At 41.6% G+C, this 288,358-nt stretch overlaps 2 protein-coding genes across 6 annotated transcripts; one reads left to right on the top strand and one right to left on the bottom strand.

Moving 5' to 3' along the window:
- Positions 1 to 63,542: 63,542 nt before the first annotated feature.
- PTGS2 (prostaglandin-endoperoxide synthase 2) lies at positions 63,543 to 71,824 on the bottom strand. The gene is made up of 10 exons (XM_064515550.1): positions 71,680 to 71,824; positions 70,795 to 70,911; positions 70,540 to 70,683; positions 69,942 to 70,085; positions 69,314 to 69,495; positions 68,447 to 68,530; positions 67,965 to 68,211; positions 66,754 to 67,040; positions 66,445 to 66,592; positions 63,543 to 66,300 (listed from the first exon to the last, which is right to left on the bottom strand). The coding sequence occupies exons 1-10, from the start codon at positions 71,729 to 71,731 to the stop codon at positions 65,894 to 65,896; spliced, it is 1,812 nt and encodes a 603-aa protein (XP_064371620.1). The 5' UTR covers positions 71,732 to 71,824; the 3' UTR covers positions 63,543 to 65,893.
- On the top strand, positions 69,649 to 189,492 carry PLA2G4A (phospholipase A2 group IVA). Of its 5 annotated transcripts, none has more exons than XM_064515547.1 (19): positions 69,649 to 69,667; positions 121,244 to 121,342; positions 121,504 to 121,646; positions 128,367 to 128,448; positions 141,858 to 142,006; positions 145,992 to 146,105; positions 149,386 to 149,423; positions 151,571 to 151,712; positions 159,729 to 159,865; positions 164,016 to 164,238; positions 165,665 to 165,779; positions 169,209 to 169,346; positions 169,669 to 169,761; positions 172,217 to 172,288; positions 174,427 to 174,669; positions 180,252 to 180,436; positions 184,769 to 184,964; positions 185,188 to 185,345; positions 186,832 to 189,492. In XM_064515547.1, the coding sequence occupies exons 3-19, from the start codon at positions 121,614 to 121,616 to the stop codon at positions 186,961 to 186,963; spliced, it is 2,250 nt and encodes a 749-aa protein (XP_064371617.1). In that variant the 5' UTR covers positions 69,649 to 69,667; positions 121,244 to 121,342; positions 121,504 to 121,613; the 3' UTR covers positions 186,964 to 189,492. The 5 variants fall into 5 exon arrangements, with proteins under 5 accessions (XP_064371617.1, XP_064371616.1, XP_064371615.1 ...); XM_064515546.1 differs by having other exon boundaries at positions 121,448 to 121,646; XM_064515545.1 differs by lacking the exon at positions 69,649 to 69,667 and adding an exon at positions 107,673 to 107,952.
- The last annotated feature ends 98,866 nt before the right edge of the window (positions 189,493 to 288,358 follow it).

Genomic DNA, 288,358 nt, shown 5'->3' with positions numbered 1-288,358 from the left:
TTGAGGCTCTTGTGCCTCAAACACAGCCATAATTGTAAGTTCTGAGTATGTATATTCTATTGCTACATCTTACCACGTGTGAATTTTGTGTTAAAAAGGGCTTTAAACTTGATCTTTATTTTATTATGCTAATTTTTTGTTAATTCTTTAGTGTCTTTCACACAAAATGATTGTTTTTTACTGTCAGCCTTAACCCCATTTTAACTCAAGTTTTCATCCAAAGGGAAAAGTTTTATATTTTATGACTTTCTCTCTTCATTTGTGCAGAGTTAAATTTTTGTTATGCATTTATTAATAGTAATTGCTTCTGGAAACTGATTGTTTTGTTAGTAATATTTTTGTATATTTTAAGGTTGGAAATATCATAATAAAAAGGAAAAGAAAAACAGAATCTTTATGGGAAAAGGCTGTGATTTTAGAGGTCTTCCGAGAAGAATAAAAGATAATAAACTGAAGAAGCAGTTGCATAATTGCCTCACATTGAAGAAGCAGATTAGGGAAAAAAAGAAACTGTTCAGATGTGTGAAAACATTAAATCTTTTAAGACAAAATATTTGCATGGACATCTTAGCTCTCCACTAATGAAACAATTCTCATGTAGCTTGTAATTCTGGAAGTGCTCAGGTGAGTTAAATGCAAACAGAAGAATGAAAAGATACACTGATAAAGCTTGAATGGTGATATTCCTTGTGCTAACTAAACTTCTAAAAATTATGTTTTTAATGTATAGCTTAACTACACGATTCCAAAGATTTTAATCACAGATTTATTTTCTATTGGTCCCTTGCCTGTAAAGAGAAGGGATTTGGAACAGAGAAATTTTGCATGCGAATCAAAATCTTAAGCTGTTTCTACTGCATAGGCAATACTTGCCCCAAAGGCATAATGTATTTCAGTTTCTATTTTTAGTTGCTTTCAGTTTTTTTCAGGAGATAGACATTGCTTTACAAAACCCATATTAATAGAAGCGTACCTTCATTTCTTAATTAATGTGTGGTTTGAACGAACATCAATTAGAACAATTTTATGAGTTTTTCCTTTTGAAACACAAGCCATTGAAATAGAGGAAGATTAAATCTTGGGCAGGTTATTTTCGGCGTCTTCCCCTGAAGAACTTTAAGTTCCACTAGAATGAACTTGTGGTTTTAAAAATACAAAACAGCATTTATTTTATAATGGTGAAAATAAGTCAATCCCTATTCTTAATAGAAGTCGTCTTATAAATACAGAAACAGATAGCTGCGGGTGGGGGGTTAATAGCGAGCTATGACTTTCCCCTCCTTTTCCTGCCCAAATCATGTCTGTAATTATAATGGCAAAAAGAGTCTTTAGTCTCTGCTAGCACGTTTCTGGCCTATGAGCTCCAGGGTCAATGCAGAGGATTGGCTGAATTGATAAAATGTTTCTTGCTGATTTTGGGTGCGAATCAATAGCCATATAAAACATTGGCAGAATGCTGCTTCCAGAAGGAAGCAAGATACAAGTGTCACGTATAGAAATAGCTTTCTAGAAAAAGATGAAGAATAGTTATTCGAAGCCTGGATCTAATGTGTATTTGAACTGTTCTTGCCCATCTGCAGGCAGGGCTTCCTTTTTTCTTTAAGTAGTTTAGTTTCTCTGATACGAGAGCTATGCAATCTCCAGGCTATGAGTTTATAAGATACACTATTTTATTATTAGAACGTAAAATCATATTGAACAATTAATGTGTTCGATGTGGGTACTGGATTTCACAGCCGAGGTGCAACTGGTAGACAGCCTGACTTTGGATCCTTTCTCTGTACTAATAAATAATAAATGCATCTTTCATCCATCAAATACAATCTCAGTGAAATAACTTATATTAAAACAGCCTTCAATAATTAGCATACAACTACGTCAGTGTGTATGCCTCTCTGGTTCTCCTGAAGCCAATGATCTTGCTGTTTTTCTAGGAAAATCGGGGAAATTATCTGGCGGTTGTTCTGTGAAGCTCAGTCGGGACACGTGGTTTTGTTCACGTCCGCTGCTCCAACCCTCTGACACTGGGTGAACCACTTAACCTCTTTGGGTCAAGTTTTTCCTTTTGCAAAAACATTATAGGGATAAAGATACTTGTCTCCTACATTTTCTAAAGCTTAATACAAGTGAGTTACGGTTACTGAACAGAATATCCTGCTGAAGTGCTTAGGTTATTGAACAGCTCAGTGTTTTGAAACACTGGATGTTGGAAATTCTACCTTGTTTTCTTGGCTCTTCTGTTTTGTTACTTCTGGACTTTGGGCAAATCTTGTGCTGGGCCCTGTGCTTCTGTTCCCTGTTTCCCACCTTTATAAAATAAAGATGTAACGGAAGACCTGACTTTTCCAATTGTCAGAGATGCTGGGAGACCTGTCTGGAAGGTTTCTTTTTTATAGCTTTATAAGTTTCTGTTTCATCTGTGAAAAAACAACAACCCCGAGCAAATAAATAAAATCTGAGGTTAATATGGTATTCCATTTAGTTTCTTATAAATATTTCACAGGAACCTGCTTCACAATGTCACGATGTGAAGAACCAGAAAGAAAGTCTGTATTCTGCCCTCATTTCCTCAGGTGGCCACTTCGGCTCAGCACGACACCGGCCTGCTCCTCTTCACGCACTGGTGAATGTCGTTGGTTCCCCTCGCCTACATCTGCAGTCCCTTTCGGCTTTTGCAGGCCCTCCGACTTTGGGAGGTCATTTCCATTTCTAGTGTGGTTCTGTCTGCGAAGAAGGTGGTGGAAAAGCCTTGTGGAAAAGGATACCAAAATAATTTTTGTAGTCAAAGTGAAAGGCAAATTACATTTCCTGAATTGAAATTTTGAATTGTTCTGGCAAATTACTGTTGTCATTTTCACCCTTTTACATTGAAAGTTTTATGTTTTTTAATATTAAACTTCAAAATTTTTCAATTAGCCTATGGGGCTGTGCTCACAGCTTGTAATCTGCGTGTTTGTAGCTATGGTAGTATAGGTACTAAAATACCAAGAAAGGTTATTTTCCTCTTGAAATGGTGCTAGAAAATTTGATATTAATTTAGTATTATTTTAGTCATTACATTGCCAGGCCTTCATTTGAATTTGTTAAGCTCTGTAGACTTCAGTAGGATTACTGTGTTGTAGAGAACATCTTGGAAGCTCTAGAGGATTTTTTCTATTACCACCCAATTGGCTGATGTGAAAAGAAAGGAATTCATAATTTTAAGGAAGGTTTTTGTATATTACAGAACTCCAGTTCTTTTGCCTTGGTGAGGGGTAAAATGCTGAGCACCTTGTTCTATGCCTTCTGCAGAGAAGTCCTTTCTTAGTGAGTTTTCTTCCCATCTGGATCCACAGACCCACACTGTCTAGTGCATGTCTCAGTATTGCAAAGTGCCCTGTGACCTTTTTTGAGGGAAACTATAAACACTAGTTTTGGTATAATAGATGGGTGGGCTACATTTCAAGGGTGGTGTGCTAGACTATATTTTCCCTTTCTAAAATTAGGGGCTAAGCATGATGCTAGAAACTCAGCAGAGACAGGGAGATGCTGCATCCCAAACAGGTAAAATGCTTCCAGTCTCTCTATTGCTAGCACCTTGCTTCGGGGTGAGACAACAACTCCCTGCTTCCTGCTTCTCACAGATCTCATAGCAAGAGGAAAAACTCACTGCTTCTGATTTTGAACCAGCTCTGCCATGTGGCATACAAAATGTATTTGCCTTCTATTTCTGGTGTTACACATACAAAATCCAGTGCGCATACATGGAATTAATGGCTTTAAAAAGAGACTTTCACTCATTACACTTGGTGCAGGAATGCTGTCTTTGTAAGTGGGAAGTGTGCAAGTAATATATCACACTTATTAAAAGTTGGCGCTATTCAATTTTCTGGGAAGAAAGAAGAAAAGGGTTTAAAGTGGTGACACATTTAAATGAACGTTGACGCTCCTGTATGTGGTCAAGCAACATGCATGTGCTAGGTGATGTGAACCAGCCATTCTGATGGCTGAGAGCTGCCTCGCAAGTCAGAGCTGCCTGTGTAAGTGGTCAGCTGCACATAGCACTTAGGTATCTGGAGAGAGTAAATGTTCAACAGGAAATAAGATCATTCGGTATCTGTCATTTTAGCTTTAGTTCTTAAGGTTTCTTTAAAAAAGTTAGGCAAGATGAGTTGCATAACAAGGAAGTTTACTTTCTGCTCACGCTAGCTTTCCCTCTGGACTTTCATGCTTTATGTAAGATATTGTTCATTTTGCCTCGACTCCAGTATGATTCAGGAGTGGCATTCTCTCTCTCTCTCTCTCTCTCTCTGTTTTTTTTTTTTTTTTTTTTTTTTTTTTTGAACAGTTAAAATGTTGAGAGATTTTAAGAAAAAGGGAAAAAGGCTTCCTGCTTTCCTAGGAAAGAAATACCAGATGCTACAACTTTAAGATTCAAATTATGTGTGATTTAACACACTCTCGTTCATATCCGGAGCGAAAATACTCTATTTTAAATTGTGCAGAAGCAGAGAAGTCAAGGAGCTTGCCTCTCTCTCCAATGTACAAAGCAGCATAAAGCATAAAGAAATAGGGAAGAAATGTGGACAGGAAGCCAAGTGTCTTTTCTGAGCAAGGAGGAAAATGGGAGAAATACATGTAACTTACTGTGTCTCCAAATGTATAGATAATATTCAAATATGCCTTCCTGTTTATTTGGAAACATGGATATATTGCTGTAGGGAGGAGTGAGCTTTAGTCTGAGACTCAGAGGTCATCTTTCTTCACTGTCTCTTCAGTGTTCACCTTGCCCAGGTGGACTTCCAACACCTACCTGGAGTCCAGTTGGTTGAGTTCTTCGTGTCGCTGGAGAGCCTGTCTACAAATCCCTGAAATCTGTTTGTACAGTGTTGCATAGGCATAGGAGGGGCGAGGGCATAATTAGGTCATGAGAAGAAGAAGTTCACTCTTTTGCTAGAAATTCTATAGTAATCATCTAGAAACTGTGATTACTGAGACTTCTTAGTCTGCTCCAGTGCTAATTTTCTGGAACTAATGGATGCCTGACAGTCTACACTGGAGGCAGACATCGAGAGTGGTTCAAAAGCTCGTGTGTTCCAAGTGAGGGCGAGAATGAGGATGAGAAGAAGAGGATTGTTGCTGAAGTATGAAAGAGAAAGGAGAAGAGGGGACAGATGAAGGTTCACAGACAGAACTACTAGTGACCGTGGAAAAATACACCACTTTCCTGAAGACTCTGGCAACTCTTCTGGTCTGGGACTGTACCACGGTCTCTATCCTGAAGTCTCCTACTTATGGGACTTCCATAGTGAGACACATCTTTCCCTAAAACATTTTCCAGATGATTTCTCTTCTGCAGCACATCTGATACCACTGCAGAAAAAAAGGGAGATGTTCTTTCTCCTGATATCTAGGAAACTGGGTTTTTGAGATCCTGAAGTCCCTCTGAAGTGATCTTTGGTACGCAAGCACTGTCCTGTCTAATCAGCTTGTGCTACTTGGCAGAGTGTGAATGATCATCCAGATAAGTCAAAAAAAAAAAAAATCTAGAAAACATTCTCAATTCTTTCTCAGCCCTTTCAAGTCTCCATTTTGGGCAGGGTCTTAATGCATTGCAGCTGCTGTTTGTACACTTGCCGTGGTCCTCCAGGATGCCTGTGTCCTGCAGGCAACCTGACCAGCAAAAACAAGCTGGGTAGGATGAGATAAACAGTCATGGAAGTTATTCAGTCTGAGCCACAATTGCTAGGGGAAATAGGCTGTTTGGAAAACACAGTCTCCATGATAAAATGTTATTGATGATTTTTTCATCACCCCCTTTGAGTTCTGAAATGCAGGCTATTCCCAGCCTTGGGCAAAGTTAGAGATGACAAAACATTTTCACAATCGTCCCCTTGGACTCCTGAGTCTGTGGTTTGAGGGAAATTCAGTTGCCTTCATGTAGGATTCTTGCAGTGCCCCATGCGGAGAAGTCCGTGTGCGTCCAGCACAGCTGCGGAGGGCCGAACACCACAGCGTGTCTGGCCACCACGCACATGGCCTTTTTTCTAAGAGAAGTGGCGTGGCCCCAAGGATACAGTGAAAAGTATGTAAATGGTAAGATAATGATGTGTTGCATATACAGCTTGTGTAGAAGTTCTTGCAGGCCATATCATGCAGGTAGGCACAACATTTGCCAGTAAAATTAAGAGTTTTTTCATTGAATTGCATTGAATTGTCCGATCACCTCTACCCTCTGGGGCCACCGGCTTATTAGGGTTGTATCACAGACTGTTGCAATCTATAAAATAACTACTGACATGGACTTATTTTTCTTCTTGCGTATCTTCTAGATGCATCTCCTTTACAAGTGATTCCATCTCCTTTACGAATGATTTTATATTATAGATTTCCCTATTTGGCAGGGTAACACATTAAAGAGGAAGAAGTTGGCTAGCTTACAAATTTAATTGTGAACTTCACCCAAAACATGACCCAAAAATAAAATATCTTTTCTGGTGTTTATGTGGCCTTACTTTTGTTCCTTAAGCTCAGTATTTAAATTTTCACAGACATCTCCTTGTTAGGACTGTGAAGGGGAAAGACATGAGAAATGCTAGGGCGTGATGATATTTGTCCAGCGCAAGGTGGGAAATGCTGAGACCTTTCAAGCAATGGGTATTTTCCTAGAAGATTTCCTGGTTGATTATTAGTCCAGGAAGAACTGTGTAAGCTCAGAGAAACACAAGAAACTGATTTAAACAGGACAATGAATAAAATTTCCTTAAAATCTGGAAGAAAGTGAAGTAACTGATATTTATATGCTTGTTTTCATGAACCTGTTTTGCTTCTCCCTCATCCCTGTCCAGAAAAGAGCCATTTATGAATGACGTGTTATGATAAATGTTTTTTTTTTTTTCCTGATAGTATTTCTGGCAAACATCAGAAATGCCAAAACCCAGCTCTGGCATCTATTTATATCCCCAGAAGTTTGGCGTTTTTCTTATGCTGAGCATACAAAGAGTTGAATCCACCTGACCTCCTGTGTCCTACCACAATGTTGTCTGAGACACTGTATAAAAAAAAAAAAAAGCCATGAAGAATGTAAACATAAATACAAGAAATATAATTACAAATATGAGTGGCCTTCCACATCTCTACAAACCATTTTGAGGTTTGTCCTTAGCTAAATTAGGTTGGCCATCCCGCCTTACTCCATGCTCTCAAACCATTCCCCTTATTCTCAGACAGACTCACACTCTCCAGTTGAAAAAAAAAATAAAAAAAAAAAATCCCACAATATTGTGCTCTCTGACTTCGTAGTCACAGCACGTAATTATAGATGCTGTTGTTGGAATGACTGCAGTAGGGAGAGAAGTTACACATGGCAGTCTGGATTTGATGAAATGCTGTGTACGTCAGCGGGACTCTCCAAACACTCCAAGAATGAAGAAAGGCGCTGTGCAATCTCATTCTGCAAAGAGTCTCCTTTGGAAAATTTCAGCCTTGTAAAAATGACTTTAACCTACGTTAAAAATCTGAAGACCCATAGTGGCATTCTTGTGAGACATGCTTGGAAAGTGGTGTAATGGCTTTCTAGTTTAATTATAGCCTCTGATGCTAATACTACCCTATTCCAGGCCTTCTGGCAGGGCTTCTATCAAAAGCAGGGATGTGGTCAGCTGAGGGAGAGGCCTCGAAGGGGAGACGGATGTTTGGGAAGAAATGAGAAGGTTTGAGATCGGGGTGGTCTGAACCTTTTTGCTTCCATGAATACTGCCATTCCCGTCCCATAACTGGTTCTTCCAGCAGGCCCAAACTATTGAAGAGAATTGAAAAAGAGAAAGCTGAAGTTGTCAGCAGCGACATTGTGTGCTATAGGACTGCAGCAGAGCAGTCATGGGTAACACTTGATTTATGGTGCTGAATGTGCACCTGCCAAGAGTGAAATATTAGCGTTGCTAGAAATCTCAGTTTGAAAGAAAAGAACTCATCATTGCAATAATCAATTTGTTAAAAGCTGTTTTGATTAATTTTTCTATTTTTTTCTCACGAAATTGCAATTCTTGGGAGCTTTTACATTTTTCCTCTGGGGAAAATATTTGCAAAAGAAAAAGAAAAATACTTGCAGAGTTCTAATTTAAAACTTGGAAAACATTGAGTTAAATTTTTAGACAATCTTCACATTTATATTTTTTATTTTCTGTATGACATGTCAGTGACAGCAGTCAAAAAAATGTTGCAATTTTTTGATCATGTGCCTTATCTGAAATAGTCTGTTTTTTCATCTACTGTGGTTTTAAAAACAAAGGCAGCCAGCAGTACAGATTTGGACATCTTTTCCATTTCAAAGAATTTTTGTTTGTATCTTAAGAGTTTGATGTGATACATCATATGCTACTTTTCTAGATACGTTATTAAGATAAAAACAGTGAGATATTAAAACACGAAACAACAAATAGCGTAGTTCTGTATTTGCAGAGTTTTTTTGTTGTTTTGTTACTCAGAAAGAAAAATCATTTCATTCTTAATTTTTTTTAATGGAAATTCTACATTTGAAGGAGCTTTATTTATTGCAGATCAAATCAGACGGGAGCTCCAAGCAGCCTGACTGCACCGCCTCGGGGGTCACACCAGTCTGCGAGCCCCACGGATTGTATGAGCTCTGAGAGAAGTCACGTGTGAAAGACCATATGTGATGTACGGAGCTTGTCTTTGGGACGGAGAACTGCTGGGTGAGAACTTGTGGGTTAGGGTCAGAGAGCCCAGGGAGGGTGACATTGCAGTGGGAGTGTATTATGGCTGATGACCACCCAGTCGGGGCAATCAAGTATGCAAAGGTTTCCTAAAACAACTTGAGGAAGTCTCTGGACCGGACCCTGGTACCTGTGGGGGCTTCAACCTCCGTGACCTCTGCTGGAGTCCAACACGGCAGGGCAAAAACGGTCAAGGGGATTTCTGCAGGGTGTCAGGGATAACTTCTTCATACAAGTGGTAGTGGATGGGCCAGCCAGGGTGACGCACAGCTGGAGCTGCTGTTCACTAACAAGGCAGTGCTGTTTGGGGATGCGGGAAGCGGTGGCAGCCTTGGCTGCGGTGACCATGAAATAGTGGATCCGGAGGGGGAAGAGGAAGGAGAGCAGCAGAGTGCAGACCCTGGGCTTCAGGCGAGCCAGGTTTGGGTTATTCCGGGACCTGGCACTTGGGATCCCACGGGAGGCTGGTCTGAAACGTGAGGGAGCTCAGGAAAGCTGGCAGCGCTTTGAGGACAGCTTCCTCCAAGGGCAAGAACCGTCCTTCCCAAAACTCAGGAAAATGAGTAGGCATGTCATGAGACCGGCCTGGCTAAAGTAGGAACACACAACGGGGCTCCCGCACGAAAAGGCAACGTGCAGGAGCTGGAAGCAGGGACGGGCCGCAAAGGAGGAGTTCAGACACGTTGCCCAGGCACGTAGGGAAAGTGTTAGGAAGGCCAAACCTCAGCTTGAGACTCGCAAGGGGCGCCAAGGACAACAGGAAGAGCTTCTACAGCTACGTGGAGAGTGCAAGGCTGAACAGGGCAACTGTGGTCCTGTTGCTGAATGGGGCAGGGGATTTAGGGACAGAGATACGGCAGAGGTGGTCAGTGCCGCCTTTTCCGTACTCTTCAGCAACAAGGTGTCCCAGGCCTCGGTGCTTAGTGAAAGGGTTCAGGGAGGAGAAGAGGTAGCAGCAGCGGGTGAGTGTTGAGTCAGGGGTTACTTGAAAGGCCTTAACCCAGAGAAGTTCACAGGAGCTGATGGGCTGCACCTGAAGGTGCTGAGAAAGCCCGCTGATGTCCTTGCAAGGCCACTGCCTGTCATCTTTGAAAGGTTGTGGAGCCTGGAGGAGGTTCATGATGAAGAGAAAAGCAAATGTTGTACCTATTTCAAAACAGGCCAAAAGGATGGTCCAGGGAACTACAGGCCAGTCTTCCTCACTTCAGTTCCTGGAAAACTGTGGAGCAAGTTCTCCTGGAGCGTATTTCTGGGAAGGAGACAAAGGTGACAAGGAACAGTCAGCTTGGACTGACTGAGGGTAAGTCATGCCTGACCGGCCTGAGTGCTGGATTTGTGTATGGTTAGAACATGCATCCATTCCCCTCTCCCACCCCTTAGGACGGGAAAGGAGAAATCTCAGAAACAAGAAGGATAATAATCTATCCAGGGTGATAGTGATAGTCTCACTGCACTAGTAGCTGGACCAAGCTCTGCATTTCGCTTTCCCCTTCTCACTGAACACATGACAGAAGGAATCAGCTGTCAGTCCAGACCAAACACTAGTGTTGGTGTAAGGGTCCATATACCTGTATGTGAATATATTTATATATTTATATATGTATGTGCATATCTGTGTGAATAATCAGAATGACTTCTGGATGCTTTAGTAGTCTGCAATTATACACAAAATTACTGACAAATGACTTCATCTTTTTACTGAACAAATCTGCATAAATGATTAACGAGGAAGGTATATGCTATACAGAAAGTTAACGTAGTGGTTTGAATTATTTAAATAGTAAACTTCTTTCAGGAGTCATACCACTTATTCTTTAACCAGACGTTTACTGGCTACCGTGTCATAAATTTTTATTTTTATATTGTATACATTATAGCTAAGTGTATTTGGACAGAATTCTGCTTCTTAGTGCCAGTACTCTGTCTAAAAGGGTCATCAGTTCTCTTTGAGGTGAGTGTAACTTGCCAGCAATTTAGACGACCAAATTCAACAGGATTATTACGAATCCTGAAGGCCACCTTCCTGTAAGTATTAGGCATGGAAATAAAGAAACCAGGACTGCAATAAAAAATAAAAAAGTTAAAGCTACATCATTATGCAGGAGAAAAAAATAAAAATAATAGTAAAATTAATTAGCACTAGTTAGCACCAACATTTCATATGCATGCATCTACAAGTGTGTAATGAAATGAACAAAATAATGAAGACAGTTTTCCAGATTTTTTTGTTAAACTTCTTTTTTTCCTTTAAATATATCAATTATTGGGTAATTAGTCTGTGAGGGATTTTTTAATCAGGAGCCTTTCTGTTCTTACTAGCTCTGGTAGCCTGGTAAATACAATGTTGCCTTTGCTTAACAGGCCACGGGCTTTGTGTTAAGCTAAAAACAGAGGTAGAATTGTCCGGCTCATCTGGACTTGCCTTGGCGTACCTGGAGCTTTGAGCTTGTTTTGCTATAAAAACAATTTTCCAATGGCCAAGTGACTACTCTCAGATTTGTTTCAGCTTCTGCTTAGCTTTGTACAATTGTGTAGTGTTGTATGTAGTTCTTAACCAACAGATAGTAAAAACAAACGGTCGTTCTGTGCAGAATGAACCGTCCATGACCCTGGGACAAAAGCTCAGTGTGGAGAACAGGCGTAGGATGATAGCCGAAGACTTCAAAGCGCATGCACAGGATGCTAGCAGAGGCACCAGGGTTATGAACACAAATTGCAGATGGTCAGTTGCTGGTTGTTAAAAAAATGCAACCTCAAGAGCTGGGCAAAACTAGTTTTAGGGAAAACAAAGAGACCAAAAGCCAAGTATCCAACATAACACATATAAGAAATTAAGATATAATGAGGAATTGCAGACCAGTGAATAAAGAGCAACAGGTAGCGCATCAGCAAACATGTAGAAATGAGGAGGAAGAAGCCACCACCATCATGCTCCTCCTAGCAAAGAGGAAGGAGTACCCCTGCTATCAGCATCATACTCCTCACCACGAAGACTCAGGGCTCTGACGGCTTGTCTTAACGCCCCCCCCCCACTGAAGCCATCAGCATCAGGACCTGGGAGGGCAGTGAGAGGGGGGAGCATAACCTAGAGGAAAGGGTGGATATGAGGATGTCTGTGTTTATCAGTTTAACTGATAATTTGAACTCTAAGTGTTAGTATCATTGTAATGGGACTAATAATAATTCTTTGATTAGACTGTTAAGATTTTAATTAGACTAACAAAAATCCTTGGCTTTGTATATAAGGTGTGCTCCTTTGCGTCACAAACTGCTCAGGTTGTAGTGCCACACATTGATGAAGAATTTGGGCAACTGAGTTTGTAAGTTGGATGAAACAGTTGGTAAAACTTTCTTATAATCCATTTCACCCCAATGTTGGTCTCAGTATCTCTGCTAAAGATGAGGACTAAAAGACGGTTGCTGTAGCTTTATCCTTTACCTAAGATAAATTAAACACAACCATTTGGCCTCGGTAGAGTTTTTACAGTTCTCAGATCAAGAGTGTGTCTCAGTGCAAACCTCTGTTTTGAAAATGATATTCTAACATTAACAGAAAGATAAGGTAAAATCAGGTAGAGCTATCTTTGAAAAACAGAATTAAGTTTAAAAAAAAAGTTTCTGTTATGTAACTAGCTAGAAGGCTGAAAGTATAATTTATTCCCAGTGTCTAGTATCACGTGGAATGGATTTAATCAAAACAATATCCTGCATCTTCCCTCTGGGAAAAGAGATTAACAAAGCCAAATAAAGCAGGAACTGATCAGCTGGAGTTCAGACGGAGAATTTGAAGGAAATAAAAGAGAATTATCTTCAAAAACAGCTCTGATATTAGAGTGTGTGCTGGGTTCTATTTCATTTAATGTGTCTGCAATAAGGAAAGACAAACAGTATCAAAAAAATAGTTTTGTATGGATCACTGATTTGGGGGGGTTTAGCTCCCCCAAATTCTTCCCAATGATGTAACTCCATAACGGCCTACAGAAAGTTACTGCTTCAGAAAAGGAGTGCAATAGCTATTTCCATCCAGCTTCTTTATGGTGGTACCGGTGTACTACCACTATGGGAGTCTCGGGGTGTTTACAAGGAAGTTCAGTGCCAATTCATTTTACACATAGGAAGCTGAGGAATAAAGGAGTGTTTTTTTTCAGGATCACTTTGCAGGGCAGTATTAAGGCCAGGAAGGCAATCCTGGGGGATTTTCTCCTTCCTGTTAGTACAGTGCTTTACCCAGTAAATTGTGCGGTCCTTATTTATGAAAAAAGTAAATAAGGCTATCTCTTTCCAAAACTCATTTGGGAGTGAGAAGCTTTGTCAAGGCGTGATTCTGGAGTCAAGGCAGAGGAGTTCTCATACATTATTAGTATAACTAATGGACTTGAGCCTGCCTAGGAGCTAAAGCATAAAGCTGAAGAAGTTGAACTCAGCATCATAGCTGAACCCAATATCAATCAAAAGGAGGCTTACGGAGGTTTTCATAGTACCCCACAACTGTGATCCATCCCTGAACTCCACCGTAATGTCTTCAGAAAGCAATAGTGGTCTGGAAATCTTTCTGAGAAAGGCTTTTTTCATAAGTACTTCTCAGAATTTAGGAAGGGAAGCTTTTTAATTGTTCCAGAAATCCATCTTTTTACAATAATTGCTGGGTTAAACTCAAGCAGGCTGGAAGAGTTCCTCTTTTGCTCCCCTTTTGCTGGGTACTTTCTGTCTGCATGTTGGTAAGCAGCTGCTTGTGGAGTGCAGCTGACCAGGCGGCACATCCCTCCTAGTGAAACGATTTGGGGATTTTTTCAATAATACTCAGTTCCCGTAAATGCATCTTTTTATAGCCTCCTCAGGAAGTTTCTCAAAAACGAGATAAAATTTGCAGTTATGCTCTAAGGAGACTGCGACTATGTGTATTCCCTGCTGGGCAGGTATGCTTCAGGGTGCGTGCAGTGGTCCTGCTCCCCAGATGTGTTTGGCTGCTTTGAGGGATTTTTGGGATCATACACCAGACTTCTCCCTGAAGAGCCTGGAAGGAACTTCCATATGAAATTCTTCTTAATTTGGCAGAAATTTTGAAATAAGCCCCCGCTCCAAGCTTACAGTCTTGGAGTCCAGTATGAAACACTTCAGTTTCAGTTAAGTAAAATGATTTTTTTTGTGAGTTTTTAAAAAATTTTTGAACTACTGAATTGTTTTTAAAATAATGCTTAAAGTCAGTTTGAAACAAAGTTGTTTGTTGATAATATGCAATTGCCAGCAACTAGAAGGTGCATTTGATTCCCTTGGCACACAAAAGCTAGGAGACTGATGTTCATATCCCTACTCCAAATTGAATAGGAACTTGCCAACAGCCCAGCGGAGCATCTCCACTGGGAAGAGACCGGGAGTCTAATCCTGTGGGTGCTTTGCCTCTCTGGGGGCACAGCTCTCTGCACACAGGCAGACAGAGCCGTACATGCGCATACACATGTGCAGGCTCGTTCATGAAGAATGTCAAAACCTCGTATTATTTTCATGAAACAAAATCCCCATTCTTCAGCCAGTTTTACTTCTAATCTAGCAGCTATTTCACTTGGGGCTATTCAGATTCTATACCCTGTCTCTGAGCTTGCTTTATTTTGCATGCCTTTCAGCATGCAGTGTTGTGTTAGATTTATGACTGACATCAACTAATTTATATGTAGATTTAATTGTAGGTAATATTTTCTAGTTCCTTTCTGAAGTCTACCTAGTCCAAATGTTGGATCATACTGTCCTCTAAAGATTTTTTTCCTATCTCTTTGCCCCCAGGACTTCTGCACACAAGTTACCCATATGTCTGTAGTCTTCTATTTATTTTGCTGACTGATTTCCAGGCTCACCATGATGTTTGTTTTGCATTTAGGTGAACCTCATGCTGAAGTAAAGAATAAGTAAGCGTTTAGTCAATCGCTAAAGAACCATTTGATATTCCACCTTGTCCCCACTGGTTTCCCTTTATGAAGGCATGGTTTCAATCCATTTTGAAGTAATTCAAGTGTTCATAAAAACAGAAAAGAAAAAATCTTCAGGAATTTAAAGATGAGTATTCTGCCCATCCCTGCCTTGCAGCTTTAATCATTAATTTGTTTCCCTCGCTATTTAATCAAGCTAAAAAAACCCAGAGTTTCCAGGGTTTCATTGCATTTGGTTTTAAAAAGTAGAGGGAAAAATACCTGCTAACACAATGAAAGGACAAGTGAAACATTTATTTCTTTGCTTTATATGCTCAAAAGAACAAAGGAAATTTGATTTTTGCGGTCTCGTCATTTTTTGTTTGAAACTGTTCTTTAAAGAAGCCAGACGTAACTGTTCAGTGTATTCAACTCCAACATTGTCAGACAGTTACTAGGTTGAGCAGGCAGGAGACAGGACATTTGATATAAGGGTGTTTGGAAGTGTCATTTTGTGCCCATTTGAGCTTTATTGGTGCAAGTTTCAAACCTCGCCCTCCGTCGCACTGCCGTACGTGTGCACAGAATTCCGCTGAATCACAGGTTTCCAGAAAATCCCTGTCACGTCTGTCACTGTTTAGCTTGTGTGAGGCTACCTTTATGCATGCAGAATTAAACAAATGATTCAGAGTCTACCTCATATATACAATTCTGGAAAAAAAGCATACTCATTAAACTATTTTTAGGTGTTCAAAGGCAAGAGCTATGAATTTTTCCAAGCCTATTGCTCTGTACGGTGCTTAGAGGGATAGAGGGAGCCCAGGTAGTCCTTCTTCCTCAGTAGGCAATAGAGGTCCATGGCTGTTCAATAATAAAAGCAGAATATTTCATAAGCACAGGAATTCCGTATGTCTTAGCATCCTAAAATACCGTCCCAAAAAGCACATCAGCATTTAACACTGAAGGATGGCCTCTGATGAAGGTAACCCTGGTGCAGTTAAGGGCCCCTGAGTACATCTGCAGACAGCCAAGGGAGGACTGATAGCAGATGTAGGATGCAGCCACCTTTATTTTGCTAAAGATAATTTCATTTTTCATTTCATTTTTCACTTCATTTCTTCTTTCAAAGGAGGCTTTGAGCATGCCTTTAGAACAGCAGGTGAACCGTAACAGAGGTACTGGGGCATATAAAGAGCTCTAACTAGAAGGACTGGGTTTCACACGCAACAGTCAGATTATGTCTGATTGCGCCTAGACCATTCTCTTTGCTAGAGTCCATTATACATATAAATATATATATATAGCTAATTGGACTGGATTCTCCTTCGTTACAAATTCAGTCTTCCAAGACCTGATTGCTCTGTAGGGTGGGTAGAATAAGATTGAATAGAAATTAATTGTCAGCAACACAAGCCAGAGCCCAGGTTCAGACGGGAGACAGACCTCTTGGATCGGTATGGTGCCTTCCTTGTGTGGTTGTGTCTTACAGTGAAGCTGCACCTGTGGGCCAGCAATTTTTAGCAAGCTACTTGATGCTTCAAAGAGATTTTCTGGCTGTAGGCCAGAGGTGCCATGTTGGCAGAGCTCTAGCCATGTTGAAACTGCTCTCTCTCTCCCAAGAAACACATTTTTACAACCGTATCTTCTGAAGCTTTCACTAGGTGCTGTGCAGCCTCATTGCGTGTGTGCTCTCGGTGAGCAGGGCCCACGGGAGCCCCTGGGGTGGCTGCCCTGAGGTGGGCAGGGTGCCGCGAAAGCCTCACCTCAGCTGCCTGCTGCGGGTCGGTGATTTCAGAGAGCGAAGGGAAAGGACGGCAGGAAGACTAAGCACAGAAGACAGGGATGGGTCTCCTGAGAGCTGGGCAGAGGCTTTGCCCTTATGCCAAGGGGACAAGGAAGAGCTTGCTCCCTTTGCCAAGGGGGACTCTTCCCCCCCACTAAGGACCAGGCTGTGACTTCTAAGCCTTGTCGAGCTTCCTTCTCCCCATCTCGAGCGGTGGTTGCTACTTCTGCCTGCTGGATTCTCCCCAGGAAACCCCTGTTGTGAGGTTGTGTGGGTGCACAGCTATAGCTCAGGAAAAGGGGGAGTGCTGCTTGGGTTTGGAAGGGTAGCAGTTAGACCTACAAACCTATACCCAGGAAAGGCAAAAAATGTACAAAAGGCTGGGGAAGACGTAGAGTAAGGACGAGTGCCACAGCAGAGTGAGTCACTGGAGCAGCCACACTGCTAGATGGTGCAGAAGAATGGGAAAATGACCATGCTCTCTGGGAGAGAAAGATGACACACATCAAAGTTTTGGAAAGTATTCCTTCATTGTCTTGGCCTCATAATAGATCTTGATGTCTCTTCCAGTGCAGTTAGGCACATTCTTCTAGTCCCATTCATTTCATTCCAGATATTCACTGTGGCTGTAGTTCTCAGCCATTGGAGAGCGGAAAGCATCTCAGATATGAGTGCCATCCTTGGTATCCCTACCACTTCCAGAGGGCTGTTAAAGTAGCCTTAGAGGGAAAACTCCACACTCTCCTCAGAGGTGCCCAGTATAAAGACAAAAGGCGGTGGGCAGAGGTTGCAACAGAAAATCTGGGCATAAGGAAAAAGGTTTTCCTAGACAAAATAGATCAGGTCTGGAACAGGCTCCCAGGGAGGCTGTGGTATCTCCATCCATGGAAATGGTGGAGCCTGGGAAGGCTCTGGGCAATCGGATCTTACTTTGACATTTATGCTCAGAATTCCCCTGCTGAAGGCCACCAAAGTCTGTGTGACCACGGAGCGGCAGTTCTTAAAAGTAATGTATCTATAGCTGCCGTGGGCTGCACGCTGGAAGGGACTGTGGCTTTCATTAAGGGTCTCCCACGGTTCAGCAACCCAGAAAAACCACTGGCTTCGAGGATTTCACCAGTGTCACTTCTGTACACTATGCCCATAAATGTTTGTGGAAAGTGGCCTGAATCACCGCTAAGCAGCCCAAACGGGTTTGCCGCTGAGGGGCAGAAGTCAGGCCCTGTGAGACCACACTCCTGACAGCTTTGGGCTCCCCAGATGCCGTGTGAGAACAGCAAAGGGGTGGCATCAGCCTGCGACGGGTCCTGCCTGACCCGCCAGCTTTGCACCCGCTTCCGTGAGCAGGTACCGCGGGCTGAGATGCCGTGTGAAGGCTTTGACGTGTGGGGTCTTACACGGGCAACGGTGTTATGGGCGCTGATGTATAACCCATCTGAGCTGGAGAAAAGAGCGGTGTGGTGCTTTCCAGAGGGTTCACAGCTGAGGAAGCAAAAGTCTGTGGGATAGCTTCCCTTCACACCGCATATCCCTCCAAAGGAAACCTCCAGCCAGCGTCCTGGCAACGTGAGGAACCTCAGCACGAACCACTTGGAGCAGCTGCCGTACTCCTACAGCGCTGAGCACATTGCCAGTGTGGGTGCCCAAATATCTGCAACCTTGCAAATAGCTTATTTTGTCTGAGTAGGGCACCGGCCTTCCCAGGTGTTGCCCTAAAGGGCTTCTGACAATGTTTAATTGTAAAACTGTGGCCACTATTTCTATTCAACAGGGCAAATTAAATGCTTAAAGGTAGGATGTGCTTATGTGTTTTATAGAATATAAACCTTAAGTGTGCATTTTCATGCGCAGCATGAAATAGCAGCTTTAGAAATAACAACCACTGCATTCATGTGATTTACTGTGGTTCTTGGTAAAGCTGCAGATCTCTGCTTATCAGAATGAGTTTTTTAAGTATCAGTTCAAGCAGAATGATCTGTATGGATCCTGCCAGCTTGAGACACCAGTAGTTGAAGAATAAAGAATAAAACATGTTCTTATAGTGCTTTGAAGGCAGTTTAATTTTTATAGCATATAAACCTGGTAGCTTGAAGTTTTTATGAGCCCATTAGAAATACAGGGTGAATTCAGAGTAGCTCAGACTTTGAGAACCTGTCAGCCAGTGGCTTGTCAGGCACAATTGCCTGCGAGAATAAAGCACAATAAAAACATAATGCAACAAAGCCTATTATTAAGTTTTCTGTTCCTGTTGCTCTTTTTTAAAAATATTTGTTTATATGGAAACCATTTGTTTCCTGAAAGCTTCATTTCAACTTAAGTGAAGCTATTGATCCGTCACTATTTTTTTGTAATTTAATTATTGACATTTATATATTTTAATGCAAAAGCCAGATAAAGTTAAAATTGTGTTTGCAGGTGCTACAAACATTTTGAGGAAAAGAAAGATTTTATAGGGGGCCATAATAACTAACACAGCTAGAATAGTTAAGCTAATAAAACCCAAACACTGAGAAGGATGAAAATATCTGTAGCAGCTAAACTTAACAGCTAATAAATATGCTCAGAGCTAACATGTTGTCAGGGCCCTGAGTGCACTAATTGGTCTTACTTGCCCTGACCAGCCTCACCTGGGGCCTCCTCACACGCAGCCCAGTGGCCAGGGCTCTATTTAAGCCCAGTCCCAGGGGCATGGTCCTTGTGTGGCCAATGTTGTAGGTGTGCCTGCCCCTACTACTGTTTCTGAATTTTTGCTTGGCTTTCTCAGCTTGACCTAGGCATGTCTTTTTCTGGTGATTGCTAGATCGCTAATAGGACCTGTTGCCATCGCCACCATGCTCTGCTTTCTGTGGGACTGCACCTGGTTGGTGAGGTCCTTGTCAAGCCTGTGCTGTGCTCACTGTTGGCTCCTGGCTTGCCTGCCCTTAGGGAGGAGGAGAAAGTATGTTGTCTGAAATTAGTTGAGATTTGTAAGCACACGCTTTCTTGGGGTAACAAAATGGAGAAAAAAAGTTGGAATAAGAAGTCCTGTTTTGGAGATGCAAGCTCTTTGCTCTGATGGCACTGCCTGGCTTCTTCCCTGGAGCAGCTGGTAGCTGGTTTTCTGGAGTTCTCTGCCGGTGTGACGTCTCTTCTGTCTCTTCTTGCTCTGTGGGATGCTGGCTAACAGGTAGGGCCCTTTGCAATGTTTTTGGGGTGCTTGAAATATTTTGGTTGAGTGATCCCAAGAAGATGTGGCTCAATTAGAGGAATCGGAGAGGACACTGGCAAGAATGATCAAAGCCTGGAAAACACTGATCGTGAGAAAAATGGAAAGAGCCTGACTTTGCACATTTTTCAATGGAGATGTAGGATTCTGAATCCTGTAACAATAGTCCTGCTTTTAAGTTATATTTTATAGACTCTGCAGAGTTAGTTTTAACTTGTGTTTTATGGAGGACAGGCTTCTGGAGTCCAGAGACGAGAAGGAAATCCTCTAATCTGCAAGAGATTCTTGCAGGGATTAGGGGAATGAGATGTTTCTTCCTGGCCACAGGCAGTAGAACAAGAAGTAATAGGTTTAATTTCCAATAGGAAATTTTCATATTTTTTCTGTATTGTGCTTGCCTCTCCTCAGAATTATATTTTTTAGCAACCGCTGGACTACATGGTATTACTTCACTGTGACTTTGGCTGCAATCCAGTAGAAACTGTGCCTTCTGTATGCTCTTTGCCTTTTGTTATTCAACTTCTACGGTGATTTTTTAAAATACTTGAATCAAAACATGGTATTTTTTGCTTCTGGCTTCCTCCAGAGGGAGGACACACATTTCTTCATGGCAAGTATTCTTAGTTAATATGTATTTGAAGCCTGTAAGAGGATGTAGTGTGGAGTTATTGCCAGTGGGTGGATCATAATCAACGGCAGGCCTTAAGCAGTCCTGCTACAGCAACAACGTGACTTGTACTTGAGACTGATGCGGCATCCAAACAGTAGTTTGGGGAATACATCCAGAAGAGTCTGCAGATAACTTGCTGTTCGCAACTTCTTCTGAAGTTTCACATAGGACATAGTGAGATCCAGAGCTTGCTGTTCGATGCCTAGGTTTCTTGGATGTCTAGAGAGATTTTTCCTTCTCCACTTGGTCAGGTAAATTCTGCTGCGCCCACTTGCTTGGGACCTCAGAAGGAGGTTTTTAGTGGTACATGGCTTTTGTTTACAGCAAAGTGAACCGCCTCTTTTGTTGTGTTCTCTTGTAGTGTTTAGACGTGAAGAAGCTACCTTTTGTGCCCTTTAGGTCTTATAATGGTTCTTTGCAAGAACAAAAGATGCAGTGGACTTCAGAGTCCCAGTTTTGGTTTAGAGTCTGTGCAGGTGGGCATGCAAATATTTGGATGTTTAGGAAGGTACTCAGATCTATAAAGCTCCCATATCAGCAGAAACTCTTTCTTTAAGGCACATTTACATAGGAGAAGCTCATCATCCCTTTGCCCCTCTTTCCTTGTTTTCTTGCTGCTGTTACCCTGGTCTAAATTTTGTTATTTAAGCTGCAAGACTCCCTAGAGCCTCCTGGGAAGCTCTGGTACGGCATGTGAATTTAGGCAGGGTGTATGTTTATGTGTTTGGCTCTCACGATGGAGAGAGCACTGTGGAAAAACACTTCATAGTACACACAAACATGTGCTTTGGAGACAACTTCAGGTTTCCTTAATTCATTGCTCGTATTCATAATGCAAGAGCACCCACACCCAGTGAGAGGGTATGATGTGGTTGCGGTAACTCGAAGCAGGCAGGCATAACATACGTGCTGGGTTGTCTGTGCAGAAGCCTTGTGACTACCATGAAATTAGTCTCACAGGGAAGCAAACTGGATCTGACGAGTTCCAACCTACAACTAGCTGATGTGTATTTGTTTGCTTTGGACAAGGGGGATGATAAAATAGGGGTTCCCCCCTTGACTCCTTCAGCTGTGGATGCCTAGGTCATTGAGTCACTTGCAGCCCAGATGATGGGGAAACTGTATAGGAGAAAAATCCTTTTAAACTGGTAGTGTTCAATCTTCAGCAGAAACACTGACCTGTAAAACTTATGCAGGAATGTAATTTTCTCTGTCAGCCAAGTTATTCTCAGCCTTTCCTTTTTAGGGGGGAAAAATAAAACGAAAAGGGAAAAAGAACAGATAAATGGAATGTCCCTTGGAGCTTGAGGACATGCGAAGATGAGGGGAAAGGAAAAATACTTTGAAAAGGAACAGATGGAAGGATTGATAGGAATATGTTTAGGTTTCTACAAGGCTGTGCTCTGAGCAAACACAAATACAAATCTGGGAAAACCTGAGTATCTATACACATCAGCAGTGCACCTTCCTCTTATTGTTTGTTCTTTTCTGTCAAAGTTAACCCCAGATAAGTTTAGCTTAGCTCATTTCCATCAAAACAGTTCCAGAACCAAGTTTTTCTGGCACCAGGGGTTTTCTTTGACCATTTATATTATACTTAATTCTCCCCCCGCCCCGGCAGTGGAGGCAGAGAGGAAAGTGATGAAAAAATGGAAAACAAATTATCTGATAGCTATATTGATGTTCCCAACATGGATTTTAATGATTCAGTCACTAGGAATTTGTCTTGTGCAATCAGTCCATTTCCTTAATTGCTTTAAGAAAATTAGAAAAAACTTGGTGTCTGTTAATTGAAACAGTTTCCCATTTATCAGATGGATTCCTCTATGTGCTCAGATCAGAAGTTAGAATTATTGTCACCAGCCAGAACTTGACTTGCACGTACCCACTGTCTTAGTCAACGGACCTTTCAAATGTTGGTATATTATAAATTATCAAAATGGATTTGCTCTTTGATATTGGGTATTTGCCCCAGCCACACCCCTGACATGGGTGTGAACAAGTGTGCAGCCCAGAAAACTTCCTATTTGGTTCTTAGTGTTGTCTCGGATTCAAAACAGAGCTTTGGATCTCAGTATGCTTGATACTGTGATCTGGACTCGGTTTTTGACTCTGTGTGTGTGTGAAACTTCTTTCTAGAGGCACAAGTGTCCATATATGCCAAAATACTGCTGATAATCTAAGGGTCCTGGGGAGAAGGAGTAGGCTTCAGCTATTTCAGAAAGTCAGATCAGATTCCAGTTTATGCATATTGCACAGAATGTGGCATTTAGGTATATGTCCCTGCTACTGGGAATCCATTTTTAATGGGAGAATTTCCTCCTTATCAAAGTCCAGGAAGCCTCTGTTTAACAGCAGCCATTCTTAATTTAATTCCTCATAACTGTCATCATGTAATTCGGCAGAAACTCCTGAAGGAATAGAAAGAAAGAAATGGCCCACCACTTTTTCTCACCGAAGACTTTTATCAGGGAGTTCTTTCATGTGAGTCCTCATATTCAATGAATAAAGTTTTGGCACTTTCTTGGGAGTAGTAAAATGAGTTTAAGTGCAGTTGATTTAATATAATGAAGTAAAGTTGTCTGAGATCTTGGATCTCCTCAGAACAACTTGCTGCAGAAGGAAGGAGCAACTGGCTAGATTGGAAGACCTACTTGGAAGTCTCCTTGTATTCTGAAGTCTTTATGAGATCAGGTCAAAACTCAGGCTTCCTGTCTATGGAAAACTTAGGCCCTCTAAAAATGCATTAGGCAGTCAAATGCAGATGAGAAAACGGAGCTTCCTCCACAAACTCATTTCACTCCTCTTCCATTTCGAAGAGGATAAGGTATCTGCTGGATCATGGAGCCTCAAGCTTTGGGACTCCCTGTGCTGGTTTTGCTTTGAAAACAGTTCACTGAAACTAACCATTTCCATGAGATAGTTGGGTTCAAAAAAAAGTGTGTTCTCCAAGAAAAGGCATTATCAGAAGATTTATTGGCCCTAGGCTGGTTTTCCTTCCTTTGAGATAGTAAGGAGAATGTTGTGCCCTTTATGACTGACTGGGCCAGGAATCTGGGTGAAAACTAGCCTTAGTCTTGAAGATGACCCATTTTTCTAGCAATTTTTTAATGAGAAGGAAAGTGATGGTAGCTCATGGGTAATCCAGCTGATGGTTATTAGTGTTAACTTTTTGCGTGTGTACTGATTGCAGAATCAAACAAATGATATGCTTCCCAAAGACAAGCTAGGGTTATTAAGACAGTCAGTGTTCTTGGAAATGGAGTTCAGTTTGTGTCAATATGTATGTTGGTGTAGAAAAGGGGAATTCAGTGATTGACTCAAGTCTCCAGGAAAACCACTTCTACGGAGGTAAATGTGGCATGAATGGAATGAAGATGTGATACATTAGATTTTTTAACACATTACTCAGTGATGATGAAATGCAGGCATTGGATTATGAGCAAATCAGTATTGGTGTAAGGCAGGGCAGGACATCACAGGTTTTTGGTGAGATAATGGTTAGAATTAGTTTTGTCTAAACTTAGCTATCTGAAAGAAAGTCTTGTCTAAACTGGATTCATACCACACATCTTGAACGTCTGTGTTTGGATGGGATGACTAATCCTCTGAAAAGATTCATTTCTTATCTATTCACCATACTTGGAGCCTGGATGACCAAGCTGGGGGGAGGAGGGGAAGGAGGTAAATAAAGCAAAGAACTTGCTTAACTTTAACACTGGTATTAGGTGAGCTGAATCCCACCCAACTTGTTTACTAACAAAGTATTTCTTCTGCATGTTTGGGATATCTTCTGGTGCAAGCTGAGCGCTGCTGCCAAAGAGCGTCTCTGAATTCTTTGCAAAAGGACCCTCTCAAAACTCTGGTTACACTTAAAGTGCACTGCACTCTAGTTACGATAGCCTCACTTAAGTTATAAGAAAACTTGTCTTGCTGAAGCACAAACAGCTGTTTTATCCCAGGACTTGGGCTGCACATCCTTCCCATCCTGGAAATCCATCTCGCTGTCGAAGAGGTTCCTTCTGGCAGGAAGGGGGGGGAAAAAAGATTTTAAAATCTTGAGACTGGTGAAAAGCCTACTTCTATTTTTGTTTTTTCTTTTCTTCCTACCTTCTCTCTGGGAAGAAGGTGTTTGGGAAAGCAGGTGAAGCTTTGTCTTGAAACCATGTGACTAACGGGGGAAGAGATTAGAAAATGTGCATACTGAATATCGGTCACCCAGGGAGACACTGGCCAGGCATAGTGGAAATGTGGAACAAACTTCTCTCGTAATTTTAGATGTGGGCTGAAATACTGGAGGCAGGCATGGTAAAGTGTAATTTCTCACTGTCTGAACTCTTCCTCTTTTGCGGCTTGAAGACTGTTTTTGTGGTGGGGTTAAATTAACTGTCGCCATTCCCTACCATTTAAATTGTTTTTTAATTAACTTTCTCTTGCAGAAAAACACACTGTTCGAGGCACAGAGGAAATCAAGTGTTGCTATGTATACAATAACTTCTAGTGCTGAGGAAACATCAGATGCTGCCAACTCTTTTTAAAAAAGCTTTGCTTGTACCTCATACATTAATTGGGGTGTAACATAGGCATCAGAATATAATTATGCAGTAAATATAGCTTAATTAAATCCGAGTAGAGTTAAAATATATAGTCCTTGACCACCACCTCCTGCCCTGCCTCAAGCCCTTTGTCAAAAGCCCAAACTCTGCCCTCAATACCTGCCTATAGGGATGGCTGGTAGACCTGATGCTGAAACTCGAGGCGCGTGTGAGGCTTGGCAGCTCATTGCGTGAGACGTGCGTAATTATTTCCTGCTGGACCAGCCGCAGCTTTTTCACCTCCTGCCCTGTGTAGCCCTTTGCCCAGCAGCAAGCTGAAGAGTTAGGATGCTGCTGTGGAGTTTCTCAGGAAAGTCCCTGGCGGCAGCCTTGTGCAATGGGCTTTGTCCGCTGGTGTGGCGCAGCATTCCCAGCACGTGACTTAGCGCGTCGAGAGTGCTCCTCGGTGTTATCAGATACAGGCACCTCGCACTGACTCAGGCCGTAGGTGGAGTCTGCAGCCCTTGGCTGGGAAAAGTTGACGGATCTCTCCAGGAAAAAGAAAACAAACCTCAGTGCTCTGTTATTTTCCATGCGGGGAGATCCGTCTTAAAACCCACAGTTTAATAATTAGGCACTGTCTCATGTGAAGCTCCGTGGCTTTATGTAACATGTCCCCCAGGTATTTGAGGAATAAATTTGTCTAGTTAGCCTTCTTAGGTAAATCCTAACTTGAAGGTGCTTACAGCATATAGTATTTATGTAGTGACTGTATGTTTATTAGACTTGGACTGGCTCAAGCTCTATATGAGCTGCAGTGCAGAGCCTTCAAGCTGCTCTGTGTAAGTAGTCCCCTGACGCTTCTGCGTCTGTCCAAGCAAGTGTTTGCTTCTAAAGCTACGGTCTAAACCATGTCCAGGCAGGTTTTTGAAGCAGGGTGGGTTATATTTCAGTGTCACAGTAGCTACACAATATGTAGCTAAAAATCTATTTCTGGATCTACCAAAATCAGTTTGATTTGAAATGAGATGTTCTGGTCCACTTGCATGTTATATAATTATTTGCAAACACTTTAAAGGAAACCCAAACCCACAAATAAAGCGAACTCCCTAAAACTGAAGGTAGAAGTTATGGGGGGAAGCCTAGCTCTGTGACTATGAAACAGAAACTTGAAGTATATCAGTTTGATATATAAAATGCAATTTCAGCTCTTGAATTTCCTCCTTGTGTGTATATTGTTAATACTAATGCTTGATTTGATGCACATTCAAAAGTAGCTTTCTTCTCGATACGGCATGTTTCGAGAATTTCCTCTTTCTCCGTGAACTCTCGTATACAGAGGTTAATGGTGTCGGGATTCTCTAGGATGGCAAGACCACGGGCTCTTATAGGAGAAGCTGCTGATTCATTTATTTGAAGTTATCAGACTAGCTGGACTTTATCAAGGTGACAGTGTGCTAGTAGGTGACTAAAATTCTCTTCCGAGTATGCAAAGCAATGGAAAACATCAAATGTTCCCAGTGTACCTTCCCCTTTCCTGCATCATTATATTCTCTATTTTAAACTGCCAAGTCACTTTAATGAAACAGAAGCTATCGGAAACATGGTAGAAGCAGATTTCAATGAAATCTGCATCCTGTTCCCCTCCCACCCACCCCCCTTTTTTTTTTGTCATAGATGGATCCTAAAGCCATTAAATGTGATGGAAACTCATTAAATGATTAGATCTCTTGTTCACCTCTTTCTGGTGATATTCAACAGTGCTATTCCTAGATCACCTGAAAGTGTTTTAAAAAAAAAAAGTATACTGTGTAATCCTCTTCCCTGTTGTATTTTTAGTAGCATGCTGAAGTTAAATGAGGGCCCCTTAAATTCGTACCTAATTTTATAATTGTTTCCAGAGTGCTCTGTAGAATCCCATAGAAAGGAGGCCAAGATCTCATCTGTGCGGACACCACTGACCAGACTGAGCTTCAGCTTAACCTGGTCATGATGCAGTGTTTGGCTCTGATGGATTGAAGTCATACTAAGTGTAACGTGTAAGATGTAAAATCATCTATCGCTACAAAAAAAAAAAAACCCAAACATTTTCTGGCCTAGGTTAAGTCAGGTTATTGCTCATGTTTTTGTTCGTATTGCATAGCAAGTGTATACAGATGAGGTGCTTAAGCTCTGTTCTGAATTGGATAAGGAAAGGTAGTGGGTAGTAAACGAGACTCCAGTTCATGCTGGTTTGTTCCTTGCACGTGAGGAGTCTGAGCTAATAGCATTTTTAGCATCTGAAGGCTTGTTTCATTGCAGTTATCAAAAGAAATCGAGAACACTAAAACAGACTTCTTTCGTTATTGTGAGGGCAGGCATATCTTAATCCTGTGAAAGTTAAGTGCCTCTGAGTCAGATGTAGTCAGGCATGGATATGATGGGAGTGTTGCAAGCAACTGGCTAATGAGCTGTCTTAGGGGTGGGGGGGAGGGGGAGAAGTTCAACTTTGGTTTTTGTTTCTTTGGGTTTCCCTTAGATTTCTTCATTTTTGTTATTGGATGTTTTGCTTGGTGTCAGCCCTGAGTTTCTTGTCTTGCAAAGTCAGTATCTTCTGAAGGGAGATGGAGGAAAAACCACATCCTGACCAGTTTTATCTTGTTTGTTAGTCAGAAATACAAGCTGGGCTGCTTACAAGCTGCTTTTTTGGACTCCTCACAAAACTATTCGATGTTGCCTTCCAATTGCAGGTCATCCAACTTCCTCCTCTCTAATTTCAGTTCTCATCCCGTGCAAGGGAGTTGTGGAAATAATCCCATTCCATAGGGATATGAGGGTATCTTCAGACATATGCACAGATTTTTGGAGGACTCTAAATTTCTGAATGGAGAGTTCTGTTGGAGAAAAGGCATCCATGATATTCCAACTCAAGAAGTCCCTAATGGAGAAGGGAGGTAGAACTGATGATAAGCTTTTGACACCTAAAATCACTTGGGGAAAGATGCCGGTTCTGCAGGACTCGTCTGAGAAGCTGCTGGGGTACAGTATGAACCTGCCTGGTTACCTGCTCTTGAGCTGAGCCATCTGGGAACTCCAGTGACCTGAGCCTGTGGTTTTGGGAAAGCTATCATGGAGATGGTTGGGAGGCTGTGAACCTTCTGGCTTTCCAGTTTGACCAGTTAGGGTGTGCAGACTTTGGAAGAGGGTTAGTATAGGTGGTTGAAAATGACAGGGCTTTCTCGTTCCCATTCTGGTGAAGCATGGTGAAGAAGAGTGAAGCACCATTTCCCCAAGATGACAGTTTGAAACCCCCAAAAAGTGCGGTGCAGGAAGCTTCACCTAGTTTGGACAGTGAAGGCAAGTGACAAGTCAGTGTTTGGTTGATGACTGGTGTTTTTTCTCCCAGTGAGTCTCTTCCACACTGTGCCTATCAAAGCTACCCTGATGTTTTGAGACTTTGTCAGGTTAATGCACTCTGCCTAAATCTCTAGCCTGTAGCCAAATAAGATTGCCCAGACACAGGGTGATCTGACCTGTCTGCCCATTCAAAGACTTTCATGTAAGTTATTGTTGGTGTTTTGAGTCACTGTTTAAATCTAGGACCAGTTGAGCAATTGAGGACCAAGGAAATGCAGTCTGTATAGCCTGACAATCCTGTTCAGATTACGAGGGAGATGATGGATGGGTGTCTTAAAGTGCTGCAGCTTTTCTCAGCACACAGTGCACAAAAAGGGTATGAATCAAATCACGTAACTGGACAGGTCTTCAGGCTTTCATTAGTTTGGTTACTTGGCTATGCCAATTGTTAGGGAAATGGGTCATGCTACCTGATATTTGTCGTATTACCAGCTGGCAGAGTTGGGAACTGTCAATATCTGCAAGAAAGGCAGGCAAGTGGAAATGGAGGTTTCAGGAGAAATTGCTGAGTTGGTGTGTGAGCACTGCACTTGAGTATTTTTTCTTCAAAACCACTCAGCTCCCTGAAGGAGAGAGGTTTCAAATGCTCAGTCTTGTTCTGAAAGATTACTGACCATGAGAACCTACATAAGCAGTTTTATCTACAGATATTAATATTGCTATGTATTTTTGGTCTTCAGAGTTGCCACCTACATTCATTTAAAGATGAATGACCTCCAAGTTTGAGATTTTAGGTTGAAGGGCTGAATATAAAAGCTCTTATGAAAGAAATAATTAAATTATCATCTAGGCCTGTGGGGATAATAGTCTTAGCTCCACATATGCTTGCAGCAAGGCATAGCTCCTTTTGCAGTTGGCACGTGTAAGTGCAGTGATGGTTCTGCAGGAAGCTTTTACTTTACTCACTTTTGCTCTCTTGGGGAAAAAATAGGTTTGACCTGTCAGAGCATCTGCCTGAGGAGCTGAGGCACTTTCAGATGTACAACGTTTGATACCAGTGGCAATCTGGCTTGTCTCCATCTAGGTCACTAGAAGGTGACTTACCTTCTGTCTTGCTCCCCATCCTGGAGGAAGAGGATAATAGGAATGCCAGTTTTTACTTATTTTTCCTCAGGTCTGGTCCAGGAGGGGTGAAATTCTGTGCAACACCTGTCACGGTGGTCGGCCAGGCAGGGAGCTCTTCCAGTGCTTTTTGATCTCAAGCAGTTGCAAAGTTCTTCTGTAGTGCCCTGTGAATGTGAAGCCTCCTGTTTTGAGTTGGTTGGTTACGAATTTTTACTCTGCAGCAGTCAGAGCGAAGTGCTTGAAGGTAAACTGATAAGGAAACCAAAAGCACTTTCTTAACTTTAATAACTTCCTTCCCCAGCTGTTGAAGCTGTCATCAGCAGTGGGGAACTGTTGGTTGGAATCCACGTTTGGCTGTAAACTTTTGAGTCAAACACTTTCCTAATGTGCTTAATGTGTTGTTACTTGTTGATCTGTGTGTATGCATGTGTACTTGTGTGGTCTAAGCTTAGATTCAAGCCAAAATTCCTATTAGAAATGTCAGCAAGCAAGCCTCTTCTCTACAATAACAACGTTTGTTGATTCAACGTATCTTTGACTCCTTTAAATAGAGAGGTAATTTTGAAGAGTTCTCAATTGATTTTTTTCTTCCCCCCCCCCCCCACCCATCTGAATGAATTTTTGACCCACCTCTCACTCTACCATAAAGACAACAGCTCAGATAAAAGGTAATCTTTGATCTTTTCTTGTAATAGTAATATTAATAATTATCTTTAAGCATTTTATTTTCACTAACTGATGTCAGTGAAGATGAAGCTTCAGGCAGGAGAGGGCAGTGGGGCGGACCCAGATGTACAGGAACTGCGAGGCCTCCCGTGTGTCTGCAGTAGGACAGGTGGACGTGGCAGGCGGATGTGCATCTCTGCTCTCTAAACCCCTTCCCCATTTGAAAGGAGACAGGAAAGAAAACATCTGCTCAAAACTGAAAGTTAGACTGATAGTAGGCAGAACTTGTATTTCAGTACTTGCTCTTAGCTTACTACTTACAAGACAAGGAGTAATTTGCATGAGCGATGGGAATTCCCGACAATTAGCCCCTGATTGCTAATAGTGGTTTTCCCCTTCTTCTTGGCAACATGTCGATTAAGGTATATCCATTTCCCCCCTCCTTATTTACAGTAAACTTCCAGGAGTTTTAGGTTAAGCTCGAGGTAAAGCATAGAATTATAACCACAATATCTTATATAAAGCTTTGCGATGATTGTGATTGTTTTCTTTTATGAAAATGTTTGTGGTGAAACTTTGTCCTCAAAGACCCATTCCCCACAGTCTCTGTACAAAGAGCCGTGCGGATGTAATCTGGACTCCCCTTTCCCTCCCACTGGAAATGGGAAATCTGCACATCACTTTTGATGACTTTTCCACTGAGTCAGTACAAAAGGCTTCATGTTGATTGACTGGGGAAAAAAAAGGCCATTAAAGCTTCTTCAGTGTTTTAGAGAAAATATTCCAAGTATAGAAAGTTTCCGCAAGGGGCCTCAGGACAACTACTTCCAGTAACTGCCACTGATCTTTATTGCAACTTCCTGGGTGAAATATTTGGTAGTATTAGACATATCACAATTTGAGAAGAACTGAATGCCTACGGAGCCCTGTCCACACCGTCAGTCTAGCAGCAATGTCCGACAGCTGCCACTTGCTTTACTCATGGATATCTGCTATTCATAGACGTAGAGCAGGTTCATGGATGAAGGAAAGTAGCTATTTCCTATGCTGACTATGAATAAGGAAGGCTTTCAAAACTCCGATTGCCCCAGCAAATGTCCCTGTGAATGCATAGGCTTGCAGGCAGTGTTTTGCATAGCACAGTAATAGTGCATTGACAGCGCACAGATGATTCATGCATCTTGCATCAGCCCTTCAATTTTTTAGAGTTAAAGAAATTAAAGGTTCCCTTTTTTCCTACCAGGAGACCGTTTACACATTATCAGTATATCCAAGAACTCCTTATTTCCCTGAAGCTGTAAAAGGTCACCTTTAATTCCTGTTTGATGAAAGTAGAGTGAATGAATAGATTGTTCTCCTTCTAGAAAACTACTAAAATATACGTTAGCCAGTTGATTTCAGCTGGCTTTCACCCACCTATTGACCAGTATCCAGCAGTCCCAGATGGTGAAAACAAAGTCAGTATGTTTGCTGATATTGTCCATGACCAGGTTGAATATAGAGAGGAAACTTACTCTATGTACAGGCAAAGTATAGATAACATATGGAGAGAGTCTGAGGTGTTTAAAGCCCTACTACTTATTCAGAAATTTGCATTTAGAGTACTGGCTTGGCTGTTTTGTGTTTACAATGGACTATATTTAAAAAACAGATCTGAACTTTGTACTAAGAGACAACGCTGACTTTAGTAATAAAATGAGCCTATTGTGATCCTTATGCTGTGTAATGTATTAGGAAAACAAGCAATACTGCCTTGGTCATATTTTAATTTGACTGCTGTCGAGTGCTAGAGAACACAGGTACAGTATTTGCAATGGCTTAAATAATTAGCAATGTGCTCTGCTCCGGTTAGGAACAGAGAAAACTAGGTTTGTTACAGTTGAACTGTTATGCAGCAGAACTTGCTGTGCAAATTTGACATTTAATGATATGAATTATTATCTCAATATTCAAATACAGATATCATGGAAAGATTGCCTTTAATATCTGGCACTTTATCTGTAAGAACAAATTTCTCCCTTAACTTTACTGAGTAACATGAAGGACTTATTGAAAGACTTGAGTTTTTATGAAGCGCTTCTATACATCTTATCAAAAAATGAACAGCAAAATATGTGCAATTGCAGGACTGAGAACAGTGTGTTCATCAGCAAGAAAATATTTTGAATATTTTATTAAAACAATCTGGGAGGAAGGGCAGAGTGAGGGTTATGATGCAAACTGGAATAATTAAGCAGTTCATTCCCTTGAGTAACTGTGGCTTGATAACAGCCCCACGTGGGCTTGATGCGGCCCCACTGGTGGGGGCCTCTGTGCAGCTGGAATCAAGCGTCATTAAGTTCTGCTGGCCTGGTGCCCCTGTTCTAATCCCGCAGCCCAGGTCTGGTCTTGCACTCTAGACCTGGGAAATTCTTCATAGCGAAGAAAAAGGATGCAAGAATTCCTGGCGGGAGGGATCCAAGGGATGCTGCAAAGGCTGAAGCATGCCCACTTTTGGGTATGGTCTGAGCACCTCCCTTTCCAGATGTGGTTCCACCAGATGGTAGAAGTGAGAAAGCAAACACGTACTTCAGCTCAAGTTCCTATCAGAAAGGCTGGCTGTAATCTCCATCGAAGCTTGCTTGTTTATGCAATTTTCCTCTTTGCCGAGCACTACGGCACCCCTGACTGGAACACTGGGTTCCAGTCCAAAATTTTTAGCGGTCCACTTTAGCCTAGCATGTGAGATGCACAAGGGAACTAAATATAGATATGTAAGTGGCACTGCAACAAACTCTTCCCTCTGTTCTTGTGTTCAAGCCTTGCTTGTATTTCCTCGGAGCAAAGATGAGGGCAGACTGACTGAGTTGGCCTTCCCTACACGTGGAAGGGAAAACAGCTGAGCTACAGCTGCGAGCGCTACCGCTTTCAGACTGCCTGCCGGAGCCAAGCTGCTGCTGGAGGAAATGAGCATGTCATCTGAGACATGTCTGTCTTTCTTTTTTCTTTTTTTTCCCCTCCCCTCCTTCCTTTGGCATATGTCTCTGGGTGTTTTTACGTATGTACTAGCCACCAGTGTTGGCTGCTCAGCTGAATCTTGCTCGCTCGCACTCTTCATGCTTGCACGTTGGCCGCAGAAGCCAGGCGCTGCAATTCCTCCCTTCTCTTCTGGCTGTTGCCATGCTGGTTTTAGGGACCTATGTACGTGTGCCAATGTGGTGTGGCATGCAGCAAAACTTGATTTCTCAAGTATCAAGCCAAAATATTTGGCTCTTCTGTTTGCGCAGTTTTGTCTGTTACAAAGTCAACATCTAGCACTAAATCGTGAGAGCTAGACTAGAGCATCCTTGAAGTTATAATAGAGCTATAACAGAACAGGAAACCTCTAACTGGTAAAAAGCAGCAGATCAGAAAATTAAGACAAATGGAGCAACCCTCAGCCAATGCAAATGTGTCCATTGTAATACTGCAATACCAAATATTTTGTGGTGCCTGTGCATAACTTTCAGCGGTGCAAGTGTGCGCCAGATCCTGTTGTCACTCAGCACTTGTCATTCTGTACAAGTCATGTCATGCCGGTATCATTTACTTTCTACTCGATTACAACATGAAGCATCTTTCTTGTGAAATAGTGAGCATCGTGGGGAGGAAGAATTTAACACTCGTGGTGTTATTTTTGCAGAGAAACCTACTGATTCTAACCACGTTGAACACCGAGTTTCTGAACATGGCTTTAGAGATGACTGCTCGCCTCTGCCAGACCTGGGATGAGCTAGGAGCTTGTGCAGGTGTCACAGCAGGGCTGCTCGGTGCTGGGTGTTGTGCCAGCGAAGTACGTGGGTACTTTACAATGATCAGTGTAGGCCAAGGTTCCTGGCGCTTCACTTAGCAGCGGCTCCTTCCGCACTGGGACACCAACAGGGGAGTTCTTAGGCTTGCGATTTCAGATTTCTTTTTCTCCATGCAGACTTCCCCTGAGCATGTTGTGGTACAAAGCTGGTTATAACAGTGGGAAAGGGTGCTATTTGGATCAGAGCCATTGCCTGCTGCAGAGCAGCATTTGACCTTTTTACATCTGTGGTTTTGCTGATTGCAATGAAAATGGATATGCAGTTAATACAATACTAACAGCTGCATAACCAGTGGTAGTGCACTTAGTGTGACAGCGTAGGTTAATGGACTTAAACGATGACTGTATTGTGATGGAAAAAAGGAGTAAATCCCGAGCTAGTAGTATTTCATTTGTGAAACAAATCATGCTTTGTAGATCTTTGGTAAGTCACTGGTTGTGTAAGTAAGTGTGAAGAAACTGCTCATGTGGTTAGCTTGATCATAATAGATTTCATACATTACAGCTCCTGTAATGAAATACTTTGGCATAAGTGCACCAGGTCTCAAACTGGGTCGAAGATCAATGACGCTATGCTTAGTACTTTTTGCATACATCAGTAAGTATTTCTGCAATATAGGATCACTCAGACTGGCAGGGACCTCAGATCAGCTCTGGGGTCAGACCGGTGGCTTTATCTGACTGGGTCTCCAAAACCTCCAAGGATGGAGAAGACCCAGCCTGGCTGGGCTCCCTGAGCAGGTGTAGCACATGGTGCTTCCTCCCACCCAGAATAAATAGTGGTGTTTAGTCACTCCTACTCAGATTGCCGTTGTATTATCAATTTCTAAATAAGTCTTTCACCAATAAATCACTGTGGTTGGGATTGTAATGTGTTTTGGCCCCAAGTTCATTGTTCTTTTTCTGCTAATCCCTAAGGGGAGATTCTTGGGAAACAAGAGATCTGTTATATACTAAAACATTCTGTAATTTTTGCATGGTAGTATGAAGAAAACATTCCAGATAAAGCCACGGCCCTGTCTTGATAAATGCAGATAGGCATAGTTGGTATGACGGGAGGTGAGAAGTATGCCAGGTGTCTGTTTTGTACATGTGGGCTTTCCTCTCTGTATCAGGAGGAGTAAATAGGACCTACAGGATGAATGCTTTTTTCTTAGGACACAATACTTTTTCTCTGAGCTTCCTTCCAAGATTAAGTTCTATGATCTGTGAAAAAAGAAGCTGTGGTAGGTATGAGCAATTTGACTGTGTGGCTACAGCAATGTCAAATGCACTTCTGAGCGTTACAGTCAGCGTAACTAACGCAAAACCGTGAGACAGTGATGTGCAATATCGCGTATTTGTGTTTGTTCTTCAATTACATTGTGAATCAGAATTGCAGTATCTGGCCTCCTGCTCTTGTACTGTTTAACCATATGTGATCTTCTCAGTAATGAGGAATAGCCCATCCCCTTTGTTTTATTCAAGTAAGCAGATTATTTCTAGGAACTTAAAGGCAGATGACCAGTTCATGGGTCCTTTAATGATGGATTGATGACAGCTACTCATTTCCGTAGTGCTCTTTGGAAAATATTTGAACCTCTTAGTACCAGGGCATGTCAGCCAAACTCTTGAAAACGATGCTATATACAGTGTATTTTTAAAAAAGCAAAAAAGAAAAGCTATCTTTCTGTCCAGCTGAACAGTTGCTTAGCGGTGACTTTCCTCTTGTTTAGATGGGATTATAGCTCTCACTTTTCTCTTTCTACAGCACACAGCAACATGGAGAACCCAGGACCTTGGCAGCCACTGTAGTACCTGCTAGAGCTATTAACAGTCACTTCTGTCTTGCTTTCTTATTTCTGGTTGATTTTTTTCCAAGAGGACACAGAGCCAGCCAAAATATTCCTAGTCGCATCATTTATTCAATAGGAGAGAGACTGTACAGTGGAGAGGACTTCTGAAAACCTTTCCGCAGTGTCGAAAGGCGCTTCCAGGCGCCCGAATGAGGTGGGCAAGGAGAGCATATCCTGACCTACCCCCACCATGTCCTTGGTCCCCCAAAATGCCCATGTTACTTGCTCCTAAAGCAACCCTGCAAGGGGAAAATGCCCTTGCTTGAAATATTATCAGCACGAGAACCCTTCAAACCCTAAAAACCCCATTAGTTTCTGAATCATGAGCAGAACTTTGTTTTCTGGACAGGGAGATTTGAACAGAACTGTTTGCGTTTCTAAAACTTTTAATATCTATGCACTAGGAAAAAAGTAATTGATGTCCAGGCTAGCAAGACATATAGATTTGAAATGACTGAACTGAGTACATTTGAATTTGTACATATATCTTATAACTGTAACAAGTGTTTCCTGTATTCCTTATGTAGCTTCATTGCTGAAAGGGATGTAAAAATACAAACTGAATTGTGAGGAATTATTGAGATTTTCCACAAGACCATGCACACTTTCAAAAATAATTTCTGAATATGTTACTTGGTAATATCTTATTCCAGAAAGGAATTTGTAGGCTTTCGTGCTACAGTTGCATCCTTCTGTGCACATGGAAAAGTAATTCCTTAATTTCCCTTTACAGAATAAAGAAATAATGTTCTGTGTTCCCCCAGCATCTGTTTTCCTTCACAGGCTCTCTTCTCCCCTTTTTAAATGTCCTTTTAAAACCTTTCAGATATACTTCAGCTATCTAAAATGAAAACATAGCATTGAATCTCTGGCTTCAGATTCAAAATAGAGTTTTGACTCTACTGTCTAGCATTTCTAGGTTTTTTCTTGGACATGCCAGTCACAATTCTTGCCTTGCCGTTCTCTAGTCACAGAAAAGAAGCAATGCTTCCGTTTTTTGACCCAGCCTTTCTCATCCGCCTATGTGGCAAGCTGTCCCAGGCAAGGATTTCTAGTCTCTAGCCAAGCAAGCCCTTCCTGCTCGGAGCAGATGCATATTGCACACGAACAGTTCCTGGAGTGACGGTAAGCTCTTCCTCAGCACCTCTAGATTCAGGTGAAAACTTTCCCCGTTTACATTTGAGAACAGGAAAGTTGTGGTGCTCAACTGGACTTAGATGGCTTTTTTCATCTTTTTATTATTTAAAGAAAAAAGGCCTGGGCACAGTGTCACTGGAAAGCACTGCTTCTCTGTACAGATCCAAATGAAGGAGGCTACAGATTAGAGACCATAACTTGAGTTTTTCTGCATTGGACTGCATTATTGCTATTCCCTCAGCTAAAGTCTTCAAGGAAAGCACCTTGAAGGAAATCTGGTTATTTTATGATTCCTGAAGACCATGGAGATGATAAAAATAAAATTTTTTACTTGAGCCAATTTTACTGTAGTACTTCAGGAATAGTTCATGGAATAAAAACTAATCCATCTGTTTTCCATCTCATATGTAGAATTATGTATTGAAAAATGCTGACTTTTATTATGCACAGTACAAATAAAATTAAGGCAATTTATGCTAGCTACTGTAACAGGAAGTGTTACAGAATGAAAAAACTCATTGCAACATGTTGCTCAAGGAGATGAAATTCATGTCAAATTCATTCTTGTCACTGCAACCATTTGTTTATGTTGCTGAAATTCCTTAAACAAATTGTGAAAGTTGGTGAGGTTTCTGGTTCTTCATTTGGATCCATTTTTTTTAAATTAACTGATTCACTTGAACTACATAGTTTTAAAAAGTACACAGCCAAGAAGATTGTTTTCTTTAGTTTTTTTTTGGATTGGCATAACCATAAAAGGACTGCCTAGCAATTTTGACACTTCAAGCAGTCTGCAAGATGTTGCCATTGGAAATACGTTTATCAGAGTAGCTGATGGGAATAATGGTGGTTTTAAAGTTTAAAAAATGGAAAAAGTTTCAGGTCAATCCAAAGTGCATTTTTCATTTGTGCGAGTATAAGTGAGTTTGAAACAGTAAGAAGTTAAATATTTCATATTTCAAGTTCAATCTTGGGTCTTTATAAAATAAATATAAGTAACTTTCAAAATGACATGCTTCGAAATGAAAACCAAAATGTGAGGTGTACTGAATGTAGAACAAATGCTTGATATCTTGAATTTTTTCACTGAGGCCATTTGACACAAATTCTGGGGTTAGACTGCAACAATTTAATGAATTTGATCCAAATAAAAATTTTAGTAGACACTTTTGCAACTTAAAAATCAGTTGGTTTTAATAATTCACCTCTAAATTACAATCTGAGATTAATTTGGAGTCACAAGCAAGTAAGTTAACCTATGGATGGGTTCTTGGCTGGTGCAAATCAGGTGACCTGTCTGTTCTGTAACAAGAGAACTGAGAGTCAGGGATTCCTTGTTTTAATCTCTTTCTCCTTCATGCTGCCACTTTAGGACAGTTATTCCCCAAAGGGACCTTGGCAGGTTCAGTCGTCAGGGCCAAACCTCTTTCCTGTCCCAGGGGCAGCCCCGGTGCAGCCGTGTGGGTCAGACCGCTGTGGCGAGAGTGGTGAGCTGTGATTGTAGGTACCTGTGATCTTTGGGTTTGCTTTTCTGCTGTAAACTTTCGTTTAAATAAGACATCTTAGGAGCTGGTACCGTTTATTCTTCACGCAAAATAACTGTTTTCTTTCCCAAACTGGAACTTGGCTATTCAGAAATAGCACACTTGTAGAAGTGCAAAAGTGAACAAATCGCTCTGAAGCTGATATTAACCAAGCTGCTGTCGTCAGTGACATGTTTTAATGCCATTTGAGGGCATTGATTCAATGGCCTTCCAGAAAATTGCTCTTCTGCAGATGTTTCTGTGGGTGCCACAAGATTGTAGAATGACAGAAGTACTGGAAATGACTTACTAAATCTTCTTTGCACCTAATTTTATCATATGTAAGCAAACAAAAATGCTATTTAACATAGTGGGACTTCAGCTGGTCCAAGGGTTAGAGGGCCAGATCCAAAGAAATAAAATATTCTTTGCAGGATATTGAAGAGTTTGCACTGTTTCTTTAGCTTTGGCCGGGCTGTTTGTTCAATGGCCATTGTGTACTGCAAAATTTTTTGGACTCTTTCTTCTCCCCCTTCTATGCCTTTTCATTTTTTTGTATGCTAGTTATTACTGGCAGAGCAGCCAGCCTTTCTGCAATATTTTAAATTCAAATTTTCACTACTAGTAAAACTGATTACACTGCAGATTACAATCCAACAGAATCTTATTTCCTTTTACTAACTTCCAAAGCCTAGGGATGTTTCTTTTTTGTCTGAATGCTTTCTTGCTATTTTTCTTTTTTTTTCCTGAATCAATTTGGAATCAAAGAATGGTTTGTCCTTCTGCAGCCAGAACATCACCACAAACCAACCATCATCTTACGTATATTTAACTAAAATTGGCTGGAGCATGAATGGACTTTCAGAGTCTGGAGCAGTCTCCCCATTGAAATGAAGTCTAGGATTTGTTCTTTGGTAGTCACAGTCATTTTTAGCCTCTACCATAGTAGAAACTTAATAGCACAAGTACTGGAAAAGTTTACAGTTAAAATCCATCGCTTTTGCCTGCTTTGCTCATAGATAGTGTTGAATCCCTAGTAATTCACAGTCGTAAGGGATCTTGGGGGGAGGCTTCTGCTCAGAGCAGGATAAATCTGAGTTCAGACCAGCTTGCTCAGGGATTTATCTAGCTGGGTTTTGAAAACCTCCAAGGATGGAGATGGCACATCCTCTCTGGGCAACTTGTGCCCATGCTTGACTGCTACTGTGGGCTCCTGTTCGTGCTGCCAGGATGCTGCTGGGCCTCGTTGCCGCCGGGGCAGGCGGCTGGCTGATGCTCTACTCGCTGCCCGGAGCCTTTCCTGCAGAGCTGCTCCCTGGCCAGGCCGTGCCCGGGCTGTACTGCCCCAGGGCAGGGCTGGACATTTGTCCTAGTTGAACTTTGTCAGGTTTTCCGAATGGCAGCCCTGCTGTCAAGCAGGTAGATTGGTGTCATCTGGAAACCTGGGGAATGTGCACTCCTTTCTCCTTGAGGTTGCTGACGGAGAGGTTAAACAGGATGGATAGACCCTGCAGTATTCCACTCGTCACCGACCTCCGGGTGGAGCAGCAGCCATTAACCACAGCCCTCTGAGCCTGATCATCTCATCAGTTTTCCACCCATCCGATGCTCCACTCATCTACATCATGATGTCCCAGTTTGGATTTGAGGATTCTGTGGGAGACCATGTCAAAAGCCTTTAAGGGAGAAGGCATCCACTGCCCTCCTCAGTCATGTATCTAAGCATTTCACCGTAGGAGGCATTCTTGTGAGCTGGGCAAGATTTACCCTTGGTCAGTCTGTGCTGATTGTTTCTTGTCGCCTTCTTGGCTCTTGTTGCCTTTTCTTCAGTCATCAGGGGCCTCCCCTGACCTTGACAGCCTTTCAGAGATGACAGAGTGGCCTTGCAAGGCCAACCGCCAGCTCTCTCAGCACCCTAAGGTGCAGCCCGCCGGGGCCCGGGGACTTGTATGGGCTGAGGTTTCTTGTGATGCCCAGACTCGATCCTCTTCTGCCAGTGCTGGATCCTCTCCTCCTTGAACCCTGTCTCTAAGCATTGGGGACTGGGAGACCTTGTTGCTGAAGAGTAAGGCAAGGAAGGCACTGAGTAGCTCTGCCTTATCTGTATCACCTGCCATTAAATCACCTATCCCATTCGGAAGGGGCTTGCTTTTTTGTTTTGGTTTACTGTTCATATAGTGGTAGGATATTGTTGCCCTCGATGCTCCTTGCAGGTCTCCCTCTGCCCTAGGTGAGCTTTGGCCTTCCTAACACCTTCCTTATGTGCCTGGGCAGCGTTTCTGAATTCCTCCTTTGCGGCCTGTCCCTGCTTCCAGCTCCTGCATGCTGCCGTTTCACTTTGGAGCTCAGTATGGCCAAGCAGGTCTCCTGGTATGTTGCTTGTCTTCCTCCTGCCCTTGGAGGAAGCTGTCCTCAAAGCGCTGCCAGCTTTCCTGAGCTCCCTCACGTTTCAGACCAGCCTCCCGTGGGATCCCAAGTGCCAGGTCCCGGAATAACCCAAACCTGGCTCGCCTGAAGCCCAGGGTCTGCACTCTGCTGCTCTCCTTCCTCTTCCCCCTCCGGATCCACTATTTCATGGTCACCGCAGCCAAGGCTGCCACCGCTTCCCGCATCCCCAAACAGCACTTCTTTTTCTGCAAGTATTTTGCTTTCAGTTTTGAGAAAGAACAAAGGGCAAAGGCAGAGGTCTCCTGTTTAAATTTAAGGGCAATTTGACTTTTTGACTGTTTTCTCATTGTACCAGGAAAGCTCACCTGGCTATTAACCTTGGCTAAAGATTCAAGATGGTGTTTGGATGAGTGCTCATTTGTAAGGAGAGCTGCTGTATCATGAGTTGCCAGGAGAGAGCATTTATAACAGCCATTAATGTTTATAGAAATGAAGAAACATAGGAAACTTTACTTACACATGAAAAAAGTTGAAAAAAGATGTGTTTATTCTAGGAGGCAGAGTTAACTCTGATGTGATTACATGATGATGTTGATATTCTGCAGGCCTGGGCAAATCCTGGACATATTTTTTCTGAGGACATAGTGACCTTTACATGCTGTGTTTAAAGGCAACTCGGAGAGAGAGAAGAAAAAAAAAACATTATTTGCCTACACGCTGATATAATGGATTAATCCATGTTTACATATATAATCTATGAGTCACTAGATAAGTGCCAAAAATCTGAAGAGAGCGGGAGGAGATAATAGTTCACGACTTTGCTAAGTTCTTTCTCAAGGTAAACAGTGCCGTGCTACTCGGTGTGCGATATTTTTATTTCCTTTGTATTTAAAGAAAGTGTATTCAAGAAGGATGTGCTCAAATCTTGAACGGAGCCAAGGATTAAAGGATTCTCCGTGCTCTGTTACCTTCCATCTCTGGGGCGAAAGTGTTTAGTTCCTCAAGTTTTTTGGATATGCAGTTCTCGGTTAAATTCATACATTTCATGTCTTCCTAGGCCCTTATTTCTGCTAGCTTCTCAAGACACAGAGATCGAATGAATTTCAGTGTGCATGGTTAACTGTGTAATTGCTGGAAATCAGGTATTTTTGTTTGCCCATTTGTATCTGTTAAGGTGGGGGTGTTATTAGAAGCTGGTTCAACATCTTTGAAAAAGGGGGCTGAAACATATTCTCATCAGGAGTCCGGTGAAATACTGGTACCATGTGACATACTAAAGTCATTAATATAACTTCTTGATCAATGTTAGAACAGCTTCCTAGATCCCACTTTATCCCTGTAGGTTGTCAGGGGAAACAGCATAAATGTGAACAGGCAAGTAAATTAACTAATTTTTAAGTTGTGGTATGAGAAAGTATAGGGTTGCGTCATTACTGCCTGACTATAGAAACAAGATGATGAAATATGTCATTAAACAGCCTCTGATCTAGGTCACTTTATTTCTTGTATTATTCCTGATGGTGTGGGTATTTCTGACAGGTATCTATATAAAAATATAATTATTTTTTTACAGAATTTTCAGGCTCCATAAAATTTGAAAACCCTGTTTTGCTTTGAATTGCAACAAAACCAAACTGAATGCAAATCAGAAATGGTGACATTCTCTGCAAACTGGAAATGCTGAATTTTGGTGTGCTGTATGTAGCAGTCTTTTCTTTCAGCAGCACAGCTAGACCGAGTGAATGCTCCGTGTGGTTGTGACAACTGCAGAATAACAATAATAAGTGAAGGGAAAGACCTTATTAGGCTGTTGTGTTGTGTGTGGTGGGGTGTTGGTCACTCCCTCTGTCCCAGAAATTGGTAACTCATGTCAAAGGCTTTCTCCGTTCTGTGACCATGATTATAAATGACTCAGATGGGATTATTTCTGAAGTTTCCCTTGGCAGGTTATTGAACAGTTTCTTAGCCCATCATCAGAGACAATATTTTTCGGAATACGCTAAGCTTTTAAAATATGTATTTGTTGATGTTTTGTGTGAGGTAATGTAGGCTAAGATCTTGGTAGGAAGTTAATGCAATAAAACTGCCTTTCCCTGGAGAATAGTGTGTTATGCTGTTCTCATGCAGGGAGGGGCTGTCTGCAAACAAGTTGATAAGCGTCTGTGCAAAATGAAACCCATCCACAGTACAGGCACCATGACTGTATTAGCTATTGCTTCTCTTGCTCCTTGGAAGCAGCTTTTAGGAGATGTGAATGGCTAATGTTGTAGACACTTAAACTTTGTTTATTCTTTATGCCGGCATCCATCCAGTCATTATGACTTGCATCCATTTATTTATGCTTAGTGGTCAATGAATAACACTTACATGGATGTGACTAATTTTTGAATCCATTTATACTTCTGGCATCCTCAAAATACTGTGGCAAACTGTTCTGTGTTTTTATATGTTGTATGAAAAAGTTGTCATTTTATTTTAAAACTGCATCAGATAATTGAATACCTGTCAGGCTGTATTGTAAGAAATAGTGGCTAATCGCCTTGCAAACACAGTCTGGTCATGTCTGCATTGCACCAGACTGGATCAAACCATGAGCAACCTGGTTTGACCTCAGAGCTGGCCTTGCTTTGCACCTCTATCTCCTACAGTCAGCTCTCTTCCAAAATGGCTATTAGTGTTGTATCATATTATAGCTCTCCTTTGGTAGCTGTTGTGTATTTTTGCTCATCCTTGTCTTTTTGCTTTTACTTTTTCTCTTTCGTATCCTCCTTTTATGACGGGAGGGGAAATAGGTGAAAGTCCAAGGGTCTCAGTTGCTTGTATTGCCTTCTTCAGGACGTGTGTTTTCCATGCAGATCTACTGCAGCAAACAGGCTCACAGCCAAGGTTGAGGTTGGATCTTTTCAGGTGATATGCTGAGTTTTGCTGTCGTGTTTGTGTCGGAGTACAGTGTAAAACTGTACTTTATAACAAGAAAAATTGAGTTGCTAAAACTTTGCTCTGAAGAGTAGTGCAATGCCAATAGCAGTAGGTGACCAACCCGGGAGAAGTGACTGAGACAGAACTGTCGAACAGCCTGGACGCAAATTGCTTTAGGTCCTGAATGGTTTGTGCTGCACTTAACTTGGTGACCTACTGAAGAAAATGTACTCTATCACCAGTTTCATAAATTAGCCAGTCCTCCTTCATTTGTTTATTTAGCTGTTTAGGCATTTTAGCTTACGAAGGAACACTTATACATTATTCTATCATGTGGAAAAACTGTATAGATGCTGCAAAAATACCAGTGAAATAGGATCTCCCATGAGGAATGAGCCTAGGAATATTTGATGCATGGGTTTCAAAATTTAGATTCAGACATCCCCTGTGCAGCCAGACTCGCTTACATGTACCTACGCATCCGTTGGACAGACCTGATGTCCATTTCTGGTAAAAGAAAGATTCAGGATTAATGATTCTTTGCAGAGAACCAATGAGTCAGTTGTGAAAGTTAGTTTCTTTTAATTTGGTCCATTAATATATGCAGTACACAGAAATAAAACGGGTTGGGAACAATTTTGGAAACAATGTTATGTGGTCCACTATGCTGTAGTCTCAAAAAATATTTCAAGTGTTACCACCAGAAGTCACTTAGTGCTTGTTTGAATTTAAGTTTAATAAGTTGATGTCTACTATAATACAGTATTTCTCATTTAGGTAAGACAATATTTCAAATGAAGATGATAATGGGCAAAAATATGATAGGCAAATTGCAAGAAGCTAGAATTAGTATGGGTTGCCAGACTGTTCCTCTTTCGTGGCCATGAGGGGGAAAACATTGGTTTATCCTGGGTTAGTGCTTACAGTTTTGGCTAGGTTTAGGTGCTATTGTGCTAGATATTTCTCAGCAGAAAGAAAAGCAAATGGTAAAGCAATCAGAGTCTGTAGAGCTGTATTTTTCTGGAAGTTGTACGTTTTACTAATAATTGCCAGACAATGTCAGAGTCTAGGAATTAAGGAAAAAAAGTTATTGCTGCTGTTCCAAAAATGCTTAAACAACTGTGGTATTATGCCGCTATTCAAGAGCTAGATGAACAAAGACTTGGTTATGGAAAGCTTTTTGAGCATCCTAATATAACTGCTTCTTGCCGCCTGCACTTGCATACCTTTTACAAAATCTTTTGAGCATCCACTTTGCAGCCTTTTGGCTGCAAACTAAAAAGGATTTCATTTTATTAAAGTGTTCTCAAAGACTTTGGCTTGTGGTGATGTGATTACACTCTTTTTGTTACGAAATGTTTTATTCCTCTGGATAGTTTCTTCTTGCTTGCATGACAACATTAATGTCTGGGAGGACAGAAATGATTTGTCCTCTTATGATTCGTATCCTTTTTGATTGTTCTATATATCCAAACCCCTCTGAAAGCAAGGAAAGATGTTATTCTACAGTATTTCAGGAGGAATCTGGAAGTGTTCATCTTATTCTGTCACTACCAAGGTGACAGAATAGATGTCCCTGTTTCTCTCTCCTGTCCTTTAGTGTAAGTCATAGACAATTTAGGCAGCTGGGAGAAGCTTTAGGATTCCAGACAATTTAGGAAGCTTTTTCAAAAATCAGAGAGCATTAGACATCTAACTAAGATGTTGTGAATCATCCTTTGTAGGTGCACAGCTCGGTCCACTGACGGCATTGGGGGAAGAAAGGTTCTCTTCTTGGGTCTTCTGAATCATAGCTAAGTTGGATTCCTAAAGCAGGAGGAGGATCAGACTGAAGAAGGTAGACCGTGGGATTGCCTCCTCTCCTGGGAAAGTGAGCTCTGCTGGCCCTGATGTTAGAGGGGAACTGAACGGTCAGCAGTGCAAAGCAGCCCTGGGCTCCCAAGAGCCTCAACAGGGCTCCTAACAGAAAAATCTTGCTCTTACTGAAACTGTTTCCTTGTGATGTGGTCTTGCCCTATGGTCCTGTCCTAGAGCCCAAGGACTTTAAAAATACAGGTTTGATTACAACATTCTTCTTGCACTTCTCATTCAGCTGGCTTGCAAGTGATTCGCAAACAGAGAAGAGGTCATATTTATGAATTTCAGTGGTTGTGCTGCCCACTGACTTTAGTAATATAGGACATGACAAACTCACAGAGCAAATATATTTCCAGCTGTCACCTGTCAGCATAGTGCTCCTCAAGGATTTGAGCAGTGGATCTGGCCCTGAGGAAGCTCTCTTGATGGAAGGCACTTCCACAGTTAGGGTGGAACGTGCTTCATTGCTGCTGCAGCATCTGCTCTAGGGATTCCCAGCCAAGAAGAGGAGGGACGAGACGGGGAGCTCCAGACATTGCTGGCAGCTGCAAAGTCTCTTTTGCTCATAGGAAAGTGAATACGATGCTTAGAGGCGCCTACGTGTCTTTTATCTAATACTCCTTCAGTATACACTCCTTCAGTGACTCCTTCACTATAACAGAGAAGCACATCTGTCAAAAGCTAAATTAGCCTTTTCTTTCCAATCTTATGGCAATCTCAGTCATGAGCTTGGAATGAGGTAAATCCTGTAAGCTTAATGTTCACAGGAATCAAATATTAAACAGCTCTGCGGAGCATTGTAGGCATTTCCAGCTGAAGAGAATTCACCTGTCATTTAAAACATAGTGCCTCACTACGTCCACTGTTGGAGAGTTGCTTCTGATTTTTTACTTAGGGCCTTCGTGGTCTGTCATCGCCTTCTGGGAAGAGGAACTGCTTAGGTAAAAAGATCAAAAAATGGTCAGGCTGCTCTGCTACCTTGGAGAGGTGGGAAGAGAGGGAGAAATGGAAAGGGGAAGGAAAGAGGCTGAAGAATAGGAACTGAGGAGACAATAGGAAAAGGACTGGAAGGAAAGAGGCAGCAGTAGTAAAAGAGACAGAAAAAGAAATGTTCATGCACAGAGATGCCAGGTGAACATGCCTGCCCTGGGTGGCCTTTCCCCTGATGCAGCTGGAGGTCCACGTAATATCGGCTGCCTCTTCCTGCCTCCCCACCGCCCCCGGGTGCTCGCAGTCCCCACGCGCTCTGATGTAAGGCTGCTTGCACAACCGGGGATCTGGACATCATTTGCTGTCCACTGCTGCTAGTTCACTCTCTCACGGTGCCTGTATGCCTGGCCTCACTCGATTGTCTGTCTTCACTTTTTCTCCTTTCCCAGGTGGTCCTTCCATCGCCGTCCTTCCCAACCTGCCTTTACTCTCTTCATCTCTTCCTCCTCTACTTCCTACCTTCCTGTTCCCTTTCTCCTCTTCCCCTGTGCCTCCTCACCTCTTTTTCCTCTGTTTTTGACTGCTCCTTGTGATTTTTCTACACAGGGAAAGAAATGTAACAAGCTGCTGACACCTTGCTTCTCTCCTGGGCTTTGTCTTTCTGAAAAGGAAATTCTTTGGGTGAGGGTCTGGTTTTTCCTTGTTTTTGGACCACAGAAAGCCGTTCCCCGCTGAGGCCTCTGGGCACCATGACAATATAAATAACAATAATTAATGGAGCACTGCACATACGGAAGAGGTGGGAGAGCTGACGACACGGAGCGCACATTTGGGAACATACACAGCCGTTAGCATACGGCTGCTAAGATACTCCTCCTGCAACGGCGGAAGCACTTGCTGCTTTTGACTGCTGCTAAATTCCACGAGTTACACATTAACACGTTAGTAAGGGACAGAGCAGTGTGGGTATTTGACTATCAAAGATATCTATGCAAAAGCGAGTTTAATGAATGATAGCCACAGAATGAAGTAAACATGTATGGCCAGTTCCTTGTGAAGTGGACCTGATGGCCATCAGCTGAAGTGAGCAAAGGTCAAGGCTTTGCTCTTCAATACAGCTGTGCGTATGGATGCACATCAGTAGGCAGCGCAGGAGGAATCATCTCATAAATGCAATACTGTTTCCCATGTTTTTGTTCCAAAATGTTACCACCTGAAAAGAAGTATTTCTGGGTTTCCTCCAGCATATTGCAGTGGTGTGTATTGATGCCATTGCTAAAGGTGCTTGTGGTGCTTCTGAAAAGATGGTGAGCTAAGTAATGACAACGGGCCATGAAGAACAGTGTAGGGCAACTTCTTGAGTTCTTCATGCCTACAGAGAGCTCCAGATACAGCAGAAGGGAATGAGGAGATACCCGGGGGGAATAGGAGGAGGGAGCAGGGAGCTGTAGGTCTGCCATCTGCACCTTGGATGAATGTTTGAGCAGGGAGCCAGAAAGGCTGAGGTGGGGCCCATGAATATTGGTGTTTCACTCCCTGCTCTGCCAAGGGATTTCTTGCTTGACAGTCATTGCAAGCCAAAGCTGACTCTTCCAGTGGCCTCCAAAAATATCCAAAAAGCAGTGTCTTTCTCCCCTCCCTTCTCCAGTAGCAGTTAAAAACTGACGTATCTACATAAGTATCATACCAGTGTTCACTGATGCTTTCAGGTACCCTGAGTCGCTGCAATGATTTTGGAGATCAGCCCCAGTGGTACTAGGCAGCGGAAGGTCTCTTATTTCTGGTTCTCGTCATCTCCGAAGGCTCCTGTGTACCTGTTGCCTGACCCTTGGGTGATGCAGTTGACTCAATGTCCTGTACTGAATGTCCTTTGAGAGGTGTATATGGAAGGTGTTGCTAATTTCTTTACCTTTTGGATGTGTCTAGGGTGATCACTTCATATGTTTTGTCATTGCTGCCTATGACCACCAGCTTCCCATCACTGGTACTGCAGTATCGTTTTCACTTAGTGCTGATAGCTCTGAGGATCATGGGTCGTATGAAGCGTTTCTTTTCGGTTTCAATTCCCAAGTTTCCCGTAACTTGGAGATCATTTCCAACACACACAGGCATCCTGACTCTCTGTTTTCTGTTGAACAAAATGTTGTCAGGTTGCCTTCACTGGGGTGGTTCGGTAGCTAGACTTTGCTCTGTAATTTAATGCTATGAGTTATGGATTGATCTGACCTCCCAGCACCTCAGTACTTTGCTTTCCGTCACCCTCGGGAATTGAGGCTGATGGGGGACGAGCAATAACAGGTTTAAGCTTGCGTTCTTTGTACAAAGTGCTCTCACCTTCCCTAAATAGCAAAAATGGCTTTGACACAAACAGTTGCCTGGTAAGTTACTGTATCTTTTAGTATGGCTAAAATGTAAGATCAAAAGGCTAACGTAATAGTCTAGGACAAACAAATAGGCTTTTTTTGTTTTCCCTAGCCAATTTAAATAAATTTGTTTTGCTTCCCAGAGGCACTTGTACTGTGCTCCCAGCATGACTTTTTCTGCTTGGCAAAGGACTCTATTTTGCTTATGTGGTGAGATTTAACAGCTTTCTCAGTATCACGGTTCACTTGAGGGCGTATAAAGGTTTTCAGAGTCTTCCATTCCCCAAACAACTTACATGTGTCTTTTTAAACTTCTTTTTCTGTGATCGCTTAAGAAATATCATCTAAGTGGTGCAATGAAAATCTTGTCCAGTCCCGGCTACTTCTTTGTAAAGCATAACGGGACTAGGGGGATGCTCTTCTGTTCAGACTGTTATCTGAGCCAGCTGGGGCTAATAACTTTTTTAAAGGCTTTCCTTGTATGACATTCACAGTCTCTTTTTGCCAAAGATTACTCTGACCTCTTATAAAACTGGCATAAGCACTGTTTAGCTCCAGACTCAGCTGTTCAGCACTTGTGTTCCCAGGCACATTTCCCCATGCGAGATAGGTTTGCAGACCTGCAGGATGTCCTTGCTCTCCACCTATCTGTAGCTAACCAGAAAGGGCATCAGTCAGGTAAATCTTCAAGGCCTGGATCTACAAAATGTGGTAGTTCCTGCTAGGAAGGGAGGGCTCCAGGTGCTCTGAGTAAATACTGGAATGAAAAGGACATGTCTGTGTCACCAGAAGAATAAAGGCAGTGTCCATCTACTTGCCTTGCTTGACCCTCTTAGCAACTAACCACATTGTATTTTTTATTTTTGTTGAGAGAGATGGTGAGATGATCACTGACAACCAGCAAATCCAGGCTCATTTCGGCAAGGGAGAACCAATCGCTCACTGCAACTTTTTTTTTTTAATTGCAATGTTTCACTAGCTGCAATCCAAAAATCAGCAGTGGTGCTGAAGCAAGGTGACAAAATCCCTTTTTGTTAAGTACTCGGCTGATTACAAAGTGAGAAAACACTTGCACGGACTAGTGTTGGGCAGGAAAAAATTTGTCATCCTACAAAAATTCTCACATTTTACAATGGAATGGAAATGGAAGCTCTTGTAAGTTCTATTTTTTAGTGAAACACCAGAGGAAAACCTGCAAGAGTGGTCCTGCAACCGTGAACGTATTGGTAGTCGGACTATTTGCCTGAAACGTGGAGGCGTTGCAAGAGCTCGTCTTGAGGACCTGTCCCAGAGCCCCCACGAGAGGGGAAGCCTCCACGTCCCTTCACGTGGCGGGAAGGGAGGAAGGTCTCGACTCTGTTTTGACTAGAAATTTCTTGCTAGACCTGAGAAATATTTCCCAGGGAAGGTTTAGTTGAAATTGGCACGTTCCCATCAAAATATTCCGTTCCGACAAAAGGCAGTTTTGTCCAAAGATTTCCAACCGGCTTAAGCAAGGGCATTTCCTCTCTTCCCAGAACACGAGAGAGGTGAAAACAACCTCATATTTTCTATGTGAGGAAAAAGTGTCTCTTGGTTCTGCATGAATGTGGCTCCACACGTTCACTGCTTACTCATCACAGTTCCCCTGAATATGTTTAATATTCTGAAGTAAAACAAACTTCCAGTTAAAGGTGCTTTGGTATGGGATCAGGAAAAGGCCAGGGCTTAGCTTTTTTTAAAAAAAAAAAAAAAAAAAAGTCACAAGCGAGTTACTCTAGCGCTGGCTGTGGCCCGCTACCTCTAAGAAGAAACTGTCTGATTATTATACCTGCAAGCAGTGTTTTTGTCATTTGAAGACTCTGTTGATGAGGGGTTTTAAAACTGGCTAGTGATATAGGCTGTTTTTAATTTTTTATATACACATTTAATCTACTTGAGATTAAAATACAGTGTGGCTGGAACTGCGTGAACGTTAAAACCTCAATCAGGGGAGCCTTAGCTCTGCCCTTTCTAAGATACTTCCCACTGCACAGTGGGCCCACAGTGGCATTATTTTTTTTAATTTTTATTTTTAATAAAATTCATTTTACCTGTTTTGATTCCCAATATTGCAAAGTAGATCTGAGGCTGTTTGTTGGCGAGATACATTTCTTTGCCTTCATGGGTTTATATTTCCTTTAAACATTAACTTTACTTTCCTCTTTGCAACATTCCTGTGTTATACTTTATACTAAATTTAAAATCAAATGTTCTTCTTTTTCATAATACATTCTTCTGCAAATACTAAACAAGAAGCTTAATAGAAATCTTAACATTTGCTGCTTCAGAGCATTTTAAAGCATGAAGACTAACACTTGAAGAGTTTTCTTGTGACTTTTACAATAAGATTCAGTGATGCACGCTGTTTTTTTACACTACAAAGCAATGACCACAAAACAGTTAAACTGGCTTTATGACTGATTTTGTTTTGCCAGAGCAGTAAGTAGCCCTAAATTTAGACATGGCTTTTCCTCTCCCCCTTGTGCTGCCTGTTGTCCGCCAGTCGGCTGTACGTTGCTCCGTCCCCCTTGAGGTGACGGTGCCCTTCTGTCTGCGGCTTAGCGTGCCTCCGTCGCGCGGGTGCAGAAACACACCTGTGTGGACGCGTTTCGCCTTGCACGGTCTGCTGAGGCGCTTCGGATCCATGGGTAGCTCTTCCAGAGGTCGGTTTTGTAATTCTTGTTCAACCCTGCGAGTTTCTCATCTGTGATTTATTTGTCTTCCTCCTTTGCAGTAGGAATGGCCGTCATATGCCTAAGCAGTTATTTTCAGATTCTCCAAAACTGGTCATTCTATCCTGTTGACGCTAACACTTTGGTATGAAGGAGGCGAGAACTATTGTTAGGCCTTAAAACAACAAAAGTGTAGTCTACGCACAGTGTTTCAGAGAAAATCAGCTGTCTTGAATGTCCGAAGAAATGTTTTGATTCTCTTTGTTGACCTTTGTAGAGGTGAAAAGGTCTGAAGCTAGACCTCGCGTTTCTGAAACTGTTGAACGTATTGAGCAAGCTGGTCAGGGTCACGGCTGGGATCAGGCAGCAGCAGGGAGATCCCGGAGAGCTTGCTGACCGCAGGAAGCTCTCGCTGTGTGAGAAGTGACGGGCAATGTAGCCTTGCCTGAGCCTGGGGAAGGAAGCGGACGGAGCCTTCTTTAAACAGCTTGAGGAAGTCTCTGGTCCCCAGTTCTCGTGGGGGACTTCAGCCTCCGTGACCTCTGCTGGAAGGCCAACACAGCAGGACACAAGTGGTCAAGGAGACTTCTGGAAGGCGTCAGGGATAACTTCTTCATACAAGTGGTAGTGGATGGGCCAGCCAGGGTGACACACAGCTGGAGCTGCTGTTCACTAACAAGGCAGTGCTGTTTGGGGATGCGGGAAGCGGTGGCAGCCTTGGCTGCGGTGACCATGAAATAGTGGATCCGGAGGGGGAAGAGGAAGGAGAGCAGCAGAGTGCAGACCCTGGGCTTCAGGCGAGCCAGGTTTGGGTTATTCCGGGACCTGGCACTTGGGATCCCATGGGAGGCTGGTCTGAAACGTGAGGGAGCTCAGGAAAGCTGGCAGCGCTTTGAGGACAGCTTCCTCCAAGGGCAAGAACCGTCCTTCCCAAAACTCAGGAAAATGAGTAGGCATGTCATGAGACCGGCCTGGCTAAAGTAGGAACACACAACGGGGCTCCCGCAGGAAAAGGCAACGTGCAGGAGCTGGAAGCAGGGACGGGCCGCAAAGGAGGAGTTCAGACACGTTGCCCAGGCACGTAGGGAAAGTGTTAGGAAGGCCAAACCTCAGCTTGAGACTCGCAAGGGGCGCCAAGGACAACAGGAAGAGCTTCTACAGCTACGTGGAGAGTGCAAGGCTGAACAGGGCAACTGTGGTCCTGTTGCTGAATGGGGTAGGGGATTTAGGGACAGAGACACGGCAGAGGTGGTCAGTGCCGCCTTTTCCTTACTCTTCAGCAACAAGGTGTCCCAGGCCTCGGTGCTTAGTGAAAGGGTTCAGGGAGGAGAAGAGGTAGCAGCAGCGGGTGAGTGTTGAGTCAGGGGTTACTTGAAAGGCCTTAACCCAGAGAAGTTCACAGGAGCTGATGGGCTGCACCTGAAGGTGCTGAGAAAGCCCGCTGATGTCCTTGCAAGGCCACTGCCTGTCATCTTTGAAAGGTTGTGGAGCCTGGAGGAGGTTCATGATGAAGAGAAAAGCAAATGTTGTACCTATTTCAAAATAGGCCAAAAGGATGGTCCAGGCCAGTCTTCCTCACTTCAATTCCTGCAAAAATCATGGAGCAAGTCCTCCTGTAGCCTTTTGGGGTAACTAAGGGAGAGGCTGGTGACAGGAACAGTCAGCATACATGGACCAAGCGTAGGTTATGCCTGTCCCACCTGATTTGCCTTCTGTGGTGAAATGGCTGGATTTGTTCATAAAAGGAGGGCAGTGAATGTCACTGACCTTGACTTTAGCAAGGCTTTTGATGCCATTTCCCACAATATTCTTGTATTCAAGTAGGATGTTATGGTTTGGATGGGTGGAAAACTAGATAGGTTAAACTGGTTGAATGGTATCAATGGGACAGCGCTGATTTTAAAAGTGTGTTTAACATTGGCTTCAGTCCTTGCCTGGTTGTCCATTTTCTATAGCCTCTCTCTTCCCTGTAGAGGAAGATAACAAAAGCTGGGACGTCAATGGACGGAAGGTAAAAACTGAAACTGCAGGCTTTTGGATTTCGATGGGTAAAAACTGGCTGAATAAAGTAAGCTAGAAAGAAAAATATTCAGGAAACATGATTTTTACACAATTCATTTTCTAAGTAAATGTACTTCTTATCATCTTTGAACATGTGGACTAAGGTTTATGAAAAGCAGGAAGCACTGCTGGGAAATGAAGAGAGGATTTTGTTAAGGACCTGAAAGCTTGAATTTAGTCAGTAAATTACTTTTAATTTGACATAAATACAATAAGGAGAACTTGACCAGATTTGAGAAGACTCTATTGTGGCTGTGAGCAAGACTTTCTGTTTGCAAGCTGTGGCTGGCTTTGTGCAAGCCGTACAAATCTAAACTAGTTTAAAATCTGATGACAGATTGCTCTTTCAAAGCCTTATTCAGGTGGGCGCATTTATGACCACTTAATACGGAATCTTATTCATCATCTCCCATGCTGCCTATCAGTTCAAGTGGTGAATCATAAGTAATGTCACTAATTTTCTAAAGATACTTTGTGTGAAAACAGAGCTGGAGGCAAATAAATAAAAAATTTTATTAGAGACTTAGTAAAATTTATACCTTGTTTTCTGACTTCCAGTTCTCCCAGTAAATGTTGTAGTTGTTGAGAATGAGCAAACAGATTTAACGTGATGGGGAATACCGTACCTTTCTTTCAAAATCTAATTTTCTCTCAAATCAGCCATTGTGAAAGTGCTGAAGTAAATACTTCCTCAGTCTATGTTTTGGTTCCTGGTCTGTAAGCAAAAAAAAAGAGTTAAAATTCTGGATTAGGAGCTATTTTTGTGTCTTACTATGACTGAAAGAAGAAATGACAGCAATCTCATGGGAACCTTTTCTTGCAAGCTTCCTTGCCCATTTTCGCCAAGTCAGGAGATGCAGAGAAGCTTTTCTGTTTTTCGGAATTTACTTCTCAACTTGATATTCAGCAATAGAGGAGTTCTTCAGATTGTTTCCTAGCGCTAAGAGCCCCAAGACTAAGAGTCTTGTGTTTAACTCTACCTGCTGTTTATGTTCCCTACCAAACCGAGTACAGAAATGGCTTTGCACCTGCCTTCCCGTTGTATCCTGCTGAACATGGAGACCAGAAAGTGCTGTTACAGTAGATGCTCTTTGCTTCCAGGAAAGGATGGGAATTTTGCAAATGAAGTTCACAAAACCAGCAGCGTCTCAACTCTATTCAAATCGCATGCAGCTTCAGCTATATCAAATTTGATATGATGGCTGGAGACGTTGTGCACCCTGTGACTGTATAAGCAAGTATTTCTTAAGCGTTCACTTGTTTGCATAAAAGGTTTAAATGGGGTTATGAGAAATATTTGCAATCATGTATGACTGAAGAAGGGACTTTAAAGAGGAAATTGTTTTCCCTCCTAAAAATTGAGGAAGCTAGGGGATTTTAATTCTCTATTCACAAAGCCTTTTCTTGAGAACTGGATTGTTTGGTTGCATTTCCTCCATTTTTATTGTTGCTTTTAAAAAATTAGTCTGTAAAACTGTTGGTCTCTGCTTATTGGTAAACCATTGCTTGCTCATATATATATTTTGATATCTTATTTAAAGTGATGCTGTAATCTGAAAAGCCATCCCCTTGGCCCCTGCCTCAGCAGTGTAGAAGGATTGCTAGCACCCTGGGGGAGCCCTGGATGGTTGCTGTTGACTTCAGTATCAAATAGAAGATCTTTAGGAGACCCTTTTGGAAGTGCTGAAGAGTTGTAGAAACATAAATCTCAGGCTCTTCTAAGTCAGAATTGGTTTGTGGAGCTGCCGTTAAATGTTCTGATATTTGTTTTATGAGACACTAGCTTAGCCCTTGTATTCAGTTGCTCAGTAGATTTTCCTCAAAATGCCAAATTTCCTTAAAATGCCTCAAAGGCCATCAACCTTTTTATTTCTTCAGACTGAGGAAGAGCTAGTCAAAACTTCAGTAAAATAATGTTTTGTCCCTCTGTTGATGGATGGATACACCTGTGCATCTCTCTTGTGTTCATGTGGAAGATGCACCAAGCACTTGTGTCAGGCAGAGGGGTTATGGTCAAAGTCCTGAATCTCCTTGACGGGAGGACACGAGCTGCGTCATCAGTGAGATCAGGCAGGATTATGGCACCTGTCCCCAAGTAACTAGTGTTCTTGAGATGAATTTTCAGTTTTCCCAGAGTTTCCTTGTGTAATTTTTTTTGGGGGGGGGGCTTGGTATTTAGCTAGTGTTAACTGCGTGTAGGTTCTTCACTGTAATAAAGGGTCACTTCATTAGTACTGGCTTGAAAAGGAGCAGAAGGAGACTTGCATTCTCCTCCACTGACAGCGTTATGTAACATCAACCTGTATAAGATGGCCACTGATAAACTCATCCTCCCACTTTCCCCTCCGCAGGACCCCGATTCCAAACTCAGGTTGTACTCGCTGGATTAATGGATTTCCAGCATTTTTTCCAGCCAGCTTAGCCAAAAGAAACCTTGGGAGATCTTGTAATAGTTCGGGCATTTCTGCACAGCTGCCGATCCCTCTTTTGCTCTATTTGCATTAAAAAAAAAAAAAATCTAGTATAACCGAATAGGTTTTGTTTTCTGTTTTGTCTCTCTGGTGGTTTCCAGGATGATATCTTCGGGTGTTAAAAGGCTTAGAGCGTGAGCCAACTCTATCTTCCAAAAGAATATACTAGAAATAGGTATTTTTTTCCCTCCTCAATGCCTGTCCCTTCCCCTAGGGGGGAGGAAAAAAGAAATGCCAACCTCCCCTGCAGGGAGGTTTAGGATGAGTCAGGCAGGCAGCAGCTCTGCGCCCTGCCCCTGGTCCTCGCTGCAGCTCCTCGCCCCCAGGAAGGGAAGAGCGGAGAGGAATGGGAATCGGAGGCCTCTAATGATCGCTATTGCAATTAAAACAAAAAGTGGGCGTTGTGTCAGAGCTCAGCCTTGCGTGTCCCAACCGGCCGCGGCGGCGAGGGAAGCCGGGGAGGCCGCTGCCGGTCGAGGGCGCGCTCCCGTGGGAAGGGCCGCGCAAAGGAGTCGGTCAACTCCAACCCGGGCAGGAATTTAGAGAGTAAATAAAGCACCAGCTCGCCTGGAAGCGGTGCCTTGTTTGAGCAGTTGGGCTCGAACTGGCTTCGAGATGGCGGTGGGGCACTGGCAGCGCTTATCTGCATTCCTGGAGATTAAAGTATGGAGAGCTGAGTGTGCATAATATGTCTAAATAAACCCCAAATCTGGGCGGCTATTAAAAGAACGCAAATGCAAAGCCAAAAAAAACCCCTACTGGTGAGATCCGTCATCTTGCACAGCAAACTCTTACCAGGAAACAGCGGAAGTCCCAATACTTGATGGCTTTGTGAAAACATAAAAATAACCGTGCATTGAAGAAAAAGGTGGAGTAGGTGGCGTATTTTCCATTTCTCATCCTCCAAATTTCAAATAGCTTGACAAACTGAAAAGATATAAGACAAAAGTGACTGCTGGTCTAACATGTAGAAAAAGATGCTCATTGTGCATTTATTACAAAATGGGAGTAAGAGTATTTTCCTTTCGCTTCTCAAAATTCAGCCTCACAGACATCGGATATTAGGAAGTAAGTCTTCATGCTCTATTTCTTAGTTTTGAAAGCAAACTCTGCTTCTGAATTATGTTAAAGCTGAGATTTCCTATATCTCAACATCTTCCTGATGCAGCCCAGCAGCTCTGCCGGGATTCCTGAAAATGAAGATAAAGATTCCGACTAACTGTTATGGTAGAATGTGCAAATATTGTTTCATTCAGATTTATTTTGCTGCTAGAGGAAAAGTGCTTGGATAAATTGAAACTGAATAACTTCTAAATCCAAATTTGAGCACCTGACTTGTGGGCCTGCTTTCTGAAAAAACTGTGGCTGATATTCATTGGCAAACTCCTGCCCTTCGTTTCGGTTCCGGCATTTCCCCAGTGCCACATTGCTGGTTGCCTTTGGCTTCTGATTCAGCCGAGCAGTGCTGCATCATGCTTACAAGAGCATGGGATGAGGCGGTCTGATGCGATGACTCCTCTGTTTCCCGGGGGTCTGTGGGAGCCACTAATTCTCCAGCTGAAGAGAAGGCAACCCTTTATAAATAACTGAAAAAACTATATCCAATATCGACCAAAGATTATTGAAAATACCTAAATGTATTTCTTACGGTAATAAGGCTAGGTTCTCCTCGGACTGATTTTATATATTTTGTTTGATCCAAAATGTAACGTACCATTTCATCGCCAGGTTAGGAACGCTTTTGTTTGCCAGTAAAAATGAGTCAGTTATGAGGACAAATACTGCCACATTTCTTGTAGAAACCAGTAAAAAGAAATTGCTTTTATTGTTGTGTGGCCAAAAATGTCCTGAATTTGTCTGAAATTCTATTGATTTACCAGATGTGGGGGAAAGTCAGTCCAGTTCTAATTTAGGAATACTTTCTTTTTTTTTTTTTACTTCCGTTGACATTTCCTACGCTTTAAAAATCTCAGCCCTGATTTATGTCGAAGGGACTCTACTTCCCTGCCTCAGATGAATTAATAGCTTTTTAACAGCTGCACTAAGATATGATCAGACCATCTAATGTTACATCACAGTCTTATGTAAGAACTAGTTTTTCACAGCTGAACAAGCTCAACGTATTTTTATTTTATTACCTTTGACTGGCACATAGCAACTGTGCCATTATTTATTAAGCAGGATTAATTAATATTGTCTAGGCAACAGACTTAAAAAGCCACAGCTGAAAGGTTATCAAGTCGCATAAATTCTTGGCGTAAGATTTTTGGAGGTTCTCAAGAGCATAATTTGAGTCAATGTCACTGCTTTTAGCCATGTTTTGTAGCTTCACCATGGTTCATGGAAGTTTTTCTGGTCTTAAAATCATAAAACAACTGATGTGTTTGCAGTCTTGCAGAGCTGGATTTTTACACCAAAGCTCTGTTGCTGCTCGAGACTTCAGTCCCACCTCTTCTCTCTGAAGGCCAGAGATCCTACCAGCGTAAATTCAGAAGTATCCTCTCAGCAGCCAGGCGTTATGGCTCTGCCCTGGAGCCAGTCAGACCTGTGGAAGGGTTCCCGATGAATGCTTACGAAAGTATTTTCTTTGGGTAGATCTTCACGTGACAGTGGAAAGCAAGATGACAATGACGTGCCGCTTAGGGAGTATTTCACGTGTGTGCTCCGTAGCGCTCAGTGTGACGTGCGTTGCTTTTATTTCATTCCTTCCCTCTCCCCCCCCCCCCCCCACGCTTTCTTTTTTCAGGAAAAGGGTAAAATGTTTCAAGTGCCCGCTGAGAAAACTCTACTACAAATGCAGTCTTTTTGTGGAAAATGAATGGGTGTTAAAATTACCTGTCATCAGGGCAGGTTGGAACAAGGATGCTGCACACACCTATATCCACTACCATGTAAGCCTACAGTAATGAGTTACACCTGGTTACGATGAAAAAATAGAGTGAAGAACAAGAATGCCCATTATCCTCCTTTACTCTTTCCCTAGTATTTTTGCTTTTATCCTTAGACAGAAGTATGAACCCCTGCTTTGCTACTGTATTAAGTAAAAGTTTGAGGTACTCGGATAGGATGCTCATAGTTATGTGATATACTTCCCCCTCCTCCCCCCCAAGTAATTGACTGCGAACAGCTACTAATTAACAGAAAGGGAATATTAGCACTACAGTTCGTTAGAAAATGTGACTACTTTTTATTCTAGAAAACTTAAGATCTCCTATTTCTCATAGATGTTTTCAATGAAAGTTCTGTTTGCTTGTTTAAAAAAACCCCTCAAAACTATTTTTGTTTTTGTGCCCAAAATTCAAAAGTAAAAGAAAGCAGATATTTCCCTTACTCTTTTAATCTGACTGAAATCTCAAATTTCTATTTTTTGAAGAAAGCGCTTTTAATCATCTCCAGTTTTGATAGAGAGCAGAAATATCTACTGACGCCCTAATGCAATTCTAATTAAGTCAGTGATTAAGTCCTTATATAACAGACATCTACCACATGTTTGCATTATATACTTGAATAGAAACGGACAATGGCTACACGGTGAGGTGGCCTGAGAAATTAGGTCTGATGGGGGATGAGGCAAGCGAGTTTCTGTAGACATGCCCAGCTCTGCGTTAGACCCTCAGCTGGTTTGCTCTGGCTTGGTTTGAAATTAGAAGTTTTGGAAGTTATTTGTCATCTTCCCACAGACAACAAATTTGAGGTTTCGATTATTTGCTTTCTGTCTAACGGATAAAATGGCTTGGCTTGTTCAGACCTGAGGACTAGCAGCTAGGATGGGTCACTCCTGATTAAACCCACTCGATCTTTGTTCCCTGCCCTCTCCCTGTAGGAAACTAGTCGGATCTCCCACGCTTTACTATCATCGCTGTACTGATGATGTTCAGCTCTCTGTTTGCCTGGGTCACCTCTATTATTTAGTTTCTCAGGCCAGCTGGGAGGCTTTAAAGAGGCTGTAGGTGAATGCTGAGATATTCAGCTCAATCTCAGTTTTTTCAGCCAGAGAAAATCCCAGTAAGGTAAATTTATGAACTACTTATGCTGCCCTTTCCCATTTTCTTGACATCTACTTTCTTGTTTGTCTTGCTCCTGATTTTCAGATGAGGAGCCTTGGTTGTGGTAGGTCTCTCTTGTCAATATTAATTAAACTGTCCAGATTTGTAAAATGATTAAGCATAGGAGTCACGGGAGTTTTCCTACCAATTTTTTTTTATAATAAATAAGTATCAAGAAAAAAATAAGCACAACTTGAAGCTAACTGCGTTGCATCAAAATGTTATTTCCAAACTGAAGCTCCAGATTAAAGAAAAAGGACAAACCAGTCCTTTGCACTGAGAAGTTTCCTTATGATGTTTGTTTGATGCTACTGCATTTCTGCCTTGCATGGTTTCGGTCTCTTTTCAGATCTCTTAGGAAAAAAAAGATCATTAGGATCTCTCTATTCATCTCCTTTTCCATATTTAGAGTATAGAGCTATGGCTTGTTCCTTTCTGTCCAATATGTATTAGACCTTGCAGGTTTTTTCCTTTCTGGTCTTCCAAAGGAAATAGCTCGTCTTCACAATAATCTTTTCCAGAGACGGTCACCCATTTCAGTAGCTCTGAACATATGAGGAACTAGGAATGTTTCAGTCCCACTTTCAGAATAGTCTTCTGCTACCTGGGTTTAGTCCATATCCTTTCTATGGGTTATGTAGACTACCAGTTTCCTAGTTGATATTTTTTTGGATTGTGCTAGAAAGCAGAAGGGGTATTTGGTAGCAATATTGAAGTCTCTTGTGGTACAAATATCTCCTGAAATCCAGCTCATGTATGGCAGGCTGTAATGTGGCTGGCTTGGGAGAGTTAGTTTTCCACCGTAAAGGTCAGTGCACCTCCAGCGAGTGTATCAGAAGTAATAAACTTGTCCTTGCTGCCCATGGGGCTCCGACTCAGTGCCCGTGAAGACCTCTTGTGCAGTGGGCAAGGGAACCAGTGACGTACGGCAAAAGCCCTTGGTAAAGGTGATAGCGTACAGCCACCTGCTCGTAAAACCCGTTTAAGAGCTTTCTGCGAACCCTGACACAACTGCCTTCCAGCGCGTGGCTGAAATGCGTACCCCCCTCCTTTTTCTCCCCTCTTCTGCGTCGCCTTGAGTGAAACAGTTACCTCAACCAAGGGCCGAGCACAATCATTTCACAGGGCAGGTTTTCTCCGAGGAACATTCTTGCCTCTTGTATCATCAGGACGTGCCTCTGCTCAGAGGGAAGGAGGAGCTCTTCCACGACCGAGCGCTCTCATCCATCACGCGCTGAATCCATCCTGACCTGGCCCTTCCCTACCTAGGGCAGCAGTTGCCAGAAAGGCTTCTCCATGGATGACCTCCTCACTCCGCTCCCGTTGAGCACCTCCCCGTGGAGCACCCTGCCATCAGGGTGGTTGAGGCAGCTAGCGAAAAGTCCAGCCTGTTCTCCTCCCTCCGAGCAGTGCCACGGAAACCAATGGTCCTCGTCATCTTTCTCTATTTTGTGAGCCGTTGTGTTTAACTGCTCATCCCCTCCCTTGCGTATGTGCTGCGCGCCTGCTGTAGCTGCGTTTTTTTGTGTCCGTGTCTGTAGGGGCACTGACCAACTTCTAATGTCCCCTCCAGGCCTCAGGGGAAACACTCATACAAGGCCTGCATGTGCCCCCCTTGCACAGTGACACCGGGAGCCAGCTGGAGCAGGTCACTGGGATGATGCTCTTGGGGGTCTCTTGGGGTGTCATGGTTTTGGGGCCAAGGGGGCTGAAGATGGTCTCTGAGGTGACTGGGAGACTGAGTTTTATATTGAGGAGAGTCACTGGAGGGATTTTTAGGTGCCTGGGTATAGTGGGAATATATGGGAACTGCATGGAAAGTAGCACAAGGGGCTGCGCATTGGCTAAGACCAAAAGGAGCTCCAGAGCGTGGAGGCAGAAAGACCATAGTACTACTAGGGCTGAAGTGTAATGGGGGAGTAGTAGGAGCCGTGGGTGACTGGGATGATCCTTGGACCAAAGAGGATTTGGGGTGGTTGGAAAGAGGGTGGCTTGGGGTTGGTGACCAGGACCAGGCTGTGAGAGGACAGGGCCAATATTGGGCCAAGGGATTAGCGGAGAGAGTGCTGTGTTGGCTCAGGCAGTGGGATGGCAGTGATGGACTGAGGAGGGAATGGTGACTGGAGGGTGACATTTGGTCAGTGGCTGGGTGGAGGTGGTAGTAGTTTACTGAGGCGGTACCAGGTGCACGGGAGGTATTAGGTCCACTGCTGCTCTTGTTCTTGCCACGCTGCCCACCTTTCCAAGTTGTGTCTGCTTTGCAAAGTTAACTAAAAGCGAGAGGAACAGGCAATGGCATCTACTGTTCTTGCTTGTGGCCCCTTGGCAATCTTTGCAGCTGGACCTTGTTGCAGAGGGAGGGCAAACAGTTAATGGCAGCAGGGAGGATGTGGCTGTCACAGGTGGTTCAGCCCAATCTGCTTCAGACAAGGCTTGCTGTGCAACCACAGCAGCAATCTACCACAGCTGAAAACAGGCCTGATGATGTGCAATGCAAAGACCATGTCCTATAGTTAGCTGTGTCCCAAAGTACTGTTTCCACTTTGGAGTCTGCTGAGTTTCAAGAGAGATGCCCATGAACTGCTCTTGCTTGGGTAAGTCTCAGCACTCACTAGCAGCGTGGGGAGGTTGGCTATACCACCTCAGCAGTATGCGACTCTAATACCATGCCTTCCCTTTAAAACAGCTGGGTACTCAGGGGATTAGCATTGCTGGCATCTTCTCTCTGGTGAACATGGTGTAAGGGGGCTTCTCCAGGGATTTCATAAGCTGAAGCTCCTTTTCACTGATGACACAAGAGGAAAATAACCATCGCTGGATGATTTTAGTTACAGGCAATACCTCGAGAGACAGAAGAGGCAGGCTGTGTGGCCATTTTTGTATTGCAGAAAGAATAATATGCATTTGCAAAAGTTGTCCCCAAATTGATGTGGGCATGTAAGCACTGAACCACCATCTCAGTTCCCAGTGGCTTCACTCTAACACTTTGTTCTCTCACTAGTACGGGAGGAAGAAATACCTTTGCCTTAGCCTGGGAGAGAGGTAGAGGGCTGCTCATTCTCTCCATCAGCACTTGGTCTGTGACTGGGAGCCTGCTCAAGAGCTATTTTTGCCCATTATCTCCATGTGCAATTGCACTGTAGTAAGTTGCTTTCAGCAGGACTTTGCTGTCTGTTACCTCCACACTTGTCCCTGTACCTTCTTTTTGCTGTCCTTCACACAGAAGGCTGGAGGCTGCCTGCTTGGGCTGCTGGCTTCTGAAAGCTCACACAGTTTGTGCGCAGAACTCCTGAGGAGGTGTCCACAAACCTTGTGGTAGCCTCTGCCTCCTTTTAGTACCTCCCCCCCTTCTTTCTTCTCTTAAACTCATTGGTGAGCACTAAGCTAATTTTAAATTCTAGACCCTAAGTTACCTGCAGCTCCACATATACATTTTCTCCATTTAAACTTGAGGGGAGACTAAGATGAAATAGTTGTTTCACACCAACTAGTGCTGAAGTAAGTCTCTAAAAAAAAAAAAATCATGTGTTGCAATCACATGAGTCCATTCAGGTAATGTTTTTTTAAACTTATTTATTGAAACAATTGTATTTTAAAAGCCTCTTGTTCTACAAAAATAAAATGAAAAACAATTCCACAGAATTTTAAATAAATAATCTCAGACATACACATTTATCAGGAGCAACTTGAACCCAGCCTAACCCAGCAGGTTGGGAAACAGATAAGTGACTGCCAAAATGTGATTGCGAAGTACAAAATGCAAAGTGAACATGATTCCTTTCTGAAGCAGCTTATACCTAACTCAAGCAACATGGACTTAAACCTTGTTAATTCATTTTTATCTACCCCCCAAATAACTAGATCTGTCTAAAGCTGTCTCCTTTTGAATTCAAGCCAAACATTTTTCCTTGTTAATGGTGGAAGGCTGCTCTGCCAAAGTGTATTCCAAAGATGACATGACATGAATTAAATGACAACTAAGTGTCTAACATGACCAAATAATTTACTAACATTTACAGTGCTGATCACCTTTCAATAGAAAGTGACTGAAATTTGTCATCTTAGTGCCTCAAAACAGAAAACTAAACAAATGCTCCTCCTACACCCAAAGCATCCATCTCAGAGACCATCTCAAATCAGACACTGGTATTGATTATTATAGGACATCTTAATTCAGCTATTTGCATTAAGGATTACAAACTTACACCGCAAAAAGGTAGTTGATGTCTTTAAACAAAGAAGGACACAGAAGTGACAGTCAAGCCATACTAGTACCATAGTCCTCATTATGCATTACCAAGCCTCAAAGAGGTTGGAGAAATTCAGATGTAGTATGAAATTAAACTCCTTTTTGCAAGCAGTCATGAACTTACTTATCTTTTTCTTAGCACAAAATACTGTGTTGCCTCTCTATCGCAGTCTGGGGTGACAGTCTTTTTACCTATAGTTCCTTAGCTGTTTTTATGGAAAGATGTTGTTCCACATTTCCCCCTCCAGAAATTAACACAAACAAGAAGACCCCAAACCCCCTTCTATGAAAGTTTTGAAGTACTGCTTAAAAAAAAAAGAAGAAAAAAAAAGCAAGCAAGCAAGCTGTGTATGTGCCCAGGTAAGACTAGAGATTTTATTGCTGAATCAGGACAACCATGTCTAGAATCTTTTTATCTTAAAAGAAACTGGCAAAAGAAACTGGCCAGTTAGCACAAAAGAATTGCTTAAAAATGCCCCTGTTTATAAGTTATAAACAAAACATTATTTCCCCTCACACCCCCAAATAAATAAAAAACTAAGGCATGACTATGGCTTGTGTACATAGACTTAAACTATAATGCCCAGTCTTATCATTATAAAACTTGGCTAGATCTGTTCAAGATTCATTTTTGCTGCGCATGCTTACACAGCTTCCCCGTTTTTACTATCCCCCAATGATTTCAATGTTGTTTTTTTGGGTACACTCCATAGAACCAGGATAACTAAGTAGCTGGGATAGTTATATACTGTAGGTCACATCCTTAACTAAAAACTATACTGTCCATTTGTCCTTAAAGTGACAAAGATTAAAGTTGTATTATCAAGTAGACCAGAGAATTAGAGCTATGGAAAGAACACTAATACTTTGGACTCTAAGAGCTCCCCAACTTTGCAAACTAAAACATCTCTATCAGACTAGAAATAAGTGACCACCAGGCTGCTTCTACCTCAGTACCACTAGGATCATTCTCAGCACAAATAATACTTGTGGCTTTGAAGCCCACATCACAAAAGCAGGATGCAAGACAAGTTCTATTCTCTTTAAATAATAATAAACAAAGTGTAATGCCACAGGAAAGCAGATTTACACACAAAAGAGAACCTGTAAGTTACTGTACAAAGTGCCCTATTTGCAACAAGGGAGAGGTAGTATCAATGAGGAAATGCAACTCGTTCTGAGTTTACATTAAAAAAAAGTTGCATCTTTTATTCATCTTTGAGTACCAATAATGAAAACTGCCAAGAGTTATCAGCTGCAGCAAGTTGAGTTTTCTTGACCTTTTAGTTTGACCGCCTATTTTCAAGTCTAAAAAGCTGAGGCAATAACTCGCTTTTGTAGTGTTGTGACCTATCAAGTGAGAAAACACAACAAAATAAATGCCCTTTCTGTCAAGTAAGAAAGCAATATAAAAAAATTGGAACTTTTGTCCATTTTGGAATACTTAGTTCTGTTACAGAAGACTTTAAACAAGGGATTTACTACTGTTGAGCTCAAACACAGAAAAATCCCTTTTCTAAATGGAAGCCTTACCTGAGTAAGAAGTCTAGGGCAAACTCCAAAGTGAAGACATGAGCTCTTTTAAAAAAGAGTAATAATAATAATTAAGCTATAAATACAATAATTTATATAATTAAATAAATAAATAGATGGATATTTTATAACTCAGCAGATCGCTCTTTCAGTAGTAATGTGGGGTTGATATCTTCCATTGCTGTGTTTGAGGTACTAACATTAATGGTTGCCTCTGTGGGTTCAGGGTTTAAGACATGGAAAGCAGTGAAAGGACAGCCTTTCACATTGTTGCAGATGAGCTTCTGGAAGGAGGCAGTATTGATTATTTCAAAGCCGACTTTTCCTCCAAAAGTGCTGGGCTTCCAGTACTCAGGCGAGCAGATAGTGTTTCCCATCAGTCCTTTCAGAGAGAAGGGCGCTCCAATTTCTACCATTGTTTCGCCAAAGATGGCGCCTGGTCGTGGCTTCTCTACAAGGAGGCCTGGATACAGCTCCATAGCATCAATGTCTCCATAAAGCTCTTCCAGTTCTGCTGCCATTTCTTTTTCTCCTGTAATTATTGATGAGTAAAAACAGTGGGTAAGCTTATTTCCATCACAGCACTGTCTTGTAGCAGTTCAGAAGTCATGTTGCAGGCTTCTGCTTGCCCTTAAGAGAAGGGCACTTGTTTGTTAGAAAGAGTAAAAACTATTACCTGTAAGTTCTTCAAATGATTTAAATGGTTTCAACATGAAGCGCTTCCTGTACTCATTCAAGGACTGGTATCTCATTTGTCTGCTTTGGTCAATTGAAGCTTTTGCTACCTTCTGTACTGCAGCAGGAACATTTTTCCCCCCAGCAACCTATTTAAGAAAGAAAAAAGAAAGGTAAGATCTCCAGATAAAGTCATGAGGAATTCGTGTCTTTGCATAATCTTATTAGTTTTGGATTGCTTTATTAAACCCCTCCCCCTATTTACATTCCTGTTGAGATAATAACTTGAGAAAGACAACAATAAGCTTACCCTGCCAGCACTTTGCTTGGAGAAAGACTTCACCATATGCGAAAGCCCATGTTCCAGCATTATGGAGTTGTTGTAGAGGAACTGCTGGAAAGTGTACTCCTGGTCATGTATCTGAAAAGTGTCTGGCAGAAGCGGGTGCCAGTGGTACAGGGTATTGAATTCCGCTGCAATCCGGTTCTGGTATTGGAAGCGCTGGTTGAACAACAGCTCAGGATCAAACTTCAGTTTGAAGTGGTAGCCACTCAGGTGTTGTACATAGTCTTCAATAACAATCTTGATCGTCTCTCCTGTTGGTTAGGTGAAATGGAAGAGAATATTGGCACTGTTTCCCTGAGAAGTTCCAGGTGGTTACGCTGCTCTGAGAGAAAACACCATTGCTACACTGTTCTAAGAAAGATTACAGAATGTTGAGGAGTATTTGTTATCTTTTATAGAAAATTCGTCACGATAAGGGGTGGCCGTGGTAGGGAAGTATTCTTTCTATAGTTTGTTTTCCTCCAGAGATACCTATGTATCTTTGGATACCAAAGTTCTGTGGAATGTTGAGAGAAGTGCATCTACACTGTGTTCAGTTACACAGTATTATCTAAGGTGGAGGTAGGCAATAATTAGAAAAAGTCACCATCTAAAAGCAGACCTCAACTTCTGAACGGCTCAATACAATTGCCTTTTCCCCTGATTTACTGTTTCGGTCACAGTCTGGGCAGAGCTCTTTCCAAACTTCACATGCATCGACATTAACATGAGATGAAATACCCCTGAACAGTTATACAAGAGCAGTATGAAGAGTTATGTTTTACGTAACGTCCTGAACTTTGAGATTTAATCACAGCCTCTCTCTTAAACTCTACCTGAACTGACCCAACCCCAGAAAGAACAAGACCTGACAATTTGGGAGCAACTGAGGTTATATGGCCTCTCATGCTTTCTGTCTAAAAAACTAACCTTAGCTTCCTGCTTTTTCACTGTTTTCAGTTCTGCTTCCTTTAGATAAAGAAAATTGAGTTAAGTGACACTAATCCCTTCAGTTTTGTATTTAACATAGTTGGAAGCAAACTGTATTCCAGGCACAGGTTACAAAGACTCAAAAATGCCCTCGGACACTGATTTAATATTTCTTCTTTTACTAAATCTGTTGCAGCTGCCCACAGGTAGAAGTGTCACACTTGAGACAACACATTAAACTTTCATACTGTAAAAGAGATACTCACCTATCAATATGAGTCTAGTAGTCTGGAACAGTCGCTCATCATCCCATTCTGGATGCTCCTGTTTCAGGATGTCACAGACTCGATTGTGTTCTCTGAGCCATATTGTAGCATACATCATTAAACCTGGGACCAAACCAAACACCTCCTGCCCGACAGAAAACTGCAAGTGTTCAGGAACGTGAGGAGGGTACACCATTTCTGCCTGGGTGTCCTTCACTGTGGGTGGATACATTTCCCCATCAATCATCTGGGGTGGGAGGACAGGAGAAGAGAACAAAGTCATAAGCTATGATGCACATGAGTTAAATCATATTGACTCTGTCAGTACTTTGTCTGACTTTAGGATTAATTACACTGTGAACACAGTGTTAACTTGAAGTAGTATTTGTCATCCAATAGAAAAGCAGGAATTTTAAAGTTAGCCTCCCCCCTCCCCCCCCAAAAAAAACCAAACAAACAAAAAAGCAAACACCCCCACATACCTGATATTTTAGCTTTCCATCCTTGAGAAGTCTCAGTTTAAGTTGTCTCTCTAGAGTCTCTCCATAAATATGGTTCAAGTCAACCTATAAAACAAAAGTATTTGGAACATGAGGTCAAACTACTTTTTTTTTTTTTTTTTTTTTTGCTATTTTAGGATAAGTCCAATTCTGTGGGAACCAACAGGAGTTGGTGCCTTAGATGTCTAACTGTTAATTATATTAGATGATTGGCACCTTGTAAGAATCGTGCATTGATGAAGCCAAATTGTTTCTTAGAAACTGGAGCAAACTCTGCATAATGAGTTTTTAAATTGCCAGTCGATTTAGGAGGACTCCTTAAAACATGTCAGCAGCTTTTTATTATGTAGACAGCTCTGTCTAAAGCAGAAAGACATAAGCAGTGCATATACACACTGCATTTACATTTAGAAATTCTTTGTCCAAAGACTGTCTGTTTTGGAGATGATCTCTTCAATTGGAGTTTGCTGCTGCTGCATTTTTTAAATTAACTCTGTTCAATTAGCACCATATGACAAGGCATTTTACAATGCTATATACAGCTCTTTGCAACTGACGGAGTCCAATAGAGTAGTTTTGGATACTCACTAAATGCAACATGCTTTATGTCAAAGTAAGCTTTGGAAAAATACATTGTACAGATCCCTTTACAGAGCGTTTAAGCAAAACTATTTGTGCTTTTTGCATGTGCAGTTCTGACCCAGTAAGGGATGCTACTGAGTTGCTGGAATTTCTGCCTGATGTTGCACAGTGCATGCACCAGTGTTTGTGCATCGACTACCTGTAAGATACCATTTTAGTTCAGTAGCTGCTAAGAGCTCTGTTCAAGTTACAGAGCTATGATCTTACCCCATGGCCGAGAGCTTTAGTGAAGCCAGGTCCTTTCTTGTGGTCTGTCTTAAAGAACTGATGAGTGAAGTGTTGAGCAAAGAATGTGAACATCACATTCGTGCCTTGTGGGTCAGGAATAAATTTTTTCCTCAGCAAGAATTTCTCCACAATCAGCTTTGAATCTGGGAGCTCTTTCTTACCTACAAGGAGAGAATGCACCAAGTTATTTGTCTGCTGCTATGCTTCGCTACATTTACGCTGAAAAAAAAAATCTGTCTTAGTTTTAATACTGAATCAATTCTGTTTCTAACAGGAAACTACAGCAGAGAAAAAGGAGATATTCAAGACAACTAATATAAGGAGAAAATAAAGGTAACTCCTTCTCATTGGTTATAGTCATGCTTTTCTATGCTCACTTTCTTGATTTTATTATAAATCTCCAAATTCATCTGGTTTTAGCATGTAGCTCAATAAAGTTGGACTGATTATTTTTTAGATCTTCACACTACAGGTCCAATACATAACCATTTCACAGTGTGGTTGATTTTGGTGAGAATAGCAGTGTACAAGCAGGCCTCTTAAAAGATTTAAGGCAGATAAAATAGAGTCCTAGAAATGAACACTAGACATCTGTTCTTTTCCTTACCTTTAACACCCATAGGTGTTGGGCAGTCATGTCCTACTGGTGGCAGGCTTCTGGTGTAATAAGAGAGATTGGAATATGCTTCCCAGCTTTTGTAGTTATAGTCACTGTTGTAAGTTGGTGGGCTGTCAATCAAATGTGATCTTGCTGGAAGAAAAATAAGTATTTCTGGTTTATTTTAAAGCTGTATATTTTAGTCTTGAGAAGTAGAAAAAACAAGTCTTCTAAACATTTTTGGCAGCAGTCACACTGACAAATTCCACTCATATCAGTTAGTGAAATTAAATGCGATTATGGTTACTGAGTAACAAAAATGGGCCCAGGATTATCAGTTATATGCAGCTATGACTTTGCCAGATTTCTGATGTTAATGTTAACAAAAATCCTGGATTTTATTAGGCATAGGAGAGCACGAGACATTCCTATTTGGAAGAGAGTTTCATGCATGCTTATAGCATGCTGAAAGCATGAGTTTTGTCTGGACTGTTCTCATCTTAGTGCATTTTAGCTTGCCGCTTTATATTTACACCAAGCATAATCCTTTAGTCCTGCAAGCAACTCCTACCAGTTAAGGATACCAGAACAAAGAATTCATACTTACACGTTAGCACGTATCTCATAATGGTGTCCCGTAAGAAGGGAATGTTGTTGATGATATTCCAGATCCCTTTGAAGTGGGTGAGAATGTAGTGGACAGTGTTTGGCGTAGGCTTCAGTGCCAGCTTCAGCCAGGTGAGGAATTCCGCTGTGGGCATTGACGGAAAGATTATGCTAAGTTAGTTACAAAAAAATGAACCTAGCTTTCCAGTGCTAGAATCGCCAGTTACTGCCACAAAAGTACACGTGAGATACTTACGTGTTGTGCAGTTTTCCCCATAAAACCCTGTCCTTGTACAGTCACACTCATATCGATCGAATCCTGTTGTCATGCATACTCCTCTGTTCTGGCATGGGTTTGAGCAGCAAGGATTGGCTATAATTAAAAAAAAAAAAAAAAAAAAAGCTCCAATTAAGATCATGCCTGACACCTTAATCAGCATTTTCATGTCACTAAGCTAGTTTTTGAGATCTAGGCAATGTCCTGAAGTTGAACGCCCGTCAAGGAGGAAACAGCGTGCATCCATGCACGCTAGACCTGAACTAGTGTATGGGAACTGTGGCGGGGAATGAAGATGCAGGCAAGTGCCTGCATCTTCGACAGCAGTGAGCCTGCTCAGATCATCTCACACAGAGCACATGAGGCCTCCAATAATACCGAGAGATCAAATGTTCTGCAGGTGGCAAAAGAAATACAGAAGATGAAAGATTGTAAAAGTCCGTTCTGCAGCTGAAAAAAAAAAAATCTACGCTTTAATTTCATTGTGAGCACTGCTGCATCACTGCACGCCTCGGAAATGCCTTCAGCCCGCTTCCACGGCCGGGCAGGTCCCGGCGTCGGCACTTCGCCGCCCTTCAGCCGCCCAAGCGCCCCCCGCTCCCGAGTTTCACGCTCAAGCCCCGGGAGCGCAGCTAAGCGCTCTTCGCCCACGGGCCGGTCGGCCCGGAGCCGGCGGGGCTGCTCCCAGCCACGAGCCTTTGCCCTCCGCGCTTCTCACCCGCCGCCTCTGCGCGGGAAGGCGCGGAGCTGCGCGGAGGGCAGCGGCCCCTCAGGGCGCCCCCCGGCCGTTGGGCGCCCCCTCGGCCGTTGGCGCGGCGGCCGTTGGCGCGGCGGCGGCGGCCGTTGGGCGCGGCGGTTGCTCACCTGCTCGGCCGGCAGCCAGGAGCGCGACCACCAGGGCGCAGGGCAGGATCATGTCCCGGCGGGGCGGGGCGGGCGGCTGGGGCTCGGGCTCGGCGGTGCCAAGGAGCCAGTGGCGGTGCTGCAGGTAGGCAGCCCGCTTATTTATGCCGAGCGCCTGTGACTCACCCCCGCCCCCCTCCCCGCCGCGCCGGAAGCCTACTGCAGCGGGGGATTTCGCATTACGCGGTTGGCCCCGCTCGGCCCGGCCCTGCCCTGCCCGGCCCCCCCCGCCGCCCGGCGGCGCTGCGCAGCCCCGCGGGGCGCCTCGCCGCCTGCTCCGGGCGGGTTTGCGCTCGCCCCGGGCCGCCCGCGCGGCAGCAGCGCGCAGCGCCGCGGAGGCGGCCCGTCCCGCCCGGCGCCCTCCCCGCAGCGGGCTCTGCGCCGCGGGCCCGGGGCGCTTCCCGGCGGCGCCGGCCGGCCGCCGCGCTGGGGCGGGCGGTGGCGCAACCTCCGCCGGCTGCGTGGGGGAGGCCGGGGCGGGCCGGGCGCGCAGGCTGCGCAGGGCTGCGGTGCCGGCGCGGAGCCGCCGCTGGGAGCTCCCCCGGCGCCGGGCTGCGGAACGCGCCTGTTGCGAGCGGTGCTTGCAGAGCGCTGCGCTGCCGCGGCCTGCGTGCGCTAGTGGCAGCCGTCGTGCGCGCGGCGCCCTGCCCGCTCGCGTCTGGCTCCGCGCAAGCACGCGAGGAAGCGTGTGCCTCCGCGGAGCGAGTGCGGTGGCCTTACTGCCCTCTTCCAGAGGATGCTCGGACTAGTGCACCGACGTTGCCTGTGTGCATGTGTATTGCACGATAGCCTTGGTGCGCGCGACTGGCCTCTGCGCTCGCGGGCCGCCCCGCGCCAGCACGCGGGAAGGGCTGTGCTCCCGCGGCGGGCGGCGAGCTTCCCGTGTGGGGAAAAAACGGCGCTCGCCGCCGTATCGGCGATTACTGTCATGCTGCCCTTTGCCTTCCCACTCCATCTGGCCGTGGACGTTACTGCGGACATTAGTTTTACATTTTTAATTAGGTAATTTGTGTACAGTGCTTTGAAAGTGCTTGGAGAGCTTGGTTTCCTTTAGCCGTGCGCAGCAGGGCCCAGCGCAGAGCACTCGCCCCGCGAAAGAATACGCGCAGAGGAAAGGAATGAATACCACGAATACCTCATTTTGCTTTGTGTATTCATGATCTGTTGTAATTCTAATAAAATAAATAGATCCTGTTATTAGAGGTTTAATTTTGAAATGACCGGTGACTCTTTTTTTTCCAGCACTCTTGCTTTAAAATACCCCCTCCTGCTGTGTGTAGTTGCTTCGTAAACAAACCTCCGCGCATTTCCTTAATACTGGAGAGAGCTGGGCTCTCTGAGGATGCTTTACGGGTTTTTTTGCCACAGATCTGTAATCAGTAGTTTAATTATGCACACTTTACTGCTATTTTTCTTTTTTATTGTGCGTGGAAACTGGATTGGGAAGCACGCGGGGATGTTCCTGAGTGGTGTAAGAGCCTGCAGCACGGGTCTGGGGGCCTGCTGCCGTCCCCGTGATGCCTGCGCCTTCAGCCCGATGGCAGCGTGAAGCACCGGCGGGAAATCATATCCGCTCTCGTTCCCATAAAAAAAGATGGCCTGGGAGTTGATGCGGATTGGGCTTAAATTTGAATTTTAAATTTCAAATCGTGGACTTTACAGAAGGTGGATCTGGGCCAATGTAAGCAAAATCTGCATTTGGCCAAGAGGAGCTGTGTTCTGGTTCGTGAATAATCTGTGCGCATCAGTAGTGGCTCATCGAGATGTTTTAGAAAGTGGTGCAAGAAATCCCAGAAGCGGATGATTCTTCCTGCCGCCGGTCGTTGCTTTTGAAGTCCGGCAGAGCGAAAGGCATGCACATCTCTTATGCATCGACATATCTGTGTGTGGGTATGTCTTATAAATGCGTGTGACGAACGGCAAGGCGGCTGCCAGGAGTCCGTTCCCGCGGAGCCGTGGTTTGCCGTCCCTTGGGACGTCGCGCAAGGCGTGTAGCTGCCGTTCAGCCTTAGCGAGTGTGGAAGGGGGTGTTTTGTTCCTGCGTTACGGGGTGTCGTGAGCCCCATCGACCACGAGACCCAGGTGATGTGCGGTGGAACAGGGCATAACACCGTGCGCTGACTTTGTGCATTTTTTTATGTCCATCTTGCGCAGATTTTATTACGTCTTACAAAGATTTTATTGATCGCGCTGGATAATAAGACTGTAGTGAAAACAATAGACAGGAAAGATGCCATGTTTTAGTGAAACGCTTAGAGAAACCTAAGGACAGAAAATATTCTTCAGCTGCTTTAGCCTCCTGTGGCGGGAGAAGGGAAGGTCGGGGAGCTATGGTATGGCTCTTTGCCTGAAGGCCGCCCTTCCCCGTGCGTCGTTGCAGGATTGTCCGTAATGAGGGGCTGGCTGTATGTCTGAACGGGAATTTTTCTTAAAAACTAAACTATTTTGCTGTGGCAGGATTCACCACCAGGTGGAGATTTTCTGCATCAGCTACCAAGTGAGCTTTCTTTAAGCATATAAGCTGTCTTTAAAAATGCCGCTATTATTCTTACTTCTGTGGTGGTGGTTTTAAATGCTCCAGAGGAAAGCAATCTGTGGAAACGGTGAGGTCAGTTTACTATTACGCTAACATCTCTCACCAAAAGGCAGACTTTCAGGAGAACGCTGGAGGAAGAGGCAGCAGTCCACAGCAATCGACATACTTCGGTCATGCCCCCGAAAGAAGCGGCGATGCAGTGGCATCGGGGAAGATCCCGTTAACCTGCCCTGTTGCTGCTACATGTTCGTACTGAATCCCAAACACCCAAGGCAAATCGTCTTGTCCCACTAATAAGGGCTTTTCCGAGATGGCATTCGGAAGGGAGATGGACATTTTGCCAACAGCAGGTCTTCCCTGCAAGGTGGGTACAGTGTTTACACTAAGCATCGTTTTCAAAGCAAGCAAAATCTTTCCAGCAAACGTATCTTTTCCCCCAGTGACTTTCATTCATTTTATCTATAGCTATGTATCAATGGAAAAAATTAATAAATTCCCTACCTTTCCTCATGGGCAGTGTTTGCACCCTTAAAATGAAATTCTGCTCTGCAATTCTGGCAGATTTCCTCACAACTACACGTGAAAATTAAGTCTTAATACTACATATTTTAATGGAGTATAGGACATTCTCGATTTTTTCCCCTCTCAGTGGGTAGCACCCCAAGTGACTTATTCTCAACAACTGTGTTTAAAGACGCAAAAAGCGACCGAGTGAACTTTGAAGCTGTCCTCTTGCAGAAGGATTCGCTGAATATTACTGCCCTCTTCTGCTGAATGTTTGTTTCTTATTATATGACACAATAAATGATGCTAGACAGCTAATTTTTCTCTTTCTCACAGTTGAAATCATACCTTATTTTAAGAATAAGCTCTATTAATTAATTCAGCCACTTACACTCCAAGCCACATAAAATGCTGTTATGAAACTGAATTTAACAAGTTTAAGATGTCATTAAAGCCTGTTAAATAAAAGGCAGAAAACAATCCAGTAATTATAAGTAACTTCAATAAAAAAAAAAAAATTTGGAATACTTCTTGTTCCTCTAAATTTGCAAATTGTAGCTATCAAAAAAGGAATTGAACAAACACTTGAGCTACCCAATTACATTATGCTTTTAAAAATAAAATTTAAAAAAAGACTGTCATCTTTTGGGAATGGGAACAATTCCCAGGGATTTCACTGTGAGTTGGATACTGTATTTGCCAGAGAAATTCATTGGGCTGAAAAGCACGATGAATTAGGATTTATAATTTGCTGGGAAAAAAATGGTAGAAGCAAGCACTAGGTTTCATAATATTGCCACTTTGTAATCATCAGTTACCCCCCCCCCCCCGAATTAGTTTAAAGATCAAATATTAAAAATATTTTTAATGCCTTTTGTTTATCTGTTGTTTCCCGTATTTCCTTTCTTTCTATGTAGCCTAAGAACTTAAGGTTTATAAGGAGTGTGTGATTTTATTCCTATTTTGCATCATATTCAGTAAAGATGACAGTCCACTTTTACATTAAAATTGGATCCATAGTGAGTGAAAGGATTGTGTTGAGAGTCTTAGAGTTAAAGAACATCTGGGAAAGTCGCTTACGGAAATTTGCTTTTCCTAGCAGAAAAAAGACATGTTTTTTCTGCTCGCTGATGAGCTGCTTTGAGACTATGCTTAGAACTGAGATGAAGTAGAGCACGAATAGCTGTCTGGAGACCAGGGTGATTTTGACTTCTGCCAAGTTTCAAGTAGGGTATTTTTTCTGGTCACTTTGAAGGTATGAATGAATAACAGAAAGGTTTTGCCTGGAGCAGTCATATTCTGAATGTTATATAGGGAGAGCATTAGACTGCAACGACTGTGTTCTCTACCATGACGCTGATAAGATAAAGCGAGCTGGTCATCTCCCCTTGAATGAAAATGCAACGTTTTTATAAAACAATGAGTAGCTAATGCAGCATATTAAGTAAAGGCATATTTCCATTCATAATTACAAATAGCCACATCAAAACCGTGTCAGCTTTATGCTCATCATGAGCTCAGAGGTGTAACATGCAATGTATATACTACAGCCGCTCACGCTGAAATACGTGGTATTTGTAGTATGGACACAGAAACGTGAGTGAGGTATTCATAGGTACTCTACAAAACAAAATGAAAGCAAATGCATTTTTTTTTCCTTCCATTGTTTGCCCGTACATGTTTCTGATAAAATAGATCCTGCGTGTTCTGCACATCACACTAAAAGTACCTTTATAAAAACAAAAATATGTCAGTTGGTTCAAAAGGGTAAACTGCATTGAAATCAGTGGGGCTGTTTGGACTTAAACTAGCAGCGAATTTGTCCTCTAGCCATTTTAATATGTTTCAAATGTTTTCCCTTCCTTTGTGATTGTGGGAATCTCATCGTCATGTTTAATAATAGAGTAATTTCCTGGCAAGTTAGCTGGTTTTATTTCTTCAGTCTGTACTTTTCTGCTCTTTTATTGCAAAACATACTCAGTCTAGAGTTTGCCACCACAGAAAGCTTTTATAATGTGTTTTATCCTAAGTGAAATACACTCTCTTGTGTTCCACTCTGAGGTTGGTGGGCGCAAAGATTTATATAACAGCTCTGCCATGGTCTGAAAATGTTCTTGAAAATCTGAAGACTTTAGAATGAAGTCAGCGTCTTTAAGCTTTTCTGGCTATCTTCTTCTAGTGGGTAATGTGTTAACAGAAATGTTTCAGGTAGTCATCATCATCAGTTCATCCGACCAGGTTATTGGGCTGCAAGTTCTCTGGCTCTTGCTTTCTGTTCTCATACTGTACTCAGCTCGGCTGGGCCCCAGTTTCGTTGGGACCCTCAGATTCTGCTGGAGATCAAAAATGTTCTACAGTCTGGATTTAAGACAGGGAGGTTTACTTGTTTTTCCACAAACATCACTTTTAAAAGCAAGCTCATGTTTGAGTTTCTGGACTACTGGGATTTTGGTACTGTTGTCTGGAACACAGAAGAAATTTCTTCCAATTAAAAATCTGTGGGAATATAAAGCGTGTGAGATCTGGGAACGGGACTGCCTTGCACTGAGGCAAAATACCATGGACAGTGATTGGCAGCAGATGCTGGTGTGCAGGCTCTAGCAGCCTACGCAGCGCTGTTTTGGGGAGACGAGGAGCGTGAGGTGGAGAAGGGAGGTTGGTTCAGTGGGGTCGGTGGGCATGGATCACTGTTTGGGGAAAGGCAGTACGCAGGAGAGTGCCTGGAGACATGGAGGACAAAGGATTTGAGTTATCTGGTACTCACATCAACTTTTTTTTCTCCTGGAGTTATCCAAAAACGTGTGGGCACAGAAAACAGGCAAATGGTTCAAAAAGCTGCTACTGATTTAGGCAAAATCTGAGCAAGTTTGGGCCAAAGATTTCTTTCAAGAAAGCTTGATTTGCACTCCAGCCACTGAAGAAGAGACGTAAACCCACTGCTTGTATTTGATTTGGCTGCCAGAGTACAACTGGAAGCCAGCAGTTTTGGGGAATGCTTTCTGACATGGAAGACTGCGGCTTTTATCAGGAACATCTGCTTAAACCCTATTCAAGCAATACTTCTCATGCTTATGGTTTTACCGCGGTCCCTGAATTCTGTTTTAATCTTCTGATATTCTTGACAGTTCCAGTTAAGAGTCAAAGGCTGAAATGAAAGTAAGGTAAGATGGATCGCTTAACGTCAATGTGAAAATAGTGGGACAAGATGTGAAACAAGGCACTTCGCCTGCATCCTTCTGCACCACGGTCAGGCTTCTCCCAGTGATGTCTGTCTGCTTTGCAAGTTCTTTGCCAGTTACCCATGCCCATAGGCTGTCTGATAAACAGCAATTTGTCACGAAGCTAGATAGGAAAAATGCAGGAACAGCTCATCAGTAACAGCCAAAAATGGAATCTCTGCTTTGCTCAAAGTAAGACTGAACTCTCTGCGTTGGAAGGTGACCAGACACTGATTTCAAGTTATGTTTAATGAAAGTTAGTCCATGGAGCCTCAGCAAAAACTGGCTTCCAGAAACGTGTTTTGCTTTTCAGATGGAGTCTGTCGGACAACATTGTCCTTTTCCTCATTTGCAAACTTGGTAGTCACAAATTCAGTCCTGCCTGACTAGTTCCCGAACAAGCCCGAAGTGACTGAAACTCAGCTCCAAGCACTCGAGGACAAACTTTTTCCAAGGAGTGTAGACAAGTGCAGTATGAAACATAACCTTATGTTAAACGAATATTTAGCCTAATCTCATTTACAGTTTGAGGCACATGTTGACCCTGAAAATTTCATCGCAGCTGCTGTCTGTCCCATTTTTCTTAGGTGGGGAGACTTTTAATCTCTTTTTAGAATTAAATTTAAAGGAAAAGACCATAAATATAAGCTATTAGTTTTTAGCATCCAAGAGCTGGGCTTTGAGACATCAGGCCTATGGATTTATTTTTTTATTTGAAATAACTGAGCAGAGACCTCGTTTTTATTATGTTTGTCTGTGGAATTTTCTTCCTATTTGAACTGCACCTGTTAGAACGGAAAATGTTTTTCATTGTTATTTGCATGAAGGAAAACAAGTTTTCTTTACTGGCAATGAGCTACCAAAGTACTGAACTTCAACCGTGAACTCCTCTGCTATTGTGATTTGGTTCTCTGTTTTTTAGCAGAATCCCCATTTTTTCTTCATGTAGCCTCAATGTGCTCTGCATTTCCTACACAGACATTTGATCACAGTTAACTAGGAAAAAGACGTCACGCGATTTTGTAACCCACTTACATAAAGAAGCATCAGCTGACATTTTATCTGCTTTTTGTCATCTCACAAAACGGCTGTAGCTCATATAAGGGTAATTGCTTGTGTTATGTCATTTCTAATAAGCATTTTAAATCAAAACAATCAAAAGGTTACCTTTCGGTAGAAAACCTCCACAGAAAATCTGCCTGTAAAGAGAAGATTTGCAAATACTACCTTCCTCATTGCAGATGCTGGCATTTTCTTTTAACTATTTCCTGCTTAACTTTTAGTAAATTCTTTCATCCAGTCCCACGCTCTTTTGTTGTGCAGCTGAGAGCTCATCTTTTGTTATACAGCTGAATACCGCGCTTTGTAATTTTCCATCACTTGCCAGCACCGACCTTAAACTGCATAAAGAAAATTATAGTAGAGCAGGAGAAGTAGAGCAGAAGACTGCTTCAGCGTAGTGCTTTTTTGCAGAAAACGTCTCCTAAGGTAATAGAGTTTATTTAGTTTTATGCATATCTTTCCTTGTTCAGTTTTCAGAAAATGAACATTATTTCTGGAAAGAAGAGGAATATCGTATTCTACAAAAATATTTACCTGATGACGTTATAACAGTGCAAGAACTACTTTTCCATCTACTAAGCCCTATTTGGAAGGGTTCTGTACGGTTTTCAGAGATTTATAGTTTCACAGGGTGAACTGCCTTCAGCCATTCGAAGAAGTCCACAGAACCCGTACATATAATATTCATACGTATACTGATAAAATTTAGATATAAAAGCTAAAACCAGGATGTGATACAAATGCTTCTTTGTTGTGTAGCTGAAAGCTAGTCTTTTATTGTATGGGTGAATACAGTAATTTGGAATTTTCCATTACTTAGTAAGGAAAAAAAGGGGGATGGGAGGGAAGGAAGCAGCCCTTCAGGATAAACTGCATAAAACAAACCGTGGTAGGTTTTACTGAGTAGAAGATTGAATCTAGCTCCACTTAAAACATTTATCCACATTAACTATAAATAATCTTTGTATTCACGCAATATTATGGCCAAGCATTCAAAAAAGCAGACTGCACAAAATTAGCACTGCCTAAGTGCAGCCCGGGCACTTCTGAATGGAGGCATCCGTGCGATGGGCAGCGAAGTTCTTCGGCTCTTTTACTTGAAGGTTTTGATGCGCGAGGCTGTGCAGAAGGATAGTCCCGCGGACGCTAACAGTCTAAAAACCTGTGGGATCACCAGTGACTGCGAGGAGATGGACTTTCTAACTCAGGTGGTTCATTGTAAACCTGTGTCCTTAAAGCAATGCTTAATAGAAGTATTGGGATATTTTTACAATCTTAAAGACACGAGTGTACCATCTAATCAGGATTTACCATCGTCTTTGCCATGGATGAGTTTTTTTAAAAGGCTAATATATCATAATAGATTTTCTATATGTGATGCTCACAGGTGAATAATAATTCTGACAGTTTATGTGTACAGTGCATTAAGACAGACTTTTAGTTAGGGTCCTTGCATTTGTAATGTATGATGGGACTTCAGTGGTCAGCTGCAGAATCTCACACGATGGATACGCTCACGGTGTTTAAAACAACGTTGTGTGGAGATTTGTTTCGGTGTGAGTCTGTGGAGGTGTGAACCATCCTCAGCTTGTCCTAGACTTTTCCAACATTGCTTTGCAAATATTGCAGATGGTTGCTGGGACAGTGCTGTGCTTACTCACTGTGATCGGCAAATTAATTTTAAAATAACCCCCGTTCGGGGGCATAGTGTGATCAAACAAAGCTTGTGAAGTAACCATACTCAGTGCTTTGAGAAGGAGGCAATTGAACCCGGGAGCTTCTTGTTGTAAAGCTTTACTTGGTCCTCACAGAAGAAGATGCCACCAAGGTATATTTGCATTAAGGACTAGATGTGAATTAAGATGTTGCTAGGTCTCATTAAAACTGACTCTAGCTCTTCACAGCTAAGAGGCCGTAGGAGTCATCTGGTGTCAGACAAATAAAAATGTTCCATGACACAAATCTCATGGCCAGTCTTTGTGATGGTCAGTGGACTGTGCCTGCACAAATTGCAGGAGTAGCTTGCACCAGGGTGGAGAGGTTCCTGGAGCAGGCTGTGGTGCAGGCAGAGTGCCCAGTACGGGCTGCCCAAGCCTCCAAGGCTCCTTGCTAGTTATGTCCATTTCCAGAATTAAATCAGGAGTGTTTTCCAATGGTTTGTCACTTTGCCTCACCCCCGACATGCACTTATGGTTGAAAGAAATAAGAAGAAATTAAGAAATAAAAGTCCAAATTAAGGGCTGAAATAATATTCAGTGAGCTGGCCATTGGTCCCTTTGAGGGAGAAGGACCCAGAGACCAGATAAAAACTATATTGTGAATTAAACTACTCAAATATTGTGAATTAAACTACTCAAGCTGGAACAGGCTTTATAAAACAAGAAGATTCTACCAACAAAAGGTAGGGCTCAGGACAGAAAATCTGGGGAGAGCGCTGTTTTTTTCAAGGTTAAATTACATTATTGTGAAGGAGACATCGCATCATGTTATGTCTTGCCAGACATATGACTGTAAGCAAAGGCGAATAATTTTAAAATTGTTCAGATGCTTTTACGCTTTTTAAGATGGCCAATTATGTAATGGCACCAAAAGCTGGCTGGCTCAGCAGGCTCAAAACCAAGCCTCCAAGGGAAGTAATGCAGTTGTGATATTCATCAGGAAATAAAGGCTCATTGTTAATTCTCTGAAGTATTTTTAATTTCTTTTCCTCTGAATTTTTAATTAAGGAAAATGTCTAACAATAAAAAAGATAAAAATAGAAAATAATTAAGGAGATGTAAACGTGGCAGTTGCAGTACTCGATCAGACCCACAGTCTATTTAGTTTAGTATCCGCCGGGGGAATCATTGGACATTGCCTTTTGTCACTTGAACTGTGTTATGGGTTTCTGCACGTACTCTGCAAAAGGAACGTCATCCACTTAAAATTCACATTTATGTTTGCTAGTGAACCAGAACACCATGAATTGCATTGCTGAAGCTGGAATGCCATTTGCCTGTAAGAACGTCCCTCTGCAAAAAGCAAGGAAAGAAGTCAAGGTATACCTTCTCACAGGACTTTTTTTAAGAAAAGGGCGTGTGTTTATTAGCTTCAGATTTAGGCATCTTCCAGGTACTGAATCGTCAGCATACAGTTTTAAGACTGTCTTCTAGAAAAATCTCATTACTATTAGTAAGAGTAATGCATGTGATATTGTGATCAGTTTTTAGTATTTTACTCCACACATTTTGCCCTGTACCATGATTTTAATGGCTTTTCCCTACGGACCTGAAGTAGTCCTAAATTCGGTTTAACATTGCCACGGCTCTGTCCCGCTATGTTTCCATTTATCCAGTGGTGATCACCGACCTTGGGCTAGTCAGCCCCCAGTTTCCACTTGCGGCTCGGTTCGGAAGGAGCCAGTGGGGGGTATTTCACCGTTACAGCTCTGTCTCGAGAGCTGATTTTGCACGGGTGCCACCAAGGAGCTGTCACTTGTCTGAGCCACCGCCGGAAGACACGCAGGTCGCCAACCAGCCTAGGCCGAAGTCCCCTCAGAGTGACTGCTTTCAGGCTGTCCCAAAAGCTACAAAATCTTGCGGTATGCCTTTGGCGGTTTCTAGGTCCGCAGAGGATACAAAGGCTGACGGGGAGTACGTTCCTTACGGGCTACCCGCGAGGTTTTCGTCTTTGCCTGCGGTCCCGAGTGGGGCGAGGAGACGTGGGCTGCAGCAGGCTGCCATTAGGCGTTTCAGCTCTTGCTAGGGAAGAATATGCGCGGCCCCTCGCAGCGTGCGTTTTTCCTCTTGACTTGGTTTGTGGAGGGAAGGGCCGTAGCTCCTAGGCGGTAGCTCACCCTTTGCTCTCTCCAGCCGCAGAAACGACTCTTGGGCGGCTCTTCCGCCCTCCACCCTGGACTCTGTGAACTCGGATGGTGCTGGGTCAGGCCCATGGGCATCTGCGGGTGGCTGTTAAAAGAAGCGTGGATGTGGCAAACAAGACCTTGCAAACTTCCTCTCCGCGAACTCATTTGAAAGAGCGCTGCTGCCTGTGCAAATTAAATATGCAGTGTTTCACACAAAGTCGTTCTGACGTGTTGTAACTTAGCTCTTGGGTATTCGCAATGTTTATAGACTTTCCAGAGGGAAGGAAAGAAGGGAAGTATTTATGTGTAGAACATTTTGTCGTCTCACTTGGCTAAGAATGATTAGCCATGTTACCCAAGGCTCCTTGTGCCCTGCTCTTTAACACGAATAAATGTAAATAACATAAAGCCAGTACTGTGAGAAGTCATATGGTAGTGTCACACTATGAGCAATGCTGAATGGGAAAAACCCCCCCAAGAAATGCAAAGCAGTTTGTGCAGCAGGAATTACTAGGTAATCCGGGTAACATCCTCTTTGTGTTTGCTGGCGTGTACTGTGCATACAGTATTACAGTACCCGCTGATTTGTTACCAGCTCCCAAACAAGTCTGTGCAGCTCCACGGAGATGTACCTGGTAACGTTTGGGGTCTCATCCTGGGGATGGAATATTTTAGTGATTGCCAGTTACCTGGATGTTGTCCTCAACACAAGCCAGAGTCAAACTGATATGAAATAAAGAACTGATGCACAGCATCAACATTTCGACAGTTAAAAATGTGGTGAAGAGCAGGAAAACAAGCCCATATGTAGAACTGTCTTTAGATCAAATCCAAAAGGTTTCTTTTACTCATACTGTTACCAGGTTGTCAGCTGGATAACACTCACCTAACCGTACAGGTAGGGAGCCAGTTCCTATGCAAAACCTGTGCCTCTAGGCTTGCAGCCATCATAAGTAATGTTGATTCAGACAGATGTATTTCATTTTATGCCTAAACCTGTTTGGATTTCATCCAGATGAAAATCTCCCCCTCCCAGGCTTCTCTGATTCCATCTTAATTAGGAGGTTAGTTTTAATCTTCTTCTTCCTAAGCTATTCCTGTTTGCTCAGATGCTTAATGAAAATATTACCGAGTCGTTATCCTACTGTGGGTTAAAAACACTTTTTTCCACCTGGCATAGCTATGTCCTTGCCTTAAGGTGAATCTTTTTCTCTCACTTTGAATTTCTCATTTCTTTTTAACTATTTTTATGTACCCGTACCTGGGGTCAACTGCAGTATCAGCCCTGATTTCAGGATGGAGAGCCCAGTCCTGGGGTCTGATCCCTGCTGTGCCCGAGGTCAGGCGTTCTTGAACAGGAGCACTGCTAGAAAAGGTCCAGAATATGCCTTTAATCTGTACTTGCCATATCCATATCCATATCCAGGTCTGGAAAGCAACCTTCAAGCTTGAGGCACACACTGTGTTCCACATTTACATGTTTTTGTCTAAAATACAGCAAAATGTTCTTTCCTGAGTATACACACAGTACTTTCTTTTGGAGCTATTTCAGCCCACCCTAGCATACAGACTAGTCCCTCTGTTCAGTCCCCGCAGCTGTCGTAGATTAGAAGTATGGCTCTCTGGAAAGGCTTTTTATGAAATAATTTTTCCAGTTGTTTGGATTGATGGGGAGAGACAATGGGCAATTAGAAAACCATGAAAAAGCAGAAGCCAAACAGAGAGATTTGGAAGAAAACTTATCATCCTATGTCAAAGAGCATATCTAGAGCTGGAGATCTATCATGGCTTGGTGGTATCATGTGTTTTTTTCAGGTGTAAGATGATTAACTGGGGCTGAAGAGCTTCCATAGTAACTTCCATGGATTTATGTAGGGACCAAGGACCAACATAAAACATTTCACGTGGTGGCTAGCAAAACCCATCAATCATGACGTCTTGCTCTGTATGAGGGATTTGAAGTTCCTCTTGTGCTCACAAAAATTATGGAACAAGAAGCTGCTAATATATTTGGCTTTAATTTGTACCTGATTAATTTGATGGATTTCATTGAATAAGGGCTGATTTATTTGCTGAATTAAATATCACTTGACAAGTAACTCTCTGTTCCTGCTAGTTTGGGAACATGTGGCATCATTTTGCTGGCTTATGTACAAAAAGAGATAGATAAAATCTTCTCTTCTCCTTCCTTCTAGCTTCTACCTTCATCTTCTTCCAGTGAGAAAAAAATGAAAATGCCTATGTTGAGAATCAATGTACCTACCGGGTACTGCAGCTTTCCACTTTCTTTCAGCTGAGGGGGAAGACATATAAAAACCTCCAAAAACCTAATGCCCCAAATTTTGCTAATCTCACAAATCAAAGATAATAACTAACAATAAGGTAAGAAATACTAACAGGTATAAATACGTTCTGTTTAATTACTGAATAAAGGACCATTAGGCAAACCGAACTGCAAATCTGAGTTAAGGTGCAAGTTGTACAGGGAACATCTCCTAAATTAATCCGTGCAGGTTTTGTGGTGAGGTTAGCCACCTCACTTGTTCTTTCAGTTCATACCTCTTTTTTGTCCATACGATGTGACATTGCGTGTTAGCTGCGTGAGAGCGGCTGGTTTGCCTTCTCCAGTTAAAAGAACTGCTCAACTCCCAGGGCTTGTCAGAAAGGGCACCTCTTGAAAAGTTTGGGGGTTATGGTGATGGTGCCTTGATGCAGCCCTGCCTCTAATGGAGGGAAAGACAGGGGAGAGCTCTCTGCAGGTATAATTGCGTTTTGTGCATGATCAAGTGCTAATTGGGAAATGATGGAGAGATGAAGGAGAAGGAACTCGGTTGTTTGTTGCAAAGAAACTTGTGCGTTGGACTGGGTTTGGAAACCACCCAGAAGTCTGACTCTGTGCGGGGACCAAGAACACTCTGGGTGACACAACACAGGGTTGTAATACTGGAAGGGGCTTGCAAGTGCTCAAATCTGTTCTGTGGTTTGTTCTGGATCTCTTCCTGCCAGTCTCCAGGAGGATCTTTGCTCCTGCAGTGGCTTTTTGGCCATAGGAACCTTCTTTTACAGCTTTGAATTATGTCATCCATAGTGCCTGCTTTTTTCTCTCTGCAGCAGTGTCTGCGTTTTCAAGCTCATGAGCAATCAGATTACATGTGCCTGCAAAAGGTATGAAAGATGGATTACACATTATTATTTGTGGAAATTCAAAATTTCTTCTCTTCTTCTCCCTTACGATGAAATCCTTCATGGAAAGGTCATAGTTCACAGCATACATTAAACAAAAGTTTAGCCAGAATAGGTCTGGACTGTCTTTTTCCGGATGATTTCTAGTTCAAATTTTCTCCTTCCTGTGGAATCAAACAGTCTGATCGGTGGCGGTCACTGAGCTGGAGGAGAAGCCACAGTGGTAGTGGGAGGCTTTTAGATTGGTGCTCTGAAACACAGTGAATGCAAGGAAGGTCCCAAAGTTGTGCTGGAAGGTGGGCACCCCACTGCTCTCTAGCCCCACACTGTTCATCTGTAGCTGGGATAATGTCTTCACGTCAGACACTGGGCTTCATTAATGATGGACAGGGCCAGCTCATTGTTTTTAGCAGGCTGTTGTTCTTCTTTTGCCTTTTTTGGCAGCCCAGAAATTATGGATGAAAATTTAGCAAGTGTGAAGCAGATCATCTGTTCGTAGGTCTTCTCCCTCCTGCCTTCTTCCCACCTTCCTTTAAAAGGGAAAAATGTTGGTTTTCGAAATGCGTGCACAGCAAGTTGCTCGGCTGGGTGTGTGCACGTATGTGACTCAGATCCTCTTCTGCTGGTTCCTGCGAGTGTACAGTTAATAAGAAGTCATGACTAGCCAGGTACACAGATGTGCTCTTTTGTCTCCTTTCTCAGGTTCTGACCCCAACATTTTCCTTGCCAGGTTTTTCTGTTTTATTAACTCAACTAGATAAATCTGCCCAAAAGCATCACAAAGTGTATCTAAACATAGCAAATTGAAAGTAATCGTAAGAAAAACTTATACAAAGAAATAAAAGCAAACAAATTAACATTTTTGGAAGGGAACTTAAAATTTATCCACGCAGCTGATGGCTCCCAAAGATATTACTGATCTCTGTGCCAGGAAATAAAGTTACAGAGGGCTTATTTGAAGAGGATCAGACTGAATGCAGGTCAACGCTCATGGCTGCAACGCCACAGGCAGCAGACCACCCACCTATCGCTGTATGAACTGGTGCACTGAAATTTAAACTGAGATAGCTTTTTACATTTTTCATACTAATTTTCGATGTAAGTAAAAACAGGAGGGTTTTCTGCTGGCATACTTGATCTCTTAGGTGATGGTGTTCTTTTATAAAAAATCAGGCTTGGATATCTGGGCATCTACCGTTCGGGTATGATTCATACATAGATTCTGTTGGGCCTAGCTAGGCATATTTTTGCATGCCCTTCTGTACAAATGTGTGTACGTGCACACCTGCTTGAGCTGAAAAATTAGAAACGTGGCAAGTATCTTAACTGGATACCGAAACCAAAAAAGGAAGCCCCAGATAGCTACGACTGATTGTTTCAGAGGTTACCCATCAGAACTGTCTCATACTGCAGTGATTAGTTTTGCAGCTCCCTCGAGGTTGCTTACAAATGTCAAACTGTAGCTGTTGCACACTGCTGGATTCCCCTTTTGGGGGATACTGGTAGTATTATGTGGCTAAAAGTATTACGCAGTACGTTTCCAGGCAAAGTGGATGATTCTTTTTCTGTTAAATTCCTCAAGAAGTATTCTAGTAAATCGTGTTGGAGCATTCCCTGATGTAATGCAATGGGCTTTCCTTGGATCACCCTCGTGCAAATGAAGACTCTCTCTGTCCTCATAGCATGGGGTTGGGAAGGGTATGGTCATTTTGTAAAGTATTTTGAGAGAGCTGATGTCATGAATTGATCTGTAGATATTTAGTTACTGTACCAAATCCTAAGACAAATGCCATTTGAAAAATGCTAAGTAAGAAAAAAGCTTGAATTCACATTCCAGGTGATTATTGATAGCACTGTTATATTGGTATACAAAAAGAAGGAGTATTTGAGTCTAGGGACAAGTACTGTCTAGTAACAGATACAAGAATTTGACACTTCTTTGCTGAGTCTGATAAATTAATGCTGACTTTGACTGCTGTACTTAGCCATGACTTTGGATTTTTACTGACCTACTTAGCTTTAAAGATCCACAAATTTTTATAAGAGTAAAAAAATAGGAGTTAATACAAGTGAGATCCTACTGGAAAAGCTTTAGAAATAGCTAAACCTGGAGAAGAATTTAGTGGGCGGTATATTTTTTTTAATTTACTAAAACAAAATGCAGAAACAAGAATATAACTTAGGTTTACGTTTTATGTTACAGATTTTTGTATGATATTTCTGCTGCTGTTCCAACTTGTGACCATTGATTTTAGAGCAGGGTGAAGATCCATCCATGCATTTCCATACACCAATCTTAGACATTTATGTTCTGTATATAGGAAGATACATATACATTTCTCTCTCTATGTGTATGTATATACACATATGCATATATAGTTACTTAAGCAGTTGTGTGTTCTTAAGAGAAAAAATGCCACCTTCTATATTAATAGCATAGGAACATATGGATCATATGAATGTTCTCAGATCTTGATCTAGATTCAAAGCTTCTATCATTTGTGATCATTAATAACACACTCAAGCATCGCATTTATTCCAATAGGATGTGGAAAAAATAATGGGTTTTAGGGCTTATTTAAAACAAAGTAAAAGAAGAAGTGGTGAATAATTTTTGCATGGTCTTAGTTCGTCACAGATTTTCATGCTTGCCTTTTTTTATGTATGACTGTGTTAGGCTTTGTTAAAGATGTGCCTGAACAAATGTAACAACTTGGATAAATGAATCAGTTCTTCCAGAACTGGAAGAAGGATGACTTTGAAATTAAGGTATTGGAATGTGGTTCAGGAATCTGAATTTGGTTCCTGGTCTTGCCATAGGCTTCTTGTGTAACCTGGTTAGATTCATGCAGGCTCCTATGCCAAATTCCTAAGTGTAAAAGTAGAAGAACAGGACTTGTTTGTCTCTTCCGTCTTGTCTTTTGGGCAGGGGCACTCTTACTTCTGAGTTTCTACAAAATTTAACCTACCTGGATTGCAGTGTCATTGGGAGACTCTGGTGATACAAATTGCAATTGATCTCAGTAAAAAGAAGGTTTAGGATCGCAAAGGCTGAACATTAGGTGTGATTTATCTTCATTAGGTTGGCTCTTGTTAGATGCTTTCAATTCAGTTAAATTTTCAGATCCCTCTAACGCAGGCTGGGAGGGCATCTGCTGAGCATTAGCTGCGCGTCTGGAGAAAATGCTTTGCAGAATTAGCCTGTATTTGGAAAGGAGGTGAATACGGTGCGTGACCTGCGGCGTTTGCGTGCCTGCCTTTCACGGGTGCGGGGGTGCTTGCATGGCTCGGCGCTGTGCCCTGCGTGGGCTCCTGCAGTCCCGCAGCAGCGCTAGGTGGCACGCAAGCCCAGCGCAGCGCCCCGGGGAGCGCGTCCGCCCGCCTGCTGCCCGTCGCCCGTGCCCGCGGTCGCCCCGCGCTTCGGCAGCACGCCCCGAGGCCCCGGGTCACGTCCTTCCGCTTACGGCAAAACCCCAGCGAAGAATTAGTGCTCAGCCCCGGGGAGGCTGAAGCGGCTCCAGCTGAGGACTGCGTTTGTGTGCACAGCCATTTGCCAGCCCCGCGCGTGTTGTGCCATCTTCCTGCACGCAGAGTTAATCTCTTCTTTATTACAAATACTAAATTGTGCCCAGATTTCGAAAGGAGAAAGCACCTGAGAGAAACATAACTGACAAAACCCAGCTTCCATGTGGAAGTTCAACAGTCCACTCTTATTTCTCATAACATACACGGGAGATGGAGATGGAGAGCCCAAGCAGCTACAGCTCTTTCAGAAAACGCCTGGTGTAGCACCAAGGTCTGTCCCTCCTACCTTTTTAGCATGCTATTATTTGCTGCAACAAGTGGAGGTTTGGTGGTCTCTAGGGTCACTTGGCTGCTCGATGACCCTTGCTACGCAGAGAGCCCCGTAGCAGGCTGCCCAGGGAATTCCTGCTGCAGCCAGATATGTGCAGCGTAGGTGAGGTAGTGATGGGGAAGAACCGCAGTGGGGGACCACAGGTTAGCACAGCCGTTGTCATGGAAGCTGTTTTCTGTTTCTGTTACGGATGGTGAGCTTTTTTTCCTCTCCTACCTTAGTTTGGTATTAGCGATTTTGAGGTAAACTTTAAAAGAGATGGACCTTTGTATTTCTATCAAGTAGGTCTCTTAGCTATAAAGGTTGGGGTTTTTTTTTTGTCCTCATTAGCTTTGTGCAGATGGATATGTTTTTGTCTTATACTGGTTGGTGCTGAGAAACTTGCAAAGAAACCCCAAAACACAACCCCCCCGACCCTACCTCAGCGCAGAAGGGTGATGAGCATGCATCCAACAGACACCAGCCAAATTTACTGAAAGCTCCATGTTTCAAAACTCATGAACGATAGGTAGCACCTAAATGGTTAAAGAGCCAAAGGCTGCAGCTGACTCAGTTACTCAAGACCATTCAATCTAATGCTGGCTGTAAAAAAAATGCAAAAGGATTTCTCATTACTGAAAGACTTGGCAAAAACCTAGTGTGTGAAATTGGAAGTAATGCAAAGTAATGGAGTGTACTTCAAACTAAAGTTCCCTACATATATATACTACTGTGTGTTTAGGAATGTATGTGCCCAGCCCCAGCCTGGTGGTTTTCCAGATATCAATCCACACGACATCCCTCCTTCCAGGACCGCTCTATTTTATCCGTGTGCTCTCGCCACTGTTCGACGTGATCTTGCCTGAATATGACCTCTATTTTCCAGTTCTGGCTCATAGCAAGAAAATACCCATCGGAAGTTTTATGCTCCTGATGCAGATACTTGCCTATCTGTCTGTGCATCTCTGTATTTATTCTCACTTCCAGCTAATGTTTTGGCTCTATGTTGTAACTCTTTTAGCTAAAATGACAGCACAGGGACTTCGGCGTCATGTACATGCTTGCCACTGTCCAACCGCTGAGACTTCCCCAGTCCTGCAGGCAGACGAAGCCGCAGGAGTGGCTGAGCAGGGTCACACCTAGGAGGTTGTGAGGTGACAATTCCCAAGGCAGCTGGTAAATCTTGTGATAGAAGAGCAAAGGATTAAAGCTGATAACCTAGCTGAGACCTCTTTCCATGTAGTGAAGAGCACGGCAGGAGTCTGTCCTGGGACAATACCTAAGAACTGCGCTTTTTGGTGAACGTTAACAAGGTGAACATTAACTCCAGAATCAGCAAAGCCGCAGACAATGAAGAGTCAGCTGAATGCGAGGACATCTTTGTTATGCAAAAGAGTGGCTGGCTGCGAGGCAGTGATGATCATCCTGATGGAAAGCTGTCTTTTCAATCTTCTGACTTGGCTAATAACGATCTCTTAAAGCTGAGCAGGTCCAGTTGTGTAAAGAAAACCTCAGCTGGTAAGTATGTCTCTTTTTGTTTCTTTTATTTTTCTTGGTCATGAGTAATTGATATTATATGGTCTATATTATATAGGTGTATTTTTATATATCTATATATATATAAATATATATATAAAATATGCAATGATGCAGATTGTGTTTGCCTTGCTTTTTTGGGTGCTACTGGATCCTACCATACTGGACAGATGTACATATACAGTTACAGAGAGTATCTGTGTGTGTATGTATGCGGCACATCTAGTCACATATACATGTATTTCTTGAAAGATTTCATGAGAAGCCAAGGCAAAAAACGATTTGGTGTGGTTGCAACTCTAGACCTAATTTCAACCTGGATAAGAAATCTTAGTACATAATTTCTGAAAGGACTGGCTTTAGATAAAATGTCTTTAACAATTTTTGGAGCTTGTGGTCATCTGAATTTAAATATATATTACTGCAAGCTAGTAAAGCAAGCATTTCACATGGATGCAGAGGCTTTGTGTGGCACCGATGGTTTCGGAGTGTCGCCGTGTTCTGTGGATGTCTACTGAAGTCTTATTTTTACCAGGGTTTTTTGCACTCATGCGGGAAAAAGGTAGAATTAATGATGACGACTTGATTTCAGGGCCTTCCTTCTCATCGTTTCCTCCCACACCTTCATCCAATCACTTTAATCTGTGGATGAGAAAATGGCACAGCTATTTCTCTAATTTGGGAAGGAAGTTCGATACTATATGCATGTGTGCTGGATAGCATAATGCAAGTCGTTACATAACTCCAATAAAATATATATAGAGAGAGCTGTTCTGGCATTGTTAAAGTTGGCATTGAAGAGAGACAGTGTGCTTTGCTAGAACAAACAATTCCCTATTAAGAGATGTTGCAAACACAGGGGTGTCTCTCTCGAGATTCCTTTAATTGTACAGAGCTTTTAGCACCGTGCTAAATTTACCATCTAATTATCAGGAGAGGAGCAGTTAGGTTTTCCTCCCTTATCTTTCCTTGCTAATGACAGGCTGTGTCTGCTGGGAGACTAAGCGTTTTTCCTCTGACTCTTTATACCCGCCTGGCAGACGAATAAATTGTACTTTGTGTATATAAATCTTAAAAGTCTACTAGAAACAGCTATTGCTAGTGTGAAATTAGGGTGCTGTGTGGGGAGTAGGAGTTAATTCTTTCTACTCAAGATTTTCCTAAGTTTCCGTAAGCCTGTCAGTAAGGATGGGTTCCCTTTGGCAATGAGTGCTTACTGAGAAGAAAAGCAAGGACAGTTAACCTGGATGTATAAGCTGTACTGAGTTTTAACTGTAGCAACTGGGAGCTTCAAAGACGTTAGAGTTACTGCTCTGTTCTTAAAAACAGTTAAACATCTGGTTGTTTTATACTGAAGAATAAAAGCTTCAAAAAAATCATTTAGGGGAAGAGGGTCTGGATCCAAGATATATTTTCAAGATTTAAAAAGTGAATCAAACTTTCCCAAATTTCAGCTTTGGTTTGGTTTAAGTTTTAGGTTACAAATGTCATTTTATACCCAGGAATAACAGTCAGCATGTGGCTGTAAAAAAAATTCCCCCCAACTTCCAACATTCCTGTGTAGGGCAGTTTTACAAATCAAGTGGATGAAGAGATGACAGCATATTATAAAACAGAGTTTAACTAAAACATTGTCAAAAGAATAGAAATGAAATCCTGAAATCTCAATCACAAAACTCCTTGAAATTCTCCTGTAGACTGATACTGGGCTGAGGAACAGTAAATCAAAGATAGTCAGCAAAAATGATTTACTTACAGAAGTAAATACCTGATCAGTTGTTATTAATAGTTAGTTGATTATCTCTAAATTTTTGACATTTATAAAAAAAAAAAACTGTAATGATTGAGTACTTTGATTAGGTTTGTGTTTATTTTTAAACCAAATCAGTATAATCCCCTGATTAATCCTAATTAGTAGTGGTGACTTCATATCAGGATATTGTATTCGTTTAGATTCATGGTAATACAAAAAAAGGCATGTGCTTTAAAAAGTTCGGTAGTACTTCATTATGTTTCTCTTCTGCTGCTGGTTTTAAACTTCGTATCAGTGAGGTGTTATGAAGTCTGTATGTGGAGAAGCCTGAAGTGGCATGAAACTGCAGGAACTTGTGAGGACAAGAAGGCGTATAAGGAAGCACGCAGTAACGAATAGCTGAAGGAACCTGGACGAAAATACAGAAAATGGAATTCAGGGTGGCAGCTGCAAAAGCGTGTAGCCAAAGGAAAATGATCTGAAAAAAATACAGAGGGAAATAGAGAAATAGGGAAAGAATGACGCTGATAAAAATTCTGATATAACAATTCACAGCAAATTTGTCACAAAACCCCAAAACAACCCCAAATGATTTTGAGGTTGGTCCCGTCGTGTACCAGAGCAGGACGTACTATTTTCAGTGCAATTACACCGAGGTCATGGTATTCCCTTCTGAGCAGAAGAGAGCTGGCAGGAGTTCAGAGGAGACCCGAAAATGAACAGATAAGTGGCTGCAGGGCTGGGTTCTGAGAGGCTATTAATATAGGTAAATATACCGCGTAACTTGGCTACGTGACAGCTCCCTGGACAGCCAACTGCCCACAAACGCTGGGAGGGCATATACAGGAAAAGGAAAGAAGAGTTTCAGGTGTTTCTAAAAATAGCAGGCAAATTAATGGAGGAAAAATGTAGGCTGAATAAAAGGAAGAGGTCTTTTAGCAGTGATGTCTTCCAGGCCGTCGTGTTCTCTCTCTGGAGAAGTGGTGGAAAAAGTCATATGAGCGTATTGGGCAAAGCACAAGGAACGGGTAGGAGGCACCCGGGACAGCTGGTAGGGAGAAGCAAAGCAGGCACAAACAAGAGGCAGAAGAGGGGGAGGAGGAGCAGTGTCCGGCTCTTCCCGTGCTCGGCCCACACGTGGCCGATCCTCCGGTGCCTGCGCTGGACCTGCTTCGGGATTGCAAGCCTTCTGCTGAGCCGCTTGGGCCCCTAGATCCAGGTCCAGCCTCTTTGACCGCTTTGTCTCAGCAACAGAGAATTCATTCAGTCCTGCTTACAACATACATTCCCGGGCCATGACAGCAAATTTTTAGTTAGCAGCACACACATTAATTGCGGTTTTTTCAAAAGGTTGATAGCAAAGAACTAGCAGGATGCTCCGCCATTAAGACGGCCTGAATTCCAGGCTGGCCCAGGACCAGAGGAGATGCCTGCCCATTTCAGAGCAAGAAATGCCTGTTATCTACAGTGACACCAACTAATCCAGTAGTGATTTCAGAAATTATAATAGTCCAGGTCTATTCTTTAGAGATGTGTTCTGTTCCTAACAGGCCAACAAGAAAGAAACCACAGGATTTGAGAACATAACTGGAAAGACGGAGTATAAAAGGAAAAGGCTTATAGCAGACTGATTTGCTTTGGTGACCTTTACCCATTGGTAGTGTTATAATAAATTCGAAGGAAATATACCTAGGAAATCGGTTGTTTGAAACAATTAATGGCCTGAATGAGCAGTTTAGAGCCTGAGGTAAAGCTTAAAAGCAAAGACGTAGCAAATTAATCATTAACCGTAGTAATGATTTGTTTTCAACAGTTTATTATAAGAAAAGCAGTGTTTTAATGACATGTCTGAGAATTATTACTTAAGCTTTAGAAATTTCTCCTGGTGAGGCTTAATGTGCGTTTAGGATGGCTTACACACACAGAGTGGAGAAAAGTTTTTATCTCAAAATTCTAGTGGGACGTGTGAACATAAAAATTAATTCCCCTGAGGGAAATGCAAGATCCCATAGTATTTTTAATGAATGTAGAAGGTGGCCACGTATGACCCATTTCAGACCAGCCTTTAAGCATACAATTACAGTAAAGCATATGCTGAAATTTCTTTGACGTCAATGGGACTTCGACAGGGCTTAAGTGATGTCTTGATTCTCTAATCAAGACAAGCTTCCCTCACCTCATACTTCTGCTTATTTAAAAGTGGGCTAAAGCAGAAATCCTTAAAGCCCAGGTGCCCTTTCATGTGTTATAAAAGCTCCTTTGACAAGTAAAGGGACAATGGAATAAAAATGACAAGTCCTATTCAGAACCAGAGCTAGCTGGATTATTTATTGCAAAGCTTTGTATAGCTTTTGCACAGTTTTCTACCTGAGAACTTTGGTTTAGGTACAAATAGAAAGATATTTCATTAGGGGAGAGGCAGTAGGGAAGATTTTATGCTCACTGAATTAGACATAGTCCTGCCACATGAGAAGGGAGAGAAGAGGTAGCCAGCAAGGAAACAGAGTTTCATTCTGATAAGCCTAATGCTGGGATAAAATCTGTGTTCTTGGAATCAGATTAGAGGGAGTACTTGATGTAAACTATGCTGAAGCTGCCATTAAATCCAGTTTGCTGTTTAGTAAGAAGACTTCTGCTTGCTAACGTTTGTGTATTGACGAAGCTTGGTGAAGGCTTGTCATGATTTATATTACTGTTGTAGTAAAAAAAAAAGCAAAACAAAAGAGAGGTCAGGGTTTGTGTAAACCCAGGGGTGAAGAATGCAACTGTCACTGAAGTACCTGATTTATGTTCGGTGGGGTTTTCCCGGTGTTATTTCGTGAGTGCTGTTGTGCAGAACTCCACCAAGTCAAAGGGAGGACAAAGAAGAGACAAATTCTGGTACCAGCCTCATGTGTAAAAACCGGCTGGTAGGTTCCATTTTATTCTCTGCTTCCTTACTAGGGCTAGTAAATTGCATGTTTGATTTTCTAGTTACCGTAATAAAATAAGTCCTCACCGGGGTCTTTATGAAAGTAGAAATATATTCTACGTACTGGTTTTCTCATATGCTTCATTCACTTGACTCCTTCTCCAAGTTTTCTGACACAAGACGATATCCTTCTGCCAGTAATGGGCTGGTTTGTCTTAATGCATCATGCCCCTGTCCCATATTAACAAAAATGTTGTTTGTATGTCTATCTGTGATGATTTATTCTTCAACTGTTTTACTTGGCAACTTAGCAGAGGGAAGTCCTGTTGTACTGACGGTAAATATGGAGCTACCTCCCTTAAGAGAATTGAATTTGGGAATGTCTGGGACCAAAAAGAAGTGTATTCACTGAAGACTAAGCTGCTGCACTCACTTAGTTATTAATAAAAGGGGGGTTTATCTGTTGAATCATAACAACTTCTACTAATGGATAAAGAAAATTTGTTTTATCTGATAAATATGTCATCTCTTCTCTGTTAGGCAAAGATGTGCTAAGGGAGGAGTAGGAGTAAGCATGAAACTTAAGGGTGTTGCAGAAATTGCAACACTATCCTCAGATGTATCCTCAGGCTCTGTCTAATGAAACGGAGGTTTGCAGCATGTTCTTTTCCAGGCAAGAGAAATGTTTTTCTAGTCTTCCGGAATCTGATCTTTGGTTCTCCTCTGAGGAGCTAAGAAAATAAGACCTCCAGCTGAAAGGAGGGATTGTGGAGACACATATTCTCACTCTCCCAGACGAGTGAGAGACATCTCCTGGTGTGGAGAAAGCTGGACAACTGCCGTATTAGAGGAGCTGGAAGTGCACTTAGTTCATTGGCATTGGTCAGTAGCATACACCTAAGAAAAGGGTATAAAAAAAGGACAAATATCCTTTGCCGCATTCAGCAAGCAATGGTTTAAGTCTGTCCTGAGGCTGAGGTGACATCCATAACAGTGCATTTAATACTGCATGGACATATCCTCCATGTATTTCTCTAATTTCTGTGTTCACTTAGTATTTGGACCTTTACATTATCTTCTGGTAGTGATCTCCACGATTTTATTATGTGACAAAACCTACCTGATTCTAGGAGAGTATAATTTAACGGTGTGAGACATAATGAGTGGAAAGCCTAAGGCACATATGTTATTTAGGCAGCCATCAAAGAGATTTTAATTCTCTACTGAGTTTTGATACAACAGATCTCTCCAAATCACTGTGCCTCAACACAGAGCATATGGCTTCGAAACTGCAGACCGGCATCCTAGGGCAGAGAGCGTCCTCCTGCCTTGCACGGTCTTCATCAGCAGTATCGGGGTGAGGGACTGCGGTGGGGACACCTGAACCCTGCTAACTCTGTTATTGATGTGCTATATAGTCTTGGACTAGGGAGTTTGCCACTCCATGCTGCCCAGCACACCTCCCGCTACTTGTCTGTTTAGACTAGAAGAAATTATTTGGGGAAACACTTCTGCTAGCTGTGTTTTTAGAGGTCAGTCACACTGCGGCCTTGGGCTTGGCGGAAGCCTAACAATTCAAATAACAAGATAGCTAATAATTAAAATTACAAAAATGACAACTCTTGGGAGGAAAGAAATACTACTTCTATAGGCAGGAGGTCACATTCGAACCCCAGAACATTTCAGGCTGCTTAGTCTTGAAGTGATAGGACAAATCACATCATGTGGCAGTGTGCCTGCAGGTTTAAAGAGTCTTCACTGAGCTGGTTCCTGCTTTTGAGATTATCTCTACAATGAAAAAAATTAACCGAAAGTGTAAGAGAATGAGGGAAGATATAGGAAAATCACCGGGAGCGTATCTGTAATCAAAGTTGTGCAAACGAGCAAATCAAAGGATATTCCCAAGCCCCGGGTTCCGAGTCATGATTTATTCTCGCGGTGTTGTGTTGCCCACTTTTGTGTTCAGTGTCATAAAGCAGTGTTTCTGCATGCATCACTTCTTGATCAGCATTTCTGTGTTGATCTCTGTGGTTCATCGCATCAGATATTTCTCGGTTTTACTTCTATTTCTTAACTCCTGCTTGCAAAGTAAACTGTCAGTTTGTTATTTTGAAGAGAGTGACAGATTGCTGCTGGATGTGGTAATGTCACTAATGTTTGTTTGGTCTTAATATTTTCCAGCCGTTTCTGGGACCAGATATCGTTAATCATTAGAGTATTTCCCTTAAGAAATGAGTAACAGAAATGCTCATAACAATACATATAATTAGCTGCTAGTATCAATTTCAGAACTAATAAGTAACAGCAGCTCAAAAATTCAGCTTTGAAATACTGAGAAGTCTTCAGGTTTACTCTTATTCCTCGAGTGCCTTTATCCATTTATAACCTAAAGAAAGGATTTCATCTTTGTTTCTCAAGTGTGTATCTGTTTCTCATATCTCTAGGGAGCAGCTAGCTCCTGATTTTCTTTTTATCTCTATATTAATGCAAACAGTAGAGACCATTGGGTGACGTGTTTAAATTCCAGATGATCTATTCCGTGTAGTGCAAAACGAAACAAAAACAGAAAAGAAAGAGATACAATTGTCTCATTCTGCAGATGTAAAAATTGGTCACTTCTGTGTGTATTCTGGAGATGATCTGAGCTTAATTCTTCCCAAACTGCAAAAACTGTAGGCTGAGAGTTGTCCAGTAAGAGACTTATCCTGGATTATTAGATGTTTTATTCCAGATAGCATTTGTACATGGATGTTCAGCGATTCTAGAAGTATTTTGAAAGTTCAAATTCAGACTCATTACACTAAACTGTCTTACTTTCCTTGCAATAGGTAAAGGACTAAGTGTCCAATAGCTGTTACTGGTAGAACAATTTCTTATTTGACTTGTTTTACAGAGTATTTCTTTGTGGTTAGGGAATATTTTTATGTGCTTTGCTTTTGCCATAATAATATAGTAGATTTAGGACATTGGGGAGTAAGGTTCCCTGACAGTCAAAGACTCCTTAATGGTATGTAGGAACTTCATTGAAATATTAGAACATATCAAAAAAAAGAAAATCTCTGTCTGCTGTGGTTTTTCATGTTGGTCTTTGATGTAGGTTTTTTAAGCATAACTTAGTTTATGAACACAGTGAGCCAAAGGCAGTAACATTCGGGAGAACGGAGACAAAATAACCTGAGTAGCAGCGGGAGGCACTATTTGGAGATAGCATCTGACCAGAATAATTTCTGATATGGGTGTCAGATCTGTTCTCCTGGGCACAGCAGAGCTCGGACTGATACTAGTAAAAGGAGAAGCAGAAGAGTAATGGACATTGTGAGAAAACATTTTTGGGGTAACCAGGATAAATGGGAAACCTGGGTTTAAGTAACGAAGACAGCACAGAAAGCTGAAGTTGAAATGTCCTTTGAAAGGGATATAGCACAAAAAATGTTTACTCTTCTTAGCATGCATTTTCATTTCTTAACTGCATGAGCAAATAGTTTCAGGACAAATAGAACAGTATTCATCTGAATAAGACATACATTTCTGGAGTATTTTAAATATTTAATTGAAACAGACTTTTTACCATGAAAGAGGAGAGACTTTAAAAAGATACTTTGAGAGTAAAATTAATGCCAAAGGGAGGCTTTGTCGGTTTGCTTACAGTGATAAGTTGCACTAGTGAAAATTCTGCCTTAAATAATACTGTAAGAATCTTTTCCGTTGCAAAAAAAGACATTATAACAGAATTGCACTCATTTAGGAGAGGAAATGTGCAAGTTACTTTTTAACTGTAGTGCCACCTTTGAAGAACCTGAATGAAGTTTGCAGAAAACCAGTGACCCATGGTGTAAATAAATAGTGTCAAGAGAACGATTATTATGCAGTAATTTTCAAAAGGGCAAGCAAGGTTGTCAAAATACTGCATTCAGCTTTTTAGCAGAAATATTTTATCTCCTGAAAAGTGTCTCTCAAATATAAACTATGCCTATGCCCTCAAAATATTATAGGATCCTTTCAGTTTTCTTGTGATACACTTGTGAGTTCTTTGCAGAAAACATCATTCGTTTCACCGAACCCTTAGCTCTCTCCCGAGTACACAGTCAAGAACGTCAAGTGTTAGAGCTGCTCCATGCTGCCAGTGTCAGAAACTTGTGTCTAAAGCTTCATTTTTTCTGGTATCATACAAAGTTTTTCCATATGTCTCTTCGGACACAAAACATTTGCAAAAATAGAAGAAGCACTGAGTCCTGCAGATAATACTCCCATGAGTAATAGCATTTACTTTATTTGGACAATTTCCATGAAGAAAGGTTTGTCAGAGAGAAAGCTGTCTGTCATCTTCTAGACCATGACAGTAAAGGATGGGACATGATGAAGTCCATGAATATCCTATATTCATATTCTTGTTATTTCTGTGACACACAGAGTACTGTCCCTCTGTGTGGTTCTGTGCTTTTCACTGCCCTCGCCCTCCAAGCTCCCGGATATGTTCCTTGGAGTGTTTTGCACCGCTACACTGGTTACATTGGGGTTGACCTAACTGCTTGTGACTTCCGTTTTCATGCAGTTTCCTGAGATCACAGAGGCTTCATTAGTTACTGATTTCTATTTTAAATTTCTGTCTGTCTCAATAAAAAAGATGTAGAACAGATGATTGAAAACACAAACATAAGAGTAGCTCAAGTAGCAAAATTTTGACTAATTTTGATGTGAGCATCCTATCACTTGATATTGATTCAAATTTCACTGTGAGGCCAGTAGCTGGTGTAATACTGATTTTTTTAAAAATGGTTGCAGGGCAGGGCTGAGACTTCAAGATCAGTGTGTTCTGACTCCTTACCAGGCAATATTAAATTATATCCATAAATATCCTATAATAATATATAATTTTTTCAAGGGAAAATCATGCCTCATAAATCTGCTTTGAAGAACTCAACCACCCTTTAGAGGAAGGTCATGCAATTTATCTGATAACCTGGGATTTTTGAAAAAGTAAAATGTCCACAGTCTTCTCACAGATTAATACCTGACTAAAAGAGAGGGGGGGAAAAAAGGATAGAAATAAATACTCAGTTTTCATAACTGAGTAAGATAGCCAGTGGAATCTCTCACTGCAGCTGTGCTATTTAACATATTCTTAAAAGAACGGAGGAGAAAGGGTGAATAGCAAAGGAACCAGCTTTGCTGCTAACGCAGAATTACTCTGTGTGGCTACAACTAGAGTACCTATACACGGATATAGATCCAAATTAGGTTTTACTGTTTGGGAAGGAGAGCTGGTCATCACTGTGGCTAGCTCAGCAGTAAGCAGAAGGCAAGTAAGAATTTAAAAATAGCTAGGTGAGGAAGAGAAAACAAGCAAAGCCATTGTTACTGTCTGAACTCACGGCCCATGTTTTGAATGATGCATGTCGTTCTACTCACCCGTCTCACACAGAGTTTAGAAGACAGAAAGTGTAAATGAAAGGGCAGTGACTTATGTACCCCAAGAAAAAAACTGTATACACTGGGACTATTCAGCTTGGGAAGGAGATGACTGACAGAAATCTATAAACAATCAGCGGTGTGGAATTGCGTACAGGAAATTACTCGCTGTTACTTACTTACAACACAAGAATTCAGCTGCATCCAGTGACACCACCAAACTGTAGACAACCAAGCAAGTAAAAAGAAGCAGTTTTCCTATAGAACCCAGCTGTGGAGCTCCTAGCCACAGGAGGCTGCAGAGACGGAGGGTGGTCTTTCAAGAAGGTTAGACAGAAAGGAAAAAAGGCATGTCCAAAGGCAGATGTTTAAACATTATGGTCCTGGTGCAAGCCCGGGGGGGAGAAAGTTCCTACGCTACATGTTGCTATCAGAGAAAGCAGCACGTTGCATCCTTTCTGCTTCTTAGACTTTTTCCCCAGTTGAAGATATGGGGCAGGAAGGAATCTGGGAAATTACAGTCTGAGCAATGGGTCTTTGGAATAATGAATTCTGTAGCACTATGAAGTCAAATCTTGATCAAATGACTTTTTTGTCTACACCTTCTTTTTAGACTCTAATTTTTATTTAAACTGAGGCAGCTTTACTTAGTTCTGTAATGCACATGGTATTCCAGGGTATAATTTAATCCTATATTCAGCCCTGTATTCCTCTCCTTTAAAATGAATGCTGTGAAGTGGTCTCAAATAAAGTGATCTTAAATAAGGTCAGCCTTATTATATAATTAATCTAATTTGTTGAGAAGTCACACAATTTTCCTGTCAAGCACTTGGCAAAGAAATTGGTAATACCATCTATGAGTTTTACATAAAATAAAACTACCTTGAAATGCTAACTGAGCTGGTAGTTCACCAGCTGGCTCTGAGGAGCATTCAGCCAGCCCTTTATGTTGTATTAATTTGGGGGGAACCAAAGTGACCTATGGCTTTATGATAGACATGTCTGTTCACCAGTTGACCCTGAGGTCAAATGTGAAGTTGAATAGATAAAATAAATATGGAAGGAGCACTTCAGTTGCTGAAACATAAGTAATTAGTGCCCTTTGGACATCCATGGCCGAGACATCCAGATGGGCTGCCAAATCTGACTCAGGACCTATGAGACAGCCACATCCTTCTGGAGCAGCAGCTGCGCATCCCAAACACTAATAGGTGACTATGTTTAAGTGACTATATAATGGTAAAAACAGTAAATGCAACACATTTGTAATGTATACTTTTATTTTACATAGTACATCGTTTTGTTTTAGCTAGTTAGTGAGCTTATAAAGAAATCCTGTAAGCTTAGCCATACTGTAGCTCCAGACTTTGGGCTCAGCTGCGTAGTACTTGACTGGGAGGGGGTTAATATGGCAGGAACAGTCTGGGTGCCTTTTGGCCACCTCATCCATGGACGTCCCAGCAACTGAGCATAGAATAGCCTGCTACAGTGTCATATGCTGGGAGTGATGCAAAGCCAGAGGAAGGGACAAGCTTGTGCTTAGACCAGATTGTTTCTTTGATACCACTGCGGACACAGTTGTCTGCAGAAAGAGTAAGTGGCAATTTGTTTAGGAGACACTGAAATTTTCTCTTTTAGATAAAGACGATGATACTGGTTTGTTAGAAATTCAGAGAATGCAGCCTGACAACTGTGGATCTTGGAAACTGAGCTTCTCTACTGATAATCAAATGCTTCTCTGAGGTTCTGAATGGTAGCTAAAAAGAATATTGTGGAGAAAAAAAAGATTCATTTTCCAGAATTTTTTTACTTTTTTGTCTATTTTACTCTTTCAAGTTGCATGAGAAACACAGAATAGTGAATAGAAAAACAAAGTAGTGAACTGGAGCCCTCTTGGGAAGTTAATATTGTCCAGGTTTTTCCTTTGAATTCATCAGTATTTACAAATGGAGAGTGTCACAGGGGTCTGTACCTGTCCTGCTTAACATCTTTATCAACAACATGAAGGAGGCAACAGAGCGCTGGTCCAGTTTGCGGATGACACCAAACCGGGTGGACCATTTGATAGCTCAGGGGCAGGGCTGCCACCCAGAGCAACCTAGACAGGCTGCAGGAAAACCTTACGAAATTCAACAAGGACCAACGCAAAGCCCTGCCCAGGAAGGAAGGGCCCCTGGGATGGTCGGGGGGACAGCAGGAGGACACAGCCAATGGGTGTAAACAAGAGAGATTCGGACTGGATCTAAGGAGAAATGTTTTCCCCACGTGGACAGTCCAGCAATGGAAGAGCTTGCCCAGAGAGGTCGTGCCATCGTCATCCCTGGAGGTTTTCAAGTCCTGAGCAACCTGGTCTCCCCCCAGAGCTGACCCCACTTTGAGCAGGAGGCTGGGCTAGAGACCTCCCGAGGTCCCTGCCAGCCTGCGTTATTCTGTGATCCTATTGTCCTAGGAGGTCGGACGTCATAGATATAATAGCCGACAATTACAGGGACTAACTTCTTCCTTAAGGGGAAGGTTTCACCCGACGTGCTGTACTTCAGGCTCTCAGAAGATATTTCAGGACCACAGCATTGTGTCTAAAACTGGCTGTTATTTTCGTTCTTGATGTTTGTTGTTTCCATAACTGCCATGGGTGACTTGGCCACAACCCCAGAAAACCACCAAGTAGGTGGAAGGAGGGAGAGAAAGAAGGGGTCTTGCCAAGGAACGGGACACCTGAGCAGAATTCACTTGGAATGCGGTTTTTCCTCATTCACAGCGGAAAGTCCTCCAAAACAATTAATGTTTTTTAAATGATGAGGGAAAATGTTTGCATGTGGATATGGGGGAGGAACTGCAGAGGGAAATGAGCTTAGAGGAAATTTCAGTTTTCTGCTGTAGCGATTTATCTGATGAATTGTCTCAGAGGAGCAAGCTATAAATTAGCACTGCATTTATTTTGCCAAATGTCAGTGATAAGAGGCACTTTGATTGCTGCTAGCTGAGAACCCAGCTTTAGCCGGCGACCCAGCTAGACCATTTCAGGTTATGCAATTATTAAGCAAATGGCTGTTTTTCACTAGAAGCAATCTTAAAAGCAAGAGATTAAAACTTGTTCTTTTTCGCTTCTGTGCTGTTACATAAAATGGACTAAATTATTTGCACCATGGAAAGAAATATATTTTACCCTGGCATTAGCAGGTCTATCGGGTTATGCTCTGCATGGAGGCCTCAGGAATGTGGAGTTCAGACAGTCCTCTACTGAGTAGCTGGAGTTCTTAAACCTGATCAAAGAGTGATTCTCTTCATATATTTTGCAAAGTGTTTGTCCTTAAAAACAACTGAAAGAGTATTCTGAGGTTGTGTTAAGCATCTGACAAAATACCGTATTTTGTTTACTCAGTCGATTGTTTGGATTTTCTTTGTGGAGTCTTGATATGCCCAGTCTTGCTTTCCAGTGGTTTTGCCTGAAGTTTTTGTCTAAGCTTTGAAGCTTTAGAACAGTGCACTTAAATGGCCTCTGTAATTTGTAGTAGCTTCCCTTACAATTCAGCTTTGGAAAAGACCTTTGTCTGCTTCATGCTTCACAATGCCATTTTCCACACCCTCTAATTGCCTCACCGCAGTCCATGGCTCCTTTCCACTGCGGGCCACACCAAGGGTTCATCTGCCACAGTCTAATAGAAAAGCTAAGGAACAAGCTCGCAGGCTGAGAGCTTTGACAGAAACGCTTCATCCCTGAGTTAGATGCAGGAATGCAGAAATGGCACGTACCGATCAGCTGAGCGCAGAGGTGATACCTCCACACTGCTGGCTCTTGCAGAACAAAGAGCGTCAGATAGCTGTTAGTGGGTAGAAATCATCTGAGTTATAAAAAAACCACATACATAAAGACCCATTTACATAAAAGAGAGTGAAAGGGGGGTTTTTTAACCCAGATCATTTAGAGATCGCTTGACAAGGCACCCTGCAAAGAGTCTTTTCCTAGCAAGAGACTTGAGTTGATGGTGATCTTCAGGCAGTAGTTTATGTGAAAGTCAAAAGGACCTGAATAATGACACCATAGTGGTTTTGCTGCATTTTTCTGGTTAATGTTCCCTCAAATAGGCAAGATGAGGAAATGGAGGAAGAGGCTGTCCACATCAAATAAGTGTTTTCTGAGCTGGCAGACCTAGGTTTGCTTTCTAAACATAAACTTGCCCTTCTTTGTGACAGCACATAGAGGACAGCACTTTCCTACCATAATGCCTTTTTTCCTTACAAGACGAGACAAAAAACTAGGTGAAAAGTAATGGCCAGAGTTGCTCAGCTCTTGCAGTGCATCATACTTGAGGACCAGTATGGTTGTGGAGCACATGAGGTTTCTGACTTGCATTGCTTTGCCCTGAGGAGTGTCTTGCTTTCCTCTGATTGGGACTATAAGTTTACTGTGGGTTTAGGAACCTGGCTAACATTGTGTGAATGCCTGTTATTTACCTGTCTCTTGTGGAAGTGTGCCCTTTGGTTTTCTGTGCTTTGAGGAGGTCATAGTTGAGTCACCTAAAGCATTTTTGTCCTTTATCTTCGCTTTTTAATGATGGTATTTTTCAAAGAAATGCATTCCTATTTTGGTGCTAAGTATGTGCAAAGCCCCAGCAAATTCCAGTAAATTCCATCCTAAGACTTACAATTGCTGTTTGGAAAGAGCTTGACTTCAACATCAAAGAGTGGAACATCAGTCTTGTCTTTTGGTGCCTAAAGAAGAAGGGGCTTTTTTGAGATGTTACGTTGTGAGAGCTAGTTACAGGAGGGCAGCAGCGGAGGCTCCAGCCTGTCCGCTTCTCCCACTGACTCACTGCGGAGTCCACAAACCCACGTGGGAACTGGTTTTTTTTGATGGTCATGCTGCTGCAAATAATACTTTAGTTTTAAATCCTTTTTAAAGAAAACCAGAACAAATGTGAAGGGGAACTTTATGGTCATCTTAAACCTAGGGCTAAAGTGGCTGAAGTGATAGCATAAAGGGCTAAAGTGATAGCATTGCTAAAAACGAATGTTACCATTAAAAACAACCAAAACAGCTTTCTGCCTCCCTTACTCCCCTCCTTCCTGCTCGCCCTTCTTCCAGGAAAGACCATTGCGCACACCCAAAACGTGCAACTTTTCGCTTTATACGAGCCAAGAGAGGAGCCAGTGGCGTAGTTTGAGGAGGGCACGGCGGGGACGTGGTTCAGGCTACAACCTTTCAGTAACGCCCGGCTGTGAGGGGGCAGCATTTGCCTGACAGTGAGCGATGTAGAGCAGCAGTACTGACTCCCACACGCACGTAGACACAGCTGCTTTGTGTCCGTGAACTGTAGATCGGTAAAATGCTATCTTGAAAGTCACAGATTCTCTGTCAAGGATTTCTGTGTGGACCCAGGTACAGAGCCGAGCAGATGGCCAGTCTTTTTGCACGGTGTGCATGGCGCGGTGTGGAGCCACGCAGACGCACTAGGCTGGGCCCAGGCAGGATAGCCACGAGTATACGGTGCTGATCCCACGTCAGAGATTGTGGGTGGCGAGTTTCTGGAGCCAAGCTGCTGAGTTACCAAGCGACCAATTTAGCTATCTCTGCATCGATGCTGTGGGCATCATCTAGTTCGGCCAGTCTCCCACTTTGACGTCTTTTTCTTCTAGCTGAGGCACGTGGAGGGGAGGGTAAGCATCGCATACGTTTTAGCTCATTTGGCAGGGGACCACGGCAGCCATCCTCTTTGAAGGACTGACCTGCCGTTCCCACCTGCAGGACCTCGGAGGATTTGAGGGGCTTTGGGGGTCCCGGGAAACCCCTCAGCCTGGGCCTCTGGGGCCCAGAAAAGGCGGGGCCTCGCACGCACTCACGCTGGGGAGCGCACGCACGGCGCCCCTCTCTTCCCAGGTGACTACCGCGGGTCGCCACCGAGCCCTCGCTCCTGGCTGTACCGCAGCGCTGCGCCCAGCCGCCCGCGGGACGACCTGGTGCCTGCGCAGCAGCCGCCACCTCGCTGCTCGCCGCGGAGCAGCCGCCCCGCGCGCAGGTGGCTGCCGGCAGCGCGGGCAGAGCGGCGGCGCGGCGCGGCGCGGGGCGGCCCGCTCCCCTCACGGGAGCCGCGGCGCGGCCGTTGGGCGGGCAGCTCCTCCCTTAAGGCTGCCCGCGGCTCCGCGGCCTGCCCCCCGCTCCCGCCCCCGGCCCCGGCCGCCTCGGCGCTGCCCCGCGAGCCCTACGGGCGCGCCGCGATCCGCCAAGGGCCGCTCCCCGGCAGCCGCGACGCCCGCGGCCGGCCGGCGCCTCACGCCACCTTAAGAGGCCGGCGGTCAGCTGACGGCGGCCCCTCCCCTCCCCTCCCCGCCCCGCCGCGCCGCGCCGCGCCGCGCCGCAGAGAAGTGCCGTGCCGCGGCCCCGCCGCCGAGCAGCGGCCCTGCCTCCGCCGCAGAGGAGCAGCCGCGCGGGACCCCGTGCCGCCGTAAGCCGTGTGCCGCCGTTGCGGCCGTTGCGGCCGTTGCCGCCGCACCTGCTGCTGCTGCTGCTGCTGGTGGTGGCGGGCGGGCGGGTGCCCTCGCGCGGGGACCTGCGGCGGGCGCGTGAGCGGCTGCCCGCTGTGCCCGGGGCAGAGCCCGGCCCGGCCCGGCCCAGCGCGGCCCTCCGAGGCGTTTCCACCGCACAGCGGCAGCGGAGGTCGGCGCGGCGCGGCGCGGGCGAGCAGCGGCCCCGAGGGGGGCGCGTCCGGAGCGGGCCGTGCGCGGGGGCGGCGGGGCTGGGGGCTGGGGGCGGCGGCCGACGGAAGCAGCGCGTGCGGAGCTGTCACGCGGAGCGCGGTGCCGCTGCCGGTACCGGTGCCGGGAGGACGGAGCCGTCCGCTGGCGGTGCTCCGCCTCGGGCGGCAGCCGCGGGCAGGGGTGGCCGGTCGCGCTGTGCCGCGCTTTCCCTCGGCCTGCACTGCCCGCGCGGTGAGGCAGTCCGTTTTGAACGCTATAGGGAAGTACAGCGGCACTTCTGTCACGGAAAAAATGCCACAAAATGTCTGCGCCAGCGGCTTTTCCATGGGGTCTGATACTAAAAAGAGGAGTTGCTGTTCGTGACTTAAAGCGGGCATCTGCGAGCGCGCGTTAGCGTCATGGCCGCAGAAGCTGTATGTCCTTGTTCTCGTGGGATTACGTGCTCCTCTTGGGCACGGATTTACGGGCTGCTTCTGGCTGTGTCCGTGGCGCTGGCAGATGACCGCCGGTCAGTGCTGCCGCGTCAGTGGCAGTGTCGTGGTGCCCTGACCACGCGCTGTGGTTGTGCGTCCCCCGCCCACAGCGGTTCAGCGCTTCGCGTCCGTGCGACGCCTGTCACCCTCGCTGAGGTGACGGCCCCAAGGTGGGGCTGAGCCGGCGCGCGGGGCCGTGGGCTGGGGCGGCCGGGGCCCCCCTTCCTCTGCCGCGTGGCCCCCTGCGGCCAGGGGTGCTCAGGGCTCCTCTGCCAGCGCCTGTCGGATGGGTTGGAGGGAAGTCCCCTTGGGCACCGCCATGGCAGAGTGCGAAACTGCCGGTTAGAGATTCCTTGCAAATTACGGCAAACAAAACGTTTGGACTCCAAAGCTAGGTAAGGCTCTAACGCTCAGCGAAGAGCAGTGGTTCAGGTAGGAGTAGGTTACTGCCGACTACAGTGGGTGTTGCTGGCAGGGAGAGGGTCTTGTGCGCCTCGGATATTCGCCATAAGGAGCAACCGATCCATGCGGTCGGCTTTGTGATTACCAAGGGATGTTGAATCCACTAAGGATTTTGGAGGGAAAAAGCGAATCTGAAACCGATGTGCTTGTTTTATCTTCTTCCTGTCCCTGCAGGACTTAGGCGGAAGGTTTTGAACACGCAACCTAGAGTTAAGTGCTCATTGGCCATAGTTGTTCCTCAAAATCTCCATTCTGTCCCTTACAGCCCACTTTCTCCGCTCTCTTATTGTGATGTAACAAGGATATATAACTAAAGAGGCATGGAAATACTTATTTATACTTGAATCACATATTTTAACCTCCTCCTGTGTGACCAGCTAATCTGTACTGGAAAAATACTGGATTGACTCTTGGCAGAGTAGCACCAAGTGCTCTTGGTAGTTCTTGATGCTTCTCTTGGAAGAAATAGCTGAAAGGCAAACTTTTTTCAGTGCTGCTTCCTCACTAGGGTTGCATACTCAAAATACATTAAAGTTAAGATCTAAGTATTTAACAGAGTTATCGTACACTCATATTACTTGGTGCTCTTTTTGAATTTTTTCTCCATTTTACTTTGAATAGATTCCTTTTGACAGCTGGTCTAAAATAGCCAAAACACGAAGTATTTGAGCCAAGCTTTTTTGCCTTAGAGTTCAATCCATAACAGTTAGTGGTACACATGGGAAAAATGGGTATGGAGTGAGCCCAAACTCTTGTGGGAAACACTTTCCTTCAGAGGTATTCCTGAAAAGCCATTGAACAACCTCATAGACACTTTATATAAACTCTGCTCTCTTTCTTGGAGCGTTTCCCTGAGAGCACCAAGGGACTGAGTCCCGTGCAATGTAGTGGTGGCTTTCCAGATGCACATGATTTTGGGAGTAATCTAAGTGGCTCTCCTTGAGTGCATTTTAATTGACGTGCAGTAGCAAGATGTGTGGTGACCTCCATGACTTGCATGCGGGCTGGAAGAGGACAGCAGTGACAGTAGAGCTGAAGCAGTTATTTGGGAACTCTGAATCCAAATTGACCAGCTTTGGCTGGAAAATAACTTAATTCAGTTATCAGGGTTAGACTCACATAGCAGCCAGAGAAGACGGTATCTCCGACTCATATCCAGCAGTCCAAACATATGAGCAGGGACTACAAAATATGAGAAATACTCATTCTACCTCTTAGGCCAGAAGGAGTCAGAAGCCACATCTTTCGGAGCAATTTTCTCATCACTGGGCTGCGGACTAGTCTGCCATGAGCGCTCCTCATGCTTTCTGGCAGGACAAATGGAAGGAGACTGATCTCAGCGGTAGAGACCATGGTCAATACATGGAGTTGAGAACTGGGAGACCAAGTTCAGATTTATTCTCTACTTGATGCAGAATAGTGATGTGGATCAAAGTCTCCTTGCCCTTCAGGATAGTTTCCTAAGAATGGGGGTGATCTAGAGGGAGCAAGAACAATTTTTTGAATAAGGGGTTACTTGAAATTGGTGGGAAAGCCCACATTTCAGTGGCTATTCTAAAGAGAAAGAAATGTCCGAAGTATCTGTGGCTAATAGTCCACGTATGATTATTTAAGCAATGAATTCGTGTATTTTTTGTGAAGCCCTAGTTGAGCTGGCAGTTGAGGACCCTGCTAAAGCCTGTGGGATGTGTCTTGGGCACCCACATTGGGCACATCTTTCAACTGAATTAACAAGTTTGCCTTACAAGGTCTGCGATTATTTCATTCTCTGACAACCTCTTTCTAACTGAAAACACCTTGTAATCCATGGGCAGTGGCTACACTATTAGCTATCATATTCCTGAGAGGTGATGAACTCTGCCTCATGTGTGTTTCCCATCCCTGAGTGATATAACTATTTTTTTTTACTAGTCTGAAAAACAAATTCCAGAACCTGCCTTAGTAATGGAAATGATCTCATCACTGCCCTAGGTTATAATAACGTGATGTAGTAACAGCACACTTTCAAAAGAACTCTCGTTTTTTTTTTTTTTTTAACCGATATTCAGACTTTCCTGAGGGCTTTCATTTACTGTTTACCTCAGAAATGATACAAATTTCCTGACTGTACCAATTTCCAGTAGCTGTGTGTCAACGTCTGGAGCGGTATTACTCAGCCCATGGTGGCGAAGGCACTGGAGGTGGTCTGTAAGACGTGAGAAAGTGGCCCACCAAACAATTGCAAACAAAACACCAAGCGGCCCCAAACCGCTTTGTTCTGTTAACGAGTTGTGGGGAAAGTAAAAGTCATGAGTGAACCTTTAAACTTTAGCCTAGTTTTTGCAAATGAGAAATGTTGGGGCAATACTGCGAGAGAGAACCAGTGGGCTTTCTTCAGAAAGATCAGCTAGTTCTTCAGCTCGAAAGTGCTGTGCAGCACAAAATGCTCTTTATGAAAATAAGACCACGGTGTTGGTAAGGAAAGAATATTAGAGATATATTGAGAGACTACGGGACCATCGCTGTACAGATTTTATTCACTTTTCTCTCTAACACTCGTATTGAAACCTGTGTTCTTGATCACCGGTCGTGGGTGTAGCAGTCCCTTTAGCAGAGGTTGCCCAAGGTTTTTAGTTTCACGTGCCAGGCTGAACGGAGCTGAATTGGCAGGGTATCACCAGCGGTAACTCTGAAGCCTCTGCTGCTCCCGTATCAGCTGGCGGGCATGGATGGCTAGGACACGGACACTGGTTTCTCTCCCAAAACATTGTCTTTTACCAAAGGACAGTTGCTGGATGTGATGGTTTCCATCTCTGTTGACGCTTTTGCTGTATGCTGGGGCTTTCAGGGCAGTTAATACATGTACTGATGAAAGCTTTGGGGGTCTGGGCTTGGTACTGTGGCACAACCGAGGCTGGTTTTGTGACGGACAAACACAGACATTGTAGAAGTCTCGGGAGTTGCCAGGACTCTTCAGGTAATCCCCGGAGAAAAACGGGCACTTCCAGGACAAGATTAACTACTTATTTAAATGTTGCTCACTCTTAATTTTTACTGCCTCAGGATACTGAAAGCACAACATTTTGCAAAATATAAAATAGATTATTGATAAACAAGTATCCTTCTCCCGCTCTCTCCATCACTCAAGCCTTCATCCCTAAATATATGGATTTAGGGAGGAGATGGTAAAAGTAGGGTCAGAAGCTTCCACGTACACAAGTTCATAGTGGTAGGTGATTTGACTCTGTCACATTTGTATTTTTCTATGACTATCTGATAATAAAGCCATTAAACTGGCTCATCTTTGATATTTATCTTATTCCTTAAAATGATTTCAGCATAAAAACTTGTATTTCTTTTCCTACTACTATTATCTAAGTTACAACAGTGCTTAGATCCTCAGCCAAGATCTGTAGGGATGTGCACGTACGATAAATTATCCTTATATACCTACACTGATTGTAATGCTGTATATGTACATTGATTATAGTAAGATTTGTGAAAATGCATATTTATTTTAATAAGTGACTGTCCCTGCCCCCAAGAGATTACATTTCAGAAGACTTGAGTGTTAAACGAGACTGATAACTGGGACATTGAGATAGGTGGAGACAACAGAGTAAGAAACATAGGTGGATGCTTGTGTATGGGTTGTCTTAGTCTGGTTTACTGCATTTGCCAGACCAGTCAATGGAAAGATCTGGCTTTTGGAAAACCTCCTTGCAGGTCTTTTCTGTGTCTCCAGGGTATAGATTATAAATGAGGCTTAACTGCTAGAACTGCATTCTCATGCGTTTAATTTATTTCATTGTCAATGGGATGTTAATTTGGGCAGCTAAAAGCAAATGAGCAGCCCCAAACGCAGTACTCCTCCTGACCTGCTCCGTAACGCAGTAACGTCAGTGGGAGAACAGGTAACTCTCATGGGCAGTTCTGCGAGCACGTAGCAACTCTCCGTGGCCTAAACCATGACTTTACATGCTCTGTCAGATAAATTGTGCCTTTTGTACTTAACATGCAAATGCTTGTCTCTATGCAAAGACAGCGGTTGCTGCACAGCATTTCAGTTCTGTGTGCTTTTCTAGAAGGACTGAAAATAATTTTGGGGAGAAAGTGACTGGTTGTGTAGACATTTGGAGTGTAACTAGTTAGTACTTTTCTGGTTGTTAATCTTGTGTATCCTCTTTCCGAAAGCAGCGTATAAGGGAGAATTACTTTTGCAAGATTGTGGCTTTTGAGGTAGTTCTGTTCTTAAGGTTTCATGAATGTGGATACCTACCTGCATGAAGATCTGGAATAAAGGTGATGTCTTGACTAGACAATTTTTGCAAAATAAGAAGCTAACCATTCTTATGTTGCTGGTTTACTTGAACCCTTTCCTCCCTTAACCTAATGAGAATTGATGCTGACTTTCTAACCGCCTGCCTAAGTGCAACACCCCCTTTTCTGTCACCATTTATGCTTTGATAAAGGCACGTATCTGCTGAGACTTCATGAGTAGAGTGTTTAGACTGTTGACTTGAGTGGGAAAAAGACCTTTCCCTTTCATAACCCAGACTCCACAGCTGTGAATCGAGAATAGCACTCGTAAAAAAACTTCAAGACAAATAAATGAAAATAGTAACTGGTACAGCATCTAAGGGGAAGCGGCTAGGAAGCAAATCTTAGCTTTACTTACATCCAGTTTACTTTAGGTTTTGCTTGTGTTCAGTGTCATTACCAGTGATCATGTTTGCAAACTCTCTTTATCAGACAGTTGAAGGTTGCTATAGAAAGTTGGTGTGATGTCTGTGCTGATAGTACTCAAAAGCGGTTCTTTTATAATTGCAAACAGCTGCCAACGTTTTGCATTTCTCTGGGCATTTTCCATTTTGAATTGCACGTGCTCATACAAACCTTCCTGGTGAAGTGGCTGACTACATTTAACTGTGACATACTTCCAAATATTATTTGGTTTTCACACCAATGAGCTTTTCAATTCTTCTGTAGCCTAGCGAGTACTGGTTTAATTTTACAAGGGTATTTTTGATATAGAAACATTAAATCCCAGTCACGAAGTCCAATCTGAGTCAGAAGTAAGTATAATAACCTGAAACCATGTCTCATAATCCTGTCTGCTTAGATCGTCTTCTCTCCCCAAATCCACAGTGTTCTGCAAAAATGACTATTGTCATTATGGCAAATTTCATTGAGTATTGCTGTCTCAAAATTAAAGACTGGGATTTTTTTCTGGCTTATCTTCTTCTATGTGTACCTGAACTTCTATCTCTCATAATTTGGGAACTGAAGTAATGCAAGCATGAAAAAGGTATGTTTGATGTGGCTAAAGGGGAAGGAAAACAGGTTTTGCTGCTTGTAAAAGTGTTTTTTGCCAGCAAATGCCAAGTAAGGAGGGTCATATGAACTGAGCCTGGCTTCTACATCCAGTTCCTTCCTCTCTTTTAGTATTACTATTTTTACACAGATTCTATTTAAGACCAGCTATAATACTATATAAATGCTGATGAAGGAAGCTCAGAAAGATTGGTGGTGTTGAGCAGAGCAGAGCAGGATGGTGCTGGGATAGATGGGGAGCCAAGGGACTGACTGATGTGTGAGGAAGGAGGGTAGCGTCAAACCTGTTTTCTGCATAGTTCACACGAAGGATTTGACCCTGAATTTCTTGCACGCTGGAGCGGACCAGAAGTCTAATATATTGGTGGTCCTGGGGCGGTCCCACCTTTTGGAGTCATTCCAGCGTGCCCAAATGATGGGCCAAAGAAGAGCAAGCATCAGGGATGTGGGAGACCAAAATTCACGTTCGTCGTCTGAATCGGGTTATATGGGAATGGGAATGCGAGTCTCTCACAGCTGAGAGTGACCTGAGCAGACGTACCGGAGACGTGCAAACCTTTCCTAAAAGGAGTTTTATCAAAACTGATGTGGACCTCCAGTAAAAAGCTGTTTACTTTGACGGATTGACACTTTCTGCCCAAGAACTGTTTTGTTGCTTGATCTATGTGTAGTCGTCTGTGCTGTAATACGTGGCAGTCGCTTCCCTTTAAACAGGCAGCTCAACCAGTGTTTTAATATGTTGAGAGAAAGTTTGACTCGTCAAGGAGGGTGCTAAGCCATCGGTGTCTTAAGGAATAGTTAAAATAAAAGCATAGACAGTTGTGTAAGAGAGTGGTTGTAGCTCATGTAAGTTCTGGTGAACTTTCTCTGACTGTGACCAATGCTCCATGCACCAGAAAAAAACCCGTGAAAGTCCCACAATTGCCCCTAATTTTGCAAAGCTGTTTTGACAAGAGATGGTGCATATTTGGGGTTTCTTACAGACTTTGATCATTCACCATTTACCTCTTGAGTCACTGTTTGTGGCTCCTTAGTGAATTAAGTTGTTTGTGTCCTGGAGGCCACATTTAAGATCTTGGTTGCTAGCAGTTATAGCTTTTTTGCTACTCTGTGTGTGTGTGTGTGTGTGTGTGTGTGCGCGCGTGTGTGTTACTGTTAATGTATCTAGCCCCTTACTGCTGCTAGTATCGGATCACAATAAGGCGTGAAATAGTCTCTTGCTTAGGATAAATAGAAAAATTTTCAGTGTTTTTTGTTTTGTTTTTTTTAGTCTAAGCAACATTTTTAGTTTTAATCCAGCTCTAGAGCCGTGGCTGGCAGAGTGGCACCCCTCAGTGGTGGTCTGCATCCTTTTCCTTCTCCTCTCAGGGCTCGGCGGTGCTGCTGCCGGTAGCCGTCCAGGCGGTCGCTCAGAGACGAAGCAAGCGTGACCCCATCCAGGGCTGTCTTTGTAAATCAGCACTAGAGCTCCTTCTGCAGCCTGGCGTTTTTACTGCTTTTACTCTGAACTTAATGGAAAGGGTGGAGCAGAAAATTCAAGCCGTTTGGACCGGGGAAAGCCCAGGGAAACCAGCAGGCACAGGCTGCGGGTCGCTGGAACGCGGGTGGCAGGGATTGTCGGCGGCGGAGGAGTGGAGACGGCTTCGGAAAAGCAGCTGGATGCACAGCACGGAAAGGGGAAGCTCAGGGAAGGCCAGAGTAGCTTCTACTCCCTTGCACAGCGGGCAGGCGACGTGCTGCTTACCCAGCACGGAGAGGAGCGCCGGGCCAGAGGCACAGCAAAGGCTTCTCCAGATTTGCACTGAATAGTCAAAACTCTGAGTCAATACTGTCCTCGCTCTACTGATGTAACTTTGGCTCGAGGCACAAGCTGGTAACTCAGGACTTTTTCCTGTAACAGTTCAGATTTTGGACCGCAGGTCTCTTACCGACAGTTTGGCTGTTTAGAGGAAGACAGGCTTTATTTCCGTGTGGTTCAGCCCTGTGTGGCTGCCTGGTGTCAAATACAAGATCAAGGATACATTTATTGGTCCATTTGCCTCTCCCGAAAATGGGTAGGGAGTTTGGGTTATCCCATTAGGTCTAGCGTTTGTTTTATTAAACCAGTTATTTTTAAAGATCTTTTCTTTGTATCAGTCTGCCTGAAAGAAATCTTCCTTAGCAGTAAGTTCACTGTGTCTGTCCCCTTATGAATACAGCATATGTAGTAGAGGTGTCTGCATGTGCCTTTGTGTCTGTGTTCATGTGTGAACCATACATTTTTATTACGTATTCAAAGAGTAGCTTGGCAATAGTCATAGAATATTTCCATGTGAATGTTACCAGCATCGTTTGAAAGAGTGGCTGAAAAATCTCCGCGTCATACGTTTGTCGATGACAGCTTTTACTAGAAAGCCCTGCGCCGTTTCCGTGAGGGCACACCCGCCACGCGCTCCGACTGCTGCGTCGCGCGTCGTTGCAGCACGGACCAGAGGAAGTGGAGCACAGTCGTCCCCTTTATTCCCAGCGGTGGCCAGAGCTCCTGTTTTGGATACACAATCCAAAACCAGAACGTAAAGGTTGGGACGCTGAGTCACGTGTGACAGACGCTGGAAGTGTCCGATGGCAGGACGCACGTTTGGCGCGCAGTCCTTCCTCCAGCATCAGTGCGGTGCAGGCATGACAGCGTGTGTGTGCGCGCTGGGTGATGCTACAGCTTGCTGCACTGAGGAGTCAGAAATCCTGGGAAAAAACGGTTTGTGTAACTTGCTCTGGAGACCAATTCGTTGAATTAAAAAGATATTTAAAGATGGTTTTTGTCGAACTTCCAGCTAAGCTTGTTTTATTGCTAAAATGTTATACCTGTACAGAAGCCAGCTCTTAATTTCACTGGCTCTTTGCGTTCTTTGAGCTTTTTGCTTTTCTACGTGTAATCCTTCCTCCCCGTCCCCCAGGCTCTCCTTGCAAGGCATGGGAAGCAAAGCCTTGCTGCAATCGTTGTAGGCTGACAAAGCCTCTAACTCTTTATTTGTGGTGAAAATGGAGTGAGGGATGCTCTGCCCAGAGTAAGAGATAAGCCTTATTTCTTGTGTGGGAAGACCTAAATTAAGAAAGACCGTTACAGTAATTTTCCAGGATGCTTGGCAAAATCATGTAGAAACCGATTATTTGTTATTTCTATTGTACAATCACAGGATCCATCTGCAACCAAATGAAATTCTGCAATCTGATTTGATAAAAGTGGATGGTGACATTCATACCAAAAACCTGAGTAATACTTAGCTTATTCTGTGCCCTCCATTTTATCATATCATCTTGTGCGTTGGTGACTGTACTAATGAGTCACATTTATTGACTATCTTTTCATTGTTCATGTCTTTGATTTTAAAAAGAATTGGCAAACTTGTTGTAAACAGTCTCCCCTTATGATTTTTCTTACCATCTTAAAGACTTACTCTAGTCGTGATATTTATACTGAGTTGTGCGTTACTCATTTTTGGAGGTTTTTCCCTCGGTGAGACTGTGGGGTAAGCTCATACCCAGCATGAAAACAGCAAAATCTCATTACTCTTCTTGTCCTGCCTTCTGGACATAGCCAATAAAACTGAACTATCCGTAGCAGTGGGATTGGATAAACACTGCAAATGAAAACTTTGCCAGCAATAATCAGTGTCAACCTCTTTTTGTGTGTTTTTTTTACTCTTTTTATGGTTGGTCTTTATAGTTGGTCTTGCTGTGTCTGTCTGAGTTGGTCAGCTCATGTGAAAATTGCTTAAGATCACAATAATGTCTTAAAACTTAAACTGTCTTAAAACTTAAAACACAGAACCACTTGCCCAATAATAACGTCTTACTTTGAATGTCTTGAACTACACCTGGGTGAAAAAAATGACATTAATTTTCAAGTGAAAGTGTGACTTTAGCAGGAAGCTGTCTCTCTATATTGTGTCACCAAGTTAAACTGTGATTTCTTGAGGACACTGTGCTTAGTATGGTGTCAACAGGACAACTTGCAAATAGGACATCTGTCCGTGAAACATCAAGGGATATATCATTAATCAGTCTGGTCGGCTTAGTTAATTTTGGCGAGCACATGAACAGACACAACTTATGTGGGATGTGAGAGGCTATTCTGGGATCGTGGCTTTATTTACTGCAGACACTTGAAGCTAAACATTCTCCGGGACTTTCTTGGAGGCTTTCGATGACCTTAGTGGATAGCTTCTCTTGGTGCTGTATTTTGGTTCCTCTGCCGCAGCAAGATTTTCGATAGGCAAACGCATTAGTGTGATTAACCCAAATTCCACTTACGTGGTTAACGTAGTACAGACTCAAAGGGCTCGTTGTCAGTTATGTTACGGTCAAGTAACTGGGACTTGGATTAAACCCCCTGTAAAGGACATCAGCTAGCATTCGGGTCGCTTGAACGTCGGTGTCGGCTGGCACTTCAGACGTCCTGCAGGCTTCTGGAGGAGCATGGTTACCCCCAGACCTGCCAGCCCCACGAGGTGCCTCGATACGCTAGCACGTCTGAAAAGGCGCTGGATGGCTGTGTTCAGGTCCCTGCCTGTATTTAGGGCTTCCTGAAAGACCGTGAGCCAGCAAAGTATTCCAAACCAGAGTAACGTCAGTGCTATTCGGGCTGGGATCCCTCCTGCTGTTGGTTGGAGGCGTACGGAGGAGGGGACATTCTGCTTTTCCTATCACAGCAAGGTCTGCTGGCTCCCTGGCCCTTCTTCCCCAGCTGAGAGACTGTCTGTCTGTCCTTAACTCGCCTTTTGTGCGTGTGTGTTTCTGGTGGAGTTGTTAAATACGTGGTTGCGTATTTGTTTGTCTGCATGATCCTTGCCTCATTCAGCATGGAGGGCAGATGGTGCCCAGGGATTCATTGCGACTGTGTAATCAAAGAGGCTGTTGTTTGCAAGATCACACATTTATTTCCTGCAGATGTTGTAATAAATGAGGCGGGGGGTTGTCGGAAGAGACGGGATGATCTCATGCCTAAGACAGTTCACTGATGATCTGGAGAGCTGGATCCCTGCCGCTAGGATGCTAGACAAGTAACTCAAACCAGACTTTTCTTCCTAGGTCTAACCAGTTTTGCTAATTCTAGAGCAGTAGCCTCAATTTAGTTCAGTGCATCCTCTCAAAATGGGCATGGTAACTTGTTGGTAGTTGACTATTCACTTAAGGGAAATGGTGTGTTTTCTGTTTTGTAACTTCTAGACTTCGTCTTCATTATAATGATCAAAGTTTCCTTACTGGCTTCTTTTCTCGATCCCCTTTGAAGTTTGCAACATGCCCTCAATCACTGATATAGTCGGGCTTGTTTACCAAGACTCCAGAATGTCCTGTTTCATTCAAGTAGGGCACAAGGTAAAATAAACTGGAATGCAACAAACCAATTATATATGTGTATAGACAGGACACCGCTTCCCCGATGGCTGCCTATTTACACCACTGCTGAATTTGGCTGATAGAATTTAAATTGAAAAAGTCTTTGTAATTGTTATTACAGGACCATAAGTAATGGTATATTTTGCGGTAGAGATTTTACTTCAAGTCTGAAGAGCTGCTTCCTTTCTCTGATGAAGTTCACCTGTCCTTGTCCCCCAGGCAATGAGCTGCCTAAAGTGAAAACCAAGAACTGAAAGTATGTTAAAGTCTTTCTTATGCAGACTTCCTTAGACTTTCAAAAAATAAGCCACTGGAATTTCTAGCCTCAGGATATTGGTAAGTCTGACAGGTTCAAAGAAGAGACACAGCCTATTTTAATGATCACAGCTATACGGAATTTTTATGGACCCCATTAGACATGGTCTCTCAAGAGCTTTTGGAAGTGACATCAATCAGTCCTTCTTTAAGGCTTATCCTGTCCTTTAAAAATTGGGGATTAGCAGGAAAGATTTCCCTGAGGCCAAGACTTGCATGGTTTCTTTTTTCATTTCACTCTGAAGCTTCTGTTGGTGACTGTTGTCCAGCTGAGTCTTAGATCTGATCCTGGCCTGCAGTTTCTGCATTTTCAGAGATGCAGAAAAGACTAATACATTTTTGTTTATTTTACTTTGCTGGTCGAAAATGCTTTTGAGATTTAAGGCCCCGATGGCCCCTATCTTCAACGGAAATCTTCACAAAGTTTTCTCAAAAGCATGGTGGCCCATGGAGAACCTGTTTAAATACTGCGAGCTGATTTGCCGTTTGCCCATCAAAGCTTTTCGTGGATCTCTGTAGATAACTGTGTTGGTGAGGGAGATTATATACAGCTTAAATTGCAGCTCTCTTTCCAGATTTACAGCGGGCACCGTTGCTTCTAATTTGTAGTTGAGCAGGAAATTGTCGGATAAATTCTGTTGTGCTGCTGCTGGCGATTAGATGCCGGAATTTGTTTTCTGCTACTTTCTTGGCTGCACTGAGATGCAACTTTGGGAATCTGCTATTTGAGATAAAGCTTTCCATGTGGAGGTGGTATTAGGAGCTGCATTAAACTGGCTCAGCAGGTTTGCTACAACGGGTTGCTGACTGTCCCGCTAGCGCTCCCTTCAGCTGGCTTTGCCGTTCCAAAATTCAGGCCTCTTGGTGTGAATGCGGGACGCATGCTTGTATCTTCCTCTCTGCACAGGGTGTAGTGCAAAGAGGAACTTCCTTTCTTCTATCCTGACCATATAGGAACCAAGAATTTGTCACTACAGTAAAAAGACTATTAACTACCCCATGATTTTGATTATCCTGTTATAATAATGTGTGGAAGTGTATACATTGGAAAGTATATAACTGATAAATGTAATTGATTTATTGTTTTGTTTATCTGTAGAGCTGATAGAAACACTTGGATGACTGGAATTCAGGATACTTGGTTCATGCTCTTACGCTAAGGTGAAGGAAATAAGCACAAGAAATTCCTCTGGTTCAGGCAAGTAGAAATCTATACCTCCATAGCATATTGAATTAATTTCTCTTTTCAAAAATGAGTTCTGGGAACCTTATTAAAATGGGGCACCTAATCTTTTTATTACAGACCATATTTTGAAAAGAACATAAGAATTTTAATCACCATTCCTGTTCATTGCTTAGTGGTTAAAGATCTGCCGTTCTAAATCCTGCTTTGAAAAACTGGGAAGTCTCGTCAGTGTGGAGTTGAACTAGGCATCTGGCAGCTGTCTTGAACAGAAATTGAAACAAAGATGTCCTTCATAGATCCCTATCAACATATCGTGGTAAGTATGTTTGAATATTCTATGTATGCTGTCTCGTATAGCTTATTCTGTAAGAAGTTACCCTAAATAAGCATAAAGCATTAGCGTTATCATGAATTCCTTAATACAATTTTGAGTGTGGTTAGAGCAAATTTCTGAAGAAACCTATTTGAATGAAATTTGAAAGATATTTGGGTTAATTTTTCACAAGCATGTAATGATTTTATGAGTGTAGTTGCCGATGCATAATTGGCATATGCCTGTTGGCAATGCGTAATACAGGCTCCTCCTAACTTACCATGATGAGTATTATTTCAGGAGAGTATGATTTTAAAGGAATTGCCTGTTCAATGCCATTAATCAAATACGAGCACTTTGACTACTTTATTGCATATAAATTTCTCACATACTGATTGTCAAACTGAACTGCCAGTGAAAATTTTTACCAACTGTCTATGAAAATAACATTATGTATGTTAAACTTTTTCTCTTACAGTACATTTTTTCTATAAAATCCTATTAAACAAGTAACTTCTTTCCATTTTCATCAGGGTGGATAGAGGGAAGCCGGCAATTTTGGTGGATACTGAACTAGTATATATCAGTAATGTTTATTTTTAAAAGAAACTTCAAAATATTAGCCTGTAAACTCTGGGTAAAGGTCAGGGAGATGAGCTGTGCAGCACACTGCTGCCAAAATCTCCTTGCTGCCTCCTTTCCACTTCCTTCCAGGCACGTGTTCTTGCTGCATCCTTTGTACCTGCTCTGGACCTCACCTGATCTCCGAGTGAGCCAGTTCGCCTTGTCGAATTAGCAGAAAGCTAGACTGACTGAAAAAAACTTCTCTGCTGTCAGAGCTGGTGCAGGGGAAGGGCAGAACCATGTGGGCACAAGCTGTGAAAGGAGAGAAGGGGGGACAAGAGATGGAGGAGAAGGGAAACAGGAGCAGGACTGCCCTTTACGGGGTGGCAAGCCGGTGGGTTGGCTCTGCTGCTTGTTGGACACTGAGTTTAGGCTGTGGTGTTCACTCGCATATCTTTGCTCGAGTGACTTGCCAAAGAAAACACTGAAATTGCAATTCCTCTCTGAACTGGAATCCTGAAACAAGTTGGGCGTGTTCATATCAACTACTTTTCGTAACAGAACCAGCATCTATCACAGCAGGAAAAGCAATTCATACTCAAAGATATGCACCATCCCTTTGCTGTAATGTTGAACTTTTGCATTGCTAAAAATATAATGTCTGCTTCCTTGAAATGATCTCTTATCAATCATGTGGTTTCCACCCCACGCAGTCACATCCTTTACATGAGTCTGCAGCTAACAGATGTAAAACTTGTGTTTTACACCACAGTTCTGTGATAGCTGCTGTAAAGACATGTTTCAGGTTGATGGCTTTATTTAACAGCATTTTAAAACAGTATGTTGACGTGTTCCTTTTTGCATCAGTGCCCTCTCCTGGGTGGAATGTTTGATCCCGCACCGGAATGGAAGCGGTCTCCGGGGCACGCGTTTATATTCACATAAAAGACCTGTTTTGGTACCGGTACAGATATCATAGAGAACAAAAGGCATTAGAAGCATGCGTAGTTAAAATCCTCTGGCAGGGCTGAATCGTTGTTGAAGGGACATTGTGAATATAAGAACTGATACCATAACTGCTTAAAAAATGAGATGCAAGTCTTTGAGGTTTTTTGATTTGAAGATTGAAATTGCAAGGAAAATTTTACCAAAATTTAGGACACTCAGAGTCAGCAAAATCATATCAGTGCAAAAGTGATGTTTTTTTTTTAAATGGCATATGGCATTGAAAGACTCAGTTAAGAGCTCTGCGTTTTCCAAAAGTCTTTCTGCTAACTATTATGTATTTTACAATCTCTCTATTTTTCTTTCTTCTCCTTTTATGAAAAACTCGGAGGAATAAAAGAAGAAATTGATCAAGTTACTGCGCGTACAGGCAAAATTGACTGTACAGAAGATGCTTTTAGATTTACTGAATAAAGAATTAAAGAAAATTGTTATGTTTTATGTCTTCAGTTACATTGATATTGGGGATAAATATTAAAATAATGGGTAAAATCATTTCAAGATTAAAAAAAAAATTCTGTGTGTATGCAAGGGAGTCTGTCTTAATACGTAATACCCTGTTAGGAGAATGGACTTTATGAAAATCTTTTACTTAAGAAAACAGGCAAACATTTTCACTTCTCCAGCCCTGTTGCCAGCTCAAATACCCTACTTAATGTCAAGGAAGTAAAAATAATAAATACTTATTACACAATCAATCTATACCAGAACTTCCTGATGTGTGTAAGTACTTCTTGTGATTGAGTTACATTTAATGACTGTGCATTCTGGACTGTGAAGAATATTATACTCAACACATGCAAATTTCTTGCTTTCTCAGTAAGTGCAGAAGGTACATAGACAAAACCTGATTGTCTTACAGCAAATTTTAATGTTCTGTTTCCTAGTTGAGAAGTGGGAATGTAGTGGCATTTATGTACATATGCATGTAAAAATACTTGTGCCTTATGTGAAATAGAGGAAATAAGATAATTAGGGAAATTTTACTGGGAGAAAAAACAGTCAAAGGCGGAAGAGGAAGGAAGGAGGCAGGAGGAGGCGTTAGAAGGGATGGAGAGTCCTGGCATGGGAGCAGGAGATACTGCACAGTGGCCGTTCTGCATATTCAGAAAATCTTGTGCTTGTGTGTAGAAGGGGTGCAGTGAACCATCAGAGAGAGGATACTACCCATAGAAGCTTTTATAGTTCAGAAAAAAACATGTTCAGAGGTGGTATGGTAAAGATTTTTCTCCTTCTCTCACTTTATGAACAAGGAGGAAGCAAAGTGGAAGAAAATATTTAAAGCCAGGTCACTTTTGAAGATAAGATTTAGGCTTTTAAGTTAATTATGAGCTTCTGAATTTTTTAACTTGGCTCAGGTTTTTAAAGGTATGCAGATGTTGCTCCACTCAGTGTTGCAACACTTAAGTGATTTATATACCAACTTCCATTTTTCAGAAGTAATTAAGGAGTTGGCAATGTACAGATTTTTATCAAGATTTAAGGTGAACATAAGTCATTTTGTAAAATACAACTTAGTCATCTGAATTAGTACAGGCTGGATTTGTAAAGGTATTTAGCGTCAGTACATTTCTTACGGTATTTTCGGGGGGTATCTAAATTCCATGGAAGTTAGTCTCTCTGAAAACTGACAAACAAATGTTTCTGAAAGTCCTGCTAGCTGTTAATGTGGATATATAAGCGTCTTAGTACCCCTAGAAATTGGATCTTAAGTGCAAAATAGCCTTTTTTCAGGTTGCTAATACTCACTTCTTCATATGAACAAAGTTTATTTTGGGATAAGAGAAGATCGAGCCTTTTGAGCTTCCCATGTATCTCTGTGTATTTTTTTTTTGCTAAGAGGGAGATAGCTTATTTTAGTAGCATACTTTCACAAATTTCTTCCAAGCACGTGATTGTGGCCAGATATTAACTCATAATTATAAGTCTTGGTGTATTATTTTGGGTGACGGGCAGGGGAGGAAGATGATGCTTTTCTGTTGTTTTGACAAACCTCTGTGTATTCATGTTCGTTTCAAAGGATACAAAATCTTATGCCACAGTTAACTTTTTTGGCAGAACAGCAGCGGGAATTACGGGGCTTGCTGTTTATAAGTCAATAAAAAACGGTTCTCATGATAGGGTTAACAATACAGTTGCCAGCTTACAATAGGGAGTAATGACGATGTTCTCGTTGTAACAGGATGGAAATTCTAATAAATGGTGATTTATCCTTGGTTTAATGGTGAATGTTTTATTTGGGCCTGTGTGCTTCATGGATAGAACTGAGAGAGGCAGGAAAGTTATTTTGCAGAAGTATTTTTTGTGGACCGGCATCTTTAGCATAACGCAGAGTCGAAGACTGAAAGTGGTAGTATCCGTAGGCAGTTTTGCCGGCAGGACTCGGGCACCAGAAGTACTCGGGAGGGCCACAGAGCAGCTGGGAACTAAAGCCAGCACTCCCACGTCCCGTGCTTGTGACTTAATTACAGCCCCATCCTCCTCGCTTGCTAAATGCTCAGTGCTCTCTGATTCGTGGCCTTAATGAGGACAGACTCTTTCCTAACAGCTAAGAATGAGGGGAAGGGCGGCGTGTTTGTACTTTGGGCTGTCTCTTTTAATTATAAGGTTGGATATGACAAGGCAACTACAGCAGTCTGCTGCGAACGAGGTCTGGGGCCAAGGCTGCATCGCGAAACCGCCGCTTCGGCAGGCTGACGGGCGCGCGAAGACGATGCACGCTGGGAGCAGCTCCGAGCGCTCCCGAGGAGCAGGCTGAAAACAAGGGACTGCGATGGGGGCTGTTCTCTGGAGCTCGTAAAAGCTCTTGAAACAATGTAAATGACAGAGCTGGAGTAATTTTAGGTAGCTGTGTGACAGGGAACGCAGGCAGGAGTTTGCTCAGGGAGAAGTCCTCCTCCTTCCCATTGCTCCCTTTGCTCCGGGAAGCAGCAGGACCTCCGCTGTCCTCGCGGCGTGTGGGCGCCTGCGGCCTCGGTAGAGAGGCAGCAGTTCCGTGTCTGGGTCACTCAGCGTCTGCAGTGAAGTCATACCCTTAATGTCACCGTGGGCATTTTCTCCTTGGCGTTTGCCGCCGTGATGTGGCTGTGCCCTTTGCAAACCTCCAGACTTCAGACTTGTGGAGGAGTTTCTGCTGCTATCAGCTGTGCTATTTTTCAGTGCTTCCTGACTCAACTGTTACTTAATTATTCACAAGCCAGCTTTGCTACCATGAGATGATTAATTTTGGTTTGGTCTTTTTTTTTTTAAAAAACGTATAAGAAACATTTATTTTTGTATATACAAAAAAAGAAGAAATAAGAAGTTTAGAAAAGAGATTAAAGGAATTGTCATTTGTTGCCAGTTTGTATTGGAGAGGGATCTAATTTGGTTGTGGTCTCTGAGTGTGCGTGATAGAGGTATGAAATGGTGAGACTTGGCTGAAACAACCACGGTCCTTCTGAAACAGCTGTGAGAACCTCTTGAAGGTCCTTGGAGAATCTGGTTGTTGAATCAGTAAATACAGACATATGCCACTGCTGAAAGCTAAAGCACATATGAATTGGAGGGTTTCCCTGGCTCTTCTGTTTCTATTTTTAAAAAAGGGCTAGAAAAAGAGGAGGGTATCCAGAGAAGAAGATAGCAAGAAAGCCGCAGGCACAGCCTGAACAAGCACGTGCTATGACCACAATACTGTGGGTCATTTGTACATAAACATCAGAATTTCCTGATTCCAGCACTTTTCCTTCTAATTGGAATAGCTTATACGATCTTTAATACTTGGTTAGTTGTTTTGGTCCTGATAATTTACTGATATGCAATGTTTATTTTAACGTATTTCACAAAGTTAATGGATGATTGAGAAGAGATAAGATGGGTGTTGTTATTTCAGTGTTACAAGTTGAAACCTGAGGTACGCCTATACAGTACATTATTGCGGTATATCACAGCATACGGCATTACGGTATATTGTAGGTGACTGATCTGTAGGAGGTTCCATAGGAGGCATGTTTTTGATGCAGTGGCTTGAACTGGAAGAGCCGAGCAGCGTGGATGGACGCGCTGATGCTGTCTGCGGGGTCGAGCTCGAGCGTGAGGCTGTCTCCTCCCTGAGCCCGAGTTCCCGTCGCAGCAGCGCGAGTCGGCTCCCTCCAGGCCCTGCCGGTGGGCGAACCCACGCCCAGGCAGCGTGGGCAGTCGGACGGCTTGGGTGAAGTTAAGACTGGCGTTAAGACAGCAGTTTGCCTGTAAGCACTGTGAGGCAAGAGCCTGAGACCTGTTCCTGGCTCTAATATTGAACGCTTAACGTAACGATTTACCCATTAGCTCGGTGCTGTGTCCCCGTAGGTGTGTGTTGTCTGCCTTGTCCTGTGCGGTGGTGATGCTCAGAGTGGTCTTCAGTAGGATACTCAAACGTACGGACTATGCAGACAAAGTGAAAACAAACCTGTTTTACTTTATTTCTTATTTTTTACATCTCTTTCTACTTCCTGTCTCATGCAGGACTGTGGTGTCCTGGCTGCCCTTAGGAAAGGCTGCTCCTGGCTTTGCAGGGAGGGGGAAGCCCTGGAAACTGCAAAAAAATGCAGCTTGTGGATGTTTTTGCAGCTTGCTTTTCACCTTTGCTCCATTGTCTTCGGGACGCCTACACTTTGAATGTTGATGTGTACTAAAAATGAATTGGGGAGTCCCTACATTGCTAATGGTGTCCCTTGCATCTGCAATATCCGTATATCTGCTCCAAAACATATACTTAGATATAATTGTACCCATTTTTTATTGGAGGAAGGTAATCGCAAACACAAGCGCGTTGTAAAATAGCCTCCCCCCCCCCCCCCCCCCCATACTGGCTTGTCACTGACTGACTAAATGCCTTAAAGCAAGTTCTGTAGAGAGGAGGAGTGTTATTCAATGAGACTGGAAAAAAATAAAAGCGTGTTATGAAGAACCTGTTAAGTAGGTGTGGCTGCAGGAAAATCAAGCAACCTTAATACAAGGTCTGACCTTGCGGTAAAGCTACAGGGTGCAGTTGCGCTTTAAGATGCTCTATCCAGTATGCATTTCACTTACGTTTCGATTGGGGGATCTCTCTTTTCCAGTTTTTGGACAAAACGAAACCTATTTTGATGCTTTTTGGTTCTGGAGCTTAATCACCTCTAACTCTCTGACTTTCAGGTGGAGCACCAGTATTCCCACATATTCACTGTGACAGTAAAGAAAGCCACCAATGTCACAAAAGGAGCGATTGGTGATATGCGTGAGTATTTCTTTTTCTGCTTTCACATCTTTCATCTCTCTTCTAGGAGACTGCTTCCTTAGGCAGGGGGAGATGACACAATAAGCTTGTCATGCGTTCGAAGATCGTGGGTTTCTTTTCCTTGCTTGTTAAACCTAAGTCAATGTACTTATTTCATTGCTCACTCACTTTAGATCATAGAGTGGACTTACCACTCCTTCTTTCCATTGATCCAAAAAAGATGAATGAGTGAGTTGTACATAATTTGCCTACAAGCGAGCAACACCTACGTTTAGTTTTTGGCTTAGTTGGAACTGCTGTTCTGAGTAGAGTGAAACTGGCAATTGCTGTGTCTTCAAAAGGCTGTGGTTTGGTGGGAACACTTAAAAAGAAAGAAACCCAAAGCTCTGCTGAGTCAGGGCTCTAGAAAGAAAGAAAGGGGGAAAAAAAAAGACAGATAAGCAGATCTCATGATGGAGAGCTGTCTGAGACACCACTACTTCTCCTTTCTGTTACACTTCTGAGTCTCCAGCCTTAGCTGCGGAACAGGAGACCGCTAGGAAGAGTGGCCTGTGAAAACTCTTGGCTGCTCTTACGAGGGGAAGAGGGAGAAAATAATATGTTGGCTTAAACTGTTTAAAAACCCCCCAAATCTTGCTGCTTTGATTACGGCTGTGGTGGTGTTATCAGTTCATCTCTCCCTTTCCCTGGCGCTTCGTGCAGAGCATTGCATTGCCTGACGCTGCAGGTTGAGGCTAGGAGTGTGAGTGTGGTGCCTTGTTCCTCCCTTTCAGGGAGTTTTGGTCAGGCCTGTTTGATATACACTCGTTTCTTTCCCGGCACGTTCCTGGAAACTGCTTTCAGGTCAAAATGCAACTGCTCTAACATGTAGCTTTGCCACAGCAGGTTAACAGTTCTTTTATGTCTAGTGTCCAATATTGATATTAAATATGGGGGTTAGGTGGAAGTGGCCGTGAGAAGGGGAACATACCAGAGCCCCTAGTATGAGGGGAGAGTGGGGGAACCCTGGCAGAAGGGCGGAAGGAATCGGGAGTCTGGTTAGTATCTAGTACGGGGAGCATGCAGAGAAGATGCACTGGGGCATGGCCTCTGAGGGGGTGTTTATACAAGAGACGTGCTGCCTTGGAGCACAAAGGTCCCTGGTATGAGAGTGTGTGGGGAGCACGGAAAGGGAAGAAAGGAGTGTGAAAAAGAAGGTAGGGGGAATGGGGACTAAGAGGCAACATGGAAGGGGTGAAGAAGAAAGCCAGGAGCCCGTGGTAATTTTTTTTTTCCTTTTTGGCCTTAAGAACCAGTATGGTCCTGTAATTCCAATTAATATCTATCAAAAAAATGGTGTTTTTCCACCAAAACTCTTTCCGTGAAAACTTACTGAATTATCAAAACTGAAAAGTTATTCTGGAACGACTTCTTTGATAAAACCTGCCAGAGCTATGCTCAAGGGCCATTAAGAACTGCTTGGGTTCCTGCTAGCTTGTCTAAGGCAGCTGCGAATGCTCCATAGCCTGAAGCACCCGCACTCTGGGGCATCTCAGAAAGGGCTTCCGAGTTCCTGGGGCTTGTGCTTGAGTGCCTGGCATCCTGGCAAATACTCCAAAATCAAAAAATGTTAAATGAAAGAAATATTTGTCTCCTGTTTATTTATGAAGCTTGCTGTTTTGGAGCCTGGAAGCTATTTGATCGAATTGATAAGTAATGTTAAACACCTGAGAAAGATGCATGAAGTTGTGAGCAGCACAGGGCTGTTAGTTAGTCATGCTGGTCAGTATTTTTTTCATTGCTTCTGTTCCTTTTCCCATGTCCCAGGTGAATGCCTGAGGTGCTGAAAGTCTCCCACTAGAAATTTTCAATTCATATGAATTTCCTTGCATCGTCACTGCCCACACTGTAAACTGGAACTCTCTCTCCCTTTTGGAAAGGCCTTACTTGATGAGATGGAGATTTATACCTCTAGAGGATGTCAAATGCTCGTTTCTGAAGAGATTCTTGTCTTCCGGCTCAGGGCATGGGTGGGCAGCAGCTTTTGCTCACTAGAAGCACCGGTGTATGCACACAATGTGTGCAGCCACTTTATTTGTTTTACAGGTTTGCCATTCTTTCTCATGACTGATAACTCTAGAATATATGTGAAGGATCTGACTAAATCTAAGTTCATTCAGTGTATGGAAATGCTCATATTTGTGCTGCATGTGTGATTCTTCTGAGGTCTACCTCTCTCTGCTCAAGGAGCTGTAAAGGAGAGGTTTGGTGTACAGTCTTTTAACTCTGTTCACGGTTGGGCATGGAGGGCCTGACTTCTCATCCCTGACAAAAAGCATGGCATAGTTATCCACACTGCTGTCTCTTCAAGCCTTGGTTAGGGAAATAAATAATATTTTAAGTAATTTTTCAATGCTTCTCGAGTTCTTCATTAGTGAAGAACAAAAATGGTTGTGTCACCCCTAAGACTGGGTGGTAGATGCACGCCGCATTATAACATCCACAGGCTGTGTTTTCTTGTGTGAACAGGTCATGCACAGCGCTGCTGATTCAAGAGATATTCGTAGTTTCCTGGCTGATCCGGATGCCTGGAACAGCAGGGAAAGTTGGAGCTAGGATAGCTTCCAGCCCTCTATTTTTATTTTGCTTGGCTGAGATTTACCTTTGTCTCTGTAAGCTCTAAAATCTCTGTAGAGTGATCTGACTAAGACTAGCAAACAAATCTGAATCTGGGTCATAGCAGGATCTGAGTCTCTAAGCTACAGTGGCTGTTTTGTTTCTCACTGATAAAGCATGTCAAAATAAACAAAGAATGAGGAAAAATCACGTCATACGGATTTTCCATGCCAATATTTTCCATATGTGCCTGAAGGAAGTTGGTGTATTTACACCACTTTGGCTGTCTGTTTGGGGCGGGGGCAGTACATGAGAGTTATTGTTAAAAAGGCATGACCCATGCTGTTAAGAAGTTGTGAGAGCCTCTACGCAAAGGCAGACTACCTCTTTCTCAGCAGTTCATTCAAGTCCTTTATTTCAGATATCGGATCATTTTCTATTGCCTTTGTGTAAGAGTACGTTGTTTACTGATTTCACTTGCTTTAATTTCATCACTTCTCTTTCAAGGTGTCTTTTACGCTCTAGATGTTGTCCTAAGAGCATCCAGTCAGTGCAGTTCTATCTTTACAAAGAGTTTAAATTATGCTTAAGTGACTGCTGCTGTAATAGCTGTAGCGAACTTTTCCAGTTAAGTTGCTCTACAGGCTGGGAGACTTATGAGAAGAGCAGCTTCAGCCTATAGAATATCTCAACACCTGCATGTTTTTGGAGAGGATTTAGTTATCTTCATCCCTTAGCCTTCTGCTGGCCACAGGGTGCTTGCAAAATCGTTTCTCTGACCGGAGCTTTTGGAAGAGACCTCGGCTCTAGTCCAGCAAAGTCTTATGTAATAGGTGCGGAGTTCTCAGTCTACTTTGGGTACCAAAGCATACTTTTCTTACTTCCATGAAAATAGAGGGAGTTGCAGGAGAAGAAAAAAAAAAAGCAGAATCCAGATCTGCAGAGTGTTGAGAGAGCTTGCAAACTTTGGTTCTTTTTCAACTGGATCTCTCCCTTCTAGATTTTCAAGGGGCTTGGTGTAAAATTGGACCAAATGGAGCATTGGAAAATTTGTCCTATATTTCTGAAGACCTATTTTTTTTCTTTAAGCATAGTGGCTTTCAAAACAATATGTAGCATCTACAAAGAAAACTAGTTGTATGATACTGTTCTTAGTGATCCATAATCTTCCTTAATTCTGTTTTGGATTCATTTGCAGCTTTTATTTTCTTTATCTGCTTTTCATGTCATGATAATATACAGGTTAACTCTGGGCATCTTAGGGAAAAGAATCCTTTTTTAAATAATCAAAGAAGTTTAAAGTTTGGATAGCTCACAGCACTAGAACTCCAGCTTATATCCCAGTTTCTATCCATCCAGTTGGAATTAAGGATGCATTTCCACTGTAGTTATGCTGCTCAGACAAACAAGTTAAAGTACTGGGAGCAGTCCAGTCAACAGAGCTTAGCCCTGCTTGCAAAACTTGCCAACATGAAGGTGGAAAGCAGCTGATGATGGTTATAGCCCATGTGGCTGCCACCAGCAATAATTTGCCCCGAACACTGCACTGTGGCAGTGTCACTGACATGTTCCCTGCCTCTCCCAAAGGAAAGGAGGAGCCGTGATGTTGCACAGGGCGAGCGTGTGCCTCACTCTGCCTGCAGCACAAGTCCAGGCCCTGGCTGCTGGACGTGGCTGAGCAACATTCGGGGGACAGGGAGGAGATGACTTCTAGTGCAATGTCACAGTCACCCTTTCTGTCTCCACAGGCTTTTGCCTTGGCGTTGTCTTCACTTCTGGCCATAGCCCTGAGGGTCCAAGCTAGCTCGTCTAAAGCCACAGTAGTTGAGTGCAGTTCAGGCATAGATACACAGTGTTTTAAACATGAGCTAGCTGAAAGGGAAGGAATTGGAGATTGCCTGCTTGTAACGGAGTAGAGACACAACTGCTTGCATTACAGCAGCTTATTCGGGACTAATCCAGATTGGTAAGTCTCTCATCCTCACTGTTGAAGTGTCAGATAACTCTTTCTACAAGGCCATGAAGCAGGACCTTTTTCCATGAAGCAGGATTTTTCCCCAGGAGTTGCAAGAGGGAAAACAAAAACTAAATGCCCCCCTCTGCCAACCTAACAACCTGGAGAAAGTAGGTCAGAGTTGGCCCATCTTCCTACAAACTGCATATCCAGATCTGCACGTGGGCAGGAGCCGTAAGACGCGCTAGATGCCTACGAGCAAATGAGAAGGGGAGCTCTTTAAGTAGTTCACAGGGAGGAGATAGCGGTTTTTCCATTTGGACCTGTGCTGCACCTATCTGTGCTAGGGTGGCCTGGATGGGCTGCCGAGTCCCATGGTGACCAAGCTCTGTGGGCTTCAGCAACTCCTCTTGACTTGCCTCTTGCCAACAGCCCCTGTACCAGCTCTGCTGTTGGTCATGTTCTGCGGTGGTTCATGCTCCACAGCCAACCATAGGAGCCCAGTGTGGCTCCCGAGCCATGGGCTAGTCGTATGCTATTGCCTAACTTCAGAAATGAACAGTACTAGTAACAACTGCTCATGAAATTTCTACTGCAAATCTCAGCCTAACCTTGATGTAAATGTAGGCCTGACTATAATTTCCTTAACACGTTGCAATGGTTTTGCCATGTTGTAGGATTAGCCGTAAACAGTGCTTGGAGGTGAAGGTCACGTTGAACACACTCGTGTTCCACAATGAAGGTAGCTAGAAAAATATTGCATTTTCCAGTTGCAAAAATATCTTTTAAATGTAAACAGATTCTGTCTCTGAACACTTCACATCTCATTATGGAGAAAAGGACTATTTTGGTAGAATGTCAGTGAAAACTTGTTTTTTCCTCTTAGGGGAAGGCTGTCCTGTATCTCCTTTACGTTGTAATAACATCAAAGCAATCATACTGGCTTAGACCAAGGATTCATTTCACCTGATATTCTGTAGAGCATCCTCGTCTTCCCCCTCCTGGCCCTCGCCAAGCTGGCCGTCTGCGGCAGCAGGAGAAGGAAGCTTGATGGTGACTGTGGGAACTGTTTCTGTTCTGGTGTCCTCTCACATCTCCAGGCATAATTTCACTGGGGGCTCCTTGGATGCCTTCAGGGAGTCGTGGACGCTGCTGTTTCTCCATTTTTAACCTTTCACCTTTGATCTCCCTCCTTCTCTTCTGTTTTTTCTATAATCATATAATTTCTCCCTGCTTTCTTTTCTCTTCCGTCCTATCCCTCTTCCCAATGAGGTCTTTGAGGTTTTGTTAGGGTTGGACTAATGCCCACATCTAAGGGAATATCAAGAAGAGCATGTGATGCTTTCCCCTGATCTTCTCTGAGCCCTCAGCTGTTTTCAGCAGAGGACCTTCCTGGGCTGGATCTGGTTCCGATGTAGTTAATCGCTCTCATTGAGTTTCTCTTGCCTAAACTTTACTGTTTTCCTTGAATCCATGTAAGTCTTCTCATCCACAGCTCCTTTGAGGATTTCTGCAGGATACTGTCTGGTCTGTGAAGAGGCACCTTTTCTTTGTTTTGAAACTGGGTCTTTCGAGTGTAATTTGAAGCACCCCCTAGTTACTCTGCTGCATTTTCATGATGTTGCCTTTCTCTGATATATCAGTCCTTATCAAAGAAAAGGTTTTTTAGTAATAAACAAATAATTTCTGTATTTCTGACTGATGAATGCATTCTAAAAGGGAGAAAAACATTTACCGTTCTTCATCCTCCTCAGTACAAAAAGGAACACGTTTGTAAAGCCTGTCACTAAAAACAATGCTCTGTCAAAGTGTCCTGCAGACAGTGTTAAACAGAGGACAGTTCAAATGTAGGGAACGACTGCTCGCTCTGTGCTAGATTGTGCCACGCTTATTTGGCCTGATTAGCTCGCGCACATGATCCCTTTCCCTTTATGGAGCTGTCGAGGGTGGTGTGCGTACGCTGTTCTGACTAAGTGCTTCACCATCCCTTCTTAGCGCTCCAGACGAAATGCCTCCAGTAACTGCACCGAGCAGCAAGGTTAGTGCAGAAACAATTCCTAGGTGTCACTTTAAGTTTCCTGTAACTGCTTGCAGTAGCACGGATGACGGTTTTCCTAAGACATGATGTTTGTGTAAGCAACTTGAGCCTATGCTTAGCTACGGTTCTTCCTAGTTAGGACAGCTCCAGGTTTTTGAAACATGTTCCTGACAATCGCCTGAATTGAAAAGTCAAAGCAAGAGCCTGTTCTCACTAAGGCCTTGAGGCTGCAAGTCAGCAATGTAGTAAATCCAGCTTTAGGGCTCCTGGTAGGGGACCAAAACCTCTAGAGCCTCGTGATACCAGACACAGATCCAGTATAAACTTGTTCTGAGGATTCAGAGTTGTTTAGAACATGCTGACAGGTTAAATTCGTATTAGTAGACTTTATGCCAGGCTAGAAATAATCTATAGTCCATCAGCCAACATAAACCTGGAATAAAATCCGTAGTGCGGGTTTTGTGTAATTTACCAGGAATGTGGCGATATGGCTAAATGTATTCTAGATGGAGGTATCACCGTGCAGATCTGGCATTGTCATGGAGCCACAGCCATAGCTGCACTGGGCAGCCGTACCATCGATTCCTTCCCTTCCTGTTAGCGTCCTTGCTGGCAGACTGAAGTATTTCGCAAGCTTAACACTGAAAGCTCTAAGAAGTCACCGCTTCAGTTTAAAAAAAAAAAAAAAAAAGGGGGGGGGGGGGAAACCCCTTGGATCCTGACATACTACTAGAAAACCAGATTTTTCTCTGAGCTATTGCAAGCTAATGTTTTAGTAACCTTTCACTGCTGTTTCTCCGCAAATGAAACAAGTTGGGCAGATATTCTAGAAAAGTGTATTTTTTTTTTTCAGCCTGAGACTTTTACAAATTTGGCTTGAACCTACTGATGGGTTTCAGCTGACTTTACTTTTTTTCAGGGCTGGATCATCATAACTCCTACCCGTATCCCACGTGGCAGTAAACCAGGTGGCAATGTTGTGTTCAGCTCATTCCTTCACTTAAGTAATGCTGGAGATGAAAAGCACTGTAATGCGCTAATAATCTCTGGTGACTGCATTACTCAGTTGCAGGATTTCTCACAGCAAAGCCTGTTGCTTCAGGAGCCTTACCTCACTTGGAGTCACCTTCCACCCATGAAATCTAGCCCTGCACCTTTCCCTTTGCAAAATCCCTTTTCAAAATGAGGGCCAAAAGCCCTGGAATTCCTTACGGTTGCTTAAAAGAGGCAGTCAGAAACCTGTCCCTTCCTCCCTGTGGCCCGTTACTGGTAATCTCTCTCTGATCTCCCAGATATTTCAGGCTTCCGGTGGCCTTCTGTCTTCTCAAGACTCTCTTTAGTCTGGCATCCAAATCACCATTAGCCTATGAATGCGTCTGCTTAAAGACTTAAAAATACCTGTCCCAGACTAACAGGAGGCATGGATTTGAATGTATTAGTTAAACTGCACTAGTACCTGCTGTGAACACTTGTTCAGAATTAAACTCAGTTAATTTTAATTAATTTCTGAGACGCTCTACATAGGGATTTAATTTAACTTAGCCTATATGCTTTGCAAGTTAATTGTTTTAGTTGCCTGTGTATCCACAACCCTACAAAACTGGCCATTTTGAAGCTGAACTAGCTGAAACAGGCTTAGCTGGAATCTGTTTTCTAAATGCGGATACAGGTCACCACGGCTAACTTGAATACAGTGGACTAATCCACTGTCCTTTTAGAAAATGGAAATTCAGAACCAATCCAACACTACAGAGGAAAGTTAGGCCCTGCTGCCTTTCAGAGTCTCCTGTTAGCTCTTACGGTGTTTTCAGTGTTGGAAGGAGGGCTTGCGTTTATGCAGCTGCAATACTTTTTAGTGCGAGGATTGCCCAACGGGGCCACGGGGTGCTCATGTGCTGCGCCCTGACGCGGCCAGTCCTGCTGCCTTGCCTTCCTGCGCTCCACCTCTTCTGGGGGAGAAGAGCGTTGTGCTTCCCGAAATCACACCTGCGGCCTCCACGGTAGAGGCGTCCACGCGTATTTGTTGCCTGCGACTTTGCAGGGAGGGTGCACCAACCCGAGGGCTTACCCTGAGCACCAGACAGTCTGATCGCAGTGGTCGCTGCCCGCTCCAGCCAGGCACCCAGCCACGTAGCCTTGCCGGCTGTTGGACAGGGGAACTTACGGCTGCGCTTGTTTTCTTGTCCTCCTCATCTCTCTGAGGCTGAAATAATCAGTAAATCCATGGTGCCTATGTCCTCCTGAACACAGGAGTTGAAGCTCTTTTAGGGCCTTGTGTCAGCCTGTCCCTTCACTAGTTTGCTGCAGAGCAAGGCTGAGCCCAATCTAATGATACAAGTATTTGTCAATTTGTTGTTATTTGGGAAGTCAATTTGTTAATTATGTGGGAATTACTGATATCTGACGGTTACTGATAAATACTGCTTTTAGTTCCCATTTCCCCTTCTTTTAAAAAGGAAAATCACATTCGAGTGGGAAAAGACATGATTTCAAAATTCACTGCATCTTTAGAGTCTTCTCATGACCACAGTAGAGATATACATCAAATCACATTTCCGTGCCTTTGCGAAGCATATTGTGCAGAGAGGCACAAAGTTTGCTATTTGAATAAAAATTCATTATTTTTAAATGCACATCCATCAAAACTACGCTTCAAGCCTAGGCAGAGATTCACTGTAGCTTGCACCATGCTGGTCTGCTGTGATCTGTAGTAGTTACTTTTCAAAGGGAAGGCTTTCATATGCCCTGCTTGGGGTTTCTTCAGGGAAACAGTAGCTTTAGTGACTTCTGCAAGCTTCTGAGGAGCCCTGCAGCCACCCAGCACGCAAGTTCCCTTCCCCGGCGGGAGCCACGTGTTCAAGACGGACCGTTGGCGCTTTTTGTTTTTTCTAAGGTCGTAGCTTCCTCCCCCTTGGAGGAGAGGGCGAGTTCATTTAGCAATTCCCATCATTAGCGTGGCCTCATTTCAGTGGCGGAGCTGCACGTAGCTCCGTACGGTTACCGCCGGCATCAAGAGAGTGAAGCAGCGTACGGCAGAGCAGGGAATTGTCCTCGGCGTTCTCAGTGTCGCGGAGGAAATGAGCCGTTGCGAATGGGGAAGGTGTCTTGAGCAGTGTGGTGAAGTGGGAAGGCAACAGAAGTGTGTATTAATTCATTTCCACTTTCCTAACTCTCAAACTTTGTCATTTGTGTTTAAAGGAGAAGGAGATGTAATTAAGGTTTGTTAGAGCTCCTGTGATAATCAAGTAGGACTGCAATACCAGAAGCAGGAAAACACTCTGTCTTCTTGGCGGAAAGTAGGCAAAGATGTTCACTTGGGACTATTCCGATTTTATTAAGAAGTCTGCACTTAATGGTGGAGGATGTTAGTTAACAAAAAGGCAAAAAATTCTAATGAAGCAAAGTAACTGCTTTAAGAAAATTCTGCAATATGATTGCTGGAATATTTCTGTAATGCCCTAGACAGGATTTTTGGAGATCTGGGTCCAGGTTTACATTTTATAATGATGACGCATATGTTAACTGAAAAATTATGTATTTTTATTTAATATTCAAGTGTTTATGAAAGCTCATATAAAAAAATTCTTATGCTATTAACTTATTTTGTAACAAAGTGGATTTTGGAACAGTTCAATAACGTTGTGTTTCTTTCAATTTTTGATGGTCAAATTAGATAAATTTTAGTGTATGACAGAGGTTGCTTTAACCTTGGTATTTTAGATATGAATGGGTTTTCTATAGTTTCTAGGTGTCTATTACTCTGTTGGAATAATTGAAATTGGAATGACTGAAATATATATAGTTAATTATATTAATATGAAGACCTGGTTACAGTTCATCCCACCAAATGGGTAACCTAAGATAAAAGTGCTTTTACTCATCGTAGGAAATTTTTAAAGTTTCTTTAATAAACAGATTGCTTTAAGTGTTACTCATTTTTAATGTGAAGATGATTGATCCTAATTAGTGTCCATTGTGTGTTTAGCTTTGTGATTCATAATATAATTCATCATATAATTTAGAGATAGGTTTCTATAGGAGTTATGTACCAGAAGATAAAGCAAATGAGGAAGACTCATTGAATCCTTACTTCCTACCTCCCAGCCATTTGTTAAGCCAGCATGTTTAAAAATAACAGTTTAGATGCTAATTCTATGTTTGGTATTGAATGTCTGTTCTTTGAAAAAAGGGACTCTGCAAATTAGCTAGCAAAAACATACAGGAATAAATACAACCATGCAAAAAGACATACTGCAACTATATTATCTGCATATGGCAACTTTAATGTTCTGAAATACATTGGGTGAATAATTTTGTGTTACTTGCCAAGTTGCTGGCAGCTAGTTTTTGAGTGCCATTCCCAACCAATAGCAAGGAGTAGGATTCTGATTATTGAAGTATAGCTTGTAGTAATATTTTAACCAGAGTATGCAATCTTCCCGTATTTTTCCTCTTCATCTGAAAAACGAAGTTTTAAAAGAATAGGTTTGCATTTTCTTAATTAAAAGTAGTGCAAAGTAAACTTTCAGACAAGAAAGGGCGGATGATTAACTCTGCCTGAGGTTAAAAAAGATAATGAAGGCAGGGAGTGAGGGGGAGGCTTGGCAATACTGAGCTACTGAAATGTTTTTCTTATTTAGTGTAGAGACTGGCTTGAAGCTTAGTTGTGCCATGCCTTGGGTTTAGTTTCTGTTTCCACAGCTTGTCTGATGGAGAAGTTTGTCGTGGGATCTGTGTGCCAGCGTACTGCGGGGCGGGTTTCACGTGCTTTGCGGTTGTGAACACACATAGGAAGCCGTTTGCTGTTTCTTTTTAGAGGAAAAGGAGTCAAAGTGTTTTCACTCACTAGAGTTTTGTAACTCCTAGTCAGAACCAGTCACATAATCAAGTAAAAAAACTGATTGGAAAGAGAAGCAGTGGAGTTTTGCCCAGAACGCTGCTTCATATCAGTGTTTTGGTTAAAAACCAAGCTTTTGTGGGCAAGTTCAGGCTCTTGGCGCTCTGCAGTGGTCATTGCCAAAGCACTGCGCAATGTCCTGACTTCTCAGATGAGATCCTGCCACTACTAATTTCAGTAGATGTTAAGTCTGGTTAATGTTCTCCATTAGAGTTGGCAGGAGGCCAGCTGTTTCGGTTCAGAAATATTTTTGAAGTTTTGAATTTTGCTTCCATTGTGCTCTGGAACACAAACAAAATCTCCGGAATGATTTTTAAAAGTTTGTTTTTGTTTTTGTTTTTCCCCAAAAGAAGACAGATTCCCATTTGAAAGTATTGTGATTTTTGTTTTGCTGTTTTCCTCTCCTTCTAGCTGGGGCCGTGTGGCTCGACAATCTCTCTGATAACATTTTGTTGCAATCGGAGTCTCTAAAAATGTTTGGCTCTGAAAAAAAAGTATCTTTAGACTTAAACTGTGTACAAGGAGGAATGTTCTGACCTGCTTCACCCATTAATGGGTTCACTCTCTTTCCCAAAGTGATCTTTGGGAGAAGCGTTCTTGTTTAGGTGAGTATTGTACTTACTTGAAAATGTTTCACAAAAGCGGAGAACAACCTTTGAAAAGAAGATCCTGGAACGATGTGCATTAATTTTACCCCAGAAGAGCAAAGGGCTTTTTATGATGACCAAAACCATGGAAATAACTTCCTGTGCTGTCCTGTGAAAACATCTGAGCAGTGTTGCAGAGGACTCCATAAAGGGCTGCATCAGCCCAGGCCTTTGGCTATGCTTGTAGCCTCTTACCTACTGCTTTCTCAGTTTGGCTGAGTTTCTTCTATTTTTGTATATGACATCCTCTCTTTTCGAGTTGATAGAAGAAGATTCCTATTTCCACAGGGATCTTTGTCTTTTTAAAAAATGGACTTAAGTGTAAAAACATGATAAAAAACTCTTCAGGAAATGTAATGTAGCACTGTGGAGGGTTCATGACAACTGAAATTTCTCATTTAGGAATGAAGTATCATCACACTGGTGATGCTTAAGCCTCAAAGATCTGTTTGATTTGTCAGAAAAAATTACTTGCTTTAACTGATTGGAAAAGTAGGATTCGTAGGGCTGCCAACCATGCATCTTTGCTTTCAGGAGTGAATAGCTATTATTAAACATAGGTCAGGCGAGTTTTTTGTCAAGATTTATTTTTCTGCCCCAGATAATTCAACTTAGATATAGTTGGCCTCTGTTAGTATATTTTCAATTAGTTTTCTGCACAGTCATTACTCAGATATGGTATGTAAATAAAATCTTGAGCTGCGGTGACTTCCATAGAGCTCCAAAGACTGCAATGGCTTCAGTTTTGAACAGCTCTCCTTAAGCTGTGTTTAGGAGTACATAAGTGGCCTGACTTGTTTCCTCTGTGATTGCCAAACCAGCAAAGGTAAAAGAGGATGCAAAAGGATATACCAAGCTGCTTGCTTTCATTTCTAACTGAAGACTTTTCGTGCTAAACTTACTGCTCTGACACAAGCCAAAATAATTAAAGGATAGAAAGAGAAGAAGGGATAAAAGCTTTTGAAAATAATCACCACTGCCAGGTAGAAATGTACTTATTTCCAATAAACTTGAATCATTCTCAGTACCATTCTGTTTGCGCAAGACTTTTTCTTCCTCTCTTTAAAATCAAAAGCATAACTTCCATTTCTTTTGGGGAGACTGCTAATGTCATTATAGCATTTATGTCATTATATTCCTGTAGTTTATATAACTAAATTTATATATTTTTTTCTGTCATAGACCATGAGATGATTTGTGGTTTTGCATAATTGTTTTGGTTATTACAACCCAAACTTGAGTTTAATCTAACTTTTGCACCTGTTTTGCTCTGTACAGTTGACACTCCAGATCCCTATGTGGAGCTGTTCATCCCATCAGCCCCTGACTGCAGGAAGAGAACTAAACATTTCAATAATGATGTGAATCCCGTGTGGAACGAGACCTTTGAGTTCATTTTGGACCCCAACCAAGAAAATGTCCTGGAGGTAAATCATCTGAGGTGTATCTGTGAAATGGGAGTTGAGCAATGTCTGGAAGGTTAGACTAACAGTATCCTGTCCATGTACAGCATCTGTTGTCTTAAGAGTTCAAATTTTTTTTTTTTTTAAAGAAACATTAAAGGCTATATTTTGCCTGTAGGCATGGTACTAAGCAAGAGCGTAAGTAGGAGTAGCCTTGAAAGTCTTTGTAAGTTAGGCTGCTGAATCATGTCTCTGACTGCTCCTGAGGACTGGTAGCTTACTGTTCTTCACATCAGCTGTAAATTATTGTCTCCCTGCTTCCTTTGCTGATTCAACTATTATGGACAGTGAATAGCTGGGGGTAAAGTCAAGTCTCTGCCCATTCCCTCTCCTCCCTGAGGAGACAGAAACCAGAAGCATGGCCCTTTCTTCTCTGAAGAAGCCAAGGCCTGAAGCCAAGGTCTGAGTTGCCCAGCTAGTGATGTTTTCGGAACCTTTATTCCATGTGCAGGCTTGTTGACTAAGCCACTATCTAATCTGACTGTGTACAAAAGGTGAGTATAGCTATTTTGTATGCGTACATGGTAGGCATCTAAGGTTATCTGTGGTGCTTTGATAGCTTGGTGGTTCTTAGGGGATGGCCCTAAAACTAGGGATAGAGTCCTCTTACTCTAGTTTAGGCGTGTTCAACCTAAATTAATAGGCCAACTGGCACAGAGACTAAAGTCTGTGAAGCCTTTATTTGAGCTAGTAGCCATGATTTCTTGGAGCTAAACTGTTCAAGGCCTAAAGTTGGCCGGTACTTCCTACAATGTTCGCTGTGTCCCTGGAGAGGCAGGCATGCTCTGCTGTCCAGGGAGACAGAATCGCATGATCAGCTCGCTGGAACACGAGGAGCCATGGCATGTGTCCTCCACAGGTGGCAACAATACTGGGGAGGTCCCAATAACTTTGTTAAAGCATTGTGGAAAGGAGATATTACCTGATATAATTTCCAGCAGCTGGTCAGGTGCACCAGTCACGTGAGTTGACTCTCACCAAATGTTTTGGTCGTGGACATGCAAACTGGCACCGTGAAGCCTGAGAAAAGTTTGAAATCTCTAACTTCAGTTATTTTTTCTAATAACAAGACAAGCGAGTAGGTATCAGGAAACAGAGGAATGAAGTAATTCTATTTTCTTCATGAGAAGCATTTGCGGAAATGGAGAGGAAGAAGAAAAGAAGAACTTGGGTTCATCAACCTGCCTCTGTAGCAATATGGGAAATAAAAATTGTTATATTTCTACCTGATGAAACTATGCAATCCTTTTTTTAGCCTTTGACTGCAGATGAGCAAATAGAACACAATATGATGTGTAAACAGTTTTTGATAACTTCAGGTGTCCCAATCAGTATTAAAGCTTTCAAGTTTAAAGTTCTACTATAATTTCAGCTAACGTAACTCTCTGCGTTTGTAATCAAATGAGTGTCTTAATTGTTTTTCAACGTCTGTAGATTCTAACATAAATCCTGGGGCAGAGAGCTTTTTGTGTCTCCTTGTAGGAGCTCTTGCACTTTTTAGTTTCATCATTTGTGAATCAAATACAAAGTTTGGGATAGTACTTCTTGTTTTTATGCTTGCATCATACGTGCAGGGTTAAAACTGCCTCAGCAAAAAGGACTCAGCGAAAATCTATAATATAATTTATTCTACCAATTACATAGTGAAGGAGCAAACAAATGAAAATTGTATGACAGAGGGGAAAATGGAAAAATGTAACTCTGCATTTGAGTTATACTTGGATCTTTTTCAAAGTTCAGCATCTTTCTCTTGGTTTTAACTGATAAATTAGTGAGGTGTAATTGAATCCTCATCTCTGTCTTGATTAAGATTTTCTTTTCGAATTTCCTTAGGCTTTTTTCTCATTACATTTTAAAACACATTTTTGAGGTGAAATAAGTAACGAGCTCTGAAATGGGATCACAAAAAGAGTTTTCTAATAGGTTTTGTGCCCTCCAGGACACTGGATTTTGGATCAGGATCAAGGGGAATCCGTTGAATAAAGAACCTGAAGATTTCAGGGAGCCTGCACAGTAATTACTGAGACTCTGTGTCTCTGACTTGGTTCCTGCTGGTTGTCATTCTGATGTTGTTAGAGCTGTTGTGGATGTTGGAAGATGCAGGAGTTACTGCTTGCTAAAAGTTTGGTGTGATCTGTAGTAGGTCCCATGGTCCTCAAAAGATGAGAGGAGTGGAAAACTAGGAAATAGCAAATAAGAGTTAAAATATAGTCACTTGGTTACATTGGCATTTTGTAAAGATCGGGTCAGATTCTGCTTGTAGTTACACTTAGGCAGCTTCCCTGGTAATGTATGAATTTGTTGAGTGTAGAATTTGACTCAAGAATTTTAAAAGAATAAATTACGAAGTCGTGAACAGCAATGGCTAATGCCTTATCTACTGCCGCCTTTAGAATCGAGTACTGCGTCTTGTACTTGATATCTTTATGCATCTTCACGTGATGAAGTTGGGACGGTGGCAAGCCATTCGTTCCTTACCCGTTAGAAGATCTCCGATATTTTTGATGATGGTGTGACCTGAGTCATTCACTTCCTTCTATGGTAGTAATGTGACTAACTCATTTCCCGCCATGGTGAGAATCCCCGGTTACAAAAACATCTCCTGTACATCAGCTAGCATTTTATGAGGTGTTTCTCAGTTTTTAGCAAGGTTTTATACAGTCATTAGAAAGCATAGTATTTTATGAGCTGGCATGGCATAGTATGGCTACAGCATGCTGCCGGATTTGTGTAAGTCTCTATTGCCTGCAACAGAACATAGCAAGAATCATTGTAAATAGAGTTTGGAAACGTTTCCTTGTTGTTGCTGCTGTTGTTGTTGCTGTTTTAACCAAAATCTTTAACTCAGTCCCAAGCTCAGCTTTCACTTTGAAGAAATCCCCTGAAGAACTTTTTGCTCTTACTGTTGGTTTTATAAAACAGCCCTCAAAGATTACAGCAATAAGCATAAAGTTCTGTGAGAAAACAAAAAAATGTAGATGCCATTTAAATAATAAGTTCTATCCTGACATATAGTTTGTCTTTCAAAGGATTGCTTGTGGCACAGGATGAGGAAGATTCTTTATAAATGAGGAGAGATTGAACCCAGATACAGCCATTAGTCGTTCAAATGATTGTGTCTTTGTTCTGTTTGTTTTATGTGAAAGATATGGTCCGAGCTGCAAACACATGATACTTTAGAAGATACAGTTCCACAAAGTGGAAAAAAAAAATCATAAGCCAAATCAGTTTGGAGAACTCACTTAATAGAAATCATGTAAATGGTAATTTGAGCTTCTTTTTGAACTTCTTACTTGAGAACTTGAAAAGCTAATACTAAGAAAAAAGACTGCTAGACATAGACCCACATGCAAAAGCATTGAACGGTGTTTTTTAATGTCAGCATAAGTGTTTGGATGGTATCACATTTTGAAAAGGTATGTGCTCTGACATGGAGGATATAAGAAGAGACTTGATCTGGCTGGATACAGAGTTGTGTAATTTGGAATGCTGTACGTTTTGCCAAATCATTAATATGAAATTCTTGGTCTGTAGATAAAAGGCTAGGGCATACAGATTCTGTTTCCATCTTTACTGAAAAGTGAACATCACATTTAAAACTTTTACTCGTTTCTCCGTGGATAAATTTTATTAACTGGAAATTTGAAAAAAATTGTATCTGCTTAGAAAGGTGGTGAGATTTTATGACAGCAAGGTGTTCAGATGAAAAATGCTTTGTAAGTTGTACTGTCGTACTTGGGCAATGGAATGCCTTGGAGATGCCACATACACTATACGTGAGCTTTTCCTATTTTAAAAAAATACCACTGCTGGCTGGAGTTGGGTGTTGACTGAGTTGGGTTAGTCATATTCTTTTGTATAGCTTCTTTTTTTTATTTCAGGCATAGGCTGTATGGAATTAAAAACGTAGTTGTTGAAATAGAATTGGATGCCTGTGTATCTTTTCTAGGTCACTTTGATGGATGCCAACTATGTTATGGACGAGACTCTTGGCACATCCACATTTCCCATCTCTTCCCTGAAACTGGGAGAGAAGAAAGAGGTCCAGTTGACTTTCAACGATGTAAGTTGCAATATTGTGTAGCTTCACCGTTTTTTGCTGCAGCATTGAACATGATGGAAGTTCTTAAAACAGCACTCAGATCAAGACATACCGTGTTTCAGTTCTTTATCAGGTGTCTGAATTCTAGCTCTGCCATACTCCGGTTAAATAAAAGCTTCTTCACAGACCACATAAAAGTGGCTGCATATAAAGGGTAAGGAATCTCAGCAAGCCTGGGGTAACTCAGAGTTTTTTCTCTTGGTCACTCTGTTGAAGGATTAGAAAAAGGTTTGGCCTGCTGCTGATATCTGTTTCCAGATAAAAGGAAATCCGAGACCATTTCTGATCCCACCAGTCTGCCCCAGTACTATGTATGGATGTGTTTTTTTGATGTATAAGTTTTAATTTCAAAAATGGATTAGAATACATCATGAAGGGGGTAATGGTGGCAGCCTTTCCGTCAGGAAATTGCTACATTTTGGGGGGCTTGGGAGGGGTAGCCCAAGCCAGGATTGTTCTCTGCGTGCCCTGCTCTGAAGTTCCTTTTCTAAGCATTCGCTCCTGACCACGATTAGACGCACAGTGGTGGCCTAATGGAACTATATTTATCTTCTTAAAATCCTACTGAGAAGAGAGTAAAGAAAAAACAATGCTACTGAATGCTTTATCATCTCTCTGAGAGAATCCTCTTTGAAGCACTAATTTTAAACTATTGCGCTCTAAACGAGTTTCTGCACCACTTGGCTCCAATTATTTCGACGATCTTTGTTAGCGTGAGAGGTTATGCAGATGGTCCTGTTCAATATGTTACGTCTACTGCTGCCATCTGTGCCTCCCAAAAAGCTAAGAGGAATGCTTTTATTATGCATAACATAAATGGCTTGTTGTAACGCAGCCCGAGTTAACATGTAATATATAATGCATTAGCGTGACTGCTCTAAAATAAAGGCAAGTCCTAATTGGATTATTCTCTTTAAGCCTTTATACAAAACAAATGGAGTCAATTTAGCAGGGATTGTTTGCCTGTACATAATTCCTGGAAATTGTTGGTAAATCTGTGTGTAATTGAACTTTTCCGAATATGTTAAAATACTGTCATTCATTATAGTAACACATCAGAGGCCATTCTGAACACAAGTGATTAATTATAGTTATAGCCATCACCTCTGGTCATCTTTCTATATAGTGTAGGCATTCCCGGTTTGGTCTGTGGTTTATTATATGATCAGAGGTCTTGTGCAGTGACTCCTCCTCTGTTGCTTTCAATGTGGTGTAACTGTAAAAGCATGTTTGGTTACAGCACATAACTGTTTAAGGCCAATTTATTGGAAATTGGAGAGTTTTGTGTGCAAAGTTTGAGGTGCATGAGGTGAGGCAGCGAGAAAGAGCCGATGATCTTTTGGCCATAAATAATGAAGAAAACCTAGTTTACAAAGTTTGTGTCAATAATATAAGGCCTTGTCACCCTACATGTATATTATAACTTCTCATCAGCGCTCAGCAAAGATTCGTAGAGTACATAGGGAAAAATCTTAGGGAGAGAAAACAAATACACTCTGAAGTTTATGAGCAAATAGTAAGGGAACATCAAGTCAGGCTGAGCCCAATGCAGACAATTTGCATACACAACTTGTATTCCTAAGATTTCCATTGCAGTCTGTATAAAGTATAGAAAATGACATGCCATTTTCCTATGGGGGCATTTCACTCAAAGAGTGCATACATTTTTTTCAACCACTGTATCACTGCACATTTTCAGAGGTGCTTTCTAAATTATTAATATCAGGTGCTGGAATAAAGTAATTACTGCTCTGTCTTTGAAGTGTTTCCCCGAATGACTCTTCGCTCTGTTTGTTCATGTTCTTCCTTTGTTGTTTCTTTGTTTTTTCTTTTTCCCACCACCTTCTTAATAAACCACCTCATTTACAATTCCCATTGCAGAGTGAAGCGATTTAGTTCCAGATTCTGCCCGGCCCGTCGGCAGTATGTGGGATGTGGGAGGCCAAAGGGAGCTTTACACTTCCATCTCCTTAACTAGTGTGTGTCAGGGTCAAGCATCCACCAAGCATCCATCGGAGGTGATAGTCCAGTTCTAGCTCTGTTCCTGATGATCATACACCACAACTGAGGAGGATAATGCATGCATTGCAAGGGGCAGAGTGAGACAAGACACTATATATGAGTCTATCACCCACCTACAAGGGCGTACCAGTGTGTCTGTAGCCACTGGGTACTGGGGGAGCTTGGGGAGATAAGAATGCCTGTCCGTTCTGTGGTAGTTCTAGCAGTCTCATGCTCTTGGGTTTTGCCTAACAAATATGATCAGTCCTTTAATAAACTTTGTAAAAACTTTTTGCCTGCAAAAAAGCCTTTAAATATTCTGTAAAAGAGGTAGAGGAGACCAATCCATAGCTTATGAGTCAAGTGGTTTTATGTGGCATGTAAAAGTGTTCTGAAACCCCTGCCCTGTGAAGAATATCTTCTGCAAATGCAGTTATTCATCTAGTTATCATCAAAGCTCTTGCAGTTGTTCCCAACAGTTAGAACACTTTCAGCTAGGAATAGTTGCATTGCTCCTTTTATCATTGACAATGTAGTGGTGTTTTACTAGACTGATTTTTCTAACGAGGCAGGAGAAATCATACTTTGTTTTGATTGTTTTAGCTTATTATATAGCTGATGCTTAATGAAAGTGAAAGCATTATATAGTTACATTTATTAATTTACTGACATCTTGCAGAAATTTGTAAGCAGTCACTCTTTCTGACTGATAATTTAGGCATATTTGACTATGGAAAGACATTTGGAGGCTCAGGTAGAACATACAGCAGTCATTCACTTACAGGTTTAGGTTGCACATGCAAGTTGAGTATGACGTTTACCCAGTAACGTTTATGTGAAGCAAATGCCGGATGGCCTGTGGCTGGTGCTAGGAACAAGGATTATAGTGTGTGAAGACAATTAGATCACTTCAAATGAAAGATGAATAACGCTGTCAAAAAGTGATGGTCGGCAAAATAAAGGCAAGATAATGGGATCTGCCTAATGAAAGTCAGGACCTAGCATCACCTAGCACCTTTCAACTGTATTCAGTGCTAGTGATGTATTTTGGAAGCACTTTATGTGCATTTCAAGGCAGGTTACTTAGAAAAGAAACTCATTTACATATTTCAGAAATTGTTTCTTCTTTTAAAAAAGAATTTGCAGCAGTAGTTTGTTTATATTCCAGGTGTGTATGGTTGTGGGATTTTTTTTCCTCCTCTACAAATGATGTAACCAGATTTAAATGTTTCTTGTTTAGGTCACAGAAATGACTTTGGAATTGTCTCTTGAAGTCTGGTAAGTATCTCACATAAAAATGTGTTGGCAACAAAGGTAATTTTTGTTATATTCTGTTCATTATGTTTTTCTTAAAATCATGTCAAGTAGAGTGCAAAAATTCATTGTTTTAACATTGAAATACCAAGTACTGAAAAATCAGGAGATTAAAATCGAAGGTGATTTTTCACAAATTGTATCATTGACGTAAACACCAGTACTTATAGGAATAGTTTTCCGCTTTCCAAATGTTTGCAGGATCAAGACAAGAATCAGGGTATACGAGTTTCTCATCCTGGCTTACGTTCAGTGATTTCTGTTCCCAGGGCTCTTCCCGTCATACACTCATGGCTCAGCTATTATCCTCCTTATTTTACTTTCTGTGGTAACTTTGCATCTCTTGTTAACTTTCAGCATATATGGATGTGCCTTGCAAAGCAGCCACTAAAATGTACTTGAATGCTAATACTCGCCATGCAGTTTTGAAGTCAAAGGTGCAGATCTCAGTAGGGCCAGGATTTCACCATGTGTAAAGCTAAAGCAAGTGCCTACCATGTTTTCTCTAGATGTCTTGCGTAGAACGTAGAACTCTTTAGGAAGGACTCTGGAGACGAGTAAACATTCCTCAGGGATAATTTCTGCTCCTTACTGTATACCAGTAGAGATGCATATGTGGGTGGTCCTTGAGACCACCCTTCAAACTTCTAGGGCTTGTACCTTATGAGCGTATTTCTCCTGTCTGGCATTAAATGAGCTTAAGATGCCTGGCTGTGTCTTGCTGCTAGTAGACCATAGGCATTGAACCAGAAGGAACCAGCCAAGTTCAACGCAGGTATGCTCTGCCAGTCACATGGATTTTGGAAGCTACGTGGATCTCTAGATCGCAGCAATGTGTGCATCTTCATGGAACATTGCTTCCAGATGTATTTTTTTTTTCTTTTTCTTGGTCCGGTCATTTTGCTGCCTAACAGTTTGTTAATAACTTTGAGGAATTATGTGTGCCTAAATAGATGGATTTCACCACACTGTGTTTTTCATAAAGGACTCTTACAAATGCTGCGTTGTAACTAACCTGTTGAGTAGCCAAAGATTCTTAGCGTTCTTCTTCATAAAGACGTGAATTTCAGTGAGGCAGATACTGGGAAGACTTAGTATGCCTCTCCCCACCGGCCTCTGCTGCGGGCAGTGCTCGAATGAATCACTTGTGTGAGTTTGTGTATGAGAGAGAGCTCATTGAATGAAGTGGTGCTCATTCATGGAATTAGTGTTATTAGTGTTAAGCACGAGATTACTTCTTGGTTGGCTATATTGAGACTTCTTCTGAACACTTTATGCTTAAAAAAAAAATAATAAAATTCTAAGCCCTCGGAGGTATTGCGCTTCAAGCCGTGGAATGGCGTATAGACTCAGTGAGTTAATAGTCCAAATGAGATGACAGATAAAATTGTTTACCCTGTCTTGTCATATGAATTAAACAGGAGCTGAAGTTGTAGCTTTGTTAAGATCATGTAAGTATGGTAATGAGGTCTTGTTAGAGAGCCCTGTGTACATTTTAGATTGCACAATCTGTGTGGAAAACTAGAAAAAGAGGTTTTGTTTCTCCTATGTTCAATGAGTACAGTTTACTATATTTGATTGTAAGACTGAAAGGGCACAGGGTCAAAATTACCTTCTCCTCCCTTAACATGGAACTCCAAGCTCGGAAGAATATACGTTAGTAGGAGTGTATGAAAAGTTTTCATTGCAGTTCTTTGTTCAGTGGATAAAAAGGATAAAGAGAGAATTCAAATTTCTAGACTGTAAATCTGTTGTCTTATGTGAATGATGAATTCTCTTGCTGTATTTTATTCTTTTATTTTTAAGACCACAGTACACCACTAGAAGGTGCATACTTCATGTCTGCTTTTCACTAGTATAAGAGTGGTGGGGTTACTATATAAAATTCCTGCCTTAAAGATGCAGTGTGCCATTGTTCTTCACTTCCATCGCTCCATAGAATCACTTGATGCAATTGTATCACAGGCACAATCATAATGTAATTGAGATTTTATTTCTTCTCACGTAAGGTAGTAAGGAATTTACTTCCATTCATATCCTTAGGTGGTTTTTTTTTTTAGTTCTGTTTTGAATTATGCTGTTTGTTAAAGCCTGTCTGTTTTGCAAAACAGCTCTTCAACTGATCTTCGATTCAGTATGGCTCTGTGTGATGAGGAGAAGAAATTTCGGCAACAGCGGAAAGATAATATCATGCACAGTATGAAATCATTTCTAGGAGAAGAAAACAGCAAGAACCTGACCACTTCCCGTGATGTAAGTTTGGAGAGCTCTGATTAATAGTAATTGCACATCAAGATTAGTACCACTTCTGGAATCCTGCATTTGTCTCTCAAAAGAATGAGTGAGAGATGAGGTAGAAGGGTTCAGTGCAAAGACAGATGACAAAAGCAAAACAATATCTTTTTCCTCTGTTCACCTGCTGTATTTAGGATGGAGAATTTTCCTTGTGCCCTAAATTTGTAAGGTAAGGAGACAAAATCCAGAATGAAGCCGCATGTAAGTAAGATGTGTTCCATATAACCAAAAGGACAAGACAGCATAAATACCACTAAAGAATAAATATCACAGCTTTTCATTTGCACTAGCACTTTAAGGATGTGTAACTTTGTCCTGGTTCATTATTCTTTTAATTCTTAGCAGGCTATACCTACGGTAAAATTGAGGACAGAAGGAGATCTATCCATGTTTTTTGTTTTGTTCTGATACTGAATTCCATGCTTTGCTGAGGTGTTGGTCCTGACCTGAGATCCTCATTTGAAAAATGCCTAAAGGGAATGTGAAATATATGCTGCAAAAAAGTGTGCAGTGGCTCTGGGCAGGCACACAACTCTAGAATGTGCCTTTGCATGCCTGATACCAGCTTGTGTTCCTAAGGTGGTTTTGGCTGTGTGGCCTTTTCTGTCTAACGGACAAGGCAGCAAATGAGTAGTTTTAATGTTAGAGTTAGCTTAAAAATGATTTTCTTTCCTTCCCTTCTTCTTTTCCCTTAGGCCATTTTATGGGATTAAGATTTTTGAAGCTTAATTCTTAGCGTGAGATGCCACAGGTTTCCGTTGACTCCCTGGGACTCTGGTGCTCTGTACTTCTGAAAGTCAACCCAGCAGAGCTACATGGACTGTTGGTGGTTTGGGTCGTATCAGAATGAGGAAGCGTACTGAATCCTCATGATCCTTTCAATGATTTCATACAGCACTGCTTTATTTTGAGTTAATTAAGGATACAGTGGGTACAAATCCACATATTTGTTTTTGAGTGGCTTGTCCATCCTCTCCTTTCCTCCTTGCTTGTTTCCTGTCCTGTTCTGCTCCCTGAACTCTGACAGGATAGCTGTCTAGGGGAGTCAAGCATTGAACTGTATTAGTTAATTCATCTTGGTTAAAAATACCAATTCCTTCTCTGCATTTTACTAAAAGGAGAATGTAACAGTCTTTTGCAAAAACAGGAACCAACACAGAGGAATTCCTTTCTAAATTTCAATGAATATTTGAGCAGGCACTGACTGTGTTATTGATGTTTAGTTCTGAGCTTTCTTTTAGCTAGCAAAATGTGCTAGCATGAGCTTTCTGAGAAAGATGAAAGAATTTGAGAAGTATGATGTGTATTTCATCTGCAGTGGTATTAATCACAGACATTGTGAAGAAATATTTGCGAGGGTTTTTCTCTTAATTTTCAGTGCAGTTATTTTTTTGTTGACATGTGCACATTTTATCAGAATAGATATTTGTGGTTGTGACAGTGGTCTACTACAGACTAACATCTTTCTCAGAAAGAATGCAGAGATATTTTCTCAAGCTCCAATTAGGATTGGAGTGATACTCAGCACCTGAAGTATCAATTCTGTGCAGGTGGTATGAGTGCATGAACAAAATCTCGTTATTGCAGAAGCTAGGTAAGCTTTTCATATTCTTTATATCATCATCTTCCCTCGGTATCCCTCACAGCCTTACATGCTGAAAGTTTATCAGTTAAGGTGCATCTTTCAAGACCAGCCACTAATCTCTGAATGCAGGTTTTATCAACCCTGGGAAGGACCGAGGCAATGTGATCCTCTCCATTTTCACATGCCAAATTTGTGGTTCTAAGCTGACTTGTCAGAATTTTTAGCTGCTTCTAGCAATGGAAAATTTTTTTTGTTCAGATTAAAATACAGTTTTGTCCTTATAACCCATCATTTTTACTTTTATTGCTGCAGATTAGAGGTAGCAGGAGGCTTTATGGGATGTCTGTGGTCTTAACAGGGCAGCAGAAGTCAGGAGACATAACGAGTATTCTTAGCTGCCTATGAGTCATTGTTTGATCTTGAACAAGTCACTTACTCAGAGTTCACCTAAGTTTCTCCATTTGTGAATAGCAACACATGTGCCTTGCAGGGATGCTGTGAGACCTAAATACCTGTGAAATAATTATACCTCCCCAGATGGGGAGATAACTGCATACTTACAAATCTCCATACTTAATTTTGAAACACATTCTGAAAAAAACAGAGGATGAGACTTCTGGTACCTGTGTTATTGCTTAGTTTATTTTTATTGCTTTGTTGGTCTAAATTTTCTAAAAATAACATTCAATTAAAGCAGACACATAGTGCTCTAAGGCTGGATTTGCAGAACAATTTGTTAATACACATCTGTGTACCCCATGGCAAATATTTTTAGACCACATGTATTTTTGTCCAGGTTTTGTACACTCTGTTTCCAGGGCAGTTGGACAAAAACATCTGCACCACCCATTCCCATAACAAGATTTAATATGTTTTAGCTTTTTTGCCAGGTTGCTGGAAAATATGATTGAGATGGTCTTTTTTCAAAACTCACTTTGCCTAAAACATACCTTGTTTCCCAAATCCTTTCCATTTTCATGCCCAATTAGGCAATTAAAGAAGCAGCTCCTGTGGAAATGAATGCCCGTTGATTGAAGGGGAGCTGTATTGTCTGCACAGTTACAACGTCACTTGGATCCTAGTATCACTACGGCTGTACTGACGGAACGCTTTATCAAGGTTGTCAAGTGTTGTTCAGTGGAGTAAGTTAGTGTAGGTGATATCTAAGCTGGTTTGTTCAAAACTGGCTTGGGCTCCTGTGTACTGTGCCATGCAGGCGAACCATAGGAAAAGAAAGCCACAGTGGCATGGCCTTTCGGTTGTTCAGAAGGGGACGCAACCGTGTTGAATTCAGTGTGGCAGTACGGCCAGGGATTAGAGCAATGGACTCCTGTAGCCAAGACTCTTGAATTCAATTCACATTTTTGCAATTAACTCACTGCGTGACTTCTTGTGAGTCACTTACCCTTTCAGTCTAAGTTTACTAAGCTGCTTGAATGGGTGTTGTACCTCTGCCCAGGTTTAACTGATTGTGTACAAAGGGCTTTGGCTTCCAAGTGCCTCCAGAGTGGAGTGCGTCAGCCACAGCCGGTACACACGAGGAAGCATGCACGCCGCCTCCTCCTGCCTCTTCTCCGTTCCTTCTCAGTATCGAGATGGCTTCTCAGTTCTCTTCCCTTTGTCCTCTGCCTGCAGCTACTTCCCCCTTCCTCGGCACCGCTTCTTCTAGAGCAGAACTTGTAGGACAGGCAACAGGCATACGCGATTTTAACTTTTACCACTTCTTACCTTTAAAGCTGTTGGAAGCTGAATTGCAGCTGAAAAACTATTTTAACAAACCTATTTACTTGTATCGTGAGGAAACTGGTAGAGTAAGTAGTAGATTAAAGTAAAGTTAGTGCGTAGCAGGAAAGAACTTTTACCTTTGTCACCTTGCTTATGTCTGCAAGTCAGCTTGTATCGGACTGGCTGAAATAAATGAACGTAAATGTGCAGTAGTTGTTACTCTGGTTATTATTTCAGCGTTTCATAGGTTTATTTACTGTGGGAGCCTTGCTTCAGCCTCTGCAGTTTGACTCTAGAGCTCTTTGGTTGAATTTTACTTCTGTAAATAAAGTAGTGGCTTGTAACTCTTCATGCTTTGCTGCTGTCAATGTTGTCTTTATAATCCCGTCACATCGGTTACAATAGGAGCAAAAATAACTGCAGCTCAAATGAAACCCTTTTAACCAGTTTGCTGTACCGACAGGCTGGCGTTGCTCTGCGCCGTGTGCTTCGGAGGTACTGAGGTGAAAGGCACTAGAGCGAGGTGGAGTTTGTGAAAGGATCTGCGGTTGGCTTAAACTCCACGGCCGACATAGGAGTATCAAGTGGTTCCTAAACCTGCACATACCTCTCCGTATATCCACCTTCCCCTACTGCAGGAATCTGTGGTTTCTGGGATGTCTGTGGATGAGAGGAAGCATTTGCAGTCAGGATGCTAGTGACTCTTCTTGGCATTATTTTATTGATCCTATTTACAGCTCGCTCTGTGTCCTGAAGGAAGCTCAGATTTTCCTTTGTGCTCGTGCCACTTGGCTGATGAATAGATTTGTTGAATAGTGGTGCTTTGGAAATGTTCTTACGTACTTCTTCCAGGCTCGCACCTGCAGCCACTCTCTGCTCATCCTGTCGGGATTTGCCTGCGTGGATTAATTAGGTTATGTTTGTAAAGAGCTTTCAGAGCTTCACATACATTCATAAATGTGTGATTAGTAATATGGCTCTTCTGTTCAAAGCAACTGCTCTCTTATTGGGGTGTTGGCTTAACAAAACAGGCATGTCCTAATTCTTTACTTTTGTTTTGTCATTTCTTGATTAATAGCTATCTCTGTAGTTGCATGATGAATGCTGATGCCAGTAAATACCTGTGGCTTCTATTAATAATGCATAACGCCTATAGAGAAAATGATCAAATAATCTCGTTGGATCAAGAATCAGTATTTTTTGCAGAACAGAGGCCTCAAGATAATTTCCCACCCTATTTGGTGGTGGTGCATGGTCATCTCCATGTGGCTGTATGTGCTTTCAGTCTGCAGGGGAGTTTCACTGCTCAGGTTATGAAGTCTGTTGAAAGAAAGTGAACTCAGTAGTCACATGGGTGTGTCATCCCCCCCTCCCTTTTTTTGTTATAACTAGTTTGATCCATTACCACCTTAAACAGAGTTTCAGTGAAATTTTTTGACTGACTACCAGTTTGATCAGATACGGGCTTTTTGCAGAAATGTGTAATTTTTTATCCTAAGTAACAAGCAGGTTGTTATCGTGTCACCACTGAACAGTGGAAAATTCTTCCACGATTCTGAAAGTGGGAGGCAGATGGGCCCCTTGCTTAGATTAAAGCACTTGATGATAGCAATTGGATATTTGTTTCGGTTTGTCTTCTTTCCAGATACTTGAGGAGGCTATGCAGTAAAAGTAGATGGCTTTTAAATCAAGCCTGGAAAGGCCGGGAAGTAAGAAGGAAATAAAATATAAAATGTATCCTGTAGATATGATTTCAATGTGGTATTACTTGTACCTGGGTGTACTTTTAATCATTTTGGCATCTCTTAGTAGCTGAACAGGTGTATAGATGTACGTAAATTCTCCTTCTCTCTTACGTAGTTTTGTATGGTAGTTAAGTCTGACACTATCTTCTTTTCATACTTCATAGTAATATCAATTTTTTTAATGTATTTTTAAACTCCTCACCAAAATGTTATTTATCTCTGTTCTGTTTCTGATTAGTAACTTCTACTGCTTTTGGCTCTGTCACACAGATATCTTTTGGATTAAGGCTGGTCTTTGGATTGCTTTAAACATTTCTGTGGTTTCGTAGCTATCTGTATAGTTACTAAATAACAAAGTTTAATCTCTTTTTCTATTTTGTTTATTCCCTGGATTATGGGTAAGCAGGGCAGGCATTCTTAAAAAAAAAATCTGGATGCATTTTTATGTAGAAGTCTTGCTACAACTGCAGACTTCTTCAAATACACTTTAATTCTTCAGATACGGAACAGTTAGAGTTCTAAATAACAGCGTATTGTGGGAGCAACAGCTTACAAATGCCAAAACCTGACTTGGTTTATTCAGCCAATTTGCAGATTAATTGATTGTACTTTGAAATCTGAAGTGGGACCACAAGTCTGTGCTGGTGAACTGGACTTGAAGTTCTACGCGTTATTTCAGTGGACTGGAGGCTATGGAGAGTCATAATGATAGTATCGCACTTTCACTTTTTTCTTTTAGCTGTGGAATCTGAAAGCAGGTATTAACCTTCTGTGCTTGTAAAGAACTGGAAACAAAGGATTCTGTACAGTGATAATACTGCATCATATTAGCAAGTAGAAGGAATAAAAAGTGCATTATAAACAGAGTAAATGAAATATTGTTTGGAAGGGACCTCTTGTTCCACTTGTCACTGAAAGTAACATTATTCCCCCACACTTGTTTTATTGCCAACAAAGAAATCAGGAAGGTTCTTCTTAGCAAGTCCCAGAGTCCTAGTTCTGATGCTCATCACCCCAGCCATCTTCTGATCCCGAACTTGGTCACTTCATGAGTTTTTTACTGTTTTGGGAGTAGCAGGTGAGGTACAGCATTACCACTCATCGCTCCCTCTAGCATTTGCATTAGGAAATTGTCCCCAGACAATCTGCAGACTTCCCAGATGGCTTGCACAGTGCTGCTCTCTAAGCGCGGAGCTCAGCCCTCTACCCCCTCCTCCCTGCCTAGCCTTCCTCAGTTACCCTCCGTGGCAGTGTTGTGTCATGCATGCTGTCCCACCAAGTCTTTGTCCTTCTGACCATGCCATAGACCTGTGACTACACGTGAACTTTCAGTTTTTCTTCTTTGATGTCCAATCTCTGTGCATTAATGTAGAGATGTTTGAGGTAAGCCTCTGAATACCCTCTCTTCTGAGCAGGAATATGGAAGTCTCCCTACCAGCTTTCTCCCTTGCTTACCTCCTACATTTGCATCATTTGCTCACGTAGGTCCCTGTTCCCCAGTGAAGCTAGTCTAAAATCTTTCTCATTAAATTATGAAGTCAGTTAATGAAGGTGTTTGTCCTTGTGTTGGTCAAGTGGATTCCATTTCTTCCCAATGGACCATCTTCAGCAAACAAGGCTTTATGTTTGAGAAGACAAAGTCTTCCTGGTGATACCGCCTGAGCCTTTCCTCTTACAGACTGGAAGGATCAAGTCCACAGGCTACGGCACTGAGCCCTCTCCACTCTCACTCTTGCTCCAAGAATGGGCAAGGCATCTCTCATCTGCTCACGGTCTTTTCCGCCTCTATCATTAGTGCCCCCTTGGATGAGCAGCGAGGGGTAGTATTTGGAAGGCCAGATGAGACTCAGCAGTCTCTCCATGGCATCAGGGACCTGCAGTCTATACAAGCAGCAAATCTCCCTAAACAGTCAGTCTGGCTGGCAGCTTGTGTCCCGTAGTGTCCTGCAGTGTCCTGTAGAAGAGCGAGTCACCGACTATTGGCACTTGTCGCTTCCTCTTCCTAGCTCTGATTCTCATCCAGTAACTTGTGGTGTCTGGTCTAAAATCTCCCTGACAGCGTTTATTTGTTCATCCTCCTCTGTCACCGGGGTCCTAAACCTCTTCTCTAGGCACAGAGCTGCTCATGGAAGGGGAGTCTCTCTTGATGCCAGAAGATGCAAGCTTGCAGCTCCCTCTCTCCTGGGAGTTCATACTTTCTTCCTGCCCTTGTATTGCCTCAGTCATATCTTCCTTCTTGTCTGCATGGGTGCTAGGCACATTTGCCCCCTTTATATCTCTGCATGCTTTGTTAGTGGCCTCCTTTTGCTAATTGCTGGTTGCTAATGGTCCCTAGGTGCCATTCAGATAGGAAGCTAGAAGGAAGTCTGCTCTGCCCTCTGGGAGATTTTCTCCTGGGCAGAACCTCCTGCAGTCTGTCTGTTCCTGGCTGCGTTTGCTGGCGATGGGCAGTCCCGCCCCGCACTGCCTTCCTCCCGTGCTGCGGTCCAAAAGCACTGCTGCCACCCAGCTCTCTTGGTCAAGCGGGAGGGACTGAGTAAATGACATGCAGTTATTCTCCGTCATTCCTGGGTCTAGAGAACCCAAGGGGATAGTTAAACTCATGGCTTTATGGTACTGTGCCTTTCTACTCAGAGAGTTTAAAAGTCATATTTTGAAGTGCTGTATTAAAGTTATTTGCTATTCGCTACTACTTGCACTGCTAAAAGAAAACTGCAAGTATCAAGAATACCTTCTTTTGGACTTGTTAGAACTTTTACACACCGATTAGAAAAAGTGTAGGTTTCGTCTCTGCCGTCAGGATCCTTGGAGAGTGACTTTATTAATTGCACGAGGCCAGTGCATTGGTAAACTCTGTTTACTACTTTAAATCTGTATCAAAGTTGATGTGATGATTTGCTGTTCTTTTTATCTATTCAGGTACCAGTGATAGCAATATTGGGTTCAGGCGGTGGATTTCGTGCCATGGTAGGGTTTGCCGGAGTCATGAAAGCGCTCTACGAATCAGGAGTTTTAGACTGTGCAACCTACATTGCTGGCCTCTCAGGATCTACATGGTAAGGGTTGGGTTTTTTTTCTTTTGTTTTTCTCCACTTTTTGTTCAGAACATTCAAGCAGGAATTTTCATGGCAGTTGATGACTTATTCCTAAGCTTGTGATTCAGAGCAAATCTTACATACAGCCAGGAGGGAAGGGACTTCCTGAGCCAGCTGTCTGGCGGCGTGGTAGGTCAGCGGAGTAGATCTTCTGGTGGCGGAGTTTCAGAGTGCCTGGAAGGGTAAGGACAGCTCAGACTCCAGCTGGTCCCCAGAGGAGCTTCGATAGCAGAAACGGATGAAAAGAGGTGCTGCACATATGCAGCCTCTTCCCAGTATCAATGGCCAGTGTTGTAATTTTAATTGTAATTTGTAATTGATTTTTTTATCTTGGTGACTGAACCAAAAAAATTAAGAATTCAGGTTGTTGATACTCTAGAAATATTTTTGTTTCATGTTATTTTTTTCCAAATGAATTGGGAAAAAATAATCTTTTCAATTTGAAGAAGATGATTCATTCAACCCCAAACGGAATATATCCTTTTGGGACACTTCTCAAAGATTTTCAAAATCACTGAAAGATCTTCTGCTCCATTTTTTACTCAGTAGTCCCTTGCTTAGTGGATTTGCCCAGGATGTGCTCTCTGATCCTTTCTCAGCTTTAGGAAAATCGAGCAGATGTATTTCAGCTTGTAAGGAAGAACTCTGATTGCCATGGTGCATGGCATCCAGCTACGGATTGCCGTGCATCGTTCCCGTTGTCACTGTTTCATTTAGAAATGTACATTGTTTATTAACACGGTTTGTCAATCAGATGGGGAGGAAAATGTCTTTCAGGACGTCTCAACTTGAGGATGCCTTTCTGCCTGACTCAATGAATGCTTTACGCCATAAAGAGGAAAAACAGCAGGAGAAAGTAAGAGCGACGTCACTGTGTGAACGGCGCTCTCTGGTTATTATGGGCTCAAGGCTTTGTAAGCAGCAGCGTGATTTAAACCCCAATATTATGTCTGCCCTAACCACTTTTGTGAATAAGGGTTTCTCTTCTCCCTGCCCAGTGTTACGAACCTAGCCTTTCGTCTCCTTGGCTTTTATAAGAATTGCCCCAAGTCATACGTATTACAAATGCTGAAACTATTTGTTTTGATATTTCTTAAATGAAATGATCTAACATTTTTAAAAGCTCTGTAACTATCATCAGCCAAAGACATCTGGCACATTCAAGCCAAATTTCTTAAATGTCTGGCCTCCTTAACACTGCATTTTTCATTAATTGCAGTACTTTTTTGTCTGTCTTTAAACCTGAGTTTTAATGTCTGTGAACGAGGTTGCAGCAGAGAGTGTTACAGCTTAAGAAAATGTTGAACTTTTCAAGGAAGTATCCTAACTGTCACAAAATATAATTTTATCATAACCAGTAGTTTCTGTATCATAACCAGTTTGAATATGGAAGCTGTATCTGGAGCAGCGAATCCAGTTTAGGGCCACCTAGCACAAGAAAGGTGTTGACAAACTGGATAAATTCCATCAGAGGACGACCAAGGTGATGAGAGGTGATGAGGAGCACGTGGAGGCTGAGGGACTGGGTTTGTTTAGCCCTGAGAAAAGGAGGCAAAGACTGGGGAGGGGCTGGAACCTGACTGCTGTCTCCAGCTACCTAGTGGGTAGTTGTAAAGAAGACAGACTCTTTTTGGAGATGCACAGAGAAAGGACAAGAGGTAACAGCCGTGAGTTGCAGCAAGGAACGTTTGGTTAGCTATTATGAAACATTTTGTGCAACGAGAGTGGTCAGGATTGCTCCATCCTTACTTGACTGGACTGGATAAGATGTCATGCTCTTTCTATCTGACTCAATGAATATGTCATGTGAAATGAGTACTTGACTGGACAAAACCTTGAGCAACATGATCCATCTTTTAAGTTGCCTCTGCATTGAGCAGGAGATCAGACTATAGACCTCGAGCTTCCTTACAGTCTAAAATAGCCTATGGTCTGATGAATTTCTAGTTGCTTTCAGACTGAGGGAAATAGACTCTTATTGGAAAAAGTAAATATCCATGAGCAGGGAATCCACCTGGGATGAATTTTACACCCTGGTCTAACAGATCGAGTATATGAACTTTGGTTCCACCCATTCTAAGGAAATAATCTAGCCCCAAAGTTGTTGACTCTTTTCGGGATAGATGATAAACTCTTCTATTCCTTGATTTTTTTTCAATTATATTTCAATCCTTGCACTCCCCCCCACCAACTCAGGATGCCAGAATTTCTGTGAACTAAGAAAACATTTCTTCATTCAAATTTAACTACAAAAGGTTGGCATCACCAGAATCATGTTTCTGGTGGATTTTCTTTATCACTGATGCTCGAGGGGAGGGAAGATTTACTACTCTCTGTTAAGAGATACGGATGTACATTTGTCAAATTTGTAGCCACAGTGAAAGATCTCATTGGACTGGATTAAGAGGAATTGAGTAGTGCAACATGGTGTGAAAAGTTTTCAGGGTATTTCTAGGGAATGGTGTAGAGTCCATGTTTTGAAAAGATGTCAGTCAGCTGGGCATAAAAAGAAGGTAGTAAGAATTCCAGAAAAACAGTTCAGCATCATTCCACTTCTTGGTGAAGGTGTTCATACAGGATTATCTTTCATACCTCAACTACCTGGGCAGAATAATTGAACTTGCCCTTGTCAGCCCTCTTGCTTTATTTGGAGACTAACTTTAGACAGTCAAGGTGTTCTTTGTGAATAGAGAGTTTTGGTGAGGATTCATCCCTATAGGTTGAGCTGGTGTAAATCTATAGAATCTGTGTTAAAACAGCAACGTGATCTGAGCTGATCCAGTTAAAAGCAGGTGTTGAAAATGGTTTGTTTTTAAATAAATTAGCCTTTTCTGTCTTGGTGATGTCACCAATTCAGACTTTCCTTGCTTGATGAATAAATAAATTAACACTTTATCACTCCCTTCCTTTTCTTTTTTTTCCAAGCTGTCTATTACTTGGGAATAATGCTCTTTTTTTTTTTTTTCTCCCTTCTGAAGGGTGGAGTATTCCTTTCCTGGAGGGAGAGGCAGGTTTCTGCTTGTTCACTGAGATGCATGCCTAACCTTGGAGCAATGCATTTGCCTCCCTGACTGTTTCAGTCGGCTTGCTTCAACCTTGTACTGAATTCTTCATGCTGCATTTTCCTTTCTCCGCTCGCGTGGAAGCTTGCCGCTGTCTTTGTTCCACCCGTGAGCTGACGTGCATGCTAAACGTGTTGCTGTGGAGCCTGCGCAAGCGCTAATGCAGTAGCTTCTCGCGTCATGCATGTGACAAGGTTCGTCATACCGCCAAGTAAATTGCAGGGCAGAGATCCCGGGGCCAGGCTTGCACAGTGTGTATCTCACTACTCTACAGAGATATGACTGCAGGATAGTATGTGTGGCTGAGCCAGCTATTTCAGCAAATAATAGTGAAACAAGCCTCCGGGAGGTTAGGACAGCCTATCCTGAATCTTGCCATATCTTAATCACCCATAGTGTTACTTAAGCCAACCAAGTGAAAACTACACTTGTCTACGCATGTGTCTATACTTTGTTTTTGCTGAGTAAGCAGAGTTTTCAGAGTTACTTGATGATAAAACCAAGCGCTGCCTGATAAGCCTCAACGTCAATTAAGTCTCTGCATGGATTGTAATGAATGTGCTTTGTCTTAGTGTGAAAACTTCCAGATCCTGGAAAGGATGCCAATATATTTTAGGAATTTTTGAATAGTGGTAAGGAACTGGAGAATGTCAGTGAGGTACGTCTTAGAGCAAGAGAACTGTGTGTGTTTGCTGATGGCATCTCCAGTCTGCCAAATATAGGTGTACTGGCACATTTTGAAAAGCTGTTCTTTCAGCCTACAGTGATTCTGTCCCTTAAATAGGTGAACGATGAAGAAACTGATCTTTTTGACACAAAATGTAGGTGTTTGTGGAGTAGTTGATTGAATGTATACATTTAGAACAAGTTGTTTAGCTTCCTATGCCCTGACAAAAAGAAATGACAATTTACTATATAAATGATAAGTAAATTACTCTGATTTAATCAGCAACATGTCATATCAAATTATTTATGGGCTTATTGTACGGTTCAGGCAGCTGATACTGAACCAGCCTTTGATACTTATTGGAGCCTATTTTCAATTGCAGGTACATGTCGACTTTGTATTCACACGCGGATTTTCCAGAAAAGGGACCAAAGGAGATTAATGAAGAACTGATGAACTCCGTGAGTCACAACCCGCTGCTGCTGCTCACTCCTCAGAAAGTCAAACGCTACATTGAAGCCCTGTGGAATAAGAAAAGCTCAGGGCAGCCTGTCACCTTCACAGATATCTTTGGAATGCTGATAGGTGAAACACTCATCCATAATGTGAGTGCACTCTTTATGATTACTAGAGTTGTGAAATTATTGTGTAATAATGTCTATTGATATGGTTTTTTAATGACCTCGGTAACATTCTACCAAGCACATTTAGCAATAGGAATATTTAGATTTATATTTAAACAATTACTACATAAGGAATGTGGAAAAGGCCTCACTTACTCTGGGATGTTTATCCAAGTGGTTCTCATTCGTTTAAGAGCAAGGAAGATGCCTTGTGTTCATATGCAGTGAAAATGAACTCAACCACTGGATGCTTGCAACAAGCTACAACCATTGAGTGTCATCCATGAAAATTACCCCATAAGCAATTTCAACAAAAGTTACAGGATGTTGTAACCGCTTTATGTACGTCTTGCTATAAGAAAAGCAGCATTTGCTTAACAAGATACTAATATCAAGGTGAAAGACCAGTAAGACCACATCTCTATTATTACTCGTTTTTCTGCAAATGACACGAAGAACATCAGGATTTTTCATTGATACATTTTATTATCCACAAATCTTACTGACTGAATCGGGTAGCAACTGTCAAGTGCAAGTGATTCAGGTAAATAGAATTTGCCTTTGATCTGATTGCAAGATTGCAGTGTGTTAGTAGGTTCACAAGCTTGTTTTATATACTTGTGGATATCATGAGTACACATTTCCATTAGGTTTTTAACATCATAAAATACTGAAAAAAAGGCAAGCAACTTTTAATAGGTAAGATATATAGGGTGAGTTCCCCACAGTGAAGGTGAGCTAATGATCCTGTGAGGTTGACTAGAAGTCACCATTTACTAAGGAGTTAAACCAGTACCCAGGTGTTTTAGCTTAATTCTGAACCTGATGCAGTCATTGAAAAAATGGAAATAACCTAGTCTCTTGGTTGTTCACAGATAACATTTCTTACTATGATTATATTGTAATGATTTTCAATCTTTTTTAATTTGCAGACTCCAGAATATATTCTGGGGAAAATGGAGGTCTTTGGTTAGCAAATGTAAGCCTATTAATAGTCTGTTTGCTTTTTTTAGTTATCTTTGCTGACTTATGAGAAACATTACAGATTGAAAATCATTACACGATCATTAATGGTGGTTCTGGCTAAAAGAATGTTTTTTCTAGTTTCAGTGCATGTCTTTTACAGCAACAGAGGGGAAGAACTTGTCCAATAATACTGCTTCCTTTCTGGTCATGTTACCTTGGATTGCCTAAGTTATGTTTATTTCATCTTCCTATAAACTCTGCTCTGATCCCTTCCCTCCGAAACAATGTTTTTTGCAAAACTGTCCGTCTCAGATGTGGAAAATAGTTTAGGGAATGTGAAAGAACATCCATGCTTTAGACATCTACAGCTTCTATTTCCCTGTGTTTGTGTTTATTGTGCAAATAGAAAGCATTCAAGCAGAACTACTTTCTCTTCCTGCAGCGAATGGACACCACTTTGAGCAAAATGAAAGAGAAAATCAATGAAGCACAGTGTGCTCTCCCACTCTTCACATGTCTCCATGTCAAACCAGATGTGTCGGAGCTTATGTTTGCAGGTATGTTTTTAATCTGTGTCTTGAGTCATTTGTGAAAAAAGTGCTTGGCTGGAAAAAGGCCTATTAGTACTTCTGAGAATAATCGCATCCCACAACTTGAGTACACTTTGAAATTGTTTGTTCCATTGCAAGAATTATGAAGGAATTTGGCATGAAATTAAGCATTCTTTAGGGTTTAATAAAATTCACAGTATTATGAATTGAACACAGGGATATTTTGAGTTTAAAAAAAGAGGAAGGGTATATTGAAGGGTATGTCAGGCAGGCGCATTATAAGGACAGTTGGTGGGTTTTAAAAGGTGACGGGGAAATGGAGACTCGTGTGTTGAGCGGCTTCTGGGGATCCGACAGTAGAGCCTCATAACAAACCTACTTGGGGTAATGAACACATAGATAGGTGGACACTTATTTGGCTGGTGCCATATGTGGGCACCGGTCTTGAAGGGTTATAGGATTTTGAAGAATTGTCGTAAAATGGACATATCATTCCTCATGGCTTGCCCTGGAATTGCACCTCTTCTTGACTTTTAAGATGCATCTTTCCCTGTCTGTATTACCACGTAACATGGAGAGGCAAACAGACTTTATTTTACGTCAACAACAGCCTTTCTTTTTTCCCTTTCATTCTTGTTTTTGGAGGAGTCTTTTTCCTAGTCCACTTCATAAGCTTTAAAATTTTCTGTTGCTTTAAAATGAACTCTGCCATGATAGCAGCCTTTTTAGGTTTCTGATGAAATGATTAACGGTAGCCAGTTTTTGTTCTTTATCTTTTACAAAAAAGATTTCCTAGCAATGAAAAGAATATTGCTTATCCAGCAAGTAGCTAAGTACCTTACAGGAGTCAAGAAGAAGAGAAACCTAGTATTTCTCTCCAACATCAGAAAGATGCTTAACATTAGTATGTCAAGCAGGTAAAGGGAAATGTTCTCAGGCAACCAGGATTATTCCTCGTTCGAAGAAGAGGGAAAGATGCACTTTTTTTTCCCATTTTTTGCACAGTGTGAAGTACTATTAGCATCATCAAAAGGGGAGTTTGCTTTTATTTGTGTCAGATTTTTATCCCATCTAGTAGCCACAATTGAGACTGGGATCCAGTTATACTGGATGCTGTACAAAGGGAGTTATATGTACATTTATGTTTATACATATATTTTTACATATATTTAGTTATATATGAAACTGAGAGGGGAAGCAGCAAGTAGTTTGCCCAAAGTTAAGAAGTCAGACACTGTATCTGGATTTTTTGAAAGGAATGTTTGTAAAAGTTGCTGTCAAAATTTGTTCATAATGGAAAATAAGGTTGTAAAGTAGATTAAATTTTTAATGGTAAATGTCTGCTTTCCTCCTTAGAAAACTTAAACCTTTTCATATGAAAATTCAAGTATTTTGCTTTTTTATGACCTTCTATTTTCTGAGGAATTTTCACGGGGTTCTTCATTTAGTGTTTTCCAAACGAGATGATCTTTAGTTAGTAGTGGTCTTCTCTGTATGTATTCAGTAAGATGAGAAGCTCCTGCAGGCTTGTCTAGTGTCTCCAGCCTTTTGCCTGAACCAATTAAGCCAATTGGTCTAATAGAAGATACTGTCTTTACTGATGGATCGTGATTTTCCTTTTTTTGAGACTACCATCTTTATCATCAAATGTGCTAGATCCTGATTGTTTCCATTGTTAGCTTTTTTCTGCCTTTTAGAACTGAACAACTGTTCTTGATATGAAATACATAGCAAGTTTTGAACAAAAATATTTATACTTTCTTACTTACTAGATTATAGATATGAGTGACATCTTTCATGTTGTTTCATGTTGAAATGCATTAATTATATCAGATAACATTCCTTCCTTCCAGGAGCGATGGTGCAAGATTTCGTGCAGCTGCTAATAGCTTTCATGCCCCAGGCTCTGCGTGTTTTCACTACCAATAGTATTTCTGACCCTGCTGATGCCAGCCGTACCCAAAACTTTAGCAATCATTTTAACTGAACATAATTACTGTGATTTATTTCAAGAAAGTGTTTGGGTTTTTTTTTTTTCTTAAGATAGCTTCTTTAATAAGAAGAAATTACCTGAAGATACTGATGTTAAAAAGGGGAGTGGAATTTAATGTTTGGCTTTGGTATTGCCATGTTTCTGTCCCCCTAACAGCCTCACTTACTGGCAGTACCACACCAGTCAAAATTAGGATTTTTGGCTTTTGCATTTGAAATCGAGTCTAGTAAACCTAAGGCAGCTGCAGAATTCATTTGGGAAGCAGGGCCGTAGGTGTGGATCTGTAGGACTCGGATCCCAGGCCCAGGTTTCCTCCACTCCAACAACTGTGAAGATTTGCAGTGGTCTGTTTAGAAGATAGGATGTTGTATTTGATTTAGATTAGATAAGCATTGCCCCACAAAGCGAAACTCAGTAGTCATGATCAAATTTTTCCTTTTCAGAATGAGTTGTTAACCTTATCGTTAACATTTTAACAGAAATGCTGAATATTTTGAGTGTTGATGGCAACTTATGACTCGTTGGAATTTTTCAAAGATGTTTCTTGTACCTTTCAATTTAAGAATTATTTCTGACTTACTTATAGAGTCAGTCAAATTGATCACTACTAAAAATGGGTGAAAAATTAAAAATGTTGGGTATTTTTTGTTTCTCATAGTTCACTTTTTGAAGTGAATCCTGTGATGTGAGCGACTCCAGTGGTCGCTCTTTAAAAGCATTTAAAAGCAGCTAAAATCCATTTTGAAAACAGGCATTCAATACAGAAAGTGCGTTTGAACATTTTACTCTATACTTTTTTTTGCGTTCTCTACCCAGTAAGATGGCACATCCTTTTAAAAATCTGTTAACATTGGTATTAATAAGGTTTTCAACTGCTTCTCAGCTTTGCCTTTTCACGTTGCATTTTAGTGGAAACTTTAGTTTGTGGTGGAATCAAAATGCCACTTCTGGAATTTTTCTACAGCTTTTGTGACGTTAAATACATTTTCTGCCTTCTGTGTCACTGTCCTCCACGTTTTTAGTAGGATCACAGTGAAAAGGAAAAGCCATGGCATTTAGACCCATGCTGGCACTTCATGTGACAAGGGATCACCCTGAAACATGAGATGAAAACCCCATGTCATTTTGGGTGTTTCTCTGCTTTTTTACTTCTCTTTTTACAATCTCATGTTTTTCCACGAAAGTCTGTTGTGATAAGAGAGAATGAGACTTCCTTCTCTGCTCTGACCTCAGACTTAATTTGAAATCAGAATTTTGCTTCTGCACAACCTAAGAGAGATTTCCATAAGCTTACTGGTTATTTAGCTTGCTATTTTGCTAAAATTTCTTTCCTTGGATAAAGGTTCCAATCAACTTAAGTATCTTTATTCTCTGTTCCTATTCACAGATCCCGTACAGATCAAGATTGCTAACTAAGCTTTTTTTAATTTCTTATTTTGCAGATTGGGTGGAATTCAGTCCCTATGAGATTGGTATGGCAAAATATGGCACTTTTATGTCACCTGATTTGTTTGGAAGTAAATTTTTTATGGGCACAGTAGTGAAAAAATATAGTGAAAATCCCTTGCATTTCTTAATGGGTGAGTATGTGAAAGAAAGGAATTATTAAAATTAATTTCGGTATTCTGCTGACAAGTGTTTTTAAATACAATCACAAAAACTGTGAAACGACAACTAGCGTTCTTTTTCTCAATTTGTTGAAAGACATCCATTTGAAAGATTTCAGACATGGATATTTCATGGTTTTTGGCAGCTGGCGCCTACATCTGAGTTTATGACTTAGCATGTTCCAAAATTCAGATTTTCGAAGGGGTATTCAGAATTCATGTTACTACTTAAATAGTGTAGTATATGTTTTTTCTTCTACCAGCCTCCATTCACTGTTTATTTGTTCCCTTTCAGGCGTCTGGGGCAGTGCATTTTCTATATTATTTAACAGAGTGCTTGGAGTCTCCAATTCTCAAAACAAAGGTCCCACCATGGAAGAAGAATTAGGTAATATTAGTAAATAATTGTACTACTCAGCAAAGCAATTGCTAGCAAGATTCAGTGAAGTCTCATTCTGTTCGTGGCAGGATGGCAGTCTGCTGGTAATTGTTTTAGGAGTGCATAATTCAGGTGACTAATTGCTGACATCCCTAGATGCTAGTGAAGTCAGGGAGAGAGAATCAGTAATTTCCTTTTCTTTCTTTCACTTTTGTTCCTGATTCTTGTAAGAGGAACCAAAAGTCATCTCCATATATCCACCAACTGTTTTCATAACAGAAAGATATGATTCCACCCCTCTTTTTCATGATCTTGTGGAGCTCAAAAGCTAACAAATACGTGATAGTTATTTGTATAATGTCTTGATACTGGATTGGATTAATTAGGGGATTAGTCAAGTAAAAACAAAGCTTTTCTTTTCTTGGTGGTTAGGTCTATTCCATTCTAACCACAAGTCATCTGTTGATATCTGATGACTCCTTGGCTTGTTACTTTAATGATTTCTGTTCCATTCCTAATGCACAAAGTCAAAAAAAACCTGTAAGGGGAGAGTCGTAGCCTGCTTGGGATAGACTTTGTTGTTCTTTATTTTAGAATGCATTTGATAATGAGACAGTTTTTTCATACTCAGAGGAAGGCTTTGCAGGGAAATAAAATTAAATCAGTAACTAAATTGTACGAGGTAGATAGCCATTTTTTTCCTAACAGTGTATAGAGAGAATGCACAGAGTTGATAAAAACAAAAAACCAAAACACGCTCAGCTCTCTCTTACTCATGATATATTGTTATGAGAATACATGTACTTATTTATGGATGAAAAGGAGACCTGAGCCTTAAGGTTCATATATCTGATATATTTCATGAGCGTTAATGCCTTCTAATAGGGAATATGTTTGATTAAATTTGTTAGTTAATAGAAATATCTACCTTACTGCTTTTTTAAGATGTTGAGAAACAGAATTTTATGCCCCATCCCTAGCTAAAGTCTCTATTCATCTCACATATAATTTAAAAAATATTCTCTAAAACAAGAGTTGATATGAAAATACTGATGAGACTTGAACCACAGTCTATTAGCATAGCTGTAAACTTCCCAATGAAATCTTGGTACCACCAGTCAATGGCAAAATACCAGTGGATGGCAGGAGAGTGATGGTTTCACACAACATATGTAAGCAATAAATAACTTGGCATGGAATTTCCTTTAAAGAGATGATTCGATGTCCAAAATTTGCATTTTTTTTGTTAGTTACCTTTTCGCTTACTATTTTTTTTTGACTTGTGTCCTTTGTCATTGCTCCAGAATTCATACATTTGTCCTTTGTGCGTGCTTGTCCATCGATAGTATTTGGATAGGGTTTGAGGACCCACAGAATATCAAAAAGTAAAAACGTTTAAGGAAAAATATGTGACAACAGGAGCTTTTCTGTTTTTGTGGAGATTTTTAGTGTTGTGTGTAAGCCTAAGAGGGCATGGCCTCCTTTTAGAAAAAAATCAGCAGTGCTGCTCATCTGCGTCTGGTATTCCTTACAGAGGTTAATAAAACTATGTATCTTTTGTGCTTGGTGTTATGGTGAATCTCTTCTAATCAGCTAAACATCGGTGATTATTTTGTTTGTAGTATCAGAAATACTTAGAGAAAATAATCTTGTTGGTCTGTAGTACGTTTTCACATGAATTCACCTCTATTACAAGCCTTACCTGAGAGTGGACTGCTCTGCTGTTTCAGTGCTCATTTTGACTTAGAAGTAAGTGCTCGAGATAGTAATGCACAGTTTCAGCCTGATTTTGTGGTTATTATGGAAGCACAGCTGTTAACCGTAATGAAATGCAAACTTTTTCCAGAAAAGCTCATTCATTTCTCTTTCTCTAACTTAATGGTGTGAAACATAAGTAGTCATCTTTCCTAACCGTGTAACTGCTTCGGCTTTTATTTTTCACATGTGTTCCAATAAAACTTTCATACCACTTTTATAATTATCTTTTTCCCGCTATTTTTAGGGGTACACGCTCATATACGTATGAATCAGGTTAAGTGTTACTCTTTTTTTTTTTTTTTATCCCAAAATTAGCACTGAATTAACAGATCTGTTGTCTTCCCAGTTCATTAGCAGTTATTCAGAGGTCAAAGGCTGTACATCTAAATTTTAATCAATGTGAATAAAATGTGTCAGCTGTGTGCTACAACAGTGGGTGATATGTGCTGCTTCAGGCTTACCTTTCGTGTTTTCAGCCCTTTGGTTACTCTGCTTAGTGCACAAACTTTGTGACAATTCCAGACTGAAGCTGGTATATTCTAAATATATATGTTCATGAACAGATCAAGTCTCCTCAGCTCACTATTCCTGTATGAAGACTGTGATAGTTTTATGCCTCAACTGTTTTGAAATTCTTAGCTTTATTCACATTTAACCCCAGCAGATCAAAGTCAGTTTTAATTTTATTTTTTATTTCTTTCAACAGAGAATATTAGGCTAAAGCACCTTGTGAGCAATGACAGCTCAGACAGTGAAGATGAATCACAGCATCCAAAAGGTAAGGAAATCCCCATATTTTATTTTGTAATTTACTTTTCTATTCTGCTTTCTCATTGTTTATTCAGGTTTGTGGATGTTGGTTATTAGCCAAATCCCGTATTTCTTAGTCTTATCAAAGGTCTCTTTTAGCTCTGCTGTCATTTATATCAATGGTTAAGACTTCATTGCCCTTTCATACATTCATCTTCAAACTTTCATACATTCATTCAAACATTCATCTTAAAGGATCCAGTGGCTCAGCAAAATAGAGAAATATTGAAGAAGAGACCTCAGAAGGGCCTTTGGCTTGACTTCACACCTGCTCCTCAAGCTGATGGTCAAACGATGCTCTGGTGCAGAATCGGTCTTGGCATCAGCCTGACAGGACTCCGCAGGGCTCTGCAATTTCATATACATGCAAAAATCACACTTGATGAGCCGCTTATCTCCAAGTCCATTGCCAGCAAGCTCCTGAGCTCGCAGCCATGTGTGAATTGTTATCAGCCCAGCAAACTAATACTAACCGTTATTTTCAAGGGTCCTTGACCAAATACGTACTTGAGAATGGTTTACTTTGTGTTTCCAGCACTCACAGATTATCTGCTAGCACCTGTACAATTGACAACTGATGCGGGAAATTCCTAGTGTTTGGCACAGCGTTTTAAAAAACGCCTAAGTCTAGTTGCCCAGAAGAGGCATAAGCATATGTGGAACATTTGTCCGTGGGAAGAAAAGATTGTGTTGAAAATCCTATTTAGGTACCTAAATCGCTTGGGGGTGCCTGATTTTAGTCAGTCTCTTTGCCTCATCCTAATGATGCTTTCTGTATGTGATACTTCTGGGGACAAGAGGGATTATTTCACCTGAAAAAAGTGATACTGCTTTTAACAACTAGAGCAAAGAAGGGAATGCAGCTTCTTGTAATTTTTAATCTTACAGGAAGAAAAGAAAATCCTGTGAGATCAGACAGTGAGCTGTGTAATTAGCTCAGCAGCCTGGTAACTTCTTCACTTCCTCTTATTTGTAAAACAATAGGGAAAGACTGCTATCACATTTTGTGTTTATTTGCCAATTTCCTGGTGGACCATAGGCACCAAGAAACACTAAATTTAAATCTGTGATTTGCAAGCACTTGCTAATCTTTCTCACTTTTACGGGATACGTATGTACAGATGATGTACCTCAAACGCTGTGGTGTTTGATGCTTTTCTCTCTCCCACCCACCCTCCTTAGGAGCACATCTCAGTGCTGGATTGTACTTTTTAGTTTCCTAAAACCAGATGTTTATTGTATCCTCTAAGTTTACTGAAAGGTTATTTTCAGATAGCTTAAAATTCCCATGTTACAGCTTTCTCATTTGTGCAGATATTGTAGAATTTAACATTTAATATCTATAACTTTATGTACACCCCCAGAACCCCTCTGACTGTGGAGAATACCTCTGTGTACTGGCACAATGAGGAATGTGACTGGCAGCAATAAGGAAACTTTAGACAGGTGAAGTGGTAATGACATTTTTTTGAGCACAAACCTCCTAAATGCAGCACTAGTATTGTGTCTCCATCTAAAAGAGTGGTATTTGCCAAGCACACGGTAAAGGTGTGTGCTAAGGAAAGGCCCATGAATATGTTTCTGTAGAGATTCAGAGGATTAACTTTGCCCACTTGAGGAAAAAGAGTTTCTATCAGTCAGCAAAGGATGGAGAAAGGTGTTAATACGCGTACACATGAATGCAAATCTACACGTTATGGATCCATACATAGTGTGGATCTGAGCATCCACGTGTCCTGTGGGCCCAGGAGGGTTTACATTTTGGCCGTTAGCACAGGCTAAAGCCACGTTTGTCTTTTGTTATCCAGACTAGCTAAATCCAGCTCAGGTCATCTAACGCAGTCCCATCTATTTTCCTGTATAGACACGTCCACATTACTGTATTGCAAATGAGAAGCTTTGCTGGCCTGTGAAGGCATAAGAGGGCATGTTATCTCCATTTCTCTTGAATTCTTGCGACAAAGCTCCTTCGTTCAATCCACTGCTTCTTGAAAGAAGGCTACAACTCAGTTCCTCTCATTTTAACAGGTCCTTGGCCCACAAGTCGTTGTTTTGTACTTCAGAAATTAACTGTCTCATCATTGGTTGCTTTCATTTTGTCTGCAGGCACTGAAAATCCTGAGGCAAATCAAGAATATCAAAACAACAGCCAGGAAAGCTGGGTGCAGCGAATGCTGATGGCTTTGGTGGGTGACAGTGCCCTCTTCAATACCAGGGAAGGGCGTGCTGGGAAGGTGCACAACTTCATGCTGGGACTGAACCTCAACAGCTGTTACCCGCTCTCCCCCCTGGCAGACCTTCTCACGCAGGAATCTGTGGAAGAAGATGAACTAGATGCAGCCGTTGCAGGTTAGTTTGAAGAAGGTCTGTGCATTGCGTATTCATTAATAAAACCAGAAACTGGGAGTTCCTCGGTTGATTACATTTATTCGAACTGTGATGCTTAGAAGTGCATATGCCTGAAGGAAGGCAGGAGAAGTTTTCTAGGGTAGTAGTCATCAATATTGATAAGCACTGCTCCAAATGATGGCCCGTGTTGTTCTTTTAGTTGTCTTAAGTCTTCTGGTGGAAATAAAACCACTGCTTTTCCTGCTACAGTGCTTTCCTGTTGCAGAAATGCTGTAGCTTATCTGCCATCTTTGTCTTCCTCTGAAAAACCTGTGGAGACCGCACACCTACTTCTTTACTTGTAGATCCTTGCTTGGCTGACACTATATTCTTCCCAGCGTGACCGATCTGTCAAATGCATCCACACTTCATGTTGGCATAAGCAGGATGCAGGAACACTGATGGCCAGCCTGAGTTTCAGAAAAATGTTAATTTGCAAGAGAGGTTCAATGTCTTTCCCCCCTTCCGTGAAGTATCTGGTGGCTGGAACAATAGCTGCAGCTGCATTTGTGACAGAAAAGTAGGAATCGCGTTCGATCGGTATTTTGAAGATTTCCTATAGACAATTGTAATTACATTTTGCTCAGTGAGAGCCTATGAATTTCTGAATATTCTTCTGGCGTTCGTGCATTTCTTTTTTCTTCAGCAGTAGGCAACAAAGCACTGAGTTAAGGATCTGACTCTCCCTATGGAAAAGGCACGTCACAGCGCAGATGCATCCTTGGTGAAGCCTCCACATGGAGTTCCTCTGATATAAACTGTAATGTTTGTGGGTGCTACCTTCAAGCTGAGGAACTACCAACCTCGGAAAGCGGTGTCCCTTGCATGTTCTTGTATAGCGGCACAGCACTGCCAGCCAGCCCTCGTAATAGTAATTGTCCCTTCAACCCTTACTTTCTATTCAGAGGAAGGAGATTGTCCTAGCGGGTCATTATGCAATAGTAAATACCAGATGTCGTTTAAAAGCTTAAGCAGCAGACGCTCTTTAATGTGTATTTGTTAATGTCACAAATCCCTCTGAGTGGTTGTATAGTAATTTCCATCTGTACTCCACTTTCTAAATATTTTCATCATCTCAGAGGTGTTTACAGCTGCGTAATCCTAATATTTACAGTGGTTGTAAAAGAGGCAGGAAAGCGGGTAGTAGCTTTATGGCTGGAAAAAATGACATTTGATGAGAATTTTGCATAATTAAGGTATGTGGATAATCTTCAGAATCTACTGTCAACTTCCTGGGTTTTAATTTGAGTTAGAATAAAATGCTGGTTTGACAGAATGAGCCGGCTTCTCTGAGACAATTAAGTTTGAGTGCCTGTCATCTGGAATTTTTCTGGCTAAAAATGTTGGGCAAAAGTTTGATCTAAGTGCAGTTTTTTAGTGTTTGCTGAAGCCCACACTCATAAACCTGAACTAACAACTCTAACAACTGTGAGTAGTCTCAATATTATGGTCAGGAGTGGTAAAAAAACCTGGAGTTGCAGTAGTTAATATAAAATGGAATTGTTAGTGTGACTAGTGTATTCACATTTTAATGCTATTAGTGGATTTTGGTAATACTGTGTAAGAGCCTGGGAGCGCAGAGGAGCAGATAGAAATTTAAGATATTGTATATTACCAAGGCACTGGATGTGTTTAAGCGTTGCATATTTATTCCTACCACTATTTACCTAGCAACTTGAGCACGGAGAGGAGAGGTCTGAATTGCTTCAGAACTTTCTTGCTTTTCATCGATAGACACCCCAAAGGAGACGATAAGGGATTCAGAAAAGTTGTAAAGCTTTACACGTCTGATTGTCTCAAAACTTTCATAGACTCGCTGAATGCTAGTCGTGAGCTGAAGTTACAGTCATTACTGAGGACTGAGTTTAGGATCTGCAGTAGATAAGGCAGAGATCCCAACTGCTTGATCTGAAAGTAAAATCCTTTAGGGAGAAATAGTAGGCAGTGAAACAGGTAGGACGAGGCAGTAGTTTAAAAGCACGATCACAGGTACCATATCCCCAGCGTACGCCCTCTCTCTCTCCCCAAAACACAATACGGATGAACTCAAAGACCTGTAGACGCTCCTGCAGGTCCTACATGGATTTCAGGGGAAGGACACTGCTCAACATCAGAATTACCCGATCTGCACAGAAGAGGGAGCAGATCCAAGCAGCTCTTCTCAGGCTTGTGAATGCAGCAGGGAGTAGTTGTTTTGACTGACATGAGTCAGGAAGGGTTGGCTGGCTAGTGAAGAAAGCCAAGTTGGGGACAAGGACCCAAGTTTTCTGAGTTTGCCATGGATATGCTGTCTGCCAAGGTTATTGAACACCTCGGTGGCAATGAGGGGAATTACTGCTGCTTAGTTCAGTGGAGCGGTGTTTGGCTCCCTCCAGATGTGGAGCAGAGAGTATACGTGCAAAACCTGTTTTTACAGTAAAAGTGTGAGCTCTTCAAGGACTTTAGTTCAGTGAAAACACCAGCCTAGCTGCTGTATTTGAACTGTATTTTCATTCTGCGGTCCTTTTTGTGTGTGCTCCCATAGTTTGGGAATTCTAGCTCCTCGGTACTCGCTCACTGATACTCCCGGCATATATGCTCAAAATAGCTGGGTTTGATTTGCCATAGATTCTGCTGTTATAGACCGTTTTCTTAATTGATCTCAAATAAGCTTTAAAACGTTTACACCCCCAAATGATTTCATCATTCACTCCGAGTTGTTGTGTTTCTGTGCCTTGACGTTACAACACACTAAAATCGCTTGAGAAAATGCCAAGTGAATAACAATAGGGAAAAAACCCCTCATAGTCTCTGCTTCCTTATTTCAGTATTTATGGAAAATCTGTTACAGAAGAGGCACGTCAGTAGCAAACGCCCTTTTCATCCCCATTACTTTCATTGAAGCTGTCGGCTGCGACGAGAATTGTTTGGAAATAAAAACGAGCATGTTTCAGAGGTCAAACTTTAATATCCTTTCGTATATCCGATTACGGCACATCACGCAGGCATGCTGTGCTGCTTCCATGAAGAGCTGCACTCACAGACATCTGTGCTGCTCCCAATTTATTGTTTCATGGGCCAAAAGCTTCTCTTAATGTGGATGCATCTTTCTTAAAGGCAGTCCACACGGGCTGAAAAATAGTGTCCCAGGCTCGCAAAATGGTAATACCCCTTTCGGGCTTCGCACTGTTTGATGAATAATGAAGACCTGACTTACCAGGGCTACTAGAGTGATTGCCCTCGATTCAGGTGTCGTAAAATACAAAGAAAAATAGTGCAGGTTTCTTCTGCAGTCCTTCAGGATGACTGCAACACAGGGCATCAAGGATACTGAATATATATCACCCCTCTCCCAGGGGCAGCTGCGCTCTTGCCTGCAGTCTGGCCCCTTGCTCCTGACCCTGTGTAAATCAGATCAGATTCAATGCTGAGTCTGCCTTAAAAGTCATGTCATTAAAATAAATATATAAACAGTGGATTCTTTTCCTTTGCTTTTTGAATTCTGACCCTGTAACATGCACATAAGTTACATCTGGGAACTTCTTCTCAGTTGGAAGATTTTACAGAGTTATAACAAAAAGATAGAAAAAAACCCGTAAGTTGAATTTTTCCAGTAATCACAGCAGACCACCACTTTAAAAAATTGCTCTTTGCTAATGATAAATTTATCGATAATATTGTGATACTTTATCTGTAAAGTATGTTAAAATTATTATGATAAAATTGGTGATCAAATCATGAAAGCTGTAAGCGTAGGAACCATCTTGTTCCCCCCTGCCTTGTTGATGTACTTTGGACAACATTTTTAAGATTTTTATAAGATATTTGTATAAGCAATAGTACTCCTACTCACAAACATTGCTCTAGCTGATAGAAGTCTTGTTTAAAACATTACTGATAACTTTGTTTCCCAAGTTGAAAGAGAAGCTAATGAACAGAGAAGATGCTAAAAAATCTGTAGTCGGTGTGTTTTTTAACAGTAATTTTTGAGTTATGAATCTGTTGATAGACCTTAATATGTATATTTTAATGTTTTTTTTTCTAATTTATGGTTATGAAATGCATCCGTTTCTAAAATAGGTATCTAAACAAGCTTGGCTCTTTAACAATAAACAGTGATTAGAAAGTGTTTTCTGCCTTAGAAATTGGGGCAAAAATTAGGAAAGTGGTGCACAGAGTTCTCGAGTAAATAATAATAATAATAACAAAAAAATAAAAGTCAGAATACTTTCTTTGAGATTTATTGCTGCTCAGAGCAATAAATTTTCCGCACACATCCTGAAACGAAGGAGGGAAGCTGTTCTTGGGAACTCAAGTTTGAATTAATTTTGATAGATTTTCTTTACGTTAAGATAGCTTTTTTTCAGATGACTTTGTGCCAATAGGTAGAGGTTAGGAAATTAAATAATACAAGAAATAACGTATACTGTTGTATTCAGCATTCCTTAGATTATACTGCCCTCTGCAGATATGAGCATTGCTTCTTAGTCAAAATTCAAAAGCATGCATTGGAAATATCTTCAAGACCTAGAGCAAGAAAAGATTGTCAGGAGACAAGTTTTATTCCTGCAGGGATCTTTGAGCAGCATGCCAAGATTTGGAGAGGTGCAGAGAGACATACGGAAATGGCTTGTTCTTTCCCAAACGGCCCCACGGGTCAGAGGTTGGAGTCAGAGGGGAAACATCATCTTCTCTGGCCATCACTTTGGGCAACAGAGATGGGAGACTATTTTATGCTATACTGTGATGCTAATGAGAGCTAAGTAGCTTAAATTTAATTCTGTCTAATTCTTAAATTTCAGATATGGATCTGGGTTACTGTTTGTTTTTATTCCCAGTATGATAAGAAATAATGAGGTCCTGAGATTCGGAATAGGTTGAAAAGCACCTGGTTTGTCTCGTTGGTCCTGTTTATAATACGCAGACATAGGCAATCACCGCTCGCTCAGAGCCTCATCAAGGCTTGCAGGCAAATCGCAGTTACCTGGGGGAAGAGCGGGTGGGAAGGACAGTGGGTTTGGGAGGGAACCTCCTCACAGCTTGCGTGTCGGCTCCCTCCGGCTGCCCTCCTCACTTCTTGCTCCTCCGACCCAGAGGCCCACCGTTCGCTACCACGGAGTACCCTCCTCACCCACACGGACGTATGCTTCTGCCTGACTCCCACCTGCCTATGAAAAGCGTCTCCTCCTCTTTCCTCCTCCTCTCCTCCAACATAAACACCCTCCTTTGCCGCTCGGGTTGTTGGGGAGGAAAGGGTAAAGTTGGGTAGGCTAGAGTCAAACCTGGGCATATGTGTCCGTTGGTCAAGGCACCTCTGCTTCTGCCCTGGGACAGCATGTTTGTGTAGGTGACCTACTGATGTCCCCCCGGCCCTGGCTTTTTTTCTTATTCTCCACTCGTTAAGACAAGAGTTAAGATTACACAAGAGTTTGCAGTATGCTTAGCTGGAGTGCTGTCCGTTTTTAATCTGTGAAATCTTAGGAAACACTTGAGGGTTTGGGCCCACCAAAATGGCAATTCTTAATTGGTGTGTCTTGTATATTTTTTTCATTTGTCCTGTGCAGATCCCGATGAATTTGAGAGGATATACGAGCCACTAGATGTGAAGAGCAAAAAGATTCACATAGTGGACAGCGGGCTTACGTTTAACCTGCCATACCCACTTATCTTGAGACCTCAAAGAGGGGTCGATCTTATCATCTCCTTTGATTTTTCAGCAAGGCCGAGTGATTCCAGTCCTCCTTTCAAAGTAAGTAAGATACCCCATTCCTTCTGTTCGTGTTAATAAACCTAAGATGATTCAGTTTTGTTATTCCAGGCAGATCAGTTGCAAATTTACTGGTTTCTAAAGGCTAACCTTAGTGGTATTGTATCTCCAGCTTTGGAGCAACTTCTTTCCACGTCAAGGCAGAATATTCCACCCTGTCTCAGTTCCTGTTTACATGACTCACATGAGACAACTGCCACAAAGAAGGCAAATGTAGTTTGGGTCTCAGTGAACCGCTGTTTGAAGTAATATCTGTCTTGTTTTTTATGGAAATCTTGCCTTCAACACTGAATTGCAGAATTTGATTTTATGACGATATTAAACAATTGAGTCATTTACTGTTACTATAAAATGCGTTAACGGAAAGAAACAATAAGACAGAAATGTGGTAGAAGAATACTTGTTCCCCCAAACACAGTGTGAGTAAGGGAACGCATTAGGTTGCTACTCACATTCCATCCAGTTCAATTCTATTTTTGATGTAAAAAATGAAAAATCTTTCTTTTTGTTACTTGTAACGTTATTTTTAAGATCTCCAGTGGGTCACATGCTGACATACGTCACTTACTGTGATCACATATCATAACAAAGCATAATAATGAAAAAGCATTTAAAAATTTCAGAAGTTTCTCATGTGCAATTCAAAAGTGATTTAGGAGTTTAATTCCCAGCACATGTGTAAATGATTTCTTCTCTGAAATTAAGATTTAGGATTTTCAGTAACCAAGGGGCTTATTGAAAGTCTACCTTGAATGTAGCTGAGATTTCAGTGTATGAAGGATTGATAAATATTTCAGTGAAGAAATGATTATGAGTTTCAAGAATATATTCCTCTTAAGAGACTTTTTATTATGGCAGTTTCATGAGTACCTGCTTGGGCTTTTTTACAAAATATCCTGCTGTACTTCAAGTATTTTTGTATTCCTTGCTGTTCTTATTTCCTGGCAAAGATTCTTAAAATCAAATAGATATCTGTAATAAGTTTACGCACTGGGGACTTAATTTAGCTGTCATTGAGGTCAGTAGAAAGCCTGAGAATCAGTCTGGATCAGTCTCCTTTAGAAACTGTCCACCAGAAATCAGTGTTTATTTTTATAATCAAAAATCTAACAATTCTCCCAGCTCTAAGAAGGAGGCATTTCCACATCTTGTGGATGATTTACTACATGTGTTATTATGCATTGAGCATCAAGTGCATATTTGGCACCAGGCATGAATCCTGGCCCTGTTAATTTTAAAACTAGCATATTAATAAGATTTCAGTCAACTTGCATACAATTAACGAAGATTTAAAAAAAAATCTAGCCGTATGCCTTAGATATTAATAGGCTATCTGGAAGAAATGACAACAGCGATGATGATGATGATGAGTAGGTAAAGGAAGTCTGTGAAATGGATTAAATGGCATCGTTTGAAAGTCGTCAGATGTTCTGTTTAAACCTTCTCTCAGGAAGCCCAGCTGGGAAGCTGGGATGGCAGGTAAGAGCTACAGCGGATGAAAGCCTGCAGGTGTGACCCCCACTGTGGCACAGCCACTCTTCTACACAATACTGAATTTCCAAGGATTTTCAGCCCCTTTTAGTCTGGAACAGATAGAAGCAGACCGTAGCATAAATGAAAATCAGACGGTTTGCATGTGGGTATATATAGGAACAGGAAGTTTATAGCTTTGGCTCAGGAAAATGATAGAAGTGTGTGCTAATTTTCCTGCCCTGTGTCATCCCTACATCATGACAGAGTGAGGAGGGCCCAAATCCTGGTTTTGTAGTTACGTAGTTTTGTAACTACGTGAAAGGGTTGATACGTAGTTGACATTAAAAGAATTCTCCGAATTCCTTCCTGTGAGTGTTAGCAGCAGGAAGGAAGGACTGGGACAGCTGGGATGTGAAGCAGCAGGTCCAGTGCTCTAGCTCTTACAGCCGTGTGATGTAAACACGTGGCTTTCTGTCATCTTGTAGAAATGTGTCCAGTATTGCTAAATACATAACATTTTGGAAGTGAAACTGCCAAATATGTAACGTTTTGGAAGTGATACTTAACTGTTCAATCACATCTCCCTAGAATAAACCCAGTACTGGTTTGGGTGGGATGCCTAAGTCCATCCAGGCCAGAAGAAAGTAAATACAACAAAATACAGCTTAAATGACATGGTTATTTTCTGTGCCGGGTGTGGAAGGCACAGCTGTCGAGCTGTTCAGCCCGTGCAGTCCGCACCCCCAGGTGAGAAGGAGGTTAATGCTGGGTGGTTATGGCAGCCGACGCAAGACCAGCAGCACTTACAAAACTGTGGTGGGGTACTTGGAGGCAACATTTACTGGACAAGCAAGTGAGTTTAAAGAATAATTTTGGAGTAGACCAAGGAAGCATAGCTGTTGGAGAAGCCGTCTGGCCTTCTCTGCGGCTTTGCTGTCGAATTTCGGTTAGAACAGTCGAATAAAGAACATTTTTTCCTTCCTTTTACTATGAAGGGACAAAAATCCAAAACAACGTAAGAAACAGTGGTAGTGAAATGAGCTCTACGTGACTACTGTCCAAGGCAAAGAAAAACAGGCTTCAATAAAATACAAAGGAGTAACTCCTGTAATCCCTGCGGTTATTTTGGGGGCTATCAGTAAGAGTAACGTACTGAGAAGAATCAGCCAGTGCTGCTCCAGTCCTTAAGTTTTCCTTAACTGGTTGAATCCCACAGTCTGTTCATTCCTTCAAGTTTCTGTTCATTCCTTCAAGGCTCTGTATTGATGTCTCGGCTACTGTTTGCCTGTACGTTGAGCTTTTTTATCTCCATCGGTTGCAGTTTTCTGTGCCGTTTTGAGGAGCGTACTGTAAAATGGAGAACTTGATTAGAAATAGCAAGGTGGTGTACTGAAGGGGTTTTTTATATAAACTCTTATTTTAAAAAGGTGGAATCGCTCTCGGAAGGAAAAACGGTGAGAAAACTAAATGGTGCCTTAGCTAAATGGTTTCTTTGGTTCATCATTTCTGAATGACAAATATGCGTGTTACAGCAAGGGTGACGTACCTCCAAGGGATGCGCAGCCGTAGCCCGCCGGCAGCGGCTACGTGCCTGTGGCCACCGCTCTGCCGAAGGGACACGAGCCAGTTTGGTTTGCTGCCTGGGCAATCGCCTTGGTTCTGCTAACCTTAAAAAGAGGATATGTCCGTTTGAGAGTGGTCTGTGTCTATTGTAGGGCTGTAAAATGGTTTTGTTACTCCAGCACATAGGGAAATCAGCCAGCTGAAGTCAATGACTCCACTCTTGTTTTATCATTTTACACCCACTGTCTTTTTATCTCTTGTGTATCCAAAACAGTTGCCCAAAGAAGGGTCCTGTTTCCTTCAAAAGCGAGATTAAATAACGGTGACCTTCCCCCGGCTCCCTCTCACACGCCCTCATTGAACACTTTGAGTCACTATTTACAAATTATTTTGTTTACTGAGTTGTCATGAGGGCAGGGAGGGAGGAGAAGGCTGGTTTCCAGGCTTGCATCTTTGCTTAGCATGCTTTCAGCTGCTGTTCCGCACGGTGATGTGACTCCGAACATAACAACGTTGCATCGGTGTTTATCAACTCTCCGTGGTTTCCATAGCGCTGCTCCTCAGTTTGCAAGTAAAATTGCGGGTGGTTTTTTTTCTAGCTGTCAGCTCTGTAAATTCACCCCAAGATTTACGTGACAGGCCAACTCTTTCCTTCCTGTGAATCATCCCAGGTGGGGAAGATTGGGCAGGCTGAATTAGGTGCTCATTTCTACCTGTAAAGCTCCAGCTATCAAAAGTACTTTCCGTGACAGTTATGGAGCTCTACACAATCATGCTGGATTTGCAAGGGCATAACTGATTATATCAGCTTATGTGCTGATGCCATCTGAGGGCTTCTCAAAGCCTCTCCCCGGTATGGAGTCTAAGGGCATAAACTGTGTTTCTGAGTATGCCCTTTTGTCACTAAAGTCAACTCAGAGTTATTAAAGAAAATAAAAGATTTATTTTTAAGATGTGAATTTCATTATAAGGGTATGCGATGTTGCAGACTTCGAGGCTCCCATCCATAAAGGCTTACCTAACTCCTGTTAGCCGCAAAGAATACACATGCCGTTATGGATCTGGGATGGAAAACCTACCATTTAAAATAAAAAATGATGGGTGTTTTGCCATCTTGTATACAAAGATGGACTTGGTCAGTCTTTTTGTGGTAAAGAAGCCTGACTTAATAAAAATGCTCCTATTATTGATAACTTCTTCGTTCCGTGACTGTCCAGGTAAAATCCCACTTTGCAGTGGACGTTCTTAATCATCTTAAACTTTTTTTTATCTTTCCAGGAAATTTTGCTTGCTGAAAAATGGGCCAAAATGAACAAGCTTCCTTTCCCCAAAATAGATCCAAATGTGTTTGATCGAGAGGGCTTGAAGGAGTGCTATGTTTTTAAACCGAAGGATACCTCTTCAGAGAAAGACTGCCCAACTATAATCCATTTTGTTCTGGCAAACATCAACTTTCGGAAGTACAAAGCTCCAGGTGAGCTAACAGTTTCCGACACTAAATCTAGTTGTTCCTTTGAAGCTTTGTATCAACATATCAGTGATTATATACTGGAAGTGTTTTGTCTCTGACATAACTCTTAAGTCTGTCTGTAGTAGTCATGGATTTCAAAAGGTCCATTAAAAAATGAGATAGTCCTCAGTCTTAAAATTTAGATTTTCAGAATGCTAAATACCTTCTGTTTTTGTTCTGTATGCAGGTGTCCCAAGAGAAACACAGGAAGAGAAGGATTTTGCAGACTTTGATATTTTTGATGATCCTAATTCACCGTTCTCTACCTTCAACTTCCAGTATCCCAATGAGGCTTTCAAGAGGCTTCATGATCTAATGGAGTTCAACACCCTCAATAACATCGATGTATGTATGCCGGTGCAGAATGGGCTTAAAGTGTCCAGATTGTTAAAGGCGAGAAGTAGGTGATGTGAATAAAGCCGTAAATCTGCCATGCTGAAGGTCCAGAGATTTACTTTAGTGTTTTCCGTATTGATTTGTTGTGACATATTAAGTGCTTTCTGCATATAGAGCTGAGGCTGGATCAAAGGCCATTACAGTCAGTGAAAAAAATCTGCTTTATTTTAATGAGGGTTGGAATATTCTCCAAGAAAGTTCTTCATGAGCTTGTGCAGAGGTGCGGTGCTTATGGGTACCTGCGCAAACTGTTGTACGGTCCACTTATGTCCTTCCAGCCTGGGAAGGGAAGGAGAAGGGAAGGTGTTAGCTGCATGGATAATACAGCAACTGGAGTTACCTGAAGGAAAACTGCAGGGAGATGGATGAGTTGCAGTGAGAATTAGGGGAGACAATTTTGCCTTTTCTTTTGATCTCTGTTTTTGAAGTGTTGAAATATCAGTGCTATGGGATATCGTATATGATCCTCTGTCAATTATACGCATCCAGGTAAATATGCTCCTGAAAAGGCCAGAGCTACTTTCTAGTGGATAAAAAAGTCTAAAAATATTTCTGGGGCTAAGCCTGACTTAATATTGTGGTCATCTTCTGCCAAATGGAAGAACTAGTAGAGTGCAGTTAAACCTGTGTGGGCTTTTTGTGTTTGACCCTGTGCTTGTTAGGATCCATTCTAATTCATTTTCTTATCTAATTTGGTTATTATGTTGTTTTTTGTCATTTTAACATCATAAGTCCTGCAATATAGCTGAGCAAAGGTGACTGGGCAGGACATAGGACATGAAATCCAGGGTGCATTTTATATTCATGTATGATTTCCTAACAGGAAACAAAGGATAATGGAACTTTTTTGTAATGATCTCTGGAAAAATCTATCAATTAACTCAGCCAGTAATGACTAATTATATTATTTAAGTGATACTGTTAAACAGGACCTTGATCTGATCCCATTTCCCCAGCAGCAGTGGAGTGACTTTCCATATTCACAGGTGTAACTGTGGATGCATCATCCCAGACACAGATTTTCCTTTAATGTAGTGAGTAAAATTTGTGACTTTGGGACCAAGCAAGCAAAACTGAAGATTTAAACTTTCTGAAGATATTGATGATTCATATATCCTTTAAGTCTGTATTTTCACATGGATTCGACTGACCCTTCAGAATCGCATTGGGACTCCGCTTAGATGGTGTATATTCCTGTGTGACTTCTTTGATGCCAGGGTTTTCCTGCCATCTGCCAACACGGAAATCAGTATTTTATACAGTCAAGCAAATGGTATTCAAAGTAATACTCAGCAATCGCTTTGGTCCATGATGGAGCACTGGGGAAATCAGCAGCCACAGGTGTTGAGATCTGACAGGATCTTTTCTACCAATTAAGAAACCCTAAAAATGTTAGTCCTTGCCCTGAATGACACGCTCTTCCCCTGTTTTCCAGGTGATCAAGCAAGCTATGATGGAAAGCATTGAATACAGGAAGGAGAATCCGTCTCGCTGCTCAGTGTCTCTAAGCAGTGTCGAAGCAAGGAGATTCTTTAATAAAAACAACCTCAACAACAACCATACGTAGAGGATGTGCTGTAGGTCCCGCTCCTTGAAGAGGCTGGCTCTACCTTTATAACTGGAGTTGAAAAGACATTATAAAGAGCATTGCTGCTCTTGAAAAGGGCTGTGCAAAACTCCTGAAAACCGTTTCTTGCGCATTTTCAAGTTTCAATATTATTTTATACTACTTACTTTTAACCTAAAAATTGAAAACATTTCAGTGTGCGGGTCATTCCCTTTTAAAAACTATGGAATTAGGTTCTTGGCTATAGAGTCATTTGGTTCACGTTGGGGGGGGTATTTGCTGTTTGTTTTTACAAAATTGTAAATACTGGTTTCTCCAGTGGGGCAGTTTTCTTATTTTTATTTGATGTAAATTGAGTGCATCTTCAAATGCGCGATGAGATTTGAAACACAGTAGAATAAAACTTTAATAATAGAGACCATATAGATGTATACCTGGGCTTGGGCTCAGATCCCACTCCACTTTGTATAAGTGAGAAAACTTACTTTGACTTTGGCTGAAAAGTCAGTAATTGATAACTATTGCTGGGCAATAGCTGCTCCTTAATATATTAAGTCACTTAGCTGCTAACCAGCACTGTTAAGGTTGATTTCTTATGCTGGAAGGAATTTTGATCACTAATAACCATTGGCTATATTGGCCTTACCAAAACTCCATAATCAAGCTGTGTTTCAAATTTTGCCTTTCTTGCATGAATGGTAGAGCAGTGTCTCTTAAAACACATACACACACACACACATTTTTGATAACAAATGAGTAAAGAAATGGAGTTTATACATCTTTGATAATATTATGAGTAGGATCCTCTGCTGGTTAACAACATTAGCAGAGCTTTGGTGAGTGATGCCAACAGGGATCTGCTTTTGAATTTTTGAATTTCAAATATTTTCACAGAAATTGAAGTCCACTTTACTAATTTTTAATAATATATATATCCACTCAGTAAAAAATCCAATCTCTTATATTTTTTTCCTCATTTTTCACAAAACTAAATTGCTTGAGTTTTTTGAGCTGGTAGTACCTATGTGTTAAATAAGTGTTAGTTCACGTATTTCTGGCCAAATTGCTTTAAAATAGGTTAAGAATCATTTAGAGTTTGATTATGATGAAAAACATTACATTTCTGCAGAGGGACAGTGGCAATGTTTACTAGGGATAGAAAAACATTCCTAGGTAAGAATGTGAAGTAGCTCATGTGCTAAGGGCTATATTTAAAATATATTTTTACTACTTTGACTAATGAAAGATCATGCATAGACATGGATTATTTTAGTACCATCCGAAAAGTGCTGAAAATCTTCCTGGTAGATAACTGTGCAAACACACAGAAAAATGGGGTTGTGCCTCCAAAACCTCTCCAGTCTGTTTGGAAAGAACGTAAGCATCAAGGGTGTAACGGAGAAAAAGGAAGGAAAGAGCCAAAGCTGCTGAAGGCGTCCCCGCGCCAACCGCGACCGGGTGCAAGACTTGGGAGTTTGCAAATGTTGAGTGTTTGGCTGGCTTGTTTCTTTCTTTCTTTTATTTTTATTTTTAACAAATGCAGGGGATTAGTTCTCATCCAAATCCTCACAATTGGTAGTGTGCTGCTTTTTTTGGCGGCGTTTGAAGGGGGAGATGGCAATGGCTGAATAACTCTGAGAGTTAATGCAAAGGTATTTGCCAAGGTGAGAGGGTGAAAACGTCCCCGGGTGCCGTGTGTGTTGCTTGTCCAGCACTGCCCATCGGCTGGAGAAGAAAAGCACTGGAAAAAAAGGATTATTTGCAGGGTCACGGTCACAAACCGTGAGGGTTTCTCTGCAAGAGCTTTAAGTGAAATTTGGGTCTCAAGATTTCTGTTGCCATTACTAGGGTTCAGCTTTCAGCCTCGTTTTTTCGATAGGGCTGTCAGGCTCCCAGCAAGCGCAGAGATCACGGTCACAGCGAATACCATGCCGCTGGGTAAAGACGTTTTGACACATATCTGATTTTTTGTTTGATAATTTTGTAACAAAAGATTTTTTACAATAACTACTCATTTGTCAAAGCGTTTATTGTTAATTCAGTGGCTGTACCTTTTCTTGTGCATTACTGAGCTATTTTCAGTTGCTAAAATCTGTAAGCACATGGGAAGGGGAGCAATTATAACGCATTTCTTTCAATAGTCACTGCACCATCCCTCCTTAAATCTACTTTTAATGTTATGTGATTAATAACATTTTCCATATTGATTAATAGGTTTTACCTCTGATTGAGTTAGAGCATGTTTAAAATCAAGAGAGAAAATAAAATTAACTTATCTTAGTGCTGCATAATTTAAACATTTTCAATAATTGTTTGAATACAGGAAGAAACTGGTACCATTCTTATATTGTAATATTTTCTTTTCAATACATTATTTTTTTCCTGTTGGTTAACATGATAATATTTGTATTTTATATTTTACAATACCTACCTTCTCTGTCTTATGGAAGTGTTTTGTCATGCTTTATATGGTTTATATTATCACAGTGTTATCAAACAATAAAAAATAAAAGTTAACTATGTTTGGCATCCGTTGTTTTCAGATGGTTTATTTTGATTGCTTAAATGATACTCTCACTTTTATTATGAAAAGGTGTGAGACCGATACCCTCTATGTCGAAACTGGTGGGACAGCTGTCAAGCAGGAAATTCAAAATTTTGCTGGTTAGTCTTTCTTTATAGTTTAAATGTTAAAAATGCAACTTTTTGGAGCAGTTCAGTGGAGGGAGGAATACCCCATTTTGGTTTCTGACATTTTATTTTGGTATGACCATTCTGCAAGTCATGTTGTGCTGTTAAGAGCTACTAGAGCGAAATGTGAAAGGGGTTTGGGAGCTGGGTCCTTGCTGTCTTTAATCTTGTATTTCTTAAAAAGCAGGTGAAACAGAGAAGTCCCTCGAAACCTGAAAACCCAATTCCATGAAATTCAGCTCAAAACAGACGTCGGCCTGTGTTTGCTGTACGACAGGAACAGTTTCTCGTCTGCAGGTACTGCAGAATGCAAGGGTGTCCTTCTGGCAGAAAACCCCTAATTTCATTTCATGACTAAGGCCAAGTCAGCTGTGAGCAAGGGGTCTACGAGTAAAACGTTAGAGGGACCAAAACCTCCCATTGTAAGGCGTGCGGAGGGGCATAACAAGCATTTTAACGTGCCAAAGCGCCACGTTCCCCTGAGCCAGCGCTGCCGGGACCTTGCCCCTGCCGTGCCTACCAGCCTGGGGCTCGTCAGGCGGCAGCAGAAGGCCTGTGCACTGGGGCGCAAGTCCTGCTTCCCCTGCAAAGAGCCCGGTTTGGCTCTCCTGACTCTCTGAAATGACATCTGAAATGTCTCGGACTCCCAGGAAGCTCATTGGTAAGTTCATAATCGTAATTTCACTGCAGACTCGAACGTAAATAGAAAATCCATCTTGGTGTGATGAGAAAGTTGGAAATTGAAACGTGTTTCGACTCAGCTGTAGAGCTGTAGACTAGAAGTCTTAGTCACACAGTGTATTAAAAATTATGCCCAAGGGGAATAATAACAAAAAAACCCGCCTACTTCTCACAACTGATGTGAAACCAAGAATGTATACATTTTTGTATGGGTTTTTTATTATTCTTTTTCTCTCCTTCCTACTCTTAACCCTGGTTCATCTCTTTTATTGCCGTGATAGTCTTCCAACCAAATGTACGTGTACTAACAAGAAGGTAGAAGGTGGGTTTAGCAAATGAGTTATTTCACATTTCAGGTGTTATTTTAGGCAGTACCTGCAGGATTTGGAAATGCCGTAACGCTAGCAGCAGGCTGCAAAGAGCTCAGCCTCCCAGGTCGAGCACAGCTACTTTAAAGCAAATTTGGAGTGTGTGTCTGTCCCAATGCAGGGAAGACTGGCCACGAACCCCTGGCATCCAATTCGGAGATTATTTTGTCTTTTCTGGAGGAGCTGAAGGCAGTCTCCAGCTGTCAGAATAAGCATCTGCAGTCTCTGCTTACACTTTTTTACAGCGGAAGTAAATGCTCAGAATAAAATCCCATTAACCCAGCGCACATGGGAACGCGAGTGCATTGACCTCAAGCGTGTTTGCCTCAGCGAGAAGAAAACTCATTTTGGCAGGGGCTCGGAGCCACAACAAACGTGCTTTCTGTTTTGACCCGACATACTTTGTCTGGAGGCTGAAACTCGAGAAGCAGTTGTAAGCGGGCTCGGTATCCTCCGTCACGCGGCCTGGAGCTCCCCGAGGTCTCGCTCTGCTTTTGGAGCACCAGCAGGGTTATTTTCGAGGGGAGCTGTTGAACCGCTCTGTACAAACAAACGGACGTGGTATCAGTAACACTGAGAAGCGAGTTGTGCAACCAAATAAATTTACATAACACATGTTTGCTGTGATGCTCACTCAAAGCCCAAGCATGTAGACATTTCCTGAAGCTGTAAATTCACCCATCACTCTTACTGGCTTTTCACTTCGCATGCGGGTTACATTTGTGTACAAGTCTGACTCATCCAATTAAGTTACACTGGCCCTTCTCACGCTAGGTAGAAAGGAAAGATCGTCGCAGTTCATATCAAGAAATTTCCCATGACTACAAAAACATGAGACTCTCTTTCATGCAGAGAAAAGCCAATGGAACAATGCTGCTGACAAACTGAGTTTAACCACAACGTTACAATACGATATGCAGTGTAATAGGACCAGGCATTTCTCACCTGAGCATATAATCCCCGAGTATCGCTCCGCATGCATTTGACTGGAGCGGGAATTAGGGACTGAAGCCAAAAGCCTTCCGCTCCCTTTAGGTTTTATTAGAACGTGTGTTATAATAAGAGAGAAGTTTAACTGAGAAAAGCCAGGTTTAACCAGGTGGGGAGGTGATGGTTGATGGAGGATGGATGATGACAGGGAGGTGAGCGAAAGGGCCCAACAGGCCCAGACGCCGTCGGGCTGTGCGCTTTGCTTGACGTGTCTAGAAAGAAGCATCCCCCAAAGCGGGTGGGCGCGCGTTGCTGCGCGGGTGTCCTGCCGCGCGTGCCCCTGCGATGCAAGCGTGGCCGTCCCGATGCCCCAGGCAACGGCTGAAAGGGAAGGTCGGGGAGCCGAGCGCTTGCTGCTGTGCGCGGGCTGCTGGTGCTTGCCTCCCGCGAAGGGGCTGCTCGCTCAACGGTGGTGTGTGCGGAGAAAGGGCTTTAAATAGCTACAGTTTGGGTAAAGGAGTATTACTGCATGTTTTCTTATTTCTAACCCCCTCCCGGCCCATTTTTTAGGATAGTATTTGCAAAGCCATTTAGTTTTATGGTGTGAGTGGGGAGAAAATACTCGTTCAGCACTGGATAATTAAGTTTAATTGCCCCAGGTTTGCAGGTGGGAGGCAAACCCGTACTTAGCAGTGGCCCCGTAACTGAATTTGTCCTGCCGGCAGGTCCTGGTGGAAGAGCTACAGCCGCCACCTGAGCTCAACAGGGCAAAGCAGACGTAAACTGGCAGCAAAAACCATAGCTATATCGTTTCCCACGCATCCGGGGAAGCGAACGTGGGAGCTGCTGTGCGGAGAACAGCGAGAAAAGCCGTAAGCAGAAAGCGCGACCGAGCCGGGGCGAGGAAAGGGAAGCGCCGGCCAGATGCTTGGACGGGTGCCGGAGCACGAAGTATGTGCGGCGGCTGCGGAGGACGATCGGCCCTGCCAGCCTGCCCTGGGCTCGCGCCGGGCTGGAGATCCTCAGCCCCGTTCAAATAGCTGCCAGAAAACCCTTGAATGCATTTAGAAAGCTGAATGGAGACTTTACGATGGTTGGAAGCCAGTCACTTACAATTTTAAAAGCACTGAAGTAGGCTTTCATGCCTTTGTTTTCTTCAAGCTGTGTGTCCAAACTCCTTGGAGGACTTTCAATGTGGACCCAGCTTTCTGGTTAGAAATATTTCACTCTTAATCAGAGCAATAGTTCTCCAGCGCTTTCTGCTTGGAGCCTGTGGCAAAGCTAGAGACAGAAACCTGAGCAGTTGGAGACCGTTTTGGTCTTTTGGTTCCCATCCAATTCTCAGCCAGATTGGTTTTTTTTTTTTTTTTTAGGCAAGTCAAGATTGACCAAGGGTGAACAAGCCTCCCTTCTTATTCGGGTACTGGAACAAAATAACCTTCTATCCTCATAGAACTACTTAGGTGAAGTTACACACTGTATTTGTTATTATTTTCTAATTTGGACTCTTCCAATTTGGACTCTTCCATTCCTGGGCAGCTTTTCTGGGGGGGGCTTGTGGGTCGGGGTAGGTCGGGCCAGCGCTTGCTCCTGCAAGGCAAATGGAAACTTGGTTCTTTTGCAAGGCAGGTCATCAAGGGCTTCAGCGGCCCGGCTTAACGCAAGAGGCATGTTCCACGTCTAGGTTGTGCTAAGTGCACGTTAGAGGCATGTATTTGCCAACATGTTGTTTAGGGTGTGTTCTGGAAAATATGAAAAGGAATTCATGTAATGACATTAAAAGAAATTGAGGCAAGGATTTTGCCAGTATGGTTGGGAATTAGAAACGCTGATACTTTGCAGCTGCAGATTTAATACATACACTTCCTTCTGGTCCAGCTTTTCTAAATCCAGGGGATTTGCTACAGGACATTTTTGTGTTACGGTCAAATGCTGTTTATGACACTAACTAATCCCGGCTAGCTATCAGCAGAAATAGATACAGCCTGAATTGCCAGGCTCATATCTGCTTATTGGCAGATACAGATGTCAGTCTGTCCAGCAGGGGTAGGAGAGGCATAGGCCTGACAGAGCTCCTGCTTTTGGCTGCAGATCAGGAGAGTGTAGTGACGTTGCTTAGAAATCCAGACCGTGTCCAGAGCCGTGACCTGAGCTGGCCGCTGAGACGACACCGCTGCTTTTGGTGCTCGCGCCGGCTCGTGTCCGCAGCCCAGGAGGGATGAGAAATACTGGGGGACCGAGGTCTGAATCAGTGCGGTTAAAAAAAAAATCAATGCTGGAGTGAGACGCATGCCACAGGCAGTCTCAAAAGTGTATTTTTACCGTGCTGTTGCAATGATCGGCCTGGTAACTGACAATTTACTCTGTGATGGAACTAATGACAGGGCTTCCTGCGCAGCGTTCGGCATTTTTCCATTTGCCTAGGAAGTCCGGGGAAAAACACCAATTAAGTAGTTTTGCCTCCCATGCTGAACCAGTGCACATTTGACCTTAGCCATGTTCAAATACTTTAGAGGCCCTGATTAATGTAGGTTTGCCACTCCACCTTCTGACGACTTGTTTAAAGCCCCTTTTTTTCTCCATCTTTAGGTGGAGAAGTTTCTTTAGAGCAGGTTGCAATAACCCACCTGACCGTAGACCTTTTTTTACTATTGCATGCCCTTGCATCTTTTCGCTCTCTTTTTTGGGTCAGTATGGGGCAAAGGCCTGATAGAAGAAAAGGAGATAGTAATTTGGTATCGGGAACTCTCTGTGTGTCTTTCTCAGCCATTTCCTTTTCTTTATTTTGTTATTGGAGCTTGGTGCTCTTTTCCTTTGCTTCCTCCTCTCTCCCTTCTCACCTAGGGAAGCTGCTGGTGTCCGGATAACCATCTTAGCCCCATTCCTCTGCCTCCATCTATCCTTTCTCTGCTAATTCTCCTTCCTTCTTTGGCAATAGGATTTCTTCGGCAATAGGAATTCACCAGCATCTGTTTTTCTCTGCTTTCTTGCTAAAAAGGGCATTGAGAAGGCTGGAAATCTCTTTGCAAAGTGCTCTGGTGAAATGTGCCACACGGCTTTCTTTTTGCTCTGGAAGTAGGAAAAACAAACCATTTGGAAACAGGAAAAACCCATCGAAAAAATAAAAAAGTTTTAAAGCTGGGGCCATCCTGTGCATGCCATAGGGATTTGGGGTATAATGCTAAGCTCTTTTTGAGCCTGAACCATTTCCTCCCTAGGGTCAGGGACACTACGGAGCAAATGCTGTTTGCCAGAGAAAGTACCGATGCCCCGAAGAGCGACGGACTGCCTGGAGCAGGAGGCCTGGCCACAGGCTGTGGCAGGGCCATGCAGAAGCCAGTCCCAAGTATTACTTGTTCTTGATTTCCCTAGAGAAAAATCAGTGCTCTCTTTTCCTGGAATGAAAACAAAGCCCAGACTGGCCAGAGATGCATGTAATTGGTGTCCTTCACTAATTAACGGACAAGGGCTGGATCCAGCAGTAAAGGGGATCGCGGGAACTGTGGGTCGTGTTAGCAAAAGGATTAATAAAAAGAGCAAAATGTCACAGCTTAATCTTTCACACAAGATTCATGTTCTTGCTGCGCTGGGACATACTGAATGAAAGCAAATGAATAATCAGCGTCTGTCTAGATGCTGGTCTTATTACTAGTGAAAGGGCCAGATGTGTTTTGTTCCTTATTTAGTTACACGAAGCTTCATATATAGCTGCGAACTGGGATAAGCCAGCAGGTCAAATAACACATGTTGAGCTGTGCGGTGAATCAATGGAGCGTCAGACGGTCCACTGGGAGCGAAGCCTCTCCAGATTTAGCTGCAGCAAAAATAAGATTTCTGGTTTGCTGAAGCCTTGTTGTTTTGCAACTTGTTCTCAGTATGAACGATACTTGGTTTTTGGAAGGGAAAAAGGGTCAAGGCCGTCATTGCTGGGGCCGTCAGGACTGCAGAGGCAACTTATGAGGACCCAGAGTGAAGTGGGGAGAAGTTTCGATGTTCAAAACTCTTTTAAAAGGCCTCCGCCAACTGGGCAAGACAGATATGGAAGACTGGCTAGCTAAACCCGGAGGGATACCAACTTGCCTTGTGTCAGATTTACGTGCTAACAGAGCTGGAAAGCCATCGCTCTGTCCTGAAATCTGCATTATCAGGCATTTTGCACAGCGTATACTTTAACACAGCTGTTTTTCTTATGAACAACAGTAATTAGCTTCCCACAGTATCAGTCAAATCTGAATCAGTTTAAATGAAAACGCAAAGGCTCAGACTTTAGTTTACAATGCTGTTTTATACTAAAAATAGCCATGCCTTGTGCTGCCTGATTTGTAATGCAGTCATTATTAGTTCCTTTTCTGTCAAACCAGCAAAGTTCTGAACAGCCCTTGGCATAACCCGCCTGCGTTGCAAATAGTCCTGAAATGCAGTGTTGAATCAGTGTATTTTTACTTAATGCTTTGGTTTTCGAGTACTTTCTGGAGTGCTGATTTCTTGGAGGTTTACCCCAGCGCAAGAGAGGCAAGGACTGGAGAGAGGAGAAGACAGGTCAGCTAACGCTGATCGAACTGACAGAAAATAATTCTAGGAAAAATGCTCCTAGAATTTTTTTAGCATTGTTTTTAATCTATCGACTTGTGTTTCATTTGCAATCAAAAGGGGATTATAGGGTAGATGTTGCTGGGCTGAACATTGCGTTGCTGGGGGTAGGGTCATCGTTAGGGAGCATTAGCCTGAAAGATCAAGTCAAATTGAATAGGGGGCATTTCCCAAAGGGGATTTGGCCTGACTGGTTCAACCCAGGAGGCTTCGTCTTGGAAAGACAACGGGGAGGTAACAGGAGGTGGGACAGATCGAGCCCAGCTCATATGTGCGTGTGTGTGTGAATTAATCAGATGCAATAGTCTCATCGGGAACCCCATGCTTCGTTCTTAGGCCTGGATTTTAACATGTATCTGGGAATACGCAACAGCTTGCAGAAACATAAATTAAAGGTGGCTCATTCCCTTTGTTTGCTAACCACTATAATCTGGGCAATAGGGAGCATGACAGTACCTGGTAGACGGTGCTTTACTTCCACAAAACCATGTTGACTGAAAACTGGTGAGACGAAGTCTGTTCTTGCAAAGATGTATATTGACTGCTAAATGGCAAAACTATGAAAACTATGCACAAAGATATACTAACTTGGTGCTTGTAGGCAGAACTGGCTGAAGAGAATTTGTTATTTTAAATTTGGATTTCCTCCCAATCAAAATGAGAAGTCAGAGTCCTGTAGCCCAAGTAGAACTACTTTTAAATGGCCCCTTTTGATAAAGTTGAAACACTTCACTATAATGTAAAGTTTCAACATTTACGTTTTACAGCATGATTAAAGCCAACTTTTCAGCTATATTGTGTAATGTAATAAATGTCAGCCTGAAAAATTCAGCTTCACTGAAATGCGTTTTTATAATTGCTCATGATGTTGTAAGATCCATTTAGCAAAAATGTGTTGACTTAATGGATGTAATTGAATCATCATTTTCTGATGGCAACGTATCACAGTGGAAAAAGTCCTCTGCTAATAATTTCCTGGTTCCCTGTGGGCCAGGACACCTAGGAAAGCTCTTGTGAAATACAAAACTTTGTCTTATGAGTCTTCAGGTAATGCCTAAGTCAATGGTCTTTTGCGTGGTGAATAGACAAATGGTTGGTTAGGGGAAAAAAAAGTCCTGCCCTTTGGTGCCCAGCTGAAGGAGGAAACAGTGCACGAGTGCCTCCGTAGCTCAGCTTCGGTTCCTCCCGTGTTTGTGTTGCCACTAAACCCCCCCTCATGGGGGTCTGGTGGGTTCTGGCAGAGCAACACAACCTGGTGCGGGAAGGACGGGTGGGATGCGCTGCGTCCCAGAGCACCCGCAAGACCTGCCTGAGACTTGCCCATCACGCAGAGGTGATAGCGCCTTTCCTTGAATGGGGCAGCGCAGCTAGAACAAAGTGCGAAACGCGATGATTTATTAGCTTACTAAAGGGGAATTTGAAGACTCATGAGATTTCACCGCGGTGTACAAATATACTTTTTTCAGGCCATGGACAGGAGCTGCCTTTGAGTGAGCGGCTGGAGCAGGGGAGGAGGACGTGCCCTGTTGTACTCCAACGTGTCTTCCCCTGACTTGAGGACAGGCTGCCACAGAAGCAACCTGGAAAGCTGCAAAGAGGCTAATTATCCCTGGGATAGAAATGATTTCAGTGCAAAAGGCTTGTCTTCCTTTATGGTAGGGCACACGTGCCAATTTGTCATAAGATTTTTTCCAGCAATCTTATCCCAAAATGTTTTTTACTTTTCAATGGTATCACATTAAAAATAAGCCTGTCCGTACTTGTACAGTTGAATTATGTATAAGGAGGTGATTCTTTCATCAATGAAATATTAAACAGAGTTTTTTTTTTTTTTTTTTTTTAGAGAACACAGTTGTTATGTTCAAGGCAAACGTGAAGACCCTGTCAGCGTCTCCGTGTGGTCTCCGGTGCTGAGCCTCAGAGGTTACCCAGGTTTGCTCCCAACTGTAGACTTGTTCCAGATCGGAGGTAAAGCATGGCTATTCACCACCTAATTTACATTTCAGCCTGCCTTCTTTATAGTAGTGTGTAGCTCCAAAGAAAACTTGCCATCCTGTACCTTCTGTTACAGACAAGGGCATCTGCATGTAAAAATAAAAACAGCAGAAACCTCTGCTTCCGGGGTAGGAAATTTCAGATTTCCAATGGTTTGATGGTGGTGAGAAAGCAGGAGCTGTGAGCCCCTTCTCTTATCTGTGATGAACTGCAATAGGCTCGTGTCTGCATGAGACAGGGGCCTTGGCTGTGTTTATCGTAGATAACTGCAGCGTGCGATACCGCAGCATCCTAAGGATCGTGGGCGAACGACGAGCGTACACGTGTCTTAGCTCTCTGCCCTATCTGCATGTGGGCTGTTGAAGGACAGTTTTATCTCGTGGGTTTCAGGCTTGTGTTTCGGATCTAATAAACTCCTATTCCACTGTCACGTTACAAATGGGTTGATGGTGGCTCGGGGTGAATTTCAGCCAGAGGCACAAAAAAAAAAAAAAAAGAAAAGAAAAAGCAGACATCTATGCACCAAATGAATCAGAGAGAGTTTGAGCAAGATTAAAAGCCTCGAGGCATGGGTAAATATTCCCTCTTAGCCTCTATATAAAATTTACATTCGGCACTAAATTATAGTTAGCACCCATTAGAAATTCCTAGTTAAATGGAAGGGCTGTTGTGATCTTTAAATTTACTTTTATTTATTACTGTTCTTCTGGGAAGACTGAAAGCCAAATCCACAACTACCATAAATCAACTGGGAGGAATTAGCATAGCTCTGTTAACATCAGTGGAACTCCTCTGATCTACCCCAGCTGAGGATTTGGCTTTAGGGTTTAGGCACGGAAGGCACAAATGCATGGAGAGCAGCGTGTTGCTAACAGGCTGTCTACTCCTTTGCTTTGTATCTTATTGTTTTTCTTGCCTCTAGGTATTTTCAGCTGTAAAGAGCTGACAAACAGATTGCTAATATGTTATTATTTATCACTCGTCTCTGAATAAGCAAGAGGGAAAATGACACTATATTTGGTTTTAATAATTTTTACACATAAGACTTTTAAATATTTTTAGTTATTATTATTTTTTTAAAGCAGCTGTTCTTTAGAAGGATCAAATCCAAGGTAACATGCAAAATGTGCTGAATTTGACATCAAAGGGTTGGAGAATCGCCGGCCTTCTGTGGCTGCTGGGTCGTGTCCTGCGCGACGCGTTCTGGGTACGCTCTACTGCAATTCACTTCAACCTGAATTGCTAACGTCGACTTGCCATATTTTTGTACATATAATCTGTTAGTTAGCGTTAAGAAAAAAGCAAGCGTGATTCAATGGTAGTGCAGCAGCATGTGTTGTTAATATGATGGGGAACTGATCTCAAACCACTTTTTTTTACCAGTAGTTCCCTGCCACTGATTCCCAAACTTGTTTGCCCTTCTCTCTCTCCTGTTTTTATTTTCCCCTGCCTCCAGTCCTGTGAAGGCTATGTGGATTGAAAATATCACCTCCTGGCCTCTGGCACTTTTTGCATTCCGTAAACAGTAGGTGAAAAATCCTGATTAGACATATAACTGATCCAGAATTTCATGAGGATCTAGACTGGAGACACAGAGATGTAGGAATGGAGGAAGAGCTGGGGAGAGAGAGCTTCTCAGAGGTCGACAGAGCAAAAGGGACTAGAATTTCAGGGAAACTGTAATGGCTTTTTGAGACAGAAGGAGATTGAGATGCCACGTGGTGACTTAATTCTTTAAGGATTATCCACTATTATGCACTTAGGCTTTCACAGCTTGGGCTAATTCTCTATTCACATCTATTGGTGTTGCATTTCCATCTCGTGGGGTGTGTTAAGAATAGTTTGCATAGAACTGGCCATGAAGGAATGACTTTGTAGTCAGTCAGCACGGCTGCAAAACCCCCAGGCTGCCACAGATTTCATCACTGCTTTGCAGCATCCATGGCTGGGGTGCAGCGTGTTGGTCAAATGGCCAAGGCTTTACCATAAGCCTGTTGGCACATCCACAAGGACATGAAGCAATTTGATGTTTTAGTGGTAAGCGTAAATTAGGATACAATCCCTTAGAAAATGCAGCCTTAAAATAGAGCTGATTTCTGCTCACAAGCTGGCCATAACTGGCTGCTGCGGTTTGCTTTTAAATCCACTTTCAAGAACCAGGTTCCTTCAGCCACAGGGCCAAACTCCATGCTGGTTTCGTTGTTCAAGCAGGACATACTCATTTTATGGGTGTTTGGGTATGTATGTATACATGTATTAAATGCTGAGTTTATATATTCCTCAGCGTGCATGCCTTCCCTGTACTTCACCGTAGGTATCTCTAGTGGCTGGTCATCCTCCAAAGGCCTGATGGAGGTCACCCTGCCTTTCTAGTGTCTTCTGTAGCTGCTAGCTAGAGGTGCTTTCAAACCTGCGTTACTTCAGCTGAACAGTAATACTAATTGGCCGCCTTTTCTTTCCAGGTGTGTACAGCATTGTTTTAAGTCTCCAAACCAGAACTAAACAAACTTTTAGTTCCTTCTTAGTTAATATTTACCTGTGCAAATAAGGTAGAGCTTATTTCACAGGGTAACTTGTAATAGTTTCTTGTTTCTATTTTCTCTTCCTGATGAATAATCATAATACTCTATCAAACTGTGGTTCATATTCATCTGGGTTGCTGCTTAAGGACAGTCGTGCTGTGATCTGTCTTCTTATCCTCAAACAAACTCACCCTAGTTAATAGTTAAATTTGTTTTTGAATCCACCAAATGAGCCCAGACTGAGAATCTTTCCAAAACAGAGTTGTCTCAAAAGTATTAGAACAAGCTATAAAGATCATGAATTTTATAAGAGTGAGAAATGTTAACAGTGACTCATCTACTGTTTTGAATTAATAATGAATACTTTTATCTGATGTATAAAAAAAATAAAAGGCTAGTAAAAGTTTTGACAGTGAAAAACAGTTACTTTTACATCCAAATTTTAAATTCTGCTTCTGGAAAGGTTTAATTCCATATCATGTTCCTCGGTATGGGTTTGAATGTATAAGGCAGTTTAAGGTAAATGCAATAGTGAAATTGCACGTGTTTAAAGTTCTGTATATACTTAAACATGTGATGGAAACGGAAGGAACAATAACATATTAACCTGTTTTACTGATTACTTTAACAGACCTTTGATTCACAAGGAGGATAGTTTAGTGGCATGACTTAATGGCATTATTGCAATGACGGATGTTAATCAAAGCCAGTTTTAGCTTGAAAATGGAAGTGAACTGAAGTTTGCAAGTTAGTCAGGTGAATTCCTGCCCCCACCCTAGAGATGACAAATAATTCAGAGTTTCTGCAGCTGTCTGTGCTTGCAGGAGCTCTGTTCGGGCACGCAGCTCTCTAGCGGAGATGACTCCCCAGCTACCAGCTGAAAGCCGTCTCTGTAATAACTAAGCTAACACTGCTTGGCCATGCAAACTGCCAGGGTTGGCTGTTGTAGCCGGTGAGTAGCTGGTTTGGCCTCTGGCTGCAGAAATTGGGAAGGCAGTGAAACTTAATTTTTCCTCCCTTTCCTCATAAAGAAAATGATTCAGCAATATAGCGTTAGTGGTTCACGGGTCTGTCCTGTTGACCCTACCAAAAGTGTTCAGCTCACCTGGATGTTGCTGTATAAATCACACTAACAGGAAAGATAAGGCAGGCCCAGCAGTAGTAGGGGAAAAAAATTACATCATTCCAGCCAAAGACTTTTTATCCTGGTACGTGAAGTATTTAAATTCAAATGTCATTCTTTTTCAGTACTTTAAAGAAATTTGTTTGTCTCTTACACTGCTTGGCACTCATGAAAAATGGTGCAAGTAAATAACAAGCATATGCTATGCAGGATAAAAGGTTAATTCTGCCATGCTCAAAAATCCCATAGAAAAGATGGAGACTATTTATAATATAATATATAATATTATATAATATATATAATTTATGCTTAGGAGGAAAATGTGGGAGGCACAAAAAGCAGCAGAGATTTCCATTGATTGCTTACTAGTAAGAAGATCAAGTAAATTACAAAGACAGCTTGAGGTGACTTTAGACATAAGTCATAAAAAGTGTGCCATCAGGAATGGAAGAATATAATAAGCATTCGCCGTATTAATATATGCATGAGAGACTCTTTTTAAGCTAAATAATTCAACTGCATTGTTAAGCTTCATGGGGAGAATAATTTCTTCAGTTTGCAGAATTTCAAGTTAAATCAGCACCTTGCTGGTAAACTAGCTCCTTATATCTGTGTCTGTTTTTACCTTAGTCCCATGAAGATTGCCTATTGCAATAATGTCTTTCGAGTTTCTTGTTGTCCCGCTGGTATTTGGAGTGCAATAAAAAAAAGAGTTGTATGCCGTGCAGGCAGAGCGTAAACCTCAGCTGTTAGATGAAAAGAAGCTGCCTATAAGTTTTGTAGAAATTCTGTGTGTAAAGACTGTATTTGACTTTGCTGGTTGCCTTGTCTCGATAGGATAGCATGAAAACAATTTAATTAAAACACTTAAAGCATTCCAGATGGCATATGGCTTTAAAGCAGGTGTATATAGCGTGAAACCTCCAGAGATGGTTTTTCCCACTTCTAGGGATGAAAGAGGGTCCGTCGGGTTTAGTACAGAATAAAAAAACATGCTGTGCAGCATAAATTCTGAGAAGCTTTGTCAAAAGCAAGATTTAAATATATGCAGTCCCTTCTTTTCTTTTCTTTTCTTTTCTTTTCTTTTCTTTTCTTTTCTTTTCTTTTCTTTTCTTTTCTTTTCTTTTCTTTTCTTTTCTTTTCTTTTCTTTTCTTTTCAAGACAGCTCTCAGGAACTCTGTTCTGAATCTGGAAAAATACAATTTAATGAAGTTATTAAAAGATTGCTCCAGCTGCAGTTCCTTTCCCTTGACAAAACCATGAGGTGAATTTATAAGAAGTTTTTCTTGCTATTAATTAAGAGTTGAGCTTGGTATGTCCTTCAGCCTAGACCCAAGTTTTGAAAGGCACCAACTATCACAGTTTTACACAAAAATACCGGTTGCTGTAATGGATCAGAGTAGTTTCTGGTCTTGCATACTGTCTTCCCTATCTTTAGCTAATAATAAGTATTTTAGTATTCTGAAAAGCTTTAATACAAGCAGCTGTGGAAAAATCAGCCCCATACTCGCTATACCTCTCAGTTAGTGAGAGGTGTTAGTAGTGAGTTACATTTGAAGTACTCAAGCTTATGCGTCTCTAAAAATGCTGCGAATATTTTCTTTATCCATATAAATATCTAACTTTTTTTTGTAATCATCATAATGTTTTGGCCTCAGTGAAATCTCTTCACAGTGAATTTCATAGGCAAATTTTAACAGAAAAATCCCTGTTCTTTTCTTTCTTTCTGTTTCAATGTATTGTTGCTCATCATCTCGTGTTTAGAACATGAAGGATCAAGAAGAGAAGAAAGACCTATATTTGTATTTGTTTACCTTTATTAATTTCCTTTCTACACTAAATGGTTTGTTTTTCTCCCGGTCTTCTCCATTTGGAAACATACTGAAGCTGCAGATCAGGCCAGTTGCCTGTCCCTTAACCTTTCTTTTCCCTCCTTCTCTTCTTCCTTCTTTTCTTTGAGAGTATATACTCAGTATGGCAGATAAGGATACTCCATCATTTTTTCCGATAGAGTAGCTCTTAGGTAGGCTCTTCTCATCATCAGTACTTCACAGGGAATGAAGTAACTTGCAACGCTGATGCACCTCCCCATTCAGGAATACTGAGGCACAAGGTGAGATTCGCCCATGCCTGGCCCGTGGCAGAGTCCACACGGTTTCAGTATAGTATTTTTAGTATTTTCCATCCTGTTAATAATGAATTCTAAATGCGGAACTCTTTTTTTGACAGTACCTTGAAAGGTCTTTTGTCTGCCAGCATGTTTTATGCCATGGTATGGAAATGCAATACTTGTGATAGAAGTATGAAGAATATCTGAAATTATACGACAGCATAGTCAAACTCTTTGAATCTCCAGTAGCTTAGACTTAAAAAAATTAATATGGATATTCACTTTAACTTAAAACCTGAGAAATTTCAGCTTAACGAAGGCTAGTCAAAATGCAAAAGGGACAAAGCCTATCATACTTTTTACTATGGAATTTAGTTCAAATGTTATTCTAAGGGGGTGCATAAAACTGAAACAGAGGCCAATGAAAGAAGCCCCCAAAAAGCGTAGCCTGTCTGGAATAAACCAATCAACAAAGATGTGGCAAAGGGGCACATTCCTTATTTGCGCTATTCAAGGCTGCAGCAACAAACAGCTGCCATCGCAAGGCTGGCAAGGGAGGGAGTTGCAAACAGTGACAGCGTGCAATCTTCCATTCTTACACGGTTTCACCAAAAATCTGCCAGGTTAGGATATTTGTATTGTTATCTGCCTCGCTAACTCTGCTCTTAGTAGCATTTTGCCAGTGAGTTCCCCCACTGAAAACCAGTCCCGCTAGCAATATCTACTGGTTTCTGGGCGCCACCTCTTGGGCACTGAGAATGAATCACAGCCAGGTTGCTCTGTTTATTCTGAAGCGCTTGTTCTCAACGTACTCGTCATACTGTGCATTGAGGAAAATAATACTAAACCAAATGAAATGCAAATGCCAATCTCATTTTATTCCTGATTTGGATAAAGGAAGAGTGATATTACAACAGTGCTGTACGACACGCTCTCCACGTAGGTGACTGTTGAGCGTCAGTTGTTTTTAGACATGTTTCTTCTGTAGAAGCTGGCAGCAAAAGTCCTATTGGTATTAGTGAGAGCTGGATTAGTGCTTCACAGCCATTTTGTTTCAACACGTTCCCTGCTGCTGTGCCTCTCCATATGATGCCAAGGTCTGGAGGATGCGGTCAGGACTCCAGCTGGTATTGCACGTACGGCTAACGGATGGTCTCTGCCCTGGGAGCTCCCACTGTGGCGCGCACTACTCGTAGGTCAGGAGAGCTGTTAACATGAGTGGTGGTAGTTCACTCGAAACATCCCTCCAGCATCAGCTAGGAGTTTAGTAACATCATACAAAAGAAATAAGAAAAATCTGCTTTTTTGAAATCAGTTCCAAAACCACCTCCATAAACTTTGTATTTGTGAATGACAATAGACCATGAGGTATTGGATCAGATCAGTTGTTTGCCTAGTTCATCTTTTTGCCCCTTAGACTAGCCAGATCTTTCAAAGGAGCCAGCTATAGTCTATAGGGAGAAAGTAGTCTGATGCGATAAGAAGTCTTCACATGCCTATAGGCAAGGAGACTTGTGCTCTCAAAGGTTGAGAATCATCTGTTGTTTTTATTAACTTATGGAACAGCAGACACTTATCAGTGTAGTTCTCCATTTCCCTTTCTCTTTCCCCCATGCATTTAAACTCTTACATAATTGTGTTTCACATGCTGATTACGTTTTCAATAATCTAATAAAAATTTTGTGGCAGTTTCGTGAAATGTTGCTTTATCATCGTCCTCAGGAAAACAGGATTTCCCAGCATGGTATACATTAGACGGTTTTATATGACAGTCTGTGAACCGCTAGTGGCATTCAGGGAGAAGACTGAACATACGGTGATGGCTTTCCCCTGGGATCCCATGGTAACGGTAACGTTTGGATGAAAATCACATTCACTATCCCCTTAATACTGAGTTCCACTATGGAAGTGAGTGCTTGAGTGAATCTTGGGGTGTTTCTTGAGGAATTGGAAATGGAAGTGTTCTGCATAATCATGAGGGGGACGGAAGGTGCACCATGACACCATCTTAGTTTAAAATGAATCTCTCTGCCCTGCGTCTTCAGTATCCAAGATATGGCCAGCCTCCTCATCAAACACATTCACCTCCACTGTCTAAAACCAAATATGCTTTACTTGCTAATCAAGGGCTGTCAGGCCACTTTCTACCTTTAAAGGGTAGAGCAGCAGGAATTCCAGGATTGGTAGTGGTGCTAATTAGATAAGCAACAGCCTTTTGTTGCCTGAAGTCTCTGAAAGAAGGAGCAGAAATAGAAAGAGTTAACTACCTGTGCTTTTTACAACAGGGATTCATTGCCACAAAGCTCTAGAAATGACTTGCTGACTTACGGTCTGCCTTTGTTTGTGAATTTTATGATGCCATCCAGGATTAACTGATTTTGCCATTAAAGGAAAAAAACGATAAAACTGAAAAGCAGTCTGTAAATTCCAGTAACAAGAGGTGCCAACCTCTGCATTTGGTAATGGATGGGACTTTGACATTTTTATGTTCATCTTTATTTCCAGTTTGGCTCTAGCTGAGGGAGACGATGTTAATTGCCAGGCGAGAGAGAACAAACAGTGCAACTAATAACAACCGGAGTTCATAGGACTGTGTGATGGTTTGGAAAAGCATGACTATATTCCTTCATATTAGCTGTTTTAATCAGTCATTAAAGAATCATTAAAAGGAGCAATAGGAGGCTTAGAAGGACTGGAGGAAGGTCTATAGCTATTTAAAGGGTAGGCTGGAGAGCACAGTTGGTGAAAGCAAAGCAAAAAGTAATGGGATTAAGCTGCACCAGTGAACAATCTGGACTAAAATGATATTAAATGTTATCACCCCACTGTCTTTAACTCACCAACACTCCCTACCCCCTCCATATTATGCAGTCTTCATTTTCTAAAAGGTATGACTTGAACATCTATCAGCTCTGAAAATAGGCCAGGATTTTAACATCAAAAATGCAATGGGTCTCTATCCTACAAAGCCTACGATTATCTTCCACAGCACAGGTAGCTGCCCGTAGATCAGTGAGGTTAAGCGCTGTTCACTGCACTGCCTGAGGAAATCCTCAGGGGACAGAAAACTCCAGCGTTTTGCTCGCTGAGCTGTTTAGATAACCTGTGTTCGTCGTGCTTGTGTTATTTGGGAGCAGCGGGCCACCATTTTCATCCCCTGAAGAAGCCTCGATGAGCCGATACTGTCCTCTTGGTGTATTTTGTAGTGACAGCAATGCTTTTGTGGTTTTTTTTTTTCTTTTCGGGACACATTAGCAGAATTCTGTTCCAAATATCTACAGCTCTCACTACGGTCATTAAAAAGGAAAGAAATCAGTACATCTTTCTGACTAGTCGTTCATTTATTACAGCTTAAATTAACTAGGACAGTAACACCAGCCACAGCGAGAGCAAAACACCAGGGAATAATAGTGACAGGGTTTGAGAACGGGACACCCCCCTGCCTCCCTACTTGCAAAAAAGGGTTGTGCTTGACATGTGTAATGATGACAGATGCCTCTATTCCCTCATTCGGTATTTTCCACAGCTGCAGTCGTAACTCAAGGGACTGGATTTGTTCTAAGTCCACATGTAAAAAATAAAATTGTTGTGAGTTGACTTTGAGGTGAAGCTTTGAGTCATGAATTTCAGACAGGTTTTCACTAACAGATATGAGTGTGGCAGGAATTCTAATCATCCCGGATAATTTCATTTCTGCAGTGTTATAATTTCAGCGAGGTGCAGAACATGAAAGAGAGTCAGGTAAATTGTAAAGAAAACCTGAGGAACCTGTGTCAGGCCCTGTCAGCCACATTATCCTAAGGGCCACCCCTATTTCTATCCTTTCTAGGAGACATGTGACATCGTGCCCATTTTTCGTACGGTATTTTAGGAACCTGAATTCTCACTGTGTCTGGCTGATACATGCAAAAGCAACAAGGCTTCGCAGTATCCTCCTGTCTATCCACTCAGACACTCGTAAGATTTCTATCACTGCAGTATCCTGGTTCTGGATCTGTGATTAATCTTCTTTTAGCCCCTGTGCATTAAGCAGTAAAACTGAAATTGTTATGTGAACTCTCCTTGCTTTTTTTTTTTTTTTTTTTGCCAAGAAAATGACCAGGTTTAGTGGGGGTGGGGGGGAAGAAGAGAAAATAAAAGCAGGTAGAAATTGAGTTTTCTAAAAATAATATCTGTGTTTTCTGTTTTCTCTCCTATTTTGTAGGATGATGGAGGAAAGATGAAGTAAAATCACTAATTATGTTGTTTAATTTAGAGATTAAAAAGCTATGCAAATATTTCATTTTAAATAGAATTTTCAGGCAAGTCTAACAAATACATAGTGTCCATGTTGAGCAAATGAGAACCAAGGCACAGGCTGAGAAAAGTATTTCGCTAATATGGTATATGGAAAATCTGGGTTTATTTCCTAGGCCTGATACAGACCAAAATTTTATTCTCCTCGTTTATCCTTGTAAGGGGCAATCAATCAGGGAGAAGGGAAAGTGGCTCGAAGGACAGTTTGACTGATTAGTGCTTTGATCTGAATCTGCGCCTGTCTTGCCAAGTTGAGTTTTGAAGGACTACCATTGTAAATATCCCAAGGAATCAATACGGATGTATTTGTTATTTCAGCATTTGCACTGCAGTAGTGAGCAGATACCCAGCTCAATGAGGCTCCGTTCCCGTGGAGGTATTGCACAGACCCGTATTAAAAGATAGTCTCTTCTCTCAGACACTTCCAAGTGACGAGGTAGATACCAGTGCTAGTAATGCAGCAGCTATGTGAATGAACAACATGCTCTGAAACTATATGAATTTTCCCTTCTAATTTTAATCTCAGTTTTGAACCCTAGGCATTACTTTAATAAATGTAAATAATAAATGGAAAGATAGACTAGCATTGAAACAGGCAGTCTGTAGTCCAAGGAAGCATTAAGTACCAAACTGAATTATTTTTAAGAAGTTTTTCTTCCATCAATAACGTCACCTCATACCATCATGTTCAAAATTACATTTTTATTTCTTTGAGCAGAGGGAGACAGAAGGATGGGTTGGGAATGATACTAATATGTCAGTTTAGGGTCTAGCAAACCTGCACTGAATAGATGCCTTTGGATAGATTCTCATTTGCAGAGAGTCATTTATGTCATGAAATTGGTCTTAGAGTAAATGAGAATCTAGCTTCTTCTAGATATCATACCTATCTTTAAAGCTAAAGGAGTAAAATGTGACACTTTGTTATCCCTCAGGGCCCTAATGCATTTTAGCTGAAGAGCCCTGAATGTTGTTAGATGATCCTAAAATGGGCCATTTGGGAATCTGGCTTTCAAGGCTGTATTATTAGTCAGACCCAGGTTTCCATGAAGTACCTAAGGCTGCCTCCAAGGTGATATAAAGCTTCATTGCTTTCCCAGTGGATGGGGTAGTAGAGAAATTCTCTATAGGAATATCTTTATTTGCAACTCGCTTGGTCAGCATACTGAAGTGTGCAATGATTTGTGTGGAAACTAAAAGAAAAGGCCATGCAAAATCTTCTCAGGGTCTCCCACTCCATATAGGCTTTGCCTTTAACTTTAGTTACTGACCTCTTTTTTTCGGTAGCTCAGTCCTCAGGAGTTCCTGTGGCCCAGTACATTTGTGCAGTGTATCTGTATCCCCAGGTAGCTGCAGTAAACAAGTATATTATATCAAAATGACAGTAGACCTGTCTCATGGGTCCCACTTGCTGGCATAGTTGATTTCTATTTCTGAATGCCATTTCTAGTTTCTTCCCAGTGGTAAAATCTTTGTGGCGAACTTAATGAGGTTTTTCTTACCTCTGGGAAATTAAAAAAAAAATAGTAATAACTTATTCATAGCTAGGTTTTATATGTTTTCAGGGACAATAGGAAGGGAGTAGAGGAAGGGGAAGACACCTAATGTTGTGTCACTTACGTGGAAATAGTGTCTGTCTATTGATTAGTCTTAAGCTGTCTTTGGTAATCAAAAGCACAGTGAACTACCTGGAAATATTGGTAATGTGTTCATTGCATCACAGAGAGAAAAGCTAAAAGTAAGACCTGATAAAGTTCCAGAAAAAGAGAATTTGCTTCTGGAGCTGTTAAGCTGGAAGTCAGGTATCTTCAGGAGAGTGTTGGTGGTCTTCAAGTTCATTGCAAAATGAAGGAGGGAAGAACCACCTTCTGTTTAAAGACAGCCGAAACAGTTGACATCTTCCACCAAACCACAGACTGCTGCGGTGAAGAGGGGACAACTGAAAGATTTGGTGGCATGCTCCACAGAGGAAGCAGAGAAAAAGCTGCTTGCCCAGGTTACTTGCCCAGAAAGAAGCTACGAGCTGTGTGTGGGAAAACAGACTGTAGGGGACTGGCTTCTCCAGTAGGGAGAAACCTCAAAGAAACAACAAATCCCACCATCAAAATGTCTCCTAACAAAATTAACTCACAATACTAAATGCCTTTAAGAATTAGCAGAAGATCATCATAGGCGGGATCCAGTTTTCCAGAGAACCTGCTATAAGCAGGTAATCCTGTTAAACGCATATGGAGCAAATCAAGGATGTGTCCAGAAGGATTTTTGTCAAAGGTGCAGCCTTCACAGAAGGAGCTAGAGCAGGATCTAAAGTGACCAGTAACGAGTAGCTAGGAAGATAAATGAATTTTTAAGACCACCTAATGAGCTCAGATCTGCTGGCCCTGTAGAATTTGCCTCGGGGGGTGGGGGTGGGGTCGAGTCATCCAGGTTTGGTTGAAGATCTTTAAATAGGATTTTAAGCAACCATTAATCATAGCTGTAGTGGGGGGGGGGGGGGAGGGCGTGTTCAGGCAAGGGTCTGGAAGGAGCAGGATTAAGTCTTACAATACCAAAAGTAGAATGGCAAGATGCTACCAAGGCCTTGCAAGTGCTGGGCCCAGAACAGAGACTATTTGCAGCTATGCCCACAAATCACAAGTGGTCAATTGCTGTTCTTTAAAAGCCGGTGGAAGGTGAATAAAACTGATTTTAGGGATAACAAAGAGAGCAAAGAGTGAGTATCCAGTGTGTGTGAACTCTACTTACACAGTAAAACTAGATATAACAGGAATTTATGTACCAACGAAGAGAGAACAAGTAGGCAAGCAGTGCTGGCAAAGACAGAGAAATAACCCCGAGCAGCCCCAAGAGCGAAGAGGAAGAAATCCCCAGGAGCAGCATTACTTATAGTCCTCCTGGCGAGGGATTTGGGATGCCGACGGCTCCCTGTGACCACGCATTCAGGGAACGGTGAGCCCAACACCAGTGTGGCAGCCAGAAAGTTTCGTGTATGTCCATTTTAATTGTATCATCCTTGCGAAACAGCTGTAATAATTGCATACTTTGGACTATAAACATTAGTATCATTGTAACTGCTAATAATAATTCTTAGATGGTCCAGATTTTAATTAGAGTCTCAGTAAGTCCTTGGCGCTGTGTACCAGTGTGCACCTGTGGCTCACACAAACTGGACGGGGTGTTTGGGCTGGTGCCCTGCCCCTGAAGGCTGTTGTAAAACCTGAACGCAACAATATGTGCGATGGATAAATGGCCTTTTTGCAGCCTGTCGGAGCAATTAGAAAAAGCGGTAGAAGTGGCTTGTTAAAGCTAGATATGTCACACCGTCGAGGATAATTCCTCTTAATATTTGTGACCCACTTCTCTATAACAGGGGGATACAAAGCTAGCTGGGTGCATTAGGCACCACCGGCAGGGTTTGGGCAGCAGGGTTGCCGGGTGCCCCGGGCGGGAGGAGGCAGCGAGCTGCCCCGCGCCGGTCGCAGCCGGTTCCAGCCGGTCTGTAACGGCTGCGAGCAGCCCCCGCGCGCCGCAGCGGCCCCGCCCAGAGGAGCTCGTGGCGCCGGCGGCGTTAGCAGAGGGCGGGAGTCGCGGGGCAGGAGGGGCGGCTGGAGGGGACGTTTGGAGACGTGAAGCGAGAGACACGTGTGGGGAGCGCGGCGGGAGGCGGCTGCGGCGACGAGCCGGGAAGAGCAGAAAGAAAAGGGAAGGAAGCCCGGCGCGGCGGGGAGGAACCTCTAGGCCCTGACCCCAGGCTCCTGCGCTGCCCGTCACCTCAGCGCAGGTGCTGGGAGGGAGAAGGGAGGGAGCCTAAGGTGCGGGGGTGACAGGGGGAGCGGAGGAGGAGAGGTGTTGGGGGCAAGGGGCCCTGGGGAAGGGGGAGGAAAGGTGGTTCCCTAAGTGTTTGTTTAGTTGTTTGCGTTGTCTTTGTTTCCCAACGCTCGTATTACCAATTAACCTGGATTTTTAATTGCTGATCAGTTAAATTAAGTGAAACTTGCTGGTTGGAGGCTGTTTTGCCCACAACGGTAACTGGTGCAGGACGCAGGCAGCAGCACGCGGCGTGGGCCCGGCCTGGGCTTGCAGCACTTGCCGTGAGGGTGAAGCTCTGGCAGCGGCCTTGGGGCTTTGTGGTGGTGCGCTGTGGTGGAGGTGGTGCGCCCGCTGTGTACGGGGGAAACGGGCAGTCTGAGGGGAGCCGGGGGAGCTCTTGCCGGATGGGCAGGTGATGGGGACGAACTGGGCCAAGTGCTGCTCCTAGCCTGGGGGCCTGGAGCCAGAGCCATCTCTCCATGCGGGATCCAAGAGCAGCAGCCCAGGGGCTGCTGAGAGGTTGTGGTGGCTGTGACACCCCGGGACTGGTGCTGCTGTGCTGGGGAGCCGTGGGCTCCAGAGGGACTGGGGCTGCTCAGTAGAGCCAGGTTGATGGGTTTTGTCCAGGTAATGGGCCGCTAAAAATGGAGTCCTTTTGGGCCACTCCGGTTACAGTGACTGAGTAGGCTTATGGAAACTGGCGCACCACTCCCCAGAGCATGACCACTCAAAGGATCCTTAACTCTGAATGAAACTAGAGAAATGTGGGACATCTTCAGCTGCTGCCCCAGGGAGATGCCACTGCAGTGGCTCTGGCAGTGCTAGGAAACTGGAGCTGCTGGGATGCAGCTAGTGGCTTGAGAGAGCATTACTTTGGGAAGTTTGGGGTCTGTGCCACTTCTAAAATCTGCCCTGCACAGGGGAGGAAGGCTTTGGATCAGCTGATGGAGAGGTACGTGGAGCAACAGCCCATTCCTGCAAATGAGATATTGCCATGAAGTGACTGCGGAGGTGGTAATTGACTGCAGTTGCTTTGACTGCTGGAGTGTGTTTACAGGCAAGGGGGGAGGAACCCTGAAAAAGTAGTGATTGCTAATGCAGTGGCCTGAAAGCTTCTGCAGCTGGGCACAGTTACTAATGACCCTTTGGTATCACCTGATAAGCTGGTGGGATGTTCTGTTGAACATGAAGTGACTTATATGTAGGATACCGGAAAACAGGTGCAAGATTAGCAGTATGGCCATGGAAGATGCAGAGATTCCAGCAGTATGTCAGCCCTTCTTGACACTTTTTCAAGGTTGACAAGATTTTCATCTTTTGCCAGGATTTATGGATGTCACTGAAGGGAAAGGGAGAGGATATGGTGAAGTGGGACAGAAAGCCCTTCAGAGATTGAGAATTGTGAGTTAAGGAATTGTAAACATGGAGGAATGGTCAGAGGTCAGAAAATGCTGTTACAGGATGTGGAGGAAGCTGCAGGAGATGAAAGCCACTTGGTGCATCATTTTACTCCCCAAATAAGGAAATGCCCCCAGTGCTTCAAGTGAATGCTTTTCACCATCCTCTTCAGATCTGGATGAAACCCTACAAAGATAGGAGTCATGGACCTTTTGGCACCTGACACAGTGGTGTTACTCATTGCTCGTACTGTCTTATGCATTTGCTTGTGTGCTAAAATATACTGAATGTTCAGACTGCTGTAATGTTCTTGGCTGTGTTTTGCAGGGACAAGGCTGAATTTTTTAGTAAGAGTTCAGATTATTATGGTGTTAAACCTGACAGTCTAGTTTGTGGAGACAAGGGGTGGGGTTTATAATGGATATAGGTTTGAACTGTTGCAACCTTCTTGGTTCTGTGTTTTGCAGGGGCAAGGAATAAGTGTTGTAATGGATACATGTTCAGTTTGTTACGAAGTTAACTCCTGTAGCCTGGCTGGCGGGGTGGAGGGGTGGAGTTTGTGAATAGTATGTATTCAGGCTGCAATAGTGTTAACTCTGATAATCTGGTTCCCAGGAGTGAGGGATGGAGTTTGTGATGAGTATCTGCTCCCACTGTGACATTGCTAAATGTTGTCGCTGGTTAGCAGGCACAAGGGAAGGAGTCTGTGAGGAGTGGGTATTCAGCCTGCGATAATGTTAACTCCGATAATCTGGCTCCCAGGCATGAGGGATGAAGTGTTACTGAGTGTGTGTACACGCTGTTCCAATGTCCATCTGTATTGTCTGGGAGGGAGGGAGGGTTTATGGTACATGTATGTTAAGGTTGTGATGATGTTAAAAGAGTTTGTAATGGATGTATATTCAAACAGTTCCTAAATATGTTTTTCACAGAGGTGAGGGGTGAGATGTATTGGGCATAAATGCTGGTGTTTGGGTGAGGGGGGCTGCAAGGTGGTAGGAGGACATGAACTACCCTGTGCTGGTTCCTGTTAGCTCTGTAGGGAATGGATGAAAGCAGCTGACTGCACGCCAAAACTTAAGCCAATCAGAAGAGCACATGGTGCTGCTGCTCCAACAAACTTAAGAAAGGGTGGGAGCCACTGGGGGCAGGAGACATGTGAGGGCACATGGGAGAGGAGACACAGGAGGACACAGAAAAGGACACATGTGAGGAGCAATGTGAAGGGATGCATTTGGAGAAAAGCAACAGAGGTGGCCTTGGAAGGAGGCAGTCCGTGCTGCAGGAGGTGTGCCTCTGAGGGAACTGTGAAGCCTGTCATCCAGGCCACTAAACAGCTACCTGACTCTAAAGAGCAACATTTGAAGGTAAAATTGGGGGGGAGGGGACAAGATTTGTGAAGGTTTGGGTAGTCAGCTGTGATGGGTGGTTGTCTCCAGAGTATGTAATAAGACTACTGAAAGGCTTAGAGGGAACAGATGTCTTTGCATCTTGATAGAGCCCATTTGCTAAAGCTGTTTGATAATAGGGGCTTTAAAACTGAGCTACACACATTCCTGATAATCTTGAGAAATATCTACCCATTCTACAACTGAGGAAGAGTGGAGTATGGATAGTGGTAAATATTTTCAGGTTTATGATGCATGTTTAGGTCAGCTTTCAGTAAAGGGAGAGATAGGGACTGGTTGAATTCTGCTCTGAGACCAGGGTCTTGGGGGAATTTTAGCTGCTGAAGCGCTTAATCTGAAGCAGAAATGGCTCAAAATGTGAGCCATGGGTCAAAAAGTGGTAGTCTCAATAAATGCTTGTGAAGAAAATCATGAAGGATGAAAAAGGTGAATGCAGCATCCCAGGCTTTTACTGGACCTCTTCTGGAACAGTGACATTTAAACAAGGTAGCAGATTTAGCCAAATCTGTCTGTTTTCAGGAAATAAGTCGTTCTTTCTATTCAAAAAGATACAGTTTGTTTTGTGGTCTAGCTCATTCTAGAGTTCTGGGGAAAATTGACCCTTATATAAAAATCTACCTCTGGATTTAAAAAACAAACAACCTTTTAAAACAAAGTAAGACTTCCAGATCTTTTTAAGAAATGGTTAATCAAAATTCTCAAACTGAAGGTTTTCACATGTTTTTCTAACATGTTAGAATGTTGCTAATACCCATTTCTTAAATTGTTTCTTGTTTAAATGACAGATTTCAGATATTTTGTTTAGAAGAGTTGACATTTTTCTATCAGTTCTCATCACAGATGAGACTTTTGCAGATAATCAGTCCAAGACTGATTAACAGTGCCTCTCTTATTGCTAAATGTTGACCTTGAAAGGCTGAAGAAATAAAATTCACCTTGTTTCTCTCTTGAGTTTCCAAGGTTTCAGACTATGATGTAAGACAGAAATTAATAGAGTTGGTTTCTTTTTAGGAAGGTGGGTAGTCTGCAGTTCAATTGAGCAGGCTGTACATTTAGAAATGCTGCTTCCTGGGGAAAGCATCTCACCAGAGTGACACCACCTTTGTGCAAAACACAATTTCCCATGCTTTGGGAGTATTTTAAAATGGGTTTTCTACACTAGTGTCCTAGCTTGAAAGAGGAGCGTGCTTTAGAAGAGACGTTTCCTGCTTGTTTCACTGGGGGTCGTGCTGGGAGCAATCTGAGTGAGCCAGCTGATTGCCTCTGCATGGCACCTCCCTAGAAGAAGTGCTAACAGAAGCACTCCCCTTGTGTGTGCTCCACGACGTGCACCAGGCCGCAGGCCTGGATCACAGCTAGACTGTAGCCATTTTCCTTCCTGCTCCAAAGAAAGTAAACCTTGTATAATGTCACTGGATTTTAGCACTGACTGCTCCGTTCAGCAGAGCCCCTGCTGTTGCGCTGCCCTCCTTGCCTAATGTGCACACAGCCTTTGAGACCTGAAGTTCCCAAGATTCCAGGCAAATTCTGTGTACTAATTTTGCTACTTCTGCTGCGGTTAGTACAGAAGCTGTATGCCTGCAGACTTGTTCCTTAGCCTCCTAAGGGCTTGTAGTCTCTTCCTTCCTGCAGCCTGTGATCCTCTCCCCAGGTGCCATGGGGTCTGTGACTTTCTTTGATGTATGGGTCGTTTTTACCTCTCTTGCCAACAGAAATGACACAGCATCATATTAAAATTTGACAAAGAGGCAGAGTGAGATTTGACTAGTGCGGTTCAAGTAGGTGTGTGCATATACGAAAACAAAAGTGGAAAAGGACATAGCCTTAGATTCTCCTTAAATCTGTTTCCATTCCTAGCAGTGAATGAGGAGCTGCAATATCCTAGCATGGAAATTCCCCCCCTCCTCCGCTAGATGTTACTATTGCTCTATAAAAATGTGTTATGTGAGCTAGGAAATTCCTGAGCCAAAGCTCTGTCACTGTGTGAGGAGCTCTTTCTATGTCAAGCCTTCCCCATCACTAACAACCACCCCCCCCCCCAATTTTTTTTTGATTGTTACTGTCACATCTAGAATTTACAAAATTGTCACTTAAAGCAGAAAGTGTCAATTTCCTTCTAAATCTCCTACTTGTAGTGACCTCTTTTGCAATTGAATACATCCATGAATTTGCAAATTGAATACATCCAGTACATGGCAACACTTAACAAAACAGCAAGAAGTAAGGCTATTCCTTTTTAACTCTTCTTTGAGTTTATGCCTTCAGTCATGCAAACAAATTGGTAATGGGTTTAACATTCTGTATTATAAGTCCTGGGGTTAAAGAAATATGCTGCAAAGTTTGTCATTAATTTTGACTTTGGGTTCTCAAGTTTTTTTATTGTTGTTGCATCATCAGTTAGGAAAACTTGTTTTGAAGAGAATTGCTGTCTTTGCATCTGTTTTTCTGTTGTGTTTGTTCTCCCTCTTTCCCTGTGTTTAAGGATACAGCCAAATGAGAAGGGCTAGTTGAACTCTGTCTGCCTATTTCACAGTCCAGTTGCGCATGGTTGCGGCTGCCATTGCACCAGCACTTTTCTAATGCCATCAGAATCCAGCAGAAAACTAACCAAGAAAAGAAATGAAAATTTTTCTATCAAACAGACTGTATTGTTTTGTGGTTGGACAAAAACTGAGAGGTAGGGGACAGGACAACCTGTCATCTCCTTTGAAGTTCTGTTCTCCATGAGCATTTGAGAAGCTCCAGCAGTTGGCTGGAGACAGTGAGAAGGAGCTCCTGGAGCAAGGAGGGAAGGAGTGGGCCCACTCCTTTTTGTGCCAGATAGGTTCAGACATCTTGCCCTAATTCACTGCAGAACTCCAGAATTTCATCTGCCGAGTTTGACTTCTACCCAGCTTGCTTCTATCTGATTAAGAGATTTTCAGTAAACTATGTCAGCGCAAAAAGTTTTGAGCAGATTTGCAACTTACTATTGTACTAGGGAGTTTAGCGAGGCAAAAAATTGTCTATATATCCTGATTAATGTCTCAGAGACTGTTTCAGACTTTCTTCAGGCTCAGGAAGATGGTGTTGTACTGTCTATACTGAAATCACAAATGGATGGTTATCTTTGCAACCAGGCATTAACAAGGGATGGCAATAGCTTCTCAGGTTGTTCAGGGACCCACAATGTGGACAGAGATGCCTGCCTTGACAGGGGCTAGACTGCTATTTTAAAAAAAAACTGGATTGTCTTTCTTTACCTGTCAGTGACTTGTCGCATGATCTTAGGCCTGCCTTTCCTGTCTGGTCTTGCTTTCTAACCAACCTGCACCAGTCTATCCTTCATTATCTGTCTGTGTAGTGACCAGGGAAATGGACTTGTAGGCTCAACTAAGTACAGCACAAATGTTAATTAATGATAGATAACTTGTGGCACAGAAGAATGGAATAGGTACAGTTTTGAATGTTCTTCTAAAGGACAAAAAGATACATATGCCAAACAGTTCATGCAGTGCTGATGCAGAAATGGTGGTTGTTTTATAGTTGTTAAACTACTCTAAGCAAAAGCCACAAAAAGTCTCCCCAAATAGCCATAATTACATTAATATGGTCTAAAACCTGTTTACACATATATGCTTCCAGAGGAAAATAGAAATGTCCTTAAGCAAATCCTGGTGGCTTTAGTTTTTGTTCCTAGCTATTTCTGCATGCATTATTTTTAAAAGCATTTATATACAATCAAATTAATCCAAAGTTGTTCATAAATGTTATATTTCTGTAGTGGCAGCTGAATGAATTGGTTTGATCAAACCAACCATACCCCTTGCAGAAACTACTTTAGTGACTGTCTGCGTCAGGAAAGAAGTCATAGGCAGATGTGACATCACCAGATTCATCTTTTGCTATGAAGGTGCACAAGCAGAGCAGCATGGGAGTGTTTGTCCTGTCACAGTCCAGGCTGTGCTTGCTCTGTGGAAAACACTTTGGTCCTAGACAACTCACTTGACCTTCTTTAGCACGAAATTCAAGTGCATGTACCTATACGCATACCTTTACCTTACTGGCTAGCATGAATCTGCCAATGTTGTCAACCGAAGTTAAGGCTGTTGTACAAAAAAGGAGCTGTTCAGAATCATTTTTGAGAGACGGTGCTTGTCATGAAAGACTGGCAGTCTAAGTTGACAGATGGTAAAAGCAGCTCTTGCTTTATGAGGTAGAAAGCAGAGAGCAATATGAAGGGCTAGAGCCACAAATGACACAAGCATCAGATTGCTGAGCACTTCAGCAGTTCAAAAGTGCTTTTTCCTGTTGAAAACATTGTCAAATTAGGAAGGTAGACCCTTACTCTGTGCCTGGAGTTAAGCTCCTGTGATTTTCTGTGGCAGGCAGAGAATTGTTAGATCAAGATCTCAACTTTGAACTGTCTTTTGATTATTGGATGCCTTGGGGATCTCCTTCCCATAAGACTTATCCAGGAGGGGAGGGGGGGGAAAAGGTAGGGCTTGCAATCATTTATAAAGTAAGAGACCTTGGTCCAGCTTTCTCTTTTATATGAAGGATTTTCAGCTCACGCCTCCGAGGAGAGTGCCTTCACCAGTAAGTCGGTCCTCTCTTCTACTGCCTGGAAGCTTAACATGCCTAGGCATAACTTAGTGTCAGTGGCAGTTAATGGTCCCACATGCCACAGTTGAATCAAAGGCATACAATTTCGTGTTTTCTTTTTTAAAAGGACAGAAGTGCACATGCCTAACAGTTCTTCAGAGAATGGTTGTGAGCCTAGAATAATTAATATTTACTGGGGCAAGAGAAGTGCTGAGCCTGACCCTACTGGTCATGGTCCTTACTAGAGGACTTTCTACTTCCACTCTTTATTAAAGGAGTTCACAGTAATTCTGGTATAAGCTCAAATGCATGTCACAGCCTCTTTCCTTCCTCTCTACCAAAACTCAGCGAGCATGAACCAAGAATTTGCAAAGTTTCTCTGCTTATATTTTGTGTTTAGGCACCACTTTGTGTGCCTTGTGCCAGCTTAAATTATGAATAAAAATGTTGAAAACTCATTAGCATCTTTTCTGATATTTATTCCTATTTTCTTACCTGGCTAGGAATCCAAACCCTCTTCTGAATGCTTCTGAGAAACCTACCAAGACTCCTGGATCTTTTTCAATCACCATTTGTTTGTTTCTTTCAGAAGATGGTGAAAGATGAGAAAAAAATATAGCAATTCGGAGATGCTCATTTATATTAGAAGTACTTCCATTTACCCCACCCGACTTTAATCAGAAGCTGGTTAAGCAGCATCTGGTTGTCTGCCCTGTCTCTGATTGCATGGTACACATGCATGTTTGCATGCACTGCGAACAGCGTACCTATTGCTGCTGAACGGACCAGTGTGATCCCAATTGCCTCCCCAACAAGCTGAGTCATTTTGGAGGCCGTGCCCTGGAAATGCAGGCCGGTGAGCATTTTATTCAGGGTAAAAATGAGGTTTGATGAATAATGTTCTTCTACTTGATTATGTGGAAAGAGTTTGATATTTTGAAGTAGTGCACTTCCATTTAGCTGTTTTACAGGTGTAATTTGCTTTCGCTTTGGTTTGGTTTGTGTCAGGAATTAGAATGGGACGGGAATTTTGTTGCTATAGATGGTGCCTTGACAGAAAACTCTAGTGTAGAATAAAATTAACTGAAATTTCAAAGCCCAAAGGCTTATAAAAGAGTGAATTGAAATCAGTAACACAGCAGGTGCTGGCTATTTATAACTACTGCTCCCTCATTCAGGCAATGTCTAGTATCCCTTTAGTTCTGGGGTTTGTGCAGTTTTGGCTCTGAGGTATGAATGTTGTTGATACTTTTCATAGACTCTAAAAGGTAATATCTCTGTATGTAATTTTAACTAGGGTTCAATCTGCATGTCCGAGAAGGATGGCTGTGTTAACTCTCTTTGGCCATCCTTTTATAACAACTTGCTTTCCACCTGAATGATGAACAGACTTGATTTTACTGACACCTCTACTTAAGCTCATCCTAACTTAAAAGCCTTGACTGCAAACTTCAACGCTCTTGCCTGTGTGTTTAGAAGCCTTTTGAATCAACAAAGCCATGAAGTAACTTGGTGGTCTTGGCCATCTTGCTATTCCTTCCTCATAAAGTAAAGAGAGAGTTTGAGAATACTCATATACTTCAGGATGCAGTGAATTTTCATGGGAAATATTCAGGCAATTGTGGTGATACTGACTAATGATTAAACTAGTAGAAATAACTAAAGTTGCTTGGATTCTGTAGATGAAGTTACAGCAACGGGTCATACATAGTCTAGCATTGTATGATAGTAGCATATGTTGGGCTTTCCAAAGCAAGGGTTGAGTCGGTCTTGGTGCCTCACTGCTGGTCATAGATGTGCACACGTTGTTAGATATGCTGCATTTTAGATAAGGAAGAATGGCATCTCTTACAGCAAGGTTCACCATGTGGCAGATAAGTATTTGTTCGCAGTTGGCCTGAATAACAGGAATGGAAAGTTTCCAAACCCTCGTGTTTTGTTTAGAACTCCCTCTATAAGTGCTGACAGTTCTTCCTAATTCTGGTATGAAGTATCGTGCTTCATTTTATAAATGAAGAGACAAGTCTAAGAGGAATTACTCTAATCATTTAATTTTCCTCTTAGTGAAAAAAGGCAATGGGATGTATTTGTTTAAAAAAGTGTTTTTGAAAAATTTTTAGATACAAAAATTCGTAGGATGATTCAAGAGTTCCACCATCAGCACTGTTAAAATATATGAATCTAATCTTCTGCCTTAATTTGGGGATTCTTCTGATGTCTTTGGTCTTTGTCATATCTTTATTGGCTAAAATTGAAGGGTCTAATGCCATAGAGAGGGTTCTTTTATCCACCCGCCCTTAAAAAAAAAAAAAAAAAAAAAAAAAAAAAGTTAGACACTGTGGCCTCTTATATTGTATTTTTAAACTAATGCCAAAGGGAAACTTAGTTTTGTGTTAAGATTTGGTTTTGCATAATTTAAATAAAGAATTTAATACATTATTGACATGACATAATAACCATCCTTTCTTGGGGGTGTGTGTGTGGGGGAAGTCAGCTGGCCAGATTGAAGGTATTTTGGTTAAATAACTGTTGTTTCTGCATAGGAATTGGTTTGCCAAAATGCTCCCATTTGTCACCTGTGGATGCATGCATTCCTGTAAGACAGGACATTTCTTCAGTGTCATCTAGTGATTTTTTGGTATTAAGGACAGAATTTTTTCTTTGGATAGTTGTTACCTGGAATCTGGAATTTTTTTGCAGTTACAGAAAACTGTCAAAACCAACATGAAAATCAAACTGTTTAAGATGGAAAGAACCTTCTCCAAAGGGTGGTGAAGCACATGCAGTGAGGATCAGTGCAATGAATAACAAACCATAATGAATACAAACATTAAAATAAGAGCAAAGTATCGCTTGAGCTTCCAAAGGAAATGAAACAACAAAATGTCCTGCAGCTGGTAAAGGACACTAGTAAGGTCGTTGTGGTGTGTCTGGGTAGGCATGGAATTCATATGGTGATTCTTATTCAGTGAGTCTCCACTACTTACTATTCAGAGGAGACTATGTAAATGGTTGGCATTAGCATTTTAACACATAACCATGTTGAACTACTTGGAAAGAATATACTGAACCCTCTGAATGCAAAAAGACTTTTTCTCGTCCTTCACCCCTGCCCCGTTCCTCCTGGTGTTTGCAAATTATTTTGGACAAAAGTGGACCTGTTGTTAACTTTTGTTTGTTAACTAGAAAGATATCTATCCTTAGGTGCTTGACAAGCGATTGAAAGAAGAATCAGCAGTCTTACCGCAAGTCCTGCTGGACAGATCGTACCTCAAGCGCACTCGCACAAAAATACTACAGTGAGTGACATGAATTAGCCATCCTGCCCTCAGTCTTGGCTGAGAAATCAAAGCTTGACTTGAAGACAGAAATTCTGTTGCTCTGTATTATTCCTATAAATTGTAGTGGGCCATCATGATATACAAGTTTTAAGCCTGTAGAGAAATGGAGAATAATGGTCTATAATACAATGAACGGAGAATAATTCCTTACCTCTTAAATTAGCTTATTGGAAAGCCTACCTCATGTACAGATGTTGCACTCAATTTGGCAAAACAAAAGTGCCACCATTGTTTTAACTGTGCTACGTAGGTACTGTGCCTCAACATCTGTAGTGTGCATGTAGAGATGTGGTGCTTTCACCAATACAGTTCTAGTTTTTGGAAGGAAAATAAATAATACATGGCAGGTATACAGCATATGTGTATATATATAGTTTTACATGTGTATAATTGGAATTTAGCTACTGTATAGGTCTTACCATATCTTTAAATGTATTGTAGAGCAGATACGGGAACTGTGTGGAGAGTGGACTACTAGTGGAATGGAGCTGCATAAGTTATCTGTGGTTTTTTTTGAATTAGGGTGAAATCACTTTTTACATCTTGAAGAACTTGTTTATCTAAGTCCCTAATGAAATCAGTGGAATGCCCTCAGTGTGTTTAGTTCCATTGCTCTTGTATTGATTAATCCCAAATGTAAATTGTTAAGTTAATCTTTATTTGCATAACTAACGAGCATTTTCTTGAAAGACCAAGCCTTCAGGTATGCTAACTGGTACTCCGCTTATTGTTGTCATAGGAAAAAAATGCACCTCTACACCTAGAGCAGAGTCCTTCTGAAAAATCCCTAAATGTCTCAGCTGACGAGAGAATATCTGAGATGTGTGGCAGGACTCCGCAAGCAGACAGTGAGAAGATGCTCTTAAAAGTGACTGTCCTGTCATGGTTTCAGATATGACTAAAGAAAGGACAAAACAGGAAGCTGACCTACATGTCTTTGAGTTTAGGCAGGCTGAGGAGTAGTTTATCTAAATGAGGATAAAGCTCCTTTAATCTACTAGAATGTTATTTGATTTCTTGATGTTTTAAGAGAATCCCTTATATTTTCCTCCTGTTGTTAAATAAGTTGCCTAGGTAACAAAGAAATGGAAAACTGTTACAATGCATTCTTTGGCGCTCAGTGTAACTCGGTGATCTGGGAAACAAGTGTGGGCTAAGGGAAAGCAGCCTTTCATTTTGTGGGTAAATTCATTTTGCTGCGTTCTAGAGTCTACAGAGTTTCAAGATTAAAAAAAAAAAAAAAAAAAGTGGTGAAATCTACCTTCTTCATCCAGGTCTGGCTTTTATCTCACTCTTAAGCACAATGGTCTTAACAGCTCCATTTTCCTTTGTATTTTTTTATAGTTAATCTCTTTCCAATTTCTTAGCAGTTGATTACCATCCTTTTTTCAAGCTGCAGGAAAAAAAATCAATATAAAACCTTGATAGCTCAAATTCAGTCTTATTTTTGAAAACTTAAAAATGATAAAAACTACAGGTCGAGGTTGAACGTTGCCCTGTCTTTGCTATACTTTATTTTTAGAAATTCCATGCCTATTGCGGGCTTTACCATTGTTGCTTCAGATCAGATCTAATTGTTCAAGACAAAGAACTGTTCTGACTGTCCCTCAAAGGGATAATCCCTTATGCTGAGGAATCTTTAGACTTAATTAAGACAGTTTTCTCGTTCCTCTGAACTTCCAGAGTGGCACAACAAGGCCCTATTAATGATCAGAAACTTTCACTGTTTTAATCCAGTGATGTTAACCAGAGGTATATTTCAGTGAAGGTAAGGACCCTCTCCATGTGGACCTTGTTTTGCACCTAGCTGTGGATTATTTCTTTTTCTCTTCAGGAGATATAACTCCAAAACTTATTGAACAAATAATTAATTTCACCTTAAAGAGTCACCTCAAAAGTGGTACTAAACTGAAGAGCCTGACTGAGCTGTCATCTTGGAAGTATAAATATCCTCTGAGTTTACCTTTCTATAACAGTTTTTTCTTTAACTGTTTAACATAAGAAGTAGAGATGCATCTGATCAAAGAAAGCCCCCTGATGCTTTATGCGATATGTCTTTCTTTGACTAGAACAAAAAATAGATCTAACAGTACTTTAAAGTCTAATCTGTTGAAAGAAGAACTGTACTTACAGTATGCATCAGATCTCAGTTGTTTGAAGTGACTCGAAATTTTCTCATCAGAGTTGACATTGTTTTACTTCATTGTTCATGTATTTAAGATAAAATCATTATTTTAAAGATAACACAAAAAGTAATCATGATCAACACTAAAAGCTTACCATTGTGTAGGTTTTTCTGGATGCTTTTTTGAATGACTATACTTTCTCTGTACAGGTCTAGTTTTATGTTAAATTACTGTTTACAGTATTGCAGTGCTAAAGAGCTGGAGGATAATCTTTCATAATTGTCCAAGAATCATTCAGGTCTTCACTTTGGTTTGCAAATCTGGGTTGGGATTCTTGCAGAAAGATGATCCCTGAGGATTACTGTTGTTTTCTGCTTTTGACTGGAGTTTATATATGAACTGGGAAGAAGCCTCGAGTAGAAGTGAAATTTATGAAATTTATAAGCCTATTTTTTGCTTGAATATCCTTTGAATCATCCCAGCTTAGCAATGATTGTCCAGTAGTTAGTGTATGTTTTATTGCTTCACAGGAGGTGGGATTTGGAGGCCTTTGCATTTCACTTTACCATTTGGAGCATCCAATCATTGATGCATGGTTGAGAGATTCTCTTTGTGGTTTTGAATGTATTTACAAATTCCTGAGAGACCTACTCTCCAAAAAGCTGTATTTAACACATGGCCAGTTTATTTCCAGTCTTTGATCTAATACCTTTCCTGTTGCTATTGCTTCTATCTCTTCTAGGGGTCTAAAGCCAAAACTGTCACTCTTTTTCCTTCTAGCTTCCTCTGACTTGTTCTCCTGGTGAAACATATCACACAACCAGAAGCTCCTTCACAGCATTTCAGGTGGCACAAAGGCCCTGGGTGTTTGCCCCCCTGAGTGAGTGAAGCAATGACCTCCAGCTTCATAGTCGGCAGCTGAAGTGCAACTCCCATTCTGGATTCTGTCAGACGACTAGCAGGGGAGGGTAATGGAAGTTTCATGGAGGCTGTGCTGCTGAGGGTTGTGAGAGGATGTGGGCCAAGAAAGGAGGCTGAAGCTACTCTGGTTAGGTTTGCCTGGGACTTGGCTACATCTCCATCAGGGTTGTCCTGCCCTGGACCCTGGAAGAGCTGTTATGTGTTGCCTGTAATCCATTTCCAGAGCTGCTTTATCTCCAGCTTTTCATGTTATGTGTGCCTTATGGCTTTGGGCCATGAGAAGAACTAGATACGCAGCTCATAATGTCAGGAAGGTCAGTTGCTGCTGCTTTAGTGTCTCTCCTTTGTCTTCCTTCATTTTCTCTATTGCTCCCTCCTTTGGACCAGACATTTCATCCTGAAGGACTTTAAAGGATTTGTCAGTAAATATTTTTTGAAACTTGTACATTCTCATGAAAAGTTCTGCTCTCAACAGATCCACAGTGAAGGAGGAAGTATTTTGTCAAAAACATCCTAATTTGCTTTACTCTATGTATGCTCCCTCGTCTATCTTAGCTTTTATTCACAGACGGTTACCTTACAAAATGGACGACAGACATTGGGTTCTGTGTCTGCCGAGCTTGGAGATGCTGCCTCCTGTTTTATGTTCATGACAGTGAATTTCCTTTATGGAGTGACCTGTTCAACTAGTGTTGAACCTGTTCACTATAGATAGTGACCCAGGCTAAGAGGCATCCCAAGTCTGGCTGTTGCTGATAGCAAAGGGAAAGATGTATTTTTTTGGTGCTGTTGTGCCAGCTGAAGAGTCTACCACCTGGGCTAATCCTAGCTGTTGGATTCTCCTTTACAGCAACTGCTTGTGTGAGAAGTTTCTGACTCCCAAACCCATTGTAACTTAAGCCCTTTACATAGCTTTGTAGCAGGTTTTTGCTAAATGATGTGGGTTGGAGAACAAAGAAGCATCTAGGGATGCAAACGTCTTCAGTTGCACAGTTGCAATAAGAGGAGAACATATGAAGAGATGTTAAGTTTCATTCACTGCACCTTGTGTCTAGGGAAGCAAACCTTGGTTGATCCAGTGAACTTTGCTGTTTCTGTTTTGATCTACTTTAGCTATTAGGTAGGCCTTTTAAGATAGGAATCTTCCCAGTCAGAAAGTAATTATAATCACAGGCTGAAACATTTAATGGAACAACAATCACACTTTTATTTATTTTTTATTGCAAGCATATGTTGTCTCCTGAGTTTTGAAAGATGCTGCTACATCCTCTTCAATCACAGAAAGGAATGAGCCATGACATTTCTTTTTAATGAAAATGCTGATCTACTGTTTATCTTCATAGAGCTAAATGAAAAGTTTCAAAGACTTAGTTGAATATATTTACACTTTAGCCTGTGAAATGTAGCACTTGTGAGCAGTTTGATATCTTGATGTTTGGTTTGATTTTAAAAGCAAGGGAGAGCTCAGCTTGCTTAGTATCTCATTTCTTTCTGAGTCTTCACTAACTTGTGATGGATGGTTTTATGTGGTAGAAAAAACTAAATGTTGAGCACTGAAGCATGTCTGTTAGGGATGCTTAAAATGATCTTTTCCTGCCGAAAGGAAAGGATTGTTCATGTTTTATAGAAGTGGATAGATTGTCCAAGATGACAACTCCTGTTTTTTCAGATCTTGCAGTCTGCTCCTTTATGGCTTACCTTTTTTATGGAGGACAATATAGTAGAGAGAAAAAACCTATTTCTTGCAGCTCTGCTTCATTCCCCAAGAAAAGACAGATTTTGGTACTCACTCCGCCTTGTCCAGAATGATCATGTCCCTGACAGCTCCCTCTCACATCTTTATCCTCTGCTGATGCTTCTTGGAAAGATGGAGGTGAGAAGGATGGAAAAATTCTACGCTTTGTCTGCAGGCCCATCTCAGCCGACCTAGCTCTGGGCTCCGTGGGGAATCTGGACTTCCCTGAGACGCACTCATTGCTTTGTATCTCCCTGTGACTCACCTCACCGTGCCCAGTGACGCGATTGCAACTCCATGCGATCTCGGCACGTACAATAGTGACATCTCATCTCTCAAACTGGCCAGCTTGCATAAGACACTCATAGCTGGTTTTAAAAAGGACTCTTCAGTGTTTGGCAGTAGCTAACGTTCTGCTGCTTGCAGTGGTGTAGTTGAATGCATGAGTGCAATAGCATTTGCTCAGGGACCAATGTGAAGAATGCTATTTTATATGTAATGTTAGCTGGCTTAGTTGTTCACAGAGTGAGTTTTTAATAAACAAAACATTTACCATGATAATGATATGGCAGACACACACTGTGCCAAATGGCTGTTAAAAATAATTTGTGGCTGGCATGGGAAGATTGCTGTTTGTAAGCTGTGTAACAGTACTATTGCTGCTTTTTAGTGGCAGGTACCCCTAGTACTTGAGATCCTCTGGATTCTGTTCAGACAGATGCTTTCATAGCCAATTATCAAATGGCAAGGTGGAAAAAAAAAAGCTGTTTTGTACCCTCCTGACTTAAATTCCAAAGCTTTCACACTTTAAAATTTTAACTAGGATGAACTATAGATTTAGAGGCCTTACAGAAGTTTTCAAAACTAATCAGTAAAGTCAGTTCAACATGGAGAAGAATCCCTCCTGGAATTTAATGATCCTTCCCTCCTCATTTCAGCATATTTCAATTTAGAAATCTGCTTTTTGGTGTAGTTTAAACTTGTTTTGAATCAGTTTAATGGCCACAGCTTGGGATATTAGCCAAAGGAACAGGCAGGTTTTAGTGTATCTTTCTGTCTGTCCAAAATCTCTCCTTGAACTTGAAGTTTCTCATGCAAGCAAGCTTTTACTTTGTGCTGTGCTGGTGTACCTCCTGGCCATTGTAGGTCAATCCTTTCAACTCTCAGAGACCCTTTCGCTGAAGTGGCTTCCATAGTGTGCCACAAGAGACTTTTTAGACTTCTGAAAGTCTCAAAAACCATTATTTTTCTTATTTTTCAGTTCTTGCACTTTTAACCAGCTGTCAGTGCTTTCAGTTTTTGCCCCTGTTTTATGCACAGTGATAAATGTTTTCTGTCCTTTCTGGTCTTCCCGATTCTCTCTTCTTATATTAAATTTTGCTGTAGTAGATTTTATTATTTGTGTATGTTGTCAAGGTAGCTTTTCTGCTAGTTACAGTTGGAAGCAACCAGAATCAGATTCAGCTAGCTTGGGTCCCTTGATAACCATTGTATGTAGAGTTTATTTCCAATCAATGATGCAAATTTATGATATGTTGGCTCTTTAGATGGCAAGCAGAAAGCTACTTGCTACTTGAAGCTTCTGTCTTTTGCTGCAAATAACTTGTGTAAACTATATAGCTCTGTAACCATTTCCACCTCCTTTTACTGAATAGTAGGAGTAGAAAGCGCTTCCGCCTTCAGAATTTCAAGTCATGGGTTTTTATCCTAAAGCTCTGGTTACGGTATTGTGCAGTTACTGGTTAATCCAGTTGTTGCCTGTTAGAATGAGACAGGTTATTGTACTTGCCTGTTTATTTGTCTGCCTTTTGGTTCACTCCTGCTATCGCATCTGCCAGCACAACATATTGCATAGTTTGAATGTCAGAAGAGCAATACCAGGCTTCCTGTCTACCTTGTTGTGCTCAGTTACAGCAGCTGTAGTGCATCTCTGTTTCCAAGAGTATGTTTAAACCTACCAGAAGGGTAAAGGAGGTATTCCTTTACTGAATTGCATGATTTTATATGTAAGCCTTTAGGTTATGTTTAAGCTTTACTTTAGCTAATTATGACTTTTATTTGTAATATTTTTTTCTGAGCAACTCCAAAGGAAGAACTTGAATAAAGTAGAAATGCCTTTAAAGTGGGTAGAGACAAGTTCAGCTGGTTTTACAGAAGCTGGTCCTTTACTGCGTGTACTGCTGACACTGACAAAACAGCCAGATGACCAGGCTACAGTCTGACTTACAGTCAGGATTATACAAAGAACAGTTCCATCAACATAGGTTCGCATGAAATCCTCTTGGGCATGATTAAAAAAAGTCCAGTTTTGTGGGCTAGGGTACTCCTGTAAAGGAATACTGCTCCCAGAGTCTGACCCTACTCCAGTAATTGTTACAAGCAAGTATATATGCCTAATGTGTCCACATTACCTAAACACATAGCACATATTTCTTTCTAAGTGTTATTGCTTCTCTTTTATGTTAAGTTTTGCATTGGAATTGCTGCTGTCACACAATAAATTATTTTTCTGCTATAGATTAACAGAGCTGCAATACTCAATGCCATGGGCAAATCATGATGTATCTACACTCGTAGATCAGGGTGGCAGTGAATGATGACTGCTTTGCAAAGCAGAATGCCAAATTGATTACATATTGCAGTAGTTGGAATATAAAGCATCATACTAAAAAGACATAATACTTTGTTGTTTAGCCCTGGGAGAACATTTTTTTTTTTTAACAGTGAGGTGGAGGTGATTTTGATGGGATTAATAGCTCTACAGATGATAAGAACTCAGCAGCATGGTAAGCCAAATTTTGTTCTTGTCTATACAGAAGGGAGTCATCATGCTTTGTAGCATTCTGTTTCATCAGTCCTGATTTTTAAAATTAGGAAAATAAATGTTATCCAGAATCATTCCAGATCTGCTGGTTATTCTAAAAGAAAGAGGATTTTTTAAACACTATTTATTAGTTTTCTCTCTTTTGAAATGTTCTCAATATTCCAGCAAATTCAAGCAGTCCTTGGTTCTTACAATCTCCTGAAGTCATGGCCCATTTGGCATATATTTGCTGTCTCTCCTGGTTACTGCACAAGTAGCTGTCTTTGGTCTTTCATGATCCTGCTGAGGGTCTATTAGCAAGATGTAGTAAAGGAAAGATTTTTTTGGTAATGTGCTGTCAGTTGACAAAAGGCTTATGCTGAAAGGAAAGTGAGCAGAATTTTCTGCCTAAAGAAGAAATGTTGTCCTTCTCTTTTTAACTGATTTCAATGAACACTTAAATGCAACACAAAAAATACGGAGGGAAAAATACTTCTTACAAGTTACTCTCTGTGTGTGTGTGTGTGTGTGTGTATACACACACACACCTGCACACACCCATGTTGAAATCACAAGAGGATCAGGTGGCTAATCAGAAGGGTGTATTTTTCCAAGGGCATATCACACATACACATTCCCTTATTTTAAGAGAATGCCATACTTTTATCAATGCCATCTCTGTGACATTGCTAGAGAGTAGAATGAACTTCTGGTCCATGAGTTTGAGAACAAGAAAAATTATTAAACCCTCTGATATTTCTGGATATCTGTATTTGCATTGGTATCATAAGCTCCAGTGTATAGATCTCTTTGGAGAAGCAGCTTAGGGCTGTTTGGCAGTGCCTTTTCAGTGGCTCTAGGGCCTTGTCAACACAAAGGCAATAAAAAAAACTACTAACCATTGCTGGTCTTGGAAATCCTCCTCAGGGCAGACTGCTTTCCACTGAATTAGTCCGCTTCTTCACAGCGAAGTTCTCCAAATTGGCCAGTGCCACAAAGAGTACCTTTACCCATCCGTTTTTGGCTCTTCTTCACCTTCAGTGCCCTGTTTAATCCTTCTGTTCAGAGAGAGAGAGAGAGTCACCAACAGAAAGAGCCTTTATTTCCAAAGATGATTATGGCCGACAACCTGAATTCCTATGTTTTTTTTCCCCTCGCTGTCCCCTTACTGCATTTGTAAGAGATTTTGTAATAAAATGGAATGAATAAACAAACATAGGTCAGGATACAGTTTAACCAAAAGATGGTGCTGATGCATCTGTGGAGCTGGTTAGCCAAAACTGAGGGAAGAAAACAAAATCTGCAATGATGTACATGTGCTGTGAAGAGACATACATTTTAAATAATGAATGAGCGTTTCTATTTACTGTGTGACATTGTGAATGTAAACAATTTAATATTTACAGATAATGTTCTGCTTCTATAAATGGATTATTAGATATTAGCAGCTTAATGGTATCTTTCAGAATTAAATGGGATAAATGAAAATATACTTGCATAGTAACCTTTAAATTTTGCTATTATATTATAATTCCCATGACTGGCCTCTCTCCTCATAAAAAATTAATCTGAAGAGCATGGAAAATACCAGAAACATGTAAGTAGGATAAAGAGTTGAACCGTACTTTTTGCTTAACCGTATTTGAATGTTTACTTCAATTTATATCAGGTTCAATTTAGCCACTGTAATCTTGGCTTTTTCTAAAATTGTCATCAAATGACCATGATTGAATGTTGCTGGATGTATTTTGCTGATGATAGTGCTGAAAACACACTTAGGTGGTGATACTGGCAAAAAAGCAAAGAATATGAAACTTTGCAGTTATATTATTAAAGAAATCCACAAGACTACTTCTAACCTGCGCGAGACCTCGCCGGATTCTGCCCCCGGGCGGAGGTCCTCTGCCCGTAGCTGCCTGGCAGAGCAGCAGGATAACCACGGGTGTTTATGCAGGCTGGAGCTGGCCTCTGTCACTGACTCTGCAAGTCAGTGGTGGAGTTATTTCCTTGTCTCCTTCCCTAGCTGTCATTTATGCCGTAATGTTTGAATGTGCAGAAAGAGTGACGGGGGTCTGCATGAGTGCGTTGAGTGTAATGCCCAAGGGAGAGGGGGAGGAAGTACTACAAATCATATTCCTCCCTAGCAGAGGAGGATTTTCCGTGGGAAAGCTATAATCCATGAGTATTTTATTTCAGCCATGACTTTATAGGCAATATGGTTTTCAAAATCCTAGGCTACAGATTTCCAAAAGACAAAAGTTTTCCACAACATTAAAGAATGTAACTGTTGCTCGTTGGCAGAGACTTGAAGACTCAGAATTACTATGGATTTGAGTTTTCAAATGTACTCTTAAGAATTGTGCTGTCAAAAACTAGCAATGAAAGTATTGGAATTCTTCACTCTGCCAAGAAGTCATCTCCCTGCTGTACACCGCGAAGTTATCCCTGCCAAACAGAGGATCCTTCAGGCTCATGAAATACTACTCAAAATGAAATACTTCCCAAAGTCACTAAACTTTAAGCAGTTAGAAGCATAAGCTTGGAAATACCCTTAGATCCCTTCCCCCCTCACATGCACTGCATAAAATTCCTTATTTCTCTGCCCCATGCTTAGTTAGGATGATCAGAAACTGATGCAGTCTCAGGGCTGATGTAAAAAAATTTTTTTCTTTAAAAGAATTCTTCTAGATTTTTTGAACCACTTTCATTTTTTGGACAGTTCTCTTTCCTGAGTGTGCAGGCATTACCATCCATACCAGTAGACAATTCTTAAATCGTGCTATACATCCTTTGATTTACATGGATGACTGTAGGAGGTGACTTTCTGACCTTGTTCTCAGTGTGGGATGATCCTCTCTGCACTCCTCCGTGGTCATTAAACCCTCCTTCCTTTTCCAAAGGGGAAGTATGGAAGTAAGAGACGTTTGCCTCCTGCAAGGGGGTGAGGGTGATGAGCAGAAGGGGGTCATCTCTTCAGCTAAGCTAGTACAGCTGAGGCTGGGAGCAGTTGCGTGTTTAAGGTCTGGCTTTGCTGGTCCTCTGGATGTGCTGCGATAGGCCTAGGCTTTCAGTCTTTCTCTGCAGTGCTGAGTGTGAGACGGGAGGGCTTCTTGCAGCTCGGAAGGGGTTTTAAACATCCTTTGGTTCCAAGGTTGATTTTTAGTTTTGATAGCATGCTTAGTTATTTTAACAGGCAAATAAAAAAATCCAGCTCGATAAGTAAATAACATCAGACCGCTCATTAAATGGTGTCGGCGTTTTCTTGGGCATGGTTGCTGTACTTTACTTGGAAACAGGAAAAATAAAATAATAGTTTTGGGAACTCTTGGTCACAAGCTAAATGGAATAAGCAATTAGCTGTTTGGGAAAGTTTTGGCAGCACGACTCTGTCTTATTGAACATCAGCAAAGATTTTGCTGTGTTATATATTCCATTCAGAAAGTTTTAATTAATAGTTGCATTTTTGAAAGAGAAGATGAAAGGGAAGTGAAAGAGTTTTGTATTCTCTCAACTTCTGAAGATCAAAAGGAGACGGATCAGATGGTCAGATGATACAGATAGAGCTGTATTTTATAACAGCTCCCAACTTTTCCAGATTTCTGTCCTGCAGTAAGAGAAGGAGCCCTGTATATTTAGCAGTCTAAATTCAAATGTATATCATGTGCCTGTGGTATCATACAAATCTGTGTTTTAAACCAAGCTGATAACATGCTTTCTCTTCCAGTTCAGCAGGCAATTGTTCCACACTTTACTTTTCATTTTCTTTTTCCAGGTGTGGCCATGATTATTATTTCTGTTTTGTCTGCTTTGCAAACATGTTGATCTTTAAATGCAACATTTGTTGATAAATGTAACTAAAAACGCATGTATGGTTTTATATCAGGTTTTTGTTGAATGCACAGAAATTGTCCTTAACATCTATATCTCTGTCAGGGTTATTAGTGAAAGAAAGAATCTGTGTGGAAGAAATACTTGCTTTTCCTCATTATTGCTGACAGGATTTGTTATCACAAGTGGGAAACCAAGCCCCAGAAACAAAAATGTGGCTAAGGGAAGGACCCTGCTAGGAGTGGAAGGCAAAGCATTCCCATGGAAGTCGGCAATAGCTGAAAACATTCAGCACTTCTCAAGAGGTGTCTGTGTAGGGCAGGATCCTCGGGGTGTGGAGATCCCACTGCTTTTAAAATAACCTACATAGCTGATAGCAAGGCCACTTCAGTTTGCAAATAAAACAGCTCATTAAAACTGTGTGTTAATTGCACGTTGGTTCCTTTACTGTGGAGGAGCAGTCTTGGACTTTGAAATGTGTATATTGCATGAGCTAAAAATATTCAAAGAGAAGGTATCTTCCTGCCTGTAAAGACAGGAGAATTTCCATCTGACTTTTTATAGACCAAGTCAAATGCGTATAATTGGAAATGAACATAAATTCTTTAATAATTTGGAAACTGAAAAGATTTTCTTTACATATAAGGCAATTCTTTGTGATAAAGAAACCATAGACCATAAACATGTGCTACTAGAAATACCATATACTATTTTATTCTGATGGAATTTCCAGCAACTCTAAATGATGTATAAAGTTTAAATCAAGAGATATTATTACACTTTTCATTCAAGTTACAGCTGAATGATAATCCTGTGGTTCTACCTTAAGATTTTTACCCACTTTATTAAATATCTTACAAAGTTTTTTTGACAGTCTAATTGTCTGCATATGTGGGGTTTTTATTTATTTATTTTATGACTCTGAGTCTCTGACAAGTTTCTGATGGATGCCCTAAGGCTTCTTTCAGTAGAAATTTCAGAATTTGCCTGAGTTTATGATGCTTTATGCCTACCTGGTTTCATCATGTTTTATGAAAGAAGAGTGCATTGTTCTTTTTTCTTATATGTTAAAGCTCCCATTGCTGCAGCCTGCTCCACTGCAGACTGAGGTGGAAGATGAATATGTGCTTAGTCTGCTCTCCACAAATGCAATGGAGTTTCACAAAACTCGTGCAGTGAATGACCTGCTTATGTGCAGAGGACCATTCACGCAGGCTTGCAGATAGTGTTGAATCCCATATATTAGATTATGTTTAAGCTTAGACTTAGAAAATAAAAATGATGACAGTTTGTGTCAAGAGATGTTTTTTGTTGTTCAGAAATAATCGTAACTGTAGAGTTGATTTAGACCCATACCTGTAAATACATAGAGAGATAATTTTTGTGTCCTTGACATTTTTATGGTCTTTTAAGGTCAGGTAAGGATGTGTATACTGAGAGAGGGGAATGAAATAGTAACCAGAAGTTGTTAAAATTACATTCTGACATTTTTATTAGGTCTAAATATGTCAGTTTCTCCTGAGAACTAGTGCATTCTGCGTAATGCCACATTATTCACAGCTCATTGCTGTTCTGTTTTCTCATGTCTTATATTAGAGAAAATAAGCTACTTTCTGGACCTGGCAACCGTGGCGCACGTGGTCCTTCTCAACAGAATCAACAACTTCCAGCTGGCTACAGCTGTGAAATAGCAGTGTTTACGTTTTTGATTGTTTTACATTTTAGTTAATCTTTAAATTTAAAAGAGTCTCTTGCCATTGTCCTGAGCTCATACAAGAGGTTGTACTAGAAAATAAGAAAGCAGCAAAATTAGCAGTAATAAGTGCGAGTCCCCAAAAAGACTGGTGAAAGAAATGTGTCAGATTGAGACTGTCTTTTTGGAACAGTGGCATGAGCAGTGGCCTGTATTGCATCCCACTGGGGCACAAGGATGGATGCGGAGAAGAGTTTGTTTTCTAGATGGAATCAATTAAGGAATTAAAATAAAAGATTATGGTCACTGTCAGTGAAAGTAGCCTCAATTTAGTGGGACTCCAGAATAGATACTGAAGTGTTGCTTTTCATGAAATAATTTTTGATTCTGCCTTTTGTGCTAAATTTAATAGCACAACAGTTAAAATGCCAAAATAGCATTGCCGTTCAGAAAAATGTTTCAAATTGCTCTTGGTAATGTTTGTTTGGCTTCTCCTGCTCTCTTCCTATTGTGCCTCTTAATATTCTTAAGCAAATTTTATGTATTTTAGAGATCTTAACGGACTTGTTGGAATTAAAAAAATCTATATTAGGTCTCTTTGACAAACTGGATAGATTTAGCCTCCTCGCCTGTTGGAGCTCACTGAAAAAGAGATGCCTTAGGGAAGGTATTTGTTGATGATATATTTATATGCAAGGCTGAAGAAATATTCTCTCTTAAAATGAATGTAAACATGTATATCTCAATCTAATGTGACTTTATTTGCAGAAGGGGTGACATCAGCTATTTATTGTCTACACTAGAGAGACTCCATTCAAAGTGCTTCTATTCGGAGTGCTGTATCAGACCCAGTGACGAAGCCCATAGGTTTGAGAAAACAAGTGTACAATAAAGGCAGGCAAACAAAATAGTATGCATGTCATGTCAGGAGATTTAGGAGACTCATATTCAAAGTGTTATCACAGATCTGGTGGGAGACTTTGTATCTGAGAAGATAAGATCGGTTAATCCGGGATCAAGTTTGAAAAAAGTTCTTCAAAGAGAAGGCCCATTTAGAAATTGGCTTTGCAATTCAAGAGATGGTTTATCTGGGAAAACAAGAGGAAGAGTATGAAATTTCCACTGCCCTATGTGCATCTTACGGATGATGATATAAGTGCTTCTCTCTTGTGTAGTTCATTTTCTATTGCCCTGTGAAAAGCCAGAATGAAGTTTATGACCAGTTTTAAAAATCATGTATGTAATTTCTGCTTAATAGGTATGTACAGTTTGGGTTTGTATTCTGAAACATATGCTATGAAGTAATAAACTTGAATGTGGAGCATAGGTTAACTCAGGCTGGAAGGCACCTCAGGAGGTCCCTGTGCAACTGCTTGCTCGAAGTCAGGTCAGCTCTGGGGTCAGACCAGGTTGTTGAGGGCTTGATCCAGTGGGGTCTGGATCCAAGGCTGGAGATGGTACAGCCATGCTGGCAACCTGCGCTGCCTGACTGTTCTTACAGGGGAAAAAGATTTTCCTTATATCCAGTCTGAGCCCCTCTTGTTTCAGTGTATGCCTGTTGGCTCTCATCCTCCTGCCAAGTGCTTGTCTGGGAGCAGCAAGGGCCGACTGCTTGCTTGCGGGCCGAGGAGCCGGGCGCCACGCAAGATAACCTGGCTGGCAGGGCAGGGGTCTCAGCAGGCAGGGCTCATCCCACTGCCCCGAGCAAGGTGGGCAGCGCAGGCCCAGGGATGGTGGTCAGGTTCACTCAAGAGTCCAGATCATCAGGCAAGTTCGTGGTGATGAGGCAAGTTGAGGTCAAGCCGGGAAGTCGGTCTATGGTCAGGGTCAGGCACAGCCCAGTGATTGCTGAGCGTGTCCATGGTAACGAGACAGGTCTGAGACCAGGCCAGAAAGTCAGTCTGCGTGTTGTGGGGTCTGAATCAACTTGCTGGTGGAAGACTGAGGTTTTTTGAGGTTGTTGAATTCCTCCTCTGTGGCCTGTCCCTGCTACCAGCTCCTGCATGCTGCCTTTTTGTTTAGGAACCCTATTATGGCCCCTGTTTAGCTAAACCTGTGCTTGGAGGAAGCCGTCCTCAAGGCGCTGCCAGCTTTCCTGAGCTCCCAGTTGGTCCTCTTGCCCTGCATCCCTTGCTTTGATATGTGACGACTTCAGTTGAACGCATATTCCATAGCGTGGTATACGGGTATATGTTTCTATGCTTGTGAAGAACGGGAGCTCAATAACATGATGTTGCCGTTGAGCTGAGGTCAAAATAGAAAATGAAATGATTTATAAAAATAATGTCTTTTAACAAAACCATATTGAAAAGGAGAAGCAATAAAAAAGTCTAAAGAAAAAGAATTGCTTAGTACTGTGACAATTGATAATTTAGTTGTAGGTAAAATTACTGTTGTTGGCCTGAAAATCTAAAGCTTTAATGTGTGCTCCGCTTTCACTAAGTGCCACAAATGAATTTTTCTGCCTGCCTGACTTTCTTTGTAATGAGATGCTGTAAGATTGTTAATTGCATGTAGCTTCGTTTTCAAATTCAAAACCTGTGTTTGGTGTGTCAGTGTTGATAATGCATGATTAAGGGATACTTACTGCCCTATTCAAACTCTTATTTGAATGAAATACTAAGATGATTTGTGCTTCTCTGTTGTTAAATTAGGCCATGATTGGGCTACTTTGAATTAAAGAGTTCTCAAAGCTTTGAATTCTTGAATCCTTGCTCAGGACTAGTTGTTACCATGGGCATCACAGTGTGATAAAACCACATTTTTAATCTTACAGTCCTTAAGGTACACAAAGCATAACTGCTGTTAGAAATTTACTGGCTTCCCACTGTTGTTCACTTTGTCTGCCATAGAGGAAACTCAACTTTGAGCTCATAGGCAAATGAGGAGAACTGGAAGAAGCAGTTGTTTCCCCAAGGTCTTATGTTGATGGTGCTGGGGAAATGCTGAGTAAGTACAAATTGTCTGTTCTTTTTGTAAAAACAGAACAAAACAAAGAAACCTCTTAAATCTCTGTATCGGGGAAATAGAGAAACATTGATAATAGATAAGAAATTATTAAGGGTCATTACTTTGCCAATTGAGGTTACCTTCCTAGGTTCCTGTGCATGATATTTAGATCTTAACTGCAAATTTTTCCCAGGAAATAAAAGAAGAGAAACAGTGCTTAGTGTCAAGAATAATACAGAGTCTGAATCTGTGATAGCTGAGTTGAGATAGGGGCTTCCTCAGCCTAAAAGTCTGAATAATCTTGTGTTTTGTGTTTATCTAAATTGTTCTCAAGCAGTTAAAACTCCTTCTGTTTTTTCCCTGCTTCAAAGTCTGTCTGACAGTATGTTTTTCCTGCAGAAATCTTTGGCTAACCTTTTGGGGGGAGGTTACAGAGCAGAATACATGATCTGGACCTTCATAGCAAATTAAAATGTTAAGTCATCTGCTGAAAGCAACTGATAATTTAAATTTTGATAAGGGCTGAGGGAACATTTCATTGCACTGAATGCACTGCTTCCATTTCACACTTTGGCGTCCGTGAGCAAAGAGGTTAATATACCAATGGATAATTAGATACTTCAGCACCAGCACCTCAGCATTTATTAATTGCTTTTTATGAAGTTACAGAATTTCACCACCTCCGCTTTTCTTTTTTGACAGCCAGCATTAGAGTCAGATTCTTTGCTGGTGCAAATAGGCATTGAATATGTTTTAATTACTCCAGTTTACCCCCAAGAAGGATGCTGTGACTTTTGCAGTTTCTCTTGAGCATAACGTAATTATATTTACACAGGTGACAATTTCCTCTTCAGAGATCAACTAGTTCTGCTAAGCAGGTTAGTGTGCTATGAGGGCGTTTAAACTTATATGGCGGTTTATGCAGTTTGCCATCCATTTCATGGATGGACTTCTAGACTATGAGTGTTCCTAGATCTCCATTCCTGTAGTGAGTGAGCTTGTGTCATGCCACTGCAGACTTCCAGAATGCCCTGGCGGATATAGATGCATCTTTTCGATTGAAGGAAACAGGCATGAGTCTCCGTTCCTCAGTTTACTTTGAAAAAGAATCTAAGTGCTAGGTTTTATTTAGTTTTGAAATAAAGAATTTCGTCCCTTTGACTGTGTTTGTTTTAATTAAATGTTTCCTTATCAAGCTGTTGGCACTGGTATTTAGAATGGGGCTTTGCTTGTCTTTGGTGGAGATGCCATTGTTTGTGCAGGTGGGTTACCAGCTCCTTTATCAATCCTAAATATTGCTTTAGATGTACCTTCAGCACGTCACTGTGTGATACATTTGCAAATTACCCATGAGGAATTCACGGTGATTTTCAGCAGCTTCAGAAAGCACATTTATGTGTTCATTTATCTGGCAGCACATATCCAAAAAGATTGCTAGTCAACTAGAAATGCCATTTGTGCCTCTCTCTGATAAAATTTAGATAAATAAAACCTGGAGAAGACACTGGAGAAGAGATTCACTGAGAGATGACAAATTGTTAGAAACTTCCTTTTTGAAAAATGCAGGGTAACATCAGAAACCAGAAGAGGGAGAGTTTTAATGATGACCACAGTGTGACTCCAGCTTTTATCTTTTCAAGGAGGTAATATATTTGCAGTGCCCCGTTGTCATTTCTTACAGGAGTCTGAGATGTCCAAAGAAGACTCCTACACCCTGTTAACTCTCATTTCAGTGGTGTATGGGCTGCTACTTCAGCTTGATGCTTTTGAGTATCTGCACAGCTATAGCTATGCAGAGGGAGCAGAGGTGGATGCATGGGAGCAATGTGTTCGGGGATGCGGGCAGGAGCTCTGCAGCTCTGTCACATAACCGCTTTGAGAAAAAACACCTGCTATCCTAAATCATGCCAACGGAGAGGGGGAAGCCATCTGTACTCATGTTCCTAGTTCATTTGGAAGTTTTGGTATACAAAGAACCAAACACACTTTGTAAGAGACGGTTTAAATGAAAATTGATGTACAAGGAGTGGGAAAATTAGACTTCTGTTTTGCAGAGGAGGCATGAGGGTAGGGAGGGACCGAATGACACGCCAAAGTCTCTGAAGAGATCAGCTTCAGGACTGAAGTCAAGTTTCCTGAGTCTCTGTGCAGTGTTTTAGTAAAAAGAGCAACAGTTTTTGTTGCAGCTGAATATATGTGTATGTAGATGTCAGTTAGGGAATTAGACATCGCTGTGATGGGATTGTTTAGAAGACTGACAAGTCAGCGATTACTAAATTCATTCAATAACGACATACTTCTTGCTGATGGTCAGTTGTGTAAGAACGCAATATTAATCATCATCACTGTATGTACACAACTGTTGATCTTTAACACTTATATTCCAAATTAGCTGTCAGTAGACAATACTGGTGAGGCAATGTCATCTAGTTGGCCCTGGTGGCTGTGGGTCTTAGTGGCAGAGATCAAGGTGATCAAGCTTGGGAGCTCCTCGGTGGGAGAAGTCTTAACTGAAGTGGTTGTTGTCTTTCTTCTCCCATTTTCATTGCTTATGCCTGATCGGTTTTTCTTTTTCCCTGTTGTCCTCCACCCAAAAAGGGGAATCTTGTCGGCTGCTTATCTTATTTTCTTTCGTCTCGCAGGTTCTGTGTATTCGGCAGGATGCTCTGTTTGTAGTCCCCTGTGCTTCTCTTGTCCTTTGTCTGACAGGGTTTGCTACTGGGATGCCTCCGATGTGCAACTGCACGGGTCTTCCTTTGCCCTCTTGGTGGTCCCCTTGCTCAGGTGCTTATGTAAAATGCTTACTTGTTGTGTTGGGGCGTACCATCACGGTGTTGCAGAATACTTGCGTACCGTTGATAGTTACACACCACTTTAGTAGGCTTATAGCTGGATTCAAGGCAAGCTAATATTAATTATATCCTGACTAGTACATTTATAATTTATAGGTGTCATAGTCCTCTAATTTAGCTACAGTTTCCTAGCATTATTTTGGGAAGCATTAGGGTAAAAATTATTTCCCACGGAAAGTATGCGGGGTACTCCTCAAGAGCAATTGTTTTACCTTATGTAACGTAGATACCGTTTACTCTATGTACAGGTTGATGACTTGAATGCTAATTGCTTTACTCATATTCAACTGCTATGTTTGTAAAGATCAGATCAAACTATATCTCTAAGTACTTAAAATACTAAGCAGTATTCTAAATAAAATATGCATTAGAGCAAGCACACACATGCATGCGCATATATGAATATATGTTGGGGCTTTCCAGACAAAATACACTCAGTGAGAGAATCCAGAACCCCTTGACAGCCCATTCTTTTTAAAGAGCTCCAGGCTTTATCAGGATCTTTATCCTTGCGTGGGATTTCATGTTGTTTTCTTTTAAAGCCAATACTATGTTATGTTGCTATGGCTACTCCATCACAAAACACTATTGCTAGTGCCTTAATGTGGTTTAAACTCAATGTTTTCCTCCTTATTTGAAATTCTGTAGTATTTTTCTCTGGTGCAGGATATTTTGGAAGAGGTTTGCATTAGAGCTCTGAAAGACCTCTTGGTTTAACAGATTAAGATATTACTGTACAGCTGTCGCCTTGCTCCTTTAATGGCTTTTATCAACTCTGTTGTTGAGTGGCAGGAGGGAACGAGCATTGTGCTTTAGTTGTTTCAGTTCACATTCTGGTATTGAAAAAGAAAGTCATCTTTACTGATAAATTAAAGTAACACCAAAATGTGGGGTGGTAGAGTTTGGGTGCCAGCTTCCGTCTTCCAGTCCTGCTCTAGCAGCTCAGGATCAGAGCAGGCTGCTGGGCTGGTAAATAAAAAGTAATGCCATAATAGAGACAAGTCATTAGCTCCAAAGCTTTTTCTTTTTCCTGGTCCCAATAATATCCTAGACATCTAGCGCTCCTGAATGTTTTCAGTGTGTTAGTGCTATGAACAGCAGCTAGTCTGGCTGTGGGGTATCAGCAGCAGCAGCTGTTGGTAATCTCAGTGCCTTCAGTCGCCATGCACCAGCAGTCCACACTCCCTGAAGATTTGCTAATAGCTGGGGAGGAGGAGGGTGATACTGGGTGAAAGAGGATGGTTAGCAGGGCATTCAGTGGATGGGTCTCCCCTGCCCTGTGATTACCTGGAGACAGCAGCTCCTGGAAAGCCAAACATTCCCTTTCTGTCTGATGAGAAGGGTAAAGTGATAAACCTGAAGTGTGCTTGAGTGCTGCAATTTTCTTACCTCTTTTTGTTTTCTTTTTATTTTCACAGTGGCATGACTGGATGTAGTTTCAGTCTGATAGGTCTCTAAGAAAACCAGCCTTTTGTGGGAAATCCCTCTCCTCTCATAATGTTTTATTTCTCTGATGTTTAGTTTGCTGTTACTTTGTCCAGGCAAGCTTATTATCAGTGCTCAGGGCAAGACACGATAATGCCAGTAAATCATGTAACACTTTCTTTGTTACATGAGTGTTATGGCAGACAGCAGACTGATATCCTGTCAGTCCTTAGTGGGAATCTCGGTGTATGTCTGACCTTCAAAACGTCCCCGCAGTGGACACACAGGTTCTTCTGCCACAGCCCTCTCTGTGTGAAGCTGTGATCTCATCTCCCATCTTGCCAGGCATCTGTTAAACACCACCACCATGCTAAAGAGCACCCTCAAGGGTTGTTGATTCTTCTCCACTTGGCAGGAAGAAACTTCACAAGTTCCCATACTCACTGCAGAGATGCTCTCAGAACTGTGGGAGGTGGTTGTTAGGGCAGCAGTTCAGAGCTAGACATCCCCAATGAACGATATGCTTTCAAAACGCTTGAGGGAGGAATGTTTTGGGGTGGAGACAGGTTGGCGTTAGAAGCCTGGACTTTCTTCTTGGCTGCCTAAAGTATACCTAAGCCCCAGCTAAGGAGTTGGTATATGAGGTTTCTGGATCCTGGGAACTGCAGTTGCTTCTTTTTAATTCCCAATTTAAGGTCTGACTCTAGACAGGAGTATTTGGGACTCATTTATCCATTTTGGTAGATATTTTTTTTAAGTCCTTGGATCCTGGCGTTATCTGTGATCATGGTGCTCCTGACTCAGTGCAGCCCCTTGTTTACTTTCCACATCTCCCCTTTTGAAAAACTGGAAGAACCTACAGGGAATTTTAAACCTGGCGTTGTGGAGTACTGAGTTACTAACTTTTCTTTTTATACAGAGGCAAATCTACTGTGGCTGTGTTAAAGTGAAGCGGGATGTGAAATCTCTGTTTCAGTAAATTGCTGTTGTCACGTAGTGGTTATCCTCCACAGTTTTATTGCTGTGAACCATTTGAAACATGTTTGAAAAACAAAAGAATGGAAGGGTATGTAGCACATCTCAGGTCAAAGAAAACACTGTTTATATGTGGTAGTTTGAAGAAGTTTACACCAGGCAAGACTGTAAATGAATTCTAGCTCTTTACATAAGTGAGACTTAAGGTGTTATTGCATATAAAGGACCTCTGAGGGGAAACTTTGTGCAGCCTCACTTCCTAACTTTTATCTACTTTTGAAAAAAGGAATGAACGTGCGTGACCTCTGTCTACAAATGAGGACATGGCAAATAACCTTGATCTGGAGAAGTAAAAGAACTGAAAGGAAGAACAGCCTGGTGTTTGGGATTTGGAAGAAACGGATTCTATTCATAACTTCTGTCACAAAGCATGTGTAGCCTTTTATGAGACACTGAACTGTCCTGTCTTTCATCTTCCCTTGTTTTAAAGCAGCCCTAAAGCACTCCTGAAAGGTATTTTTGCTACTTTAGCTTTAATTGAACTGCTTTGTGGTTTTCCAGAATGGTTCAGATCTTGTGGTGTTGCTGCTCTACTGTCTGCATTGAAACCAAACGAGCATATTCAGAAGCCTTAGCGCGCTCCGGGGGGGTCAGCGTATCATCTTTGGCGAGACGGCTTGGGTGCCCGCACAAACAGCAGTCTCAGTGTGTGTCCGATTCAGGTGCCCAAAGGCTCCGGGCCGAATCCTACAAACAGGGGAGAGATCATGATTAAAAAAAAAAATCTGGTTTGTAGAAAAATCTGTGACTTGTCCAAGTGTGTCAGGTACTTTGGAGTTCCCAGAATTCTTTGCTGTGTAAAGACCAAATCTTCCTCTTTTTACATACTTGTTTTCTGAATTTATGCACAAGTGAAAGACTTTTTTTTAATATGATGATACCTTGCAAAATTGACAGGTGTTGCACTTTCTCTTTAAAAGTGCTTGAGAGAGGAATGTAATGAACGAAGAAAGTTATAGGAAAACATTAGCATAAGAGCAAATGGTTTCAAGTAGTCTGTTCATAAATTCAGGTTCAACTTCAGAAGTTTGCTCATGGATAGAGGAAAAGATGTTCTGGAGCAGCTTTCCAATAATAGGAAAAAGCAATCAAGCCACTTCTAAAAGACCGAATAACTTTACCACGGGCAACTATATTAGATAATTTATAATCCCACTCGTGACGTGGGAAGTTCCCTCACAGGCCTATGTGTCTGTCTTTATCAGAGTTCGCGAATGGAGTGTATGGGGGCTGTGCTGGCATTACTTCAGTCCTCCAGATGGTTCTCTTTCATTAGTAATTTGCAGAAAGGAGGGAGATAACCTTTTCCCACGCGTTTGGGAATCTTTGTGGGTAAACAGTGCCTGAAAACTTAGAGGTCAGTGTACAAGGTGAGACCACATCTTCTTTTCCGCCCACTTGCCATAACCTACAACATATAAAAATACAGCATCCCTGTACTTCTAGACTGGGTTAGTGCTTGATGCTCCGTTTCAAGGAGCATCATCTCATTTTGTGGAGCATCATCCCCTTCCAGGAAGAGTCTGTTGCCTGATGCCGCAGCTTAGCTCAGCGGCCGCTCCTGCTGGAATTGGGGGGTGCAGAAGAACGGGGGTCACTTGCCGATTCTCCTGTCATCGCCCCTCGTACTGTGTACGCGTCCTTTCCCTGTGCACCTCCTTAACTGTCTTCTCAGTCGATATCACAGAAAGCCTCCGAGAGAAGCAAGCAGCAGCATTCCCGTTTGACAGATAAAAATAAACCTTACTAGCTCGATTGCAGCTCATTTTGTAGCTGATAGCTCCCTGAGTTCCCCCACCCCCCCCCGCCCTTGGAAGCGGTGTTGTTCCTGTGGGTAATAGTACTTCCCCTGTGTTGTATCCGTGTTGCTGTTGGGCTCTTCCCCCACCGTAGGTACCTCTTTTGGTTTAACTGTGGGCAGTTAGGGACACTCATAGAAAGGCAATAAATGAAAGTGTTCAGAAAATATTCATTAAAAATACAGGTTTTTGCCTTACTCACCCCAAAAGTGCAAAATTCAAGATTGCTTTTCTTCCAGTTCTTTTCTCACAGCCTATTAGCATTCTGTTCTCTCTTTTAACTTCGTATTTCTTTCCAAAAAGTCAACAGTGTGTTTGAGGAGTGAAAACATTCTCCTTTAAAGGTCAGACCATTTTTAGATTGACTTGAATGTTGATTGCTCTTGAGCTAGTAGCTTTAATTCATGTTAACTCCATTTGTTTTTAATTAAATAATCTCTTTTCAACAGAGATAGTGCATCACTACTGTCAACGGATAAGTTTTGCTTTTTAATATTGAGTCTTATATTTTAGTTAAAGTGAGATAAAGCTTTGAGGGTGATTTACTCAAAGTATAGATTTTTAAACGGGAATACAAATCATTGTCTTGCAATTTGTAGTGGTCCAATGTAACCTAATAGCTTTTGAATTGAATACTAAAAGAAACAGCTAAGCGTATCTACTTATATCTTAACGTATTTTGTCTCAGTACCAGGTGAGAACCAGGTAGCATTTGTGCTTGCTAACAGGTAACACTGACACTGTCAAAATACTCGCTTTCAGAATTTGTGTGTTGTTTTTCTTTCATACCAGCAGAAGGTTCCTTGATTGTATATGCAATATACGGGTTTTGGCTTGGCTGACCAAATAAAAATTTTGATATGTAGGTTATAGTTAAAATAAATAAATAAATAAAAATTGCCCCCACACATACACCGCATCTATCACTGCAGGCAGTAGACTGCCTTTTTCACCACTTAATTTTTCCTGTTTTCTAAAGAAGTGAGCATGGAGAAAGTTGTCTGAGATCAGTAGCAGTGTCTGTTTGAATTAGCAGCGTAGCAAATTTATATTCAGATAATCTTGTGCCAGGACCTGTTCATAAAAGCATTAGTAACTTTTCTATTAAAGGTATCAAGCTTTCTGACTGACGGTTGTATTATGTCTATTGATAGTGTCATGTTCACTTACCAGTACCAGAAATATGGCATTTCTTGATGTAAGTAGGATTTATGTGGTGCTTTTGTAGTACCAGTATTGTTTATAAGTCTCTTATCTGTGTTAACCACATAACACTGATTATCTGCATAGAGTACAATATTTGCATAGAAAATCAACAGAGAAAATGTAATCCTGTGTATAAAATTTGCAAGTGAAAGGACAACAGTGGTTCTTGGAGGGCATTAAAACGTTTTAGATGATATTTGACAGTGCAAGCCATGTGAATTCTTAAATCTTTCTGAATTAGTGATAATTAGTAATTATTGTGATAAGTGCGTTTCTAAGATTTTGCCCCCACCTCTCTGTTTTCTCTGTTTTCTGACAGACCAAATGGAAACTGTAGTAGCTGTGACTGCAGTCCCAATAGTTGAACTAATCTTGTCATTTTTAGTCAGCAGGATTCATTAGCTTTTTTTGCTTGACTTGTGTAATAATAATATTTTATATTTACTTAGTTGATTTGGCTTGATATTGACTACATGGAACAGAATTTCTTTCTTTTTTTATGCTTTTGCTTGTTATTTCTTGGCAATTAAGCAACGTTTGCCTGTGCAGCTAGGTGCTTTCCTTTTAAGCAGGAGGTTCTGTTCAAAACACCTAACTTTGTTATTTCATGTAGTCAGTCCTCCTTCCCCCTTTGTCTCTGTACTTCTGGGTGAGTGATTCGTAGCTTTTGCTACTGCTTCTAAATAGAAGCTGTCTCTTTCGGGGGAAAAAATAATAAAAAAAGAAATCAACAACAGCAGTGAAACTGAATTACAGCAAAGCTGACAATATGGCTTTCAGCTAGCAATTGCTACAGAAATTGGCCCGATTCATTATATATGGTTATGCACATGTAATTGAAATCTCCTTCCTTTATTGCATAAATGTGTTCCCCAAATACTGTATATCTTTTATCCTTAATTAAGGGAAAAGCTTGACTTGCGAATCAAGGAATCACTAGAATTTCTGCCGGGCTGCAAAGGACTGCAGAAGAAGTAGCCGTGGATGAAGAGAGCAGCAGTATAATAGGTACATACACCTTGCTGTTTTTGCTTAGATTATATTTTCAGTAGTAACAAGAAGCAGATAATGAACAATATCTTGGTGTGAAGCGTTATTAGAGCTGTTAGAGGAAAAATCTGACAATATGGTGGATGTACTTTTAACTGTGAGGCCAGAGCCAGAATTGTTTCTTTTTCTGGTTTGGCCGGTTGCTTGACGTTTTTTTTCTTGCAAGTTTTCTCTTGCAGGAGAAATGAACGGCTGAGTCCTGTTTGCTTTCACAGGAAACCCTGTAGCCCTTAGCAGAAAACAGATGTGAAGGAAGGGTTTTCTTCACTTAAAATCCTAGCTCTCTTTCTTTGTTAGCACTCTGCCCCAAAAAGGGTATCCCTTACTGTCTCTCATGGCCACATTTGCAGTATTGTTATTGCTGCTTTCTTCCTGCCATTTTCTGGGGGTGTTTGTACATGTTATAGAAAAATTGCCAGAAACTACCTACAGCATTTTCATTGAGCCCTTATCTTTCTTCGCTGCACACCTCTGCTTCTGAACAGCTTTGTTCAAGTGCACATTTTGCATTCTAGGTCCAGCAGTTCTTCCTAGCCTGCTCCCTTGGATTCCTTACGCAGCTCGTGAATCGAAGGTGATGAGTTTTTTGGTTGGTAATAGCTCTTATCTCTATTAATTGTGTTTGTGGAGTCTGAAGTGACAATGCATTTGTCATGTGTGTGACACAAACCACACAAAAGGAAAAGGAATAAAATTACGGCTCGGTCATGCTTAGCAGCTTACACGCTTCAGGGTGGTTTTTCTGTCAAGACGTTTTTGCTCCAGTGAGCCCAGTTGAGTTTTATTGCCATTCAAGTCTGCTTTGGGGATTTTTTTTCTCCTTGTCTGGTTTCCTTCCTGCTACCTACAGGATCTGTTTCAAGAACTGTCTGAAAAAAAGTCTGTTACTTAGGGCAAATCTGCTCGCAGGAACACATTCTCCCATGCTTTTCTAGTGGAGGTTGTTTTCCTATCAAACTTTTCCTTGTTAGAGCTTCTGCAGTTACAGTCTCTGTTTCAAGGGGAGCCACGATGACATTTTGATTACCTCCTGGAGGGTAGTTACGGTTAAATTTAATGTAGCTTTGGAACCTACTCTATTGCAAATAGACTTAGGGCAGCGCGAGGTCTCTGTCAAGGCTATGGTGTTTAAACCAGGTACCATATCACAGTCCAGCTTCACATGCGTGTAGTTTTGGTAGTTAGAAGTTCCATACGATGTTTTGCATTCTACCTTTCTGCCTAACTTCTCTCTTAAGAGAAGCAAGGGTGTGTTACAGTTTTTGCCCGTTTTCTTAGCATTTACCACCTGGTGCTGCTAGAATGAAATCCAAACTAATTGAGTGCTGATCCATGCCCTTCATTCCTCATTTCCAGACTGAGGATTGCTCTAAAGAATAAAAGTAAATCAAAAGCAATGGAATGGGTTTTGTTTAATTTTTTTGTCTGGTTTTGCGCAATGCCCCATCCACAAACATCAGTCTCTTAACTATTCTTGTATGCAGCCTGTGGTTTTTGCAGCGGCTCCTATTTCTTCCTGCTATCGCAGGATCACAGGGTAGCTGGGGTTGGAAGGGACGTCTGGAGATCATGTGGTTCAACCTCTTGTTCAAGCAGGGTCAGCTACAGCAAGCTGCAGAAAGCAGCTTTCTTGCTTCTTAGCCAGTTCCCTTCATTCAGGGTAAACTCAGGGCTACCTGTATCATAAGGATTTTTTTCCTTTAGCTAACATGAAAAGAGATAAAATAGCTAACATTGTTAAAGGAGCTACCTCTAGGGTATCTGAGAACTTCCTATATAAAATAAATACGATTTCTAGCACGCTTTCTGAAATCTCGGGCCCTTCTCATTTCTCTGGACATATTGTCTGCTCTAAACTGCATGACAGTTTTATTTAGGAAGACTTATTCTTAAAATCTGTGTAGTAACTGACTGGTTAACTATTCTTCTTACTATGGTAGTCTAAGTCATGGAGGAAGACGGTGCAGATTCACAGGAGATGTTATTCTTTGACTGGAAATTGAGTACCACATTAAAGCAGTGACTTTCCACATCAGAAGCGTCTAAATTAAAAGGAGAGGTGGTGCCCGCTTCAGCACAGGAGTGGAATGAGCTGAAGTGCATACAGAGTAGGGGTTTTTGGAAACAAGCTGGAGCTGCAAGCCCCACCGACTTCGCTGGGGTCAGGATTTCACTTGGTGACTTGTAGAACTTTGTTAGCTTGGTGTGTCGATCTGGAGGTGCTGTGGTAGAAAAGATGCAACTTGGTGTTGTGTGGTTTTCTCAGGGTGCTAATCAACAAAGTTTGAGTTTTGGTGGGGAAGAGGAGGTTCCTGCTGGTAAGAAAGGCGCTGTTTGCTTCTAATCCTTTTCACCTGTAGAACAGTTATTGATGACTTTCATTAATAGTGCTTTTTTTGTCATGCTATGTAAAAGAGAATCATCAGTCCTGTTTTAAGCTACATGTAAAAAGGCTGTCTTTATTTGCATGGTAATGAAATACTACCTAAATTGTTAGAAGTAGAAGCAATAGGCTAATGAGATTTTATGCAAACCATCTCAAGCAACAACCCGGTCTCACCCTCAGACAAAAGGATTTGTTTGAAGCAGGAAAATACTTTTAAATTTGTTAAAAAGATGTATTCTTAAATCAGTGTAAACTGAAACATGAAAAAGGACTTTTTAGTGTAAAGTATTACAGAAAATAACCCCAATCTATCTACGTAAATAATAACCTAATTGGACTGATTCTTATGTGATGTCCGTTGTTGTATATTGGTTCCATTTTTTTTCTTGGTACCAATGCTTATCCTCAAAGATGAAGTATCTAACAGTCCAGAGCTGAATACAAACCATCCTCTCTGCATCAAAAGAAGTAAGTTTTTCTCTACAGCTTCTCAGGTAACCCTCGTGTACTTTGTGGTTGGGAAAGGGACAGTATACAGAGAGGAGACAACTTTGGCAGGTTAGGAACTGAGCATAAGGGTACGATGTTTTGACAGAGATAACATGCTGTGATATTTTGAAAAAGAGCGTGGATTTGCTTTCTGCAGCTTTGTGTCGGTAACGCTTTTTCTTTATTATACAGAGTTAAGTCTTTGTGTCTTCCATGTGAAACAGTACTGCAGAACACACTTTGTCAAGTCAGGGTGTTGGACTGCAAGTGAGGATTTCCTGTAGCTGCTGGCATGGAGAGGAAACTGATCTCTGTGGCCTCTTGGAGAGAGAACAGAAAAAAGCTGCAGAGAACTTACTGTGACTGAAAACGATTTGGTCTCCATAGCGAAGCTATATCCCGGAGGAGACAGGGAGCAGACAGAGGAAAACCATCTAATTTTAAATAACCAAGAGTGTTAACTATGCACTGCCGTGAGATGCTGGGTGATAATGGGGCTATGCAGAAAGATAGGTTCAGTCATGTGGGGTAGTTTGAAATCTCATAAAATGTGAGTTTATCAACATAAAAAATAGATGATGTAAACCATGCTGGTTTATTAGACAGAGATGCAAAGAACACAGATTCAGCAAGACAAGACCAAGAACTTGAGGAGAAAACAAACAGTGAAGATATTGCTAAATGACTTTCTTTCCCATTTTCCCAGCTAGCTCCAGAATGAGAGCGCGAAACACATTCTTACTCAGAAGTCTTCCCTCCCACTGGAATCATCATTCTCTTTGCTTGTGAAATAGAATAATACTTTCATATATTTTCTCAAGTGCTCCAGTGGTTCTGAAAGCTGTTTTCATCAGCCGGTACCATGGATGCAATAGGTGTCTGTCTCACAGTCAGAGACAAACTTAAATGGCCTGGAATAAAAAGGACAAGGAGAACAAGAATGCTTCTGATATTCTTATGCATAAGGAAGTATTTTTCCTTCCAGCTGCTCCCACTGTGGGAGCAGTAGGTCCTGCTGGTCACAATGGAGCCAGGTACTTGCACCTCTGAAACAGCAGATATGCGGTTAAGCCTGTGTCCTACCATAGTATAGAAGCGCTCGCTGTTTCCTTATGATACTTCCTCTTTTCAGGAGTGCCCAGAACTGGTTGGAGGTAGAGAGTGATGATACTCGTATAAATTTTCATGCAGTCGCTGCTTGGGCATTGACAAGGCAACGTCACTGTTTCGTGAAGGCACAGCTAGGTTTCGTCTGAAATGCCGCCCTTTCTAGGCTAAAAGTTGGTTGGTGGTGTCTTCTATTCCCACGTTTTGTCTAAAGACTGGATCAAAGCTATGTAAGGTTGTAGCGTAAACACAGAGGAGGAAAGCAGAATTTTGGTTTGCATAATTTTTTCTATTGGCCTTTCTCACAGTTTTGTTTACTGAAAACGATGTACGTTTTCAATTACTTGTTTATTGAATTTTAAATTCAAAGGAGGATTATTAAAAGCCTCTAACAAGCTAGACAAGGCTTTCTGCTTCGGTTTTAGCAGCTCTGCTGAAGAACTTACAATATATTCTATGACTATTTATGAGTTAATTTCTCTCACCGATATAAATTTTTTTAAGCTCTTTGGCAAGGTCCTTAGTTTCTCCTATTGTGGAGCCCAAGGGAACCACAAAATTAAAATCGAACGACAGCGATCACAATGAATTAAAATTTTACTGTTTCCCATACGACAAATTAGTTTCTTCCATTTCTTGTTCTTGTTACAACCTTTGCCACGAGCATAAATTATCAAAATTTTTCATTCCATATAAGTTATACTGGAAGAAAGACAGTCTGACCTTTGTGTTGTGTTGCTTTCTGGTTTGGATTTCTTCTCCTGCATCTGTTTAATGGAAGAATAAAACAAAACAGCCAACTTCGTGTATTTCCTAAGAGCACAGCCACGGAAACATCTGTTCTTGGTGTTCCTCGAGGGTGGCGATCCCCACTGTGGTGGGTTTCCACTTGTTGTGTCTTGCTTTGATTTCTCACAGTCTCAAAAATGAAATACAGCTGGTTCTGCTTGGGGGTGGCGACAGACTACATGTCTGGTGAGCATCCAAATAACTGCCTGTTTTCTTTGCTTTTCATCCTGAGTTTAGAAAAGAATACAAAATGGTTCTTGGGGTTTTTGAACTGGAAATCCTGATAGCTCAGCTTTCATAGATGGATTATAAACCCTTTAGCAAACCCGAGCGGCGTTTGGTGTTGAAAACATCTCCAAACTAGGGCCAATTACAGTTCTTGTTACAGGTCTAGCTGGTCTTCATATAGGCCTTCATGAAACATCAGATTGAAAAATAAGTTATTTTTTACTCTTCTCACATGATGAGGGCTTTGCGGGAGTGGGGAGAGGATTTGGTAGCCTTTTACTCTGGATGTAATCCTTTGGCAGGGCTTTCTCTTCCAGTCTTGTACTTCATGCACAAGTAGTGTCATTGCCTTAAACGTGATTGCTCTCGTGAGCAGCTCCGTGTGCCTGCAGGCTTGTCTAAATGAGGAAATATGTGAATATTAAGTTACGATGTAAATCTGTCTTTTCCTCCTGTGTTGTCTTTTTTTATAAGTGGAATAAATTATCTGGAGGTAACCGCTAAATCTGTAATCATCAATAGTTAGTATGAACCTGGGACTTGGTGCTGACAGAGTCTCTGTACGTGATCTATATGGAGAGTCCTCACTGTGCCGTGAATTCATCTTGCAGCACGCTAATTTTTCTGTGGAAAATCGGTATCTAGGGTCAGTATCAAAGGGATCTGGGTACAAGGAGTGACTCCAGTGTAGTTCCGGAGTAATGCCATCTGTCAGCAGATGAAATATCCGAATAGCATCAGTAAATCATTTAAAGATTTAAAAAAAAACCCAAAAAACATTCTGTTTGGAAAGCTGGAGTACAGGGCTGTCCACACAGCATTAATGTGGGTTTCACGTGCAGCGTGGCCTGAGTGAGGGTATTTTTTAGTGAGAAAACATTGGTGTGTCATGCTTGTGGCTCAGGCGGTGGTGATGAACTCAGCCCTCTGCTGAGCTCTGTAATGCTCCGTTGTGCTTGCCTGTGTTTCTCCTTGTTGTATTTCACTCCTTCGAGTAAATACAGTATATTGTTTTCTTTAGAATAGCAAAGAACCATAGCAATTATTTTTTGCACGTTCTCTTTAGCACTGGCATTATGTTCCTACGTATGATACATGCCTCTTTCTTTTTTACTCTTAACAATACTCTCTTCTTTGAGCACTGTATTTTATACCCAGTCTGCAGAAGTGACAGAAAAACAAGTACTGTTCACCTTAGTGGATGTTTGCTGACACGATTATGCCTCCAGTTTCACATCTCTCGCATGAGTTATGTTTCGTAGGAAGGTGGTATGAATGAACGTATTTCTGCAAGTGTCTCCCTTCAGCTCCTGAAGTAGGAAGCTGTGGTTTGTAAAAAGAAGAGACAGAAGAAACTGGTTTGAGCAATGGGGAGATTTCATGCAGCTGAATGAAGGTATCTAGGTAAGGGGTCCATGTATTTGGCTAAGCCGAGTTGTCCTTTTGTAGTCCATTGGTTAAATGACATATGAGGACCAAGGGTAAGCTCGGAGCATTAGAGGCCACAGCACAGAGCACCAGCAGAAGCCCCTGTCCAGCTTACGCTGCTGTTCCAGTCCTTGCCGCGACCTTGAACTCGTGTGCCACAAAGGCGGCATAAGGGTATCGCTATCAGCCGTTCTCTGCAGTTGAACCGTTTCTGTGGCGTCTCCGCACACGCCAGCTCCCATTCTGACTTGTCTTTCCCAGGCAAGCTGAGAGGGAGACTGGAACGGATAGCAGAAAATGAAATACGAACTGTAATAAAGGGCAACTCTTGGCTTTTTAATCGTGGGCAAGGGACAAGTAAATAATCTCCGCTACAAACTTAGCAGTTCTGTCTTATTAAAATACGACATGTCATCTATAGTTCGGTGTTGGAGATGCTGAGTGCTGTGTAACACTGCATTCAAAGCCAGTTTAACTACTTGAGGTATAAATGCTTTGAGTAAAAACTCACATTACTTATTTCTTATATTGCCTTTTCTATTAAGGTGTTTATCTTAGACGCTGACAATAGAATAACCTTCCCAAGCTATCTGTGCAATGACTTTAGCAGAGCAGATCATTTATGTGAGATACTGTTTTAGAAAGTGTAAAGTGCTGTTTCCAGCGTGCTTTCAGTAGTGTGGAAATGCTGTTAGATTTATAGAAAGCATGTTGTTAGTATAGCAGGAATTGAAAGATAATGGAGAAAAATAGTAGAGTGAGAAACCAAGTTCATAAGGATCTATAAATATTTTAATGTCTAAGATGTCTAATTCTAAGATTTCTAAAATTTCTAATGGATCAGATGTGATGTGTTTATGGACTGTAATCCATTTCAGACATGGAGTTTGTTATCACGCAAAACTTGAAGAATAGAGGCATTCCCCCGGGTTTTACAGAGGCTACTGTGGTGCTTAGCATGGAGTAAGTGCTTATGTGTTTTTCTGGGCTGGGCAACATGGGCTGGACAGCACAGCAGTTACCTGGGAACTCCTGTGACCGTGGCACGGCCCCTCACCCATGCGCTTTGCTGGCCGCATATGCTCGGGAGTTTCCCTGAGGAGTCTTGCTGTCTGGGACCAGCGTGCTGGTGCTGCTCACATGGGTAAAGGGATCAGTATTTAATTCAAAGTAGTAAGTTTGAAACTCTTAAATAAATCTTCACATAGCAGAGGGTTATTGGTATCAGCTTATTATTCAGTATGTGAATGTTGATAGTAATGTTTGTATGTCTTGTTCTGGGGATTTAATTTTGGAGTACTACCAACAGGAAAACAATGTAAAAGCTTATGTTGTGCATCAAAGGCAATGCATATTCTTAGTTCTTATTAATTTTGTAAAGCTGAATAATATCTTTCAGAAAGACATTCAACATAAACACGCCTAACTAGAAGTATAGAAGGATGATGCCAAGTGGAAAAATAATGGAGAAGTCTTATTCAGAGTTTGGTGCTGTGACCGTGCTTTGTGGCCAGTTCAAATGACCCCTCTCTCAGTACTACATGTTGCTATATGCTGTGGAATATGGAGCAAAGCAGTCCTCTTAGTTTTGTATTTGTGAAACTGGTTAGCGTTATCCCTGAGTCTTAAGCTGGTCTGATAAAGTGATTTATTTGGAAAATTATCAGTTCCTCTTTAAACTCTAAGGGAGTAAGATCATATCTATACTGCTCTGCCCCAGGTGGGGGAACAAACCTTGGCTCTAAGTCAGAGAAGCGTCTAAGCACCTGCTTAATTCTGAGCAATCCCCTGGAGTGAACAAAAGTTAAATATTCATGAATGGTTTGCTAACTAGAGCCTGTGGGCAGTGGAGCTCATCAATAACAAAACAAAGTGGATTAAGTAGAAGCTCTGGTTCAAAGGGGCAAATTTAAAAGAAAAAAAAAAAAAGTGTGGTAAAATCAAACATGCTCAAGTTGCTCACGTGCTTTCCGGAGTAAGGAAGCTCTCCTGAAGTGGTGCTGCAATAGAAAGGTTGAGACGCAAAGGGGATCGTGGGCTTCCAGAACAGGACTTGAAAAGCAGAGAGATATACAGACCACAGCTAGGGAGAAACACACATGGGCAGGTTTAAAATGAAAACTGGAATGGGGAGCAGTAGAGCAACGAATGAAGCGAATGACGTGGGAACTAGGCACTGCCGTTCAGATCATCTGGCGTTGGCATTTTATCAAAAAAAAGCAAACCCTCGACAACAAAGGAAGGATGTAGAGCCAAGTGAAGCTCTTTGATAGTTAATCAAATCATGTCAAATGCGCAAAATTTTGCGAGAATATATTTATAGCCAGCTTTCGAAATAAAGTATCTGGCTTTCCACTGTGAGTGGAAAAGTATTTTTTCTTTTTTCTTTTTCTTTCTTTCTTTTTTTTTTTTTTGATACAGGTGGCTATGAAGAGATAATAAAATGCCAAAGCAGAGATGAGGTCAAGCTTAGCAGACACTTTGTCGGTAATGTGTGAAAGCAGCACACGTGGCACGGCACGGCATCGCTCCTGGCAGGGAGCCTGGCTTCCTGCTGTCGATGCTCTTATTAGTTCAGAATACAACACAACCCACTGGCATGAGGGAGAGCCCAGCTAACAAGTGCAGAGACGACACAGACCACTGAAGGACATCAGTTGCTGCAGTTTCTCTAATCACTGTGTGATATACTGAGGAAAAGAAATGAAAGACTCCTATGGAAAGGACAGGATAATATTTGAAGAGGTGCTCTTGTGGCATGTGGGAGACTTTTAGGGGTCGGAGTGGATGGTTAGTCTTCCTCCTGCTTTTTTTTTTGATATTATTATAAAAATTTCCCTCGCACACAGACTTTCTATATAGACACACATAATTCCGACAACTAAATATTGAGGAACGTGGTTCAACAAATTTGGAATCGATATGAAAGCTTCAGCTTCAAATGTATGACCCTAATTTTAAGCTAAGCTCCATTTATGGTAGAGAGTGAGTAAGGAGAGATGTATTTAAGAGTGAGAAAGAGAAAAATCAATTCCAAGGAAATAGAGCAAGGGAAATAGGAAGCATTATAAAAAAGTGCAGAATCTGTGACAAAGGAGCATAAAGGGAAAAACTTTATGTTATGATTTATCCTGCCTGTGTCTTACATAAAATCTCAGATTTGCCAAGAACAAATGTCAAGGAGTTTTCCTGTCTATCCTGTAACTTTTTTTTTTTTTTAAAAGTTTGTGGGCTACTGTGAGAGTAGAGAGTGGTAATAAGAAAGGAGGAGGAAGCAAAAAAAAATTTAGATCTATTTTACAAAAAATATTGTATGTTATTGCATGTAAGTAATGTCAGAGGATAATATAAGAAGACTGCAAAACTTGGGGAGAAGTAAAAACGTGGTGTTTTGATTAACCGGTCTTAACTCCCAACTTCTAATTCTTGGTGCGTGCATTTTTCCTTCCTTTTCTCGTCTTTTTTCTCCTCTCTTCTCCTTACTTTTTTTTTTCCAGTTTCATCATCATCCATTCAGTTATAGGAAATAAAGTAAATTCTCAGTCCTGAATGAGTCACCAGATGGTTTGGCCCAGGTTGGCGTGGATGGAAGGCCAAGGCTCTTCCCGGGCTCAGCACCCCTCGTGCACTGAGGTTGTGGTTTCCCCAGATTTAGACGTGGTAGTTTGAAACTCCCAGCCAGGAGGCTATCTTCCTTGAAAGCAAATCTGGGAGCCCTGTTCCAGCATTATAACACACACACATAGGTTACACAGGCATAGACAAAAATGAAATCACAAATTTCCTTAGAGGATGGGCTGCTAAAGAATGAACCTGAACCAGTGAACCAAAAAAAAAAAAAAAAAAAAAATTAGAACTAGAAAAATTACTAGAGTAATTTTCACCTATAGCACTACTATAAGGTATATTTATTATTTGTGGTTTCCTTTGACTGCATTTCCTGAACATATCTAAATCCCAATATAAGTGCTTCCCTCTGAGCCTCACCAGGTGTTGAACCGAGGGTATGGGGCAGTGTGGTCTTCACACAGCTGACTGTGACCTGTGATTGCTCTTTCGCAGATTCCCTCTAATTTTGTGATGGGTGAAACTGAACCTTAGGTTGGGATCTGCCTCAGGTTAGGATTTTAGAGTTGGATCTAGATGGAAAGCTACAGTTTGACTACAGTCGTTGGCTTCAGATGGTCTTGTGAAGATTAATAATAATAAAAAAAATCATCTTTATTGCAGCCACAAATCCCAGAGTTATTTGGAAGTTGAAAACTGTTTTTTCTTGTTTTTTTAGCCTCTGCCTCATGGCTGTATATTTCGGTATATTATAGAACAGTATCCTAAGAAGGTATTCCATCTTCCCAGCCTGCTTTACTGCCATATCTGTGCATACATTTCTGAAGATTAGCCCTGTGGTAACATTAGGATTACCTCATTTTTCTTACCAGATTTGTTCCCTACCAGATTTATTGTAAAAACTGTTTTTTACAATAAAACTTTGCATGTATTGTTGATTCACTCCTAAAATTATAATTCCTGTTCATCTGTGAAAATAAATGTGGTACTCACTGTTATTCATTCAAAATACTGTCTTGCTTTGATCAGTAAAGATAGTTTTCAGTTTGCGTAAAACTAGAGATGAATTCCAGATCCTGAAAAAATTGATGGGAAATTTGTAATCGACTGGAAACGAGACTTCCAGCAAGATTTGTAAATATTGTAACAAAGAGATTAAATTATTGTTTGTGAGTAAATAATCCCTAGCAGCTGGTTTAATATATACTTGTCTGCTGTGAAAACAATGCAGAGGACAATAGTACTTTTTAATTACATTTGTCATCATCATGAAGTTTCAGCCCAGGGTTTATGAGAGAGGTTAGTATCGCTCCATCTTGCTCCTAGCCCAGACAGGTAGAGTTAGAGCTTTGGGGGGTGCCTCATCCCAGCTGCAGATCTCTGCAAGATTTAAGATCTCCATTTTGGTGAAGACATGTTGAAAACGTAGCTGAAATGCAGATTTTCTTGTCTAGAGGAGGAATACTTGCCCAGATAAAAGCATTAATGCTTTTATGGGAGACTGGACTCAAGTCTGTGCAGAGGAAGTTACTCAACATGTTTTTTTCTCCCCAGAATGGATAAAATTTTGGCATGTACTCCCCTTCCCCCTCAGGGGTATGAATCTCCCCCAACTCTTCATTTCTATTTTTTGCCTTACAAGGGACTCAGAATATTCTATCTGAACTTAAAGGGGATGTTTAATTTGAAATGAGCCATTTTCTGTCCTTAGGATTTTCATTTTGGAGGAGAACACAAAAATTAAAAATTCAGTAGGGTGCTATCCTCACTTTAAATGTTTTTGTGGTTTTTTTTTGTGTTCAGCTCTCAGATAGGAAATTCAAGATTTACAGAGCTCGATAAGATTGTTTGTGTGGAGACTCTGCAGATGGACAGGTTAATTCCTGCACCGCTGAAGCTCTATCGCTTCCTAAGCTGACCAGGGAAGGGAACTCGCTGTTCGTGGAAATGGCAGAATAGGTGAGGCTGCAGTTTCACATTTTGATTTGACATTTTTGAGTGTACTGATTAAAATTCATTCCGAATTTGTGGTCAGTACAATTCTGTTGTCCCTTTTGGGTAATGAAATGACAGGAGGGTTGCACCACAAGTGCATGGATAGCATTAAACTGATCAGGCTGATTTTTGGGGCTGTCAGCTAAGGAGCTTAGGTGAGGGTGGGAGTTTGTAAGGGAAATAAGCAGGCTGCTGCCAATGTTGGGCAGCAAAGCGCGGAGATGCAAAACTGGAATGGAAGAGGGGAGTAGCTAATGCTTGTTAATAATTCAAAAATTATTAACACCACCACCTTTTGGAGTTACTGTCTGCCATAATCACCCCGAGTGATGTGTGATTCATCTTGTGCTTGAACGGTGCTGGTGGTGTTCGTTTTGATTCCTGTATTATATACGTTGGGCTTTTGGGGGAGTTTATTTTAAAAGTGCTCATGTGTTTGCCAGTTGTTGTTCTTTATCTCTTCATTATCTCTCTACATCTGTTGTGGTATTCTGTTTTTCAAATGCACAAGGACTAATTGGGATCAAACAGGGCAAGTAACCAAATGCTCCTGGTGTGGTTTTACGGATGTCAATAAAAGCAGACACAGGTCAAAGGTTTGAATCTCATCCTAAAATAGCTAAGTGATCTGTGGAAAGCATGTTTGTTGTCCCAGCATGGAAGTTAAGGAAATTCAAGGCTTAATGTAAAGCTCATAAAATTCCCATGGGCGGTAAGGAATATGAACGGTTATAAATATGTCTGAAAACTGCTACTCCTTGCAGATCAGGCTAACAAATGGAAAAATTAACTTGATAATGAAATATTGTTTGTCCTTGGGCTAACTCAGCTGGGCACCTGGTGCATTTCTGCTGGATTTAAGAGGCTTGACATTTCTAGACTCTCTGTGATCATCGCAGTTCACAAAGCCTGTGGGGTCGTGAGAGGTATTTGCTTTTTAGCCATTTTGGCTGATGAAAGAAGCAAGTGGAAGTTTTTAAGGAGGTTTGTGGAGTTGAGGGCACTCAAGCTGACCCCATGGAGAAGTCTGCAGAAATCCATCGTTGCATCTGACCTTTCTCCTCTCCTTGCAGCAAAGAACGCCACAGTGTAGTGCTTTAATTGGAGGCGCTGGCCGAGCTCGTTCCAGCGCTCGACCTGCAAAGAAGCAGAAGGCACCGGCATGGACTGAAATCATTTATCAGGCTTGGTAGAAGTTTTCACCCCAGGATGATCATACATTGGGGCATCAGAAAGAGTAAAAACTTTGATTTAGACTTTCAGTGGAAGAGTCCTGCTAGCAGCAGGAAAAATTAAGGGAAGATAAATAGGAGCACTTACCTTCTGCCCACAAGATGACCTTGCTTCCTGTTCCCAGAAGGCTCAGAAAATGATGATTAGTAATTGTTAGACCTGCTCTGTACTCGGTAGGTTGTAGGTTTATGCAGCAGCACTCAATTTTATAATAGCTTTAATCCCAAATTAATTTTCAGCCCTCTGAAAGTGGGATGTGGCAAAGGGACTCTGACAGAAAAGAGTGATTCACTGTAGATTATGACCAAGAGTGAATGGAAATCCTGTGCTCAGGTACAACAGCAGGGATGTGGAGAGGAAGGCTAAGTCTATCTGAGATAAAATTTACCCAAGGGTACTGAAGCTAGTGCCGTTAAACCTCATAGGGGTTTTGAAATCCCAATTGCATTCCCAGCAGCTTAGAGCTAATACCCCAACGATATGGCCTTTAAAACTGTGAAAGTTTTAAAGTGGGGTAGTACTGACTTTGTGTCCCCCAGGCTTTCCATACGGCTTGCCTGTTGTGGATTTAGAAGGTAGTCTCTTCTGATTTTTATTTATTGGTTTGAGCTTGGAATATTTGGTATCTCCAAAGTGCTCTGAACCCGTGTCACCATATGTGTTTGTGGAACTGCAGGATGCGTATCATCTTTGAAAATCAAGCAGCACTTATTTGGATGGCAGAAGCGTTGGCTGCATCCTCAATGGAGAGGCTACAGGGACAATTGCTGATTGTTCTTCGTTCAGCTGTTGGGTCGTGGGCATGTGAAATCACAGAGTCGCACAACGGCTGAGGTTGGAAGGCTCCTCTGGAGATCATCTAGTCCAACCCCCTCCCTTGCTCAAGCAGGGTCACCTAGAGCATGTTGCCCAGGGCAACGGACTAAAAAGTAGCAGGAGAGGACTAAAATATAGCAGGCATAACGGCTGTTGCAAGCATACATAACAAGCACATAGGGAAGAGCTGGCCTGAAGGTGAAGGCTGCGATGCAGCTTCTGTTTGAATGTGCATGAGGCCTTTTCACATGGAGAGGGTCAGGTTTTTTCCCCCCTGCTTTGGAAGCATGTCTTTGACATACCCTGATGAAAAGGGATGGTTCCTTTCAAATCCATTGACTTTCACTCTAGCTATAACGTGAGATTGCCTCTCTGGGGGTCAGTTACTTTGGGGAGCAGAGAATTTTTAAAATATTTTAATGTGGAGCGGTGGAGCCGGAATGCCACATCTTCAGTCCTTTCTGCTGTAAGAGGTACTTTAAAGTTGATTTCAATGTAGGGTGGATATAAAAGCTTTTCTCCGTTGTTGTTGTTGTTGTTGTTAACCTTTGGTTTGGGGCGATTCTGCTAAGGAATTGTTTTGCCTGCTTTTGTTTTGCAGCAATTTGTGCTTTGTTCTTTTCATTTTGCTCGCTGGCAAATGTCTGCGTGTTCTTGTGCTCTCTGCCATTTGCCCTTGGTTTTGGTTATATCCATTTCACTTGCGGTTTTCGATGTATTTTTTCAGTGGATGAGCAAGTTGTGCCAGATTGTTTAGAAAGATGAAGTTATTAAATGAATGTGATGTTTCAAGGCTCCTTTGTATCGCTGTGTTTCCATCGAATTAAACCACCTTTCAGGGAAGCCCATGGCTAATCAGTTTATAGCACATACATCTGGCATTTATATGTCTAGTCCTGATATTAAGCTCTGTTTCTGTGTATCTCGAGATTATTATTAACTCTTTTATAATCGCTAAACTTGATACAGAGGTGTAATTTGCTTACCTTTATTAGCAGTAGAAGAGTGGATATCACTTGCAGCCACTTCCCCAAGCAGAGCCAGTTGAAGTCAATTGGTTTTATTATTACTGTGCTCTTCACACTCGTATGCCTCAAATTGGACTGAAGCCATTTGGATTTATCTGCTGTATCAAGGCAATCGAATGACAAGGAATGGTAGTCACTGAGGATGGATTACTCAGGATCTCAGAATCATTAGTTGCCTTTAGAAATACAGTGAGCCATTCAGTCCAAAGAGGGATACTTCAGTTTTTAATTAATAGTTTTAGAATGGTATTAACTTTTCTTTTAACTTCTTTCATTAATTAAAGATTATAGGTATATGGTTGAATGGATAGAGGGAAGAACGCAAACTGTATGATGAAGTCTGACAAAGACAAGGATGTTCTAACTTCTTCAGCAAAAGAAAAATGTGCTGTTCCCTGTCAAATTTCTTGGTTTTGGTTTTGAGATTTTAACATGCTCCAAAGCAGACAATTCATTTCTGTTAATTGATAAAGCCTTATCGCTTAGAGGACAGCTAAAGGAGCAAAATTGTTTAATGACACTAAGGTACTAGCCTATATAAATTGTTTTGTGCTTGTGAGTGTGTAATTTAAAAGCAGTAATTATTTTATGCAATGTATTTCTGAGAACAAGTGAGGATATGATTCTCTGTGTAAATACTATAATGTACTCTTGAAAAAGAGAAAGGAATTATATGTGTGAATATTTGACATTATATAATGTTTGGCTTGACTGTGTAGATACAATTCAAAACCTTCTCCGAACAGACTCGTAAAGTTAGATTATGGCAGAACATGCTTTACTGGCAGACTGCATAACATTTCAAAAGAATGGGCATCTTGAAGGATAATGAGCATTTCTCCTAGGTTTAAGTCTCATGCATCCAGATACTTTGACACTCAAAGTCATGTTACATGAGTCAAAACTTGACAAATTTTAAATTAAAACCTCCAGTTCCTCAAAAGGCAGAGATGGAGTTGTAAAAATGATTTATTTCTGCTGAGAAGATGAGTGCCGTGTAATACCTGCTAATATCTGTTCTGTTCAGTTATCATCTCTAGTATCTTAGCTTTACTGAGATCTGACTGTGTTAGTGAGAGAACTACTTGGATGTGGAGAAGTGGCAAAGGTGGTGGAGGGCAGACCTCCCTTTGCTTCACTTTACTGGTGTGTAGATGGTCTTCTGACTCTATCTAAATGGTGGTAGTCCAAAATCCAAACTGCTGTTATATGCCAGCAGGATTTTGCATGTGAGTAGATGAATTTGTTTTGGATTCTTATTTTAAGAACATTTTTGTTATCTTAGTGTGCAAGTGAGTTTAACATCTCTGGTAATTTTTTCACGTTGTAATTATTAACTGTTAGGCACGTCACTGTCTTAGGAGTACGCTCGGTGGGTAGGGGACCTGGCTCTTGATTGATAAGCTGCAAATGGAACTCTTTCCCCAAGGTTCAGAAAGAAGATTATTAATTGCATTTTGAACATTATTCAAATAATTTCCCAGTATCACTGGAATAATAAAGTGTGACTTTTAAGGAGATGGATCCTGACCTAGTAGAAGTCAGCGTAGCTGTGGAAGTTGCTCAGACCAAGAGTTAGCGCAGCTGAGGAGATGTCTGCACTGCAGTGGCAGCTTTCAGCTGGATGCAAGCAATCTTATGGTCACGGCATCACACAAATGGGTATGTAGCTATCCCTTCTTTTGGGATGAGTTTTCTCAGCTACCAACTAAGTTTGGCAGTTAGTACCCAAGCTAGGATGGTTAATGCTGACTTGGATGTGTCTTCAGGACATTTCACTTCTCTCTGTTCACTGCATGTGCGCGTTTGCAGTAAGCCTCGCATACAAATCATATATCTACTGCATACTCAGCTGTATGCCTGGCTCCTTACAAATCAGTCAGGGATAAGCTATGTGCCTTAAGCTGTTGGCAAAGTTTCCAGTGACTTGATGGGGCTAGACTTTCACTTCAGGCCTTTTTACAAGGTCCCCATTTTTCTGCACTGATTTTCCCCATTCGAATTTTAGTTTATGTTGCTTCTTTTTTCTGGTTTTAGTTGAAAACTCAACTGATAACCAATTTTTCTGTACCTCTGGTTATATTATGTCAGGAAGTGCAAATAGCATAGCATCTCTATTTTCACTCAATGGGAAGAGACGTATAGTTGATTAAAATTTATTGCTTATGTGGTTTGATGAATGTTTGGGAGGATGTTATTGTTTTACTTTTTCTTTTTTTGGACACTTTCTATTTCTGTTTTATCAATGCTATTTCCTCCACTTGTCTTAGACATAATATATGAGGTTAATAACATGTCAGCTTCAGAAATTAGGAGGATAAAATGATACTTTTGCTGAAAGCTACGGTTAGAGGGGAGAGTGATTTATAATGCTTGTTAAAATATGCAATTACATTTGTTTATTCAGATGCCAGTTACATGTAAAAAAAGAGGGCAATATGTTTGAATTTCTTGTTTCAAATTGTTTAACATGAAGTCATAGTTTATAGGTGGAAGGAAGATCTAGTATATAAGCGAGCCCAACTCTGAAAGGACTCTCTGCTTCCTAGAGGCTCTTTAATTCTCCTTTAAGCTTCTACTGTTCCTTTAAAAGACTTTCAGGCATATTTTATAGGTGTTCAGCCCATTAATCTTCTGTTTATTTTGCTCTCTTTATCTGGCAGTGTTATGGTTCTGCTCATTGGCTCACTAATTTTCCTTTCAGGGATATAGTTCAAGTATTTCATAGGGCAGCTTCAGTCTATTTTTGTAGTATTTTGTTTAACAAACCACTTAAGCATGTGATTAACTTTACACATCCAAGCATTGCTGCGGGCCCGTCTTCCAAGGGCTCTTACTTGCTCTTTGACTGCACATCCTCCAGGCTGCTCCTGGATGTCTTCTCCAGACAGCTCCTTGGAGAACAGGTGTTCCAGCAGTAGAATTCCTGTACGGGGGAGGAGTGCAGTTCCTGGGCTGACATACACTTCTAGGCGTATTTAAACCCAGCTTTGCCTTTGCAACTGTTTCCAACTGGCTTGCCATCACTGCCAGCTGGTTGTTTTCCTTACCACTTCTCTCCCAGTTTCACCTTTGTTTAGAGGATATATACTTTAGATTATTCGTCACTATATGTATGTGTTAGGATGTGTCCAAATTAAATCTTGTTTTTGTTCTGACTATTTTTCTAATCTGTCTGCCTGTCTGGCATCAGTTGTGCCTCCCAGTATAGACTCATTTGCCAGTTTTCTTAATATGCTGTTTTATCCCTCTTCCAGGTTATTTAGGAAAATATTAAAGAATAGGAATCATAACCATGACTGCCTTGGTACTGCAGAAGATGTCAGCCTGGCACACTGTTCCTCATTGTCTTGGGTTTACGTTCAATTAGCCAATTTTTGGAGCAGACCAATGCAATTTGAATTAACATTTCAATTACTCTTTCATGAAAGAGAGTAAATGCTTCATTAAGTTACATGCTTTATTAAAATAACCATCAACAGCTATAAAGAAACTTTCTAATATGATGTTATACAATATACATCAGTAATTTGGAATGAAACATTGCAAACAGGCTTAAAATATGTATCGTGTTAAGTAGGTTGGAATTTAAAATGTCAGATTTTTAACATCTGATGAACGTGGGGATAATAAACTGATCTAAGAGCTAGAAGGACTCAGATTTCTTGAAAAAATTTCTGTTTCTCTCTAAGGGAAATGGAATGGTTGGGTCCCTCTGAAATGTTTACAGAGCTATGTTTTCAGGGAAAATACATGGTCACTTATAAGATCTGAAAGTAACAGTATTGACCAGTCAAGTAGTTTACAATGTATGTTTTAAAAGACTGCCAACTCTCATATCTCATTATAATTAATTCTTGTTTCCCCTGTCCTTTCCAGTGGACTTTACTGTTTTTCTCCCTCTCTTTTGAGAGTAATGCTTGAGTACAGGGCAGAGTTACAGGAGTGCCTTTTAAAAATGATTTGTCTGTTGTCGTGATGCTTGGAAACTTTGCCTGGTGGAGCTGATTGATCATAATGGCTGAGCTGTTTAGGTGAAAATTCAAATACTCTGTTCGATCAAAACCAATAGCATTGGAGCAGAAATAACTCGTCCTGTACCCTATCTCAAATCATGGCCAAAACAGGTGCCTAGGGAAAAAGATTAGGAAGAAAGCAAGCAAAGATTAAAGCCTTCTCCATCCTCCAGAAGTCTGCAACTTGATGACTCCTTCAGCCGGAGGTTGTACCGCTGTTTTCACTTCATGTCTTGTCCTGTTAATTTGTCCAGTCATTCTTGAGACCATTTGAAGTTTCGTCATCCCCAGCACCCTGTAGCGATGAGTTCCACAGGTCACTTGCATGGCATGTGTCAATGAAACTCCACTGGCTTATTTTGAATCTGCTGCTTGACTCCTTCAACTGATGATCTCCAATTCCTGTTTTCTGAGAAGCAGCGATCGTTGCTCCGTACTCGCCTTCTCTTTGCCACTTGTAATTTTGTTGGAACAACTCCCTACACCCCCCAAATCGTAAAGCATTGACCTTGTTGCTGTATAAAGACCAAAATAAATCAATTGTTCCAAGATATTTGGATGAAAACTTCCTACTGATGGAGGGAGGATCAGGGCTGAGAGCAAGCATCTGCCTGAAATTGTTTGCAGTTGCCCATAGGGCAGCTTCCACTCTCAAGTGCATTACCACTTCTTGGAAGTCAGTGAAATGGTATGAATGTTTTGGACAGCTCCTTAATAAATAACATGGAATAAGTGCATAATAGTTTGTAACAGGTCTGTTAAGAACATCCCAATTCCTTTATCATATAATGAATGGCTTCACTGCAATTTTAATGTTTTTAGTGGATCATTTAAAATTTTTGGAGCCCTCCCTTCTTTAGGCTACAATCAATCAATTGCTAGTCAATCACTTAAGCACGTGTTTTATTTTGAAGTATGTACTTAAGCGTGTCTGTGTTCAGAAAATACTTAGTTTGTACTTAACTCTAAGCGTGAGCTACCACTGTAGCTATCTGGCTATTGAGTATGTTTCAGCTTGCATAGCTAATGGCAACCAATTTGGAGCTTAAAGAATGCCTAAGTTTTGTAAGTGATTAGCAAAATAAACAGTCTTTTTTTCCCTTTACCTTCCATCACCAATATTTTAATTTAAAAATTCTTTTCCTCGTGGCCTTTTTGCTGGAAAAAAGAACCTGATAAAGAAACTGTCAGTAGCTCTGTGCAGAACAGAACAATGGCTCTACTCCTGCAGTTGCAGAATAGCCTCATAATAACACCATAAAGATATTTTATAACAAAGATATGAAAGAAACCCCTCTGTTTTTTATTGGTTGTTCACAGGCCTGCTCTACTTAATATTATGCTGGGATGTTTGCTTTCAGTCATGATTAGGTTGTATGTGTCTACCTTTCAACCTTGATGTGACTGAATAGCTGCTTGTTAAACTCAGTCATGGATTGGTGACCTCTTTTTTTTTTTCTTCTTCTTAACTTTACAGTCATCTACATTGTGAATATGTTAGCTGGAAAGCCATTTCATCAGTGCTGCAGTAGTTACAGGTTTGAGACAGCTGTAAGGTGCTAAGAACTGCCATGGAAATTATGAAGTGTTTATTAATACAATAATACTGCTTTATCTTGGCTCCGATTTATAATTAAATTTGTGTATCACAAGGGTATCTTTGTTCTCGAAAGTATTTTTTTAGAATGTGAGTTTAGACACATACTGTTTCCTTCTAAATAGCTTGCTTTGCTTCACATATAGCAACATAATTAGATCTTTAAATTTAAACAGCCATTTCTTATTTTATTCCTGAATAATGCATCTGGGTATTTTCAGTTTTGATGCTGGAATACTGTTTATAGACAGGAGAAAAATCTGACTGCAGCTGAAATTCAAGATTTTTATAAAGCTGGTCTTAGTTATTGAATTTGGAAATAATACAAAGAACGTGTCTGTCGTTTGAACCACATTTAAAGCCTCAGAGAGCCTGATTCAATTTCTAACTGCTACTGGAAAAAAACCCCTGCTCCTAAATGAAAAATATGTTAAGGTGAGTTTCAAGAGTCAGAAATTTGCAGTTCTCTTTGTAGATCTACTACACACTCGCTGTATGGTTTTACATAGGTAATTTGGGGTTATCTTCCATCTTTACTTGTGAAATGCTTTATGTGACACTTAATATTTTTCAGTTTCCACTCTTTAGAATGGGAGTAATAATACTTAAACTCAGGTGTGGATGCCTCCACGACGATGATGATGGAGGAGACCACACTACTTCTTCCCCGTTGGGTCCATTCTGTGTCTTCTAATCTTGTGATGCTAATGGGCGGGGGGGGAAGGAACATAGTCCCCTTTCTAGCCTCCAGGAAATCTCCACCTCAAACAACCCTCCAGTACAAGCCTGTTTGGAAACTTTTTATGTGTCTAAAGAACTTGGAGAGCATTATTTGCAAAGCACTGGATATCCTTTGACTGATTCAATGCCTTTCCGTAGGATGCATGTACCATGGCAACCTTTAGGTGCTCCACTGGAGCACATCTTAGGTAAATCTGTATTACGTGGAAATGGGAGTTACCAGAGCTATAACAAATCTGTGGTTAAATACAGAACCTCAGTTCCTTGTGCTTGTAGTTTGAGCCCTTCTTTCAAGCAGCTGAAATCTCTTTAAAGAATTTGGTGACAATTTCACTGAACATCCAGTGACAAAAAGGTGAACATGCAAGAGATTTGTAAACTGCTCCCAGAAACAGCTGCCCTAAATTTGCCGGTGATGTGGAAGACTTACCTGATAGGGAGAAGTGCAGCTGGATTTGTTCTTTGTGCGTTGTTTGCTAGCCATTCTATTCCCGTGGGTAAATCTCAAGTTATAAGTGTCTATCTGCACCTCAAATGGATTTAAACATAGCTTGAATGAAAGGAGGAGGGTCGTAGCAGCCAAATAAATGTAGTAATTTTCCATGTCTTTTTTTTTTGATGTCGTCTTGTTCACGCTAGTGTTTTAAGTGACCTGTTATTTATTAACTGACTGCAATCAGAATTTGATTTATTTTATTTTATTTTTTTTTAAGAACAGATTTGGGTTAACCTTTAGAAGTTCTGAAAGCAGCACGTGCTTGGATCAAGAAAGAGACTTGCACTATATTCTTAAATAACAGGCAAGTTCAGCCCCTGTTCATATGAGACTTTTACTGACAATGAGGAGCTTAGGGTCTTATATGCTACCTATATCGAATACGTAATCAGCAATGGAATTTAGCTCTGAGACACCAGCTTTAAAAAGACAGGATTTAGATATGTGCTGTGATTAAGGCAATGTTGTAAAAACTCTCATCATAAAGTACACTGAAAAGGGTGAATATTGCTTATTACCAGACTAAAATGCAGAGTGTGAATGTCTGCTCAGGATACCACAACCTGGCGTCTCATATCGGCTGGCGCAGTTCGGATATGCTTCGTTAGCTCCAACCATCTAGAAGTTAAGGGACAAGTCCTCAGAAAAGTCTGGGTGCTTGGGCTAAGGTTGGCGTTGAGCTGTTAGGACTGTGCATCCTGGCTTGTTTCTTTGTAGCTTGTGAAATTTCGGAATAAATCAACCTTCAAGAAAGGAAAAGCTCATTTGTACAAAATAGGACTTGTAAAGTTTCATCCTAAGTCTAAATCCGCCTTGTTCTCATTGAGAGGAACAGATTTAGGCCAAGAATTCAGAAAATCCCAGGGTGGGGCAGAAACATTAGTTATCCTGGTAAATAGTTTCTAGTAATGGGCATACAAAACAAGGAGCAATTCTTCTTAACCTGGACTTTTTCAAAGCGGCAACATCCTGCATGTTTCTTCTATTAAACTTCTGTATTAAGCTTAATGCGAAACTCATGCAGTGCCAGAGCTGGCCTTTCAAAAGAAAATTTTAAGTTTTAAAACTAATGGACTGTAGATAATATATTTGAAAGTGTCCTCTATGCTCTATGGAACGATATAAAAATAAGTATATAAAAATAAAAGCGAGAAGGTGCTTCTCATTGGGTCTGCCTAAAAGCAAGTAATTGCAATAACTAAGATTTAATTTGCATCATTACATTAGAAATTGGAGTAATACTAACAACTTTCAGAGAACTACCATGAGCTTTACTAAGGCTCGGTAATATAATACCTTTTTTTTCCTCTGTGAAACTGTGTTACCTTTCTATATGTAGTCTGGAATGTTGTGTCCCTAAAATCCTGTGAGACAGACAGATCTGTTTCTCACACACAGACACGTATTTGCCTTCAAATTATTTTTAATGTTCCTATTTTCTTTCACTACAAAAATATGTATTTAATGATCAGTCACATGCATCTCTCTTACCTACTAAGGACAATTCCTTACTTAATTTTTAGCTGTTTGCTGACTGATCCAAGTTGTTTTTTATCTGCTCTTTATACTGATTGACTAGATTTCAGTTTTATCCTGTATTATTCTAGACTTCCAGAATTTATTTTTTATATCTGGATGTTTTATAGATATTGTCGTATTAGGAAATTTATTTATTTATTTATTTATCCAAATAAATGCCTGTGTGTCTCATTGCTCTCTGATATGTACTAAAACATCCATCTTATTAATATCTTTATCCTTGAAGTTATCTGTGAAGGATGTTTACACTCTATCACTCGTTAATTAGGAATGCTGGGAGGATATTTTTGGCAGGTGATGGATATTGGCCAGGGAAAAAGTTTCTCCATACTATGGATAAATGGAATCTTTAATTTCCCAGTAAAATTAGTTGAGCTTCTGCCAGTGCTACATTGTAAAGAGCTTGCTGAAGCCAAATATTTTGTGTAAAAAATGAAATCTCCTTTTAAGAAAAATAATTAGAAAAAAAGACACTCCACATCTACCCTCAGTAAAATGACACACCCCTTACCATGAATTTGAGACAGCTGTGCATACAGTTTTCTAGAAGACAGTGGAATAAAAGCTGTGAGAAATGTATTCCCACACTTAAATGTGAGTTCAAGAATAAATACAGTAGAGAAAGCAAATGTTAGCAGTGACGATGTTTTAAAAAAAAAAAAAAAACACCTATGGAGAATGGAACTGCATTCCCTCTCTGAGTCTTCAAATAGCCAGATTCTCTGTCCTCTTTATCTACATCTCAGTTACTAAGTAAAATTATGACTGATCTCTAGATATGTCAATAAATATATTTTAGGGACAAAACTTTATCAGCTCTTTTTTGGGTTACACTGAGGCTGCTGTCAAAATCAGACCCAAGCCCTGTATATAGAAAACTCTATCTTTAACATGCAGATATACTGATCAGTAATCAAATATATTGAAACATCCCAAATTACACAATAATTAACTCAAAATCTAAAAATTTAAGTCTTATTGCTACTGTTAATCTGAGGATATCCACCTTCTAACTGATCACCTTTCCAATGGTTTTCTATTTATTATAGCTAGTTCAAATAGTAGATTGGTTGGAGCAAGCTTAGGCTCTTCTCTCTCTGGTACCTTGGAAGTCAAACAAGTGACCTCTGAATGTGTCCGGAAGCTTGCAAACATATTTTAACAGGTAAACCATTGATTTTTAACCTTGTGCATACAACGAAACAGTGACAGTTCACTTTATCAGCGAAAGGAGGGAGTCATCCATCATCTCTGGATTTACGATGCTTGTAAGTGAACTGGTGGCAATGATGGTGTTGAAGACTTCCTGCTCTGAATGGCCAGCTCTCCTTTAGGTAGGCATCTTGTGGCGTACTGCTGATATTGTTGATGGGTTTATCTTGGCCATTAAGTTGGTTAGAGCTCCCACAGTGGTTGTGGGTTGACATCATCTCAGTTCTGTAGTGTTAGCAAGCAAAGTGAGCTTTTACAAACCCTTGAGAAAGGAAAAAAGGAAACAGTATGGTTGATTTGTGACCTACCCTTGAGGTGAGGTAAGAAGTAATTTCACAACTCTGTCAGTGCTTGGCCTGGCTTGGGTCATTCTTGCTTGCAGCACCTTTCTCTTCCACCACTTCCATCCTTCCAAAAATATACTTCAAATTTCCTAGATCTTGCAATACCTCTATGCAGTGTAAAATTCATGCTGGTCTTGGCTCTCTCTCCAGGGGTGGACTACATGCTTGGGAGCCCATCAACATGCTAAAATGGGATAAATTCTAACACCCAGATCCGCAGCAGAGTGGTACAAATGAGGATGTAGACGTGACTGCAGTAGTAAGATAGCGCAGTGCTTTGCATCCTGGCATGTCTCGCCCTCTGAAAGCACAGCGGAAAGGCTGAGCAGAGGAGTATTTTGGTGGCTTAGGGCACTGAGATGTGTAGAGATTTTAGGTCACTACTTCTCTCTACCAGTTCACTCTTTTCAAGACACAAACCTTCATCTGTAATGTCCTGATTGTAAGTAGAAATAGGATAGCGCTGGAGAGGTGGTCATATCCTGTATTGGCCAGAGGTTGGTTGGTTTGTTTTGAGTTAGTATTTAATTGGGTGTACAGGCAGAGAGTCATATAATCCACTGTTGTATACTGACGTAGCTCTGTCAAAGCCCATGTTACTATACTGATTTGCATAACCTAAGCAGCAAGCTTGGGGTTCAGGGAAAGGGCAAAAACTAAGACGTTAAGAAGAAAAAGGAAATTCGAACGGGAGATGTCACAAGATGAGCTGTGGTAATAGCAGTTTCCTGACATCAGGGAAAAGTGACTCCTGTGAAAGGACTCAAAAATGATTGGAAGTTTTTTTTTTTTTTTCTTTTCTTTTTTTTTGGTCTTGCCATCATCACAGAAACTTTAGTGCCAATTAACTTTATGGGAAGGAATTATAGACGTGGTAAGCAATTAAAGGATACAGATTGTGTTTATGCAATGGTTTGAGCAGATTTAATATAACTTAACTTTTTCTTAAGCTTTGCTCTAGCCTTGTCCCTAGATATAAGATACCATATTAGCCAAAATAAATTGCAGTGTTAAGAAACTATAATTTTGTTAAAAATCAGAACCTATTTTCCTACAGTTATTAGTGTAAGTCATAAAACTCATAGCAGACAAATGAGTTTCTTATCCATAAACTCATTGAAATATAGCATGGCATTTACTACCTGCGATACCTAATTAGACTCCCATTCACTTATATGCCTATTTATTTCAATCACTGAGTGTGATTATTTTGAGACAAACTGGCTTTCTTCTTACAGCATGAGGATTTTTAAATTGAATTCTTCCTCTCTGCACCCAAAAGGTGTTATTTCAGATGAAGTAGTCCAGCTACAAAAAAAACCCTTACTCTGTTTATGATGTGCATCACTGTCTATTAAACTGTGTTTTTTTCATTTATTTAAATACAGTTAAATAAGTTAAATTTATTTAAATGGAAGATTGTATTATTTTATTTTATTACAAACTTAGCATTCATCTCAGACCAGTTGCACAGTTTTGTATTGAGATCTACGTAGACCTAGTCATTCTCCAAGACTTAATATATTCCTTTGATTTGTTTTCTCATTTTGTTTTTCCAACCAATGTATTTATTAAGAACTCTTAAGAAGGTGAGATTCTTGTGTATCACCTCCTCCTTTCCACGCTGTCTTAAATGATTTGCAGATTCTTACCCTGTTGCTTTGTCTCCTATATAAGGCAGGTGAGTTCGCAGTTACTAGCTTGCAGCTGCTGTGACTTGTTTGGTTCTGCAAAAAGTTGTGTTCCTGTCACTGAGTTAATTCCCGTCGACCTAGCGGAGGCAATGATCTCCAGCTGTGGAGATCATATATCTCCAGCGCGATGATCTCCATAACCACCATGGAGCTGTCTGGTGGGAAGGCCTGGGGTTCACCACTGCGCTCACCTTACTCCACTGAGTAAGGCTCGTCATGCTGTACCTAGCTAGTGTAGTTTCAATTTCCGAAGTCTTTGACAAGATTGGAGGAGAAGTTGGAGGCAGGGAGGACGAGCCTCCTCAGAGAGAAGAGCTGGAATTTTTCACTGCCTTCAGTGGAAGGAGAACTGAGACTTTTTCTGTTGAGTGAACTGATTACATAGGTGAAATTTTACCTAATTTATACCAGTAATAGTGAAAAAGACTGAAATACTCACTGAACTATTACAAAGATGCTTTTAGTGTTTATTAACATGCAGGAACAGATCTACTCGCCTTTTAGGGGGAGCAGGATTTGTAGAATAAAAATCAAACCAAAACCAAGGTGTCCTTCACTTTATCAACAAGGCCTCTCTTTACTTTTGACAGCGAAGAATGTGGTCTCTTTTAAGGCATGTTTTAATTCTGAAACTTGATGGCTTCTGAAGAGCGAGGATGGAACCCTGTTGTATTTCAGAAAAAGTCTTTTTAGTTTCATCTGGTTCATGTATCTCTTAATGAAAACCTTGCCTGGAATGAGTTTCAGACAGCATCTGGGATGAACTCTGGCAAGCTGAACAGAGACATCTAAAAGTAATGGCAGACTGGGGAATCATTTGCAAAGTTCGTGATCTTTGAGTAACAAGCAGAACACCAGCTGAGAAGTGGAGGCAGAGCTGTGCTGGCCGGGCTCTTGCCACGCACGTCTGTCTGCGGTTGTATCTCGTGTAAACGTTAGCAAGGCATCATGTGAGGGAGGGGTGATGCAAATGGGTGGTGTAAATTGATTAATCCGGACCCGTGCGCTGCTTTTTATATAATGTATTTTAATGCCCCCTCCTTGTGTCTTCTGTGCTGCTTGCTGGAGGAAAGCATTCGATTTAGAGTAAATAGGGCCATTTGTGAGATACCCTTTGCTCTCTTTGCTCGCGCTGCTGCCGGCATGAGTTAGTGGAATTTCAGATGTACGGCAGGGCAAGCTGCAGGCTGAAAAAAGAAGTGGAGAGTGGCGGCTAGTTTAAAATCATGTTAATTGCTAGCCCTAACACACTGATCAAGAAGTCTATGTTGATGAGAAACAAATATTGCGACCCATGCCCGAAAACAAAAGATCAGCTTCCTCAGTGCCCTTGGGACCCTCAGTGACCGTTGCGTATCGGAGAAGCTTCTTGGTGCCAGTGTAGTCGGTAGTTTCCAGTAAAATATGTATTATATATAGACTACAAGCACTTAGGCAGCCGTGGTCCATGGCAGCGTGGCTCAGTTCTTGGTAACGTTTAACACCTTTTGAGTTGCGGGTGATTCTGTGGTGCTCCGTCTCTCTCATTAGAAGCTGAGGAGCTCCTGAGTCTTGCGAGCTGGCTGCAGGGTCATCTCCAGTTCAAAAGATAAGGCATCTTTTTTCACATAAAAACACGAGGAGTGTTTTAACAAAGTGCTTGAGCACTTAAAGGCCATAGTGCAACAAAATAGATTTGTAGATGGGCCTTAGGAGAATTTTAATGTAAGTATCTTAGTAAGACATCCTCCATCTTATACATTCTGAAACTTGAAACTATTTGTAAAATTTTAATGTAAACAGTAATTTCAACTTAAATAACAATCTCGCTGTACTTGTTATAGCATTATATATTTTATTTTATCTAGCTGCTATTTAAATGGCTTAACAAACTCTCTTCACAGTGGGTAATGCTTTCGCAAATCCTGAGTGAATGAGGAGGTGAAATTACATTTTCAAACACGGCAGAGGGTAAAATTTAAAAGTATTTTGATGACTAAAGATATTCAGATATTTGGGAAAATCTTAACAGGTACCTATGCTAAAATCTGTCTGCACCTTTAGTTAGATAAATACAACTGAAAAGGTGGCCTTCAACCACTTGTCCTTTGAAGTGACTTTTCTGGAAATATATCTCTCTTTCATTTCAAAGTTATCACTGGATTTTAAGTTACTTAAAAGCTTTTGAATATTTTATCAGAGGTGTATGTTCTGAACTGAGCATTCATTTCTGTCATGAACTGTGAAGAACAGTTCTTTAGGGTAATCAACAATATTAAATCACCGCTCTAGGTGGGAAATGAATGTTAATTTGTCCACAGCAGAAATACAGAGGAGATCATTGGAGTAGGCTGTGACTAACACGCTGAAATCCGATAGATTATCAGATCGGATAGCCTGCAGAAGACCGGCTGCTTGGGAAATGCCACTGCTCCTTTCCAGATTGCGTGTGGGTAAGGGAAGAGCTGCTGGCGGTGTCATCTTAAAGCCTCTCCAGTGTCGCTGTGTCTGCTAACAGCATGCTAGCACAAGACTTGAAAGGGGCCGATAACTATCTGTTGTCTCACTAGCAAGATGGTTTTCATTTATTTTTTCCCAAGGCTCTTCCATTTTACCTTTCTTAGTTTATGACGTTTGAGAGGACTGTGGCCCATCTTCATAGTGCTGGATCATACACATGGGCTTAAACGTAGTATCTGCATGTTAGAAGCCAGATGGGTATGCATTGCTCATTGCCATATTCATCTGAGCCTTTATGATAAGGGTGTGTAGAAATAAACCAAATCCGCACTTTGCAGAGTCTTGTTTTGGCTGTTGCGTAAAAGCTGGATTGGGCATCCAACCTCCTTTATTACAGGAATGTGAAAAAACAATCCAGAAGGCTAGCCATGATTAACTGTGGTTTGTCGGTCAGAAAATTTCAGTGCAAGCCCTGCAAAAAGACCCTTAAACAGATCATTTCTGGTATCAAACTGCTTTGTACCTTCCAATTAAATATTTTTATATGCACAGTGTTGCAGCTAACCTGAGAAAAGCCATTTATATGATTGTACTCTAAAACTCATTGAAGTCTTCAATGAGCTTGGATCAGTCTCTCTCAATTAATGAAGCTGGAAATATTTAGGAGAAAAACTGTTCTCTGTGATTTATTATACCAATTTTGTGGTTTTGCTGTTACTTGCATTTCAGCTGCGTGGGCTGTGTTTAGTGGAATCATCTGAGATTTGACCGGGGTGTTTCATTTAGACTAAATACTAACCAGAGATAGTGGCAAAGAACTTTTGATTAAAGTAAATGAAGCGGATCTTGTGATGCTACCAGGTAATATGGAAAAGGCAATAAAGGATGGACACAGTAGAAATATAATGGTAATCAGTGATGGTGCTATGATATTTTAACTCACTATGTGAGACCCATATGAAGCCCTTAGAAAGTGCAAGGCCTTGCAAATGTTCCAGTCCTCTCTCCTAACATGAAAAAATCTGGTCTGAATCGCTTATTGTTTTTATGTTTGTGTTAGATAGCAAACCAGAAACATCTCTGTAGCACCTGGTACTTGAGTTTGCATCTGCATTGAAGCACACTTTTTTTCATTGACTAAAACCCTGTTTCCAGCTACTTTCTATAGTAAATCTTTCCTATTGTTTTGTCTTATAGGCTGTGCCAGAAGGTTGCTGAGCTAAAGGGCATAACAACTATCCACCAATTGCTTGGGAACACTTTTGCATTGCTCATCCATCATTTTAACTGGCAGTTACCTTGGTGTTAAATGTCTGGAAGACTAGAATCACCTAGAGTACTCGGGATCTGGAAACAGTGAGACTCTTTGAAGCAACTATTCCCTTAGTACAAGTGGTATAAAATTAGTAGGGGAGAAATACAAACTGCCTTAGATGCTTGCCTTTAGGAAACATCTCCAGCACAACCCCAAAACAGCCCGATATCCACAGCCCTAACTGCTGGCTAGTTAATTTTAGGACAGGGCCTGTCTCCTTTCTGCCATTTCTGTCTGAGTGTGTGGAAAGATCAAAAGCCAAGTTTAAATACATGATCAGCTATTGCAGGTCATTTCCTAGTAGGATGATGATATAGCATAGCTCTAGGTTTCTCCTTTCTTGTGTATGTTTATGTAGGATATAAATCAGATTTCTGAGCATTGTGCTCACTTGGTGAGACAGACTGTTCTTCCCCTCTGAATTAACAGCTGGTTCAGCCTGGGCCTCTGTGGCCCCAGAGTGGTTTTCCTCTGGATGGAGAGAAATGGGACAGTACTTCCTTTCTGTTTTCTGAACAGCTGTATTGCCCAGCAGGCTGGAAAGGTATGCTGGCTTGGAAAACCAGGGCCAAAGTTGACACGCTCAGCATCGGTGCATCTGAAATAAGGACTCTGAAAGAAGTTTCTCCTCAGGAGCCTCAGCGTTTGGTAATACAGCTTGGAAGCAGAAGTATTTGCAAACCACATGCTGTCTGTCGGGTGCTTGAAGACTGCTCCTTTCGTGACACTCATAGCCAGACTTGCAGAAAAGAAGCTAAATTCCTAATTAGCTGACTTATTCTGAGAACTAGGAGCAAGCAGTCAGTAAGCTCTGAACTGAAGCCTCATTAAAGAAGGTAACTATAAGCTAAGAGCTTTGTCTGTCGTTTGGTATTTGAATAATTATTGCTCTTCACTGCTCTGTTGTGAAACAAAATGGTAGTGCTAATTATGCTTTGTTTAACAAATTTTGGTTTTGTTTCTCTGGTTAGATGTCTATAGCTGCTCTCTTATTACTGAAGGAATCCTTTCCCGTTTTCAGAGCCAGTGTCTGCTCAAAGAATCGACTGATTGTTCCTAATTAACGGGCTGTGCTTCATTTGAGAACTAGAGTCCATGTTGATGCTTTTGACTGTCTTCAGCTATCTGTAATAGAGGGCAATCTTAAAATAGTCAAATATCACAGACTGTATTCTTCGCTGTTAATGGGGAGGCAACTCTAACAGAAAGCGGAGTGCAAAGTGGGAAACCCAGGTTTAGCAGTACTTGATGACTCTCAAGGTTGACATAATGTATTGCAGCAATTTATTTTATTTTACTGGTGGAGAAGGGGAAACATATAATTTTTCAGTCATTTCACACATGCCATTAGCAACATAATTTGAAAAGATAATGATTTACAAACCACCTGCTATCTGGCAGATGCTTAAATATTGGCACGTGAATGGAATAAGATATGAAACATATCTGAGTGTTTTAATTGCCTGCTTCTGTTCTCCTGGAGAATGCTTTTTGTACAGTTTAATGATATGTATTGCTTTTTGTTTTGAAATAGATCTACTGGGACTCTTTTTTCAATAGGCAACAAACAAGAAAGATCTTCAAGGTGTAGTCAGTCTTTTTTGGTTATTTTTATGCTAGCAAATGATAAGAAATGAAGAACAACAAGACTGTTACAAAATGATACTTTGGAAAGTATCATGAGATTGAAGCTAATAATATATTGTAATATATCAAGAAGAACAGTGATTTATATTTTATGTAAAGTGAACCGAGTACCTCTCTGATCTTCTCAGGAGTTCATGGAAGTCAATAGAAAAACTCATATTCAGTTCACCAGAAGAGGGCTTACACCTGTGGCATCACATATCCTGTGCTAAGCTCGAGGTTACAGTGACATCCACAGCATTGGTAATCCTTTAAGCAGGTCAGGTTGCAGAACTTACGATGATCGTTTGTTATTTATTGAGACACATGTATCTTTATATGTTTAATAGCAAAGAGTTAAAACTGGACTTGGCACCTTTCTACAATGAAAGTATGGCTTCTTGGTTAAAATAGAGTGCTTTGCTGGGAAAGAAAGCCTTCGACCTGAGTACCCCCAAAGTCCTGAGACTGCCTTTCCTTATTGCTATTCACAGTCAGTGAAAAGTTAACAAAACCCCAATCTAAATAAGAAAAAAGCCAGCCACTGTGGCAGCATAAGCTGCTGAAACTGCTCAAAGGAAAGAGTGGTTGGATAAGCATCCTAGTGCAGAAGCAGCATCTAGACTGTTGGTGTTGCGTGTGGTCTCTCTGAAGGACCAAAGGCAAAGTGGAGCTTGTGGGCTTGATAAGGTGTATTTATATGATTATAAAATGTTGTAACGGTCTTGCAGACAACAGGATTGTAAAATCAGCACCGATGTATTTGAGAGAGATGTGCTGGGAATACCACACAGCAGGAGTTTGCTTTAAGCATCGTGAGAGAAGTGGTTTTGGTTGCCAGTCTGAGCGGATGGAAAAAACTGGATATTTTAGTTAATGAAGAAAATTATAACCTACTAGGGCATTGCCTGTATATTTAGGGAGCAGAGTCATAGATGGCACATTAACTAACTTGGGTATCTTAGACTGAAGACTAGCACAGGGTAGAGATACCCAAGCTGACTTGAGAGAATAGCCCTTCAAACATTGGAAGTATTTTGGCCCAGAGTTAGCTTTTCTGTCTCTCGCTGTTCTGTACTGGTTGGGCTAGAGAACTGTTTTTTCTCCAAACACGCAGTAACATACTGTTAAGAATAATAATCAGTCTGGCTTGTTGAAGCTTGCTGAAAATTTAGCATAAGTTGAATAATTGTGTTGTAAATGTGAAAAATTTTCATATTTATCCGGCTTACATAAGGATTAGAAACCTTACATACATACAACTCACATACAGTCCTCATATAAGTTATACGTAACTTGTCTTGGTATAAATTTAAAACAATGCCTTGGAAAAACATATGTAAAAATGGACAAGTTAAAAATCCACAGAACGTTCACCTTGATGGTTGTGAGTTTTACCCAGTTACATGCCAAATCCAGTTATAGCCTGATTCTTACTCATGTAACGCTCAACTCTCTTAATCCATAATTTTGAGCGATTAGTGATAAAGTTATGTAAATCAATGAGCCTTTCTCCGTCAGAATTTATAGCTACCTCACTAATGGAGAATAAAACTGAATAAACTGTGCTAAAATCCCAGATTTGCCTGTTCCCTCCTGTAAGGGCAACATCCTCCCTCCTAATAAAACAGCAGGAATGTCTCAGAAGGAATGATAATGTAAACTTTTGCCCGTGGCAGATAAGCAATGTCGAATAAACTGGATTTGACAAATTTACTCTGTTGGGTTTGAATGCATTAACTGTGGAAAGGTTTGATAATGTCATGGCTTTCACATTGCGGTCTTACCAAAGTTCTTAACAGATTTGTCTACTGTTTCACATCTGTAAATGACTACATAATTTACACATTTAATGGATGTTAGTACCTGCCTGCCTTTAGACTCTTAAACTACAATGAATGAAAGACAAAAACCAGCCCTTTCCGAGGACATAAATGCTTACTTAACATCAGTGGCATTAATGTATCATCCTGTATGTCACGATACTGTGACTTTGGAAAATCTGGATGAAACAGATGGTTATGCCAAGCCATTAAACGTATTTAAGAATTTCTGTCTATTACCTACAGAAAGGCGACCTGGAGAAACTCGTTTTGGGGTCATTGCATGTTAGAATGAGGTTTTATTAAAAACGGTGATGTTGAACATTGATGACCTGGTGAGATAATCCTTGCTATTGGCAGAGGTTAAAAAAAAGGTTTCTTCGCTGTGGTATCTTCATTTTTCTGCCTTGTCTAGTAATAAAGGAAAATAATAGAAAATAGATCTTTAAAGAAAAACGGAGAATAATGGAGCATTTGTTTGGCGTTTAGTAGCACTGAAATAGAATCCTACAGTGAACGTTGGGATAGGTTAAACGCGTACAGATGAGAAAGCATTTGCCAATATTTCAAGCTGTGAAGTTTAGTAGGAGTAGACAGGTCTCAGAGTGACAGTTTTATACTAGTTTTTATATAGGCCACTCAAAAAACCCTAAAAAAGTATTGGATGTAAAACTAGTAAACGCTGTAGAGTGTAAGCTATAACCCTTGAATGGGGTTCCGTAGAAATATACTGTGTTGCGTAGAGTTTAATAGAGAAATTTTTCTACATGTTTTCAAACTAAGCTGTAAAATTCGAAGGAATATTATTCCTAATGTAGAAATTTAGAGGCAGGTTTCCTTTCATTACCAGTATGCAATTAGGGTTCTGTGTATCACACTGTCAGCTATCTGACTTCTGTGCATTCCTGACACCTCTGCTCCCAAGTCTCCTGGGATAGCTGGGGCCGTTTCAAGAGACGGGGGAAAGTTAATTCAGCCTTACCATAAACTGATATACCTTCTTGGGTACCTTTGTGGACAGAAACTTGCTATTCTGTTCCCCATAGGCTCTTACAGTGCCTTCGCCACGGCGGTATTTGAGGGCCTCCTGCAGTGCACTGAGGGCAGGGATCCTCTCTAGGCAGCAAAGCGTGGGCAAGGGATGGGCGGCCTCTACCGTGTGCGTGAGCATCAGGTTCGCTTGCAGCAAGAGGGGAGAAGGTTGATTTGTTTTAATGCTGTGTGCAGAGTTTTGGTAATCAAAATTGGCCTCAGTTTTCAAATAGAAAATACTTGCTTTTGTACTGATTGTGCTAATCTCTCTTTCATAGTAGTTGCTTTTTCACTTGCTTAAAAAAGGATGGTAAAGATAGTATTTTTCCTTCATCACATCCTCTCAGCTGATGTTTTTGTCATATGTCCGTGTCCTGTGATATAGTGTAAGATAGTTTCGCTGATGATATGCAATTGCCTGATCCTCTGTTATGGAAGGCTTCTTAACGCAAGAATACTCGTGTTAAGAGAACACCGAGATTTTCAGCTTTACCCCCATTTTAATAAGGCTTGTAGTTTATGTAAGTACAATTTATGCCGGTATTTGAGGACTTGTTGTACTGCTTACTAATCCATTGCCAATGGAATATGAATGGACCAGAGTGTAAATAAGAGTCAGGCCTTGTAACTTGGCCTACAGCAAACTCTTGTTTAATCAAGATAATTTTCTGTTGGAAAGATTTCCTATTTCCCATTGTGTATAATTAAACTTAAAAATAACTAGATAAAGATATGGACCAGGAAAAATATGAGTTATTTCAGGTTTATAGGTGCCGAGCTACTAAAGATTTCCTATTTCCCATTGTGTATAATTAAACTTAAAAATAACTAGATAAAGATATGGACCAGGAAAAATATGAGTTATTTCAGGTTTATAGGTGCTGAGCTACTCAGCAACTTCAACTCCTTAAAATCCTAATAGCGTAGAAACCTGAGTAGAAGGAAGAAATTGAGGTCCAGCCCTTACTGCTGCTCGGATCCTCTGTTTCTACTTAGGTCTTCCCACTGACAGCAACGGGTGCTGAGGGTGCGAAGAAACGTGCAACTTCTGGCTCAACAGCCCGGTCAAAACGCAAACGCTGGGGGCCTCTCCGTGCCGTGGGGTTTGCACCAGATGCTTGTGCTGCAGGAAGGTACAGTGATTACTTTCAAATGTAAAACAGTTGTAAACTCTGAGTGGCCTCTGTGTGAGATGGTACATGCAGATCTCTCCTCTACAAAAATCACATGTTTGATACACACTTAGTCACTCCAAAGCATGGGAGAAGTGTTTATGCACACATTTTACAGTGCCTTCTGGATTAAGCTGCTGGGCACAGCAGTCAAGTGACAGCTTTTCAAGGGCAAAATCATGGATCATCATCTTGTTAAAATTCAGATTTGTTTTTAATTTAAGTAAAACTTTTTTCCTACAGAGAGTTACATTATGTGTTCATAATTTCATTTTATTAGTTTATTTATACAGCTACTAAAAGTTAATCCCATGTTATAGAATTTCCTTTAATATTTAGCAAATAAATGGCATCCAAACAATTTTAATTTGATCAATATTTAATGAATTATAATTATCTTTACAACTCAGAGTTTCACACTGCTGTATATTGCTGCATAATGTTTAATCAGGAGGAGAGAGACTGAAATTGCACTGGAAAATAACTATCAAGTATGTGCTAAAGAAAGGTAGTAGGATTATTAACCAAATTACAGATGTCTAATTTAATAATTATTCTAGTTAACATTTAAAAAATTAATGTGAAGAGTGTTTCCATAATTTATATTTTTAAATATCTGTATTTAAAAAAAAATACACAAAGAATGCAATGACTTCTTGGTATCCCCATTTGAAATCTCTGCATCATTAACAGAAAAGCTCTAAGGAGTTCCTCTGGCATAATGAGATTAACAGTTCTGCAGTTTTAAAAGGACATCTACATGTATGGATAGAATAGCACAGTCAATAGACATTGCTTACACCTTACTAAGATTGCTTATACATTAGTAATAGATAACTAAATACTGTGGGCACCTTACTAAGATTGCTTATACATTAGTAATAGATAACTAAATACTGTGGGAACCAGAGAAACCATTTAAGGGTAATGTAACTGCAGAAAGCGAAATGGGAGTCCATGAAAAATGTGCTTAACATTAAACGTCACATTCCACAAGCTAAAAATGTATTTTCTGCAGAAATGCAGGTGGTCATTTGTGTTTAGTAATATCAACATTGTTTTCAAATGCGTTTGGCAGGTTCAGTACAACTTAGGAATTGTGAAATGTTTTGTCTTGTACTGTATGTTAGACAAGGAATGTGGTATGGAAATTCCAGATGGAAAGCCTGTAAAGGGAAAACTCCATAAAGAGTAGCCAGTTTCTTCTCCACTTCAGGACTTTTATAATTTGCAGTTATGTCTTTTGGAAAAGTTTGTTTGCAACTGTTTGGGATTAGTGATATACTACTTCTTTCCAGACGGTGCCCAAGAAGGTAACGCAAGAATCGCCTACCCAGGTGGAGCTGCATGTCAAAAGGACATAAAAACTCTTCACATGAACTCCCTGTTGTGGGACCTGTTACATTCATCTGTCGAACAATCATTGAGTCGAGGTAAATTTTCAACTTGAGTTCTGTGAATCTGTCCTTTTCCATCCCAGCTTCCACCCTTTCTCTCTTGTATTTTTACGGTGTGTATCACAGAGGTATGGTGGGAGCCGATGAAGCCCCCCAAAAGTGGATTTAGAAGGCTCTGACCTCATCTCAATTTTTTTTTTCCGTTGATGTAGCCTCTCTTCTTCTGTGAGCATTTCTGTGAAAGTGCAAGCAGGAAGTTCTGAATTGCACTTGTTCTGCACTGAGCTAAATGCCAACGTGAGACAGAGACTGAAGGTTTGCTAATTGGAATTTTTGTTCTAGATAAAAGAATCTGAAAATTTCCAAATGAATTAATTAGAATGGAGTATATGCAATGAAACTCTGGCCCTGCTGAAGTCTTGTGCAGTATGCTGCTGCTTTCAATGGTGTTAACATCTTACTCACAAACGAATTCTGGTGTTCTTCCTGGGCTCTTGTGGTTATCTGAAAACAGGATGAAGATGCTATTTACCTGCAAGCCGTTGGCTATTCTTGTTTTTCTGACAGCGACTGAAAACTCCAGATACTGCTGCAACTTGCAGGTTGTTTACAGAGAGCAATCCATCAGTCTTCTGGGCAGATCTGAAATGGGGGAGCCAAAGGTCAAGGGCAGGGAGAGCGAGGGGGAGAACAGGTTTCTATTTCTGACTTATTCAGAGGACACCAAAGATGACAGATTGGGCTTCTCTGGGAACGGGAGCAAAGGTTGAAGTAAGACTAGTTTGCTTAAGGTGAGACCATTGAGGATTTTTTTTAAGGCTTTTTTTTTTTTTGATATAGTGTATTAAAAGTGAGATCAGTCTCTATCAGCTTTCTGTCTGAAAGCTTCACTTAGCTCTATTCCCAGTGCATAAAAGGGGAACCTACACTGGAATACCCAAATTATTATCTTTGTCTAGACAATAATTTTTTTTTTTTAGTTCAAGTGCTAAAGCTGGACGACTTCAGACTAGGAATAAGACTCAAGATTTTACCAATGAGGGCAGTTTACCAGGGGAACAACTTTCCTGGGGATATTGTGAATTTTCTATCACTTTGTATTTAAATTGGAGTTGACTATTAGGCTGAAATTTTTTTTATATATATATATATATATATATATATATATATGTATATGTATATGTATATATATGTATGTATGTACGTATGTATATCCTCATTGAACCACAGGTTATGGTTTCAGTGAGGAAATTACTGGATGAAATGCTGTGGTCTTTGTTATGTGTTAAAGCCAGTTAGGTTATAAAAGTGAGTCCACTCTGGCCTTAAAGCCAATTAATCGTAATCACAAAACTAGTAACTAAAGACAGGAGAGAGCTATTGATTGATTCTTGCATTTTGTTGATTTATAGAGTGCATCTTAAGTAGAACTAGAGAATGAAGTGGGGGAACTTGTTCTAGGGAAGGTATGGACAGTAAAATTATTTCAGTAGACTTCTCTGTTTTTTTTTCCTCCGACTTTTTAAATTCAGAAAAGATTTGATGTGTTTCAAATCAAATTAGAAGAAATTCGTATGTAGTCAGATACAGAATGTACTGTGGAAAATTTCCATGTTAAACACTGTCAGTTACAGCTAAATGAGTAGCATTACTTCCAGACCTATCAAATAGAATATATTTTTAGTATAATAATACCCTGTATCTGAAGATCTCTGTTATTTTAGTTAACATTTGGGAATGTAGTATATGGTTCTGCTCCCACCTGATGATTTGCCATGTTGTAGTATCCAGTTCTATTTGGAGTGAGGGCTGATGATATCTTGTTAGCCTGTGGTATCAACAAATGAAGAGTATAAAAATCTAAAAGCAAAAAATAATCAATATCTAAGGTCAAAATGTTCATCTATGTAATGGTTTTACTGCATAGGTATTGTGGGGCCCAGTCCTGCTTAGTGGTTTTAGGACTGCATTCTTAATTTGCTTATTTTTATCATAAATCATGTTTTTAAATAATGCACTTGTGTTCTTCTTATTTCCTAGATGTCATAACATTTTTGAAATGAGAAAAAAATGCCACAGTTCTAATATTATTAATATATGCAAAGTATGACTTCCGTATCTGACACTATTCATCACATCCTAAATTAATCATCAGGGACAGAACCCAATATCCCATTTCAAGCAAAGAGCAATAGCTCTTGGGGAAATTAAATCATCTTTCAGAAATATTTCATTCTGCAAAGCTAATAATTCAGTGGAAATGGATTTTTTAGAGGAAAAACCTGAGTGTATTATATAATCTTTCTGTAGGGTTCTCCATCTCATGTATTAACATTTCATACCATGTTTTAAATCAGAATTTTTGAAAAATAGTTTACGCTGTTGTTATGAGTGTCACAGTCCTGTAACGTTTCTGAAGTGATAATAATATGATTTGGAAACTCAAGAAAATCACTTCAATCTGATTGAGACAGAGACAAATACAAAGGAAGGGAAAAGCATGAAATTCTCATTTTTGCAATGACATTTTTATCACATCTTTCCCCTCCCCTCTTCTACTTGATAGTAGAGCAACCAACCACTTCTCCAATATAATTTGCAATTTGCTGTTCTCTT

This window comes from Dromaius novaehollandiae, chromosome 8 (assembly GCF_036370855.1).
Source record: "Dromaius novaehollandiae isolate bDroNov1 chromosome 8, bDroNov1.hap1, whole genome shotgun sequence".
NCBI classification, from domain to species: domain Eukaryota; kingdom Metazoa; phylum Chordata; class Aves; order Casuariiformes; family Dromaiidae; genus Dromaius; species Dromaius novaehollandiae.
Note: the sequence above shows the minus strand (reverse complement) of the source record. Positions and strands in the feature narration are given on the sequence as shown.

Excerpts from the sequence above, each read along its gene's own strand:
- PTGS2 (XM_064515550.1), bottom strand. The coding sequence starts at position 71,731 with ATGATCCTGCCCTGCGCCCTGGTGGTCGCGCTCCTGGCTGCCGGCCGA. Across the intron at positions 70,912-71,679 it reads CCTGGCTGCCGGCCGAGCAG|CCAATCCTTGCTGCTCAAAC; the intron begins GTGAGCAACCGC and ends TTTTAATTATAG. Across the intron at positions 68,531-69,313 it reads CTAAAGCTCTCGGCCATGGG|GTTGACTTGAACCATATTTA; the intron begins GTAAGATCATAG and ends TTTGTTTTATAG.
- PLA2G4A (XM_064515547.1), top strand. The coding sequence starts at position 121,614 with ATGTCCTTCATAGATCCCTATCAACATATCGTG. Across the intron at positions 151,713-159,728 it reads ACCTGACCACTTCCCGTGAT|GTACCAGTGATAGCAATATT; the intron begins GTAAGTTTGGAG and ends TTATCTATTCAG. Across the intron at positions 174,670-180,251 it reads ACTAGATGCAGCCGTTGCAG|ATCCCGATGAATTTGAGAGG; the intron begins GTTAGTTTGAAG and ends TGTCCTGTGCAG.